Consider the following 243,629-nt stretch of genomic DNA (forward strand, 5'->3'; position numbering starts at 1 on the left):
GGTCGGGATCGAACCCACGACCTCCCGTATACCAGGCGAGGTAGTTAACATCTCCTAGCCACCGCGATGATGATGAGAGAGACACGCAAACTCCAAATATACAGCAGCAGCAGGCATCGTCAGGGTCGGGATCGAACCCACGACCTCCCGTATACCAGGCGAGGTAGTTAACATCTCCTAGCCACCGCGATGATGATGAGAGAGACACGCAAACTCCAAATATACAGCAGCAGCAGGCATCGTCAGGGTCGGGATCGAACCCACGACCTCCCGTATACCAGGCGAGGTAGTTAACATCTCTTAGCCACCGCGATGATGATGAGAGAGACACGCAAACTCCAAATATATAGCAGCAGCAGGCATCGTCAGGGTCGGGATCGAACCCACGACCTCCCGTATACCAGGCGAGGTAGTTAACATCTCCTAGCCACCGCGATGATGATGAGAGAGACACGCAAACTCCAAATTTACAGCAGCAGGCATCGTCAGGGTCGGGATCGAACCCACGACCTCCTGTATACCAGGCGAGGTAGTTAACATCTCCTAGCCACCGACAAGGGACGACCACATTGAAGCTGGAGCGACGATCAAACGATGGCAAAGGCCATCATCGCGGTGATGGAGGCCAGTCATGTCAGTGATCATGGTGACGATGTTGATGTTGAAGCGACCTGACCACAAATCATAGCTCAACGAAGCGGCTTATCTGCGCGGAAATGTATAGCAGCGTCGCAGAGGTTCGCGGTTCGAATCGAGCTGGCCTCCCTGGTGAATGCTGCGGTGTCTGCTCCTGCTGCGCGCCGTCTGCGTCGCTCGGGGTGGGCCCCGATGGCCCCATTCCCGTGACGCTCATTCGCAAGAGGTCAGAGGCCTTTGTGTGTGGCCAAATATTTGCAAATTTGAAAAATGACACCGCAAATTACTCAATTGGGATTTTGCGTAAGTATGCATAAAACAAATCTTTGCGCCCCCCCCACCCTCCCACGACTGCGAAAACTTGGCAGGACCCTCCTGAACAGAATCGAAATATGTATTTATACCGGAGAACTCCGATGATATATAAATCTTTTTTTCACAAATGTCAAGTAGGGGTGGGTACAGGAGTCACGTGACTCAGTGAGGCTTCCATGGATGAACACGCTTGTTGATGATAATAATAATTCATACTTTGTGTGATGTGATGTGTTCGTGACCACTGATGATGATGATGGGTATATGTTTTTTTCACACAGATGCTGAGCAAGACCCAAAACGTCAAGCGGTCAGCAACAAACAGCATCGTCACCAACACATTCCGGCATTTGAGCAAGGTTATAATTGTAAGAGCTGGGGAAAAGAGATGATGATGGGAAGGTATTCTTGATGGTGATGCTGACGCTGAGGATGTCAGAGATCATGACTGTGATGATGATCACGATGATAAGGGTGAGGGTGATGCTGCTGCTGCTGCTGCTGCTGATGATGATTTTAAGCACGATGATGTTGCTGCTGATCATTGTCATGCATCTGATGACGATGATCATCAGTTTTATGACTGTGTTGATTCTGCTGCTGATGGTGATGATTATGATTATGCTGCTGGCACTGTTGACCATGATATAAACAGATTATGCTGTTGCTGATTATGATGATGCCGACAGCGATGATTTCCACCAAGTTCATTCAAGATGACCTTTAATCCCAACTCTCTTTGGCCATCATTCCGCTATACCCCAACCCACCCAACTACACCCAGCCACCCACTCACCCCCCACTCACCCCACTTACTCACCCTCCTCCCACTCATTCCCCCACTAGGCCTGTGCTCAGCACGGTTGGCTATGTACGGCGCGAAAGAAGTTCAACTTACATACCTGCATTCATCACGCACCACACACACCCGAATCAATGAACTCACACATTCAGCCACCCACGCCTCCCCACTCACCCCACTCCACCACTCACACTCACCCTTTCTCACCACCCACACTCACCCCCACACCGTCATCTATTCACCCCTTCCGCACCACGCGGACTCAGCAGAGAACCCGCCCATTCTGACAACCCCCGTCTCACCCCACATTCACCCCACACCACCACCACCACCACTCACCCCCCTCGTCTCTCATTGCACCATCGTTCATCTATCTCCGCGTGTCGCAAGAGACACGGGCCGGGTAGAGCGCGTGGCGTGAAGGGGGCGACTCGCGCAGCACACACAGAGACACACACACTCACACACAGAGACACACACACTCACACACAGAGACACACACACTCACACACAGAGACACACACACTCACACACAAAGACACACTCACACACAGAGACACACACAGACACACACTCACACACAGAGACACACAGACACACTCATACACAGAGAGACACACACACTCACACACAGAGACACACACACATATACACACACCCTCACACACAGAGACAAACACATTCACACACAGAGACACACACACTCACACACAGAGACACACACTCTCTCACACAGAGACACACACACTCACACACATAGACACACAGACACACACTCACACACAGAGACACTCACACACAGAGACACACACCCTCACACACAGAGATACACACACTCACACACAGAGACACACACACTAACACACAGAGACACACACTCACACACAGAGACACATACACTCACACACAGAGACACACACTCTCACACACAGAGACACACACTCACACAGACACACACAGAGACACACACACTCACACACAGAGACACACACTCTCACACACACTCACACACCGAGACACACACAGACACACACTCTAACACACCGAGAAACACACAGACACACACTCTAACACACCGAGACACACACGGACACACACTCACATACAGAGACACACACTCACAGAGAGACGCACTCACAGAGACACACTCACGCACAGAGACACACTCATACACACAGACAAAAAAAGATCCCCATATAACAGACTGTTGGTGCAAGTGGGCTGAACGAGCACCTATGAAGACTAGAACGGCACACGAGGGGGTGGGTGGCCAGCCCCACTCCCGACCGCCTTTGTCTCTCCAGTGGCGATGTTTACGCACCGCACCAGGTACTCATGAGGTCGAATCGACCTGGGCGAGGAGGCCCAGGTCCGATTCAGATAATCGTCGCTGGCATTGGCCGTGAGCACAACTCGAACTCGCTTCGCCGGGTTCGTAGTGCGGAGCGCTAACCGCTACACGATCTCGTCTCACGCACACTGGCACGCAAACACACACACACACACAACAGACATACGCAGAGACAGAGGGACACGTTACACCTGGAGCGGACAATGCGTCACCGCCACCTGAGGTCAGAGTGACCTGGGAACGCGCTGTGGATGAGAGACACCTCGGGTCAGAGTGAAATGAGAGCATCCGTCAGAGCGACCTGGGGTCATGGGCCAGCGAGACGCGAGGTTACCACGACTCCGTGTGGCTGAGGAAAAGGGGTCAGGGGTCAGGGAGACCCCTTGTTTCGGGGTGACGGGCACGCAGGGCCACGTGTGTCAGAGCGACGCCGGGTCGCGGGTGACTGTAACACGGGACAGAGAGTCGATGGGAGTCATCAGTAACCGAGGTCACAAGTCAACAGTGTCCTGGGGTCACGGGGATTCCTCGTGTGCTCCCTCATACCACGGCTCGGACTCTCCGAGTCTTCCGCGAGCCTCACCGCCGCCGCTGCTGGGCGGCACGCGCCAGCCGCTAGCCACGTGCTCGCACGACGCAGCAGCACGGAGCGGGAATTCAACGAAACCGGTTTGATTTCGATTTAAAACTTTCGTGACCGCAGGGATTCATCTTCTTGGTTCTTTCGGTAAAGTCACGTAGAAGGGAAATAATGAAAATAAAACATAATAAAATAATATTATTAAAATAATAAAAATAATAAAACAAAATTAAATTATTATTTTACTATGTTTTATTTTTATTATTTTATTATTTTCCTCCTACGTAACTTTACCGAAAGAACCAAGAAGATGAAACGGGTTTGCTCCTAGATTTGAAGCTTTCGTGACTGCAAGGATTCATACTCTTTGGTTTTTTCGGTAAAGTCACGTAGGTAAAAAATGAAATGAAATAAATGAAAACGACTAAATTAAATCACGACGTTTCGGGCGCAACACCTGCGTCCTTCGTCAGGTGGGGACAACGTAGCGACACGGGTTTGCTCGGTGAGAAGGGTGACGCATGTTCCCCGTGCCTGTGTCTGTCTGTGAGTCTCGACGCTTGCTCCGACCAATCCAGTCCATCGCCAATGCGCACAGACTGAAGAGGCTATTTGGGGATATCGGCAGCACGGGTGTGAGTCTGTTGGAGAGCCGGCTCGCACTCCACGACGGATCTCAAACATCTCTGGGGTCCTCTTGAGCTTGAGATCACCAAACTGTGCGTGGGGCTACAAGCGAAACGTCTGTCAGAGCTCGCAAGCTCAGCAACGTTTTTTGAGCCTGGATAGTAGCGCTTGTATGGGCGACTGGCGCGCATCGCGGTTGTACTTGTATATGTGTCTATCTATGTGTCTCTCTGTCTATCTGTCGGTCTGTCTATGTGTCTATGTGTCTCTGTGTCTCTCTGTCTCTCTGTCTATGTGTCTCTCTGTGTATCTGTCTCTCTGTCTATGTGTCTATGTGTCTCTATGTCTAGGTGTCTATGTGTCTCTGTGTCTTTGTGTCTCTGTCTCTCTGTCTCTCTGTCTATGTGTATATCTGTCTATCTGTCTGTCTGTCTCTGTGTCTATGTGTCTCTGTCTATCTATTTGTCTATGTGTCTCTGTGTCTCTGTGTCTGTCTCTGTGTCTCTGTGTCTATGTGTCTCTGTGTCTATCTATGTGTCTCTCTGTCTATCTATCTGTCTATGTGTCTCTGTGTCTGTCTGTGTGTCTATGTGTCTCTGTATCGATGTGACTGGGTGTCTATGTCTGTGTATGTCTCTCTCTGTCTGTCTATCTGTCTCTGTGTCTGTGTCTCTGTGTCTACGTGTCTGTCTACGTGCACTCTACAGCTGTCTGTCATACCCATTGCTGAATGAAAGCCCCCACCACCCGCCCCTCCCCGCGCCTTCACGGGCGTGGGAGGGGGGGGTTATTTGACCATTCTTCACCACGCTGGTCAGAGCGGTTTAGCGAAGGTGGTCATCGCACGCGTGGTGGGGTGGTTGGGGGTGGACATAGAAGTGCGCTACAACAATGGACCGTGCCGCACTGCCCCCTGCTGTATGCATGCACGTTGAACTTCTTTCTCGCCGTACGTGGCCAACCGCACGAATCAGAGGTGCGGGGGAAGAACAACAACCTTAAAGCCAAACGGCATATTCATTGGTTCTTTCGGTAAAGTCACGTCGAAGGGAAATAATAAAATAAAAAATTCTCACGACGTTTCGGCCACAACGCAAGCAGCCGTCCTCAGGTGAAGAACAGAGCTGTCGGAAAGACAGCGTCCTAATGAACACTGCTAAGCTTGGCAGCGTATTTTAACGTCGTGAGAATTTTATTTTATTATGTTTTATTTTTATTCTTTCGGTAAAGTCACGTAGATAGAAAAAAAAGTCATCAAAAATAATCAAGTGAATAAAAATGAAATAATCAAAAATTTAAACAAAAAACCACGACGTTTCGACCGCAACACAAGCGGTCGTCATCAGGAAAAGGGGGGAGTTCGCCTCTGAAGGCAAATTGTTTATAAAGGTTTAGAGATGGGCATAGCCCAATTGTGTCAGCAGCATGGGCCCCACCCACCCACCTCATCATGAGCCATGGTTAATCCACTGCTGGATGAACGTCGTGCCCAAGCTTCCACCGCCTCTCATCACGATCCCGTAATTGTATATTAATAATAACAGCAGTTACCTGCATGCTCCAAGCACTTGAGCTAATTTCATCGCTCCATCTCCTCGATGGTCCCATTTCGGACGTGTTCCCCCCCTCTGTCCCCCCGCCCCCTCCCCCCATCTCTCCCCCATCTTCACCACAGGCGCGTTATCTTCTCTTCTTCGCGGCGGCAGTGATGGGCGAGCGACGATTCTGCCCCGGAGCCAAACATACATACTTCTTTACATTCCATAGCAGCGAGCTCTCATATGGGCATATAAAGAAGTACGTGAACTTGACTGGGCCAAGAGTTGCGCGCCATCTGGTGACCTCCGTCGATCCCCTTGCAAGGTGACTGCGGTGGAGTCTGCGAGACGCTGCACACCAGGGCCTTGGGGAGACACTGGGTTGCGGATTGACGGAGGGGCGAATTGGACGTTCAATAAACGTCTTGCGCACACTTTCTGGGAGGCTCAACCGGGACACGTGGTGCGCTGGCGGTGCATAGTTCCCCCCTCCCCTCCATCCCCCCCTTCCTCCATCCCCCCCCTCCCTCCATCCCCCCCTCCCTCCATCCCCCCCCTCCCTCCATCCCCCCCCTCCCTCCATCCCCCCCCTCCCTCCATCCCCCCCCTCCCTCCATCCCCCCCCTCCCTCCATCCCCCCCTCCCTCCATCCCCCCCCTCCCTCCATCCCCCCCCTCCCTCCATCCCCCCCCTCCCTCCATCCCCCCCCTTCCTCCATCCCCCCCCTCCCTCCATCCCCCCCTCCCTCCATCCCCCCCCTCCCTCCATCCCCCCCCTCCCTCCATCCCCCCCCTCCCTCCATCCCCCCCTCCCTCCATCCCCCACCTCCCTCCATCCCCCCCACTCCATCCCCCCCCTCCCTCCATCCACCCCCTCCCTCCATCCGCCCCCTCCCTCCCTCCATCCCCCCCTCCCTCCTTCCATCCCCCCACCCCCGTCCCCTGTGTTTGCAGCACCTGTCACCGGAATAAATAGCGAGAGAGAAAACCGGTTAGTACCGGTTAGTACCGGTTCGCCGCACATGTCGACGCTGCAGCGCGTTACGAGTCTGTCCGCAGCGGCGCGTTGGTGACCATCGCCGCGTTGAATTCATCACACGCGCGGCACTTGAGCCCCGCGTGTGAGTTTCGCCCAGTTGCGATCGACTCCGAAACTATTTTAGAGGAGGAATTACCGGTTTGGCGGTTCCTGACTTTGGCCGAACCGATAAACCGTTCGTGAAAACGGTTACCGGTTTAGCCGTTTAGTGGCGAACACACTCGTAGGCTTTGGCCCAACGCGAGGCGTGTTCTGTGTTGAGTCAAGGGCGTGGGACGTCACGCGGGGAACATCGCTAACCGAATTGGCAAGTAACGATTTGTCTTCAGACAGACCTGGTTCAAACGAAGTCCTGGCCAGCTTCAAACCCTGCTTAGCCTCTTAGGTGAGACGAGATCGGGCCCCAGTCTGGTCGAATTGTACCAAGGGCACGTCACGCCTGCCATCCGGCCAGCCCTGTGGAGGCAGCAGCGAGGGGGTTGGTGTATCACCGCACACGCACAGATGGCGTGAAACTCCCTTCCCGTGAGCGTGGAAGAGGAGCCGTATACCCTGGCTCGTTGGCAGGTTACCGTCCAGCTAGAAGCGTGGTCTCCATCGGTTACACCCGTGTGGGTTTTCTCCAGGTGCTCCTCCAACTCGTTAATTGGCCGATTTCAACCTTAATCGTAGAGGACCGCAGAGCTCGGGGCAATTGTTGGCCGCGTGGCTGCTGCTGCTGCCTCCCTGTTCCTCGTCTGTGGTTCCTCCTCCTCCTCCTGACGCTTTTGAGTCGCCCCCCCTCTCTCTCCATCTCCCTCTACGACTGCGAGCGAATTCCACGCGGCATTGGCGCGTTACGAATCTAAATGTATTGTTTTATATATATTGTTGTTGTTAATGCCAAAGTATGACCCTTAAATCGCGTGAATTACGTGATAGGGTTGGGGTTGGGGGGCTGTCGGGGGAAACGCGTCGGTGTGTGTCAGCACGTGGTTCGCATAACCACGGCTTCTGCCTTCGTCTGGCCCGCGAGCCCTCAGAGCAACGCGAACTCACGAAGCAGGAGAGATCGGAGTGAGTGTGGTGGTGGTGGTGGGTGGGTGGATTTGAGTGAGTGTATTGGTGGCGGTGGTGATGGAAATAATCATGTGTAGCCCGTTGTCAATCCACTGCTGGATGAAGGCCTCTCCGCACGATCGCTCGTGGGGGTTGTTTGACCATACTTCACCACGTTGGTCAACGTGGGTTGCTGATATGGGGGCGGGGGGGGGGTAGGTGAGTGAACGAGTGAGCGTATAGATGGGTGGGTGAGTGGAGTGGGTGAGTTATGGATGGGTGGGGTGGGTTTGAGTGAGTGAGTGAGAGGGTGAATCAATGGGTGGGTGCGTGAGCGACTAGGTGGGTGGGTTTTGAGTATGTGTGTGTATTTGTGAGTATGTGAGTATGTGTGTATGTGTGTGTGTATTTGTGAGTGTGTATGTGTGTGTGTATTTGTGAGTGTCTATGTGTGTGTGTATGTGAGTGTATGTATGTGTGTATGTGAGTGTGTATCTGTGTGTGTGTATTTGTGAGTATGTGAGAGTTTGTGTGTATTTGTGAGTGTCTATGTGTGTGTGTATGTGAGCGTGTATGTATGTGTGTATGTGAGTGTGTATCTGTGTGTGTGTGTATTTGTGAGTGGGGAGGGGTTGTTTGCGCACTGCGCTCCGATGGAGTTCAATTCCTGACCATCTACAGCAGCGCTGGCACGCGCTATCTGAACCTGTACTGGGTCGCCTCTAGGTCTACTCAACCTTAAATTGGCGTAGCTGCTGACTACCCTACCCCATCGGGTGCCGTGTTAGCCTTAATAGGTGATCGCTAACAGCACTTGGCCCACTAGTCTGCCCAGCCTTTCGGGAGGGTCTCAGTCTTTGTATAAGTGTGCATCTGTTTGTATGTCTATAATAATTAATAATTTACAGCCCTGTCAGTCCAAAATTGGATGAATGAAGGCCTCCCCGCACGTCATGTTAGTCATGGGGGGGAGGGGTGGTGGGTTTGACCATACTTCACCACGTTGGTAAGTTGCGAGTTGGTGAACGGGAGAGGCCTTGCCGTTGATATGTGAGCTGTGGTCAGGAATAGAACTCAGAACGGCGGGGTTCATGGCGCAGTGTGCTAACCAACGTACCACCGCTCCCCGTGTGCACATATCTGAGTGTGTGTGTGTGCGCATCTGAGTGTATGTGTGTGTATGTATATCATCTGCTTGTCCGACACGTTACATCACGCAGGATAAGCAATCCTGTCTCAAAAACGCATCGGGTATACATAACTTATGTAACACGATTTTTCGTCTTCTTTGTGTCTTTCGGTAAAGTCACGGAGATAGGTTCAAATTAATAAAAATAAAATAAGCAAAAAACTACGACGTTTCGATCACAACACAAGCAATCGTCACCTGATAATTTGAACCTATCTACGTGACTTTACCGAAAGACCCAAAGAATATGAATTCCTGCAGTCACGAAAGCTTTAAGTCAAGATTTAACGGTGTTTGTCCCGGGGTAGTAAGTGTTATTTTCTAATAGATTTTCCCTAAAAAGTATAGAAAATGGCTATTATTCCCCACAAACTTTGCTTTAATGACCAGGACTTTATGTAAAGGAATGCCACAAATGCACACCGCGTTTTCTCATTGAAAATAGGTACATTTCAAAATATCACTGTCCTGGTCACAAAAGCAAAGTTTGTGGAGAATAATAGCCACTTTCTGTACTTTTGAGGCATAAGCAATTAGAAAATAACACTTACTACCCACGGACAAAAATTGTTGTCGTTACACATTGTAATCATTCAAATATTATATTTAAAAACAACATTCAAACTCGTATTCAAATATCTAAGTATATTGCACGTATAGAATGCTCACCGAGGACTTTGTGTGTATCTTCAAGGCTAAACGACAAATATCTTGGGGAGGTGAGAGTTGTGTGGGGGGGTAGAGATACGCAACCATCGTGGAGATGGAACGGTGGAACGGGCTTGCGGTGCCAGGTGCTCCAGATTCATCGAGATGGATAACTGTCACATCGGGATACCGTGAGAGATTGGAAGCGTTCATCTCGCAGTGGATAGATCATGCTTGATGATGATGATGATGAAGCGTCGAGATACATTTGCGAAGAGTTAAGTGTGGTGCCCACTGTGCACGTGATTTCGGAAGTCAACTTATTTTGCAGAATCCTGCATTGCAGACATGTTTTGGCGACAAATTTAGCCCATCAGCCAAGAGGCTTGGGTGGGCAGTATCACCCATGGCCAGTGTCACCCATGGGCAGTCACCCATGGCAGTGTCACCCATGGCAGTGTCACCCATGGCCAGTGTCACCCATGGGCAGTGTCACCCATGGCAGTGTCACCCATGGCCAGTGTCACCCATGGGCAGTGTCACCCATGGCAGTGTCACCCATGGCCAGTGTCACCCATGGGCAGTGTCACCCATGGGCAGTATCACCCATGGGCAGTATCACCCATGGGCAGTATCACCCATGGCCAGTGTCACCCATGGCCAGTGTCACCCATGGGCAGTATCACCCATGGGCAGTGTCACCCATGGGCAGTGTCACCCATGGCAGTGTCACCCATGGCCAGTGTCACCCATGGGCAGTGTCACCCATGGCAGTGTCACCCATGGCCAGTGTCACCCATGGGCAGTGTCACCCATGGGCAGTGTCACCCATGGGCAGTATCACCCATGGCAGTGTCACCCATGGCAGTGTCACCCATGGGCAGTGTCACCCATGGCCAGTGTCACCCATGGCCAGTGTCACCCATGGCCAGTGTCTCCCATGGGCAGTGTCTCCCATGGGCAGTGTCACCCATGGGCAGTATCACCCATGAGCAGTGTCACCCATGGCCAGTGTCACCCATGGCAGTGTCACCCATGGGCAGTGTCACCCAGGGGCAGGGAACCTCGTGTACGTTCCGTTTGCTGTATAGATACTCTTGCTGATTAATTGTCATCTTCCTGTCAGTTAAATTTGTTTTCCCAAAATGATAGGTACCGCCAATGACCTCTATCTCGTACACAGCAATCACCGTGACCTTGGCATCATATATAGGTATAATTTTCTGATATAATTATTGCAGAACATCATTTGTCGCATTTGCCCCCCTCGGTGATACATATGCGCATGTGTTACCGTATTATTAGAACTAGAAGACGTTCTGGAAAGTACGACGCATCCCCAAACGTGTGCCTGGTGTCAATAAAGTTCTTCAAATCCGGTCACATACAAAGACAAAGATCCCCCGTATAGCCTTAGCAGACTGTTGGGGCAAGTGCTTTTAGCGAGCACCTATGAAAGCCGACACGGCACACGAGGGGGTGGGTGGCCAGCACTACGCCCGGCCGCCTTTGTCTCCCAAGTGGCGATGTTTACACACCGCACCAGGTACTCATTTGAGGCTGAGCGGACCTAGAGGAGGCCCACGACCGGTTTAGATAATCGTCATTGGTGTTGGCGCGTGATCGGGAATCGAACTCGGGTCGCCGGCTTCGTAGCAAAGTGCCATAACCGCTACACGACCGCTCCCCTACACACACACGGCTACCGGATTATAGGACGCACCCTTCAAATATGTTTGCATAATATCACGAGGGAAGGAGAGTGGGGGACAGCGATTAGCGTTTCATAATCGGGAGAATACGGTAATCGTATTCCGGGCGGGGACGTGCGCGTTTTTGAGTGCGAGTGGTTAGCGGAGTGTGTAGGGGTGGAGTGTTGGGAAGAACACGCAGATTCAATTAATTCACGTACGTTTCGATATTAATTAACTTTTAAGATTTATAGCCAGAGGCAACACAAACAAATTATTTTAACATCCAAATTGGATCGTCATGGTTAGTTGTAACTTGCACTTTCAATCAGAGGAAGTTGAATAATTCGCAAATTATTATCACGAACGGACAGAGTTTTTCCCCCCAATAACTTTTGCAGGTACAGTTATTAGATCTATCTAAACATATGAAATCCCATTAGGGAATGAGATAATTGTTTTTTTTTTATCTCACAACGTTGGTGAACCGCTCCAATGTTCATCGTGACATCGTTTACGGCCCTCTGTCAATCACAGCGGGCGAACGCTGCTGCGGCTGAATGCGCTACACGACAACAGCAGGTCGCGTTGTTACCCATTCTCTTTCGCTTTTTGTTTCGCGATTATTTCAACGCCGACTCGATCATATTCATCCCCGGCCACCCTCTTGATTCCAGGGCAAGGTCACGACACTTGGTTGGCACCTCGGTACCACACGCTGTGACTTGTGTGCACCGCTTTGAATAAAATGTGAAAATTGGCCACGTGGGTGTATTCTTTTTTCCTTCCCGTCTCTCTTTGTTGGTGGACGATGCGATGTGGAGTTTGACAGCTGGGGATTTGAGAGAGAGAGATGAAGGAATAACTCGTGGCGAGTGCTGGCTAAACATCGAGAGAGTTTATGCACAGACTCATACAGAGACTGAAGACAATTTCAGCCGCGGTGGTATAACGATCGGTAGTAGGTCATGCGATGTGTACGATATTAATTATTGACAGCCCTCTTTGTCAAAATCCACTGCCGGATTGACCTTCCCCCACGCCGTGTCGATAATTGGCAGGTTTGCTTGACCATACTTCACCACGCTGGTCAATGCGGTTTGGTGAAGAGGAGGGCAGGTCGTCCCAGGATCGGTTGAGATATCGCTCACCAATGATGTTAGCCGTGGCCGGGTATTGAACTAAGGATTTCGGGTTGTTAGCGCGATGCACTAACCACTGCGCCACCGCTCTACAACATAATACGCGTTTATACATTCACTAAGGTGTGCATTTATTAACAATGAGACGGGTGTAAATTAAGCCTCGGGTGACACGTGTAGGATACAATCGTCCAAAGTTACGCAAACATCAGACGGGAGTTCGGCGTTATAAACATTTCCATCACACGAGAGCGAAGCAGCGGAGCCTGGTGTAGAATCGCGATGCGCTGAGCGAGCCTCAGGAGAGTGGCATCTCTCAGCGGGGGCCACACCCTGCTGATGAGAGCCACATAACCAAAAACAAAACCTTCCCATTTAGTGTGTCTGCAACCAAAAAAAAAGATGTTTTACGCAACATTCTGCTGGACGACACGTTTGGTTCAGTCGCTTCCAGAGTTGATGTTGTCGAGATTTCCATTTCTTCGTCAAATTGCCGCTGATGGCGTGCGGGGGGGGGGTTGTAGGGAGGAGGAGGGTGGGGGGAGGGAAGGCTCTCACACAGCAGTGGATTGACAAAGGTCCTTGCGTACACGCGCATCATACTCTGTGCCTGCTAGAACGATGACACACCGACCTTTTTGGCTGCTCACTGCAACGACGATGTTAAGTCTGGGGCATGGGGAACACAGTTTTGGCTGCGCGTCGGATCGGCAAGTCCGGACGAGCTTAGTGGGGGTTGGGGGGGTGTTGGTGCTTGTACCTCGGGGTTGGCAGCGCGACTCTGCGTGAAGGGTTGCCCGCCGGGTGGCCGCTTCTTCAAGGCCACTGCGGAGTCGAGCCGCAGGCGAGCTGCTGACCGCCCGGCTCGCGTTCCGGGTTTGGTATCCGCATCGTCGCAGCCGTCGCGGCCGCCACTTGCGTGGGGGTCTCGGTTGTAGGGGTCTTCATCAGCAGCAGCAGCAGCGGAGGCAGCGGCATCTTCGAACGGGGAACTTCTTCTTCTTCGTGGAGGGGCGATGCGGCTGTGCCGTGGAGGCTCAGCCGAACAGCGGCCAAGTGTTCGGCTCCGTCACTTTGTTTTCGCACGTGTGAGTGTGTGTGAGAGAGCGCGCGTGTGAGTGTGCTTCGGACGCTCTCTGGGTTTCACTGTGAAAGCCGCAGTCCGTTTAAACACGTTAAATTGCCTCTTGCACGCACCCTCCCCTCCCACCCAGCCCCTCCACCCCCATCCAAATCTCACCAATCCCACCAGCGACTCCTCCCCGTACACACGCGCACACACACGCGCCTCGCACCCGTGGCTCACTCGCCCCCACCTCCCTACCACCACGCCACTCACCATGCTGCCCCCCCCACCTCTCCTCACTCCACCCACCTCGTACTCACCCGTGATGCTGACCGACAGTATTGCAGGCTACACTCGACAGCAGGCCCACTCACAAAGACAAAGATCCCCAGTATAGCCTTAACAGATTATTGGGGCAAGTGCTGTAAGCGAGTATAAAGGACTGCAAAGGCACACGAGGGGGTGGGTGGCCAGTTTTACGCCCGGCCTCCTTTGTCTCATCCGTCGCGACGTTTACACACCGCGCCGTGTACTTATTTGAGGCTGAGTTGACCTAGGGGATACCCGCAACCGGTTCAGATAATCGTCACCGGTGTTGGCCGTGAGTTCGAAACGAACTCGGGTCGCCGGGTTCATAGGGCAGCGCGCTAATCGCTACACTCCTTCTCCCCACTACAAATACAAAGATCCCCCATATAGGCTTTGACATTGTTGGGGCAAGTGCCGTTAGCGACCACCAATGAAGGCCAGCACTACACACAAAGATAAAGGCAAAGATCCCCCGTATAGCCTTAACAGACTGTGGGGGCAAGTTCTGTTAGCGAGCACCTATGAAGGCCGGAACGGTACACGAGGGGGTGGGTGGCCAGCACCACGCCCGACCGCCTTTATCTCCCCAGTGGCGATGTTTACTCACCGCACCAGGTACTCATTTCAGGCTGAGTCGACCTAGGGGAGGCCCAGGACCGGTTCAGATAATCGTCACTGGTGTTGGCCGTGAGCGGGAATCGAACCCGGAACGCCGGGTTCATAGCGCAGCGCGCTAACCGCTACCCCACCGCTCCCCACCACACACACACAATCACACGCACGCGCGCAGTCGCACGCACGCGCACACTCAGCCAATTGCAGGGGTGTTGGAGTGCCTGTAGAGTATCTGTCGCTCAAAATATCGGGCCAGTGAATGCCCCACCTGCTCTCGCCACTCTGTGAGCGGCACCACAGCAGATCCGCGGCGTCCACCCCATCGCCTCTCCATAAATTGCATTTTATTAATTATTATTTTTAATAAAAAAATGTGCACGCGTAGTGTCTTTTCATGTCACCCTCTTAATTTATTTATTTTCTGTAACTGTGTGTGTGTGTTTTTTTCTTTCAATTATTATTTATAGATCATTCCTCCCCTCCCCTCCTGTCTGCCAACTTTATTCTCACTCTTCACGGTCGTGTTCACGGCAAGGGTTCGTGGTTCGCGGGCCCATCAATGTCCTGCGTGATCGCGGTTTCAATCTCTCGCAAAAAAAAGAGAGATTCGCTCGCGTCTCTCTCGGTACCGCGGCATCTCCCTCGTCAACCGCGCTCTGTTGTTGTTGTTGTTGTCGTTGTTGTTGTTGTTGTCGTAATGCGGCGTGACACGCAGGCCGCTACCCACTTCACACGCGTTCAACGTTCGCGGTGCTTCTTACTTTCTGGAGCGTCTTAGAATCAGGCCAATAGGTCGTCGTCATTAAAACGTCTCTTTGAGATACCGCCGCTGCTGTTCTGCCTCTCTCTCTCTCTCTCCAGTTTTGTAACGGGTTCTCTCTCGCTCCGTCTCCTCCCGCGGCTCCCCTCTGTGCAGAGAGGCGTCCTCACTTCTAAACTTATCCCACCCCCCCGGCCCCCGTGCGCATCGCAAACAGCTGCCCCTGGCTGTCCGTCTGTCCCACTCACCCCCTGCTGACGAAGCACATCTCTTCGGCTTCGGTTTCACGGCATCTGAAACCACACGCATGCCCTTTGAGCACTGCTCCGAATAGTGGTCGCAGTGGTGATGGTGGTTGGTGGTCGGTGGTGCTGGTCGTGGTGGTCGTGGAGGTGATGGATGATTTTCCCATGATCTCACAGTCACATGGCTCTCGTCTCTAAGCCACCGACCGTGGTGGCGGTGATGGTGGTTGATGGTGGTGGCAGTGGTGGTGGAAGTAATGCAGCAAATCTGGCTGTGACGGTCCCACCTGATGACGGAGACTTGTGTTGCCTCCGAAACGTCGTGATTTTTATTGTTTTATTTTTTTATTAATTTTAATTTCATTTTTTTACCTACGTGACTTTACCGAAAGAACTAAGAGTATGAATCCTTGCAGTCACGAAAGCTTCAAATCTAGAATTAAAGGAAGTAATACTACTGGTGCTGGTGGTGATGATGGTGGTGGTGGTTTTCTGCGTGGGGGAGCTGTTGCCGAGGGCTCTGGGCACGAGGCTGCTGAGTGGAGCTGCGTGGATGCGCCGAAGGGATGGGGCACAGGGCGACTGAGCTTAGAACGCGTGGGACATGGGTTCGGAATCCAAGCGCAGATTACGTGGAACCGTTGAAACCACCGCTCGGCTAGAGTGTCTTTGTTTTAGCTTGACTCATTTTGATCACGTTACACATTCAACGAACCGTAGCTTGTACGTTCACAGAACCACATAATATGCGAGCATACTTGTGCTGCGCATGTGTACTGTCATATTCCATAGGAGTTGTTTTCATTTGTTGGTCTGGTTGGTTATGGTTAGGTGCACAGCGAATACTATCGTGGCTGGCTATAGTTGGTTAGGGTTAGGGATGGAGTTAGTACTAGTGACTGGCTATAGTTGGTTAGGATTAGGGATGGAGTTAGTACTTGTGACTGGCTATAGCTGGTGAGAGTTAGCGATAGTGTCTGGCTGGCTCATTGGTTGGGGCCAGGGGTGGTGAGAGCAGCATTTGATTACCGATTGTAGCTGCACCCCCCCCCCCCAACAACCCAGTCGCCCCCCCACTCGCCCCTCCGTCCCTTCTCGCCATCGCTTCTCGTCGCCTTCCTCATGCGCCTCAGGCGTCAGCGCAAATTTCGGTCAAAAACACGGAAAAGAGGAGGAAGAGGAGGAGCAGTTATTGTCCTCTAAGTGTGAGCGCCCAGATGACGCGCACACGTTACTAGTGACCCAGGGACACGTGTGTGAGTGTTAGCTTGTGTCTATGTGTGTGTGCATGTCTGTGTGTGTCTATGTGTGTGTGTGCATGTCAGTGTGTGTCTATGTGTGTGTGAGTTTGAGTCTATGTGTGTGTGCATGTCAGTGTGTGTCTATGTGTGTGTGAGTTTGAGTCTATGTGTGTGTGCATGTCAGTGTGTGTCTATGTGTGTGTGCATGTCAGTGTGTGTCTATGTGTGTGTGCATGTCAGTGTGTGTCTATGTGTGTGCATGTCGGTGTGTGTCTATGTTGGTGTGAGTTTAGAGTCTATGTGTGTGTGCATGTCTTTCTTATGTGTGTGTGTGGCAGTGCGTGAGTGGTTGTATGTGAATGGGGGAGTGTAGCGGGTAGCGCGCTGCGCTACGAACCCGGCGACCCGAGTTCCATTCCCGTTCACGGCCCAACACCGGTGACGATTATCTGCACCGGTCCTGGGCCTCCCCTAGGTCGATTCAGCCTCAAATGAGTATCTGGTGGTGTGATGTGTAAACATCGCCACTAGGAAGACAAAGGCGGCCGGGAGTGGTGCTGTCTGCTCTCCCCGTCCTTCACAGGTGCTGGCTAGCAGCACTTGGCCCAACAGCCTGTGAAGGCTACCCGGGGCATCTTCGTCTTCGTGAGATGCGTTACGCTGAACACCAAGCGCCGCTAGTTGGGCTGTAATCGCGTCCGCAGATGTCGCTATAAATCCACTCGTGTTGGCCGTGCCCAGATATAGATACTTGACGACCTTTCCGTCTAGGTTTTCACGTTGACGCCCGGCTTTAAACAAGTACAACTAAGATCACGGGGAGTCGTGGCGCAGCGGTTGGCGCACTGGGTTCAATTCTCGGGCATGGTCAACGTCGGTGGAGACGGATTACTGATCCGGATCTGGACCTCCGCGTGGATTAGATCGGCCTTCAACGAGTACCTGCTACCCCCTATGTGTAAACACCACCACAGGGAAGACAAAGGCGGTCTGGCGTGGTACTGCATTGCAACACTCACTGACGACCTCTATTAATGCTACGCGGGGGATCTTTGTATTTGTTTGTCTATACAGTATATGTGTGTGTGTGTCTGTATATATACTGGGGAGCGGTAGTGTAGCGGTTAGCGCGCTGCGCTGCGCTATGAACCTGGCGAACCGGGTTCGATTCCCGCTAACACCAGTGACGATTATCTGAACCGGTCCCCGGTCCCTGGGCCTCCCCTAGGTCGACTCAGCCTTAAACGAGTACCTGCTGTGGTGTGTAAACATCGCCACTGGGGAGACAAAGGCGGTCGGGCATGGTGCTGACCACTCATCCACTCACCGACTCGTGTGCCGTTCCTCGCTATAAACAGCACTTGCCCCCAACATTCTGTCAAAAGCTATATGGGGGATCTTTGTCTTTGTGTGTGTATGTGTGTGTGTAACTCATCCATTCCCGCAGTCAGCAGCTTCTAGGCTGTGCCTTGTGGGTCCCAGGGCCCTGTGTATACTCGGTGCAGAATATCCATTTCTGGAGCGATACTATAACCCTAGGGTTGTCGAAGTGTTACCACCTACCCTATAACCCTATAACCCTAGCCGTGGCTTTAAGGGTGGTTGAGGGAGGGTAAAAAAAGCGTCGTGGCCAATTTTCTCCAGATTCCCCAACTTTATTTTCTTGCAGATGAGATCAACTCCTGCCTTCAGCCCGCTCAAGTCTGGCGGGGAACACAAAGACGCCGTTTGAGCTCATGAGAAATCACAGGGCGATTAGGCTACGTGGAAGGTTGCATTAGCGGATGCGTGACTTTTTCCAAATGATGTATTTCATGTGAGCGAAAGAACAGCTTGCTCTTAAATTTATGCAAGTATTTAAAATGTGCGGTGTCTCTTGGAGCGTGAGCCTATTTATGTAATTGTGTCTGTGTTTGTGACTTGAATATGTGTTGGTATTAGGTTGTACTGCATGAGCAGTGGTATTTCTTTTTAATGTTCGGAATTCTGTCCACGTACCTGAGATTTGTCACGTTGGGTGGGGCCGTCACCGTCATCATCATCGTCATCATCGACCTCATTAACATGATCATGAATCGTCACCAATATTTGATATCATCATAATTGTCATCAAAATCGCCATTATCATCAACATAAATACTGTAAATCACTTGTGCCATCCACACCATCTACTGGACATCTGTGTAAAAAAACTTTATAGCTCATCGGATTCCTCCAGTATAAATACATTTTCTGATTCTGATCGTCATCATCATGATCGTCATCAACGAGATCAATGATTATAATCAACACTGTCATAATCATCAACAGCAATAACAATGCTACCAGAACCACGATCCTCATCAACGACACATGATGATGGAGATCATCATCATAGATCATCATCATCATCGACTCAATTTAACCATTTATCATCACAACCACCGACAATAACAACAACATCATTACAATTAGTCGTACGTTATTAAGAACACAGTTGCGAGCGGGCAGCATTAACCGCACGTGGTCTTCACGTTGGGCGCCTGGCAGCCACGCGGCGATTGCATCGCCCCGACACGAGGATTGCCGGAAATTAGGGGGGGGGGGGAGAGGGGGGGGGGGCGATGGGGCGTGGAACGCCCCAATAACCTCTGAGCCCCCCCTCTCCCCCACCCTAACCCTAACCACGGCAACCTATAACCACCAGACATGCACATGGTGGCTACCCAACCAAGGTGGGTGCCACGGTGGCGAGATGTTAACTCCCTCGCCTGGTATACAGGAGGTCGTTCGTTTGATCCCGACCCCGACGATGCCTGTATATTTGAAGTGTGCATGTTCTATCTCTCTCTCCCCCCCCCCCCCCCCGTGGTCGTGTGGGTTGCACTCAGGTTTTTTCCCCTCCACAATTAGTTTCAACATCATCCCGCGTTTAGAGAATGTGGCTGCGATACATTTCCGCACGATAAGCCACTTCGTCGAGTTATCATTTTGCGATGACCAGGTTGCTTCTGAACAAGAAACATATCGGTTAGAGGGCCCTACCTGGTTAGTTAACATAGTTACCAAGCGCTATCCATCATGAGTTTCGCTTGTCGTAGAGTTTGGCGGTTTAGAATCGAGCGGCCGCCCTGGTTAATACTGCGGGGTTGTTCTCCGCTTCGACACGGCACGTTGAAGATCCGGTGAGGTCATCTGTGTGCCGGTGTCACGGTCCAAATTTGAGAGAAAAAAATTACCCGAAACTTACCGCACCGAGTTGGAATTCACTTGCCAGCAATTATCACTCTACCCCCTACTGCAAAAAAACTTGGCAGGACCATCCTGAAAAATGAGTCATTAGACTCGCTGAGGCCCTCCCGGGTAAGCACGCAGAATAATAAAAGTATTAAACTGTCGGGTGGTATCATCACCTGCTCGTTATAAGTATTATGATAATTTTTATTTAAAAAAAATAATGGATTTCGTGACACTTCCCGTCCCCTTCTCGATGATTAACCTCGCACGACGGTCCAAGCCACGCGGCGAGATGACGTCACAACACCGCGTCACGTGCCACGTCGCGAGATAAAGCCATGCGCCATTGAAAAACTCAGCACATTCGTCAACAGCCACCGTCTGGCCTTTAAAGGAGAAATGTATATAATAGGCGACGTTTCGGGCAATGGTCCTTCTTCATAACGCAGGGAGCTGGGTGTGCCGGAGGCGAGCGCGAGCCTTGACCGTAATGGGGCAAACGCGTTGCGGCGAAAAAACTTTTTGTTGCTGGTTTTTGTCCCCAGATTTTGAGCAATAATTGGCAGGCGTCGGCGGTGGCGTCTCTGTTGCGCGTGGTTTGCAATCCGTCGCTGTGGAGGCAGCCAAGCAGCGAGGGTTGGTGGATCACACAGAGATGTTGCGAAACTCTCAACTTCCCGTGGGCGTCAAGGAGGCACCATATGTGTGAATGTTTTTTAAACCTCTTTAGCCAACTTAGCCAACTGCGCTAATCGGAAGTGCGGGGGAAGGACAACAAACTAAACACAAAAAAGCAGTTCCCTGTCTTGCCAGGAGGAGGCAGCACAGAAACAAAAGCGGACTCCACCTGTTCCGTCCGTATGGGATAGAGTGTTTCCCCCTCGCACGCGTGGGATTTTCTCCGGCTGCTCCGGTTTCCTCCCACATTTTAAACGCTCACTAATTGACGGATAACACCTTAGTATATAGAGGACTGCAGAGCTTATTGGCGCTGGCTATCGCGTGGCTACCTTCCCACTTATCTGTGGTTACGGCTCGTGCCCCTGACGCCCCCCCCCCACCCCGTCATTACACAAAATAAATTGAAAACACCCCCCCCATCATCATCGTCGTCGTGCTGCTGTCAAACCCCCAATGGGTTCACACGTGTGTCGGCCCTCACGCTGATGATGTCTCATCGGCAAAAAGTGGCTCCCCCCATCTGACAATGTGAGGAGAGCACTGGCGCAGAGGCAAGGCCGCACAGAGGGTGGCTGCCATAAAGGGACCCAACGCTGCTTTGGCGCGTGGGGCAGAGCCGGTGGTGGGGATTGGGACCAGCGGCCCGCAGAGTTCAACAAGTTCAATACATTGTCTGGTCATTCTGCTGCTGCTGCGTTGGCAGTGGTGGTGAACACTCAGAAGCATGCGTCAAAAGCAACGTCGTGTTACAGATGTGGGCCTTCTACGTGTGATGTGCTATGAAAAAAGGGCCATTGCCTGAAACGTCACCCAATATATGCGTTTGCCTTTAAAGGCCTCAGTGTTATTGGCCAACGCGTTACGTTGTTTTGTATTCGTCCCCTGAAAGTGCTGGTGCTTTTGGGGAAAATTGCAAATGCAATGTGTGGGGGTGTGCACGTGTTTCTGTGTCGGTGTGTTGGCACAGTCGGGGGGCACAGGTGGTGCATCGGCCAGTCGTCTCAGTCAAGCGACCCGTGGCCCCGTGACCTCCTGCCAGCGGGCGTTCGACACTTCACGTGGCCTCAACGTGCACGTAGCCTGGCACAAGCGTCGCGGTGACGTCACCGCCACTTAGTGGCGAATGGAGGTTGCGTGTGTGTGTGTGCGTCTGCACGGAGCGGTGGCGATGTGGTTACTGCGCTGCGCTACGAACCTTGCGACTTACGGCCAACGTCGATGGCGAATATCTGAACCGGGCATGGGTCTCCCCTAGGTCGACTCAGCCTTGAGGGGGTACCTGGTGTTGTGTAAATAGTAGCACTGGGAAGACAAAGGCGGCCTTCGTAAGGTGCTCGTCAACTACATTTGGCCCAACCGCCGATGCAAGCTGCCGATGGGAAGATACCGGAGAGCGTGGAGACGCGCGAAACTCCGCACAGATCGATTTAACAATCCTTTGCCGTGCCGCCACCTTCTGACCACATCGCCGCTTTGACCCCCATTCAATCCGTTAGGCAGTGCAGTCCATCATCATCATCATCATGAAGCGTTTGGCTGCGATTCGTGTCCGCATGATAAGCCACTTGGTTGAGCTCTCGCTTGTGATTGCCAGGTCGCTTTTGAAGAAGAGCTACATAGCCCAGTGGGCCTTACCGAGTAAAATAGAATGAATAGTTTAGCTGGTAAAATAAAAATGTAAAGTATCGATTTAAAGCTTTCGTGACTGCAAGGATTCATATTCTTGGTTCTTTCGGTAAAGTCACGTAGAAGGGAAATAATTGTTTTATTTGTATTATTTTCTTATTTCCCCTATACGTGACTTTACCGAAAGAACCAAGAATATAAAAAAGTAGTTTAATCAATCAGCATCACGAGCCTTGCTCTATCTCCTGCTGGATGAACCCCCCCCCCATCACGCCGTCGTTATTCCTCTCGGACCTGCCAACCGAGGGTGCTGTTAGCGAGCACCTATTAAGGTGTTAACGTTATCGCTGTGCCCTCCAGCCTCCGACAGTTGTTCTCTCCAAGCAGGTGTCAACCCTACCCCTGAATAGACCCCGACATAGCGAACCCCTTTATTTTTAACGGGTGTGGGGGAGGGAGAGAGGGGAGTGGACACGAGGTTTGGTGATTGTGTTAGTTGCCAGTGGAGGCAGCGATTTTAAAAATATCTCTGTCGGTTGTTGTTGAATCCAAGTCAAACGTAAATCTGCGTGTGTGTGTGTGCGTGCAGGCACGTGGTGTAGAGGCGCACCCAAAGACAAAGATCCCCCGTATAGCCTTAACAGGCGGTTGGGGCAAGTTCTGTTAGCGACTAGCACCTACGAAGGCACTTCGACACGTGGAACTCACACAGAGACACATACACACACGCATAGAACACACACACAGAACACACAATCACCACACACTCACCACACACACAGAACACACACTCACCACACACACTCACCACACATTCATCACACACACAGAACACGCACTCACCACACACACAGAACACACAATCACCACACACTCACCACACACACAGAACACACACTCACCACACACACTGAACACACACTCACCACACACACTGAACACACACTCACCACACACACTCACCACACACTCAGAACACACACTCACCACACACACTGAACACACACTCACCACACATTCATCACACACACAGAACACGCACTCACCACACACACTCACCACACACTCACCACACACACTCACCACACACACTCACCACACACACAGAACACACACTCACACCACACACACTCACCACACACACACACCACACACACTCACCACACACACACACCACACACACTCACCACACACACACACCACACACACTCACCACACACACCACACACACTCACCACACACACTCACCACACACACTTACCACACACACTTACCACACACACAGAACACACACTCACCACACACACGCACCCACCACACACTCACCACACACACAGAACACACACTCACCACACACACATAACACACACCCTCACCACACACTCACCACACACACACTCACCACACACACACTCACCACACACACACTCACCACACACTCACCACACACACAGAACACACACACAGAACACACACTCACCACACATTCATCACACACACAGAACACGCACTCACCACACACACAGAACACACAATCACCACACACTCACCACACACACAGAACACACACTCACCACACACACTGAACACACACTCACCACACACACTCACCACACACTCACCACACACACAGAACACACACTCACCACACACACTGAACACACACTCACCACACATTCATCACACACACAGAACACGCACTCACCACACACACTCACCACACACTCACCACACACACTCACCACACACTCACCACACACACAGAACACACACTCACCACACACACACACCACACACACTCACCACACACACACACCACACACACTCACCACACACACTTACCACACACACAGAACACACACTCACCACACACACACCCTCACCACACACTCACCACACACACACTCACCACACACACACTCACCACACATACACTCACCACACATTCATCACACACACAGAACACGCACTCACCACACACACTCACCACACACACTTACCACACACACAGAACACACACTCACCACACACACGCACCCACCACACACTCACCACACACACACTCACCACACACTCACCACACACACAGAACACACACACAGAACACACACACAGAACACACACTCACCACACATTCATCACACACACAGAACACGCACTCACCACACACACAGAACACACAATCACCACACACTCACCACACACACAGAACACACACTCACCACACACACTGAACACACACTCACCACACACACTCACCACACACACTCACCACACACTCACCACACACACACACCACACACACTCACCACACACACACACCACACACACTCACCACACACACACACCACACACACTCACCACACACACAGAACACACACTCACCACACACACATAACACACACACACTCACCACACACACACTCACCACACACACACTCACCACACACACACTCACCACACACACACTCACCACACACACACTCACCACACACACACTCACCACACACACACTCACCACACACACACTCACCACACACACACTCACCACACACTCACCACACACACAGAACACACACTCACCAAACACATTCACCACACACATTTACCACACACACACTTACCACACACACACTCACCACACACTCAGAACACACACACTCACCACACACACACCACCCACACACACACACCACCCACACACACACCACCCACACACACACCACCACCACACACGTAGAACACACACGTAGTACACACACCTGTTCTGTGCCCCCCCCCCCTCTCTCTGCCCGAGCCATATTTAGTGTTTAGTAAATGCGCCCGCACATCGCCGCTTGAGGCGGCGCTCGGGACGCGAACCGCGGCCCCTGCTGCCCAAGAGTTTCACGGTGGCGAGGAGGTGCCAGGCACGGTTCATGGCCCGCAGTGAAAAACGCTGAGTGTGATGTTTTACACGCGCGCCGCACGCTCCTATATACAAAGACAGAGATCCCCCGTGTAGCCTTAGCAGACTGTTGGGGCAAGTGCTGTCAGCGAGCACCTATGAAGGCCGGCACGGCACACGAGGGGGTGGGTGGCCAACACCACGCCCGGCCGCCTTTGTATCCCCAGTTGTGATGTTTACACGTCGCACCAGGTACTCATTTGAGGCTGAGTCGACCTAGGGGAAGCCCAGGACCGGTTCAGATAATCGTCGCTACTGGTGTTGGGCCGTGAACGGGAATCGAACTCGGGTCGCTGTGTTCGTAGCGCGGCGCGCTAACCGCTGCACCACCGCTCCCCCCTCCCTCACACACACGCGTACGCACGTGTAACGCACACACACACACGCGTACACGAGGCGTCTATAATTAGCCGCTGGACCTGCCACACGCAGCTCCTGTGCCCCTGCCATAATTGGGTGTCTGCTGATGTCACGGGAGTCTAACTTGGGCGCGACTCTGACGAGGGCAGGGGGCTGTTGGGAGGTGGGGGGCGAGCGCTGTGGCCCATCGCTTCCTTCCTTCTGCCAGATCTCGCAGCTGTTGCAATGTCCGTGTCCGTGACCTCCAAGGGACCGCTCTGGCTGTCCCATCACCACAGCCAATCTGGCCGGAGAGGTCATCATCCCCTTGCTCAGCACTGTCGCTCCACTGCTGGACAAGGGGCCGACCCACGTCGTACGCGTAATGGGACGGAGGAGGATAAGGGGGGTGGGTATTTGACCATACTTCACCACGTTGGTCCGTGCGGATTGATGGAGCCGTGGCGCATAGAACTACAGTACAACAATGCACTCTGTTGCATTGCCCCTCTGCCGCCCCAGAATACGTCTATATATTCACCATCCGATTGGCCAGCAGTGGAAAGAGAATGACCCCAGCGCGTCACCTTTAGGCTGGCACTGATCTGTATCTGGCAGCCCAGGGGAACGGATGGAACGGAGAGCGCCCAGCGGAGATGGAGCGATGAAATCGTGTGCAGGCGGGCCAAGTGGATCGCTGCATCGCAGGACCTTAGATGATGTCATCGGCTTGGTGGAGACCTTCATCCAGCAGTGGATCGATCGCGGCTGATGATAATTACCGACCACGACTACCGACCACGTGACCAAAGTCGCATTCCCGGCCACGGCTGAAACATAATCGGCGCTACTTGGCATCTCCCCCCCCACCCAACCAACCCCTACACCTCTAGGTCGACTCAGCCTTAAATGAGTATCTGCTGCGATCTGTAAACACATCACCGCTGGGGAAGACAAAGGCGGCCGGAGGATTGGTAATCGGCATTACTACCCATAACCCCCTCCTCCCCCCACCCCCCGCTACGCATTGCCGACCTCAATCTCAAAAGCAGATCATATAAAACAACGAAATAAAAACCCGCCGCCTCGAATATTTCGTCCACACGCGCGACCTCTTGACCCCCGCCCGTCGGCTCACTGTCAAACGCCGCCGCAAGAAGTTAAATATCGCGGGCCAATTAAACAGCGCGGATTCAATTAGCGACGACCCCCACCCCACCCTCTTGCAACGCGTCTCAGTGTCGTGTGAGTGGGAGAGTGGCGGGGAGAAAGGGGCGGAGGGGGGGGGGCAGTTGAGAGGACACCGAGAGAGGTCACGCGAGGGAGACGTGGAAGGTCACGCTAATGAAAGTTAAATTAAATAAATCGACAAAGACAAAGCCGAGCGATGACTGCACCAACACACGGGACGGCTCTACAGCCGGGGTCGTTGTGCTGCTGCTGCTGCTGGTGATTGATGGTGGTGGTGGTTGGTGGTGGCGGTGGTGGCGGTGTTGGTGGCGGTATTGGCAGTGGAGTGGAGCTGTTTGTGTCGCTGGTTATGTGCTGGTGGTGGCGGTGTTGTTTATAGTGTTGGTTGTGGTGGTGGTTGTGGTGGTGGTGGTTGGTGGTGGTTGGTTGTGGTGGTGGTTGTGGCGGTGGTGTTGCAGTTAGCAGAGCACGGATTTTAAGTTTCCCAAGCTCGCCAGTTCCTGCTGTCGGCTGCACGGTTCATTCCGCTCTGGATTTCATGGCGCCGGGGCACACACACAAGAGGCTCACACACCGAGGGCCCTGTTTGTTGGCTGGAGGAATCTCTGGGCAGCCCTGCGGTGGAAGTATTGGTGGTGGGGGCGGTGGTGGTGGGGGTGGGGTGGGGGTGGTGGTGATGGTGGGGGTGGTGGTGGTGGGGGTGGTGGGGGTGGTGGTGGTGGTGGGGGTGGTGGTGGTGGGGGTGGTGGTGGTGGTGGGGGTGGTGGTGGTGGTGGGGTGGTGGTGGGAGTGGTGGGGGTGGTGGTGGTGGTGGGGTTGGGGGTGGGGGTGGTGGTGGTGGTGGGGGTGGGGGTGGTGGTGGTGGTGGTGTTAGTAGTGCTGCAGGTGGTGGTGGTGTTGGTGGTAAATGTGCTCAGTTAAAAAGCCGCGCCATCGACAGATGCGGTTGCTGAAAGCCACTGGAGCTCTCTCTTGAGAACTGCTTCTCGTGTCGAGTTTGTTGCCCTTTCCCTGCACCTCCCGATGAGCACGGTTGGCTACGTACGGTGCGAAAGAAATTCAACAAACATACTACACTATACACTACACGATACACTACGTACGGCGCGAATTAAGTTCCACATTTTACATACACATTACCCTATACACTACGTACGGTGCGAAAGAAGTTCAACATACATATAAACAAAACCCAGCCATGTACTTGAACGCCGGCCTAAACTCGTCAAGACACGGGGCAAGCGAGGGGAAGGAGAGGATGGTCCGAGGCGAGGTGCTCTCTGTATGGGTGTATGTCGAACTTATGTCGCACACACACACGTACCGACACACACACACACACGTACCGACACACACACACGTACCGACACACACACACACACACACGTACCGACACACACAGACACGTACACACACACACACACACGTACAGACACACACACACGTACCGACACACACACACGTACAGACACACACACGTACAGACACACACACACGTACAGACACACACACACGTACCGACACACACGTACCGACACACACACACGTACTGACACACACACGTACAGACACACACACGTACAGACATACACACACGTACAGACACACACACACGTACCGACACACACACACGTACCGACACACACACGTACCGACACACACACACACGTACCCGACACACACACACACGTACCGACACACACACTTACCGACACACACACGTACCGACACACACACGTACCGACACACACACGCGGAGAACAAAGACAAAGATCCCCTCTACAGCCTCGCAGGCTGTTAGGGAAGGTGCTGTAAGCGAGCTTCCATGAAGAAGGCCGGCACGGCGCATGGGTTTGGGTGGTGTCGCTCGCGTCACGCGGGCCACCTTTGTCTTCCCCAGTGGCGATGTCTTGACGCACCGCACCAGGTCCTCATTTGAGGTTGAGTCGACCTGGGGGAGGCCCCAACCCGGTTGAAGTATCTATCGGTGGCGTTGACCGTGAGCGGGAAGTCGAGACGCCGGGTTCGTAGCTCATTGCGCTGACCACTACGCCACCACTCCCCACACAAGACAAATTTCCCCCGTGTAGCCTTAACAAATTCTTCTGGAAAGTACCGTGAACGAACACCTATGGGGGCACACGAGGAGATGGGTGGCCTGCACCACGCGCAGCCGCCTCCGTCTTCCTAGTTGACACACCGTACAGGTGCCCATTCGAGGCTGAGTCGGCCTAGGGGGAGGCCCCGAAACCGGTTCAGACATTCATCGCTCGTGTTGATCGTGGGCGAGGGAATCGAACTCGGGACGGCGGGTTCGTAGCGCGTCGCGCTAACCACTGCGCCACCGCTCCCCCAACACGCGCGCGCATCAAACCCCAGACAGGCGGAGCGCCGCAATCTCCAGCGCGAGCAGGGCCCCCGTGTGTCACTCACCGATCCTCCCCCTCCTCCTCCTGCACTCCACTCACCTGGCCGCTCGCCATCAACGCAGATCGTGCGTGTCATCACGGCTCGCACGATCGGCCACGGCATGATCACCACGATCAGCTGGGTGCGATGGTCCCCGCGAGGCCAGCCCGGACCGAGGCGACGGGGGCTGTGGGGACTCTTTAAAGGGACTCTCGGAGCAGATGGTGGGATACCGTGTTGGGAACACAGACGGGTGGTCAACCGCGCAGCAGATTTCGATTTAAAGCTTTCGTGACTGCAGGGATTCATCTTCTTGGTTCTTTCGGTAAAGTCACGTAGAATGGAAATAATAAAATAATAATAAATAATACATAATAAAATAATTCTCACGACGTTTCGGCCACAACGCAAGCAACTTTCCTCAGGTGTAGAACAGGTCTGTCGAGAAGACAGACTCTGTCTTCCATTCTACGTGACTTTACCGAAAGAACCAAGAAGACGCGCAGCAGATGTCAAGATCTGGCGGAGGGGAGAAGGAGATTGGGGAGTTGCGTGCGGTGGTGACGGTGGTGGTGGCGGTGGTGGTGGGGGTGGTGGTGGCGGTAGTGACGGTGGTGGTGGTGTCGTCGACGCCTCTGGCCATGATCCTGACGCGTGATGAAGGCAGCGCGCGGTGGCGCCTTGGGGTGGTCCCCAGTGGCACGCCGAATCGACACCGCTGAGAACCTCGGTTCAGATCCGGGTTTTTCAACCGCCCGTCACCAATCACTGCACTCAGTCCCACAGTGCACCGTGCCGAACCCTCAACAGGCCGCTCGCCAACAGCGCTCGCCTCTCATGAGTCCATTCGGCTACGCGGGACACTTTATGTAGCCGGGCGGTGGTGGCTGTGCTGCTGCTGCTGGTGCACGTGGCTAGCGCCTGTGGTCCAGCACTGTCGAGGGGGCAGCGAGGGGCTGGTGGATCACCGCACACACACAGATGGTGCGAAACTCCCTTCCCGTTAGCGTAGAGGTGCCGTACCCTGGCTCGCCAGAAGGCGGTACAGCGAGTGGACTCATCGTCATCTATATTCTTGTTTCTTTCGGTAAAGTCACGTAGAAGGGAAACAATAAAATACTAAAAAATATAAAATAAAAATATAAAGTGAGAATTTAATTGTTTTCTATATTTTTATTTTATTGTATTGTTTCCCTTCTACGTGACTTTACCGAAAGAACCAAGAATATGAATCCCTGCAGTCACGAAAGCTTTAAATCAAAATTTAATCGCCATCTGTTGACATCTGCACGGGGATAGAGCGTTGCTCCCTCGCGCAAGGCGTGGGGTTTCTCCAGGTATTCCCGTTTCCTCCCCATAATAACAAACTCCGCATGAATTGGCTGAGAACATTTTAACTGAATAAACAAAACACTCAATGTAGCAGAAGACTCGTACGAACTAAGTGTGGCTTTCCCGGATAAATAATTCATTACGTAATATTTAGTTTGAAATATACGACGGTTAACAGCCGCTACCGTGTCATGAATCCACCCCCAGCTCACTTTGGTAAAAGTCGCAGCCTGGCGCCACCTCATGGCCGCTTGCTCTCCTTGCGCGTTGCGGCAGCGACGTTGCCCGCCTGAACCGAGTGGCAACGCGACCAGTGGTCCCGCTGCTCGCCACGAGCTGAAGACTTGGGCAGAGTTCGTTCGCCTCGCTTTGCCCTCCCTCATCCCTCCTCGTCCGTCGAAGGGGCTCGGACCTCAGCGGGTTTGCTGTGCGGTCCACAGTTTGGGTGGCTCGTGTCTTAAAGTTTGTAGTTGATGGTTGCACCACCACCGGTGTCTTCGAGGAGGAACGTCCAAGCCAGGAGGTTGCAATGTTTGGGTCTCGAACGAGGTCGTAAAATATGTATAAATGCGCAGCCCTGCAATTGCTTGCAGAAGGGCCTGCGCTAGATTGCCCACCTCTGCTGAAGTTACTCATGGCCGGGTATTCAACTCGGGTCCGCTGGGTTTGTAGGTGCCGTTCGTTCGCCACGACACCACCACTCCCACAGAAGCAACTACCCCATGCAGCCAAGACCAACCCCCTCCCCCCTCATAGTCTTTACCAGACTGCAGGGGTAAGTGCTGTTTGCGAGCACCTATCAAGGCCGGCACCGAGAGGGTGGGTGGCCAACACCCCGCCCGGCCGCCTTTGTCTCCCCAGTGGTGATGCTTGCACACTGTGCTTGGTGCTCATGAGTCCGAGTCGGGCGATGACCGCTTCAGAACCACGTCACTGACGTTGGCCGCGAGCGGGATTCGTATCCTCGTGTGCGAACCGCTGCGCCTCGGCTGCCTACCAACGCTCCCCCCCACGAACACACGAAACAAACGACAAGGATCCTCCACGTAGCCTTGACAGAACGTTGGGGAAAGCGATGTAGGTGAGCACCGATCGCCAACACACACGCACGCACACACGTGAAAAGTGTAAATGTTTTATTGGCTTCAGAATCGCACGTGCTTCCGTCTTCATGCGGAACGCTCGAAAATCATCACGAACCCGACAGACTTCTCCCGAGATTCTAACCGGGTAGTGCGGGGCCCGTAGCAGATGTTATAAAGGGGCCCTAAATAAAAAAAACACAAATATTGAAACATAAATGTTTAACTTGCATAGTAAAGTTATTATATTTTTTCATTTGCTGTACAGCCAGATAATACGACAAATACCCAACCTTAAACAGCGAGTCGTTCACAAAAGTTGAAGACGGTATAGTACTATAGTAATAGAGCAAGTGCAAAATCACTGAACCGGAATTGATAGCTTGAAAGCATTTAGCACGGGGCCCTTGAAAGTGCGGGTCCCACATGTAGCCACACGTGTAGCTACACGTGTAGTCACACATGTAGCTGTGATAATCCGGCTCTGGCATCGGCACCGCCCAAGGGCAGCAGCCGATTGGGAGGAACATTGGGGAGCAGAGACGACTGTGACGACGACGGCGGCCACAGATGGTGACAGACGCACCCCCCCACCCCTCCCCCCCACCCGTCAAGTGTCACAAATCAGGTGTGCGGCGTTGAACTAATTCTCACGCGGAATCTCGCCGATTCCGCCGGTGTGAAGATCTATTCGACGTTCAGCAGGCGCAGCACCCAGGCCAGGGCCGAGGGCCCCGCGGACGGAGCGACGGGGGGCAGCCAAACCTCGAGGGCGCCCTTTGAGCTCCACTTCAGGTCATCCGGGTACCCCAGCAGCGACACCTTGTGACCGCACGCACAAAGACAAAGATCCCCCACCGTATAGCCTTCACGGACTGTTGGGGCAAGTGCTGTCAGTAGCGAGCAGCACCTACGAAGGCACGGCACACGAAGGGGGAGGGATGGCCGGCACCATGCCCGGCCGCCTTTGTCTCCCCCCCAATGCCGATGTTTGAAGCGACCAGACCCAGGACTGGTTCAGATAATCGTCACCTGTGTGTTGGTGGCCATAAGCGGGAATCGAACTCGAGCAGTCGGAGGGTTTGTAGCGTGGACACACGGACGAGCAGACACACGGACACGCAGACACGCAATTCATAATGGATATTTTGTTGGTTAGGCCCGACTAATACTTCAGCCAGATTTGTCTCGTTATGCCCTCCCACCACCTGACACATCCAAACAAAGTAAACTGTCCCTCTGGGCGTGGCTTGTCAGGGGTTTCCTGCCTTCAGGTGGCAGGAGGTCAGGGAAGGTCCACATTTTTAAAGCAGAGCGAATCATGCACCACAAAGTCCGTTACAATATTTGATTTGATTAAATGCTCTGAATGTCACCCAAGCCTGATACGTGGCGACCTGACCCTGACCTTGACCCCGACCTGACCATGACCCTGACCGCGACCTGCGGAGGTCGTTACCTGTGTGTCGGGCGTGGCCTTCACGGACGCGAGGACCAGCACGTTGTCCTTGGGCCAGGTGAGCACGCCGGCGTACACGGCGCCGCCCTTCTGCGTGTACCTGCAACCAGGTACCCAGTGCACAAAGACAAAAGATCCCCCCATATAGTAGCCTTTGACGGGCCGTTGGGGCAAGAGCTGTTAGCGAGTAGCGCCTATTAAGAACGCCGGCATGACACATGGCGAGCGAGCATCGAACTCGGGTCGCCGGGTCCGTAGCCCACCGACCAGTGAGGGGAGAGGAGACCGGCTCTGAATGCTCCCCAAGGGGTGAGCGAGTGGTGAGGAAGGGATGATGAGCGAGCGTGAGCGGCGAGCGACAGGAGCAGAGGCCACAGCGTCTTGCCGGAGGCGAGGGGGGCTGAGCGGCGAGAGTCGAGGTGGCGAGTGGCGGCGGCGAGGCGACGGCGCTCACCAAACCCCCGGCGTGGAGCTGTCGTTCTGCGCCCGCCAGGGCCGCGAGCCGTAGACCGCTTCCCCGTTGACGCGCAGCCACTCGCCCAGCGCCAGCAGCGAGCGCTGGAACACGGGCGCCACCCAGCCCTCGCGCGACGGGCCCACGTTCAGCAGGTAGTTGCCGCCGCAGCTCACCGTCTCCAGCAGGCCCTGTGGCGAGCGACGGGGGGGGGGGGGGGGGAGAGCCGCCCTCCTTTACGCCGGGGAGACTCAGATGGATGATGGCTGACGATAATGACGATAACAATGATGATTATGATGATGACAATGAAACCGATGGCGATGATGATGTTGATAAAGATGATGACGATGACGATAACGAAGACGCCACAACGACAACAATGATGATAACGATGATAAAGATGACGAGGATAACAGCGACGACTACGATGATGGAAAACAACAGCAACGATGATGACAGTGATGACAACGACGTTAACGATGGCGGTGGCGACGACGACGGCTCACCGCGACGATGTCGCGGCCGGAGAGGAGGTCGGTGGCGCGCATGTTCCGGCGGTAGCCCCAGGAGCGCGTGTCCACCGAGGTGCACATCTCCCACTTGTGCCGCTGCAGCGTGCCCGGCGCAAACTTGTCGGCGCAGTTGTAGAAGCCGCCGTGGCGGCACGACGTGCCGGCACCCCAGCGGTCGTTCACCACCACCGTGTCCTGAATGGCGCCGTGCACACGCACGCACCCACCCACGCGTCAGTCCTCATCTTACTTCATATTTATGCAGCGCGGATCTTAGCTCAAGGCGCCGTCTCTAACAGAGTTTAATAGCGGGAACACAAAATTATTGTACATTAAGGGCCGAGGAATGAGTGACCCTGACAGAAGGAACGTGGTCGGTCACGAAAGGGCTACAGGGGAGGGACGGAGTGGAGGGGCGAGGGAAGAGGAAGGGAATGGGTGACGGGGAGAACGCGTGGTGAGGCTTTGAGAGAGGAATGAAGGGAGGTCAACAAGGGGGACTGCTTAATGTACAGGGGCAGTGTTGAGTCTATGGGCAGCGTTGAGTTTATGGTGCAGTGTTGAGTCTATGGGCAGTGTTGAGTTTATGGTGCAGTGTTGAGTCTGGGCAGTGTTGAGGAGTCTATGGGCAGTGCTGAGTCTATGGTGCAGTGTTGAGGAGTCTATGGGCAGTGTTGAGTCTATGGTGCAGTGTTGAGTCTATGGGCAGTGTTGAGTCTATGGTGCAGTGTTGAGTCTGGGCAGTGTTGAGTCTATGGTGTAGTGTTAGAGTCTATGGTGCAGTGTTGAGTCTATGGTGCAGTGTTGAGCCTATGGTGCAGTTTTGAGTCTATGGGCAGTGTTGAGTCTATGGTGCAGTGTTGAGTCTATGGTGCAGTGTTGAGGAGTCTATGGGCAGTGTTGAGTCTATGGTGCAGTGTTGAGTCTGGGCAGTGTTGAGTCTATGGTGCAGTGTTGAGTCTATGGTGCAGTGTTGAGGAGTCTATGGGCAGTGCTGAGTCTATGGTGCAGTGTTGAGTCTATGGGCAGCGTTGAGTCTATGGTGCAGTGTTGAGGAGTCTATGGGCAGTGTTGAGTCTATGGTGCAGTGTTGAGTCTATGGTGCAGTGCTGAGTCTATGGTGCAGTGTTGAGGAGTCTATGGGCAGTGTTGAGTCTATGGTGCAGTGTTGAGTCTGGGCAGTGTTGAGTCTATGGTGCAGTGTTGAGTCTATGGTGCAGTGTTGAGTCTATGGTGCAGTGTTGAGTCTGGGCAGTGTTGAGTCTATGGTGCAGTGCTGAGTCTATGGTGCAGTGTTGAGGAGTCTATGGGCAGTGCTGAGTCTATGGTGCAGTGTTGAGTCTATGGTGCAGTGCTGAGTCTATGGTGCAGTGTTGAGGAGTCTATGGGCAGTGTTGAGTCTATGGTGCAGTGCTGAGTCTATGGTGCAGTGTTGAGTCTGGGCAGTGTTGAGTCTATGGTGCAGTGCTGAGTCTATGGTGCAGTGTTGAGGAGTCTATGGGCAGTGTTGAGTCTATGGTGCAGTGCTGAGTCTATGGGCAGTGTTGAGTCTATGGTGCAGTGTTGAGTCTGGGCAGTGTTGAGTCTATGGTGCAGTGTTGAGTCTATGGTGCAGTGTTGAGTCTATGGTGCAGTGTTGAGTCTATGGTGCAGTGTTGAGTCTATGGTGCAGTGTTAGAGTCTATGGTGCAGTGTTGAGTCTATGGGCAGTTTTGAGTCTATGGGCAGTGTTGAGTCTATGGACAGTGTTGAGTCTATGGGCAGTGCTGAGTCTATGGTGCAGTGTTGAGTCTATGGGCAGCGTTGAGTTTATGGTGCAGTGTTGAGGAGTCTATGGGCAGTGTTGAGTCTATGGTGCAGTGTTGAGTCTATGGGCAGTGTTGAGTCTATGGTGCAGTGTTGAGTCTGGGCAGTGTTGAGTCTATGGTGCAGTGTTAGAGTCTATGGTGCAGTGTTGAGTCTATGGTGCAGTGTTGAGTCTATGGTGCAGTGTTGAGCCTATGGTGCAGTGTTGAGTCTATGGGCAGTGTTGAGTCTATGGGCAGCGTTGAGTTTATGGTGCAGTGTTGAGGAGTCTATGGGCAGTGCTGAGTCTATGGTGCAGTGTTGAGTCTATGGGCAGCGTTGAGTTTATGGTGCAGTGTTGAGGAGTCTATGGGCAGTGTTGAGTCTATGGTGCAGTGTTGAGTCTATGGGCAGTGTTGAGTCTATGGTGCAGTGTTGAGTCTGGGCAGTGTTGAGTCTATGGTGCAGTGTTAGAGTCTATGGTGCAGTGTTGAGTCTATGGTGCAGTGTTGAGTCTATGGTGCAGTGTTGAGCCTATGGTGCAGTGTTGAGTCTATGGGCAGTGTTGAGTCTGGGCAGTGTTGAGTCTATGGTGCAGTGTTGAGTCTATGGTGCAGTGTTGAGTCTATGGTGCAGTGTTGAGTATATGGTGCAGTGGTGAGTCTATGGTGCAGTGTTGAGTCTATGGTGCAGTGTTGAGTCTATGGTGCAGTGTTGAGTCTATGGTGCAGTGTTGAGTATATGGTGCAGTGGTGAGTCTATGGGCAGTGTTGAGTCTATGGTGCAGTGTTGAGTCTATGGGCAGTGTTGAGTCTATGGTGCAGTGTTGAGTCTATGGTGCAGTGTTGAGCCTATGGTGCAGTGTTGAGTCTATGGGCAGTGTTGAGTCTATGGGCAGTGTTGAGTCTATGGTGCAGTGTTGAGCCTAATGGTGCAGTGTTGAGTCTATGGTGCAGTGTTGAGTCTATGGGCAGTGTTGAGTCTATGGTGCAGTGTTGAGTCTATGGTGCAGTGTTGAGTCTATGGTGCAGTGTTGAGTCTATGGTGCAGTGTTGAGTCTATGGTGCAGTGTTGAGTCTATGGTGCAGTGTTGAGCCTATGGTGCAGTGTTGAGTCTATGGTGCAGTGTTGAGTCTATGGGCAGTGTTGAGTCTATGGTGCAGTGTTGAGTCTATGGTGCAGTGTTGAGCCTATGGTGCAGTGTTGAGTCTATGGTGCAGTGTTGAGTCTGGGCAGTGTTGAGGGGTCTATGGGCAGTGTTGAGTCTATGTGCAGTGTTGAGTCTATGGTGCAGTGTTGAGGAGTCTATGGGCAGTGTTGCTAAATGCACAGGGGAAGTTTATTCCAGTGGTAGGGGCCCAATCAGGGAGTGGAATCGAAAACTTGGATTGGGCACAGGGAGGAGGGACAGCGAGACAGAAAATATTGTGAACGAAGATCATCACCCATCATCATCATCACCCATCATCATCAACCATTAGCAGCAGCCATCATCTATCCACAGCGGTGGTGGTATTGGTGGTGGTGATGGTGGTGGTGATGGTGGTGGCAGTGGTGGCAGTGGTGGTAGTGGTGGTAGTGGTGGCGGTAGTGGTGGTGGCGGTAGTGGTGGTGGCGGTGGTGGTGGCGGTGGCGGTGGGCACCTTGACGGGGCTGTCGTTGTAGAGCCACGCGAGGAACCCGGTTGAGTTCCAGTACGTGTCGGGGGCCTCCCAGTCCCCGTCCGACCAGATCACCTCCGGCTCGTACCTGCAACAGCAGCAGCAACAGCAGCAGCAGCAGCAGCAACAGCAGCAGCAACAGCAGCAGCAACAGCAGCAGCAGCAGCAGCGAGGGGAAACACGAGCTCTCTCTCTCTTCTCTCTCAAGGTCTCCTGAGGTCTCTCAAGGTCCCAAAACTCTCAGGATTATTTAGCTTTAGCAGGACCCGACATCAACATAAAAATAGTCCACGCATTTTCTCTGGTAAATACCGATAAATAAATAAATTTTGAGGTCCAAAGGCAGGGGGGTCGTGGGGGATCACGAACCATAACCGTGTAGGACGTCACACAGCAAGAGAGGGGGAGGCTACTGACTGCGCTGGGCCTTTGCAACCTCGGCCTGATTAGTGGGATCGTGTTGTCGTGGCCCCACAATTGTGCGCGCGCTACCAGCGTCACACCATCCCCAGTCGCTTATCACGCACGGCAGTGCCAGTCACCGTGTTAGAGAACGGCCCACAGAAGCGGACACTACGAAGCTACCTCCGAGACCCTTGCAAATGACATCTCCTCCACGAGGTTGTGGGGAGGAACTTTCCCACCCTCTCTGTGTGAGCAAGCGAAGGAGGGAGCAAGGGAGCGAGCGAGCGAGCCGTACTTGTTCACGATCTCGTACAGCTCCGGCATCGTCTTCTGCATCACGAAAGACTGCGTCTTGAAGCCGCTCTCCTTGTCCTTGAGATAGAGCGGGTGGAACCACTCGTAGAGCGAGTGGTACAGCCCAAAGTGGATGCCTCTGCACAGCAGGAGAGACACAGCGAGGTCAGCAACACTCATTAGCACCACCCTCACCACGCCAATCCCACGAATATCCACCGCATACAGTTCATCGGCGTTGTTCTGGTCGTGCCGTGCGTCGTTCGGCACGATGCCCGACGCCTCCGCCCGTGATCTGCAGATACTTTGGCGAACGGCCGCGACTGTGCCGCATTCGCGTCGTTTTACCCGCCGCGGTTTGCATCTCGCTTCCGTTGCACGCAACAAAGGGTTTGGCATCACGTCGCAATTGGCACGTGTACGGAGCGACGAATGCGACAAACACGGACCCAGCAAAAGACACGAAGCCAGCCACAGACACAGACCCAGCCACAGACACGGAGCCAGCCACAGACACGGACGTGTGAGTCAGGAGAGGCACCCTCAGGGCGGCCTCTCCACGAGGGCCGCAGGGGCCGCCGCGCCCCACGCACCGTTTCCGCACGGCGGCGGCCAGCTCTCCGACCAGGTCACGGCGGGGCCCCACGTCCATCGAGTTCCAGTTCCACGAGAAGTTGGACGGCCAGTTGGTGAAGCCCTCGTGGTGCTTGGCCGTGAGCACCACGTACCTGGTGGGTGGGGGGGGGAGGGGGAAGTGGGGGGGGAGGTGCATGGGATGGAGGGGGGCAGGAGTTCATCCCAGAAGTGAACTTTTGACCGTGATATTATTATTATTACGGCTCATAATTGATGTTTTGGGTTAGGCTAAGTTTGTTACACCATTGGAACCCCATTTGGCAGTAAAAAATATGATAATTGGTTTTTTACCCTTCTATCTGGCAACAAAACTGACACCTGGTCCAACTCATGTGAGACTAGGCTCTAAGGAAAGCTGTCTCGGGTGTGGACCAATCAACTTCAAAGACAGTGCATGTTTTTGTTTGCATTATGACTGCAGGTATTGTGGTCTATGCAAACATGACTCCTTGTAAAAAAGGTGTCAGTTTTGTTGCCAGATAGAAAGGTAAAAAAACAATTATCAAATTGCATGTTCTTTGAGTCTTTCGGTAAAGTCACGTAGATAGGTTAAATTTTAGATAGGTTCATTTTAGATAGGTGAGTTTTTTCATTAATTTTAACCTACCTACCTGACTTTACCGAAAGACCCAAATAATATTAACTCCTACAGTCACGAAAGCTTAAAGTCAAGGTTGAACAAATTGCATTGTCGCGCGCGCAGGCATTCCAACATATACCTTATAAATGCGATGGGTAAGCGAGACTTGGAAGGAAGGTGGGTCACGTAAGAACGAAAGATCACGTGCGCGCACAGACTTCACGGCAAGCCGTGTCGGGAGAACGGTCCACGTGTGACGACCGCCTGTGAGTAATCATTTACACGTGGAGAGTTCGTACAGACTGCAGGTCACGGACGGGCCACGTGTCAACTCCGTGCTCACGGCGAGACGGGAACACGGAGGTGGGGCCCGGGTCGCTCGGTGGGCCTGAGTTCGACTCCAGGTAGCTGCATATTCATGAAACTGCATTCTCAATTGTAGTGAGATGACGGTTTAAACCCGGCCGCTAATGACTGCACGTTTTAAAAAAACGTCGTCGCGTTAAATTCGATTCCGCACTTAATTTGGCTAAATTCCAGCTCTGAAAATTAAATGTAAGGGCTTGACTGCCACGCGACGAACATCACTCCCACGGGTAGAGCCGGTGGGAAAGTGCTGCCGCATACTGACTGTGGACCAGGGGTTACTTGCAGGGCTCTCGAGGGGTAGTTCTGCGGTATCCGCTTCTGTGGGGCCGCTCTCTAACCTCAAAGGGTCGCACTGCTCTCGTGACATTTTCGAATGGATGATGTATCTCTCACATGACGCCAGTCGCACAATCGGCTAAAACAGACGTAAAGTTACATTGAATCACTTATTTTGTGTAAGAGTCCATTGTGTTTCAAACATTTAACAATGCAATATGGATTTATATGGCATCTAAATGCAATTGCATACGTTAGATATGCTGTACAGACTCAGAAGGCATATTCAGAGTACTTAGAAAGGCAGTCAGTCACAGGCAGAGGAAAGAAAACAGGTCTGGAGCCTGGATCTGAACAGGAGCAGGAAGTCTACAGCACAGATGGCTGGGGAAGGGAGATCCAAACTACGAGGACAGCAGGGACGAATGGGTGACCTCCAGAGTGAAGGTCGAATGAGGGCTTCGACTGAAACCCTTGGGTGCTGGAGTAGAATTGAGAGAGAGGTGAGGTAGGAGAGTCCATGGAGGGGAGTGAGATGAGATGGGAGAGGTAGGAGAGTGCGTGGAGTGGAGTGAGATCAGGGGGAAGAGGTAGGAGAGTACGTGGAGGGGAGTAAAGTGAGATGAGAGGTGAGAGGTAGGAGAGTGTGTGGAATGGAGTAGAGTGAGATGAGAGGTGAGAGGTAGGAGGGTAGGAGAGTACGTGGCGTGGAGTGGAGTGAGATGAGATGGGAGAGGTAGGAGAGTACGTGGCGTGGAGTGAGGTCAGAGGGGAGAAGTAGGAGAGTGCGTGGAGCAGAGTAGAGTGAGATGAGAGGGTAGAGGTGGGAGAGTGCGTGGAGGGGAGTGAGATGAGAGGGGAGAGGCAGGAGAGTGTCTGGAGGGGAGTGGAGTGAGATGAGAGAGGTATGAGAGTGCGTGGAGGTGAGTAGAGTGAGATGAGAGGGGAGAGGTAGGAGAGTGCGTGGAGGGGAGTGGAGTGAGATGAGAGGGGAGAGGTAGGAGAGTGCGTGGAGGGGAGTGGAGTGAGATGAGAGGGGAGAGGTAGGAGAGTGCGTGGAGGGGAGTGGAGTGAGATGAGAGGGGAGAGGTAGGAGAGTGCGTGGAGGGGAGTAGAGTGAGATGAGAGGGGAGAGGTAGGAGAGTGCGTGGAGGGGAGTGGAGTGAGATGAGAGGGGAGAGGTAGGAGAGTGTCTGGAGGGGAGTGAGATGAGAGGGGTATGAAAGTGTGTGGAGGGGCGTGTGCGCCCATACTTGACCCCGGCGGCCAGGAAGAGGTCAGCCCACTCGCCAGCGTCAAAGAACTCGGCGCGGAACTGCGGAGCGAAGTCTGCGTACTGGAAGTCGGGGGGGTAGTTCCTCTTCATGAAGTCCACGTACTCGGGAGTTCGATCCCCCTGGCGACACGCGGATGCGCACGGGGAGTATAGGGTTTTTTAAACGTTTCACCTTTCGGAGATTTTTTTTTTTTAAAGGATAATTTTCCGATATTTTTTGGTTCGAACGCTCGGATCTCGTTTGCATCGCGTGGTAACTTTAGCCAGCAAGTGATTGATGAATTAAATGAATAACATGTAGTCGATTATCATTTATAATACAGTTTTGGGTTAGTTCACGTTAATATATAAATGTGTTGTTAAACCCGCCACCACCCGACACAGCCAACTAGTAAGGGTTGTCACGTAAACAGAACGTGGCCAATTCGTCACCAGTACAGCACTAGTGTGTAGTGTAGTGTATAGTGTAGTGTATAGTGTAGTCTATAGTGTAGTGTATAGTGTAGTATACAGTGTAGTGTATACAGTGTAGTGTATAGTGTAGTATACTAGTAGAGCACTAGTGTATAGTGTAGTGTATAGTGTAGTATACTAGTACAGTACACCGGTGTGTTGGAGAACCAAACCACATTTACCATCTGAATACGACGTTTCGGCAGTAACTGCAACAAGCTTCACCAGGCGACAGATTTGTACGAGTAACAAATTGGCCACGTTCTGTTTACGTGACAACCCTTACTAGTTGGCCGTGTCGGGTGGTGGCGGGTTTAACGACACATTTATATATTTACGCGATCTAACCCGAAAAAAACCCCTCTATTATGGATAATATTGGCCGCGAAAGAGTTCGTGTTAAATAGATTATTGTGGAGTTTATTCATCAGATTGATTGCTTCCATCTGGATGCAGCTCTTACCCTGGCTCACACACACACACACATACAGACAAAGACTACCCGTATAGCCTCAACAGACTGTTGGGGCAAGTGCTGATAGGGAGCGCCTATGAAAGAAAGGGGGGGGGGAGGGGGGGTGGTGGTGGTGATGATGACCAGCACCACGCCCGTCCGCCTTTGTCTTCCCGTGCACGCCCGCTCACCTGCCAGTGCCACCAGAACCATTCGCTGCCGAAGCTGGGGACGGAGAAGATCCCCCAGTGTAGGAAGACCCCCACCTTGGCCTCGTCAAACCAGGCAGGCAGCGGCCTGGCGTCCAGAGACTCCCAGTTCGGGCTGTAGGGGGCCGTGCCCCCCACAACCACAGAGGACGTGCCCCCCACAACCACAGAGGCCAGACACAGGGTGAGCGTGAGCGCCCAGCCCTGCAGCTCCGGGAAGAGTCGCTGGCCCATTCCTGCGGGCCACGTGCGTCCCGGATGACAACACGGAGAGAGAGAGAGAGGGAGCGAGAGAGCGCTATCCGAACCGGTTTTCTGGGGTCTGCCCCCCCCCCACCTCTTTACACCAACCCTGCAATGACCAGCGCGGGGAAGTATGGCCAAACCATCCCCGACGGCCCACGTAGACGAGAGACACACGCGACGAGACGCTTCGATGTCGGCTGTGGATTGATGAAGGGCTTTGGTCGACTGCTGTTGACTGCAATTTGTTGCTTGCGACTGTCGGGGCCGGCTTGCTGCTGCTGCCGCTGCTGCTGTTGCTGGCGACTAAAGTTGCTTCCTCCTCTCCCCATGGCGATTCGATTCCTCCACATCGCTCGCTTCCTCGAAAGGTTTCGATTCCCGAATCGATTCTTGTTAACAAGCAGAGGCTGAATTTTTCGATTTAAAGCTTGCGTGACTGCAGGGATTCGTCTTCTTGGTTCTTTCGGTAAAGTCACGTAGGAGGGAAATAATAAAATAATAAAAATAAAACATTATAAAATAATAAAAATAAAACATAATAAAATAATAAAAATAAAACATAATAAAATAATAAAAAATAAAACATAATAAAATAATTCTCACGACGTTTCGGCCACAACGCAAGCAGCCGTCCTCAGGTGAAGAACATTCAGACCGCTGTCTTGCCGACAGACCTGTTCTTCACCTGAGGACGTCTGCTTGCGTTGTGGCCGAAACGTCGTGTGAATTATTTTATGTTTTATTTTTATTATTTTATTAGTTCCCTTCTACGTGACTTTACCGAAAGAACCAAGAAGAAGCAGAGTCTGGGCGCAGGCAATCCACAAGGTAGCGGGCGAGCGGCCAGCAACGAGCAGCACCAACGTGGTCGCAATGATGACGGGGGATGCCGACGTTATTGTCGTGGTTAGAGGTTGGGCCGGGGGGGGGGAGAGACGACGATGGTGGTGATGGGAGCAGTGCAAGGGAATAAGCAGAGAGAGAGAGGAGTGAGTGAAGTGATATGCGGTGTGGTGAGTAGGTGGGTGAGTTGGTGATTGGGTGAGTGAGTGAGTGTGTTATAACTTGCAGTGTGGTGAGTAGGTGGGTGAGTAGGTGAGTGAGTGAGTGAGTGTGTTGTCACTTGCAGTGTGGTGAGTAGGTGGGTGAGTTGGTGATTGGGTGAGTGAGTGAGTGTGTTGTCACTTGCAGTGTGGTGAGTGGGTGAGTATGAGTGAGACAATCCGTGGGTGGGAGTTTGAGTCGGTTGGTGAGTAGGTGTGTGAGCGAGAGGGTGAGTGAGTCTGGATGAGTGGGTGTGAGTGACAGTGAGTGGTTGAGTAGGTGAGTGGGTGAGTCATTGGATGATGATTTGGTACAAGTGTGGGTGAGTGAATGAGTGAGTGGGCTACTGAGTATATGGGTGAGTGACGAGGTGAGTGGGTGAGTGAGTGGGCTACTGAGTAAATGGGTGAGTGACGAGGTGAGTGGGTGAGTGAGTGGGCTACTGAGTATATGGGTGAGTGACGAGGTGAGTGGGTGAGTGAATGAGTGAGTTGGTGTTGGCATGACCTGCTTCGTGCCAGTTGAAGTGTGAATGAGACGTCACAGTAAGTGACTCGTAGATGAATGGGGGGGTCACGTTGTGGGCAGTGCAGCCAAATCCGTCGTTGTCACTGTAGTACTGCACTTCTATGCTCCCACATCCAAGGTTCACCAACCAGCGTGGTTGAAGTGTGGTCAAATCAAATCGCTCCCCGCGTCCCGCGTCTCCGGGCGTGAGAGGCATTCGCCTCGCAGTGGAGAGACGTGACTTGCCGCAGCGGCCTCTAGCGGGCGGTCTCGTGAATTCGCGGCTTTGCGGCGTTCCATGCGAATCGAGACGCGTCGATTAAAACTGCGGAAAATGCGACGGATCGTGAGCGCGAGACGTGCTTTTAACCCCGATAGATCGATTGTATACGCTCTCTTGTTTGTACGCACGGAGAATGACGTGAATTGAGTTTGCCGGTCTCCCCCGTGCATCAGCACCGATAGCAATTCCGCTCAGAATCGTGTTTGCTTTGCACAGGTTTCGGTCAGCCTTCGTCTGGATGATCCCCCCCCTCCCCACCAGATCTGACGTGGGATGCGGTGGGCACGTGCCCGTCACGCGCCTCGTGGTCGACGCTCACGTGATCATCTCGCGCGTGGAATTCAACCCCAACCCGGCCGCCCTTACAATAATAATAAACCATCGTCACCATCAGTTACCATACCTGTCAACCCCTTCTCAGTGCCCTACCTTATTACAGACCAGTTCAGACCTGATTGGTCTCAGCGTTCATCCTACAAAGTCCCATGACAAGGGAGAAACACGAACAGACTAAATAATGTTGCCCATATTGAAACTGCTGTACGCCGTATGGACCTGAAAAGTAAATTTCCCTGTACTAGAATACGGGGTAAACCGTATGGGTTGACACGGTATGAGCAGAGCCGGCCCAGCCACTAAGCGACCCTTGCAATTGCAAAGGGCCCCGTTGCCAGCAGAGGGCCCCCTAGAGTCACTGCTAGCTAGTGGGTGAAAAAAATCATACATCAAAGGGGCCTCCAACCAAATTTTGCTTAGGGCCCCCAAAGGTCTAGGGCCGGCTCTGGGTATGAGTTACCATCACTGCCCACAACCAAACCGCCAAGGTGGCGAGATGTTAACTACCTCGCCTGGTATGCATGAGGTCGTGGGTTCGATCCAGACCCTGAAACCTGCTATATATTTGGAGTTTGCGTGTCTCTCTCATCATCATCACAGTGGCTAGGAGATGTTAAGTACCCTGCTCGGTATGCAGGCGGTCGTGGGTTCTATTCCGACCATGACGCCTGCTGCTGTGTATTTGGCGTTTGCGTGTCTTTCTCCACGTGGTCGCGTGGATTTTTCTCCAGGTTTCCTCCGGGGTTTCCCTCCACGTTTCAATTCCACATCACGAGTTTCGAGTATTTGGCTGCAATAGATTTCCCCGTGATGACGAAGAGCCACTTCGCTGGGCTACCATTGATGGGCAGGTCGCTTCTTAAAAAGAGCTACATCGCTCAGTGGGCCTTACCTGGTCAAATAAAAGGTTTTAGTTTAAGTTAGCACTATACCGTCACGAAACGTCGTGAGAATTATTGTATTATGTTTTATTTTTATTATTTTATTACTTCCCTTCTACGTGACTTTACCGAGAAAACCAGGAAGATGAATGCATACCTGCCAACCCATACGGTTCACCCGGTCCGTACGGGCGTACTGCCGATTCAATGCGGGCACCAATTTGTTTCGCCCATTTGTTTGTGTTTCTGCCTTGTGATGGGCCTTTGTAGGATGAACGTTGAGATGTATAAGGGGCACGGGGTGGCCAATAAGGTCTGAATTGGTCTGGAAGAAGGTAGGGCGCTGATAAGGGGTTGACAGATTTCCGGAATACCTCCGGCACAAAGGCGTCTCGAGAAGCATCACAGAAGGCCGTACATGATTTTTATTCTTGATCGTTGCGCGTTCAGATCGGGGTTTGATTATTTTTTTTAAATCGGTCCACATCCATTGCTTTTACATTTTGTTGCCTTTTTATTTTCCGGTCACAAACTAATGAAGACACGGGCAAAATAAACGAGTCAACTCTCGATTATCTGGGGTCAGGTGAGAAAGAGGGTGGGGGGGGTGGAGGCTTGTGGGTTGGGCAGTTTAAAACAAGACACACGTGCAATAATAACACCACGTGTGTAAAATAATCCTACAAAAACATATTTGCGTAATAAGATCCGCCACCTATAGTTCCAGTTGAATGTTGTTGGACCCGGTGGGGTCTCGAGAGACAAAGACGTGAGTCCCACCGTCGTGTTTCTTAAACGTAAATCGGGAGATTGTTTTAGTTTTTCAAATCCTTTATATTAAGTTCACTTGCTTGCTTGCTTGCGCGCTTACGACCGTACAAATCTTTCGGTCGTTTTTAACCCACTTCCCGTGATCCAATCGAGCTGACATTTTGCACACAGACTCGTTGTGCGTGACAATTTATTTTCGTGAATTTTTTTCTCCAAAATTTTACACTTTTTAGGAAAAAATAAATTATATTTAATTACCAATTGCTTAATGGTGGCAGGCAATCATCTGACCCATAGGTGGCAGCCATCTCAAGCCAGAGGACGAGAGGACTCTAGCCGCCACGCATATAAAGGATTTATAGTGAAAAACTTTGTTTTTACGGGTTAATTTTTTACCTGCCCACGTGTTTCCAGTCCACGTGGGCAAATACTCCATGGCCGTCGATGGGTCGTTGGGTGGGTGGGGAGGGTTGGGGGAGCAGCGTGAGGATATTCCGCTCGTTCATTTGTTTTCTGCCCGCGAGGTACGCTTAGATCCGCAAACCTGGGTAAATAATCGAGAGTTAACCGTGTACGCTTTCTGTTAAAGGGGCACGTCGCATATCCGACCGGACCACTTAACCGCCCGCAGGTGCAGCGCCGCACGCTGTCAACAGCAGTCGCTTGCCATGGATGTTCGTTCACACGCGGACTTGCGCCCTTAAACCTCGCGTGCATTCGCGCACTCGTGAAGCAACGGCGAAGCATCGCCCCCCGTGTGTTCGAAGGAGTTGTTATGTCCGTCACCATTTTTTTTGTGCGAACATCACATTTCCTACAGGTGCTCGCGTGTTCAATCGTTTTCGCGTATTTCACCTAACGTGCGGTGCGCGAAAGAAGTTCAACATACGTACACGTACAACAGCAGCAGCAAATCCGTGCCCAGCCAGTCGGGTACCAGTCTGGTATGCCACAATGTGCTGCGTATTGTATCGTCCGTTTTTGTTGCTATCGTTACAAAGTAAATCAGCGAGGCGCGAGCAAATAAAAGAGCGACTGGCAGGCATCATGAGCTCAGGGTTATATCGCAAGGGCCCACACAGTCAAGACCAGATGCCACTGAACACAGACAAAATGCCACGGCACGACACAGCTTGAGAACACCTATAGCCAGCCCCCATACCGTCAAACGAGGCAGCTGGCTCTGAGCCCGTGGTGGCAATTCCACGTTCCCATGGACGGGGGTCAGTATATCCACAGTACGACCGCAAAGTTGGTCAACTTTCCGCAAAGCGGTGGGGTCTACTTGTTTTATTGACCCACAAAGATGATGGTGGTGCTGGTGATGATGACATTTCGTGATGTGTTCATCAGAATGAAGTGGGTGATTCTATGCCAATGATAGTTGGTGATGCCAATGTTGATGATTATGCTGACATTTGGTAATGTGATTATGCCACTGATGATGCTTATACCGTATTTGGTAATGATGCTGATATTTAATGATTTGTGGCGATTGGTATTTAATTAGCAGTGATTGTTAGTTGTGATCGGTATTTATGATTGGTGGACAGGTGAAGCTTGAAATGTGATGATAGTTGGTAATGATGCGATGATGCTGATATTTTCCAATTGTGTGAGATGGTGGTGGATGATATGATTATGGTTGATGGCTAATGACGGTCTCGGGAGACCCAGCTCCATTCCACTTCACTTGACCCCACGGGGTCACAAATTAAGACCCAGACGACAAATTCTGGTCACAACTCAGATAAATTAAATAAATATTCAAAAATACACCAAATATATATTTTTTTAAAGGCTGTGCCTTTTTGTAAACACATTCCGTGACACGAATGTAACTTGAACGCATTCATGATAATTAACAAAGATTCCCAACACCAAGGTGCGTTCCGTTTGTAATCCAGGTAAGGGCGGCGATGTGAACGAGGATGTCACAGCCTGGGTGACCCTCCGTGCCTGAGGTCGTCCACGGGTCACGATCAGAGGTGGCCCAGTGGCTCGGGGCGGGTTCAGAATGGCCCTGTCAGAGACATTGGGCCGGCCCTGCTGAGAAGCTGGCTTCAAATTCAGATTTCAACCGCCCGTGACTCAAAGACTCACAGAGAGTCCTGTAGACTCGCATATCGAGTTTGTGGTTTTTAGCTGGTTTCCTTTGTTAATGGTCTCAACCTGCTCACCATTGACCAAGCACACACACGCACATACACACAAAAACAAATTAAATTAGATTTGTCACTTACATTTGGCAAAATTCCAGCTTGGATGAATGAATATAAAATATTAGTCTTGACTACCAGCAAGGAACGCCTCGACAGCACGGCGTGCGAGAGGGTGAAGAACCACCTCGTGTGGATAACGGGAAATTCCTCCTTTGGAGAAGCACAGACGACAGTGGTTTACTATGGACCATAGTAAAGCATTGTTGTACTCTCGCCCATAATAGTACTATGGGGCACCACAGCAAACGACTGTTGCACTATGGACCACAGTAAGCCACTCCAATGTGTGCTTCTTTAACGGAGGAGGAACAGCAAAACGACACGAACTCTCCCCCTGAAGCCCTCTCGCCGTGGCTATCAGACCGACCTCGACATTGGCATCTAGCTCGAGAACGTATTGCCATCACACGCAAGAACAGAACAGGCAATTTGAAGGGACCTCAGAAGTAGATCTGCGATGTCCTCTTCCAAGGCCGTTCTCCAACACCGGTTGACGCAATGCTTCATGATACAGCAATCATGATACAGCGGACACATCTGTCTACAATCGGAATATAATTGTATAATTGGGAGAAAGACAAAACCGGGCATGAGCAGGGGGGCCCATGTGGTTATTAAGGTCCCCAAACCTCCCCCCTACCCAAATGATTACGTAGAGCGCCCCCCTCCCAACCATTAACCATGCAGTAAATGTATCAAATACCTTAGTGCATCGTCTTACATCGCAGTTGCAGTCCTGGCGAGTTCAGGCATGCAGTTTAAATCAAGACCGAGAAGTCGTAGCAAGCAATACCGTCTTGTGCCACCACCCCTCCCGCCATCGCTTCCTTCATTGTGCCAGTCCCCACGGCTATTGCACGGCAGACACCCGGACCTTCAAGGTCCACTCTTAGAGTCTACTCTCGTCGAGGTCATCTTCTGCAGTTTCGGTGTCCTCCTCGTTGCAGTCTCCTCTCCTCGAGTCGACACGTCCTTAGAAGGGCCACTCGAACCGTCGTTGCCTCCGTCTGGGCTTCAGGTCTTCCCCCTTTGTTGCGCAGTTGACGCATCATTCAAGGGCCACTCTTAACAGTCTCATCATCATCACCACGACCACCACCACTGGGCCATGTCCTCTTCCCTTAGGCACAGACCTCCAGGTGCCAATCGAACGTCCGTTTCTATAACCGGCCATTACCCATCCTGCACACACGTGTCCAACCAATCCACAACCTTTCTCTTCAATGAATACATCCATTCTGAACGACCACGTTGCTGATACCCCCTCCTTCCGCACAGTTTTGATCACCCTCCACATGCACGGAGACTCGGGTTTCATAATGGTCTCGCGCCAGCCACACGACACATTCGGCTCATCAAATTTTGTTAGCAAGCAACCGTAAATATTCACACCGACACAGACGAGGTCTCACACTTACAGGTTACAATTTACACAGCGTCTTGACACGACCGCATCTCAAGACAGCCGTACGAATAAAGGGGGTGGGGTAGGCATGCACACCGATGAGGCTTGGACCAGAGGATGGATTTTTGTTCTTTTACGAATTATTTTGGATGGTGGTACGGGAGTTTGCAAGGCAGAGGGGGAGAGGAGAGGATGGGCTGGCCAAGGTATAGATCATGGGTGGGGAACGCATGGCCCCGTAGGCCAGATACGACCCACGACTTCATCTTATACGGCAAAACGAGGCCCCGCCAATTATAGTTGCCTCCTCCTCCGAGGAGGTGCAAACCTAACCGCGACACATCACGGGAAGAGGAACAGCTCTCGATACCAGAAGAGGGGAGGACTCGCACCTGAACTCATTTGTCTCCCGTCCTGTGCGATTAACATAATTGCGCAATTGGCAAACACCTGGACTTTTTACGTCTTGGCAAGAGTTACAGATTTCCCACGACATCAACTGCCGGCGAGAAAAATCCAGGGCAGCTGACCAACGTAAACGATACGCATCGGTTATCGCAGGCGTCTTGGTCGCACTCATCGGGTACTGGAGGGGGGTAATTTTGACCCGGCAAACAGCCGTGTTTCTTAATGTTTTCGCGCACTCGGATCACCTCCTGTCGCCTTCCAAGTAGCTGAGAACACGGCCAAAGTTGTGTCATCTCACGTGTGTGGGCCGTCATTCGGGACACCGTGCTCCAGCCCTGGTATAGATGAACACTCGATAGGAGACATGAGGAGGCTGAGATGGTGAAGAGGAGGGAGAGGATGTGTGCTTGGGGATATCGGTAATGTGGACCTCAAGCCAACAGCGCAAACGAGCAGACTTCACTACCAAGCCCCGTGACCGACACGGTAAGGCCGTTATATCCAGCAGTGGATTAACAGGGGGGGGGGGGGGGGCTTACAATTTTAATAGACACGGATTATTTCATACACCCTCGAACACTTTTTTTGTTCGTCAAGCCCACAAGACAAACGCACTATGCCTGCTACTTATTACAAGGGCGGTCGTACATTTTCAGGCCGCAAACTTCAGGCTGCAACCCACAACAAAGACAAAGACGGTCGCACACCGGGGGACACGCAGGGATCTCGCAGGCCACCTCACTCGGGGACGCCACCAAGATACACCTCGTTGGGAGCGGAGCTAGAAAACTGGCTTCAAGGGAGGGGGGGGTGGGCGACTGTAATCACGCCACGTTCCCAAGTTCGCCTAAATCTGGGACATCTTAAATAGAAGCGTTGTAGCTGAGGGGGCCCTTGACCGCCATGTGACAGACACGATTTACGTTATTTAGTTTGACAAGTTTAGTCATGGCCAGGTGTCAAAGTGGGGAAGGAGGCCAGGTTCACAGTGCAGTGCACTCACCGCTGTGCCACCACCACCACCACAGCTCCACTTCGTCACCATTCTGCGATTCTGGAGATGCCCTGGAACACCACGAGAGAAACGTCCCCTCTGTCTCTACGGATAGTTAGTTGTGGCGATGGGGACGGTGCGGTGCAGGGGGATAGGAGGAGGGTGGGGGGAGGAGTTAAAGTATCTTCTTTTGGGTTCGACCACGGAAAGCTGTCGGTGTCCGACGTTTCGCTCCCAGTTCCAAAGAAGCTCCCCGGACGTGGGGCAAATCGTCAGACATTAACCTCGGGGACCCCCCCTGCCGAGAGCTGTCCCTGTGCGGCACGAGCTGGAGGCAGCTCCGGCCTGCACGTGGGCCCTGTCTGCCAGTAGGGGGCTAAGTTTGTTACATTGGCGATTCCAATCAAGTAATTTGTTCGTTTTTGTCTTTTTTTAAGTTGGCAAATATGGACCGTGACGTCACGGGATCTTTAACTTCCGCTGCAAAGCGGACGGCGCGTCGTGGTATTTCGTGGTTAATACCGCAATATTAAATACCGCAATATTAAATACCGCAATATTAAATACCGCAGTAGTAACACCGCAGTAGTAACACCGCAGTAGTAACACCGCAGTAGTAACACCGCAGTAGTAACACCGCAGTAGTTACACCGCAGTAGTAACACCGCAGTAGTAACACCGCAGTAGTAACACCGCAGTAGTAACACCGCAGTATAAACACCGCAGTAGTAACACCGCAGTAGTAACACCGCAGTATTAACACCGCAGTATTAACACCGCAGTAGTAACACCGCAGTAGTAACACCGCAGTATTAACACCGCGGTATTAACCGGGGCGACCGGCGTGGGCAAGTGGGGGCCGGCGGGGGGGGGGGAAGACGGGGGTGGTCTCGCACCATGGAACCTCCTCCACAAGCGGCCACACCGCCGACTCCGCCAGCCTAGAGCTGCTGCGGTGCCACCCTCAGCCGGGAGAGCGCCAGCAGGCAGCAGCCGCGCAGCACCGTCGCGATGTTGTAGAGCGGCTCCTGGCGGGCCAGCTCGCCGGCGCGGTGCCGGCTCACGAGCCAGGCCACCGTGGGCACGAGCGGCACCGCCACGGCCGCCCAGTCCAGCACGGCGTAGCGGCTCCAGAAATGAACGCCGACGACGTCGTTGTTCGGCGTGACGACGACGCCGACGCCGCCGGCGGCGGCCGCGTCGGTGCCGAGCAGGAGACGTCTCCGGGGCGGCACACAGCGGCAGCGGCGCCGGCCCGCGCCCGACGACGGCGACACCAGGAGGATGGTGGTCGGGTCTGACTGCGAGAGGTCGACCAGTTTGCCGTCGCTCGTAGAGGAGACGCCGGCGGTGGTGGCGGCGGAAGACGAGGAGGAGGAGGAGCTGGGAGGCCCCGTGTCGCAGATGACGATGTCGGCCTGGACGCCGAGCTCGGCCGACGTGGGCGACTTCCTGTACGGGCGGCAACGGCTCCGGATGGAGAGGACGCCCAACCCCACGTTCTCCTCCTCCTCCTCCTGCTGCTGCTGATCGCTCCGGCCGATCTTCTCCTCCAGCAGCGACACCTCCAGCCCGCGAGAGCCGCGCGCCAATCCCCGCCGCAAGACACCGGCAGCTGCGGCCACGGCGGTCCGCGGAGCCGCGATATCCACCGCCGCCGCCGCCCCCCGTATTCCTCCTCCGTCTCCGCCGTCTCCTCCCACCCCCGCCGCTCCCGCCCGGCCGAGCGACTCGGTCGTCTCGGCGGTGAGCGATTCGTCGGCGAAGCCCAGGTCGTCGCCGCGTGAGACCGGGCTGTGCGCCGCGTCGCCATCGCCGCCGTCGGCCCCGTCCTGGCGGGCGCCGCCCTGCGCCACCTCCATGCTGTGCAGCAGCGCCTCCAGCTTGCGGTTCTGGAGGCCGATGTCGGCGAAGTACTTCTGGAGGCCCTGGTCCTTCTCGTGCAGGCTCACCTCCATGACGTCCACCGCCTCCCGCAGCTGCCGGATCTCGCGGCGCGCCTCCTTGAGTGCCAGCTGCGCCTCCACGCGGTGGCACTCCTCCTCCACCCAGTCCTCGCGCATGCGCTCCAGCTGGGACTTCAGCTCCTGCACCTCCCGCTCCCTGTGGCAGGTGGGCGTGTGGTGATAGGAGGAGATGATGGCTCAAGCAGCGGCAGAAGCACCCGCAGCAGAATAAACAGCAGGCACAGTAGCGGCAGCAAAACAGTGCAAGCAGCAGCAGCAACGGCAGTAGCAGCAGCAGCACAACCAACAATAGAAGCGGGAACATCAGAAGCAGCACCACCCGAAGCGCAGGGTGTTACCATCCCCCTGTGTAATGTGTGCAGAGATTTATCTGGGAATTCCGTTTCCTCCCACGTGAAGCAAAGCATCGATCCGCAATGATGCACGCCCCCATGTCCCGCAACTCACGACTCTCTCATCATACTACAGAGCATTTTTTAATCAGTTGAATATCCCGTGCCCCAGATGTACCCCACCTGTGCCCCAGGAGGCCCTCGCTGTCGCGGAGCCGGGCCCGCAGGTGGCGGATGGTGACGTCACGCTGCTGCTGCAGCGGGGCGAGGTGCTGCTCCGGGATGGTGGAGCGGGCCCCGTGGCCCTCGGAGGACGAGGGGTACCGCCACCTCCTGCACGCACACAGCAGGGGGTCACGCACGGGGGGTACGCCACCCACAAAACGGTACCTATTTTACCGACTCCATCATGATGATTGGTCGAGTTCCCCACCCCTAACCCACGCACCTGGCCGGCGGGCTGGACGTGTCGCCCACGCGGTTCAGGCTGGAGCTGCTGCTGCTGCTGCTGCTCGCCGGAGACAGCGCCAAGAGACCAGAGCCCCTTGTAGGGGGCCCAGGGGGTGAAACCAGGCCCCCCGTTTCGGGGTCCGCAGACCCCCCCGTTGTGTCCGTCAGCAGGCTCAGCAGGGGTATGGGACCGTCCCGGGGGGAGCCCGTGGTGGGGCTGGGCAGGGGCTTGGCTGGAGAACTGCGGGGGTGACCGGGGGATGGGGGGCACGGTGAGTGTGGGGGGCACGGTGAGTGTGGGGGGCGCGGTGAGGGTGGGTGGCACGGTGTGGGTGGCGTTTGCTGTCTGCATGCATTCGTCATCGTGTCGCTTTCAGTATCTACATCTCTTGCCATCTCCCTGTCTCGCTCTTTCTGCCTCTTGTGTTAATTTGTTTCCATTCAATTCAATCCATCACGAACGCGCCGCACTTATCACGCCCAACGAGCTCTGCGTGTGACCATAACAACACTGCTTTCAGTCCGTTGCAAAACGGACTCGGAGTCGAGGGTGGATCCCGAACATTTGCCGGTTACTGGGTCCTGATCTTCGGGCCAGAGACCTCGAAACAGAGTCTGCGTCTGCCCATCCGTCTGACTCTCTCTCTCTCTCTGGCCGTCTCAGTGCACAAACTACAAGGAGACATCACAGCGGCACACGCCGCTGCTCCTGACTCGGTTATCTGGCTTGGCCACCTGAATGTGAAGTTGTAGTCGTTGCTCTGCATCTACATCGGTCATACGAAAGAAGAAGACTCCATAAATGTAGATGATCAAGTGCTTAATTTATCATGGAGCACATGTCAGGCGCCCAAACTCAACCTGGACCACGACACCATCCTCCACCCCCCACACATCGGTTCCCTCTCCCCCCGGGGTCCCTCTCCCCCCGGGGTCCCTCTCCCTCCCAGAGTCCCTCTCCCCGTCCTCACCGTGGGCCGAGCGCGAGGCTGCGAGGCACCGCGCAGTGCACGGGGAGGAGCAGAGGCAGCGCGCTGGGCCGGGCGCTCGCGGAGCCAGCGACTGGACTCGCGATGAGGCCAGGAGGAGAAGGAAGAGGAGGGGGAACACGGCCAGGGCTGGGCCGGGTTAGCGCAGGGGTCTCCGCGAGACCCTGACAAGGGGACGGGGTTCTCAGTGACTGGGCCCCTGCGATGCGACCCCCTCGAGCCCCGTGCTCCGACAGGGACATGCACGACGCGCTGTTGGTGCTGCCCGACGAGCTGATGTCCGCCTCGCAGCCTGAGACGCAGAGACATGGACACAGTCGTGGGAAGAAGGAAAGCGAGGGCACAAATGGATGGAACAAACGAAATATGGAGACACAGGAACACACGGGGGTAGGGGGGACACAGGAGAATAGGATTGGGTAGAGTGACACGGAGACACATGGACACGTGGACATTGAGATACATAGAGACGCAAGGACACGTGGATATTGAGACATAGGGGGACACAAGGACACGTGGACATTGAGACACATGGAGACACAAGGACACGTGGACGTTGAGACACACAAGGACACGTGGACATTGAGACACACGGAGACACAAGGACACGTGGACATTGAGACACACAAGGACACGTGGACATTGAGACACATGGAGACACAAGGACACGTGGACATTGAGACACACGGAGACGCAAGGATACGTGGACATTGAGACACATGGAGACACAAGGATACGTGGACATTGAGACACATGGAGACACAAGGACACGTGGACATTGAGACACACGGAGACACAAGGACACGTGGACATGTGTCTCCGTGTGTCTCAAAGGACACGTGGACACTGAGACACAAGGACACGTGGACATTGAGACCCAAGGACAACACACAGGGGCATGGTAAGACAGTGACACGGGCGTGGGCCCACGCCCAGCTCCTGCTGCCCCTGCTCACCGTCCTCCTCCTCCTCCTCCTCTATTTGGCGTCCACTGCACCCACGGGACGGGGACTGCGCCACTTAATTGGGCATCAATTCGACAGCTCGAGCAGGAGACGGCAGCGGGGGGGGGGGATGGAGGGGAAATGTGCGGCTCATCGTGTCTCACAGGGGGGGTTCTCCAGTACCTCGGGGGGGGGGGGGGGGTCTCACAATGGCCCTTTCGGAGTGCCCAGCCGGCTGGGAAAAGCCGATATCCTGGGGTTCAAATCCGGGTCACAGCCACCCGTACAAGAACCTGGTACCAGTCCCATCTCTAATGTCAACGACACACAAGGCATCGTGATGCATTTCGTTTTCCGTTTAATTTTGCTCCATTCTTACTCGGAGGATAATACAATTCGGTTTGACTTAGCAGTGCGTGTGAGAATGGCGAACCATCACCTGTGCTGGGGTGTTAGACGCAAGCGACCTCAGACACGGTTCCGTGATATGGTCTAGCAGAGCCGTTCTCCGGCACACGGTGACACACTGCTTACCGCGAGAACTGTGAATGTGAACTGCTTCATCTCATGACACCATTAGGCCAATAGCAACACAAGTGGGACATAAATAACATTTTAGCATCACTCCAAGATTCAAAAAAATAAATATATTGCACCATAGGAGTTCACTTAAATCTAACCCCCCATTTCCCCCCCACACCCCTCCCCTTCACCGCCCCCCCCCCCCCCCACCTCTCCCTCACCATCCTCCTCCACCCCAATCCAACAGAATTCGGTAAAATCCATCCACCAGTCACCCGTAATAATACAACACACGGTGATCGACTTATAGATGTCCCTTCAATTTCTCATGACCCACTTCTCAACAGCTGGATTGAATATTGTGAAATCGATGGCTCCCATATCTTACACGGGGAGAGCGTTACATTCTTTATAAAGTCCATTGTAGGCCAGTAGGTCAATGAGAGTTATTTCTCAAATGAGCCATTCGTCTACAGTCCTGCACAGCCAGTTGTGGAAATTCCACATTCGCATGGCGGGAGGCGAGTCCATCCATAGGCCAACCATTGTTGACTTCCCCGCAAGGTAGTGCTCGCTTTAGCGGCCGCGTAGAGGATGATGGGGCGGCGAGTCAATCAATGTGAGAGGAATAGGATATAAAGTCGAATGCTGAAACCTGTTCATATACCGAATGAGTGAACCACGCTGCATGATTCACCGACCTGTGGGCTGTGGTCGTGACACGGGGTCTCTCGCAGAGCCGAATCTCCGTACTCCTCCACTCGCGATCTGCCCGGACATGTCTCGGGGTCGCTTCTGCTGGGCTGACGATTCCACTGCTGCTGCTGCTGCACCACCACCACTCCGGTCTCCATGCAGCGTCAGGAGGCTGCTGGAATTGGACTGCGCGGGTGACCAAATGTGGCTACTGCTGCAGTCGGTGTCATCGCCCTCGTCATCCTCATCACCATCGCCGCCGCCGCCGCCACCACCTGCGCGCATCGGTCGGGCACGCACGCTGCTCATGCTGCTGCTGCTGCTGCCGATGACGACGATGTCGCGTCGTGTCGCGAACGAGCCGCGGCGATCACTGTGGCCGTCGCGACGTCTCATCGCGGTCGCTGTGTCGGCGGCCGATTCTAGCCGGGGCGATCGGGAGTTTTCCAGTAACACTCCGGGAAAACAAAAGGCGACACCACGCACGGGCGGGCGGGCATGTGATGAACACAAACAGGATGAGCTACGCTGCTCGGCCAAAAGGAAACCACACACACACACGCGCGCGCGCGCTGGCGCACAACTGGGGTGGCTGGAAAATCCGGTCTGGATTGCTGGCTTCATTGGCGCACGTGTTTCGTAAACAAAGGGCGAAGGCGCGCGGCGACGTTCATTCGCTCGTGTTACCGACAACAACCATCGCAATCGGAACCGTTTTCTATTTACGCAGGTGATTTAGCAGCAGGTACATTGATCCAGCGCGCTAGCACAGAGGGAACTTTGGCCTATTCATGCACACGGTCCAAGACGTCTTAGAAGCGAAGAGGTGTACTTACACGTGACCTTAACACACTTGTTTTGTAATAATTACCATCCACTGTCTACACACGCCGTCACCGTCTCTCACGATTTTAATAACAATCAATACACAATAAATCACAGGTCTGGGTTATAAGTTGAGACGTAGTTTTAATTTGATTTTAAATTAATTAGTTGAGTAAAATCGTTGCTGTAAACTGTCTTGTGTGGCTTCGCGTTTAAGGCGACTGTTCTGTGCTCTCCCGGGGGCTCTTATTTGTCAGTTGGTGTTGGGTTTACCTCTGCACACTGCGTTGATTTGCAGCCCTATTGGATTACAGCCCTATGAGTTGTGTAGTCATATTAGATGTGCAGCCCTATTGGATGTATAGTCCTATTAGATGTGCAGCCCTATTATATGTACAGTCCTATTAGATGTGCAGCCCTATTGTATGTGCAGCCCTATTGTATGTACAGCCCCGTTGCCAGTCCACTGCTGGAGGAGGGACTCTCCACGCCGTACGGGTTGTGCCGGGATATTTGACCATACTTCACCAAGCTGAAAAGTGCGGGTAAGCGAAGGCCAGGAACATAGAAGTGCAATGCAACAATAAATGTGTTTCTCCACTGCCCGCTGCTGCCCACCACGTAGCCACACAACCGAAAGCAATCTGATGTGCACGGTAATCGCTCACCCAGGCTCAACCTCAGCGTCGCTTCGGTGGCATGACGACATCGGCCGCTTACCGAGTGAATTGCCAATCCACTGCTGGATGAAAGCCTACTCCTCACGCACGTGTCTACGGCAGTAGGAGTCCTTTGAACATACTTCACCAACGCTGGACAGTATGGATCACGAAGGGGGTGAATGACGCTACAGGGCAGTTGGAGGCAGTCGCCCTCCAACAACAGCGGAGGGCAGAGGAGCGACGCTCACAACAACGTGCAGGGTGCCGGGCGATTAAAACGTAGCAAGTTGGCAGAGTAGGGAGCACAGACGGTGCATCTGTTAGTCATTTCAGTCAGTCAAACCTTGGCACCTGGGTCTGTCCCGTGACCTCCCTCCTACACATAGCCTGGCACCGCAGTCAACCCATGGCACCTGGTTCTTTCCAATGACATCCTGCCAGCGAGCCACTGCATGTGACCTCAAAGTGCACCTAGCCTGGCACAAGCACCGTGGTGACGTCACTTAGTGGCCAATGGCGGTTGTTGTTGTTGTTGGGGTGCGCCAGGGGCGGTTCAGATATCACTCACCACTGATGTTAGCCGTGGCCGGGAATCGAACTCAGATGTCCAGCCGGGTTTATAGCGCCTGCATTTGTTAGGCGTGTGACCCCGTGTGGACCGCGTGGAGCGATGGCACTGTCCATGGTGCTGAAGTTAAGACCGCGTTGAAGCGATTGTCTGTGACGATCGATTGATTCGCATGTCGCATGCAATTGTTTCGCCCGCTTCCTCGAGCCAGAAGAGGCGTCATACATTCGAATGTTTTTTGCTGTTGTTGGTGTAAGTGATCGATTCATGTTTTGAAATAGTGACCCATAATCGTGAAAATCCAACGGATCGCGAAGGATTACTTTGAGTTTACAATATATAAATTAGTTTTGTTTGTTTAAAGGTCAACTCATTTTAATGACCCCATGTTGGGATGTTTAACCGAGTGTGACCCAGACCGGGATTTGAAGCCGGACATGTCCCAACTGCGAGTCCAAGGCTCTGTCTGGTGAGAGCGGGCCACCCGGGCTGACAATGAGCACAATTAAACATCGTCAAGATGCACGCGCCGTCAAGGCTAAAGCCGTTGATGCAACCACCCCAGACTTCATTGTCAGCGCTTCTACTCTCGACACATTGTCGCAGCTGCTGCCAGTGCCGGATGAACCTCGTGCGGGGCCTGTAGCATATGGTATAAAGGGGCCCTAAATAAAATAAAAACCCCGTAAATATTAAAACACGTGTTTTACTTGGATAGTAAAGTTATTGTATTGTTTCATTTTCTATACAGTCAGATAATACGACAAATCGCTAACCTTAATCACCCAGTCGTTCATAAAAGTTGAAGGCGGTATAGTACTATAGTAATAAAGCAAGTGCAAAATCACTGAACCGGAATGCATAGCTTGAAAGTATTTAGCGCGGGGCCCTTGAGAGTGCGGGGCCCGTAGCTACTACATATGTGGCTACTTGTGCTACTGAGATAATCCGGCACTGGCTGCTGCACAAGAGGCACGCGGCAACCTCCAAGACCTGCCCTGACCGTCTCCCACCATCTGCCCCGAGGTCTTCTACTCCCCATGGTCGCCGCAATCGTGGAAACCGCTCCAATCATCATGGGACCTCATTTGCCAGTTTCAAAATATAAGAATCGATTTTCCCCTTTTTTCTGGCAACAAAACATGGAATCATGTCTGTATTAACCACAGATACCTATGGTGAACATGCAAACAAAAAACAAGCTCTGACAATTTATGCATTGTCTTTGAAACTGATTGGTCCACACCAGAGACAGCTTTCTTTAGAGCCTAGTCTCAAACAGTGTTAGACCAGAGGACGCCAAAAGGCGAACAGGACAAAGACAATGTCACTATCAGGATAACGAGAGCTTGGGGTGAGCAGCTACACCATGGGACCTCCTTTGCCAGTGTCAAAATATAAGACGAGGCTTCCCCATTTTTTCTGGCAACAAAAGAGTTGTGTTCAGATGTTAAAACACCGCTCCAATGTCGGGTCTCGGTCACCAGCCCTCAACCCCAAATCTGCACCCACGTGCCCCTCACAGCGCATCCGTTTCTACCCAATCAGATCTACAACACCCGCATGCGACGTTCTCTTCTCAACCTCAAAGTTGCTTACCATATAATCGAGGGTTGTTTTTTTTATTTTGGGGGGGGGGGGGGGGGGTGGGGGTTAGATCGCGTAAATATAAATGTGTCATCAAACTCGCCACCACCGGACACAGCCAGCCAATTGGCAAGGTTTGTCACGTTAACAAAACGTCACAATTAGTTAAGTTACGAGTTCAGCACACCGGTTGTGTGTTGGAGAGTAAACCCACAACATGCATAACTGCTTACTCTGTTCCCCTCCACCATGTGCACGTGTCCAATCCAGCGCAATAATTTTTTTTAGAATACTCACATCTACAGCACGCGTCTGCCACGTGCCCTGCCGGACCTCTGCATGCCTTGACTTATTATGTCTTGCCTTCCCACACACTTGAGATCAAACGGCAGCAACCCCACTTTCGCACTGCTTGGTTAAATATGAATCATAATTCAAAATAATCAGGAATTGGTTGCCGTGGTTAATAATGGATTACAGCAGGCGTGGATATTAACTTTCAAACAGCACTGATTTCGAGAGCCTTTAATATTTAACGACGATGAAATATTAATTATATGGATTCAGCGTCTCCCCAAACACTGCCTGGCAGCTGCCTCGCAGGGACGGGTTAATATTAGCATTTCTATTCATTCAGTTCCTTTCTGACCCATGAGCAGATCATCACATCTCGGAAGCTAAGCGGGGTTCAGCCTGGACAACAGCGCTTGGAATGGACGACCACCGCACACGTGCTGTCAAGGGCTACGTTGTGGGCAGCAGAGGGTAGCGGAGTAAAATATGTTTGTACTTCTATGCTTCCGCGTCTACGCTCCACGCCAACACGCACTGACCAGCGTGGTGAAGTATGGTCAAGTAACCCCTACGGCACTTCAATCCTCATGCGGGTTGCTTGCTGAAGGCTGGGACCCTGTTCACATGGCATCCGCTACTGATATTAGAGGTGGCCTGGGATGGAACTCGGGTCGCCTGTCCAGTGTCGCTTGCTTGCTCCCCGCCCCATGACACCACGATCAGCAGGAAGACTGCTACCGTGTGAGAAATCATCCTGCAATTTTAACAAATATACATTCAGTGCTTGCAATAAGTTCACCCATGGAATAGACCAGACGTCCCAATAAATAAATAAAAACATGCTGCTGCGTTTGCAGTGGTGCACAAATAACGAACTCAACACGTCCATCAATAATATATATTATAGGCGACGTTTCGGGCAATAGCCTTCATAGCACACGAGCGGAGAGACTGGAGAGATAGTGGATAGGAGTGGGAGACTGCACCTTACTCCGCGGGGCTTGAAAATAATTTAAATGTAAAAATGCCATTCTAATGTAGCGGGACCTTCCTTAAAAATAGTCTCGGGACTCAGGGAGGCTTTTCTACAGATATAAAAATGTCACGTAAAAAATGTCAGTTATCCAGGTATAATGGTGAGCAAACTCGAATTGCCATCCAGAGGTAGTCGGCTCGATCAGATCTCTCAGGGCGGCAGCTGAAACAATGAGACAAGTTTATTGAATCACCCCGCACCACCGCCTCTGTCCACTCAGCAGTATAAATCGATCCACCACAATTAGTCGATCGGCATGGTCGCGTTTGCCGCTGCTGGTGGACTAGAACGAGGCGAATTGTGCGTCATCCCACCACTTCCAAGACGTCTAACCTGTGTGGAAGAGCAGGCCAAAAACACCCTCTAGATGGGGCTCTCCAGAGCTCCCTTCCGTTGGAAGCCCTTCCGCCAGCAGTGACGCGAGCGAGCAATTGCAGGTGCCGCGCCTTTAACCTGAACGTAAATTGTCACGGGAGCTTCAGGCCGAGTGGAAAGTTAACGAACTCGGATGCCCTGAGCGCCACTCCCTGGAGAGCTCGCGCTGAGCACAACACAGGATCCTCCTCCTCCTCGCGTATCCTGCTGCCTCCGCCTCGCGTGGAACCAATTCCCCCTCTGACTCGGTGAGTCACTGCGGCTTCTCACAACAAACGGCTCCACCCAGCTCAGCGAGGGGCTCTCTCTCACACCCCTTCTCGAAGGGCGACACATTGGCGCAGTTGGGAACATTCGGCAAGAAGCGCCCGGGTTCGATTCTCGACTCGCCTGCATCACTTCTCCCCCCTCTGTTCTCCCCCCCCCTCTTTGTTCTCCCCCCCCTCTTTGTTCTCCCCCCCCCTCTTTGTTCTCCCCCCCCTCTTTGTTCTCCCCCCCCCCCTCTTTGTTCTCCCCCCCCCCCCTCTTTGTTCTCCCCCCCCCCCTCTTTGTTCTCCCCCCCCCCTCTTTGTTCTCCCCCCCACTCTTTGTTCTCCCCCCCCCTCTTTGTTCTCCCCCCCCCCCTCTTTGTTCTCCCCCCCCCTCTTTGTTCTCGCCCCCCCTCTTTGTTCTCCCCCCCACCCCTCTTTGTTCTCCCCCCCTCTTTGTTCTCCCCCCCCCTCTCTGTTCTCTCCGCCCCCCCCCTCTGTTCTCCCCCCCTCTCTGTTCTCCCCCCCCTCTTTGTTCTCCCCCCCCCTCTTTGTTCTCCCCCCCCTCTTTGTTCTCCCCCCCCCTCTTTGTTCTCCCCCCGTCTTTGTTCTCCCCCCCCCCTCTCTGTTCTCTCCGCCCCCCCCTCTGTTCTCCCCCCCTCTCTGTTCTCCCCCCCCCTCTTTGTTCTCCCCCCCCCCCACCTCTGTTCTCTCCGCCCCCCCTCTCTGTTCTCCCCCCCCCTCTTTGTTCTCCGCCCCCCCTCTGTTCTCCCCACCCCCGTTCTCTTCCCCGTTCTCCCCCCCTGTTCTCCCCCTAGAGGTGGCGGTACCAACGTTGAACCGGGACCAGCATTCGTTCCCGTCAGCTTCAGACAAAACAACAATCATCACAGTCGCGGAACCATTTCGCAGGCGGCGCCCTGCGTCGAAGCGCCACCCACGTGGAGGGCAGGCGACGGTCACGTGAGCGTGTGCGGGAGCGAGGCTGCTCGCGGAGCATTGCGCAGCACAGTCCCAGCTGAAGCGCCTGGCAGCCTCTGCTGTCGTCATGCTCGTGCCGTGGTCTGGCACCGTCTCGGTGGAGGCGACGGGCTTGCCGCTGCTCTCCGGCGCCTCTTAATCGATGCTCCCGATCGGCACCCGGTCCGTCTGCACGGGCGATCCGTGCAAATGTGTTTACACGCCTCCTGCGTAGGGGTGTGGTTGGCATGAGCCCTCGGTGCTCGGAATGAAAGGTGGTCCCCTATCCAATTCGTCATCGGAGCCCACGGAAGGGAGGGAGGAGAGGGGGGGGGGATTCATCCTCTTTGTAGCCCAGCACCCCCCCACCCCACCCCCTCCAGTCCGTGGAACTCGGCGCAGTTGCACAGCCTGCACACTCGATATCCACGCCACCGCTGAAGCCACCGGCGCTCACCGGACTGGGAGGAGCCGCTGCGTTGCTCTCGGCGCCGCGAGCGCTCCGGTGGCCCGGGGAGACCCGGGACCTGGGCCGGTGTGGCCGGTGTGGACGGTGTGGCCGGGGTGGTCGGTGTGGCCGGGGTGGAGGAGGCTGTGGTCGTGCCCCCTCCCTCATCAGGACCATCGGGGCTGTGCCGGGAAACCAGGCGAGGAATGCGGCTCCGCGATGACCCAGCACAAGATCGCGACTGGGACTTCTGGCCCTGGGCGTAGTTGGTGGGGGGCGGGGGAGGGGGGCAAAGGAGAGTAGAGGGGGGGGCTAGTGGTGTAGGCGTCACGGATCAAAGGCTTCCAGAGGGATCGTGTCTGTGCGTCTCTGTCGTTCTCTCTGGCTGATATCGGTCGCAAGAATAGACCGCCTCCAACCTGAAGCGAGTGGCTGGGGCGGTGGCAACGCGTGAGCACTGGGTCCCCTCTCCCTCCCATGTGAACACGACCCAGCGCAGCGCCCCCCGTCTCCCCCTCAACCCCCACTGCCACCCAGCCCTGACACCATCACTCATCCCTCCCACTCCGCGCAATCTCCCATCCCTATCAGAGGCTCATCGCCTCACTAACGAGGCCCGTGGTGAGTTACCGACATGCATTCCATAAGTGATGATAATGTACTCAGCCGATTACGATAATTTAGTCTCTGCCGTCGATGAGCACGATATGATATGATGATCTTGCTGCCGATCATGACGCCTTAGTTGCTGTATTCGTGATGCCCCCATTCAATTAAAGCCACGGACTGTTCACTCTGCTACCGTCTGGTAGATGGTACAGGAACATCGGATCTCGGACCAAGAGATTCCGAAATAGCTTCTACCATCAGGCCATAAGACTGCTGAACAGCCATCACTCGCTCTCTATCTGCCCTGTCCTCTAACCTGCACCTTAGAGACTTTTTCGCACACATACACCCATACACTCACACAAAAATACACACACGGACAAAGACAAAGATCCCCCGTATAGCCTTAACAGACTGTATGGGCAAGTGCTGTTAGCGAGCACCTATGAAGGCCGGAACGGTACACGAACGAGGGGGTGGGTGGCCAGCACCACGCACGACCGCCTTTGTCTCCCCAGTGGCGATGTTTACACACCGCACCAGATACGCATTTAAGGCTGAGTCGACCTAGGGGAGGCCCAGGACCGGTTCAGATAATCGTCACTGGTGTTAGCCGTGAGCGGGAATCGAACCGGGTCGCCAGGTTCATAGCGCAGCGCGCTAACCGCTACACTACCGCTCCCCATCCACACGGACACACACAGACACACACGCGCTCACACAGACACACACGGACACACACGAGCTCACACACACTCACACACAGACAGACACGCGCTCACACACAGACACACACGCGCTCACACAGACACACACGGACACACACGAGCTCACACAGGTGGAGCCAATTGACTCGAGCATCAGATCCGAGGAATCCTCACTCGGGTTTTCATCCTGGTATTTTGCAACGAGCCTCCAGGAATATTTCAGTGGCCCTCACACGACTGCTGCTGATGATGATGGGTTGACGATTATTAAATATGATTATATAAATTATGATAATTCCCTGAGTTTATCTTTATTGGCATGCTGATGGATGTCCTCCTGTTCCTGCTAGCTATGATGACCCTGACAATTCTTTACGAGTGTTTATATTGAGGTAATGTATCTCAATAATGTGTCTCATGAACAAGGCACATTGCCCGAAGCGTCGCCTCATATATTTAGGAAGGGCCATTGACGGATGTGTAAGTTTGTGTTGTTGTGGGTTGTGCTCTGCGCCACTGCCAACGCAGTATCACCAAATTATTTAAATGTGAATGTAGGTCATTGTTAATATGCACGCAGTACAGACCCACCGGGTCCCGCTACAACCAGCAAGCCCATATCACCTGGTAAGCAGGCGGCGTTGGTTTCAAGCCACCAACCCTACTGATGAGTCAGATAAGTCGAAAACGGTCCAAGAATTGTCAGCAAATAACATCACCAACACGTGCCGATGCACTAAAATGTTAATGATGTATTCTTGATAATTAACGTCGTAGATTTTGATTTAAAGCTTTCGTGACTGCAGGGATTCATATTCTTGGTTCTTTCGGTAAACTCACGTAGAAGGGAAATAATAAAATAATATAAATATTGTTTATATTTATATTATTTTATTATTTCCGAAAGAAGCAAGCATAATTAACGTCATGTTTGTCTGTTTCTTTAATAATAATGTGAAGTCCTGTTCTCATCAATTGCTGGATAAATGCCCTTTGACGCCATGGGAGATGTGTGACCATACTTCCGCACGGTGGTCAGTGCGAGTCGATGAAGCGTGGGGATCAAGGACCGGTTCAGAAATCGTGCGCCGCTGATGTTAGCCGTGGCCGGGAATCGATCTCAGTTCACAGGGTTTATAGTGCAGTGTGCTAACCACTGCGCCACCGCTCTACCACCTACGTTAATTTTAATCTCTACACGTTCGTTTTTCACAGCCCTCTGTGGATCGGCAGAGGGCTGTACATTAGCCTCATCATTTTTTTCAAACATTTGTGTACAGTATGTATGGACGTGCCTTCGCATAGGAGATGGAGCTATGACGTCATCTCGTGACCAGGTGCCGGGTGGATTTTGTTACATCGCAAGGTCGTGAGCGACGGCCACGGCTCGGTGGTGGTGGAGGTTAACTCAGCAGTGGATTGAACCTGTTCGATTGTGGTTATGATTACAAGCAACACGACGCGAAGCACTGGCAGCCAAAGGGGAGAACGTGCCCAAGAGAACGTCCTCCGCGGAGATGGAGCGATGGGATCGGCTCGCGTGCAGATGCCGGTTGAATCGTCGGATCGCAGGATCGTGATGGATGGCGACGGCTTGGGGAGGCGGCCTTCATCCAGCAGCGGTTCGATCATGGCTAACGATGATGACGATAGGCAATCGTGAAATCACCGCGATATTGAGTGTCACACCGACATAAACTCACACGCGCGCGCGCGCGCGCATGACATCATTACAGCACCGCACGAATCGTCGTCCCAGCTTTGCACCATCATTCCCCGCCGCAGGCCTCCGTGATGCGCACGGATAGATCGCGTGGCGGTGGACAGAGAAACAGACAAGGACACAGAGACACGGTCAGAGATGGACGGAGGCGGTGACAGTCACGAGCAGCCAACGAGACAGGAGACACATACACACACACGCACACAGACAGACAACACAGAATGACTTGAGAGAAAAAGGACACGGGCAGACGTAGAGGTAGAGAGACCCGGAGAGAGCAGGCACAGAGACAGATACCTAGACAGTAAAGACACGGAGACGTAGAATTGCAGAGAGACAAAGCTGCTGATAGACAAAGCTGCTGATAGACAAAGCTGCTGATAGACAAAGCTGCAGATAGACACAGCCTGCCTGCATCAAAGAGCGTACGGGATTATTTGTGGCAGGCAAATCTTACCTTGATGTCCGTGAAGGGGCCCATTTCGGTACAAATGAAAGCTGTCTGCTGCTGCTGCTGCTCTTGTTGCCTCTCGTTGTCTGCAGCAGCTGCGTGCATGGAGACGCGCTCTACAGAGGGCTGCCCGCTGCTAATGCTGCTCCTGCTGCTGCTGCTCCTGCTACTGCTGTATCATGCGTCAACAGCCAACCAGCGGCCGCCCCAACCCTCACTGACACCGCCGCTCCCCCACCCACCCAGCTACCCTCCACCGCAAAGCCAGACACTCATCCAGCCATTCAACCACCCAGCTAACCACCCAGCCACTCACTCATCAACCCAGCGAAACCACCCTTCCACCCAACACGCCAAGTAACCATCCACCCAGCCACAATTATACATTATGACCTGTAAAATCTGTTACTACCAGCTCACCCATCCAATCAATCACTCAAGCCAACCACTCACCCAACCACTCACCCAATAACCTACTCACTAAACCACACTTCTCCCCACCCACCTATCCAACCACCAATTCACCTATCCAACCATCGCCCCATCCACGAATATAATCAAACACATTCAAATCTGTCATGTTTCCCAAATCCCACCCCCGCTCACCACACCCACATCCAACTCACCCCCCCCACCCACGATAACACATTCAGGCTTGTGATCTCGCTTACAGGCAGCACTCACGATACACGATATGGACACAAAGGATGATTGTGAGCTGGCGGGGCGATTGTCGGAAAGGATGACCGTCGTGCGTCGTCTTAACGCGTGCGGGAGTAAATGTAAGCGGAGGCTCCCTGGCACACTGACACACATTGTACGAGTGCCACATGTGTAAGTGAACTTGGCGTTGCCACTGCCGCGTGCTGTGTCAGGGCCGTGCTCGTGGGTTGCGCGCAAAGAATGAGTGGGATGGTTCTCGCAAGCAACAAAGGCCGGCACGACGACCGTGGAGAGGAGGAGGGGCCGTCCTTACTACGACGCTTGACTCACGAATTGGAAGCATATTTCAGTGCATATATAGCAGCGTGATGATGATGATAATAGCAATAGGAACATCACGTTTCAATTCATCAATATGATGATGCTTTGAACAATATTGTAATTCAGCCATCGGTTAACTCGCGAATGTTATATGGGCCTCCCATGTCGTGAGCCCAGCGAATTTTAATTGGGAACTCACGGAGCCAACTGTGCACCACCACCCTGTGTGAGAGAACGAGTCAATAAAACAATGGCAATTAAACACTTACGCTTCAAATATTAAATTCACAAATAAACAATTATGCAATCCCCCCCCCTAGCCACCCCACTCACCCCACCCCCACAACTGAACAGTGACCCAGACGACCACACTTTAAAGAGACACGCAATCTCGGCAGGGCCACACCTGATCCCATAAATTAAGATATTGATTAATTGATCGGGCACACCTTGAACGTGCCCTGCGCGGAGCGGTCGGCGGTGGATCTCAGGGGGTGGTGACTCAATTAAAACCTCCCTGCCGCTCTTGGCCATCTTCTCTGGGAGGGCGGCGGCTGATTGGGGCTGTGGGTGGGGATGGCTTCATCGCTACAATCACACGGCAAGTCGTAAGCCTCTTCCCTGGCTGGGTGGTGCCGACTCAAAATCGTTTGCTGAAGGGTCAAGGCGCTCATACCATCGATTAATTCCATACATTCATACCATACATTCACACCACCTATTCACCCCATCTATTAATTAAATTGATTCCCTCGTCCGTTTACGAATGTAATCGATGTAATCAATTACACACATAAATGTAATAGTCAATTAACTTATTGAGTCACTCATGAAATGATTAATCCATGAATGGCTCATTAAATTATTAAATGTACTTATGCGTTCACAATCAATCAATGTATTAATTTACAAACCTGTTCACCAATTAATCCACTCATCCACCCACATTCCCGTTCAATTTACGAATGAGGAAATCACTAATTATTTCATGAACTGCCTTATTTATTTACACACCAATTAAGAATCTACTCATTCATTCAACCATCAATTCATGAATTCCCTCACCTATCAATCACTTAAATATATAAACTAATGCACCTATTTATACATTGCATGCACTGATCTTTGAAGCCGGTATGTCACGAGTAATCGATTTTTGTTCTCACGATTGATCTATCGAATCTTACATGCATTGATCGATTATTATCGATTCATATTTGCTACTTCTGACTTGTTTTTGATGAATGGTTGACTTTCGATTCGTACATACTTTACTGTTTTTGATAAGAGTGTCCATTCTTCACGGCAGTGCCGCTTCTGTATTCCTTCACACACGATGCGCAGCGTACGTCTCATCTCAACACAATCGTATAGGGCACCCCCAGTGGCAGACGTCCCTGCGCCCCGCACAAGGTGACTCAGCACCCGACCTGCACACACGTGAATCTGTCAGTTAGGGGGCCATGATTTCTTTGCGGTCTCGCCTGGGGTGGGAAGGGTGGAGAGGGGAGGGGCTGGGTGGGGAGGGTGGGGATGGGCTGGGTGGGGAGGAAGGGGAGGGTGGGGAGGGGCTGGGTGGGAGGGTGGGGAGGGGCTGGGTGGGGAGGGGCTGGGTGGGGTGGTGGGGAGGGGAGGGTGGGGAGGGGCTGTGTGGGGAGGGTGGGGAGGGGCTGGGTGGAGAGGGGAGGGTGGGGAGGGGAGGGTGGGGAGGGGAGAGGGGAGGGTGGGGAGGGGGTGGGGAGGGGCTGGGTGGGGAGGGTGGGGAGGGGCTGGGTGGGGAGAGGGGAGGGTGGGGAGGGGAGAGGGGAGGGTGGAGAGGGGAGGGTGGGGAGGGGCTGGGTGGGGAGGGGCTGGGTGGGGAGGGAGGGGCTGGGTGGGGGGTGGGAGGGATGGGGCTGGGTGGGGAGGGACTGGTCACCCCGTGGTGCCCTTATAAAGCTCAACGTTTAACCTACTCACGCCGGCTTGTGCCCGCCCTCACAGTCGAGCATATTTGCGGAATACACCACGCCGCCGTTGACCCTGGCCATTGACCGAGCAACCCAACGTTCCTACCAGCTCCCTCCGCAGGACAACGTGTTCATTGAGAGTTTCAGAAGGAGCCAATAACATAATTCGATTTTACAACACGGATAAGGGTCTATTGGCCAATGTTCTTGCCGTCATTGGTCAATGCGGTGGTAGGGGGGGGGGGCTCTGACCAATCACACTGCTTTATTTGCCCGTCACGTGTCTAGCCGTAGCCACACCCCCCTCCACCAGCGCGATTCGGCATCGAGGGTGGCCGGTGCGCAGTGGGAATTTCAGTTCGCGTGTCGCGGCCGCCAAGTTTGTGAATGACGAGACGTCATTTAGTTGCGAGCTGAGAATAAAGATTTGTCGTCCGAAAAGCGTGAATATTATTTAGTATCTCCGTGGGAGTTCAACATTGGGATCGTGTGTCGAGGGTAACGGGGGCGAGGAGCGCCGCGATGGTGTTTTATTTCGTGAGTAACGGTACGTGCGGCCTGCTCGATTAGGCTGTGTCACGCTTATTGGTGTCCAAATCAATACGAAGCTAAATGACTAATAACATAACTTGTAACAGCAGTGTCAATGATGCTAATGACACGGCGATCACGCTGGGGTAGTTTTGTAAAAGATAATTCGGTACAACAGGGCTGTAAATACTAATGGATGACTCGTACTGTAGTACAGTATGTACTGTATTCTAAATGGTACAGTAATTTCAGCATTACAGTGTTGTGTAAGATTGAAGGCAGACGATGCAGAAATAGTCCTAATCGAGGACGGTAGCCCCCATTCGGACGATTTTATTTACATAGATTCGGGGGGCTGAGCGACTCGCTCTTACAATCACCAACATTCGCATCTCATCCACAGTGCTGAGCTTACCAAACACTGCAATTCACACACTCACTCGCACTCACCCTTGGAACATTCCCTGTATGGTTTAACAGAGGCACGGGGTCTGCGGCAGCGAGCATTGGTGACTCTACCGTGCTGATGAGTCTTAATACGGACGAAACTGGTCCACAATTGTGTCTGCATCGCGGCTGCTGACAGTCGATGACATTTGCTCACATTTATTGTGATGGTGACCTAAGTCAATAGGACCACAATGCACTTCTTAAGCCCATGCCAATTGTTGTGTTAGCATATGCACAGAGGCTGTGTGATTTTTTTACACGGCTTTGTGTGTTTGAAGTATTACCCTCCGTAGCAGGGCAGGTAGAGAAGTTCTGCCCGCTAATGTGTGGACTGGAGATAATTTGAAGACATCTCAAAAGTAGTTCTGTGGTAACTGCTTTTGCATGCCATTTTCTAGTAGTAGGATGGGATGCACTGCTTTGCGAGTTCCAAATTGTTGCTTCTTCTCATCACATTGCATCCACAGCACAATCACAATAAGACTGGTCGAAAAATAACTAAGCAAGAAAAGTAATGCGTACATTAATTACCCCATAACTTACCTTTGTTCACAGTTGGCTCGACAACATACACGATCTACGTGGGCAAGGACAAGTACGAGAGTGAGTATCTGTCTGCGGCCATCCCTGTCCGTCCTGAGAGCTGGGTGTCCAAGGAGTGTGATGTCCTCCCGGGGATGTTAAGCTCGTTTCTTTTTTGTGTGCCACCCACCATCATATTCAGATGGTATCGCGAGTTGTGTTCCGGCAAGAGCATTGGAACGCCCGAAAAATTTCAGAGGTGTAATAACTACCAAAGGCAGATGCGTCTACTCGAGACAATGACTCAACAATCCAGAGATGTGGGACCCCTTTTTATGAACCCAGCAACCTTAGTTCAATTCCTACCCACGGCCAACATTGGTCGTGAGTGGAGTCTGAAACGTTCCTGGGCTCCCCCTTACACGAACCCGCACTGACCAGCATGGTAAAGTTTAGTCAACCCCCATAACCAACGCGGGGAAGCCTTCAGCCATCATGTAAACACTCGTTAATTGATCGATAACACCGTATATAGAGGACTGTAGAGCTTGGGCAATCGTTGGATCTGGCTCGCCGCATTGCTGCCGGCCGACTTGTATGGTTCCTCGCACCGCTTGAGTAGTTCTCCCTCTTCGAGACTGAGTGAATAGTGTGCGTGTTACACGTTTACATTATTATAATTGTACTGACAAGGGACTGAAATTGTATTATTTCACGTATTGTATTTTCACATCTTATACAGGTTAATTTACAGTTTCAAATCCTTTTATGCCACAGATGAGGAGCTTATTAAATACGGCTGGCCTGAAGATGTTTGGTAAGAACACATGAAGGTGTTTAACACTCCCATTTTCATCGTAACTTTCTTTTTGTAAAGTCATAAAAATATTTTACCAAACATATCACAGTGCCGTACTTGAAAGTGGCTTTCGGATTCAACAACAAAATGCACACACGCGATTATGGTAACACTACATTTGATGAAGGGTTCCGCTTTTTCACTTGATTTGCCACACCGCAGGTTCCACGTGGACAAGCTGTCTTCAGCACACGTGTATCTACGCCTGCAGAAGGTGAGCTATTTTAAAAAAACTAATTTGAAATGGTTTCCCTCTTAAAAGTAAATTGAATCTATAGCAGAAGGGCATTTGAGGTGCTGCGGGTCCACGTTGCCTGTAGAGGTTAGAGATGAGCCGCAGTGACCGAGCACACAACGGTAAAACATAACGAAAACTAGGGTTAAAATATGATAAGATATTAAAACCAAGAGGCACCATCGTGTTGACCGGCCGGATGTACAAAATCCTATCTTACAAAGTGGGAACCTATTTGCCATATTTTTTAAAGTACATTTTCTAACCACAGGCCCAAAAGCTTAAAAAGGCTCAAAACATCAAGTGGCCAGCAAGTTCAATTCACGTTGCTTGAATTTAACTTGGTTATTATTATAAGAGCTTGGGGAAAAGAGACGCCAATGGGAATTCCAAAGTGGAGCAGTGTTAGAGAAGAAGCAGAGAGAGAAGTGTTGTGACCTGCAGTGTGGTGAGTGGGTGAGTGTGTTAGTGAGAGTGTGACCTGCAGTGTGGTTTGTGGTGGTTGAGCACCCATTGTGGGTGAGACGAAACAGTCTTATAGACCGAGTCCGTAACTGAGGTGGGATATAAATCCACGCTCGTGCATCAAGGCGCCACTGCACTTTGTGAACATTGCTTTGTCCCTTGCTCCCTCGCAGGGTCAGACCATGGATGACATCCCCACGGAAGTGCTCATCGATTGTGCTCAGCTCGTGAAGGCCAACAGCATCCAGGGTGAGTGGCCAATCAAGAGAGCGAGATAATTTAAGGCACCCTAACACTACACGGGGGATGGAGCAGCAGTGGATAGATGTACGTATGTATGTTGAACTTCTTTCGCACCGTACATAGCCAACCGTGCTAATTGGAAGTGTGGGGAAGGACAACTGATCACGGCTCTGGGGATGATGAAAAATGAAATGAATGAACCCGGGTGCTCCGTGGTTGCAGGGAATAAAATGAACAACATCGCCGTGGTCTATACGCCCTGGGGCAACCTGAAGAAGACGGCAGACATGGACGTGGGGCAAGTTGGCTTCCATAAGCAGAAGGAGGTGAGTGCGTGTGTGAGTACGTGGCGCTGTCTATAGTCTGTTAAGGCTATACGGGGGATCTTTGTCTTTGTGGTGCTATCTAAAGGTAGCAGTAGTGTAGCGGTTGGCGCGCTGCACTACGAACCCGGCAACTCCAGTTCGATTCCCGCTCACAGCCAACACCAGTGGCGATTATCTGAATGAGTCCTGGGCCTCCCCTAGTTCGACTCGGCCTCAAATGAGTACCATGTGCGGTGTGTAGTAAAGATCGCCACTGGGGAAACGAAGGTGGTCGGGCGTGATGCTGGCCACCGATGCCCGAGTTTGCCATGGTGGTCTTCATAGGTGCTCGCTAACAGCACTCGCCCCAAAAGTATGTTAAGGCTATATGGGTGAATTTTGTATTAGGTGCTATCTGCAAGCTGTATCATGGGTGATCGCTTGAACGGCAGTTGAGAAACACCAATCAAGACTCATCATTGTGATCCTCATTAACCCTTCTCGGGTTTTCGGTGTCATAATCAGCATTATTGTCATAAGTCATCAATATTATCGTTATTGGCAACAGCCACCAACCCCGTGCCAATGCCGCATTGTTACCCACAATGCACAATGGTCTAGATGATAGTGATGATGACAGTGATGATCTTCTTGCTATTGATGTAAAAGGTCACTATCCAAGTCACTCAACTACTTGATCATCCCTAACTTCGTCTAGTTCACCCAGCCTTCCCACCGCACCTTCAGGCCGTCGTAAGGGACACTCCTCATCAATGTGCACGGCTGTCACATGCGGTAGGGGTGGCGCACGTGCCAACACGGCGCCACGTCAACGTGCCTTCACGCCCATAGCTACGCACAGATTCTGTTGTGCCCGATCCAAGACAATATGGATATCAGGTGCCCATGTACAGGACAATGACGACGACGCTAGCGACGTTGATGATGATGTGTGGCAGGTGAGGACGGTGACCGTGGAGAAGCGCGTGAACGAGATCATGAACCGGCTGAACCGCACGCGGGATGAACGGCTCCCGGACCTGGCGAGCGAGCGCGAGGATAGGGACCGTGAGGAGCGCGGCGAGAAGAAGGCCCAACTCCAGGAGCAGAAGCGCAACGAGAAGGAGGAGACGAGGAGGAAGAGGGAGCAGGAGGAGCTGCGGTACCACAGCTGACACCCTCCCGATAGATTTGCAAGGAATACAAATCGCGCACGTCCATGGATTCCGTAAACCCTTTCAGATTGTCCGATTGACCTCGCTGGAAGTTTTCAGTTGGTAATGATGGTGACGGATGACGGTATTTTCTGAGCCACACAGCAAGGTGGCATCACACGACATGGCGTAGGGCGATGGTGTCGCACACAATTACATCATAGCCTTTTGCTCACGTGGATTATTCCTTTAACCCTAATATTTATAACTAAATTTCCGGCAACTGTTTTTATCAATTTGGTCAAAATTGTGAGTCCCTAATATCGACACAGCTTTTGACAAAAATTGAGTTCATATTGGATTCTCTTTATGACAGTTATCATGCCTCATCTACAGGCAGACGGACATAGCTAACGCAAAATGACTTTCAACCTTCGTTGTAAAACGTTGATAACATACAGCTGTCAATCCACTGCTGGATGCAGACTCCTCCAACCGTGACGGTCATCGGGGTTGTTTGATCATACTTCACCATGCCAGTCAGTGCAGGTTGATGAAGGGGGGCGACCCAGGACCAGTTAGGATATCACGAGCTACTTAAGTTTATCCGTGGCAGGGAATGAAAGGTCGCCAAATAACTCGCAGTGCAGTGTGTGAACCACTGTGCCGCCACTCCACCCAACATTTGTACCACAATGTGGACTTAGGAAGCTTCTATATGCCCCCGCATCTCGAGGCGCTGTACAGGAACTGGGCATGTTGTGTAGAGAGAGGGGCAGTCATAGGCAGGGGAGAAAATACTTGAGCCCAGACTTGAACGTGACAGGAAGTCAACAGCATGGATTGATGGGGTAAGTAATATTTGTGGTTATTGCTGTACAGCACCTGTTGTTGACACGCCGCTGATTGTTTTTTTTAGGAGCTATTCGGCACTCATGAAAGAAGAGAACATGACCTCAAACCAGGTAACGAACCGTTCTGTGATGAGAGCAAGTGCAGGCATCAACTGCGACGCCAGTCGTGCTATTGTATTGCAAGTTGAGCCATACCCCTATTACCTAAATCACCTGGAATGCGGGTCTTGAAGACGCAAACATGGTGTGCGAGATCATCTTCTTGGCCGAAATGCTCACTTCGATTTCACTGGTTTATTATCGCTTAGTTTTAGGTATCGCTTTCAGCAGTTTTCTTGATTATTCTATCGAGTATTTCGGTCATAGTAACACGAATTTTTACTTTAAATAACATTTTTATTTATTTTTGGGCATCTTTACAAGAGTTATTGTGACCGCTCTCTGAAACAGATAAACGTAAGGACAGCCGCCAATGTGTCGTGCTTTCAACACGATTTGGAACTCTTTGAAAAAGAGTGCATTTGTGAATGGTATTGCAGGGGAGATGAATATATTGTACCATTATTTACCCTAAAAAAGCTGAATATTTTGCAAAGCAGCATGGAGAGGTGGAACGCAAATGATTTGGGGAACATGATGCAAGTTTAGACGCATCATATCGGCCGTCGAAAGAGCGGCCTTGGCTAGGCCACATCGCGAGAAGGGATGATAGGCCAGTGGTCGAGACTAACCAGAGGAGCAAACATGCGAGACGGGACGTCCACCACAGAGATGGAGCGATGAAATCGGCTTGTTCGCTGGTGCCAGGTGGATCGTGGCTGGTTAGTGGGCATGACAAGGTGGACAGCATTGAAGCATGGGGCCTGGAGTTTGAGCCCTGGTGCTGAGTGAGTGAGGCAGGGTTGATGTTTTTGTTTCTCTTTCTGTCCAGGATGGAAACGACTCTGACGAGTTCATGTGACTTCCAGGAGTGCTGCAACCGGGAGCGTGTGGGACATTATCGGGAAGGAGGGTTAGCGCACGCGCTTGCCTGCCTCACGGTGACACTGCGGTTTACTCGTGTGGTGGAAAGGGCTCAGCATCTGGGGCACCCGTGGGGGGTGAATTGTTCACTACCTCGCCATGTATGCAGGAGGTTTTGGGTTCAGTCTTGACCCTGACACCTGTATATTTGGAGTTTGCATGTACTCCCCGTGATCGCGTGGTTTTTCTCCTGGTCCTCCGGTTTTTCCCTCCACTTTTAGAAACATGCGTTTTAGAGGATTTGACTTTCACAAATTTCCGCACGAGAAGCCAGTTGGGCAAACATTTGCCGCTAGGTCAGGTTTGAAATGAGCTATATAACTCGGTGGGCCTTACCTGGTAATTTTTTTTGTTAATAGTTTCATCTGAACTCAAAAAATATTTCCTGACCCAGCACGCCACATCCAGGGTACCTCGCACTCCGGCTGTGGCTGCTACTAGTCACGTGCCTACTCCAGTTTACCAGCGAGCTGGACAATATCACGTGATAATTTAAACCCTTGCTGTCGGTGACGTTTCGCACGCGTTGATCTAACAGCATATGCCAGTGATATCGCTGGATTACCATAATCATGTGCTTGACGATAACTGTGAAGCATTTTTGCTTGTTATTAAAGCCTCAACGTTGAGTCGTAACTCCGTTGGACACCCTGCCTAGGAATATATCCATACGAGCCATTTGTTTTTGGGATTGCATTTTCATTCACGACCTTCCTAGCATTGAACCATTTTACCCCCTCTTTACCATTGAACTAATTCACCCCCTTGTTTTGTACGTGTATCAGCATGACAGAAACACATTCTGACACTTCCATTGATGTGCCAAACAAGGTTAGTGCTGTCGTACTTAGGGCTTATATTTCATTCCGGGTTTGTCCAGGTCGGCGAGCTGGAAAATATATTCTGCACTTGGCACAGCATGCCCAGTATACGTGTGGCTGGGGCTAGTCAACGTTGCCAGCTGGTCTACCAATGACCCGGAAACGTTCGTTGTGAGAGGCACGCTCGTAGAACTTCGCCAAGCGTGCCCATCGAATTCCCGAAGCTGCTCGCATGAAGTCTGCACTGCTTTGGCAAGCCTATGGGGTGTTTTTTTTACATTTTATATTTTGTTATGTTGCCCACCCTGTTGCAGCATCATGTAATGAGATAAATAATCCACGTGGAACTCTCGTAGAGCGGTACAAACCGGAGTGTTTGGTCGACAGCCTGCGGAAGGGGATACCGCAGAGCTACCTCGGAGAATCCTTCAAGTGGCCTGTGGTGCACACACTAGGAGACTGCATCGTCCAGCCTGCCCAGCTGCAGACAAATGTTCTTTGCATGGCACTCAAACTGATATTTTGAATCTCGCGCCTGGTATTTAGCCAAAATAAGGGCATAATCAAGTGGGTCCCATTTTATACTCAGACCACAGGAAACTGGCCGTCAGATGCCAAATGTGCTTTTTGGAAACATTTCCGTGTTTAAATGAGATGTATTTAAAGCGACATTCATGCGGTAATGTACAATCGTTACATCGTTTTGGGTATTTTTTTTTTACACGTTGAGATAGATTTTCAAGTTGGTGATTTACTGGGCTGCTTTCTGTTTGGCCTTCTCTTCTCGCGTGCATGTTTATGTTCGACGCGATCAGAGATAATTTTTACCCGTCGGCTTGGGATTTGGACGAACACTTGTCAAAGAGAGGAAAATGCCTTAATTGCCGGATCGTTGGTCAGTGTGCACAAACTTGAAGTTAATCAATAAAATCAAACGTGAATTGCAGGTCTTCGTAATTTGGATTTCCTGAATAAAAGCCATCGTGCATGTTCGTGAGCCTTGTGCCCATTATCTGCGTCAGCGGTGGGGCACATTTGCCTTCCCAGGGACCAAATAGGGCTTCTCAATACCTGTGGTAACGGGCCACCTTTTCACAAAGACACACACAGTTACTTCTGCCGCTTCAATAGGCCCCTAGCAGTGATACACACTCAGACTTTAATCTTTTCAGCTCGGCTAGGCCGCCTTGTACGGTTGGCAATGTACGGTGCAAAAGAAGTTCACCACCCCGTATAGCTGTTAGCAGACTTTTGGGGCAAGTGCTGTTAGAGCGAGAATCTATGAAGGCTGACGCGCCACGAGAGGGGGGGCGGTGGCCAACACAACGCCGTGTTTGTCTCCCGAGTGGCGATGTTTACACACCGTACCAGGTACTCATTTTCGCCCTAGGGGAGGCCCAGGACCGTTTCAGATAATCATTACTGCTGTTGGTGGCCGTGAGCGGGAATCGAAACTCGGGTGGCCAGGTTCGTCGGCGCGCTGTGCTAAGTGCTGCACCACCGCTCCCCCACGACACACACACGTGTAACACGTGTTACACGTATTACACGTGTGACACGTGTAAGACGTATCACACGTGTCGCCCATCCCCAACTTACACCAACCAACCACTCCAGTGCAGTCCGCGAGCAGTAAAACGGGGGTTCGGGGAGACGCGGTGAGAAGCTGTGCCCAAGCGGCTTAACCCACGTGGCTCGAGGGGGCTACGCGAGCGACGAGCCGGAGCCGGACCCCGGCGAGGCTGACCCCGGCGAGGCTGACCCCGGCGAGGCTGACCCCGGCGAGGCTGACCCCGGCGAGGCTGACCCCGGCGAGGCTGACCCCGGCGAGGCTGACCCCGGCGAGGCTGACCCCGGCGAGGCTGACCCCAACGAGCCTGACCCCGGCGAGGCTGACCCCGGCGAGGCTGACCCCGGCGAGGCTGACCCCGACGAGCCTGACCCCGGCGGGCCGTACAGCAGCAAGCACGCCGCGTCGCCACCACCTCCTCCTCGTCCGGCGCGCAGCGACAGGACCTCTTCGGAGGTCACCCTCGTCACAATCTCGTCGTCGCATTTCCACCAGTGGCCTGGTGGCAGACGGGGAAACACGTTGGGGTATACAGGAGGTCGTGGGTTTGATCCCAACCCTGACGCCTGCTGTATATCTGGAGTTTGCATGTTCTCCCCGGGGTTTCCCTCCACATTTATAATCAACATGCATTTAGGGTATTTGGCCGCTATAAATTGCATTTTTGATAGCCAGGTCGCTTCTGAAAAAAAGCCATATAGCTCAGTGGGCCTTACCTGGTAAAACTAAAATAGTTTAGCTTAGACTCGCCAACCTTGATAAACCAGTTTAGCAGTGGGAGGAAGTTGCTGAAACTCGGATTCAAACCCAGACTTCCTCACCTGCACAGAATAGAGTCCCCCCCACCCCCCACTTCCCCCCCCACTTCCCCCCCCCACTTCCCCCACCCCACTTCCCCCACCGCCTTTCCCCCACCCCACTTCCCCCATCCCCCTTCCCCCGTTTACCTGCATCCCAGTGCAGCCAGGACACATAATGTCCACCCCCATCCTCCTCCCAACGGGGCCTCGTCCACGATACGACCGCGCGGAGGTCGTAGCAGCCGCTGTTGTTGGAGCCCACGTCTGAAAATTGGAACGGAAAACATTCGCTATAATAATAATAACACGAAGTAGGTCGTTTCCGCATACAAATATTACGATGATTGTTTTTTTTTCGTGCCAGGCCATGCACACTAATGATTTGGCCAAATTTGTGTGGCAAGACCGTCAACCACCCGACACAGCCAGGTGTTATTGTTTCAGCTCGCTCACTTGGTGAGTTGAAGAACAATTCTCACAACAACAACATGTGGCGATTAGATATACAGCGTGTCACTCACCGTCATCAAAGGAGCACTCGGATCCATCGTAATCCTCATCGTCGTCGTTCGAGGCCGTGCTGCCCCAGGAGCTGTCCTGAAGGAATCCACGGAGCGAAACGAGAATTTAGTAAAGAGCAAGGACACGCGCTTTATATTCAAATACTTTCCGTGTCGCCCCACTTTGTACATCTAATGTCTGTATCCAGATTCATACAACTCTTCTGGTCGCCTTGATGTCATATGCTCTCCTTTCCGAATCATAATCGGTTCACTTTTGGGTGAGGCCACATCACGATCCGGCCAAAGTTCTGTCGTCAGACCCCTCCACCACCCGACCTAGGCCAACAAATGACATTGTCACGTGGTGATAGTTACAGCACCTGCTCGCCGGGCTTGCGGCGTCTGCATTCCATCTCCTGGAGGCGCCTCCTGCCAGGCCCCAGCCGCTCGCGTAACGCCGGGCCGCAGAGCTGCAGTGCGTCCAACCTCAGTGGGAAGGCTGCCTCCTGCAAAACAGAAAACACCCCCACCGCAACCCGCACCCCGGGAGATCGAGACAAGCAAATTATTTCAGGGCGGCGATGTTGGTCCACCCTCGCAGAGGTTCACACTTCCATTCTGGCAGGCCGCCCTGGTAAATTATAAACAACAACAAAACCCCTACCGCTCACAGACGACATTAAAGATCCCGTGACGTCAATCGAATTGACCCGGTCATCGTGTGCCGGAGTCACGGTCCAACCGATGCCAATTTCGAAAAACGACACCGCTAAATCACTCGATTTGAGAACGCACGAATTAGCGATCATCCCCCCCCCTCGCCCCCCCCCCCGCCCCCGACTGCGAAACGTCAGTTAGACCCGAACGGATTCTTCGTGGCGACGGGGAGACACCGAGAGCACGGTCGGGATCATAACGTTGGGGGTGGGGTGGACAGGGCAACAAGAAAACTCTCAACACTCGCTGCACATCCCGGGGGCGGGGGTCGGCACGGCCAAGAGATGTCTGGGACTCACACCTGGAGGTCAGCGTCGTCGCCTGGGGGCCGAGACACGTGGACGCCCAGGTACGCGGGCAGGCGGACCACCCCGGCCTGTGGGTCAGAGGGCACGGTGGTCAGACGGAGGCGGATCTAGAAACCTCCCAGGGGGGTGGTGGTACCAAAATGTCAAGCTTTTAATAGAGGGCTCCTACATTTACATCACTAAAACTTGCAATGTGTTTCTCTGATAAATATCAATAAACTACACATTTTAGGGATATTGCGGCAGAATAAAGTGGTAGTGCCTTACGCCGACAGTTACTACTCCAAGCCGGCATAGCAGCATTTTGGAGAATATCGAATGAGAAATTCAGCGATTACTACACGCTGACAAAACCAGGACCTCCAGTTTCAGGGAAGACTTTTATAGACGTTCCAGGACGGCTTCCTGCCACAACAAGAGGATCGATCCCGGGGAAACCAGGACAGGTGGAAACCCTGCCCCTCACCCACCACGTGGCAACCCTGCCGCTCACCCACCACGTGGCAACCCTGCCGCTCACCCACCACGTGGCAACCCTGCCCCTCACCCACCACGTGGCAACCCTGCCGCTCACCCACCACGTGGCAACCCTGCCGCTCACACACCACGTGGCAACCCTGCCGCTCACACACCACGTGGCAACCCTGCCGCTCACACACCACGTGGCAACCCTGCCGCTCACCCACCACGTGGCAACCCTGCCCCTCACCCACCATGTGGCAACCCTGCCGCTCACCTACCACGTGGCAACCCTGCCGCTCACACACCACGTGGCAACCCTGACACTCACACACCAGGTGGCAACCCTGCCGCTCACCTACCAGCGCCAGGCGAGCCGAGAAGTCCAGCGCGGAGCCCGAGTCGCTCGTCGCACAGCGGAGCTCGATGAGAGACACGCGGGTCTCCCCCGTCTCCTGGGTCTCTCCATTGTGATGGCTCACTCCCTTTCTCGTGGTCTCTTTGACTTCGTGTGTCGTTCCATTCTCTGGGACTTCCTTATTTCCCTGCGTCTCTCTCTTTCTCTGGGTCTCCGCGGTCTCTCCATTGCCCCGGGTCTCTCCACTCTCTCTGCTCTTTCCATTCTCCAGCGAATGCTGCGTCCTACCGAGGTCACGGTCAAGGGTTGTGAACGGCACCGACTGTCCCATCAGTGAGTGCGATGGCACGCGACTGCAGCCCACGGCAAATGGTGGTGATCGCGATGCGGGTGACGAAAGGATACTTCTTCTTGTCCACCTTCACCCCGAAGAACTGCTCGACGAAGTTCAACTTTCCATCTCCGTCCACCCAGACTTCCTGCGCGCAGTGAAAGATCGCGTGCCTCCAGTCAGCACTCGACGCGTGCACGTTTATTGAGATAGCGAGATACAGAGAGAGATACAGATAGAGAGATAGGCAGAGAGTGACACAGAGAGATACATGGAAAGATAGAGAAAGAGAGACAACACAGACCAGAGGTGGGACAAAGTCATTGTTATGCAAGTCCAAGTCGAGTCGCAAGTCATCAAATTCATGACTCGAGTCTGACTCGAGTCCAAGTCACATGACTCGAGTCCACACCTCTGACACAGACAGACATACATACAGAGAGACACACACAGATGGAGACAGACACTGAAAAACAGATGCGTGAAAGAGGCAGAGAGACAAATAGAGAGACACAAGGAGACACACAAAGACGTGGAGAGTATACAGAGAGACAGACAGAGAGACAGGCGAATATGGAGAATCGATGGTTGCGCATTCAAGAAGGAGCAGCAGCACAACATCGCTACTGGGCGTGTCATCACGTCTCGAGAGTCCGAATTTGAGAAGTGGGCCTCAACAATCTCTCCCCTCCCTGCCGCCTTCAGCTTCTCCGACTTCCTCTGGCAGCGATCGCCGCGAAGGTGACAGGGGCCAGGTTGGATTCCTCACCGGGTCGGCCCAGGCCGGATCTTCGACCTGCAGCGTCTCCCGCAGCAGCCGCAGCACTCGTGTCCAGCACTCGGCAACGTCCTGAGAGAGGGCGTGGTGGCAGGGGTGGGAGGGGTGGGAATGATCGAAGGGATGAAAATTATTGGAGGGATGCGAGGTAGTGCAGGGATGGGAATGGCTGGAAGGATTAGAAGATGGGAGGGATGGGAATGATTGAAGGGATGAAAATTATTGGAGGGATGCGAGGTAGTGGATGGACGAGAGAGGTGGGAGGGATTGGAATGGTTGGAGTGATGGAAGAGTTGGAGAAATGTTAGAGTTGGGAGGGCTTGGGAGAGATGTATTTATCATCATTAATGCAGCCATGCAAAAAGACAAAGATCCCCCGTCTAGCTTCACCAGACTGTTGGGGAAAGTGATGTAAGCGTGTCCCTATGAAGCCCGGCATGGGGTGAGTGGCTAGCAACGCACGCCCGGCCGGCCGCCTCTGCCTCCCTAGTGGCGACATCTACCCACCGCACCAGGTACTACTCCCTTGAGGCTCACCCAACAACAACAACAACCGCCATTCGCCACTAAGTGGCGGTGACGTCACCACGACGCTTGTGCCAGGCCATGTGCACCTTGAGGCCACGTGAAGTGTCGAACGCCCGCTGGCAGGAGGAGGTCACGGGGCAGACCCAGCAGGTGCCACGGGTCGACTGACCGAGATGACTGGCTGATGCACCACCTGTGCCCCCTACTGCTCACCCACCCACACTGCCACCCGCACCGATGCGCACAATCCCACGGGCACCTGCTGCAGGTGAAGGCCGTCGTGCCCCGTGCGCGCGAAGTCGGGCGCGGCGCGGTGCAGGGCCTTCCAGAGCGCGACGGGCGGCAGGGTCGGCGTGGGTCGCCCCTCGGCGGGGGAGCGGGGATGGACCGCATCGGCCGGGTCGTCGGAGTCGGCGAGGGCGGCGTAGGGCCCCCGGGCATCTCCCCGCGTCATCATGCGGTGCAGCTCCTGGGCCAGGCGAGACGAGGACGACGAGGAGGAGGAGGAGGTGTCCATCGAGACGGTGGCGCGGGCCATCGAGTCGAAGAGGTCGCGTAGCGCTGCTCGAGTGCGTCATGGAGAGAGAGAGAGGGGGGCACTTAGGAGACACACAAAGACAAAGGTCCCCCGTCTAGCTTTAGCTATACGCACTTGACGTTGACCAATTTCTCTTGTAGGCCCACCCACCACCCCCACGTTCCATTCCCTGGTTACCACACTCAGATAAGCCCCTCACCCCTTAACTTGTATTTAAGGGCTGGTCTTTTGGAATCTTTCCTCACTTGATGCAGTAATTTTAGCTGTGACGGTCCCACCTGATGACGGAGACTTGTGTTGCCTCCGAAACGTCGTGATTTATTATTTTAGTTTATTTCTATTATTACTTTTAGTAATAATAAAAAATTACCTACGTGACTTTACCGAAAAAACTAAGAGTATGAATTCTTGCAGTGACGAAAGCTTCAAATCTAGAACTTTAGCATACTGTTTGGGGCAAGTGCTGTTCGCGAGCACCTATGAAGGCTGCCACGGAACACGAGGAGGTGGGTGGCCAGCACCACGCCCGGCCACCTTTGTTTACACTCTGCACCAGGTACTCATTTGAGGCTGAGTCGACCTGTCGACTCTCGTGAATGCCCAGGACCGGCTCAGATATTCGCCACCGATGCTGTCGGTTTTGGCGCGCAGTGCGCTAACCACTGCGCCACCGCTCCCCGCTGACCGAGTGGAGTTCACCACCCTCTGACCTGCAGTGAAGGCCCCGGCAGCCTCTGTCCCCCCTCGCTCTGTCCGACGTTCCGTGAACCTGCAAAAGCCACGGGAATATATTCACATCTCACGGCCCATCTTGTTGCTGCAGAGGGTTCACGGTTCGAAGCCAGCAGGCCGCCCTGGTTAATACCGCGGTGTGCGTTAACCGTAGGCCATTGTGTGCCGGGATCGTAGTTCCAAATTTGGTTCCAAAAAGTTAGAAATTTTACACCGCAAAGTATTCAAAGGGGATTATACATGAAAGCAAACATTGCCCCTCTGCTGCAAACTAAATCTGGCAGGGCCCTCCTGCAAAATAATCACGAGACTCAGTGAGGCTTTCGTGGCTACACAAGCGAAATGATAATAATAATGATGATCTAGGACGATGCAGGGGAGGTATTTACCGTAACGATGTTTCACACCGCAGTGTCCCACCGGCTCCTAGTGAGCGCATCGCCACTGCGTGAGTGCACGTGGAGAGTCCCCCACGTCGCCTCGGAGTGCACCTAGCCTGGTACGAGCGCTGCGGTAACGTCACCACCGCCACTTAGTGGCTGTTTGTTCTTGTGCGCGCATCTCACGGCTGCCGAGGTGAGTGCCGCCGCTCACCAGATGAGAACCACCGCTCACGCGGTGAATACTGCGCTCACCAGGTGAGGACCCGTGGCTCACCAGGTGAGGACCCGTGGCTCACCAGGTGAGGACCCATGTCTCACCAGGTGAGGACCCGTGTCTCACCAGGTGAGGACCCGTGGCTCACCAGGTGAGGACCCGTGTCTCACCAGGTGAGGACCCGTTGCTCACCAGGTGAGGACCCATCGCTCACCAGGTGAGTGCCCGTGTCTCACCAGGTGAGGGCCCGTGTCTCACCAGGTGAGTGCCCGTGTCTCACCAGGTGAGGACCCGTGTCTCACCAGGTGAGGACCCGTGGCTCACCAGGTGAGGACCCGTGTCTCACCAGGTGAGGACCCGTGGCTCACCAGGTGAGTGCCCGTGGCTCACCAGGTGAGGACCCGTGTCTCACCAGGTGAGTGCCCGTGTCTCACCAGGTGAGGACCCGTGGCTCACCAGGTGAGGACCCGTGGCTCACCAGGTGAGGACCCGTGTCTCACCAAGTGAGGACCCGTGGCTCACCAGGTGAGGACCCGTGGCTCACCAGGTGAGTGCCCGTGTCTCACCAGGTGAGGACCCGTGTCTCACCAGGTGAGGACCCGTGGCTCACCAGGTGAGTGCCCGTGTCTCACCAGGTGAGGACCCGTGGTTCACCAGGTGAGGACCCGTGGCTCACCAGGTGAGGACCCGTGTCTCACCAGGTGAGTGCCCGTGGCTCACCAGGTGAGGACCCGTGGCTCACCAGGTGAGTGCCCGTGGCTCACCAGGTGAGTGCCCGTGTCTCACCAGGTGAGTGCCCGTGTCTCACCAGGTGAGGACCCGTGTCTCACCAGGTGAGGACCCGTGTCTCACCAGGTGAGGACCCGTCGCTCACGAGGTGAGGACCCGTGGCTCACCCGGCGAGTGCCGCTCGGAGCTCGGGGATGCTGCCCAGGCACTGCACGACGGCGCTAAGGTGGCAGCTCCTCCCCAGGTTCAGCAGCCCCACGGGTGGCGCCAGCTGACGGAAGCGCACATTCACCACCATCACCATCACCACCATCATCACCACCATCACCACCATCACCACCAACATCACCACCACCATCACCACCATCACCACCATCACCACCACCATCACCACCATCACCACCACCATCACCACCATCACCATCACCACCACCATCACCACCATCACCACCATCACCACCAGTATCACCACCATCACCACCATCACCATCACCACCATCACCACCATCCACCACCACCATCACCCCCAGCAGCATCAGAGCCGTGGGCAATCCACTGCTGGATGAGCCTCGCCAATGCGCCGCTGCCGCAGCCGCCGTCTTTCGCGAATCCTGCGACGCAAAATCCCACCCAGCGCCTTGCGCGCGAGACGAGTTCATTGCTCCATCTCCGCGGTGGAGGTCCTCTTTCGGACTGCGTTCCGTTCCACTTTGGGATCGGGGTGGAGGGGAGCGGTGGGGGAATCTCGCAGGGAAGGTGACGTAATCACACACGGCTCGTGAATCTCAACGAGTTTCCCCACCGTCAAGGGAGCAGATGTGCGCAGGAGTTGTGTTCTCTCACTTGTGCACGTACGTTGAACTTCGTTCGCACCGTACGTAGCCAACCGTGCCAATCGGAGGTGCGCTCACTCCGTGAGTGGCGCAGTCAAGTTTCAAGTTTCAAGTTCATTTATTAGGTATAGCCCTGTGAGCCATTCGGCTCTTGAATCGGGTGCAACCGCAACAAACAAAAAACAAAAACATGAACAAGAAACATCTTAAAGTGAATATGTGACTGAGTGCAAACAGAAAATCCAAGAAAAGACAGTAAAATATTGCAGAAAAAGCACCGTACACAAAAATGTGCAAAAATCCCAGTGGGATGCAAGTCAAACAACAACAACAACAACCACAAGACAACTTAGATTAAGGCCATCAGTCTAACCCTGTACTACAACAAACAAACATGGCCAAACCAAAAAACTTTTCGAAAATCACCAAAATAAAGCCATAAAAGCAATGAAACAGTGATCATAGGAACTGTGACCGAGTGAGCGGCGGTGTGCTCACCTGGTGAGCGGCGATGCGTTCACCTGGTGAGCGGCGATGCGCTCACCTGGTGAGCGGCCGTGTGCTCACCTGGCGCATTGTCTGCCAGTCTATGGGGCGACAGAGGTGCGTTGGTGTTGGGGTCACTGCCGGGTCTCACCGCAGACGGGAGGTGCCCTCCTCGAGACACGTCCTCCGCAAACAGGGGCCGATCCGGTGGCACCAGGGGCAGCTCGTCCGTCGTGCCAACGAGCAGCACCGTCACACCCTGGGCACAGCGACAAAGATCGCCCGTAAAGCCTTCACGGACTGTTGGGGCAAGTGTTGTTAGCGAGTGGCGTCTATGGAGGCCGCCACGGCACACGAGGGGGTGGGTGGCCAGCACCACGCCCGGTCGGCTTCGTCGTCTCCAATGCTGATGTTTACACACCGCACCTCGGGGGAGGTCCAGGACCGGTTCAGATAATCCGTCACTGGTGTTGGCTGTGAGCGGGAATCGAACTCGGAACGCCGGGTTCGTAGCGCGGTGCGCTAATCGTTCCACCACCACTCCCCACACACCCTGAGAACACGCACACGGGTTTCAGATCTGCGTGTGTGTGTTTGGAACAGCGAATGGCTCGCAATCAGAAGCGAGCGAGATCAACTCCTGGTTTGGGTGGTGGGAGGGGGTGACTCAGCCTATCAAATATATTAGGTCGATAAAATAGTACCACTTAGTAGGGAAGTCAACAGTGGTTATAGTATGTATATCATTGTCCTCGTCATGGGAACATGGAATCACCACCACTATAAACGGGAGATAAGTACCAATGCCTCAATGATCATTTCAACAGGAAATGGCTTTGACACTGGATGGTGGTGGCAAGATATGGTGAATAACGGAGGACAATGGAGGGGAGGCCTTTGGCCCAGCAGTGGGAGGTCATTGGCTAAGAAAGAGCGAGTTGATCCTGAGAACCGAGTCTTACCGAGATGTTAACTACCTCGCCTGGTATGCAGGCGAGGTAGTTCGATCCCAACCCATACGCCTGCTGCTGTATATTTGGAGTTTGCGTGTCTCTCTCCCCGTGGTCGCGTGGATTTTTCTCTGTTCCCTCTACGTCTACAAAACAACGCGTTTAGAGGGTTTGGCTGCTATACATTTCCACACGATCAGCCACTTCATTGGGTTATCGTTTGTGGACAAGTCACGTGTGAAGAGGAGCTGTGTAAATCAGCGGGTCTTACCTGGTAAAATAAAAACAATTGGTTTTGTTTTAATCGTTTAGACTCGACCGAGACTCCAAGTGAGAGAGCGTGCGTGATGGTGACGTGCTAGGGTTGTGATGGGGCCACGTGGACTCACGTCTCTGAGCTTCAATATGCCCCAGCTGTGGTCCTAAAGGAAGACAGCATCAGCTTCAGTCAGGAGGGGGTACAAACACGAATGCCATCATCACCAGCAGTCATCATTAATCCACTGCTGGATGAAGGCCTCCCCATCTCTCATGGCCCTGCAAAACAATAATCTATCGAATAATCTATGAATGTTCTTCGATATTATCTTTTCAAACTTATGCTCAGGTTGCACTTACAAACAAGGGCTACTTCTTGCTAAAACATGGTTTTTCATCTCAGCTGGTGGTATAATTGGAAGATCATTTTCATACTCAGAGTAATGTATCGAACGATCCTTCTCCGTAATTCCGTTTCGAGAACCAAGACTGGTGCAGGGATCAGCTTTGTAGGCGAACATCGGCAAAGATCTTCCCCATCCACACTCGGTTCCACCACAGCTTCGTCTGTAGGTCTACGAGTCGACATGGAAGTCACAGGCGACCAAAGGTAAGGCGTGGAGACGATCGACTCGACACACAGTTTGAGGACCCGGTCTCATCACAGCTGGGCGGCTAAAAACCCCGGATTCAATCTGAGCTACCCAGCCATATTTCTACCCGAGTAAAAAAACAATATGCTGTCTATATAATACTAAGAAAATAAAACACAAGAAACATAACGCTGAAAAATCATTCTTCTTCTTTCGTATGGCTGATTTCACATTCACGTGGTCAAACCCGGATAACCGCGTAAGGAGCAGCGGAATGAATCGCTGCGATGTCTCCATCGTGTTTGTGGATCGGGGCATTGCGTCGTTCTAAGTCTGTTCTGGATGGCCGCAATCGCACCACTACTACCGGAGAGTTGTATTTATTTATTTTCCATTTGTGCATTAGGTATCATCCGCATCTACTGCCATGGTTTGTGCGGATGCCCCTAACGTTGTTGCCTCCCCTGAGATCCCACGTGCCTCCCCCCCCACACACACAAGGTCACTCCCCACCCCTCACCACACCTTGAGCTGTGTGCCCAGCAGCACCACTCTCTGTCGCTCGGGGCGCACGCCGGTGAGGGAGAAGAGGCGAGACTTGAACGCAAGCGGCGGGCGGCTCGAGTCGAGCTCCGTGACGCAGTGGAGTTGGCGGCCCCACTTGACCCGCACTGAGTGGACGCCACGGGGCCCAGGGGCCAAACAGCATCATCATCATCATCAGCAGCATCATCATCCTCATCAGCAGCATCATCCTCCTCATCAGCAGCATCATCCTCATCAGCAGCATCATCATCATCAGCAGCATCATCATCCTCATCAGCAGCATCATCATCCTCATCAGCAGCATCATCATCATAAGCAGCATCGTTATCATCATCGGAAGCAGATGTATAATCATCAGCGGTGTCGACATCGGAATTATCATCACGACCGCCATCAGCGTGATTACCATGACCTACACGATAATCTTTGTGATTACTCTGATCCGCGTTTATGTTTGGGTTAGGCTACGTGATGGTAGTTTTGTGCCACAATTCGTGTCATTACCCCTCCACCACCCGACGAGATTGTCACGTTGACAAATACAGTCCGTTATCAGTGACACGTGGCTGATGTATTGACCACATTGTGACCGACAAATCTTCTCCGGCGCACCGGTGACTGAAAGGCTTTTCACGACCGAATTCCATCGACGTCGACGTTCCACGGACGTTGACCTCAAACTGCTCTGAGCTCCATGAGGTCGTGACCTCGGGAATCGAGTGAGGATGCTACATCTCACCCACTTGCTAAGGCCTCCGCCGTTACATCAGCCCACCGCAAATGCGCGCTTTGTAATTTGTGCCCGGCTAAGTCTGAATTACGTTAATTAGTTCACGCATCTTCTACCGAAGCGGGCATTAGCTATGTCAGATTTTTTTTTTGTCTGCAGACATTCAGTTTTTCCTGAAAAAGCTCGCCCAGCAGCCCGCGGAGCGAAACGTCGGACATCGAGCCGAACAACACACGCCGCGACACACTCCCGAAATCACACAGTGGCCAAATCCAAACAGCAGTACAACCGTGCCACCTGCACAGTATGATCGTCATCATCATCATCATGTATTATCCGTGTGTGATTTAACACTCGGGCCCTTTGGCATATATCATGGAAATAAAATCAAATAAATCCCGTCCACCAAAAGCGTCCTCCCAATCCCCATTTTTATCCCACAATCCCTGCGCCTCTTCCATTAGGGGAGGAATGCGCGGAGTGGCTCTCAGAGCGACTGACAACCACAGATGCAGCAGCCACGGCCTGCTGCTGCCGCCGGCCTCTGAACTGTCAGAAGGAGACGTCAGGCCGATACACAGAGGAGGGGACACGCAGAGGCAACCCGTGCCAACCCCCCCACCCAACTCCTCCCCCCCCCCCTATTGTGGAGCGGCGCAGGCTGCGGCACGAATACCGTGCAGGGGACATTTCGGGGTGGAAAAAAAACGTCAGCGCCACGTTGCGGCGACAAAAAGACAAAGATCCCCCGCGTAGCCTGTGACAGACTGTCGGGGCAAGTGCTGTTCGCGAGTAGCCCCTATGAAGGCTGGCACGGCACACGAGGGGGTGGGCGGCCAACACCACGGCCGGCCGCCTTTGTCTCCCTAGGGACGATGTTTACGCATCGCACCAGGTATTCATTTGAGGCTGAGTCGACCTAGGGGAGACCCGGGACCGGTTCAGATACTCATCACTGGTGTTGGCCGTGAGCGTGAATCGAACTAGAGTCGGCAGGATCATAGCGTAGCGCGCTAACCGCTACACCACCGCTCCCTACACATCCACACACACTCACACACAATCCCACTCACACACACTCACACACACAACATGAAGCAAATCGCCTTACGAGCACAACACACACCAATACACGGCGCTAATCAAACGCCTTACTCAAAACACACGCGCCAAGCCAAAGTTTCATTCGTGGATTTGGCCAAACATCCGAATGTAGCAGCACCCCCCTCACTATGGTCTTGAGACTCCGCGAGGCTGTTCCTGGGTGCATCGTTGGCATTCCTTTTATTATCACGGGGGTCGGGGGGAGGGGTGGGAGGGTGAGCGGTGGCGCAGTGGTTAGCGCACTGCGCTGCGATCCCGGCCGCCTCGGTTCGATTCCCGGCCACGGCTACCATCAGTTGCGCGCGCTACCCGAACCGGTCCTGGCCTCCCACCCCCTTCACCAACTCGTGCCCACCAGCGCGGTGAAGTATGGTCAAACAACTCCCATCTGTCTGACATCGCGTGCAGAGAGATCTTCATACAGCAGTGGATTAACAAAGGGGTGGCCATTATGATTACTATTATTAAATAACCGTTATAAGCATGAATGCCATTATTAGGCGACATCTACTGACAGCCTAAGGCAGGGGTCGGCAACCTACGGCTCCGGAGCCGCATGCGGCTCTTTACGGGCTGCTTCTTGACAATATGTACGTATGTACAGTATGTACTCAGATGCATTGCGGCTCTTGAAATACTGAATTTTGTACCGAATTGTAAAGAAATGGCTCTTCTTGTTATTTTGGTTGCCGACCCCTGGCCTAAGGCAAGGCACTGCAGAGTAAACACGATATAAGTCCATCTGTGTGTAAACCTGCAGCACTCGTTTCTATATCGCCTCGTACCAGGATGCACCAGCGGTGCCATAACAGGCGTTATGGGCTCTGTGGGCAGCAAGAGGGCAATTGGTGACACCGTGCATCCATCTCCGCTCCGACCAAGCCGCACTCACCGGCGTGGTGAAGTATGGTCAACTAACTCGGCACGACCCACGCACGGCCTTGGCAGGAGGCCGCTATCCAGCGGTGGATTGGTAATTCGGCTGTTCGTACCTTACAGTGAATTCACAAATTTAAACAACAACAACAACAAACAGCACGTGTCGCGTGCTTGGGAGGCGAGGGTTGGTGGATCACGTGCAGATTTGTGAATCCCCCGAGGCTTCCTGGGCTGCGAGGTGTCTCTTGTCCAGCAGTGGATGGACAACGAGTGGCGGTGCAAGTGCAACACGTGGGTAGGCAATGAAGGATACGTACCCGAGTACAGAGGCATGGCAAGCTCCAACAGCACCTTCACATCAACGCAGTAGAGTTGGCAGGCGATGCTGGCTGGCTGAGTGTGTGAGTGAGTGGCCACTGAAGGGACTCGTCCACTGGGGGTTGCGTATGGACGAGCTGCTAAAGTTGTACCAGGATGAAACGGCTTTGCTGCTACTGCTGTTGTGTCTGCTGACACGATGGTTTGGCAGCTGCCGCGAGAGAATTGGTTACACGCGGCGAGAGCCCTACCGAGGGTGGCAGACACACGGCGCACACCCGGGAGACGAGATGGAAAGATCTGGAGAGGGATGGGGAGAGACGGGGGCAGAACGCGCGAGGAGAGATGGGGTGAGACGGGGGCAGACTTATATGGAAACACGGGGAGATACGCGAAACTCTGACGGCGCTGGGAGAGACCGGGAGATCCACGGAGACTAAACGAGTGGAGACAGCGGGGTGGGTCTTACCCGATACCGGGAATTGAACTTAGGCACCGCGTTGAGAGCGCAGCGCGGCACGCTTGTTTAAGTTCACTAACCCAAGCAATTGTGTCCCTCACAACTAAGCAGAAGGTTGCGAGTTCAAATCCTTGTCGTGGTGGTCAACTCACAAATAAGGTCCCCATCCCTCCAGGACCGATAAAATTAGTACCACTTTGTTGGAAATACGTCATGGAAATGCGGAATTACCACCACTGCCTCTTTGAGTCAGGGCATAGACCCCACGCCTCGCCTTCACGGATGGCACGTGCAGCTACTGCTCGTTCTATGGTCGGTGCTGCTATTGCTTGCTCCCGATACTGTAACGATACTCTTTACAACTTGTGAGAATAGGGTTTCCCCCCTTTTTCTGGCAACAAAAAGGTGTTGAGATGTTAAAACACCAAACTGAAACCTTTTACAAGGAATCATGTCTGCATTAACTACAATGCTTGTGGTCAGAATGCATACAAAAAAACATACTCTTATAATAAATGCATTGTCCTTGAAACTGATTTGTCCACACCAGAGACAGCTTTCTTTTGAGCCTAGTCTCAAAAGGGTGTTGGACCAGAGGACACCAAAAGACGTGTTGTTTGCATTCTGACCACAAGTATTGTGGTTAATGCAGACGTGATTCCTTGTAAAAGGTTTCAGTTTGGTGTTATAACATCTCAACACCTATTTTGTTGCGAGAAAAAAGGGGAAAACCTATTCTCATATTTTGGTCCTGGCAAAGGAGGTCCCATGACGTAGTCCTTTACGACTTGTACGGTACACGGTTGCCTCTCACTCTCAAAGAGAGCGAACGGCTCCAAGCGCGAGGATTGCCCAAGCTCTGTGATCCTCTGTATATATATATATATATTTTAACGTGTCTTCAGCCAATTACACATATGGGAGAAAACCGGAGCATCCAGAGCAACCCTACGTGTGCGAGGGAGCAACGCTGTATCCCCATACAGATGGAAAGAGATGGAGATTAGTCCACGCTTCGCCGTTCTCGCCACGCTCTTGGCCAGCCAGGGTTATGGTAACTGGAGGCGCACAGGCAAGGGAGCGTCACGGCATTCGCACGGTGATCCACCAACCCTCGCCTCCACAGTGCTGGAGCACAGGCCACGCGTACTGGCGATCCATATTTGCTTCATCGCTATACGCGATTTTTTTTCCCCTTTTGCCATTTTGTTGATGCCTCCGATCGCTCTTGCCAACTCGCCCTGGTCTTTTGACTTCCCCGCGGGGTAAACAAATACACGTGAAACTGCTACAGCTGATGCAGCTGCTGCTGCTGTTACTGCACATGATGCTCAACCTGCTGCTCTCATGCCAATGTTACCGCTGCCTCTGCTGCCGCTGCCGCCGCTTACTAAATCCGACCATTCGTACCTCCGATACCTCTCGTAATGCTGACCCTGCTTGATGCGACTTAACCTGCTGGTGCTGCTGTCGTCACGAAGTGCTCGCGTTGGCGAAAAGATGACACCGTTCCAATTTTTGGTACAGGACGATCCGGGGGGGGTGGGGGGACCAACCCTGTGTCACGTGAGCCACACACCCCCTGCGTGTCAACCCTCCCAGAAAGTTATTTTTAAATTCTCGTGTTTTTTCCCCGCTATTGATTTGTGTATTTATTGAGCATCATTTGGTGACGCTGCTGCTGCTGCTGCTGTCGTTGCTGCTGCTGCTGCTGCGTGGGGCCGCCACGGTGGCTAGGAGATGTTAACTACTTCGCCTGGTATACAGGAGGTCGTGGGTTTGATCCAGACCCTGACGCCTGCTGCTGTATATTTGGAGTTTGCGTGTCTCTCTCTCTCCCCCTGGTCGCGTGGATTTTTCTCCGGGTCCTCCGGATTTTCTCTCCACATTTAGAATCAACATCAACATGCGTTTTGAGTATTTGACTGCTGCAATCAATGTCCACACTATAAGCCACTTTGTTGAGCTATCATATGTGGCCAGGTCGCTTCTGAAAAAAGCTGTACAACTCAGTGAGCCTTACCTGGTGAAATATTTTTTAAAAAACATTTAGTCGTGAGTTGACAAGCGGCGGTGGTGGTGCAGAAGCACTGATAACAAAATAGAACTCAACAATTTTGACAACACTGTTCATTAAAAGGAAAACAATATAGGCGACGTTCCGGGCAATGACCCTTCTTCATGACACGTGACGTTTCGAGAAATGGGTCTTATTTTCATAGCACACGACGTTGGGCTATAAGGACCGTTGCCAGCATCGTGCCCTGTTCTATACATTATTTGTTAAGGCCACACACTGTTATTGACGAATGTGTTAGTGTGTTCTGCTGTTAATCAGAGGAGGCCGGCTTGATCAGACGTCAAACCGCCTAGCTGGCAACTTGCTGCCAGCCTGGGTTAGAGTCCAGGATTCAGCCGCATGTGGTTAAACGTGGTTCTCAGGCGGAGCGAGTGAATGAACGTCTCAGCCCGGTCCACCAACCAATCACACGACTGCACGAAAAACACGACCCGTCGCGTTCGTTTTGGATTTTCAACTTTATTTGGCTACATCGCAACCGTGAGAATGTTTTGACGTCTTTATTTGTAAACCCCCATATCAGTTCGACTGACATGTCACGATCTCACAGCGCAGTGGTGTGCGTCCGATTGTGACCGGTGCGTGGGGTTGGCCACCACCCCGTCATGTGCCGTCCTGGCCTTTACAGGCGCTCGCTAACAGCACTTGCACCCACAGCCTGTTGTAGGCTATGCGGGGGATCTTTGTCTTTGTCCTGTTGTGTAAAGAATAACAAAGCCACTTGAAGGATGTTTTATTGTGTTTGTTTTGGTTTGAGCACCGTGCGCAGAGCGTGTGGGTGGGTGAGTGCTGCGCTCCACTGTGTGGGTAAGAGGTCACCTGAAGGGTTCTCAGACGTAACTCTGCGATATCCACTTCTGCGGGCCGTTCTCAGACCCATGAGGTACACTGCTGAGACATTTAAGCGTGGCTCGTTTGTCTCACGGCAGCAAAAATGTTAATGCATTGAGAAAACAAATTAAGAAATGTAAAAACAACGCACATAAAACAAAAACATTAACTAAATCGTTGACGCATTCCTCCATTCACACATTGACTGCATGAACATCATCGCTCACATCTCTGCCCTGCAGCTCCAGTCTACTATTCTCTCTCTCCGTCTCGGGGAGACCTTCATCCAGCAGTGGATTGATCACGTTTGACGACGACGATGAGGATGAGGATTCATCCTGGACAGCTTCACTCGTAACCGATGCTCGCCAAGTTTCAGGCTCTATCTCCCCCTGTTGCTGACGGGAGCTCGGGTGGGAGCTGGGGCCGGGAGGGAACCGAGGAGGGGCTGGATAGGGAATTCCTGGGGCCGGGACGGTGGCTGAGAACACACGCACACACACACACAGAGAGACTAAGATCCCCCGTATCGGATTAATAATCGACTTTTGGGGCAAGTGCTGTTAGCGAGCCCCTACGAAGGCCAGACACGCACAGAAACACTCGCAAATACAAGCACAAAGGCAAATATCCCCCGTATAGCCTTAACAGACCGTTGGGGCAAGTGCTGTTTGCGAGCGCCTACGAAGGCTGGCACGGCACACGAGGGGGTGGGTGGCCAGCACTACGCCCGGCCGCCTTTGTCTCCCCAGTGGGGATGTTTACACACCGCACCAGGTACTCATTTGATGTTGAATCGACCTAGGGGAGGCCCAGTACAGGTTCAGATAATCGTCACTGGTGGCGGGAATCGAACTCTGTCCACCGGGTTTGTAGTGCAGCGCGCTAAGCGTTATACTCCCGGTTCCCCACAACCACACGCATGGACACATGCACGTGTTGATGCACAGATGTACATCAACACGAGGTGACGGTTGTCGTAACTACCATGGCAGTGGCAGCAACAGAGAGACACGGAGGCGACGAGGCAATAATGAAATAATTCCTCTTGTTAGATATTATCAGAGAGACGAGGAGGTGACAGAGTGACCGTGACGGAGTGGCTGTCGGGCTCTGTGTGAGAGACAATCACCCCGGAGTGTCTCTCGCCGGCCAGATGGACACGAGGCTGCAGTAGCGCAAGTCGGACAGCACCTCTCGTCCCAGGAGCGGCTCCTGCAGGACAAAGCACTGCGTGAGACGGAGCCGCCTGCGTCACGCCGACGATTCTCACCCGGCTGGGGGGGGTGGAGGGTGAATCCAGTCCACGGTTTCCAAGTTTAAAGGAGCGGTCACCTCGCTCGTGCCGAGTCTGAACTGAGTTTCGCCTTCCGATGGTCGCTCGGCTGGGATAGCTGTGCAGGAATCATCGCCACCCCCCCCCCCGACCACTGCAAACACCTGCCGACCCATCGATACCCATCTGCTAATAATTAATGACTCGGTTTGACAATGAAACTCTTTCCCAATTAGAACCTCGCTTCAATTAGAACCTCGCGTCAATCCTCGCTCCTTGCGTGGAACTGCCGCCCGATTGTGAGTGTATGCACGGCGAACTTCCTTCGCACCGTACGCAGCCACCTGCGATGAGTGAAGCGTGCTCATCGCAGGTGGACGTGGCGATCTGTTTGGTCGATCGCGCGGCCCTCCTCCCGCTCCCACATGGGGGGGGGGGGGCCTCCCCAACCGCCCCCCCTCCCTGCCCCCCCCCCCCCCCGCCACCTCCCACCCCCCCACCCCCGGTGCTGTCAGCGGCGCAACTCTCAGCGTGACGTCGATCGCTTCTCTAATGCCGCGCGCAAGGAGAGGGAGAGATAGCGCGAGTGGGCTTTGAAGTGGCCGGGTGCGGGTCAGAGGTCAGAGCACCGAGCAGCGCCGCCGTTCTAAAAACACATCTGCAGGGGAACAAGAACAAACCACGCGCCCCTAGCACGCACTCACAGAGACAAAGGTCCTCCCGCCCCCCGTGTAGCCTTCACAGACTGTCGGGGCAAGTGCTGTTAGCGAGCACCTATGAAGGCCGGCACGGCACACGAGGGGGTGGGTGGCCAGTACTACGCCCGGCCGCGTTTGTCTCCTCAGTGCTGATGTTTACACGCACAGGTGCTCATTTGAGGCTGAGTAGATCTAGGGGAGGCCCATGACCAGTTCATATAATCGTCAGTGGAGTTCGCAGTGAACGGGAATGGAACTCGGGTCGTCGGGTTCGTAGCGCAGTGCGCTACCCGCTACACCACCGCTCCCCATACACGCACAGACTCACACAGACTCACACAGACCCACACAAAGACACACACAGACTCACAGAGACACACACAGACACACGCAGACAGACACACACAGACACACGCAGACACACACAGACTCACACAGACTCACATAGACTCACACAGACACACGCAGACACACACAGACTCACACAGACCCACACAAAGACACACGCAGACACACACAGACTCACACAGACACACACAGACTCACACAGACACACGGAGCAGACACACACAGACACACGCAGACACACACAAACTCACACAGACTCACATAGACTCACGCAGACACACGCAGACAAACACAGACTCACAGACACACACAGACTCACACAGACACACACAGACTCACACAGACTCACATAGACACACACAGACTCACACAAACATACGCAGACACACACAGACACACGCAGACAAACACAGACACACACAGACACACACAGACTCACATAGACTCACACAGACCCACACAGACCCACACAGACTCACACAGACACACGCAGACAAACACAGACTCACATAGACACACATAGACTCACACGGACGCTCGCTCGCTCCGGATTGGACTGAGCGAAGGACGCGGCACTCACGGTCGGCTCACAGCGCTCCTCCTTCCTCTCGAAGTTTCTCCGCTCCTCCTTTCTCTGCTCACCACACGAGCAGCGACGGAGCGGACGTCGCACGTGAGCTGCGTGCGCTGCGTGAATGCCCCGTCCCGATTCATTTTATCCTCAGTTCACGCGATTATAGAAATATTGGGTACACAATAATAGCAGATTGCTGTGGATAGGCGTACCCTGTAGTCTAGTGGTAGTGCCTTATGCCGATAATCCCATACATAGACAACGTTGCTTAAGTTGATGTTTTACTCCCCCCTCAGAGTAATTCCATCGCATTGCCAATGCTGCTCCGTGACCCGTTAGTGACCCTCTGGTGACCCGTGACCCGCTAGTGACCCGTGACCCACTGGTGACCCGCTGCCGACCCGTGACCCGCTGGTTACCCGCTAGTGACCCCGTGACCCACTGGTGACCCGCTGGTGACCCGTGACCCGCTAGTGACCCGTGACCCACTGGTGACCCGTGACCCACTAGTGACCCCGTGACCCACTGGTGACCCGCTAGTGACCCGTGACCCACTGGTGACCCGCTGTTGACCCGTGACCCGTGACCCACTAGTGACCCACTGGTGACCCGCTGGTGACCCGTGACCCGCTGGTGACCCGTGATCCGCTAGTGACCCCGTGACCCACTGGTGACCCGCTGCCGACCCGTGAGCTCACCCGCGCCGCCCTCTCGGCCACGCGCTCCTGCGCGTACATGGGGATGCCGCGGTTGGTGCGGTGCAGGTAGCGGTTCACGAACGCCGGGTACGACCGTGGCGCCAAACCCGACGGCAGCCGGCAGATCGCACCGCTGCCACCGGCGTCACCGCCACCGACGATCACCGGGCGAGCCGATCCTGGGAGCTGCTCCTGCAGCCAAACGGGTTTGGTGGATCACCGCACAAAATGTTGTGAAATTTGGGACTTTCAGTGACAGGGTGATGGTGGTGAGGGGGGGGTCAACGGAGGGTGGGGGGCACCATCGCACCTCTCCTCTGCCAGGGGGCGCGTCTCTCGTCTCGCGAGGGCCTTTGGGGACCCGGCCCCCCAGTGGGGGCAGCCGCCCTGGAGCGCGAGGACCCCGGTGCCCTTTGCGATTCCGTCTTCTCCGTGGCGGTTCCGGCTTGACCTCCGGCTCGGGGTCGCTGTTGCTGTCCTCGCTGCTCCTACACGCGCACGCCAGCGGTGAGACTTCCACAGGGTGGCGGTGCAGAAAGTGGGTTGTTAAAGAGTCTACACCAAGGGTTTGTGTTTTATCTCTGGGTAGGTGTGGGATCTTTCGGCTGTCTGCGGTTTTCTCCAACACGCAGCCACTTCATAACAAACTGACCAGACATTCCAAGCAAGTGGTAAAAGTTCCACATTTCTATGGCCGGGGGCACGTTCATCCATAGAACACCCAATGTTTGTTTTCCACAAAGCGGTAATTAACTTTATGATTCAACTCTGCAGTGATCATGAAGTTGAGCCAACCCCCCAATAATGTACCGACTCATTCCGTGCGTGCGTTGGGAGCAGTTCGCAGATGCCTCTCGTCGCTCCATCTCCATGAAGCAGCGCAGCTTCATGTCTCCTATGCCGGCCAGTGGATAGTCCACGACTGATGACGACGATGGTGATGACGACCGCCCGAGCCCACACCCCCCCCCCCCCCCCCCGGCGACTCACTCGGACTCTGACGCGAGCCGCGCGAGCTCTAGCCGGCCGAGGCGCCGGTAGCACTCCTCCAGCGTCCGCAGTTCGTCGGGGCCTCCGGCCCACGATGGGTCGGAGGCGTCGGGGCCCGAGCCTCGTCCCGTGAAGCCCCACGTCCCCGTCCGCTCGGCGTCGTCCCGCTCGCCCGGGCGTCCCGGCGACTCCGCCGGGGGCTCCGGCGCGCTGGCCGGCTTCGTGTCTGCCTGCAAGGGCGTCCACGCAGCGGGGATGTCCCCAAGTGGAGTCATTCGAAGGTCATTTTTCAGTACTGGGATGTTTTTGGGCCAACACCAATCACACCATGTGATTTAGTGTGTGTTAGTTATGGGAGGAAACTCGAGTACCCGGAGGAAATCGAAACAGAACAGAGAGGGAAAGACAGAATGTACAAAATGCACAGCGAGTGTTACCACTGCGTTGCCACCCTAGAGTTTACTCCGCGTGACAACAATAATTAGATGTTTAGGGCGCCCTTAAAAAATGAATATCAGAGGCCCGTGCGTGTAGAGGTGGAAGGGATGAGTGATGAGAAGGAACAGGCGGGAGAGAGAGAGACTCCAGAAACAAGTGATCAGAGAGCGAGAGAGAGAGCGAGAGAGAGTTAGGAGGTCGTGTTAACCCGGTGCTGGGGTCTTCAGCCGGGACTCAGAATGCACTGTATGTTGAACTTCTTTCGCACCGCACGTAGCTAACCGTGCTAATCGGAGGTGCGGTGTAGGGACAACAAACTAGACACAGGGGGCAGGCAACCTCCAAGGGGGCAGGCAACTCCACTGGGCGCCGTGGGGACAAAATCCAAGTGGGCACCCCTACGGATCGGTGGATGCGATGCTGACCGGAGGGCACCGGCGTCATCTGTGCGAGGGGGGGGGTGGGGGCACCTGCACGCGTCGGGGGTCGTGCGGTCGTGCGGGAGTCCGGTCGTCGCCGCCGGCGTCGTCGATGCCGTCGGCTCCTCTCCGCGCGCTCTCCGTGTCCGACGTCTCGCTCCGCTCCGAGTCGCTCGCTGGTGATATTTGAGCGGAGCGCAGAAGACAAGCGGCTCAATGGTCGAAGACCCCCCCATCCCCCACCCCCCCCCCCTCGGGGGGGCAGCACTGAGATCCGAGAGTTAAACACCCGGGGGCTCAGCTGACCGACACGTGGTTACACCAGGTTGAGGATCGGTCAAGCGCAGCGATCCACAGAGTCACTTTGAGACCCACAGGCTCACTTAGATATTCTTCGAGTCACATAGAGACCCATCGTCACGTAAATACCCATCGAGTCACATAAAGACCCATAGAGTTACATAGAGACCCATAGTCACATAAAGAACCATAGGCTCACACAAAGGCCAATAGAGTCACATAGACTCACATAGAATCACACAGATATCCATAGTCACACAAGAGACCCACAGACTCGTGCACACCGAGCCCAAAGCACTTTTCTCCACTCTCAACGCGGCCTCTAACAGCGCGCTTGCCCTCCCTCGCGCTCCGATTCCAGTCCAGGGCCTGCCACTCCTCCACGGCGCTTCCATCGCTCGAGCAGCAGCCATCGCCGATCCGTGCGATCGGACAGCCGAAGGAGAACCGAATCGACTTGGGTCGTTGGGCCCCCCCCCCCCTTTAGGGGGAGAAACGAACCTTGGGCGGGCGGTGGTGCCCGCGCCTCCTCCGCCGCCCGGGGCGTCATCTCTCGCTGCCGCGGGGCGGCCGGGCCCTCGGGGCCGCAGCAGCCCCTCTCCGTGGCCCGACTCACGAGGGCGTCCGTCAGGGTCACCGTGGCCTCCGCGAGCTTCCTGGTGGAGGAGGAGGCGGTGGAGGGGATCGTGCGGGAAGGATGCGAGGTGGAGGAGCACGAGCGAGGACGTGAAGGAGGACGTGCGGCGCCGCGCGGGTGCTCGCCGGCTAAAGAAGATGAAATTAAATCCTCCGGACTGAAATTCCACAGCTGACCGTGGACTACACAAAGCCCCGTGAGCGACATTCACGTGCTGACAAAGTGACTCGGAACGCTGCAAGAAGCTGCTCATCTCTTTCTCGGTGCAGGGGGATGGTGGGGAGGGGTGGGCACGATCAGTTCAGTCGCAACCCAGGCCGGGCAGCCGCGTGGGGCAGTGCCAGCGTCGTCACAAACGATGGTAGTGGTGGGAGGGGGGGGGTCCGCAAGCATGGCAGGCTCTGCCCACACCTCCCCCACCACCACCCACACCCCCCCCCCCGTGCTCACCGCGGGTCCTCGCGCGTGCCCACGTAGTCCAGCACGCACTCGCAGAGGCTGCGGCCCATCGAGAGGAAGTCGCTCACGTCGTAGCTGCTGCTGCTGCCCCTGGCGCTGCTTCTGCTGGGGGGGGGACACGGGGAGGAGAGCGGCGCCTTGGGGCCACGCGAGACCCCCCCCCCCCACCGACACGGCTCACCCGCAGCATCGCAACGTCTGCCACAGCGGCGTCCCCGAGGGGTACGGCCGGATCGGGCCCCGCGCTTTGGGGGGCACCAGCGCTTCCACGTCACGCTGTCAGACGTAGCACTCCCCCCGTTTGGTTCGAAGGCGTCGGGGGGGGGGGGGGGGTCCCGCGCGGTGTGGTTGGGCCCGGGCCCCGCACCCCGCTTCCTGGCACCACCTCCGTTCGTTCCAACTCAAAGGATATATATATAAATATATATATTTTTTCGAAAGACAAAGATTCCGTGTATAGCCTCAACAAACTGTTGGGGCAAGTGCTGTTAGCGAGCACCTATGAAGGTCGGAACGGCACATGATGGAGTGGTGTGGCTAGAAACGACCCCCGGCTGCCTTTGTCTCCCCAATGCTGCAGTTTGCACACTGCACCAGGTACTTGTGTGATGCTGAGTCGACCTAGGGGAGGCCCACGACTGCTTTAGAGAATCATCACGGGTGTTGGTGGACGGAATGGAACTCAGTTCGCTGGGCTTGTAGCAAAGCACGCTAACCGCTGCGCCACTGCTCCCCACTTCCGACCACACGCACGCACACAGGCGCAGTTCTGTGGAGGTGGTGGTCTCCACAAGGCTGACTGACAGCTTCCGCCACGTGCAATGTTGCTCACCTCCACGTGTGGATAGAATGAGTGTTGAGTGAAAGCTGAGCCTGGGTCTGCCCCCCCCCTGCCCCCCACTCCACCCCCTATCCACCCACCTCACCCCACCTCACCCCCCACTCCCCTCTTGCCCCCCACTCCACCCCCCACCCCAACCACCTCACCCACCCCACCTCCCTCTTGCCCCCCACTCCACCCCACCTCCCTCTTGCCCCCCACTCCACCCACCCACCCACCCACCCCACCCCCCACCTCACCCACCCACCCCACCCCTCTTGCCCCCCAATCCACCCCCGACCTCACCCCCCACCTCACCGACCCACCCCACCCTCCACCCCACCCCTCTTGCCCCCCACTCCACACACCCCAACTCAACCCCCACCCCACCCCCCACCTCACCCCCCACCCCACCCCCCCACCCCCCCACCTCACCCCCCACCCCACCCCCCCCCCACCCCCCGGCCGTACGCGCTCAGTCCCCGCGAGCCGGCGAACGACGCCTCGAGGGTGAAGGCGTTGGCGATGCCCATGGCGCGGAACATCACGGCGCGTCCCGTCGACTCCTTCCCCTGCCGGATGCGAAACTTGCAGCTGCGCCAGTCGAAGCGACCCGGAGCCTGCGTCCGGCAGGGACAGGCAAAGGTGGCCCGGCGCGGCCTCTCAACCGGGCCCGTTGGGGCAAGTGCCGTGGGCGGTGCGACAGAAGGCCGCCGTGCGCACGCCGTGCACACGCCGTGCACACACCGTGCGCACGGTGGCTCACGCCCGCTACGGAGATGGAGCGATAACATCGGCTCGTGTTGCTGTGGTGTTAGTTCCAAGATTCGATTTGATGTGTCCCAGTCGAGTGGCCTCACTTTGGACGGACGGATTGACTCGCACGGATGGACGGACTCACTCACACGGACTCATAAGGATGGACTCACACGGACGGACGGACTCACTCACACGGATGGACTCACACGGACGGCCGGGTTCATTCAGACGGACGAACTCACTCACACGGACAGACTCACACGGACAGACGGACTCACTCACACGGATGGACTCACACGGACGGACGGGTTCATTCAGACGGACGAACTCACTCACACTGACAGACTCACACGGAAGGACGAACTCACACACACGGACGAACTCACACGGACGGACTCACACGGACGGACGGGTTCATTCAGACGGACGAACTCACTCACACTGACAGACTCACACGGAAGGACGGACTCACTCACACGGACGAACTCACACGGACGGACTCACTCAAACCGACTCATTCACACGGACTCACTCACACGGACAGACGGACGGACTCACTCACCCTGCGCGCCATGAGCCAGGGGAAGAGTCGCTCGCGGAGGAAGAGCGCCGCGCTGGCGTCGCCGGCGCCGCGTGGCGGCCGCGAGCTGCAGCCGTACACGAACACGTTGTGCTTGCGGCTGTGGCCGTGCAGGTCGCAGTAGAGGATCACCTGCGCCACGAGGTACCACACCGGTGGCGGCGTGACGGCCAGCGGTGACCGTCAACGCGACTGCTGCGGCCGTCTGGAACGCTCTTCCTTCCGATATTAGGAAGCTACCGGGAGCGATGCACTTGTAAATCATCGAGAGTGACAAAATCAGTTTTTGTTTAGTTTGTTGTCCTTACCCCCGCATCTCCGATTAGCACGGTTAGCTACGTACGGTGCGAAAGAAGTTCAACGTGCATAAATACGACTGCTGCGTCCGCCTCTTGAGATGTTTGTTTGTTCAACAGCTAAGTTTTTTATTGCACAAACAATTTGAACAATCGGATGCAACTGGGAGCAGTGTCCGATGGACAGGTCTCGAGTTAAATATCGTGGATAGAGCTACACGGATCCTGGCTACACGGCCATGACCTCCGGCGTCTCTGAAAGGGGACTGGGCACGCATGAGTTTCCTCAACGTGCTCCGGTAAAAGCTCATTAATAACTGGCCGATAACATCTTAATATATCGAGGACCGCAGAGCGTGGGCGTGGCACTTGGCAGCGGCTCACTGCGTGGCTTCTGCTGCCACCTTCCCACTCGTCTGTGGTTGCACCTCGCGCCTCTGAGTCGTCCTCTCGCTACGAGAGCGAGCGAACGCTGTGCGGTGGCGCAGTGATGAAAGTTGATGCAATCATTAGTATCGTCTCTTTGCGTGCGTGCGTGTCTGCTGCTGCTGCTGCGCGCTGACCGGCCGGTCCTTCTGGAACTGCTCCACCATCTGCTTGGTGTGCCACACCGTGGGGAACTCGTCCTTGTCCGGGTGCCGGTAGTTGCGGTTGAGGTCGCGGGCCGACAGCGAACACCTGCAACAACGACGACACCGCCGCCGCCGGCAACATAGCGAGGTGAAGGCCAGGGAGAGAAACTGGGGGATTTTTTGTTTGGCCCATTCCCCAGGCCAGGTCACGCCCGCCCTCTGCAAGAATAGCCGTGTTTTGGAAAAGGTGTAAAAAAAAATTGTGTAGCCGATTTTCGGCGTGTATGGCTCGTTTTTCAATAACAAATGAATGAACAATCGATGAGGCGAGTTGATAGGAGGAGAGTGGCGAGAGTTTAGGCGAGAGCTGTCGGGTGAGTGGTGAGTGCGTGACGCGGGGGTCGCGCGCATCACACTAAACTATGAACTAAAACTATTGAACAATGTTTTATTTTACCAGGTAAGCCCCACTCAGCTACGTAGCTCTTCTGCAGAAGTGACCTGGCCACAAACGATAGCCCAACGAAGTGGCTCATCACGTGGAAATGTACAGCAGCCAAATACCCTAAACGCGTGATGTTGATTCTAAATGTGGAGGGGAAAAACCGGAGGACCCGGAGAGAAATCCACGCGACCACCGAGAGAGAGAGACACGCAAACTCCAAACATACAGCAGGCGTCAGGATCGGGATCAAACCCACGCCCTCCTACACACCTGTAGTTCCCCACGATGACGCCGTCGGGGTTCAGCATGGGCACGATCTTGAACACCACCTTGCGCCGAAGCTCCTGCGGGGATTTAAATAAAAATGAACTGATCGGCGGGACGCAAAGAGCACAGCGAAGGACTTCACACGGAGAAGCCACCTGCTGCACTGGCTTATCGTGGCCAACCTCGCAGCAGCCGTGTGGGTTTAGAGTCTCGTGGAGCAAAAACAAATACAGATTATTATTTTTGGTGATGCTGCTGCTGCGTTGTCAGTGGTGGTGCACGGTTAACAATTAGAGCGCAACTCCAGAGCAATAGGATCACGTGACATATTACGTCATGTTTTTTATTATGGTCACGGGGTTATCGGTCGTTATTGTTTTGTTCGTTGTAAAAATTATCATGTTTTATGTTCAGCTCATTTCCTTCCTTCTCACGTTCACCGCTTCTCATTTACTCACCAATGCAACGCTGCTCGGCGTCACGAAAAATAAAAATGCGGCGCAGGTCCGAAACACCTTGCGGACAGCAACAAACGGCACCATCGAAGGTTTTAACTCGGTAAGAGTACACCTGATGATGATGACTCGGTAAGAGTGGCTAACGCATTGCTTGAATCCCATCGCCCGGCGCGGAAGACGAAAAAACGGCCGCGAGTTTATTAAATCCTCTCAGCAGCAGCGGCGGTGCCAAATGGGCTGGACCACAGGTGAGTCCATCGGCAGGTCACGTGTTGGTGGAGTCAAGGTACTCACACTTCTCCCCACTAACCGGTAATCGATTCTCAAAAACGGTTACCGGGTCACCGGTTAACAACCCGAGCGCGGAGCCGACCTGGGCGCTGGGCTCGTCGGAGGTGAGGAAGTCGAGGACTCCCTTCATGATCCAACTCGCCTGGCTCTCCCCGGGGTGCACCCTCGCCGTGAGCACCACCCCCAGCTTCCCGGCGTGCTCCTCCGTGCGGTCATCCTGAGACGAGTCTGCGGAAGGGGGAGGGGGGGGGGTGATGATGGACGGCGGCTGGTGGCAGAAAACTTGGAAACTGCGACGACAGCTCAAAGAAGTGTGGGGAGACGCGTGCCTGGGATTGCACTGTTGAATCGATATGTTGATGAATGAATAGGCGATCAATCGATCATTCAAACTATGATCAATTAATCAATAAATCGGCCGACCAATCAACAAATCAATCGACCGATCAATCAATAGACCAAACAGTCGACTGATCTATCAATAAACCAATCAGTTTATTGATATATCAACAGACTAATCAGTTGATGGATCAGTCAATAAATCAATGATTTGGGTGATATTTAAATCGAGCAGTCAATCGAGCAATCACTCGAGCGACGCGTGTACGTACCGTTCAACCCATCGATAAACCCCGCAAATATTCACAACGATGAACGTATCGAGCAAAGTCGGCGAGGTGCTGCCGGCCTGGCTGTGCCTGGCTGTGCCTGGCTGTGCTTGGCTGTGCCTGGCTGTGCCGGGCGCCGTACCGGGCGGGAAGTCGGTGACGGTGAGCAGGAAGCAGCTGTTGCCGGCGCGCGTGGTGCACAGCGAGTCGCGGCGGAGTCGCGCGGCGCGTCGGGGGTGCGCCAGCAGCGCCCGCACGTGCGCCTGCAGCTCGGAGAAGGAGTAGGGGTAGCAGTGCGCCAGGTAGCACGTGTCGCCCGCGTGCGCAAACTCCTGCCGCTCGCGCGCCACCGGCCACGGGAGACACACACACACGCGCACGTGCACACAGAGACAACCAATAGGCCAATCGATCAGTTGACCGGTCGATCGACTGACCAATCGATAAGTCGACCTGTCGATCGATAAATCAGATTATCAGTTGACCGGTCGATCGGTAGGACAATCGATCGGTCGAGCTGACGATCGACAGACCAATCAATCAGTTGATCGTTTGATCGGCAGGCCAATCGATCAGTCGACCGGTCGATCGATAGCCGCTGAGCGCACATTCGGCCCAAAGGCCCACAAACGTCAAGCGGCCAACAACATGAAGCGCTGTTCAAGTTGTGATCGATGCCGCGTGTAACGCGCCTCTTGAATGGAGCGGAGGAAGCAGTGAGAGAGGCTCGCAGGAGAAGTAGCCGTGGCAGTCGTGGAAAGAGAGTCACGAGAAGGTGAGTGAGCTCCGGAGAACGAGCGAGTGGCCAGAGTTAATCACCGAGTGCTGGGTCACCATTCACCCTGACGACTGCTGCTGCTGCTTTGGGGCCGTCCATAAATGACGTCACACGATTTTGGACGATTTTTTACCCCCCCCCCCGCCACTCGTCACACGGCGTCACAAAAAGTCAGACCCCCCCTCAAATATGACCTGTGTGTGTGTGTGTCCAAAACCATATTTCCATTTTGAAAATAAAACATGCTTCAAATCGCTTTAAACTATTGTCATTGTAGTGCGTATTTAATGTGGCGCTGCACTCTGATGTTGTAGGAGTGTCGTTATAACAATAAGTGTTGTTATAACAATTCTACATTTATTTAAAGTTGCGCATTTTCTTGTGACATCACATTTCTCACATCCCCCCCTCCCTCGTCACACATCGTCACAAATGTCTGACTTGCCCCCTCCACCCCCCCCAGGTGCGTGACGTCATTTATGTATGGCCCCTTTACTCTCAATTCCAGTGTAGGGTGCGGTGAGGCAGCAGATGGGCGCTCCACTCACCATGAGGAAATCGAGGCAGTAGAACTGCACCCCGGCGGGGAGCAGGGGGTTGCGGCTGGGGTTGCTCCAGGGTCCGTACCGGATGTGGTGTCCCGTCCGGCACCAGCCCGGAGTCCCTGACCTCGCCGCCACCTCCGAGTACAGCAGCGGGCGCATGCCTGCCGAGGTTCGCGGTTCGAATCCGGCGAACCGCCCCGGTTAATAGCGCGGTGTGCATTGACCACGCGATCATCTGACGTCATTAACCTGTCTCAGCCACCCGTGCGATTAACTTACAAGCACTCACAACCACCGACTCACGACCACCGAATTATCTCAACCGCCCCCCACGGCTGCAGCTCTTCCGCATCGTGTAGCCGTGTGGAGGAGCTGTAGCCGAGCGGACGGAGGCAGCTCAGTAAACCCAGCCATCCACAACCACCCAACTCACAAGCTTCCTAACCAGAGCACGGGGCGACTGCCCCGGGCCCCGCGCTTGGGGGGGAGGGGGGGAGCGCTGCGTATCGACGTCACAGTGTCAGATGCAACACTTCCGGTTTAGTTTGAAGGCGTCGTGGGATTTGACCCGAGCCCCACACCCCCCCCCCACTATGGCCCACCCTGACCCCACCTCGCACAGAGACCCCCACCCCCGCCGGCACCGCACCGTGGCCGTAGAGGCTGTCCCGCTTGAGGAGGTTGGTGATGACGAACCGGTACGAGGGGCCGGGGACCGCTCTCTGCACGCGGAAGTAGAACCACTGCGTGTGTCGCTCCGTGTGTAGGTCGCTGCGCAGCACCAACTCGTACTCGAACTCGCCCCTGGCAAAGACAAAGGTCACCACACTGCCACGTGGCCTCCGCAGACCGTTGGGGCAAGTGCCGTTAGCGGGTAGCACCTGTGAATGTAGAGACGGCACGAGGGTGGGGGGGGGGGGCAGCACCACGCCCGGCCGTCTTTGTCTCCCGGGTGGCGATATGTACACATTGCACCAGGTACTTATTTGAGGCTGAGTCGACCTAGGGGAGGCCCAGGACCGGTTCAGATAATCGTCACTGGTGTTGGCCGTGAGCGGGAATCGAGATCTTAGTGCAGCGCGCTAACCGCTACACTACCGTTCCCCACACACACAGGTACACACACACAGGAACACACACACAGGGACACACACACACAGGTACACACACACAGGTACACACACATACACAGGTACACACACATACACAGGTACACACACAGGTACACACACATACACAGGTACACACACATACACAGGTACACACACACACGTACACACACACAGGTACACACACACACACACAGGTACACACACACACACAGGTACACACACACAGGTACACACACATACACAGGTACACACACACACAGGTACACACACACAGGAACACACACACAGGGACACACACACACAGGTACACACACACAGGTACACACACATACACAGGTACACACACAGGTACACACACATACACAGGTACACACACATACACAGGTACACACACACACGTACACACACACAGGTACACACACACACAGGTACACACACACACAGGTACACACACACACAGGTACACACACACAGGTACACACACATACACAGGTACACACACACACGTACACACACATACACAGGTACACACACACAGGTACACACACACACACAGGTACACACACACACACAGGTGCTCGCTTACACTCGCCGTGCTTGTCTCAGGTTCCCGGACTCGAACCGCGACTCGAAGACCAGCGCGGGCGCGCAGAGCCCCGCGCGCGACGCGGCGAGCGAAGCGGCGGGCGACGTGGACGAGGCGAGCGGGACCAGAGGCCGCGTCCCCCATCGGTCGGGGTCGAACACAACCTGGCGGCCTCGCCACGCCGCTGCTGAGGACGCTCGGCCGCCACCCCCCGTGGCCCCGTGCCGCCCACATCCCGGCCACGTGGCCTCAGGTAGGTGCTCACCTGGGCACAAAGATGAAAAACTACTCAGCTGTCAACTATTTTAAACGATTTGTTTTTATTTTACCAGGTAAGGCCCACCGAGCTGTATAGATTATTTTTGAGAAGCGAGCTGACGGATCACAAATGATAGCTCAACGGAGTGGGTTTATAATTGTCATCGTGTGGCAATGTATACCATCGAGATACTCTAAACGCGTGATGTTGATGCTAAATGTGGAGGGAAACGCCGGAGGAACCGCAGACAAATCGACGCGACCACGGGGAGAGAGACACGCAGACTCCAAACATATACAGCAGCAGCAGGCATCGTCAGGGTCGGGATAGAACCCACGACCTCCCGTATACCAGGCGAGGTAGTTAACATCTCCTAGCCACCGTGATGATGATGAGAGAGACACGCAGACTCCAAATCTACAGCAGCAGGCATCGTCAGGGTCGGGATAGAACCCACGACCTCCCGTATAACAGGCGAGGTAATTAACATCTCCTAGCCACCGCGATGATGATGAGAGAGACACGCAAACTCCAAATCTACAGCAGCAGGCATCGTCAGGGTCGGGATAGAACCCACGACCTCCTGTATACCAGGCGAGGTAGTTAACATCTCCTAGCCACCGCGATGATGATGAGAGAGACACGCAAACTCCAAATCTACAGCAGCAGGCATCGTCAGGGTCGGGATAGAACCCACGACCTCCTGTACACCAGGCGAGGTAGTTAACATCTCCTAGCCACCGTGGCTAAAATGCCGCCACGACCACCGCGACCATGAACCTCATCGCTACGAAGGGTACCCAATGAATGAAGATACAGAACCACGCACGCCCAAGATGGCATTTTACAAAGGGTACCCAATGATTGAGGAGACAAGACGCATGCCTTTTACAAAGTGTACCCCAACGGCGAACCTCTGCATCATGCGGCAAAATTAATTAACAAACGAATGAACGAACAAACGAACGATTCAACGAGTGAGTGAACGACGTAACGAACGAATGAAACGTGCCGCACCGGAGGCGGGCCACGCGTCGCGCTCCTGGGCCGTGGCCGCGTCGTGGCACGGGGTGCCGCTGCTCGGGCCCACGCAGTCCCGGGGCCAGAAGGGTCCGTGCGAGGATGGGGGGCTCGGGGGCTCCTCGTTCACGGGCCCCACGTCTCCCTCCCCCCTCCTCCTCCTGGGCCATCGCCGCATGCCGCACGCATCCCTAGGCGGCTGCTCGCCTCCTCGCTAATGTCACTTGGCGTCGGTCGTCGTCGTCGTCGTCATCGCCGTCATCGTCGTCGTCATAATCATCGTCGCCCCCACGTGGTCAAACTGTCATCGGTCAACGTCGCCGCGTCACTCTGTGTCACCGATGGGTTGATACGAAGCGGATGTGATGGGTGGACGTGGTAGTCGTGGTGTTGGTTGTAGTCGTACGATGGAAGTGGCGGTGGTTGTGTTGTTGTGGTGGAGGTTGTAGCTGTGTCGTGGTGGTGGTGGTGATCGGTCACGGTAGTGGTCGCGATGTTGGACTCGGTAGTGGCCTTGACGCTCACGCGGTACGACGGTGGTGACGGTGGTGACTGTGGTGATGGTGGTGACGGTGGCGATGTTGGTGGTGATGGTGGTGACGGTGGTGACGGTGGTGACTGTGGTGATGGTGGTGACTGTGGTGTTGGTGGTGATGGTGGTGACTGTGGTGACTGTGGTGATGGTGGTGATGGTGGTGACTGTGTTGATGGTGGTGACGGTGGTGACGGTGGTGATGGTGAGTCAAGGTGATCACGTTGATGGTGGTGGTGGTAGCTACGTGGCGTCTTATATCCGAGCAGCTCAATCCCCGTTTAAATGAAACCACATGGCCACAAACATGTTTTATATACAACAAAGAGGTTGGTGGTGGTGGTGGGAGGAGGAGGAGGCGATGTGAGAGGGTGGTGTGAGGGCCTTTCACATTTCGCACCACACCCACCAGCTGCTCTCTCGGGGATCATTGAGATGGCTTCGTGATTTATCGACCTCTGAATAGCGTGGGCCACACCTCGTAGAAGTGCGCCCTCTGAATGGGGGGAGCGGAGGGCGGTGGGAAAAGAGGGGGGGGGGGGAAGAGCGATCAATGAAGCGAAATTGCCCACGTGGCTGTGACGTACGGAGGCTGTGGGCCACTGCAGCGCCGCACGTGGCCTGGCAGCAAGACGACTGCTGCTGCTGCTGGGTTCGATTCACGACTCGGGCTCCTCCCTCTGTGTAGGTGTTTGTGTGTTTGTGTGTTCTCCCCCCCCGTTCCGCATGGGGGTTTCTCCAGGTTCTCTAGTTTCCCTCCATACCGACACATATGTCTACGTAAATACAAATCGTGCAATGGAACTGGTGTTGCAAATGGCAAAGGAATGCTGAAATATTCCCAGCAAATGACTCAGCTGGGATTACACGCGGCCACCATCGCCCCCCGACAGCGAAAACCTGACAGGGCCCTCCTGCAAACAAGGTTTTGAGACTCCGGGATGATGTTCTGGGTAAGCAAGCGGTGTAGAATAATTAGCATTGCTAATTGATGCGAATGATATGAACGACACATGAATAACTCCAGTCTGTGACCGAACATGTTAAATACTGTATTAGTCCATCGATCTATCGGCTTTACAGGCCAATAGTTTACATCAGCATTTGTTTAAACCAGCAAACATCTGTGTGCTGAAGTAGTCCTGAAAATAATTGGCGCATTTTGTTCACGTGGCAAACGTCAGTAGTATGCTGTGTTGGGTGGAGGTGGGTTTACGACAAATTTACGCGATCAAAAAAAAACGTAATGATGAATTACTTGTATGATTACTAAGATGGTAATTACGATGACGTTAATGTTGATGGCGACGATGACGACGATGTTGGAAAAGTGACACTAAAAATTACGTAATGATGATCGCGACAATGGTGGCGATGTTGATAACGAAGATAACGATGACGACACGAATGCATTACGATAACGATCACAAAGTTGATGATGATTGCCTCCAAACCATCAGCTGCACGACTCCACTGTGCCCCCCCCCACCAGCCCCCCACGTTCCATCCCGAACCACACAGCACAACACCGAATCGGTAAAACACCGCAACGATCCACACGGTTCCTTATTTTTTCAGTGGAACAAGCTACACGGATTATTAATTATTATTATTTCTGAGAGGCTTAATGATCGTGCACTCGTGCTGCGTTCACGACTGAACGCTTCGTTAGGCGCCGCTTGCTCAGGGGGCCTTGAGGAGTGACCCCCCCTCCTCCTCCCCCCTCTCCACCCTCTCCACCCCCTCCACTCCGCGGGGCTCTCCAGAGCCCTTCACCAGGACCTTTGAGGTCCGCTCTCGACGTGAGCATCAACAAGCCAGGCTCCTGCTCCTCCTCCTCTCTCTCCCCCAGCACGCAGAGGGAACTTCAGTCGTGCGTCTGCTGCTGCGGTGGCGAGATGTTAACTACCTCGCCTGGTATACAGGAGGTCTTGGGTTCGATCCCGACCGTGACGATGCCTGCTGCTGTGTATTTGATGTTTGCATGTTCTCTTCGTGGTCGCGTGGATTTTTCTCCAGGTCCTCCGGATTTTCCCTCCACGTTTAGAAACGTGCGTTTAGAGCATCTGTTGTCACGTTCTGACCCCGTGCCCCGACTGGATATCTGTGCAAAAGAGCTTTACAGCTCATCGGATTCGTCCTCCAGTCACAAATACACATTCTGATTCCGATTATGAATTGGAGGCGCGAGGGAAAGGACAACACGTTGACACGGAGCGACAGTAGCGGCAGAGACAACGTGGCGCTGGGAGACACGGGACAAGTCTTCGGACTAACTCAAGCGGCGCGATGGCCGGTGGTCGAGACTTGACGACGGAGTGTGGCAGCTGAAGAAGGAGCGGAAACGCACGCCCGAGAGCGTACGTCCACAAACGGAGACGGAGCCACGAAATCCGCTGCTTGCGCACACAGGATCCCGACGGATCGTTGCAAAAACAAATCAAGAGTCAGCTGCACTGCCCCAACACAGTCGCCCGACAGCAGCCAAAGCATAGCATCAGCTGCCGCTCGCAGCTGTGCGCCGTTCCCCCCTTTCAACCCAGCTTAAATATACGCTCCAAGCGTGGTGGTGTTTCATTCAGACGCTGTCTCCCCGACAGACCTGGTCTTCACCTGAGGACGGCTGCTTGCGTTGTGGCCGAAACGTCGTGAGAATAATTTATTATGTTTTATTTTTATTATTTTATTACTTCCCTTCTACGTGACTTTACCGAAAGAACCAAGAAGACTGCCCAGAGACTCAAGCCCGACTGAGCTCCCGAGATCCGACGTCTGCCGAGTGCACTCTGCGCAACGTGGCCACGGCGGCCTGGGCCGCTCTCCATTGTAGTCGCCATCGCATTGCGCGCCGCACCTTCCGTTACATCACTCGACCCCCCCCCCTCCGATATGTGAAGACCGCGTGGGAGTTTGCGCTACGTGCAGACGACGCGTCCCGCGCCTAAGATGCATTGCGTATAGGCCAAAGCGGGCAAGTGCCCCCATTGCAAAACAAGCGGCGGCCAATAGCAGCAGGGAGGCGAGCTGGTGTCAAGTTCCTACCGCTCTGCTTTTGTCCACTCGCCCGCTGTGGCAAAGGCAATGAATGGCGCCCGGGGTGAGCAGCTCGCTCTGCGTTCAGTGTGGGGGGGGGGGGGGGTGCCGTGCTCGCCTTCACAGGTGCTGCTCGCTAACAGCACTTGTCCCAACAGTCTGTCAAGGCTGCACGGAGGGATCTTTGCCTTTGAGTGTGTGTGGAGGCTTGGGCAGGGGTAACGTAGTTGGTTAACGCAGTGTGCTACGAACCTGGCGTCCCGAGATCGATTCCAACTCACGGTCATTGTCGGTGATACATATTTGAAGGAGTCCTGGACCCTCCCCTTGGTCGGCTCAGCCTTAAATGAGTACCTGGTGAAAGAAAGGGGGCCTGGCGTGGTGACGGCCACCTACCCCCTCGTGTGCCGTGTTGGCCTTCATAGGTGACAATTTCTACGATGATAGTTTTTTTACGTGGTGCCGGGTTGTGGACGCGTGTCGTTGGGCATGCTTTCCAACGTTTCACCCCACGTGCTGGGAGCCTCTTCAAGCCACCGAATGTATCTTCCTCAATGAGCGAATTCAGTTTCCGGAGAAGCTCCCCTACACGTCGAGCGAAACACGTGGCACCGCAGCCTATAACACCTGCCAAGCACTGCACCCAGACTTACACAGCGATACGTGAGCAGTACGATAAAGGAACGAGGTAATCCCAGACGGTGGTGGTGGTGGTGACGATGAGATCGTAAGCGCCGTCCTTGAAGGAGGCGTCAGTCAGTAACAAGATGAAGACTTAAGAGCCAATCGGCAGCGACAATGATTGCGAGTATCGGGGCGCCGAACATCGCGGTTGGCTGTCGACTTTGTAACCGTCGCAGAGGCGAGCAGGAGGAAGGAAGCGGTGGCGAGGTGTGATGACCTTTTGACCTTGACCTTGAAGCATCAGTTCTTGTATCCCCCCCCCCCAGTTTAGCACAGTGAGCTCATTCCTCCGGCTCACTCGCGCGTGCTGTGAGACTTTGCGCAGCAGGAATTTCGCATTTGCATCCTTCTCTCGCGCCCCTCTACTCACAGAGACTGAGACGGGGGGGGGGGGGGGGGGTCTCCACTCCATGCGCCCCTCCCCCCCAGAAAAGGGGGTCTGTTTCTCCCGAATCCACAAGCCGAGAGACTTTTTTATGTCGCGGATCTCGCGATACAAGTTAAAGGCGCAGCCCTGCAATTGCTTGTTCACGCCTCTGCTGGCGGAAGGCTCTCCGCTAGAGGGAGTTCCAAAGAAGCCCTCTGGAGCGTGTTTTGGCCTCTTACATGCTGGCCCGACAACGTAGCAATAACAAAAATGATCATTTACGTTTGCAAAGTGGCGCATTTCATCCGTGTATCCTAATGCGTCCATGTATGTGAAAGCAAGACAAAAACAGAACCTGCAGGGTAAACGGCCAGAACTAGGTGGGAATAAAGAACCATTTACAGGAGTGAGATATCAAGAAAGACTGAAATAGCTCCATGGACTCAGATTGGTTTCATTACCAAAGGAACAAAGTCTTGTTCCATAGTCTGAGAGCTGCACAGTGCCAAGCAAAATCTCGATCACCCCAGGAACGGGGAGCCTTGACCTCGGAGTCCTGAAAAGAAGGCGATCCGAATATTTCAGGGACATCGTTGGAGTATAAACACGGATCAGTTCCTGTAAATATTTTGGGGCCAACCCATTGAGAGCCTTGTAGGTAAGCAGCAGATCGTATAATTCACTCGGTACCTGTTGCCCTTAGCTTCGCTTGACACGTGGCGACAACACGAGATTCGTTACCATTGCAAGCCGTTGCAGCAAGCATGACATTGCATCTCGAGCACTTCAAAGCTCTCCGGATTCTTCCAGTCTGAATAAAGATTCTGATAAGGCAGATTTGATTATTCATATATGGTTTGTTGGGTCAGCTCGCGTGAGTTAAGTGCGTGTCGTAAACCCTCCTCCACCCGACGCAGCCAATTAATAAAGTTGTCACGTGATGAACGCTGGGAATGTATGACTGCTTCAGCAGCAGCAGCAGCACCGCTGGTGATCCGAAACCCATTTATCACTCGGGTAAGTGACGTTTTGTTGATAGTTGCAACCAGCAGCATCAGGGAATTGTGGGAATTTTTGCAACGACGCCCATTTTACTTGCGCGACCGGACCCCATAGCATTCACGTGGTAAACTCTGACGCCGCTACTGCTGCTGATGATGAGCAGGGCTTGCTGTCGGTTCGAAATATATTGTGGGGGGGGGAGGTGATTGTTCTGATGCAGGTGCTGATGATGATGCCGATTCTGTTACTTCCGATGATGATTGCATTGCTGAAGATTATATCATTTCTGCTCCTGCTACTATTAATGCTGCTACTGCTACTATTAATAATTCTGTTTCTGCTACTATTAATGCTGCTGCTACTATTAAACCTGCTGCTGCTACTATTAATCCTGCTGCTGCTACTATTAATGCTGCTGCTGCTGTGAACGCTGCTGGTACGAATAATCATCACGACGATTCTGTGACTATTACCGCCCCTGCTGCTCACAGCAACCACGACCTCAACAGCCCAGCCACAACTCCCGCGCGGCGCGCTCACCGCCAACGCACCTGGAGACCTCCCGCCGCGCGCCGCGTCTCTCCAAGGGGCCCGGCTCGACTCCCCCGGCACCGCGGCCGCCTCGCACCACGGCAGCCTCTGCAAGAGCTCGCCGCGTCGCGCCGGCCAGAAGGGTCCGTCCTCTGCCAGGAGGGCCCCCCTCTTGTCCACGTAGGAGCCGTCCCGGCGACGGCGCAGCCTCGAGCCGTCCCCGAAGCGGCCCGTGCGCATGGCCGACAGGGCCTCGGCGCGACTGTAGCCGCCGAAAGTCCTTGGGAAGACGGGGCGAGGTGGGGCCGTGGTGGTGGTGGTGGTGGTATTGGTGGTGGTGGTGGCCGCGTCTTCGACGGTCTACACGGGGCGGCGGGTGGGGAGGTCACGGGGTCATCACACTTTTGACTGCGCTGTGCAGCTCCCAATCTTTCGAACAACGCTTTGCGCCTTTGGCTAATAAGATGATAAGAGTCGTTACAGCTGTTATTTGAGTCGTTCTTGAAAACTCACCTCTTTCAATTTAACTTTTTTTTTTACCAGGAAAGGTCCCACTGAGCTATACAGCTCTTTTTCAGAAGCGACTTGGCCACAAATGATAGCTCAACGAAGTGGCTTATTACGTGGAAATGTATGGCAGCCAAATCCTCTTCACGTGTGTTTCTAAATGTGGAGGGATAACCCGGAGGACTGGAAAAAAAATCCACGCGACCACGGGGAGAGAGACATGCAAACTCCGAATACACAGGCATGATCGAACCCACAAGCTCCTGCACACCAGGCGAGATAATTAACATCTCGCCACCGTGGTGAGATGCTATCTACATTTACCCCCTATAGTTCTGAACGTTTACCCTGCATGCTCTATTTATTTCCTTCTTTCCATACACACAGTGGCGCATTGCTGGCATCTACGGATGAAATGCACCACTTTATCAATGCAAATTATTATTATTTTTACTAACCCGATCGCCTGTTGGCGTCTTCTGGTCTAACGCTGGTGGTGAGACGAGGCCCTAAAGAAGGTCTTTGGTCTAGATATTATCAGAGCCACGTGTTTGTGTTTGCATGTTCACCACAAGTACTCTGTGTGGTTAATGCAGACTTGATGCCTTGAAAAAGGTTTATATTCGGCGTTTGAACATCTTAACACAACTCCTGTTTTATTGCCAGAAAGGGTAAAACCTATTCTTATTTTTTCATACTTTGATTCTGGCAAAAAGGTCCCAATTATTATTATTCGGATTATCCAGGAAAGCCTCACTCGTGACTCAGGGTCCTGCCAAGTAATGGGCGATGTTGTTATGTGTAATTCTAATCGAGTCATTTATTTTCACTTTTTTTATTTTGTAAAAAATTTGAGCCGTGGAGTCGACGCACAACGGCCGACTTAAGCAAGGCGGCCGCTGGATTCCAATCGTGAACAAAGCAGCGAGCACCGCCCTTCGAAAAACCAAATCTGCAACAGCAACAAGAAAAACACGCAAGGCACAAAGACAAAGATCCCCCGCGTAGCCTCAACAGACTGTTGGGGCAAGTGCTGTCAGGGGAGCACCTATCAAGGCCGGCACGGCGCACGAGGCGGTGGGTGTCCAACACCACGCCCGGTCGCCTTTGTCTCCCTAGTGCTGATGCTTACATACCGTATGAGGCACTCATTTAAGGCTGAGTCGACCTATGGGATACACGTCCACACACACACGCGCACGCTCACCTTCCACTCGCCTCTGCTCCTCTGCCCGTAGCTCATGATCGCCTCTCTCTCCTCCCTCTGCGACTTCACCTTGCGACTCAGGAACTCGGTCCAGTACTCAGCGTATCTCCTCGACACCGTGAGCGGCCACAGACCGGGCCGCAGTGCCTCGGGCAACGCGACCCGAGTTCGACTCCTGACCCCGGCTCTCACAGTATCCTCCTCGATCGCGTCCAGAGCTCTGCCGTCAGCCGCCTCGCCGCTTAGGGGTGGCTGAGCGGCAGCAAGCATGCTGCATCGACACATCAGAACTAGTATCATCATCAGCATCGTCACCATCAGCAGCAGCAGCACCAGTATCATCAGCAGCAACATCATCATCAGCACCAGCATCATCGGCGGCGTCGTCAGCATCAGCAGCAGAAGTATCATAATTAGCACCAGCAGCAGCAGCATGAACAGAAAATAATCAATATGGTCATCATCGGTGAAAACGGTAGCATCATCGTCAACAGAAGCAGCAGCATCGGCACCACCAGACAAATATCATCATCACCAGCAGCAACAGGAAAAACAGTGTTATCGACAGCAGCGATACATCGTCAGCAGTAGCAACAATATCAACACAAACAACAAAAGACAAGAATCAATATGGTCACGATCAACGGCATCATCATCAGCAACAGCAGAAATAAATTAATAATACTCAGCATGGACATCATTATTAACAGCAGCATCATCTTCAGCTGCAGAACGAACAATATTAGTAGGAGTCAAATAATAATCATAATGATCGTCAGCAGCAAAGCAGTACTAAAGCAATAATGATTCAGCATCAGCAGCACCAACATCATCAGCCACAAATAATAACGATAATCATCAGTACCAACAACAACAATCGCAGACTCAACACCATCACCACCACCATCATCATCATCCGCCGTACATGAACAGCGTGGACAATGTAGCACCGTTTGGCGACACAGCACGGGACCTGGCCACGTGGTGCACAGGACACCTGGATTCGATCCCAGGTAACGGTGCCACACACCTAGGAAGAGCCTCTTCATCCGTCGCTGATGCCGCACTGATCCGATCCTCCCCGATCCTCCTCCGATTCTATCCCATCCCCGAGATCGTGCGACTGTGTGTGCGCGCGTGTGCACGTGCGTCTATTTGCGTGTTTCAGTCTGCCCCTCCGTGTCTTATCTACTGCGCTACAAACCCCAGCCACCCGAATTCAATTACCGATCCACCGCCTAGACATCCGTTGCGAGCGCGACATCTGAACTGGTCCCGATTCCTCGCCCTAGGTCGACTCAGCCTCAAACGAGCACCTGGTCTGGTTTACATCTACGGCACGTGAGAAAGTGGCCACGCTGGGCCGGCCCTGAAATCGGTGCTCGCTGACTGTGCCGGGCGCTCACACGACTGTTGAAGGCTCCACGCGCCGAGGCGTCTCCGCGTGAGGCTCTCGGTATGGCTCACTGCTCCCACGGGTGCTGAGCAAACATGGGGACACGCACACAAAGGTCCCCCGTATAGCCTGCACACGCTGTTGGGGCAAGTGCTGTTAGCAAGTGCCTATGAGGACCGGCACGGCGCAACCACGAGGGGGGTGTGTGTTGATGTAAGCACGACGCCCGGCCGCCTTTGTCTCACCGGCGCTGATGTTTTAGACACCGCAAACCAGGTGCTCGTATCGGGCTTAGTCGACCTAGGGGAGGCTCAGGACCAGTGCACGTACTCGTCACCGAGGTTGGTCGGTGAGCGGGATTCGAACTCAGAAACGCCGGTTTCGTAGCGTAGTGCGACAACCATTGTGCCACCGCTCCCAACACACGTGGGTGGTGTAGCGACCCGAGTTCGATTCCCGCTCACGGCCAACACCGGTGACGATTTTCTGAACCAGTCCAAGGCCCCCCACCCTCTAGGTCGACTCAACCTCAAATGAGTACTTGGTGCTGTGTGTAAATCTCGCCACTAGGGAGACAAAGGCGACCGGGCGTGGTGTGCCGTGCTTGTCTTCATAGGTGCTCGCTAACAGCACTTGAAGCAACAGTCTTGCTAAGGCTATACGGGGGATCTTTGTCTTTGGAGGGGGGGAGGGAGGGTTGCGGTGGGAGGAGGGGCCACCCACGTGCGTCACGTTCACCTGCGCGGAACGGAACACACGCACACACGCACACAGACACGCACACACGCACACACACGCACACACACACGCACGCACACACACACGCACACACACACGCGCACACACACACGCACACACACACGCGCACACACACGCGCGCACACACGCACACGCGCACACGCGCGCCGCACACACACACACGCGCACACACACGCACACACACACACGCACACACACGCACACACACACTCACACGCGCGCCACACACTAACGCCAAGGGCAGAGTTGTAGGTGGCCACTCATGAACCTGACCCCTGGGCTCACGACCCCAGCCTGCGTTGCCTCCTCCCTGTGTGAGCGCTGTACTGCTCGCTCTCATCACCTCCGCGTGAAGCGCTCGGCCCATTTCTAAAAGGCGGATACGATCCAACAAACACGGTTTGGCATCTCTTGTAATTCCATCGCAAATTGCTTCTCACAGTCATCCGTGCTGTCGACTTCTCCTGCTCCCACCTCCACCAGGCTCCCTCCTTTCGCGTCCAGATTCAAGACCTTCCGACTCTGCCTCTGATTGCAAAACTCACCACTGCTTCTGTGCAAGCGCCGTGAGACGCAGAGCCACATCGCAGCCTGTGGGCGTCGATGAGGTGCCATACCCTGTCTCGCCAGGGATAGAAGGCAGTGCAGCAAGTTGGACTAATCGCCATCTCTTTCCATCTGTACGGGGATAGAGTGTTGCCCCCTCGCACACGCGGGTATTCTCCGGGTGCTCGGGTTTCCTCCCCACTTGTGTAACAGACACTCATCCTTAATCGGCTGAAAACATCTTTAAACTAAAAAAAAGCCAATGTAGCATAACCCTCCTGAAATATAGTCCTTTCACTCGGTGTGGTTGCTTCTCGGTGTGTACACCGAGTCCTCGTTTAACGCGGTAGATACGTGCGTGAAAAGTGTCGCGTTAAGCGAAAAACACGTTCAGCGAAAACAAGTTCGCCGTAAACGGCGTAACGATAAACTGTGGCGAGATACGATGTGCGCACGCACAGTGAGATGGCGGGACAAATAGCTGACTGTATCATTCCGCTCAGCCGCACAGCTCAAGAAAGTAGTTCGTCGTCGACCACTCAGGAATCGCGTCATAATGGGCGAGTTCGGCGTCATAATGGGTGCGCTCAGGGTTCTTACGGTGCGCATTCAGCATTACAATGGTGCACGTTCCACGTTGTGCGAAAAGTTTCCCAGAATGGGAGAAAAAAAATGTAATAGCAAAAACGCGTTGTATAAAAACACGCGTTAAGCGAGGACTTGCCATAAGTTTAAAAAAGTGTCGTAAAACTATTTTGTGTTCACGACAATGCCCCAGGTGGCGCTGTGAGCAACAAACCTCTAAACAAGTGAAAAATGCCCCGTGGACCACTAGAGGGCGCAGCAAGCGTGAGCCAATCAACAATACTCATTGTTATTGATTATTATTATTGAACAAGGCGGCCGTCCAGAATAGAACACCTCCTCATTGGAGACCCAGACATCATGGCACATTTCCTGGCTTTGGCATTCCTCCTTTTTATCGAATACACTGCTGCTGGTGGTGGTGTCACCATCAACCACATCGCACCATCAGCAGGATATGTAAGACAAGCCGCAAAGTAGTCCCATTGTGGAAATGCAACAAAAACAATGGACCGAATAGTAAACCCACAGTACACATTTAGATACATAGAGACCCACAAAACCCCATAGAGATACATTGAAGACGGATTAAAAACTAATTTATTGAAAACTGCTGTTTGTGTTTAGTCTGCACCACGCCCGGTCGCCTTTGTCTCCTTAGCGGCGATGTTTACACACCGCACCTGGTGTACTCATTTGAGGCTGAGTTGACCTTGGGGAGAACCACGACCGGTTCAGATAAGCTTCACCGGTGTTGGCCATGAGCGGGAATCGAACTCGCGTGGCCGGCTTCGTAGCGCAACGCGCTAACCGCCGCTCTACGGTTCCCCACTTATCAAAGCCGTAATTAAATATGTTCAAATGTCCCCCCAATATATTGCTATAAAAAATTGCTATGTAAATAAATACAACAATTTGCTAAACCTTGGCCACAATATCTGGACTTGTCTTCATATAAATCAATGCATAGATTTCTGTTTATATGATTGTGATTATGGTTGTACTTTATTAATCCCTAATCTCTGCCATTACATACAATGAAACAAGAAATGGTAAAAAAGTAAAAACAGAGCAATGTAATACAATACACTATTAGACATTATTGTAAAAATAAATAAAAAGTCCATCCCATGTGTTAGTGAATTTTAAAGTATTTTAGGCAGGAAATTCGTTTAAAAATTTAGATATTTTTCTGGGTTGGGACCCCCAGACACCCTGGAAGATTTGGTCCCCCCCAATGTTGGCTCCATGGCTACGGCCTTGCTACTTATACACTCACCCACCCACCCATCCAGGTCACCCTGGCAAATGAGACTCATATCCTCGTGTCTCTGAGCTTCCGAACCTGGTTCAACGAAACCGAACTGGACACAACATTCAGGTTGCACGGCACTCCTTGCGCCAACCGATCCACAGCAACTCCTACAGCGAGCCACACGACCGCGACCTTCGACCCCCCCCCCACCTCCTTCTCCCGCATCCCGCGGGTACCGAAGGGGCTCGCGGAAGATTCGGGGTGAGAATTCGCATCATCGGTTCCTTCTTCCGAGAGATCAAAGCCCGTCGGCAGAGCTCTGCCCCCCCACCTCCACCGCGCCTGCCCCCCACCTCGTGTCCCCTGATGGCCTGTGCCCACGACAAACACAAACACGAGATGAAGATTCGACCCCCACCCCCCAGCTCGGCTCTGCCACGTGGCGCGCGGCCAACCACGTGGTCCTGAAGGGGGCATGGTACGAGATGTATTCTGACCACTTTGCTTGCAAAGCGGGGATTTATTTCTAGAATTTGTTTTGTTTTAAAAGCACGCCAGTCCTCGCGGCCCACCACGCACGATACGATGCCTCTCCCTCGACACGCAGTTCCGCTGCAGCGTCGCCTTCTGCTTTCGCCCGCCGCGTGAACAATGTCAACGCGTCTTGATCCCGGGCCGCCTTCAATCGCTGTCGTTGGTACACGGGCCTCTCTGAAAGTGTTAAAAGTGAAAAGCAGCATCCTAATGTGCCCAGAAGAGACATGTTTTCACTAGCATCGTCACCATCGTCGCCATCATCACCCGTGGTCATTCCACTGCTGGATGAAGGCTTTCACCAATGTGTTAGCCAGGGCCGTCCATAGGGTGGGGGGGGGTGCGGGGCCCGGGGCAAATCACGCCGTGTGGGCTACCCCCTCAACGCCTTTAAACGAAACGGCAATTATTACATCTGACATCGTGACCGCGAAGCGTGGGCTCCCCCAAAGTGCGGGGTCCGGGGCGGTCGCCCGATTCGCCGTACCCCAGGGGACGGACCCCCATCTCTCGCGACCGTGCGATGTGACGCATCCACCTCGCGCCGTGTTCACGAGCTGCACCATCCCCGTGGCTACATCTCGTTGTTGTCGATTGACTGAGGATTTTTTTGCGGATGTCGTCTCGGGCGCGTTCCGTTCCTTGGCGGCTGCCACTCGCTAATGATCCTTGGCCGATTGACGTGAACGCGGCCTCTCGTTCGGGACGTGAACCGAAAATTCAGCTGAATTGGAAGTGAATTCAAATCAGCTTCCGAAGAGACGCGCTCACGTAACTTGCGCAGACGCGCGGGAACGGAGCTTGTGAGCTGAACACGCGCGTGGATCAATGTCCAATGGCTAGAATAATAGGTGCAAGCGCAGCCCTGCAATTGCTCGCTCAAGCCTGTGTCATGGACCACGGCACAGCGTAAGGGTTCGCGGTCGATTGCGCCGTCGAGCCGAAACGTCGGACATAACGCCGAAACAGCACGCGGCGCTTAAGGGAAAGTCGTTGGAGCGAATCAAACAAAGCGGTGAGCGCGCTGCGCTACGAACCCGGCGACCTGAGTTCGATTCCCGATCGCGGCCAATAACAGTGACGATTATCTGAACAGGTCGTGGGCCTCCCCGAGGTCGACTCAACCTCAAATGAGTACCTGGTGCGGTGTGTAAACATCGCCACTGGGGAGACAAAGGCGGTCGGGCCTGGTGCTGGCCACCCACCCCCTTGTGTGCCGTTTCGGCCTTCATAGGTGCTCGCTAACAGCACTTGCCCCTACAGTCTGTTACAGGCTATACGGGGGGTCTTTGTTGTGCGTGTGTGTGTACGTGTGTGTGTACGTGTGTGTGCGCGTGTGTGTGCGTGTGTGTGTACGTGTGTGTGTACGTGTGTGTGTACGTGTGTGTGTACGTGTGTATGTGTGTACGTGTGTGTGTGTACGTGTGTGTGTGTGCGTGCTTTTGCAAGGTAGGAGACGCTTGTCCCCGCATCCTCTCGATGTGTGGGGGCGCTCAAACGCAGCGCGCCGAGCGGAGTGGCCGCCGCAGGTCCCCCACGTGTTCTGGCCAGCGCCTTGGCACTCGCACTCAGTTTCTCACTCCCCCCACCCCCCGGCCCTCCTCCTCCTCTCTCCCCAGCCCGCTCTGTACCCCCCCCCACACAACTCGGTCCACCCCCGCCCCCACCTCTGTGTTTCCCCGTTTCCAGAAAGCTGTTCCTGCGCTTACCATAAAACACGTGATACTCTCTCCAGAGAGGGGCATAAACACACAAACACCGCCCCCCGCCGGTGTGGAGGGGGGCGAAGGGTGGAGAGTTCTCTTGCGAAATCAGCTGCGTGAATCCCGTTCGCGGAGCGAATGCTCAACCGTTGTATACGGCCAGCCACAAGCAGCACGTATCAAAGTTGTAGAATCTCGATTTGGCAGAGGTTGTTATTATTGTGGGTGTTGTTGTTGTCAAGAACATGGGAAGAAGGGGAGGGAATTCCATCAGAGCAGAGCGAGAGAAAGAAGCAGAGAGAGGAGAGATCTGACCTGCAGTGTGGTGGGTGAGTGAATGAGTGTTTGTGTGGGTGAGTGAGTGTGTGGGTGGGTGAGTTTGTGTGGTGGGGGAGGGGTGGCGCAGTAATTCGCGCGTTGCGCTACGGACCCAGCACTCTGAGTTTGAATCCCAGCCATGATTAATTGCCGGCTTCCTGTCGGTCGACTCAGCCTTAAATAAGTACACGGTACAGTGCGGTGTCAACCCTCGACTCTGGAGAGAGAATGTGGTCTTGGCGTGGTCCTGGCCACCAACCCCCTCGTGTGCCGTTCCGGCCTTCGGAGTTGCTCGCTAACAGCACTTGCCCCAAACGCCGGTAAAGACTACCCGGTGAATTTGTGTCTTTGTTCTACACACACACATACACGGTATAGCATCCCCACAAAGTGCCCAAGGGCTTCGCTATTCTTAAACTATGGTCGTTCCAGGACTGTGTGTCTCCCCCCCCCCGTGTCCCGAACTTATTTCTCGCGGCGCGCATTGAAAAGCCACGGAATCTCAAACATCCACCGCGCGCCGTGATCGTGAATGCCGCCAAAGTGCCCGTTCATAACACGGGACACGAAACACGCGTTCGTGAGCAGCAGCAGCACGCCGCGTGCCACTTAGTTTCCTGCCCGCCGAGCTAACACACAAAGGCAAAGATTCCCCACACCCCCGTGTAGCCTTCGACACGCTGTCGGGGCAAGTGCTGTTCGCGAACAACCTTTTGAGAACGGTACGGCACGCGAAAGGGGGGGGGGGTGGGTGGCCAGCATCGCGCCCGGCCGCCTTTGTCTCCCCGATGCTGATGCTTTACATCTCGTAGGAGGTGCTCGTTTAAGGCCGAGCCGACCCAGGGAATGTTCGGCATCGGTTTGGATGTCACCCGCCACTGATGTTGGCTGTGGCCAGGCTTTGCTTGTTGATGTGATGTCGTGTTGTTGTGATGTTGTGATGAAACATTGGTCAGACGGCAGAGGTTTCGCTTCAGCACATCGAACCGAGTCAAACGCACTCGCACGTGGTCTGTGTTATTGTCGTGCGATGCCAACGGCCTCGGTTCTGAGCTGTGGGTCATGCCTCTTACCCCTCACCGCCATCACCACCACTTCCTCACAACAATCACGCTTCCACCACAACCGCACTATCACCACCCCCACCATCACAGCCATCATCAACACGACTCCGCCATCACACACATCGCACCACCGCCACCACTACCAACCGCACTATCACCACCACCATCGCACACATCACACCAACATCGATACCAACACCACCACCACGATACAACCACCACACACATCGCACCACCGCCATCATCACCGCCACCCCACCATCGTCACTCCATAATTACCACCACCCCACCACTACCACCGCACCGGCCCACCACCACCATCACCACCACCATCACCCCCCCCCCCCCCCGTACAAACGCAGCGCTCGTGACTAACCAGGAACACGTGGTTACTTGGCAGTGTGATGTAGACATGAGCCATTTAACCCAAGCGGCTGTTTCCATCAAAATCCACAACACGCGGGTGAGCGCGGCTGTGGGTGTGGGTAGAGATGTCGGGCATAAGGAGAGGGGGGGCGGAGTGGGGGTTGCAACGATGCATCGATTCGTCCGAACAAATAGGAACACACCTCCGTACGCCTGCGTCTCCACACACGCAACTGTGGAGACAATGTCCTCTCGTGTGTCTCCACACACACAACTGTGGAGACAATGTCCTCTCGTGTGTCTCCACACACACAACTGTGGAGACAATGTCCCCTCGTGTGTCTCCACACACACAACTGTGGAGACAATGTCCTCTCGTGTGTCTCCACACACACAACTGTGGAGACAATGTCCTCTCGTGTGTCTCCACACACACAACTGTGTGGACAGTCCCCTCCTGTGTCTCCACACGCACACAACTGTGTGGACAGTCTCCCCCCGTGTGTGTCTCCACACACACACAACTGTGTAGACATTTCGTCTGTTGGCACAGACTCACGGTATCAAGCAGCGTGTGTTCAAGCGAGCAAATCGATGGACCGGATTCCACATTCTGGGTCTCATCATCAGGGTCGTGCTCGTTCAACCGATGTTCCTGGATCGGCCCACCCAGACGTGATTCATAATCGATCAGGCCTCATTATTAATGATTACGTCAGCTCGCGTCAATGTGAACCGAGTCGTGGGCGCTCTGTAGTGCGGTGTTGTCACGTGACGCGTTTCAAGTTTCAAGTTTAATGTATTAGGTATAGCCCTGTGAGCCATTCGGCTCTTGAATCGGGTGCAACTGCAACAACAAAAAACAAAAACATGAACAAGAACACATCTTATCTCTTGCCACTGCGTGCGGCCTTAAAAAGCAACATATTTCATAGGCGACGTTTCGGGTAATGGCCCTTCTTCATGGCACAGAGCGGAAGATGAGGGTTGGAGACTGAACTTGTTTACACCGTGAGGCCTGACGAGAATCACAACTCGAGATTGTTTGCTGATGAACAGTTTGTAAATAGGAATAGTTACTCCATAGTAGCTACTGAATAACAGACAGCCCATTTAATATTCAAACATGTATTACGGCCACCTAAACTCATTTTTATTTAACAAAAAGTCAAATAATAAAATGCTGCTGGCACTGCATTATGGGTTGCACCGCTGCAATGACGTCAAGGGAATAAAAATTGGCACATTCCACTGAGCGACCCATCATTCAGAGCACTGTCTTTTAAAATATATAGATACACCATTGAATTGGCAAAAGGCTGTAAGTTGTGAATTATTACAAACACCCCGCGTGCATAGAACACAAGAGTGCAACAGTAATCCAAGATTTGTCACGTGGCAGTGAAGAAGAGAGTTGAATTGAAGCCACGCTCGCCACCCTCTGTGACGTGGGCGAGGAACGCGCCCACGTGGTGAACCGGGAACGTAGCAAAGTGAAAAATGTGCAAACAGTCACGGCGAACAAGCGTGCTTGGCATTGCAGCGAGAGACGGGAAGGTGGAACGCGCGGAGCAAAGTCCACGCGCAGGGTCGATTCCTGTCTTTGATTCCACGCCTCGAGGCTTTGGCGAGACGCGTCACGGTCAGAAGGGGCGATGCCGGACGGTCAAGATCAATAATGGAGCGGCAGCCAAGGAGTGGAACGAGAGGCCGTGGCACCCGGGAGATGTGACGATGAAATCATCGAATTGCGCGCATCCCGGGATCGCGAGAAGTGAGCGGATACGGAATGGTGGGAGGCTCTCGTCCGAGCGGTGGATCGATAATGGCTGATGATGATGATCACGACGATTACGAACATATCCAACGACGAGCGTTTTTACCCGTCGCTCGGTATGCGATCAATTCTCCAAATCCCCGACGACGTCTGCGTCGTTGGCTACTCGGCACCACTCAACAGAGTCCCGGCCACACAGATAACGAACGCAAGATTGGGTTGGGGGGGGGGAGAGGAATACTAAACGAAAGCCAATAAACACGCGTTGCGTCCAGAGGCGAGCACGTGTAAATAAATGCACGTGTCCTCGGCTTAGCTGGATAGAGAATGTATCCATCCAAATACTCCAAAAACGTTGGCCACAAAAACCACGTGCGGTGCAAAATTCCCCTCCTAAGCCCCCCCCCACCTCACCCTTCACCCCCCCCCCATCTCCACCCCACCCCCAACGTGAATGCCAACACATGTTCTTAGGACAAGATGCCAGCCTTAAGATCATAATAGCGGCGTCATCATTTAGCAAGCGTCAGGGATGGTCGATCAACTGCTGGATGAAAGCCTCCCCCGTTACCACCCCACCCACGTCCCTCCAATGAGCCGTCGCCGCCACTCGTCCGTAGAGAGTCCATCACGCAGCACGTGATCAGGGCTGCAACACGAAAGATCCGCGCCGGACGGGTTACACGAACCCACTTGCTGTACTGCCATCCCGTCGCCACCTCGCCACTCACCGATTGGTAAACGGGTGGGTCAGTGTTTGGGTGGGTGGGTGTGTGGGTGGGTGGGTGGGTCAGTGTTTGGGTGGGTGAGTGTGTGAGTGAGTGTGTGGGTGGGTGGGTCAGTGTTTTGGTGGGTGGGTGTGTGGGTGGGTGGGTCAGTGTTTGGGTGGGTGGGTGTGTGGGTGGGTGGGTCAGTGTTTGGGTGGGTGGGTGTGTGGGTGGGTGGGTCAGTGTTTGGGTGGGTGAGTGTGTGAGTGAGTGTGTGGGTGGGTGGGTCAGTGTTTGGGTGGGTGGGTGAGTGGGTGGGTGGGTCAGTGTTTGGGTGGGTGAGTGTGTGAGTGAGTGTGTGGGTGGGTGGGTCAGTGTTTTGGTGGGTGGGTGAGTGGGTGAGTGAGTGTGTGGGTGAGTGAGTGAGTGTGTGGGTGGGTCAGTGTTCGGGTGGGTGAGTGTGTGGGTGGGTGAGTGTGTGGGTGAGTGAGTGACTGACTCTGTGTGGGTGGGTAAGTGTTTGGGTGGGTGAGTGTGTGGGTGAGTGAATGTTTTTTTATCCCCGTGTCCCGAACTTATTTCTCTCGGCGCGCATTGAAAAGCCACAGAATCTCAAACATCCACCGCGCGCTTGGATCGTGAATGCCGCCAAAGTGCCCGCTCATAACACGCACACGAAACACGTGTTCGTGAGCAGCACGCGTGCCCTACCGCTGCCAGTGCCTGGTGCGGTGTGTACACGTCAGCACTGGGAAGACAAAGGCGGTCGGGCGCGGTGCTAACCACGCGACTGCCTCGTGTGCTGTGACTGCCTTCTTCGTCGATGCTCATGAACAGCCCTTCGCCCCCTCCTTGTCCGTCGAGGATATGATGGGGGGAATCTGTGTTGTATGCGACTGTGATGTGTGTGTACATGCGCCTACACACGTGCGGGGCCTGTAGCATGATGGTATAAAGGTGCCCTAAATAAAAACACCTACATATTAAAGCACACATTTTTAACTTGCGTAGTAAAGTTATTGTAATTTTTAAGTTTCTATTCAGCCAGATAATACGACAGATCGGTAACCTGAAACACCCGGTCGTTCGTAAAAGTTGAAGGCGGTATAGTACTATAGTAATAGAGCAAGTACAGATTCACTGAACCGGAATTGATAGCTTCAAAGCATTTAGCGCGGGGCTGATGAAAGTGCGGGGACCGTAGCTACTACACGTGCAGCTACTACACGTGCAGCTACTACACGTGTAGCTACTACACGTGTAGCTACTACACGTGTAGCTACTACACGTGTAGTAGCTACTACACATGTAGCTACTACACATGTAGTAGCTACATATGTAACTACTTGTGCTCCTGTGATAATCCAGCACTGCGCCTGCACGGTCCTCTGGCTGCAGAGGTGAGTAGCGCAGTCGTCCATGCGCCGCAGCGTGAACCCGGCGACCTGAGTTCCACACCCGGTCACGGATAATGCCAGGGAGTGGCGAGTGGCACAAGAAGCGCCCATTACGCCCCCGTGCCCCCCTCCCTCGCCAAATCACCCCCTGCTCCCTTCACCAACCCGCAATGCCCAGCGCGGTGAAGTATGGTCAAATAGCCTACACGGCTCACATGGCTATGGACGAGCCACCTCCTCGAGCAGTGGGAGGAGGTGGACTTACGACAACAACAATAACATTTTGGTAACAACTAGAAATCCAACATGTGTGTTTGCGCGCGTGTCGAGCACCAAAGCCGAATGTCCCCCAACGCCGACTGTCAATCAATGGGCAACCACTCGGGAAGGAAAGCGCCTCATCCATCACGGTGCTGCGGAACAACAACAAACCACGGTGGCGTCCCAGCGATCAGATGAAGTCGTTGACAGCTCCCTGCCTCCCTGCCTCTGGTGCCGTGGGCTCGAGGTCGCACCGCAGTCGCCTTGACGCATCCTTCCTCCGCTATAAGCCCCGTGGCTCATAACAAAGACGCTTCTGACTTTCGCCCAAATATTATATCGCCAAAGCCGTCCCTATAGGGTACGCGGCGAATCGGGGCGACCGCCCCGGGACCCGCGCTTTGGGGGGTTCCCCGCATGTCGACGTCGCGGTGGTGGAATACGCAACGCTCCCAGTTTTGTTTGGAGGCGTCGGGGGCTCTGTACCCCCCCCCCCCCCCCCCGAGTCAGAGAACGGCCCCAATCAAGTGGATGTCACAGAGCCACGTCTTAGATCCCTCCAAGTGTCCTCTGCAAGTCTGCGGCTCTCCACGGCAAAGCCCGTGGTGGGGGTGGGGGTAGGTCCATGCCTGTGTACGCCTAGGGGCCTCGACCTAAGTCGTTGGTGGCCGGACATCGCGGATGCCGACTCAGCGCTTCCGACACGGCCACTGTGAGCTCCCCACGTGCCCCGAGTTGACCGAGTGTTGCATCCCTCGGTTCGCTGGCTCGGTTCGTTTTCCCGGCGCGGCAGTGAACAAATGAAGCGGCTTAATTTACACCCCCCCCACCCTCTCCGACTCCGTCTACCCAGCACCACTCGATGGGCAGGTCACGTGTGGCAGCATGTGGGTGCTCCCACCTCTTCGAAGACGTCTGGAGGCCCCGTCCGCCGGCGGTGGCGTGAGAGCGAGCAATTGCAGGGCTGCGCCTGCACCTCTCACTGAGACCCCCCCCCCACCCCCCTAAAGATCGGAGCTGAGATGTTGGTCCGGCTACGGGTCCCATGGACCGGAGGGACGAGGTCACAACGTTCGTTTGGCTGCTCGGCGGTGGCCACGAGTTGCGCCTTGGAGGAAGTCGTTTATCACATTCTGTTTTCGCTATTCTCCATTTCCTCGCTTGTCCTCCTTCTCTTCCTCTTCCTCCTCCTGCTGCTGCTGTTGCCTCAATCGGGCAACCAAAGATCTGCCGGAAACCGCAATTGAGCAGCACAGCAATGCGCACGCACATGGCGAGCCAAGCTCCATTCAGTCCACGCGAGCCACACTCCACAGCCCTCCACGCGAGCCACACTCCGTAGGGGAAGGCTGCGTGAGTGATGCAGGACCGGTTCAGGCATCACTCGCCACTGACGTGGTAGCGAATCCAACTCGGGTGGCCGCGGGTTCATAGCCAGCTCGCTAAGGCACCCTGGATGCTACCACAGTGGTGCAATGGTAATAGGTTTTTACCCTTTCAACTGGTACAAAAACTGACACCTTTATACAAGGCATCATGTTTGCAATAACCACAACACAAGCAGTCAAAATAAAAAAAAATAAACAACTCTGATAATGATATGCACTGTCCTTGAAGTTGATTGGTCTACACCCGAGACAGTTTTTCTTAGCGCCTAGTCTCCATTGACTGCTTGTGTTGTGGTTATTGCAAACATGATGCCTTGTATAAAGGTGTCGGTTTTTGTACCAGTTGAAAGGGTACAAACCTATTACTATATTTTGCCACTGGTAAAGGAGATTTCTCATAGTGTAAATGCTTACCCCGAGCTCTCAATACTCTGATAGTGCACTGTTTTTGAGTTGTACGCCTTTTGGCGTCATCTGGAGACTAGGCTCTAAGAAAAGCTGTCTCGGGTGTGGACCAATCAACTTCAAGGACAGTGCATATCATTATCAGAGTTGTTTCTTTTTGTTTGCATTTTGACTGCTTGTGTTGTGGTGATTGCAAACATGATGCCTTGTATAAAGGTGTCAGTTTTTGTACCAGTTGAAAGGGTAAAAACCTATTACTATATTTTGCCACTGGTAAAGGAGATGTCTCATAGTGGTGCAATGGTCAACAATACGGGACTTGCAATCCAGAGGTCGCCGGTTCGATTCGATCTCCTGGCGCGGCAGTTGAAGCAATGGAGCGAGAGTCTTAAAACCGCCCTCGCCGTCCCACCCATGCAGTGGATGTACGTTGAACTTCTTTCGCTCCTTACGTAGCCAACCGTGCTAATCGGAGGTGCAGGAGGCCATTATACTAAACATAAAATTCAGATCTAGATACAAGAGTTTGTCAACCTAGATGATGCAACAGTGCATAGCTCCAGTTACCTCCTAATATCGGAAGCGAGAGCGTTCCAGACGGTCGCAGAAGCGCATCTGAAAGCGCTGCTCGATGCGGTGTGCCGCCGTCTTTGGCTCGATGGCCATCGAAAAGCCGCTGCGTACATGGGGAACACCACAGTCAGCCGATCAGCGAGGTCGCGCGTGGTGGGGTAAAGTGTGGGGACTCCCTCCTCCGGCCATCGTGAAAGCGAAGGGCCAAGTGGCCGCATGAGGACGCTCTCCAGAGCTCCCTCGAGTGGAGGCCCCTCCCGCCAGCAGTGGCGTGAGCGAGCGAGTGCAGGGCTGCACCTTTACCTTCACCAGGGCACCCTGTTGTCTGAGCACGTGCGCGCGTGTTTACTTTAGCCTGGTGAGTGGAAGCGCGTGGTGGGGGAAGTGGGGGGGGGCTGCACGAGCCCGACCCCCCTAACCCTCACTCAGCCCATCATGGTTCTCATTAGGAGAACCTCAAAAAAGCCACGCACACTAACACAGACAAATGTCCCCCGCATAGACTTGCCAGACTATCGAGGCAAGAGCTGTGAGCGAGCACATCTGAAAGCAGGCACGGCACGTGAAGGGGTGGGTGGCCAGCATCACGCGCGGCCGCCTTTGTCTCCCCAGTGCCTATGTTTACGCACCGCACCACTCCTTTAATGCTGAGTCGACCGTGGAGAGGCGATTAGGAGGAATCGAACTCGTGTCGCCGGGTTCGTTTCCGAGTGCGCTAACCACTGCGCCACCGCTCCCCACGCACGCCAACACACACACATGAACACACAGCGGACACGTGCACTGATTACTGCATACCGTGCATGCCTTCACTGACCAGCTCACTCGCCGACACACGCAGACTCATGAACACTGCCACACGCCGGAAGACACCGACACATTAGCAACAACAGCGACCACTCGTCACTAAGTGGCGCTGACGTCACCGCAGCGCTTGTACCAGGCTAGGTGCACTTGGAGGCCAACACGTGAAGTGTGGAAGGCTCGCTGCTGGCAAGAGGTCACGGGAAAGAATCAAGTGTCATGGGTTGACCGAGATGGCTGGCCGATGCACCACGTGTGGCCCCACTGTGCTAACTCGTTGCGTTTTATACGCCTAGCGCTCCGCTAGTGGTTGTGAGCGTCGCTCCTCTGCTCTCCGTTGTTGTTCTTGGAGGGCGCCTGCCTCCAACTGCCCAGTAGCAGGGTCCTTCACGGGCCTTCTCCAAAGAGACCGATCTTGACACCGCTGGTACCGGTCATCGGCAAGTCCACTCGGTTCAACATCCTCCTGTACCTCATCAGTCCATCTCTTCTCTCGCCCGTTTAGCCTCCTATTTTCGGCCAAACAGAAGCTGCTTGTGCATGCGGTGACTGGCCATGTGGGCTACGTGGCCCAGCCAACGAAGCCTCGCCTGCCACAATAGCTCACCGATTATGGGGACAGAGTTCAGATCTTTCAAGGACGTGTTGAGCTCCTCGCACAATCCAGCCTGGTTAAACCCAGGATGGATCGCAGTTCAAGGCCAGCCTGAATGTGTCAACCCGGTGCAGATGTTCCTTTAAAGGGCTCCACGTTTCGCAAGTGTACAGAAGGGAGGTCATAACTGTGACCGAGAAGATCCAGAGCTTCCTGTCGAACGACAGGCCTAGACAGCTTCCACACAGCAGCGTTACACAGCAGCGTTGAAAAGATAACGCTGCTCGACTCATTCGGTGTGAGACCTCCGTTATAAAAACAAAAAGCCGGAGCTTAATATTTTCACAGTGCCCAGATTTGGGAACTCCTCCATACCCTTTGTACAACCACGCCATTACTCATTGATATTCGAGGGAGTGCATCGTTTGATGGCACAGAGAACCTGGCAGTTGTTTTGTTTAACAGGGGCTCACTCTCCGGATTGCGAGGGAGTGGTGGCGCAGTGGTTAGAAGTGCCGGATGAAGCTAGTGCGGGGCCTGTAGCATATGTTATGAAGGGGCCCTATAATAAATACAAATTCAAACACTAATTTTTCAAATTTTCTTGCTGTGGATTTCACACCTGATGACGATTGCTTGTGTTGCAGTCGAAACGTCGTGAGAATGTTTATTGTTTTATATTTATATTATTTTATTATTTCCCTTCTGCGTGACTTTACCGAAAGAACCAATAATAGTCACGAAAGCTTTAAATCAAAAAAATGTTTAACTGCCATAGTAAAATAATTTTATTTTTTCATTTGCTATAAAGCCAGATAATACGACATATCACTAACCTTAAACACCGAGTCGTTCATACAAGTTGAAGGCAGTATAGTACTATAGTAATAGAGCAAGTACACAAACACTGAACCGGAATTGATAGCTTGAAAGCATTTAGCGCGGGGCCCTTGAAAGTGCGGGGCCCGTAGCTACAACAGTAGTAGCTACTTGTGCTACTGGGATAATCCGCCACTCGTGATTAGCGCGCTGCGCTACAAACCACAAACAGTGGCAGATTATCTGAACCTGTCCTGAGCCTCCCCTAGGTCGGCTCAGCGTCAAATCAGTACCTCGGGCAATGTGTAAACATAGCCACTCGGGAAGACAAAGGCGGCCGGGCTTGCTACTGGCCACCCACCCGCTCGTGTGCCGTGCTGGCCTTCAAAGATGCTCGCTAACAGCACTCGCCCCATGTCTGCTAAGGCTATACGGGGAATTTCTGTTCGTCAGCAGTCTCCAATTCTTTCTTGGAGTAAGCAGCAATGTCCAAGTCATCAGCACACATACGGTAACGATGACCTGATCACACCCAGACATGTGTCAGCTTCCCCACTGTATGTGTACCATGTGTAAAATCCACTGGCGCAGCCTCTGAAGGATGTGCCAAAAAATGTTAAATAATGCGAGAGCCGACACATGCACACACATTCACAGTTTCGCAATCACACAACCCATATGCGGCAATATTTATATACATTCATTAAAAAGCACAAACCCACGCACGCATGTGTGCAATCACCCACACATATCATACATACACACATACACACTCACCAACACACACACGCACACTATCACACTCACACATAGCAAACTTTTTGGGGCAAGTGCTATTCGCGAGAAACTATGAAGGCCGGTACGGTACACTAGGAGGTGTGTGACCACGCGCAACCGCCTTTGTCTCCGTAGTGGCAATGTTTAAACACCGCACCAGGTACTCTCTTGAGGTGAGTCAATCTAAAGGAGGCCCACGACCAGCTCAGACATTCGTCATGGGTGGCCAGGTTCCTAGCGCAGTTTCAAACCACAGTGCCGCCGCTCGTAGAATAAGAAATACAAATCTTGATTTGAAGCTTTCGTGACTGCAGGAACCCATACTCTTTGGTTCCTTCGGTAAAGTCACGTAGGTAGAAAGATATATATATATCACGACGCTTCGATCTCAACACAAGCGGTCTTCCTCAGGCGGAAACAATTATCCAGCAGTGGAACTGCTGAACCAGCGAGAGAGCTGTCACAACAAGAGGCTATTTGTGTGGCGATGAGCAAGCAGGCGGGGTCTGAGATGGAAAGGAATTCCATCCCTGGACGCAAGCATGTCAGTTGTGTTAATGGGGGTAATTAGGACAGAGAGATTAGGGAGAAAGATTGGCAAGAAATGAGCTCCCGTCGCCGCATACGAGTATCGTCCCCGCATATGCGCACAACAGCAGTGTTAATGGGAGATTAGCACTATGTTGATGGGAGAGATTAGGCAGGGAGATTAGGGAGATTAGCAAGTTAACGTCACGTCTATGTGTGACACAAGCTGCGGCACTGCCAACTGCGCTGCGAGGCAAGCGCGTCCACACAAGAGAACCACTGCAACGGTGGTTGCGACAGTGAGACACGCACAGCCCATCACACAGCCAGAACCATCGGTACATCGAGGCTAAGGGAGCAGAGGTGGCCATGTTAGTGAGAGCCTAGTCCGTTAATGCAGAGGCACCTAACAGGGCAATGCAACTCAGAGAGTCGGAGACAACAGCCAAACAGCAGGGAAGAATGTCAGAACCACAGCAAGTGACGACTTTGCCTGGTTAATAACGTCCTTCCAATGATTGCTCAGCTTATACCCATCTTCTCGGTTGAAATTGTCTCTGTGTTTATATATCTGGATGGCTTCATGGACAAATCTCTGATAGTAGCCCGAATGTTTGCAGAGTACCTTGGTCTCGGAAAAAAACAATATCGTGCGAGCCCACTGCGTTATAACAATGATCAGCCACTGCAGAGGTATTGGTTCTGCCGTGTTTCAAATCTGTTGGTGAACACGGTCCGAGACATGTCGCTTGGTTTCCCCAATGTAACTGCTGCCACAGACATAACTTAGTTTGTAGACACCAGGGTGTTGCATGTCAGGAATGACATCCTTCACAGATGGGATCAAATCACGGATTTTGTGTACTGTACTGAATCGGATCTGGATCTTGTGTTTGTTTAAGATTTTGGAAATATTTTTGGTAACACCTGCTATGTATGGCAGGGTGATGGTTTTGATTGGGTCTTCAGATGGTTGTCTCCCCATGGTTGGAGCTACAGCTTTACGGAATGTGCGGTCAGAGTATCCATTCATCTTGAGGGTGTACGTGCTCCAGTTCACTGGCTAGGTGGTGCTGGTCGGAGATGCAGCGGGCCCTATGGTGTAGTGTTTTGATGAGGGAGTTCTTCTTGGCCGGATGGTGGTGGGAGTGAGGCTTTAGATTGGAATCCGTGTGGGTGGCTTTCCTGTAGACGGAATGTCCCAACGAGCCATCAGGCCTCTTCTCGATCAAAACATCAAGGAATGGTAGCTTGCCATCATTTTCCACTTCCATGGTGAATTTGATGAATGGGTGTATGGAATTGATGTGGTTGAAAAACTGATTCAGTGCTGGCGAGCCATGTGGCCAGATGACGAAAGTGTCATCTACATATCACTTCCACAAGGAAGGACGTAGGGTGTATGTCAGGATGGCATCTGTTTCAAATTTCTCCATGAAAACCTTCGGTAACACTGGTGATAAGGGAGAACCCATAGGGGTACCTTCATTTTGTTTGTAGAATATACCATTCCAGATGAAGTAAGTGTTGGTAAGGCAGTGCCTCACCAAAGTCGGTACATCAGGATTCAGTCCCTGTTGGACAAAGTCTTCAATGATTGCTATGGTGTCAGGTACAGGTACCTTGGTGAACAGAAAAACTACATCGACGCTGACAAGCAAATCATCTGGAGACAGTAAAATGTCCTTGATTAGAGAAACCGATCACATTTACACTCACATCTGCTGCTGTCACGTATCCTAACGCTAAACGGATCTTGTTCAAAGCTCTAATCAAGGACTCCACCAAGTGATGGTCACATACCCACAGCCCTCGTGGCAGGCTAGGTGCACTCACCAACACACACTAAAAACTTCAATGCAATCCAACACCACACTGGTTTACGCACATCTTAACGTTTATATGCCATTGATGTATGTATATATACAGTACAGTAATTATTGTTTGTGTCAAATATAAAATATCTTTGGTGCTAAAATTGTACGATAATCACAAACGTGACACCATATCATCATATACGGCAAGATTCCGCTTCGGAAGAAAGTGAAACGTGTATTCAATTAGTGATACAGAAATCGTCTCTGCGTAATAATGCAACAACAACAAAACACCGTGTAAATGTTGGACTGTAATGCATCATCTTTCAACCAACAATCAGTCAGGGCAATTAACACCGCACAGCCCGGAATAATTCAAACTCCGATACTCGACGCACATTCAAGGAACAGCAACGGTGCGAAAAAGCAGAAAAAGCGCCCTCCAATTCGTTCATCTCTCGCCTAGTCATGACACTCCCAGCACCCCCTCCACCACCCGTCGCGCTCCACGTCACGGGCGGCTTGCACGTGGACTCGACGCCATTTTAAATCGTTAAAGCGCACACACGAACAAATCGACACACTCGTCAACAACATTGTGTGGCCTCAAAAATATAGTTATAAAAGGGGCGACGTTTGAGGCAATGGCCCTTTACAGCACACAAGAAGGGCGATTGCTCAAGACATTTCTGATTATATATTTTCTTCAATTTCAGGCCACAGTGTGGCTGTTGATGCGTGTGTTGAGTGTTTGTTGTTGTTAATTGTGTTTGTTCCCCATTGCCAACACAGCAGCATCCCCAATGAATGCGTCATCTGTGGATGGATTGTTTTTATTTCTCCACCATCCTCACAATCCCTTAGGGGGGCGGCTTAGGGAGACGTGAGGCGTTTCTGCCATCAACAATCCTCTAATGCACTAATGCATGCGTTCCCAGTCTAACGCTCTGAACGTCCTTCAGTTTTCCACGCACCCCGGAGAACAAAGCAGGTGACGCTCCGCTTGCCAAAACTCCGTGGCTCAGATCGTCGGTGTATTGCTCATTTGTTGGTCTGAGCTTTATTGACGAAAGAAGGGGGGAAGCGAGGAACACCACGCTTCCAAGGCTATGCTCTACTCTTGCGCACGATGGCAGCAGCGATATGGTTCAGGAGCTGGATGTCAATGCGGATGTCTGCTGCTGCTGCTGGCCATGACGAGAGGGCTTTAGCACAGAGAGAGAGAGTTCGTGTCGTGTCGCTGTTCCTCCTCCTCCGGTGAAGGCGCGCAGACTAGTGGTTTACCGTACGGTCCATTAGACTGACATTGCCCATAGACATTCAATGCCCGTAGACTAATCTATTATTGCGTATGGCAGCAATGTGCTCATGAGCTAGATGCCAATCTCGAGGTCTGCTGTTGGCCACGACGTGAGGGCTTCAGCAGAGATAGAGTTCGTGTCGTGTCGCTGTTCCTCCTTCTCCTCCTCTTCCATTCGTGGAGCGCACACTCCAGTTGATTCCTCTACGGCCCATAGTTGTGTTGCGTGGCCACAATCACACCAGCATGGCTCGTGCCTTTAATCCTCCATTCGTGAAGGAAATGTGTGCATCGCCCCTGCCCACGATGTTCTGCTGCCACCACGCTCATCGGCCCAGAGTTTGCTGCGTCTGACTTTGCCCCTTGTGCCGCGTTATCCCGATACGGGCCCACGAGGAGCTGCCGCTAATCGAGTGCAGGCGAACGGGAACTCGCGTTTGTTTTTTTTTACATTCGGACTCGGGTTACCACCGTTCAAATCACGCGGTCAACTTTTGCAGCTCGGCATGAGCGAAAAATGAGCAGCAGCAGCAGTACTCACACACATTACTGGCCTCCACACCCCCCACCAAAGAAACATCACAGATTCTGTTTCCCGTGTGGCTCTCTGTGGCTCTGGGGGAGCGATGGCGCAGCGGATAGCGTGCGCTGCACGACGAACCCGGTGACCCGAGTTCCGAGTCCCGCTCACAGCCACCAACACCGGTGAAGATTATCTGAACTGGTCTTGTGAATCCCCTAAGTCGTCTCAGCTTCAAAGGGGCACCTCTGAGTGCGGTGTGTAAACATCGCCACGTGGGGAAACCAAGGCAGCCGGGCGTGGTGCTGGCCACTCACGGCTCTCGTGCGCCGTGCCGGCCTTCATTAGGTGCTCGCTAATAGCACCTGCACCGACAGTCTGTTAAAGGCTATACGGGGAATCTTTATCTGTATCTGCTGCATAGGCAAACGCACGCGGCCATTTCAAGGTCTGGCCCGCCTGCATGCAATGCCTCCGCAAAAATAACATCGGCGTATCACTCCGAGTTTGAATTTGTTCAAATATTTGAGTGATGTAACCGCTTCGCGATAGGGAAACCGTGGGTCTCCGCCGAGGGCCACTCCCAGTGCCCCACACTGAGACTCCACGCTCCGGGTTTTACTCGGAACATTGAAACGTAAATCCACGTGTGCTGACTCACCAGCATTGGACCGCCACGAGACCGTGTCGTCATTACATAGGCCAGGCTCAACGCCTGCGTAGCTTCCGAGATCACGGTATAATTGGGTATTTAGAGGCACGGACTGTGCGCTTTGAGCCTGTTAGATCGTGTTAGAAGCAACGCGCCTGTCACAGTGGTGGATCTGTAATGCCTCGTATCCTACATCGTCGCAGTGCCATCACCTCTGACCTATGCCGGCCTGGCACGTCACAATAGCCCCCCCACCCCCTCCACCCCACTTCTCAACACCCCCCCTGGCCTCCCCACCCCCCAACAATGAACCTCTCCCTCCCACTCCCTCCCAAACCCCCTTGGACCGTCCCCCCCTTACCGAGCGTTGCCAGATCCGGAGACCGAGAAGCAGTCGCCGGATTCGGACTCGCGAACAATAACCTTTGGCGGGGCGCCACACGTGCGAACACGCGGCGGCTACAGGGTTATCCAATAATAACGGCGGAGGGTGAACGCCGCTCGACTTGGCAACGCCGCAATGCTGAGTTTTCCAGCTCAAAACGTTCGCCCCCAAGCACACATGCGCACTCCGGACACCCGATTAGTGCGGCTAAAGATGCTGGCAGCGACGGCATCGTTTGCTGGGCCGGCGGTTTTTGCGAAGTGGTAGGAGGCCTCGTGTGGCCGCGTGAGGTGAGGCCGAGGGCCGCGAGAAGTGAGGCCCACGTGGCTGCACGCTAAGTGAGGCCCGTCGGCCGCAAAATCTGAAACCGTCAGGCTCATCACAAAGTTTGCAAACGATGCGCCAAATGTTAAGTGCTTTCAAAAGCAGTACTTTAACAAAGGCATCCACACAGTATCGTCGTGCTAAGATAGCTTTCAATCCATTATTCGATTAGATTGACAAAATAAGATTTTTTTTTTAAACGTAACATTCGAGAATAAATGCTTCGAATCCTCGGTGCGAGAATCGTCGTGAGATTTTACACAAATTTGCATTCCATCGTTATGGCTATGTGTGGGGCCCGATGGGGGAGTGTACGCCTCTGCTGCTGATGCTTGACAGCAACACGTGATAAAGCTACGAGCCGGACTCGGCCTTTACTATCTCAGCTCTTAGGGCCCCCGATTGAGATAAGGACGGCCACGGCACAAAAAAGAGGGAGGTTACGAACGAGACGGCCGATTGCGATTCGAAGCATCCCAAGATACAAAAACAAAACTCCCTGGAATCCCGAGGGAGTTTTGTGCATCGGTCGAGGGGAGAAGTGGGGGTGGTGGATTGAAAAGAAGACACTGATTTAGGGAAATTTGAAAGGGTGCCCCACATGGTCCGGAAAGGGGCCCCCCTCCTCGCCTGTAAGATCGCCAGTTCACCGGGCATCGATTCAAGGCGAGCTGACGAGACACTGCGATGTCGGAACCGGTCCAGAGATTGCTTGTCTTGAAAAACTGCCGCGGAAATTATATGCTCACAGAAGGCCGTGGGCCTCAGGGTTTGTGTCAGGGAATCCCTGCAGGTGGATGCATAAGCGAGATATTATTTCGTGCTTAGTTGTGTCATTGATGACGATTGAATGCCCAAGTCGGCCAGCTCAGCAAAGCACCCAAAAACACTTTGAAAATTGATGTCCACGGGTGCACAAGGTCCGAGTTGCTCTCTCAAGCTCGCCCCGTCTCTATGACTTCTCAACTCTGTTGCTCTCCAAAGTGCAGCCTTTTTTTAAAAGCCTCGATCGAGATATCAAACCTCTGATCTGGGAACCCTGTGCTTCCGGCCTGTCGACTCCTGTTACAGTCCCAATGTCGATGTGGCTCAGTTTAGCTCCAGGTAGCCCCCGCCCCTTAACCACATCACCACCCCCCAACCAGCACAACCTTAGTGGCTTGTGTATCGAGCTTGGCACGAGTGGCTTGGTCCAATTTTCTGCCCTCTCCGTAGCATCTCGGTGCCTTGGGGGGCTCTTTGGCCCGTGGGCCCCGCTGCAGTTGCAACTGCCCGCACACTCGATTAGCCACATGGAGCCGGGTCGCAGCATTTCCGGGACCATCGTTTTCTTTTTTGTTTTAAACCAGCCCCCATGAGAGTTAATGGGCCTGCACAAACAGGTTAGGTGATGGCAACCTTTCGGCGTTCAATCGGCCCAATCGACGCGCCGGTGAGAGTGTGGGAGAGCACGGCGAGCGCCAGGCGTTGAGTGAGTGTGCAAACTGCTGCTGAAGACCTGGCCTGGGGAAGGGAGCGACGATGACGAAGATGCTGACGATCTCTTGAACGGAAACTCAAGACCGCGTCCTCGTCCCCTGCCAAGGAGCTATCTCTGAACTCTTGGGCGGTGTGGGGGTGGGGGGGGGGGAAGGCACGGGAGGGGGGGGGGTGCATTGCTGTTCAATATTAGGGGTAAAAGCCCTCCACACCCCCCACCTACACAACCATTGCCAAGTCCACGTCCCTCTCGCACACGAAGTGAATCTCCATGGAGCAGGGGAAGTCGTTCCACTTCCCGCCGAAGGTGAAGCCGGCGCAGTCTTCGCGCCCGTTCAATGACAGCGCCCAGTTGTCGGGCTGGCCATCCGCCCAGAAGCTGCACGCACACACGCACACAAAGACAAAAGGTCACCCGTGTCGCCTTAGCAGGCTTTTGGGGGCTATTAGCGAGTCGCACCTATGAAGGCCGAAATGGGACCCGAGGGGTTTGGTTGGAGAGCACCACGTCCGCACACAACACACACACACGTACGCATGCACACAGGCACACACATATACGCATGCACACAGGCACACACACGTACGCATGCACACAGGCACACACACATACGCATGCACACAGGCACACACACGTACGCATGCACACAGGCACAAACACACGTCCGCACACAACACACACACACATACGCATGCAGACAGGCACACACACACGTCCGCACACAACACACACACACGTCCGCAGACAACACAACGCACACATACGCATGCACACAGGCACACACGCAAGTACGCCCACTCGTGACACATGCAGGGGAAGTATCTTGTGCACTGATATGGTTCTGAATTGCACACAATCATAGCTGGGCAGGGTTGACGGCCGACGTTTCAAAGAATAACTTCGGAGCGCCAGTCAAGAAACGGGCGTGTGGAGATGGAGCAATCAAATCATCTTGCATACAGACGCCGGGTGGATCGTCACATCGCGGGATCATGTGCAGTGGCGGCGTCGTCGTCGACAGATTGCAGAGGAGGCCTTCATCCAGCAGTGGATAGACCACTGCTGCTGATGACGACGACGACGACATCAACGAGGATGAACAATCAAACGCAGGGCCCCGTCACTTCGCGCGTCCCCTCGTCTCTAGAATCCGTCGTTACGCAACGCCCGCACCCCGCGTGCTGGGCGCCCACCCAGGAATGCGACGGAGACCGTCGACGGGAGCCACACGTGGCACGCGCGTGTGGCTCCCGGCAAGCTAGGCTCACAGCGAGTGTGGCTCACAGCGAGTGTGGCTCTCAGCGAGCGAGGCTCACAGCGAGTGTGGCTCCCGGCAAGCTAGGCTCACAGCGAGTGTGGCTCACAGCGAGTGTGGCTCTCAGCGAGCGAGGCTCACAGCGAGTGTGGCTCCCGGCAAGCTAGGCTCACAGCGAGTGTAGCTCACAGCGAGTGTGGCTCTCAGCGAGCGAGGCTCACAGCGAGTGTGGCTCCCGGCAAGCTAGGCTCACAGCGAGTGTGGCTCACAGCGAGTGTGGCTCTCAGCGAGCGAGGCTCACAGCGAGTGTGGCTCCCGGCAAGCTAGGCTCACAGCGAGTGTGGCTCACAGCGAGTGTGGCTCTCAGCGAGCGAGGCTCACAGCGAGTGTGGCTCCCGGCAAGCTAGGCTCACAGCGAGTGTGGCTCACAGCGAGTGTGGCTCCCGGCAAGCTAGGCTCACAGCGAGTGTGGCTCACAGCGAGTGTGGCTCTCAGCGAGCGAGGCTCACAGCGAGTGTGGCTCACAGCGAGAGTGGCTCTCAGCACTCTCAGCGAGCGAAGCTCCTGGAGAGTGAGGCTCCTGGAGAGTGAGGCTCACAGAGAGTGAGGCTCACAGAGAGCGAGGCTCACAGAGAGCGAGGCTCACAGTGAGAGAGGCTCACAGAGAGTGAGGCTCACAGCGAGAGTCTGAAACAATGAGACGAATTTCCGCTATAGGATCCCCCCCACCCAGCCCTCGCCTCCCGTCTGCGTCGAGCCGGCGGTGTGAATAGGTGGTCGATGGGCAGGTCGCGTGCTGCGGGGTAAAGTGTGGGTACGTCCGTGATTTCGAGGACGAGCCACGCAACTCGCAAGGGAATTTAACATCAGGGGTCTGCTCTGCGTCTCTCACCCGCACGTCGACGCATGTTTTGGCCCGTCAGCCGATCGGCTCCCCAGGCTGATATGGTTATCCAACAGCTTCTTGTGTACGCCTCTGCTGCTGATGCGTGACAGCCACGCGTGATAGAGCTCCGAGCCAGACTCGGCCTTTACTATCTCAGCTCTTTGGGCCTCCGATTGAGATAAGCAGCCCTCTCACAAGGACGGCCACGGCACAAGAAAGAGAGAGTTGCTTTGTAGTCTTCGCCGATGGGAGCAGCAGGCAGTGGCATATGCGAGGAGAGGTGGGGGGCAGGGGTGGTGGGGGGCTCATGTAGAAGGGAAATAATAAAATAAAAATAAACAATACAATCCTCACGACGTTTTATTTTATTATTTCCCTTCTATGCGACTTTACCGAAAGAACCAATAATATGAATCCCTGCAGTCACGAAAGCTTTAAATCTAAATCCTGTATATTGTTGATCATTAGCAGAGGTAGTGCACTGAATGTTTATAGTTGTTGTTGTGATTAACGTCGGGTGACACATTTAATAAATCTTCAGATTTCGGGGACCACTCGCCCCCTTGGGAAGTTTCTAGAATCCGCCTCTGGCAGCAGGGATCACGTGGGAGGGGGGGAGTGAAGTGGAGGGGAGGGGGGCAGTATAGTGGCGGTGGTGGGGGGGGTCCCAAGAGTCCCGTGCCCCCCCCCCCCCCCCGATGCTCGCGATGTCTCACGTGGGGCCGCCGAGCTTGGTGCCGTCCACCCACTCCCAGTTGCCCTCCACCATGGTGTCGTGCAGGCCGATGTACACAAAGTGCCCCATCGTCTTGGACACCAGCCACGTCTGGGGACGACATCATCATCATCATCGTCGACGTCATCGATGACAGCCGGTAATCGTCGTCCATAGCGACACTGCAAAGCCCTAGATTTGCCCACCTCTGAAGACACAAATAAAAGGACACATCGTGGAGGAGAGGAAGTATAAGGCGCTGCGGTGATTATGAGATGTTAACTACCTTGGCTGGTGTACAGGGGGTCGTGGGATTGATCCCGACCTGACGCCTGCGTTTTTGGAGTTTGCATGCCTCTCTCCGGGCCCTCCGGTTCTTCCCCTCCACATATTGAATCAACATGTGGGTTTAGAGTATTTGGCTGCTATAAATTTCCACTTGATAAGCCACTTCATTGGGCTATAATTTGTGACATCCAGGTCGCTTGTGCAAAAGAGCTGCATAGCTCAGTGGCGATTACCTGGCAAAATATCTTTAGATACAGGAGGAACTCGATTTTCGCAAATTCCGTAGAACGGCGATTCGTTAGGGCGCTCGCTATCCTAGAGAATATTTTTACGAAAAGAAAATTAAATTTGCAAAATATTTATATAACGCGCTAACGGGTGAGAGAACGCAGCAGCAGCATCACCGGTGGAGGAAGTGGTAGCCCCCCCCTCGCCCCATAATTCGCTCAGCCAATGAGAGCGAACCCAGATCTCCACCCCTGGCGATTCGATTATGACAAGCCGTGGGTCACGGTAACATTTCAACAACAACAAACACCCGATATGGTTAAAGCCAGGGTGAGAACTCACGGGACCTGGGATAGAGTCTCGGGCTCTGCCTAGAAGAAGCCTCACCACAGGAATTTAGACTGAGGGCATCGCTGAGACCACGGAAGGTCGTGCTGTTCTCCGAGAACGACCCGGATGACCCGGACTGGGAACCGAAGCTGCCCCTCCAACTTCGTCTGCAACCGCTGCCTCGCAGAAGTACAATATAATGTATGTGCCCTACGTACGTCAGTTCAGATTTTGTACTTTTTTATCACTATTAATATCTATTTTTCATCTTTCCCTTTCAGATGACCTTTGAAAATTGAATAAAACAAAAGGCAAAAGACGCACGAGCTCAATTAGTTTTTGTATGCATGCCCAATAAGGGAGTTGTAATCTATTATGAAAGCCCGGAGTTTCGTTTGTCCATTTGTCCGTCAACCTAAAAAGTTGATCCAACAGGTTCACATCAATTGTCGACCCCCAGCACCCCCCCAAAATTTGTTTACGTATTTCTTAGGCATAAATGGCTACACATCCTACATACAATAGAGTCAGTAATATCTGTACACATGGGGGGTGGGGAGGGGGGGCATCAGTGGGGGCGACGGGCAAGGCGCCAGGAAGCCCTCCACAGGAGCTACAATGAGGCAGAGGTCGCCAACGGGTTTTGATTCCTTACCCGTACCCGTACCCGGCCGCACCAGGGTCGCAAACGGGTACCCGTACCCGTACCTGGCCGGGTACGGGTAGCCGGGTGTCGGGTAGGGTACGGGTATCGGGTACCCGGTTGCGACCTCTGCAATGAGGTGGCTGTGGGCCAGCGAAATTCTCGTCTTTAAAAAAAAGTTCCAAATTCATATCAAAATTAAATTCATTCATCTCGCATTAAGGGTAAAGGAGGTCATTATTGGACATTTGTTAAAATAAATTAAATTGCCCTTTGTGATTTGTGAAAATAAATCCAGTAACCCTATGTGTCCTGGCTTTTGAGCCACCCTTCATATTTAAAGTGTCTGAAATGTGTGTTCAGCATTATGGAACTGCCAAATTACTAGTCGCCTGCTTTATACACAGCCAATTTAATTTTCTCACTCCACTGCTGGATGAGAGCCTACCCCTCCCCACCCCATCCCATGCCTTGTGGGCTGTGAGGAATATTTGACCATACTTCACCACGCTGGTCAGCGCGGGGGTGTTGGTGAAGGTGGCGGGAGTTCAGAACAACATAAATCTGCTTGGCTCAACAACAATCTTCATCTGACCTGTCACTGAACATCTGTTTCATTCATCTGCCTACAGAGGCATCACAGAAGCATTCGTAGTCTGTTCCGTGCCAAAGCCTTTTTCTCTACGATGCAAAGTGCCGCGTTATCGGCCGAAGTTGGAATCCTGCGGTTATAGCTGGGGTGGAGCCCCCAGTTCCTACCACACTACACTCGATTAATCACACAGCAGTGAGGGTAAACAATGATGCTCCAACACTCAATGATTCATTCCGGTACCTCGCTCACTAACGTCAGTCTTGTCGCTACTACCACTACTTCCGTTCCCGTGAGCTTCACTCATCGATTCCTCTGCCCATGTTGGGGACTCGGTCACCCATGCTGTGTTTACACTGCAGGTCACAACAGCACCTTCATACACTCGCCCACTCACCACGCTGCAGGTCACAACAACAACGCACTCACCCACTCGAACGCTCATCCACTTACTGGAGGGGGGTGGAGGGGGGTGGAGGGGGGGGTGGAGGGGGGGGTGGAGGGGGGGGTGGAGGGGGGGGTGGAGGGGGGGGTGGAGGGGGGGGTGGAGGGGGTGCACGAGCAAGGGCGCTGGCATGGCCGCGGGCACCTGCTCATCCTTGGAGCTGATGATGACGAGGTGCGACTGCATCGCCACGCACGACTCGTTGGCCAGGGTCCAGTTCATCCTCATGTTGGACATGGAGTAGCAGCTGCCGTTGAAGTACGGCCCGAAGCCCTTGCAGGCTGCACGCGCGCACACACGAGGGGGGGGGGCGACAACAGCAGCAGCAGCAGGGTCGACGCTGATGACCAAATAACACCGAAACGTCGCTCCACGTTTCAGCTCCGAGAATGCGGTAGCGGGCGATGGACGTGAGGCCTGAAGCGCCCAACGCATGGAAACACAAATTGCCAAAGTTGATCCGAAAATAACTCAAAGTGGGACGACACGTAGCGGCAACCGTGGCACCCCTACTTGCCGACCGGTGCCCGCTTGCGGCCAGGTGCTGAGCCACCTTGTGCCGCACAGGGAAAGCTGCCACTTGGGGGGTGCCGTTTCAATTCGCCTTAGACAAGATATGGTCGACGCTGCTCATCACGGGCAAAAAGCCCGGACGTTAAGGAGGGAGGCACTACCAAAACACAAATCATCATCACTTATGATCAACGCACTGCACATAGGGCCCCCAACCCTGCCACTGAAATCTGGAATCTCCACCACTGGAAATTTCCTCCGGCTGTAAACAGGAGATGAGCATTCTCTCAATGTACGCGTGAGCAGGAAATCACTCTGACTTAAGAGAACTAAGAAGCTCTCTTAAGTCTATAAAAAAAAATCACCGAACATCCCCCGCCAAGTCGGCACGAGACTCGGCGAGGGCCTTGGGGGACGTGCTCAAGGCCACGTCCTCAAGGCGACCGAGCACGGCGCGACTCCGCGCCGCCTGGAAATGAGTCGGGTCCATCGTCGCGGCGCAGTCTGACGGTGGGGACAGACGAGGGGCATTTTCCGGGCAGCGCTGCGCTATCCTTGCACTTTAACAACAATGGTTACGAGTGCTAAAGCAAGTAAGGGCTCCTCCCCCACACCAACTTGCCTTCGCTCTTGGGGTCGTAGGGATCACCGGGGGGGCCCTGCATGCCGGGCGCTCCGCCAGGCCCCTGTTCCCCGGGGAATCCCCTCGGCCCCTTCAGGCCCTGGCTGCCCTTGGGCCCGAGGAGGCCCTGCGGTCCGACAGGCCCCGTGGAGCCCCTCGACCCCTTCGATCCCTTCATGCCCTTCTGCCCGGGTAGGCCGATGGGGCCCGGCTGGCCTTTGTCGCCCATCTCTCCCTTGGGGCCCGTGGCCCCCGTCTCGCCGAGTAGGCCCGGGTCACCCTTCGGTCCCACGGGGCCAGGGATGCCCGCCGGGCCCTGCTCTCCCTGGTCGCCCTTGAGGCCCGGGGAGCCGGGCAGACCTGAGGAGACGGGAAGGAGGGTACGGTGGTGGCGCTCACTCGCTGCTGACGACGCCGATGCAAGCCGAGTCTGTAGCGTGAGCTTGTTTAACGCGAAGTGGGGGGGGGGGGGGGCACGACACGGTGAATGTTAAACCTGAAACAAACGTTCATCGCGAAACACAATGAGCAGTGGCGTGATCTGCTTCTGTCTAATCGTGCATTGAACCCGATGTAGACGGTGAATACATCAGGCGAGAGAGCGACAGGGGAGAGGTAGGAGAGTGCGTGGAGGGGAGTAGAGTGAGATGAGAGGTAGGAGAGTGCGTGGAGGGGAGTAGAGTGAGATGAGAGATGAGAGGTAGGAGAGTGCGTGGAGGGGAGTAGAGTGAGATGAGAGGTAGGAGAGTGCGTGGAGGGGAGTAGAGTGAGATGAGAGGGGAGAGGTAGGAGAGTGCGTGGAGGGGAGTAGAGTGAGATGAGAGATGAGAGGTAGGAGAGTGCGTGGAGGGGAGTAGAGTGAGATGAGAGGTAGGAGAGTGCGTGGAGGGGAGTAGAGTGAGATGAGAGGGGAGAGGTAGGAGAGTGCGTGGAGGGGAGTAGAGTGAGATGAGAGGTAGGAGAGTGCGTGGTGGGGAGTAGAGTGAGATGAGAGGTAGGAGAGTGCGTGGAGGGGAGTAGAGTGAGATGAGAGATGAGAGGTAGGAGAGTGCGTGGAGGGGAGTAGAGTGAGATGAGAGATGAGAGGTAGGAGAGTGCGTGGAGGGGAGTAGAGTGAGATGAGAGGTAGGAAAGTGCGTGGAGGGGAGTAGAGTGAGATGAGAGATGAGAGGTAGGAGAGTGCGTGGAGGGGAGTAGAGTGAGATGAGAGATGAGAGGTAGGAGAGTGCGTGGAGGGGAGTAGAGTGAGATGAGAGGCAGGAGAGTGCGTGGAGGGGAGTAGATTGAGATGAGAGGGGAGAGGTTGGTGGGCGAATATCCACGGAGGATGTCAAAGGTCATGAGGGTAGTGACTTAGCAGGTGATTCAGAACTGGATTTGGATCTGCGGGTTGGAGTGACGAGGCTTGGCTTTGCAGGTCTGCGTGAGGAGTCTTGTAACTGGGGGTAATAGGAAAGTGAGCTGCAGTGGACGCCACAATAAGCCAAGCGTCAGGTCGCTTGACCCGTGGCGCTGCCAGATGTTGGGCTTCCGTTAGTTCTGCCTGTCAGCCACCCCCAGAGTCCACAGGTCCACGGTTCGATCTCACCTGCCTTTGTCGCAGTTCATTGGCGGGCCGAGTGTGGTGGAGGACAACGTGGGTACTCTCACTTCTTCCAAGACAGTCTGACCAGCGTGGAAGGGTAGGCCAAACTACGCTCTATATAGCGGGGCTCTCTGGAGATCCCTCTAGTGGAGGCCCTTCTGCCAACAGTGGCGTGAGCCCAGATATTGCAGGGCTGTGCCTGCACCTCCTGAGAAGATACTTTTTTTTCAATTACATAATCTGCCTCACATTTTCAAATGAAACAACCAAAAGCAGCTTATACAGAAGTAACCGTCTCCCTGGAAATTGCCAAATTGCAGCAAACAGACCGTGGGATTTGAACCGTTTATGCAGAACCGCGTAAAAAATGTCTTTTTATTTATTTTCAAACGTCTTTCTCACTTCTTGCCTCGGTCGACTTTAAACCATTTCGGCCTTTTCGTGCACACAGCCCTGAGAACAATTGTTTAAAGGCGCTTTAGACATTATCCTCGTTGTTATTATTATCATTAAACTCGAAGCCACAGAACCGTCTCACCCTGGTGTCGGGGACGTCGGTGGGCTTTGCAAAGCGGGGCCACGAGAGAGCCACCGTACTGAGCAGTGGTGCCGATGCATTGGGGGACCCCCCTAAGCTTGGAATAATTATTAAAAAGTATGTATTTTGGGGGGGGGGGTGGTGCGGGTCAGTGTGTACGGTCTCCTCGCGAGGTGACGGAACTGGCACGGACGGACAAGACACCAGCAAGGGGCTTGGGGATGGGAGACCAACGCGGGTGAAACGAAGACGAGAGCCAGAGGGAGATGAAGTGGGCACGAGAGGATAGAGACATGTAAGATGAGAGATCAATTTGATTTTGTTCTTGTCAACGGTGAAAACCACGCACATTTCGGCAACCTCCCCCCCCCCGATTCGCACGGTTGGCTACATACGGCGCAAAAGAAGTTTACCGCTTACGTACGACACGATAATAACACGATAGTCGACATTTCGGGTGACGACCCTTCATCATAGCACGTTATGTTCGTTCGGATTTGAATCCAATCTGATATTTGGTGCAGCTCAATTTTTCCCCCACGGCGCCTTTGAGCCGCTTGGGACGCGAAGCGCTTGCTGAGTTTGCACGATGCCCAGCGGCGCTGGGCTGACGCTGATGGAACACAGAGGCGCTTAGACCCCCCCCCCGCCCTTCGCGTAACCGCACTCCGTAACTGCACACCAGTTTGGCGTCCGAGGTGAACGTTGTGGCTCGTTAAACGAGCTCAGGCCCAACGAGCAATTAAAATTGCAAACCCCGGGCATCAGTTCAAGCGGAACGAACTTGCGGGGGTGGGGGTGGGGGGGCATTCAAATGCAAATCGACGATATGTACGTTCGTGTACGTTGAAACTAAGAATAATGTGCACGTCGGGACGATTAATTTACCCATTAATTTTTAGGTTTTAAAGACAAGCTCTTTCACGTCCCCCTGCCGTAATTGGGCTGCGTTCCCCGGGTTTGCGTGTGTCACGTCCGACGTTTCGCGCCCACGTCTTGTGGGGGAGCCTTATTTCGGGAATTGAATTCAGTTGCTGAAAAAGGGTACGGCACAGCGGAGCGGGTGAATGGTGCCATCGTCACCCTTTCATTCAACGAAATCAACATCAACATCATCATCAGGAGCATCAGCAGCAGTGATCATTCCACTGCTGGATTATGGCCTTCTCAAGCCATCTCTCTCAGACCTGCGACGTAACAATGCCGAGAGTTTGGCTACGGGCTGATCGCATCACTCCATCTCCCAAGTTGGATCTGTTTAACCACGAGTGCGGGTGGTTAATAGAGACACGATACCTTGTGATAATGCGTGTGTCTATTTGGTGTTTGAACATCTTAACACCTCCTGTGTTATTGTTCAAAAGGGTTAAGTCTTTTCTTATCATCTGGATACTGGCAAAAATTGTCTCACAGATACGTTCCTCTTTTTGATATACGTATATATATTACTCGTGTTTAGCCAGGAATACTATGTATATTAGTCCTGTTTATCAAAAAAAAGATGGATTCAAGGCCCCTTTTCAGGAGGGTCCTGCCAAGTTTGCTCCGAAGAGGGAAATGTTTCCACTGCGTGTAATCCCAAATGAGTCATTTTCATGTCGTTTTTCAGAATGGGGTTGTTTTGGCCAAGACCGGTTACACTGTAAGTTTCGCTTGTTTTTAGCCTTGGGAGGAAACTGGAGCTCCCAGAGGGAACCCGCGCAAGACAGGGGAAGAACCCACAAACTCTACACAGAAACACGGCCCACTTGGCAATCGAACCCACGCCCTTCTTGCTGCGAGGTGACGAGCGTTGCCACTGCACCACCCATCTTCCCTCCTTCGGCTGCCACTCCGTTGTTAGCCTCGACCACCGGCCATCACCCCCTCTGGACAGCGTGTTCTCCCCGAGCCCGAAGCAGTCAGCGTGATGCTTCGTCTAACTCGACGATGTCCTCTGATGCACGCGCTCCTCTTCCCACAACGTCAATGTAAAATCCCGAGGAGGCCACCCCTCCACGTTGCTTTCCCCGCACGCATCACGGGCACCGGCTGCCCCGGATTTAAACGCAGCGTCCTCGGCAGAAGACGCAAGGATCTTCGTTGAACAGGGAGGGGGGGTGGGGGGGCACCGCGCATTCTCGTCCGGCGCCACTCACCGTTCAACACCGTGATGTTGCGCACCTTGTCGCCGTGCTCCTGCAGCAGCAGCCGCACCTCGTCCACGAACAGCGACACGTTGCGGTACCCGGCGTCCACCCGCTCCGTCAGCGCCTGCCGGGCGCCGCTCCAGTCCTTGCGCAGGACGCGGAAGGCGCCGTCGAGCCGGGCCACCTCCTGCTGCGCGCCCGCGAGGCCCTGCGCGAGCTTGGCCCGCTCCCTCTGCCACGACTCCTGGGCGCGCGACGCCGTCCGGTTCAGCGCCGCCACCGCGGGCCGCCACAAACGCGCCGCCTCCTCCGCGGCCGCACGGGCCTCCCGCGCGAGCGCCTCCAGCTCCCGCCCGCGCTCCTCGGCCGCCAGGTCGGCGAGCCGGAGGGCCTCCGCCGCGGACGACGCGTTGCTCCGGAGGTCGTCCAGCCGGCCCGCCAGCTCGTCCCGCCCGTCGGCGCCGTCCGCCGCCGCGGCCGAGACGTTCGCGGCCAGCTCGTCGACGCGCGAGGGCAGGCCGCGCAGCGACAGCAGCGTCGCGTTGGCCTCCCAGCTCCAGCGCTGCAGGGCCTCCAGGCCCGCGCGGCTCGAGGCGGCCGCCGTGGGGTCCCCGGCGAGCCCCGTGGCCTCCTCCAGGGCCTGCACGCGCTGGCCGATGTGGCCCAGCCGCTGCGTGCCCAGCGCCGCCAAGTCGAGGCGGTCCTGCAGCTGCTGCGTCGACTCCTTGAGCGTGTCGACGTCCTGCCGCCAATGCAACAACGCGTCGCCGATGGATTTCTCTTTGTTCTGCACGAGCTTGTCTGGTGCAGGGCGGAGGGGGGGCGAGGGGGAAAGTGGGGGGCCGGGAGGAGGTGGCTTAGCGCGAGCGACTTCCAGAGGCGAGCGACGATGCGTCGACTCGCCGACTGACACATCGATTACGGCACGAGGCAGAGCCATCCCTCTTCGCGTAGCAGTCGACGTCCACGTATTTTCAACTAAAGATCCTTCATTTTACGTAATCTCGCCGAGGTGCTAGGGTGGCACAGAGGATACATGGACAAGAGGGACACATGCATCAGAGGGAGGACACGGCACGCTGTGAATGAAACGCTTAGGTGTATATACAGGGTGGGCCATAAGTAACTCCCAAATTTGAAATCGCGGTATTTTGTGTTAAGTGATTTTGTATTATTATTTTTTTGCAGAAATAAAGTAGAAGCCTTGGGAGTTTATGATGAACTGGCTATAAACCTCGGTAGCCTGCGAGAATAGTTGAAATTTAATTCGGAAACAATTGTTCAATTATTTCAAACACAGGGAGACTGTGGCAGATATTTTAAGATCCGAACGGCTCCAACTCCGCACTGCATTCGGGCGTTCATTTCCCAATTTCGGGAATCGGGAACGACGGTGGACGCACAGCGTCGTGTTGGCAGCCCTCGAACCGGTCGATCTCCAACTTCTATTGAGCAAGGGAGGGAACCCCGAAACTCCGACGGGGGAGGAGACGCCCCGCCGCTCAATTGGGGATGGCACAGAGGTCGCTGCGGCCAATCTCGGGTACAGGACTTGCAGCTTTTTCCACGTAAGATTCAGCCGGCAAGAATTTACGAGCCGAGAGACCATCGCTTGCTTTCGCTGACACGGAGAGTGATGGAAGAGGCCGTTAAAAGAGCACGGATTCGCCAACGCAACGCAGGCCGTCATTTGCAAGATATTTAGTTTTTCACGCGTAAATATATCGAATATCCATGAATTAAGAAATTTTCAATCATTTCTAGCGTGTTTTTGTTTAACTTTTGAAAAGTTATAGGCAAAACAAACCGGGTAGTAACTAATGGCCCACACTTTGTATATACCATCGCATCGCGAGACCGAGGCAGATGACAACAGCAGCTTGGGGGAAGAGCCCACATCCAAACAGTGGATTGATCACGGCTGGCGAGAGCACATCCTAAAACCTGATCATCATCATCGTCGTCATCGTAGCCGTCGTCGTCATGATCCGCTGCTGGATGAAGGTCTGCCCCTGCTGTGGCCATCTGCTCACGTGGGCCCGCCGACGCCGCTATGCGACTCGCGGCGTGCAACGGGCAGTGGGAGAGGGGAGAGGAGTTGGGGGAGTAAAGTTCAACGTTCATGTGTCGACTCGTGTCCAGGGCGTTGAGCCTCCACTTACCCAGCGTCTCCAGCTTCGTCCCGAAGGCGTCCAGCCGCTCCCTGAACGTCAGGTCCTCGGTGGTCATGACCGTCGCCACGCCGTCGATCCGCTGGAACACTGCGCACGACGGCGCCACGGCGGGGTCACCGGGCCGCACCCACCCACGAAGTCGCGTGTCATTTCATTTCTTGTTGTTGTTTGTGTTTAGTTTGTTGTCCTTCCCCCGCACCACCGATTAGCACGGTTGGCTACGTACGGTGCGGAGGAAGTTCAACACACATACGGTACATGCATGTCCCCCGTGTAGCCCACACAAATGCCGTTCGCAAGTTAAAGATGCAAAGGTAAAGGCGCAGCCCTGTAGTTGCTCGCTCTCACGCCACCGCTGGCAGGAGCGGCCTCCGCTCAGAGGGAGCTCTAGAAGAGAACTCCCCTACAGGGGGGTATGTTGGCCTACTCTTCCACGCGGGCCAGACGTCCTGGAAGAGGTGGGATTACCCACACTTCACCCCACCATGCACGACCTGGCGATCATCGACTAATTGTGGTGTTGCCGTTTCTGCTGTTGGGTGGGCAGAGGCGGAGGGGAAGTGGGGAGGGGGGAGGGAGGGGGGGAGCTTCCAGAAACCTGCGCCGTTATTTCAGCTGCCACGCCGGGAGATCGAAACGAACCTGCGACCTCAATCGTTGCTGACCGTGACAGATGGCGATGGCTGGGGAAGGCCTTCGTCCAGCAGTGGATAGACCATGGCTGCTCGCAATGATTGGTGGTGGTGGTAACGATGAAGAAGATGGCATGAGCGAGATTCCTCCCCCCACGTGTCACCCGAGGCCTCTCACCCGTGTAGCTGATGACGGCGAGGATGATCGACAGCAGGGCGCACAGGCCGCACAGCAGGGCGATCGCCGTCTTCAGCGCGCACTTCCTCCGGCACCGCGAGCAGCCGGCGCCGTCCGAGATTCCTGTGCCAGTGACGGGAGGTCAGGGACGGGGTCAGGGGGTCAGGGGGTCGCGTGATTCAACCTCCAAGCAGAACCAGCGCCACCGCCACCCGGACCAGGATCTCGTCCGGACCGTCACTCGCATCCTGCACCACGCGCTGGTGGAGGATCGGTCTCATGATCGGACGGTCAAAGTGTCTCTTAGCCACATCTAGACACTCTGTGGGTGTCTCTCTTAGTCACATCTAGACACGCTGTGGGTGTCTCTTAGTCACATCTAGACACGCTGTGAGTGTCTCTTAGTCACATCTAGACACGCTGTGGGTGTCTCCCTTAGTCACATCTAGACACACTGTGAGTGTCTCTTAGCCACATCTAGACACTCTGTGGGTGTCTCTTAGTCACATCTAGACACTCTGTGGGTGTCTCTTAGACACATCTAGACACTCTGTGGGTGTCTCTTAGCCACATCTAGACACGCTGTGGGTGTCTCTTAGCCACATCTAGACACTCTGTGGGTGTCTCTTAGTCACATCTAGACACGCTGTGGGTGTCTCTTAGTCACATGTAGACACGCTGTGGGTGTCTCTTAGCCACATCTAGACACGCCGTGGGTGTCTCTTAGCCACATCTATCCATACCCCATCAACATCACCATCCAATCACCCGATCATCATCACAACGGGGTCGCGTAAACTAGTGCCACTTTGTGATGAAGCCAACAGCGGTTGTCTCATGGATAGATTCGCTCCTCTCCAGAGAGGAACGGAGCCTCCACCACCGACTCTGCAGCTATAAATTGCTCTGAGATCGTCCTCCAAACCGCAAGCAGCAGCAGCAGCGGCAGCAGCGACAGCAGCAGCAGCGGCAGCAGCGGCAGCAGCAGCGGCAGCAGCAGCAGCAGCCTCCTCAACAGAGGCACTTACCGAATCTGTTGTACTCGAAAGAGTCGATGTCTCCGTCTCCTTCGCACGCTCCTCCTGGAGGTGGTTGGGAGGGAGGGTCACACAGGGTCGCTCCGTGAGCCGGGGGACGTGGTGGGGGTGGTGGGGGGGGGGTGCATGCCTGGGGCTGCGCCCGGCGACCCCCCAAAGCAGCAGCTGCCCTAGCAGCGCAAGGAGGCCCCGATCATGCAACACAAGCGGCGCGTCGTGGAGCGAGCTCGCTGTTGATAACGAGACATAATCGTTGTTACTCTCACTCGCCTCGAGCTCGCCTGTAGCTCTCCGCCTTGTCTGTAGCTCTCAATCAACGAAATCAGGTCATGCCACGTTCTGATTACGTGACAAACCGTATCGTTGGCTGTGTCGGGTGGTGGCGGGTTTTAACGACACATTTATATATTTACGCGATCTAGCCCCAAACAAACTTCAATTATGGATGATATTGGTCGCGAAAGCCTCCTACGTGTTAAACTTTGTTGTTGTTATGTGTGCTTGTGCAGCACTGCCCAGCATCACCAGATAGATCCTCTGTAAGCCCCCCCCCCCTCCTATTGGCGCAACCATCAGGCTCGGCAACCTCCAACAACGCTGATAGCGGCTGCTCGACGTGGACATCGGCCGGACGAGGAACAAGGATGAGGGCTGATGAGGTTGAGTACCTAGCGGTGACGACGATGATGCTGATGATGAGGTGGGATGGGGAGAGGGGGGGACGAGAGCGGGGAGACTAAAGTGGGGTGCATGGGCAGCGAGTGGAGCTCGCTGTCAACTCGGCTTCACCAAACACATCACCCGCGCGTGCGTGCGAGTGATGTGTGTATGCACTGTAGGTTTAACTTCTTTCGCACCGTACGTAGCCGACCGTACTAAACGGAGGTGCGTGGGAAGGGCAACAAACTAAACACAAAAAGCGGTTCTTAAACAATTGGGTTGCCAATCTCGATGATTTACAACTGAATTAATTCCAGCGGCTTCCTATTAACGGAAGGAAGAGCGTTCCAGACGGCCACAGAAGCGCATCTGAAAGCGCGGCGACAGTCTTTGGTTCGATGGTGTGCGTGGTGGGTGGCGTGGTGTACATGGTGTGTGTTTGCCTGGTCGGTGTGCGTGTGGTGTGCGTGGTGTGTGTGCGTGGTGTGTGTGGTGTGTGTGGTGTGAGTGCGTGGTGTGTGTGGTGTGTGTGCGTGGTGTGTGTGCGTGGTGTGTGTGTGAGTGGTGTATATGGTGGATGTGCGTGGTGTGTATGGTGTGTGGATGTGCGTGGTGTGTGTGCGTGGTGGGTGTGGTGTACGTGGTGTGTGTGTGCGTGGTGGGTATGCGTGGTGTGTGCGTGGTGTGTGTGCGTGGTGGGTGTGGTGTGTGTGGTGTGTGTACGTGCGTGGTTTGTGTGCATGTTGTGTGTGTGTGAGTGATGTGTGTGTGTGCGTGGTGTGTGTGCGTGGTGTGTGTGGGATGCGTGGTGTGTGTGCGTGGTGTGTGTGCGAGGTGTGTTTTTGTCTTTGTGTGTGTGGGAGCGGTGGCGCAGCAGTTAGCGCGCTGCGCTTAGAACCCGACACGAATACCAGTGACGATTTCAGTATCTTAACCGACGCTGGGTCTCCCCTAGGTTGACTAAGCCACAAATTAATACCTGGTGTGGCGTGTAAGCATCAGGACTGGGGAGACAAAGGCGGTCGGGCGTGGTCCTGGCCACCCACCCCCTCTTGTACTATACTGTGTGTTCGTCTGTGTTTGTGGGGAGCGGTGGCGCAGTGGTTAACGCGCCGCGCTACGAATCCAGCGACCCGAGTTCGATTCCGGCTCTTAGACAAACATTCCGCTCACGGCCAAACCGATTCCGGGACTCCCCTAGGTCAACTCAGCCTTCAATGAGTACCTGATGACGTGCAAGCATTGGCCACTGCGGAGACGTATTTATGACCCCCCCCCCCCCGCTAACAATACTTGCCCCAAGTATGTTCGAGGAGGCTATACGGGGGATCTTTACCTTGTACGATGTCACTCACCGTTCACCATCGCGTCTCCTTCTCCCTGGCTGCTAGATCCCAAGCGATTCATGGGTCCGTCCGTCCGTCCGTGTGTGTCAGTAGTTGTGTAAGTTGACCTTCTTCTTTCACACCGTGCGTAGCCAGCCGTTGTGTGTCCGCGTGTCCGTGTGTATGTATGCGTTTCTTTGTATACGATTGCGGCTATGTCTGCGTGTGTGCGTATGCGTCTGTCTATCTGTGTTTACGCGCGCGCGTGTGTGTGACAAATGTGCGCGTGTAAGTTTGTGTAATATTTACACACACACGCACGTGCCTCTTTGTGTGTCTGTATTTATGTACTTATTATTACATGTGCACGTTTAATGTATATGTGTACGTACGTGTGTGTATCTACATGCGTGTGGCTCTACGCGTGCACGACCCGCGTGTAAGACGACACGTGTGTGAGTGTGTCTTTCTCCACGCGCATCTATGTATCGGTGTGCCAATGTGTGTGTGTACACGTATACGGTACGTGTGTCTCTACGCGTGTGTATGTGTGTATCCAATACGTTGTCTGCCTCTCTCTCTGGTTTGAACGCACACTGCGCAGCGCTGCTGCTGCTGTTTGCTCCCTCGGATCATCTCACCCGCACTCTGCCCCACGCTTCTCAAGATAAACTAATTCAGTCCGGGGCTCCGGATGCGAATTCTATTGGCGGAAGACCAAAGTGGTTCGCGCGTGTGTGAATGTGTATGTACGTAGTGTGGTGGAGGGGGGAGGAAGGGGAGCGGTGGCGCTGCGGTTAGCGCACCGCGTTACTGAACCCAGCCACCCGAGTTCGGATTCCCGCTCACCGACACCCGTGACGATTATCTAAATCGGTGCTGGGGCTCCCCTAGGTCGACTCAGCCTCAAATGAGTACCCGCTAACAGCACTTGCCCCGACAGTCTGTTAAGGCTATACGGGGGATCTTTGTTTTTTTTTGTATGTACTGCGGTGGGGGAGGGGAGTAGTGGCGCAGTGGTGAACGCACTGCCTTACTGACCCCAGCCACCCGAGTTTGATCCCGGCCCACGGCGAATATTTGAAACGGTCCATGTGGCCTGCAACGGCGTTGATCCCCAACACTGCGATGAGACTGTTGGGGGGTCTTGAACAGAGGACGAGTACCAGACACCGCAAGACGCATTTGCAACTGTGGTGTGTAACTCTGAAGCTTACCTCTATGAGAGTCTCTACATTTATAAAGTGCAATGTAATCGAGAGACTGTGTGTCGTCTTGGTTTTCGGTTTTGGACTCTTGCAAGTGTTGTTTTGCTGCTTTGCCCCAAGGTTGCGTTTGTTCTTTAAAAAAAAAGAAAACATCTGCAGGAATGTGCTTGTGCAATTTGTACTTGAATTTTTATTTATTTACTTACTAGCGGCTTGAGTAGCTGTTCTCTGTCCCGTTCTTTTATCCTTCATTGTGATGCTGTGTTGTTGCAACTTGCTGACTCGCACTCATCGCACACAACGCGCTCGCCACAAATTAACCACGATACCACCTCGCTCATCTCGTCAGGGAGCAGAAACCATCATTATGCGAACTCCGATCATCCTCAAAGCAGCAGCAGCAGCAGCGGCGGCTTGAGGCTCGCCGTCGAACAAAGGCGTCAATCACCGCATGGCGCGGCGCTTTCAGATGCGCTTCTGCGGCCGTCTGGAACGCTCTTGCTTGCGATATTAGGAAGCCACTAAAGCTATGCACTTTTACATCATCTAGATTGAAAATCAATTTCTTCAAAACTGCTGTTTGTGTTAATGTATTGTCCTTACCCCCGCACGTCCGATTGGCGCGATTGGCTACGTACGGTGCGAGAGAAGTTTCACATGCATACAGGCTGGAGATCTGTGAAAAAGACGAGCTGCAGAGCCCATGGGATTCCTCCTCCAGATAAATAAACATTTAGATTATGATGTCACATATGAGCGGATCTGAATAGGTTTTCTTTAACAGCGCTTGTCCCAAGTCTGTTTTCGGAAATACCAGAGATCGTTGTCTGCTTGTATATTAACTGTATGAGTGTCTCCTTAGCGCTGATGTTTTGACACTGCATCAGGTACTCATTTAAGGCTGAGTGAACCTAGAGGAGGCCCACGACTGGTTCGGAGCTTTGTATAGAGCAACAGTCCAGGCAGTTTGAACGCAGTGTTACAACGTCGAATTAAAGAACGCAGCTCGGCTGATTTGAACTGGGACTGTGGCTGCCAAATCCGAGCTGGTTGTGAGCACATTGACAAGGTATGGGAGCTCCTCCATCCACTGCCTGGAACACACCCTGATTACTCGTGGTGAGTTGGGCAGGTGGAGCGTTGGATGACATGAAATACACAGCGAGGTGCTTTCTTTTTTTGTTGAACATTTGCAAGGCCCAACTCGTAACTGAATAATCCAGGCACACAACAAGAGTCCCTAACTCCGTCGAATTGAGTAGCCATTACGATATCATCAGCATGCATAACACGTGTGTGTGTGTGCACGTCACTGCGCCACCGCTCCCACGCAAAGCGCATACATTGCAGTTGCATTATGTATGGGGGGGGGGGCAACTGGGGAAATTGATAATTATATTATTAATTCTGCATAGCTGCGTGGGTGAGATTTTACACGTACACATGTTTTACAAGGCTCAGTCAAGCCCAACATTTCCCGTTGCGCAATCACCGCCGTCCCCACAAGGCTCCTGTCAAACATTAACACCGCATCATTCTGAGCGGGGGAGGGGGCTGATCACGTGCATACCAGTAGCTGGTGCCGATTCAAATCGAAATTGAGTTCTCGTTGCACGTGTGCGCATGTTCCGCGTCGCGCGGACGGCGTTCATTTCTTAGCACGTCACGTGTAACGTGTTTAACAAGCATCGGGCGCGTGCAGCGTGGCACGAGTCAACGTTGTGTTTAAATGGATGGAGCGTAAATTGGTAGCGTGGTGGGTGGCGAGGACTGGAGTTTTGGTACATCATGTCGTGTGGGCTCCATTGCGAGTCTCTGGGTAAGTCTGTGAGTCCAGATGTGTATGTGGGTCTGTAGGTGTCTACGTACTCGGGAACCCGGTTTTACTCCATGGTTACTGAATCCCAGATTCGAACCCAGGATCCCAGCCATTCTGGCTCATCGCAGGCATTCCAAGGTGTTTTGATGTAACGGCCACGTTGGCTACCAGAGGATATAACGCGTGCGCGTTGGAACGGGCGCTTAAACGGTCAGATCCCAAACAATCACCGTGGGCGTTAAACATCTCCGTGACATCATTCGCAAGAGTAGGCCATTGTGTGCCGGCGTCTGCACGGTACAATTTTTGAAAGAAAAAAATAACACCGCATTTTACTCAGACAAAGATCCCCCGTGTAGCCTTAACAGACTATTGGTGTCAAGTGCTGTTAGCGAGCACCTATGAAGGCCGATACGGTACACGACGGCGTGTAGCCAGCACCACGCCCGACCGCCTTTGTCTCCCTAGTAGCACAATGTTTACACACCGCACCAGGTACTCATTTGAGGCTGAGCCGACCTAGGGGAGGCCCAGGACCGATTCGGATAATCGTCACCGATGTTGAGGGTGAGTGGGAATTCGTAGCGCAGTGTATCCCGAACCGCGACTGAAGTGCGATCACGCACTCCCAGCAGCAACGATCATCGCCCCCTGCTGTGAGAACCTGGCAGGATCATTCTGACCCAGAGCCTTGAGACTCGATGGGGCTTTTCTGGGCAGAATTTCGACAAAAATAAACCGTGCCTCGAGTTTCCTGGCCGGCTGCTGGCTGGGCTCATCTCCACCACCACCACCACAACAAGAGGCATCGTATTGATAGCGGCTGATGCGGGCCGTTGCCACTGAAACTCGCTGGTTATCTGGCTACACGGGATTTTGACGTGCAACAAATGAACGCTGAGCGGGATTGAAACGGCAGAAGACGTGAGAACACTTACCACGGTTATTATAACATTGCTCTAACTCTTCAACGCGTGCTCCCATTACTGTGAGTATTTATTTTACCACAAATATTCGGTAAATCCTATAGGAAATAAACCTGACGATAAAATATATCTTGGCCATTTTATTATTAAATACCAACAAAACGAGTTACTTTTAGAACTCCGAGTACAGGGGGATTGTGGGAAGAGAATGAGAATGACGGTCGCCTCTTACTTTCCGTTGCAGGGCAACAAAGAGCTCTCGACTGGCGATTATTAAAAGCATAACGAGTGGACGAGACTCACTGAACGAGCCGGCTTGCCGGCTTGTAATCACCGTGCGTGTGTCGCCCCCACTGTGCGCCTGCAATCATTCGCATATCCCGCACACAAACAAAGATCCCCCGTATAACCTGAACCGACTGTTGGGGCAAGTGCTGTTAGCGAGCACCTTTGAAGGGCCGGCACGGCACGCGAGGGTGTGGGTGGTCAGCACCTCGCCCGGCTGCCTTTGTCTCCCCAGTGGCGATGTTTTAATGCACCGAACCAGGTGCTCATTTTAGGCTGAGTCGACCTAGGGGAGGCCCAGAACCGGTTCAGATAATCGTCACTGATGTCGGCCGTGAGCGGGAATCGAACCCGGGTGGAAAGTTTCGTAGCGCAGCGTAGCGCTAACCGCTACACCACCGCTCCTCCGCGCACACACAGACACACACACAGACACACACACACAGACACACACACAGACACACACACAGACACACACACAGACACACACACAGACACACACACACACAGACACACACACAGACACACACACAGACACACACACAGACACACACAAACCCCCCGCAGCAGCACACACGGACCGGACGCACTCTGTACAAACACAGATATCGCTACTTACTAACAAAATAAACACAAACTCGAACGTCAACATCGTCTCCGCATGGAGCGGTCCACGGGGCGTCCTCGCGAACGACGCGGCCACGCGCGGCGCAGTGACACGGAAACACGGACACGTCTCGCCAAGCCGTGGCACCCACACACGCCGCGTGTTTGCGAGCACCTATTGAGGTCGGGGCGATTGAGTGGTGGTGGTTGGCCCAACGACAACACGACGCACGGACGCATCTCGTCTCGTTTATTCGTACGGGCGGGGCGGTGGTAAAGTTGGCTGGCGCGCTGCGCTATGAACCCCCGTCTCTCCGGGCCACCCGAGTTCGACTCCCACTCACGGCGGGTTCGATCTCCCGGGCGCGGCAGTATGAACAACGGCGCCAACATTATTCTTAAAACGCACGCCGCCTCTGTGCAACCCGGAGCCCCGATGCTGAACGAGTAGAGCAAAGTCGATCCGATCCGAACGTGAATCCGCGTGTGGTGGGGTAAAGCGGTGGGCTCTTCTGCCACCTCTGCCAAGACGTGTGGCCAGCATGCAAGAGGCGAATGAGCCCACAAAGTGCCGCGAGAGGGTCGAGAAGAGTGGAGGGGGGCAGCGGCGCTCAACCTCGGGTCCGTGCACCGCCGTCTCGCGTCCGCCGTGCGGCGCTGTCGGCCCCAAGCTGACGAGGGGGTGAGGTCCTGCGGAGGGAGCTGTTAGGAACGTTTGGTTGCTCGGTCAATGGCCAGGGTCAACGGCGGCGTGGTGTATTCCGCAATGATGCCCGACTGTGAGGGCGGGCACAAGCCGGCGTGAGTAGGTTAAACGTTGAGTTTTATAAGGGCACCACGGGGTGACCAGCCCCTCCCCACCCAGCCCCACCCCTCCCATTTTTGGTTGCACGACGGACGGACGGACAGAATAATCCCCTGTGGGCTGGTGTAACCAGGAGGTTACTACCAGTATTATCCTCATTGCAAAAGTATCTATATCTGTAGCTACATCTGTAGTAGCTACGGGCCCCGAACTTTCAAGGGCTCCCGCGCTAAATGCTTTAAAACTATCAATTCCGGCTCAGTGATTCTGCACTTGCTCCGAGTCTCATACGGTGCGCCTTTTGGCGTCATCTGGTCGAACACCGTATGAGACTAAGCTCTAAGGAAAGCTGTCTCTGGTGTGGACCAATCAGTTTCAAGGACAATGCATACATTATCAGTGTTGTTTTTTTTGCATTCTGACTGCAAGTATTGTGGTTAATGTCAACATGATTCCTTGCAAAAGGTTTAAGTTTTGTCGCCAGATAAACGGGGAAAACCCCTATTATTATATTTTAGTACTGGCAAAGGCCTCGTGATGTAGATACTTGACTATTTGTGTGTGTTTCTCCCTTGTGATGGGACTTTGTAGGATGAACGTTGAGATTTACAAGGGCACGGGGTGAACAATGAGGTCTGAATTGGTCTGTAATAAGGCACTGATAAGGGGTTGACAGGTATGGTATCGTGTAGTGTATAGTGTAGTGCATAGTGTAGTGTAGAGGATGAACGTTGAGATTTATAAGGAGCACGGGGTGACCAATAAGGTCTGAATTGGTCACTGATAAGGTAGGGCTCTGATAAGGGGGTTGACAAGGATGTTTGCTCGTACCATTGCCCGGTTGGCTCGTTGGTTAGGGTTAGCGGGTTAGAGCTAACGGCAGGGGTAATACTAATAGCTAGTTCATTATGGCTAGGGGTCGTGTTTGATTGGCTAGGGTTAAGGTAGACCTATCACTAGCAGCTAATAGGAAGGGCTATATGGATAATAGGACGGGCTATATGGCAAGGGCTATATGGCAAGGGCTAATAGGAAGGGCTATATGGCTCGGGCTAATAGGAAGGGCTTTCTGGCTAGGGATAATAAGACGGGCTATATGGCTAGGGCTAATAGGAAGGGCTATATGGCAAGGGATATATAGCAAGGGCTAATAGGAAGGGCTATATGGCAAGGGCTATATGGCAAGGGCTATATGGCAAGGGCTATATGGCAAGGGCTATATGGCAAGGGCTATATGGCAAGGGCTATATGGCAAGGGCTATATGGCAAGGGCTATATGGTGAGTGAGAGCGCATTCCATTGGCCCCGAGACTCCTCCCAGGCACCGCTCGGCCCTCCTCCCCGCTACGAGGCGCGCGTTGTCCTGCCGAGTGCGGTGCACGGAGCGTGGTTCACGCGGGCTGTGGTGCACGAGCTGTGGTTCACGTAGTGTGGTTCACACGGAGCGTGGTTCACGGGCTGTGGTTCACGAGTGTGGTTCACGCGGGCTGTGGTTCACGCGTGGAGGTTCATTCTGGAAATCTCTGAGCGGCGTGCGGCTGACGCAGCTCCACGCGGGGGGTGAACTGCGTGAGTGAGTGTGTGTCTGTGTGTGTGTCTGTGTGTGTGTGAGTCTCAGTGTGTGTGTGTCTGTGTGTGTGTCTCAGTGTGTCTGTGTGTGAGTGTGTCTCAGTGTGTGTCTGTGTGTGAGTGTGTGTGCGGTGGTGTAGCGATTAGCGTGCTGCACTATGAACCTAGCGAACCGGGTTCGATTCCCGCTCACGGCCAACACCAGTGACGATTATCTGAACCGGTACTGGGCCTCCCCTAGGTCGACTCAGCCTGAAATGAGTACCTGGTGTGGTGTGTAAACATCGCCACTGGGGATATAAAAGCGGTCGGGCGTGGTGCTGGCCACCCACCCCCTCGTGTACCGTGCCGACCTTCATAGGTGCTCGCTAACAGCACTTGCCCGAACAGTCTGTGAAGGCTACACGGGTGATCTTTGTATTAGGGAACGCTCGCCTTGTGCTGAGCACTTCGAGTCCGAAGAAGCGAGTTTCATTCCCTCTCGCGACCAACATCGGTTGCAAAACACCTGAATTGAGTTGCTCGCTATCAGCACTTGCCAAACAGTCCACACGGTATTGAGCCCTCTGTGTAGCGGTGCGTGCGTGCAACGTTACGGGATTTACAAATGCAAATGTGTGTGCGCGTGTGTATGGCTATGGTATGGGCGTGTGTGTTTACGTGGTGGGGGAGGGGGTGTTTTCGTCTTCTGGCATGTGGGATTCATTGGCAAGCAAAGGGAGCACAAACGCTTCTAATCTCATCGCATTACTGAGTGCGTGGGTGTGCGCATGTCTATATATACACAAACACACACGTCTGGCCTCGCCATACACAGGGCGCTTGAGGTTAGACGACCGACAGAGCAGTCCAGGTACAGCCCGGCCACAGCCAAGGTTAGTACCGATACTTCATCACCACCAACATCATCATCATCATCATCCATGATCAATCCACTGCTGGATGGAGGGATCTCTCCACCCAGTAGCCAGCTGACGCCTGAGCTTATTGATGTCATCGCTCCACCCAACAAAATCATTCCAACACAATCATCATCATCAGCCATGATCTGTCCACTGCTTCATACATTATTAGAGTTGTTTAGGGAGATGGCGATCTTCGTTTGCATTTTGTGCAAAGTATTTCTTCTTAATCTGGCGTGTGAAGAAATAAAGACTAAATATCTGCTTGCCATAACAACAACAATTATACATAATAACGTAATAACCCTCTGTCATTCCGAGGCTGGGTGAAGGTCGCGTGAGTTCTTTGACCATACTTCACCACGTTGGTCAGTGCGTGTTGGGTGGAGGGGAGGGGGTGGAGAGGGGGGAGCCGGGTCAGGTTTGCCGGGTTCATATAGCGGTGCGCTAACCACTGCGCCACCGCTCCATCCCTGCACCTGCAAGGTCTTAATAAGTGGTCGTTAGTTGCAGAGCTGTGGTTCTAGGAACCTGCCACAGCCTGGTTCGAGTCTCGGGTCAACATCAGCGGCACGGGTGTGGTGTTTCCCTGCGCCCTCCTTGACAATCCCGCACTGACCAGCGTGGTGAAGTATGGTCAAACAACCCCCCTGGACGACACGGCGTGGGGAGTCCATCCATCAGGGATAGCAAGCTGAGCAATGTAACTTCTAACGGTTGTTCTATGGCAGGGCTAGAAAGATGAGCGGTCGGTGTTAAGTCGAGCAAACGCGCATTCGTCAATAGGACTAACTTAAAATAAAAATATATAATGGGCGACGTTTCGGGCAATGTCCCTTCTTCATGTTAATTGTGCATCACTGCCAACGCAGCAGCATCACCAACATCACGCATTGAATGTACATCCTAAGTCTATTCTAGAAGGTGCACACATCTGAGCGACCAATGTAAAATCATCGAGATATTCCAGGCGGGCCAAATAACGTGTTTACGCAAAACAACGGTGCGACAAATGTACGGAACTCGGTTCCCAGTGCCATGCAAGGGCAATTTACTCAAATAATAAACGTCGCCACGAACCATCAACATCGCTTCACAAGAGCGACACTGCATATATGATCCTACCATGCAGTCCACATGCCCACGTTGGCTCAACGTGTTTACTGGGCAGCGAGCGTCGTTCAGTCTGAGAACTTCTGAAATGTCGAATTTACGGGAAACCCGATCACACAAAAAAAATCGTTCAAATCTGCTTGCTTATCCGCTCTACTGTTTACAAGAGTCCGGCGCGAGACGTCAGGGCCCCGTCTCAAAATCGTACAACGGATAGAGCCGCGCGCCACTGAATCTTTGGACGGGGATTTGGCGCGGGTGAATACGAGGCTAACGTTTCGGGCAATGGGCCTCTTACTCTTCAAGGTTCGCGGCCCGAAACGTTAGCGTCACGGACGATTGTAGGGCAGTGTTAATAATGAGGGTGATGATGTTTGTTTATTTACTTGTGCTATCATGCGCATCTTTAAACGGACTCATGTCGTCTTCGTCGTAGTCATCAAACTTATTCCTATTCGTGACGGCTTCCTCCATGGTCCAGCCTACAGAGGTTCAGAGTTTGTTGCGGTCCAGTCGCCGGGGGCTACGCACCGAGCGACTCGTCACATTCAGTTCATACCGCCGAAGTTCCAGCTCTGAACATCTCGAATACGTTGGTGTGATTCTATATTGGTGTGAATACATTGATGTGAATATGTAATCAATATCATAATATAATGAATATATGATACATATCTAATATATATCCTCATCATCGCAATATATTGATGTCATATATTGATGTGAATATATAGATAATCAATATTATATAATGAATATATATAATCAATATATAATATATCATCATTATTGTCGTAATATATTCATGTGAAATGGGGTAAGACGAACATTGCTCTTGGCGGTAGCATGGGTTAGAAAACGGCGCCCCCTACCGTGTGGATCAGAGGTCACTTGAAGAAGCGACCTCAGAGGCAGCTCTGTGGCATCCGCTTCCGCGGGCCACTCTCTAACACGCAGCGGTCGAGACACTGGCGCGAGGCTTCTGAGCGGATTCCGCGCCTCGGGACGCCGAGAGCGCAGTTGGGGGGTGTGTGTGGGTGGGTGTGTGTGTGTGTGGGTGTGTGTGTGTGTGTGTGGGTACGTGGTTACGTGGGTGTGTGGGTGTGTGTGGGTGTGTGTGGGTGGGTGTGTGGGTGGATGTGAGTGTGTGGGTGTGGGTGTGTGGGTGGGTGTGTGTGAGTGTGTGGGTGTGTGTGGGTGGGTGTGTGTGTGGGTGCGTGGGTGTGTGTGTGGGTGCGTGGGTGTGTGTGTGGGTGTGTGGGTGTGTGTGGGTGTGTGGGTGTGTGGGTGTGTGTGGGGGTGTGTGGGAGACAGAGAGAGAAAAAAAACATAACCCATGAGAAAGTTGCAATAAAATACATCAATATTTATTTATGGTATGCGTCTCAGACTGGAGCCGGGGGGTGGTTCAGGGTTAGGTTCAGGGTCAGTCAACATTGGCACAGGCGAGGGTTGCAGAACAAACTCCCTGCCAGGACAATTCTGCTGATCTGCCCTGTTTTTTAAGTCCACTCACGCACGCAGTGACCACGCGTGGGATGTGAGTCTCACACACACACACTGCCCTGTCTCATCCATTATTTATTCTGAAATCCGCCACCCACCCCTCCCCCCTCCCACCCCGCGGGTCCCCCGCGCAAGTTTCTGTGTTTACAAAAAATCTCAGTTCACTGCGGTTACAATTGCCGCTGGGATGTTCTCATAATCCATCCTCATCATCATCGTCGTCGTCATCATTATTATCGTCATTATCAGACAATTTTTTATTGGAGGGGTTTTTCTTCTTCAATAATAAACTTTTGTGTTTATTGTTGACCGCCCTCTTTTGTAACGTCGTGACCCCGAGTTTCCAGTCTGTGCGGCCGCACAATCGCGCCTTTGTGCACGCACGGCGAGCGAGCGCGTGACGGGGATCAGACTCGACAATGGGGTCCTGTTTCCCCACTTGCCCCCCCCCTCCTTCCCTACACCCCCCCCCACCGCATCCCACCTCCACCACCACCAACCCCACACACTCGCCCATTACAATTCCACAATCTTGAAAATCGCCACCGCGTGTTTTTTTTAGACGCGTTCATCAGAAACCTGCGATTCATGTTTTGTTTAACATAATAATAGTATTTTCCCCCCTTTTTTCTGGCAACAAAACTGAAACCTTTTTACGAGGAATCATGTTTACATTAACCACAATACTTGCGGTCAGAATGCAAACAAAAAAACACACTGATCATTTGTTTAACATCTCACTCAAATATTTTCCCTGGAGGCCGCGGAGTCTCGCCTTGCAGCTGTGATTGTCGACCTCGGGCGCTGACGACTTGAGTGCCAGGCATGCTGCCACTATCCCGAGCAAGCCGCTAATTACACGTGCTAATTAGATAATCTATTATATAATTACAATAACCCCACCCACTCCTCCCTCTCTGATCTCTGCACCGGATGGGTTCACAGCCATGGCGTCGACCTGCTCGAGTTAAGACTGAAAGCAGGTGGATTCGTTCACTATTCTGGTAAATTCGCCCGATGATGCTGGTTGATGTAGTTACCAGCGAAACGTCGAACTACTCAAATTGTAATTTTTTTTGGATTTACTCTCCAACACACCGGTGGGCTGAAGTAGCAACTAATTGGTGTGTTTTGTTTACTTAACAAACCTTGCTGGTTGTGTCGGGTGGTGGAGGGTTACGACACATTTATACTTACGCTATCTAACCCAAACCCCTTTATTATGAAGCCTCTATATATACTCAGCCTATACTTTCTCGTACTCCTATAAATCGGGTCTATAACAGGTTAGATGCACGACCTTAGCCATTGGGTTTCGTTATCATCAAGGCGAGATGCATCCGCGTGTCCAAACATAATTCCCAGATCGTTCTGGCTAAAAGTAAAAAACCTTTAAGAATCCATCATCATCATCGGTCATGGTCAGTCCACTGCTGGATGAAGGCCTCCCCCAAACCACCGTCGTTTCTCGTGACGCATCAATCCATCTTGCTCCTGCATCGAGAGCCGATGCGAGCCCACCATCTCAATCAGATCTCTCTCGCGCCGAGCAGTGGAGAACCTAGGTACTACAGATCCTATGTACTACAGATCCTAGGTACTACAGACCGGCCCACAAAAGTGAGATCCTCAACTTATTTAATTGACCTCTGGTCCACACAATAGGCCCTGCAGTGATTTCACTGGGTGCACTTTGTAGGTTGTGGGTGCGCTTTGTAAGTTGTGGGTGCACTTTGTATCAAACGCGAGGCACTGGAAGATTCTCGCTGCTTGCTTTGGCAGCCGCGTGTGGAATTTATTCTCTGGCCGCGATTGACTCCATGTGATGAGGCGAGTGCAATGGTTATGAGAATGATGATGATAATGAAGACGGTGAACACAAGGATGAATACGATGATGATGACCTTGATGATAACGACGTTGACGATTAATACTAAGGCCATGATGAGGATGATTGATGATAATGGTGGTGACCATGTATGTTGAACTTGTTTCGCACCATGCGTAACCATGGCCATAAAGAACACGGCAATGACGACGACTCCGCAGACGATGACAAAGATGATGGTGCGGCTGATGATGATAATGACCTCGTTTCTCCACCCTGAGCCAGTGTTGCCAGATTAGGGATAAGTCCTTAATCTGGCAACAGTCACCTGCCCACGCGTAACCACGCAGGTGAGAGGCAGCGCACTTGAGAACACGGCTCAGTGTCCTGCTGCATCACTCACTTGGGGTGACACGCAGCAATCATCGGCCCCTGCTGGCAGATTAATGCCCACTGGCAGGCGCCTGGTGCCGAGTCACTTTGTGCCGCACAGGGACAGCTGCCGCTGGGAGGGGAGGGATGCCCATTGAACGTTTGAGATGTCCGCGATGTTTTAGTTTTAGATAACATCGTTCGTACAAATCGCATCTGACAACTGCTGTGGGAGAGACGAGCTGGAAGGCAGTAGACCAGGCGGTTGGCCTCAGCTACCAACAGTTGCCTAAGCTCTGCAGTCCTCTGTATATTCAGCTATTTTCAGTCAATCAATGAGTGTTATATACACACACACGTGGGAGGAAACTGGAGCACCAGGAGAATACCCATGTGCGCGACAGGGCAACTCTGTCCCATACACAAGGGGACACACGATATTCGTCCCTATTTGCTGTACTGCCATAATAGAGGTTTGATTTGGGTTAGATCGCGTAAATATACAAATGTGTCGTGAAACCCGCCACCACCCGACACAGCCAACTAGTAAGGGTTGTCACGTAAACATTTACAATGTGAGTACGACGTTTCGCTAGTAATTACAACCAGCTTCATCAGGCGACAGCCAGATTTGTGAAGTCCACCTACTGCATCGTCTTCGATGTGGTCACGGCCATGACCATCCAGATGATGTACGGTTCTCCGACGTGTCGAGATTATTCAAACGCCACAAATGCAGCAGCAGCAGCAGCAGCAACACAACGATAATCGGCACACCACTAACTCGCCGTGTGGATCTCGCTGTGGATGAGTGAGCCGGGAGAAATCGAGGATGTGGAGCGGGGAGAGCGACGGGATGCGGATGATTGATGTCTCACGTCCCTGTGCAGGGCAGGGACAACCATGGGAGCGACGGCATCTCGGTGGCTGCTGCTGCTGTTCATGCACGTGGCACTGCTGATGATGATGATGGGGGCAAAGCCAGGCGCAGCTCTAACCGTGGAACAGCTTCAGAGTAAGATGGTGGCGGAGGTGATTGAAATGGTGGTGGTGATGATGAATGTTGGTGACGAGGATGATCGTAGTGGATGATGATGATGGTGGTAGTGGTGTTGAGGGTGATTGTAGTGGATGATGATGGTGGTGGTAGTGGTGTTGAGGGTGATTGTAGTGGATGATGATGGTGGTGAGGATGGCTGTAGTGATGATGATGGTGGTAGTGGTAGTGGTGAGGGTGATTGTAGTGGATGATGATGGTGGTGAGGATGGCTGTAGTGATGATGACGATGGTGGTGATGTTGAGGATGGCTGTAGTGGATGATGGTGGTGGTGGTGGTGCTGAGAATGGCTGTAGTGATGATGATAATGGTGTGACTACGAGGCCATCCCTCCAGCACCGCTGGCTTGAGTGCCGCTGCCACTGCCGCCACTGCTATTGAGTGTCCCGTCCCCCCCCCCCAGAGCTGTCGACGGACGGGGAGGCGCTGCTGGACCGCGAGCTCAAGCGCGGACTCCGCGGACTGCGCGTCCTCAAGACGTTCACCGACAGGAACGAGGAGAAGCACGCGCGCCTGCAGGCCGAGCTCAAGCGGGCACTCGAGCAGAAGCAGGTGCCGCGGTGGTGGTGATGACGACGGTGGTGGTGGTGGTGATGACGATGGTGGTGACGATGGTGATGGTGGTGAAGGTGGTGGCGATGGTGGTGGTGATGGTGATGGTGGTGGCGATGGTGGTGACGATGGTGATGGTGGTGGTGAAGGTGGTGGCGATGGTGGTGGTGATGGTGGTGATGATGGTGATGGTGGTGGCGACGGTGGTGACGATGGTGATGGTGGTGGTGAAGGTGGTGGCGATGGTGGTGGTGATGGTGGTGATGATGGTGATGGTGGTGGTGATGGTGGTGGTGATGGTGATGGCGACGGTGGTGGTGATGGTGGTGATGGTGGTGGTGATGGTGGTGATGGTGGTGGTGGTGATAGTGGTGGTGGTGATGGTGGTGACGATGGTGGTGGTGAAGGTGGTGGCGATGGTGGTGGTGATGGTGGTGATGATGGTGATGGTGGTGGTGATGGTGGTGATGGCGATGACGACGGTGGTGGTGATGGTGGTGATGGCGACGGTGGTGGTGATGGTGGTGATGGTGGTGGTGATGGTGGTGATGGCGGTGGTGATGGCGATGACGATGGTGGTGGTGGTGGCGATGGTGACGTATGTACGCATGTTGAATTTCTTTCGCACCTTACGTATTCAACCGTGCTAATCGGAGGCACGAATCGGAGGTGACGATAGTGGCGACGATGGCTGACGATGATGACTCCGAATGAGGATGGCTGGCCCTGCTTCTATCGATTACAATGACGCTGCTGCCGATAGCTCGAGCAGGGGTTGGCGATGCTCTACGACGACGACAATGACAGCCGGCAATACTTCTAATGGCAAAATCACAGCCGCTGCAACGATTTAAAAACGACCGCTCGCTCGCTCCTCTAAAACATCGACATCAACGTTCGGCGATTCTCGTCGACGGCTCTCCCTGTCCCCCCCCCGCCCCCCCCCCCCCCCCCCATGGGTGGACAAAACCCGATTTTTCCAGCGGCAGGGCATCGGGTTCTTTCTTTAATACAATTGAACCCGATTTCGGGGAATTAAAACCTGGTTTAATGAATACGAAGCTCTGCTCCAAGGCTTAGGCTGCTTCCTCGTCGGTGCTGCTATCGTACTCGGGGGGGCCGTCGGGCACGGGGTAGTCGTAGAATGCGGCGGGCAGGTTGGTCTTGATGAACACGAGCTTCTCCTCCACTATCGTGGGCGCCAGTGAGTTCCTCAGCTTGGAATGGATGAAGCCCATCGTTGAGAAGTGCGGTTCTGCAATTAGAACCAATTAAACCGGATTTCTCCCAATCTCAGATGATCGAGTTTAATATAAAAAGACAATGAAATATTCTTAGGTTTTTTCGGTAAAGTCACGTAGGTAAAAAATAAAAATTCATAAAAATAAAATAAAAAATAAAATAAAAAATCACGACGTTTCGGAGGCAACACAAGCTTCCGTGCTGTGACGGTTCCACCTGAAGACGGAAGCTTGTGTTGCCTCCAAAACGTCGTGATTTTTTATTTTATTTTTATTTTACTTTTATTAATTTAGATTTTTTTTACCTAAGTGACTTTACCGAAAAAAACCTAAAAATATGAATACTTGCAGTCACAAAAGCTTCAAATCAAGACAATGAAACCCGATTGTAAAAAAAACCCGACTGTGCCCCCCACCTCCGCTCTGCACCCCACAGGAGGCCATCGGATTGGCGAGAGAAACTCGCGCGCGCCTAGAGACGCGTGGCAAGACGTGCAACGCCTCGCTGTGGCCCGCCTGGGAGAGCGAGTGCCGCCCGTGCCTCGAGCGCTCCTGCAAGCGCTTCGTGTCGCTCACGTGCGGAGGCGGTGGCGGCGGTGGCGGAGGATTCAGCAGCTTTGGCCGCGACGTCGACCGCTTCTTCCAGAGTTTCAACCCCTTCTCGTTCATGCTGGGCGACGAGGCGGACGAGTGGCTCAACTTCACGGGCAAGTGGGGGCACGGGGGGCGGGGAGATAGGGGGAGATGTGAGGGGGGGGGTGGGCTGCGGAGTTGACGTCCGTCATGTGGACGACGGAAACTGAATTGCCACGTGAGCATTGACTTCGGGCTGGACGCGCAGACTTAACGGCAGAACAGCGGTGTGCAGCTTTGCCTGTGAAGCCCTCGGCTTCATCTAGATCGGTGTGTGGGGGGTAGGGGTGGGGCATGGATGCGCGAATCCCCAGAGATTCCAGGGCACCGCGGTGGGGAAATGTTAACTCCCTCGCCTGGTATACAGGAGGTCGTGGGTTCGATTCTAACCCTGACGTCTGCTGTATGTTTGGAGTTTGCACGTTCTCTCCGTGGCCCCGTCGATTTTTCTCCGCGTCCTCCGGTTTTTCCCGCCACATTAAGAATCAACGTGCGTTTTAGAGGATGTGCCTGCTGCTATAAATGTCCACGCGATAGGCCGCTTTGTTGGGCTACCGAGCGTGGCCACGTCGCTTCTGACAAAGAGCTGTACAGCTCGAGTGGACCTTACCTGGTAAATTAAACAAAAATAATGGAAAAAAACTGTTAGTTCACCTCAACCCCATTTCCCCAGCGGTGACAGGGGGGGGTACGCGCCGTGGCACTGTCACATGGCTCCGTTCACCGGCGTTCCTCCCTCCCTCCTCCTCCTCAGACGTCGCCAACGGTGACGGCGGCAAATCATTCGACACGATGGAGGAGCACTTCCACAACCTGAGCAAGGAGGTCACAAACCTCTTCCAGCGCAGCTCGTCGGCCCTCGCCTCCGTCACTCCCACGCTCGCCGACACCCTCGGCCAGGACCTCGTCCGCTGGTTCCGGACGCCGCTGCCTTCCCGCGCCGGCTTCCGCGCTTCCCGCTCGCTGGACTGGATGGACCACAGCCCCTTCCTGCGCTGGCCCGAACGGACGCCCCTGCTCGGCCTGTCCGAGGATCCGCTCTTCTGGTCGTCGCCGGCCAGCATCCGCCACGGCCTGGGCCCGTTGGTGACGATGAAGAACCTGCTGGGACGCTTGTTCGGCGTCCAGAGGGAGGTGGCGACTGCCGGGGACAAGGAGGAGGAGGGGGAGCACACGGGTACCGCTGCTGGGGCTCGCTGCCTGTCGATGCGGAGTGGTGTATAGCCGTACGATCATCTGTGTTGACATCCACGCGTTCGTCTGCGTGTCCCTCTTGCGATCTCTCTCTCTCTGCATACGCGTGTAGAGTACACACATCCAGCCAGCATTCTGGGCCTTGTCCGTTGTTTTTCCCAGCCGTCAAATGAATGTTCTCGCCGATCCCTCAGCCAATTCGTACGTCTCTTCATCTGTCTGCCAATCCATTTCAACCGTATACTTGGCCTTTTACCCTATCCATCTTCATATCTATCCATGTAACCATCTTTTCATCAAATATCAACCCATTTGTCCGTCCATCCATTCGTCAGTCCATCCCAACCCATCTGCCCATAATTCTCAACCTGCCGGGTCCTCTATTTCCCCCCCCCCTCGCCCTCCCCGCGTGACCGTCAGTGACCAGCAGCGGGGGACTCGGACAAGAGGGAGGAGACGCGTTCCGATGCAAGCAGATCCAGCGCAGCTCCAAGGGCTGCCTCGCCATGAAGGACGAGTGTGAGCGCTGCCAGGCGCTCATCAGGGGTGAGGAGGCTGCTCGCGGGAGCTTTGGGGGCGTGGGGCGGAGGGGAGGGCCACCCGAGACGCTGGGCTTGGGCCCAATAATCCATCAGCACCAGGGAGGGTGGCTGGGAGATGTTAACTACCTCGCCTGGTATACAGGAGGTCGCGGGCTTAATCCCGACCCTGACGCCTGCTGCTGCTGTATATGTGGAGTGTGCGTGTCTCTCACCCTGTGTTCATACTCTTAGTTCTTTCGGTAAAGTCACGTAGGTAAAAAAATTACATTAAAATTAATACAAAATAAAATAATAAAAATCATGATTAAAATTAATAAAAGATAAAATAATAAAAATCATGATTTTTATTATTTTATTTTTTTATTAATTTTAATTTCATTTTTTTACCTACGTGACTTTACCGTGACTAAGTCACGAAAGCTTCAAATCTAGAATTCTCACCCTGTGGTCGGTGGATTCTTATCTGGGTCCTCCGGTTTTCCCCTCCACGTTGAGAATCAACATCACGCGCTTACAGTATTTGGCTGCTGCTGATATAAATGTCAACGTGATGAGTCACTTTGTTGAACTGTCACATGTGGCCAGGTCGCTTCTGAAAAAAAAGAGCTATACAGCTCAGTGAGCCTTACCTGGTGAACTAACGAAAAATTATTGTTTAGTCGTGAGTTGACGAGTGGCGGTGGTGGTGCAGAAGCACTGATAACAAAATAGAACTCAACATTTGTGACAACACTGTTCATTTATAGTAAAGAAATATAGGCGACGTTCCGGGCAATGGCGTGTCTCTCTCCGGTTTTGGATTTTTTTTCTCTGGTTTTGGGGACAAGCAGCGAGGGTGGATTTCCGCGCTGATGTTGTGAAACTCCCTCCCCGTGGGCTTCGGGGTGATGCCCCGTACCCCGGCTCGCCGGGAGAGTCGGACTGCGGACATAGCATTGCCCCCTAGTGCAAGGCGTGGGTTGTCACTTTTAAATCATCTCGATCGACACACGCATTTCTTCAGAACTGCTTTTCGTGTTTAGCTTGTCGTCCTTCCCCCGCACCTCAAATTAGTGCGGTTGGCCACGCACGTCGCGAAAGAAGCTCAACACACGTACGTACGCGCATTCCGTCGTTATCGCTGCGATTGTTACGGCGACGCAGAGTGTCCCGAGCTGGGCAAGCTGCAGCGAGAGCAGACGCACGCGCTGGACGCGCTCGAGTCCAGCTGGGAGCGCTACAACCGCACCCTGGATGTCACGGGCCGCCACCTTCGCGAGAGCGCGCGCCTCCTCGACAGCATGATGCACCGCTTCGGCTGGGTGTCGCGCCTCGTCGAGAGCCTGGGAAACAGCTCGGTGGACTTCCACGTGGAGACGGTGAGGCAGAGGTCGCAAACGGGTTTTGATTCCTTACCCGTACCCGGCCGCACCAGGGTCGCAAACGGGTACCCGTACCCTACCCGATACCCGGCTACCCGTACCCGGCCGGGTAGGGTACGGGTACCCGTTTGCGACCTCTGGGATGAAGCCATGTTGCAGGCGCGGGTGGGTTGATTCTAGGAACTTGAATTGTGAGAAGAGACAAGACGTTGGAAAATGAGTGACAAACGGTGACTCACCGGTGACTCACGGCCTACCCGTACCCGACCGCACCAGGATCGCAAACGGGTACCCGTACCCGGCCGGGTACGGGTAGCCGGGTATCGGGTAGGGTACGGGTATCGGGTACCCGGTTGCGACCTCTGCGGTGAGGTCGCCTCTCCCTCCCCCCACCACTCCCTGACCCCTGGCGACCCACACCCCCCGCCCCAGTTCCGCTCCCTCTCCCAACTCACACCGCACGGTGGCGAGATGTTATCTCCCTCGCCTGGTGTGCAGGAAGTCGTGGGTTCCATCCCGAACCTGACGCCTGCTGTACATTTGGAGATTGCGTGTTCTCACCGCGGCCGCGAGGATTTTTCTGCGGGTCCCCCGGTTTTCCCCCCCACGCGTTTGGAATCAACGTCACGCGTGGTGGAGCATTTGGTTGCAATGGATGCCCACTGAGCTGTCATTTGTGGCCAGGTCGCTTCTGAAAAATGAAAGTGGTTCAGTTCACCGCTCCTTGCGGCTCCTATCGGTGTGTATAAATGAGGGCCTCGCATTAATGAAACAACGAATCTCCCCCCTGGTAAATCTCAACGAGATACCCACTGTCGTCATCTCAATGGTGGAAAGCGGGTGGGGACATCGCTCCCATCCCCATGGGTCTGCTACCGACACAGTTCAACCCAAAACCGGAGGGGCACCGCAGTTTCTCAGCGTAAGCACCGCTTCGGTCGCGCCGCGTCGGTTCAGGGGACGGGCCTGCTGCAGGTCGGGGCACCGCACGAAGACGAGAGTCGTCGGCCTTCGTCTGTGTCTGCTATCCGGCGACTGCCCCAACCGTTGCCCGTCGCCCATCGTCGTGAGCCCCCACCCCTCCTCGCCCCCCCTCACCCCCCCTCACCCCCCCTCACCCCCCGGGCCTCCTGCAGGTGCTGAGCCGCGAGGATGGCGGCGGCGAGGGCGCAGCGGGGCCACCGGACACGGCGGTGAGCGTGCGCCTGTACGACTCCCAGGAGCCCGTCACCTTCTCCGTGCCGGGCTCGCTGCGCTGGGACGACCCCAACTTCATCCGCACCGTGGTGGAGCGGGCACTCCGCCAGTACCAGGAACGCGCCAGCGGGTACGCGCCCGTCAGGGAAGTCCCTCTTGACCGTACTTTACCATCCTGGTCAGAGAGGGGTGTGAGAGGGTGGGGGAGGGGGGGGCAGGGCCGAGGTGATGCCGTGACAGAATATTTTGCTTGGAGGAGCCGTCATGGAAGGGATAGAATGAGATGGTCTAGTTGACCAGGCTTATAGGATAAGGGATATAGGTTATGATTTATAGGATATGAGATATGGCATATAGGATATGGGTTATGGGTTATAGGATATGGGTTATGGGATATAGGATGTGGGTTATAGCATATGGGTAATGAGTTATAGAGTACAGGTTATGGCATATAGGTTATGGGTTATGAGATGTAGGATATGGATTATAGAATATGGGATATGGATTATAGGATCCCCACCCTCGGAGTTGTTTTGTTCGTCACCCCCTTGGCGGCTGCAGCGTCCCTGCGAGTGAAACTGCTTTTGCACTTTAGAGACCCGCTGTCAGTGATATTTGCATGCAAGCTGTTATTTCACACATTATCGTTACATTTAATTCAATGAGCTCCTCTCCTCCCTCGAGGCCCACAAGGGTTGTTTGTGGGGCTATCGTCTCTTGATTAACCCCCCCCCCCCCACAGTCTACTAAGTTGGGGGGGAAATGCCCCCCTCCCCCACTGCCACCACCTATGGTTGCTACTCAGGGATCAATGTCACCTGTCAACCAGAGTTCGACTCCTGGCCGAGGTCCACGTCAATGCTGAGTCGTCCAAAACTGCTCCTATGCCTCACGTCCCATTCATCAAACCCGTCCCGACCAGCACGGTGAAGTATGGTCAAACGACCCCACCTGACTAATCAAGAGCATGGGGAAGCCTTCGTTAAAGCCGCGTATGGGACAGAGGCTGAACATCGGCCTTTGTTTCGTGACTTTAAATGTGCGCTCTGCAAATAGGATTCAGATTTCCATTGTGTGTGTGCGTATGTGCGCTTTTTGTTGTTTCAGAGAAAATGCTACCGTCAAGTAAGGGGGAGGAACTGGGATTGAACCGGAGGCTCAGTGAGCGGAGGCCGCACTGGGGTTACACACACAGCGGTCACCAGCTAGCGATGTGTTAGCAATACTTCAACGCGTTGAACGTTCCTTTGATTTCAATTCCCGCTCCCGTTAAACCTTAGCGGTGCATATACAGTAGTAGTCCGTGACTGGAGACGCGGTGTTGAATTGTGTTGTTGAGCCTGTGGCATCGCTCTCAAGTGTGCAGGCGGTGCAACTGCATCGGGATCCATGGCTCAACAACTACACCACTGGATTTGAGACGCGAATCACCAAGGCTCGCAGAGCCAGACGAAGGCCACCAAGTCAGACTGGGGCTGCCCACGCTCTGACGGTGAAGCCAGTGGTGTAGCTATCGAGTGTGCAGGCGGTGCAACTGCAATGCCATCGCCCCCCCCCCCCCCCCCCTTTCATCTTTTGCACCAGGGCCCATGCCAATAAGGCCACGCCACCGTTAGCACGCAATGATTGTTTACGCATTATTCAGAGATTCGGCTGCAGCTTTATTAACCGCACACTTTAACGCGCTATTTGCACAGCTCTTAACCGCAATGCCGGGGGGTTGCCCCACGTCCGACTAACCACGGGGCACACTGCACCGACACGATCCACACATATATACGTAACCAAGAGCATTGCGTCCAGAGAAATCCTGATAACCGTGCGTCCGTGATATCTGCTCGTCATATTAACCGCAAAATAAATAAATATAAAGCAGACTCGAGAGCGTCTCGCCGAGTGTTTGTCTCGCCGCGCGGAGGTGAGGACGCCGAGATGCACGCGGGGTCGCTGCCACATCTCCGTTGCGAGCGATGATGGGGAGAGAGAGAGAGAGGACGAGTCGATGATGGGAAGGAAGAGAAAGGCCTTCAAGGAGCAGTGGGCGATGGAGGAGGCCGTGTGCTCGGTGGCAGATGACGGAGAGCTCTGCATGGAGATATGAGCTACCTGTCGGAGGCTGTCGGCCTGCGAGAAGGGCTGCGTGCAGAACGAGAGAGAGAGCGAGCGAGAGGTGGGGCTTTACATAAAACAGAGTTTAAAAATGTAAAAAAAAATTTTTATTACGAAATGATGAACGAAGCAAAGTGCCGAATACACCGAGCATCTTCTTGTTTCCACTGATCGTAAAGAAAAATAATAATAAAAAAAAAGAGAGAGAGAGGACGAGTCGATGATGGGGAGAGAGAGAGAGGACGAGTTGAGACGGCACCGACGGAAGGGACTTCGAGCAAGAACAGAGAGCAGGACGACACGGGCAGTCGGGGGGTGGGAGACCCGAGGAGGAGAAGTTGTCAGCGAGGACGCAGCGGGAGCACGCGGGGAGGACGGCGACGGATAGAAGAATGTCGAGAGGCTCAGAAAGGGGACCTCCCCACCGACCCCGGGTGGGACAACAGGGTCGGAAGAAGATGTCTCGAGTTCGAGGACCGTGGAGAATACACGCGGTGTGGTTGTGTGTGGTTTGACACACACACAGTGCGTGTTCTTTCCGAGTGTATTCAACCACAGTGTGTTCAACCACACACAACCACAGTGTGGATTTACAGCAGCGTTCTTCACTAATTTTCAGAGCCGGGGGGTGGCCATTGTCGCCGACAAGCAGAACCGGCCCTAGACCTTTGGGGGCCCTAAGCAAAATTTGGTTGGAGGCCCCTTTGATGTATGATTTTTTCACCCACTAAGCTAGCAGTGACTCTAGGGGGCCCTCTGTTGGCCACGGGGCCCTTTGCAATTGCAAGGGTCGCTTAGTGGCTGGGCCGGCTCTGCCGACAAGACATCAGTGTGAGGGCCGACACAACCGTAGTCTTCACTTGAGTCACGGCAACTTTAAATTGCGTGCACGCTCACCATCAGGCCACTAGGGGTCGCTATGTACTTACCGCCGTAACCACAACATTCGACGGTGATGACCTGAAATCTTTCCCAGTCTTTCCGCTCCCTCTGTTGGCAAGAAGGGACAGGGCAAAGATCGGGTGCCGATTGGTGGACACTCGAATTTACACAACCGGAAAATGTCACGCGCACACACACGTTCATTAGACATCGGTTTACAGCCGCCAATCACCACAGTTTGGCTGCATAAATGTAATAAATGTCATGTACATCGTAAATGTCATGAATATCATGAATATTCATGACATTTAGCCGCCAAGGGGGTGGGAAACAAAACAACTCCGAGCGTGAGGATTCGAACCCATTTCCTATAATCCATATCCTACATCTCATAACCCATATCCTAAATCCCATAACCCGTATTCTATAACTCATAACCCATATCCTAAATCCCATTAATCGTATTCTATAACTCATCCCATATCCTATAATCCATATCCTACATCTCATAACCCATATCCTAAATCCCATCAACCGTATTCTATAACTCATAACCCATATCTCATAACCCATATCCTACATATCATAACCCATATCCTATATCCCATAACCCATATCCTATATCCAATAACCCATATCCTATAACCCATAACCCACGCCACTCGCCACGTCTGGACGAGTTCGTCCTCATCGTTTGAGTTCGTGTCGAGATGTTTATTAATTGGTGTGCGCGTGTACTTGTGTATGGTGTCTCCCCTGGTCGACTCAGCCTCAAACGAGTACCTGGTGCGATGTGGAAACATCGCCACTGGGGGCAGACAAAGGCGGCCAGGCGTGGTGTTGGTCACCCCCCCCCCCCTCGTGTGCCGTGCCGGCCTTCATAGGTGCTCGCTAACAGCACTTGCCCTTGCAGTCTGTTAAGGCTATAATAGGGGGGTTATTTGTCTTTGTATGGTGAACTTCTTTTGCGCCGTACGTAGCCAACAGCGCTATTCGGAGGCGCGTGTGTTTCGATGAAGTGGTGGAATGTATCTCTCCTCCACTCACGATCGCCCACTAATTCCACTCCCCGCTTGCTTCAAGCACGCATTTTGTTAAATTGTATTTGCTGCCAACGGCGTGGTCCCAGTTTTTATTTCCGCCCATTTCACTCGAGGATCAATCACTTTTGTATTCCCCAACACCCACAGGGGCCGTCCATAAATGACGTCACGCACCTAGGGGGGTGGGGTCAGACATTTGTGACGAGGGGGGGTTGAGAAATGTGACTTCAAATCAAAATGCGCAATTAAATAAATATAGAAAACACGTTCTGCTTCATTTAATAGACTTTTTAATAAATGTTTTCTCCTACAACATCAGAGTGCAGCGGCACATTAAATACGCACTAAAATGATAATTGTTTAAAGCGATTTGAAGCATGTTTAATATTTTTGGGGGGGGGGGGGGCAGAGTTTTGTGACGTCATATTTGAGGGGGGATCTGACTTTTTGTGACGCCGTGTGACGATGGGGTGGGGGGTTAAAAATCGTTCAAAATCGCGTGACGTCATTTATGGACGGCCCCTTCCCCAACACCCACAGGGCTATCAAAGCCGCACAGTGCTCAAGGCCCTCAAACCTTGAACCCGCAACCTTCGACCGCCTACTCAAAATCCACCACCACCGCCCACAAACAGCCCTGCAAACCTTCCAGACAAACGTTTCTCCTCGCCGTGAACTCTTCAACACAATTCTAGATGTGAAGCTTTCGTGACTGCAAGGATTCATACTCTTAGGTTTTTTCGGTAAAGTCGCGTAGGTTAAAAGAAATAAAATAAATAATAAAAATATAAATATTAATAGAAATAAAGTAATAAATCACGACGTTTCGGAGGCAACACAAGTCTCCGTCATCAGGTGGGACCGTCACAGCTAGATTTACTGTCTCAAGTGAGGCCTGATTACGGAGACTTGTGTTGCCTCCGAAACGTCGTGATTTATTATTTTATTTCTATGATTACTTCTATTCATTTTATTTTATTTTCTACCTACGTGACTTTACCGAAAAATGCTCTTCAACGCAATCAGCGCGGCCGCCGAGTTTGCGTCGTCAACAAAGAGGACGATTCAACCAGAGGTGGGACAAAGTCATTGTTATGCAAGTCCAAGTCGAGTCGCAAGTCATCAAATTCATGACTCGAGTCTGACTCGAGTCCAAGTCACATGACTCGAGTCCACACCTCTGGATTCAACCCCCCCTCACATCTCGCAGCCACTGCACGACAACGCGGAAAACCATCATTTCCACCACCAACTTCACCAACATCTCAGATCCCACAACAGGAACAGCAACCCGCCACTAATAATTATCATTGTAATTAGCCGCGGAGTTTGTCACTACGGCGTTCCGTGCTGCTCTGCGTCGCCAAAAGGTGGCAGCATGGGGTCAGAACTCAGATTCTAGATTTGAAGCTTTCGTGACTGCAAGGATTCATATGCTTAGGTTTTTTTCGGTAAAGTCACGTAGATAAAAAATAAAATGAAAATTAATAAAAGTGAAATAAAAATATAATTTTTTTATAAAAATCACGACGTTTCGGAGGCAACACAAGCTTACGTGGAACCGTCACAGCACAACTGCTGTGACGGTTCCACCTGAAGACGGAAGCTTGTGTTGCCTCCGAAACGTCGTGATTTTTATTTTATTTTTATTTTACTTTTATTTATTTATATTTTTTATCTACGTGACTTTACCGAAAAAACCTAAGAATATAGAACTCAGATTGTAAATGTTGCCGATTTTTTCTCCAACACTTCAGTGTGTTGGAGAGCAAAGCCATGTCAATGTTGTGGTTCATAATTAAGGTTTTGGGTTCGATTTGCCTGAGTATTCTGGCAAATGGCCCGATGTAATTACCAGCGAAACGTCGTACTACTCAGATTGTAAACGTTGTGAATTTACTCTCCAACACACCGGTGGGTTGAAGTAGTCACTAATTTGGTTATGTTTACGTGACAAATCCCTTACTAATTGGCTATATCGGGTGGTGGAGGGCTACGACACGTTTATACTTACGCGATCTAACCCAAAAACCTTTATTATGAATACTATTGCTCGCGAAAGCCTACGTGTTAAACTAAATGCTGTGGGTTTGCTCTCCAACACACCGGTGTTGCTGTACCAGTAACGAATTGGCATGTTCTGTTTACGTGACAAACCTTACTAATTGACTGTGACGGGTGGTGGCGGGTTTAACGACACATTTATATATTTACGCGATCTAGCCCCAAACAAACTTCAATTATGGATGATATTGGTCGCGAAAGCCTCCTACGTGTTAAACGTTTTTGTTGTTGTTATGTGTGCGTGTGCAGCACTGTGCAGCAAAAACCTGCATTATGGGGTAAGAAAGTCCACTCGTCTCTCTGGCCATCGCCCAACAAATTTGCCTCCTGCAGCCCACCCTCTCCCCTCCCATCACGAACATGTCACCCGCTGATCTTGCTCGTCCTCGTCTCTTCCTCCTGTCGTGCGGGTCGGGAAAAACGCCGAGGCGCTGGCTCCTCCGGCAGGCCGCGGATGTTGGGGCCTGTCTGAGCCCAGTGCTTTTCAACATTTTGCTTCGGTTTTCTTGGTATTCCGCTGCACCCACTCACGTTTTCGAGATGGCCCGAACTTCGCGGCTACACCGAACCAGCGACTGAATGGGTGCGTGGGGATGCGTGGTGGCTGATAGATAATTTAATTGACGAACCCCGTTGCTCGTTCTGATCTCACCGAAAACAAGGAAATCAAAGTGGCGCTGCCAAAATCCGTGACAAGAATTTTCCCAACTGCGCGAGTGTTTTTGTGTGTGTGAGTGTGTGTCTGTGTGTGTGAGTGTGTCTGTGTGTGTGTCTGTGTAAGTGTGTGTGAGTGTGTCTGTGGCTGGGTGTGTGAGTGTCTGTGGCTGGGTGTGTGAGTGTCTGTGGCTGGGTGTGTGAGTGTCTGTGTAAGTGTGTGTGAGTGTGTCTGTGTAAGTGTGCCCGTGTCTGTATGTCTGTGTCTCTGTGTGTCTCAGTGGCTGTGTGTGAGTGTCTCCGTGTCTCTGTGGCTGTGTGAGTGTGTCCGCGTCTCTGTCTCAATGACTGTGTGTGAGTGTCTCCGTGTCTCTGTGTGTGTGTCTGTGGCTGTGTGTGAGTGTCCCCGTGTCTCTTTGTGTGTCTCTGCGTGTGTCTCCTCCTCCATGTGTGTTTGCCCACCTGTGCATGCGAGTTGGGAGGGCCGGGGGGTGAGGGCTGACGGCTGCTTTGGAGAGCGATGGGGGTTTGGACCTTGAGGTTCTTTTCTACGATTCCGAAAACACCGCGGCACACCCGGGACTCAACGAAGCCATACCCCTCCGCACAACAACATGCAATCGTTTTTTACACATCGCATCAGTCACACGGTCTTCTGGGACCGCATACCTTTCAGCAGTCTTGCTTCAAATCAGCGCACGACTCCGGACCCGGTTTCGACACGCGGCGTCTCATCGGCAGTGTCAGGCTTGCAATGCTGGTGGTGAATTACCGGACGTTTATATATGCCAGGGTCCTAGTTGAATGCAACACCATATAATAGCATTATTACGTAATAAGCATTCGCGTAGGCTGCAGTGCACCGTGCAGTGTTGGCTGTCTGTTGCTTGCCGCTTGGCATTTTGGAGCCGTGCTCACCGACCGTGATTTATTTTGACTTAAAGCTTTCGTGACTGCAGGAATTCATATTCTTACGCGATTTATTTATTATAAGAAAAACAACAAATCTAGGCTGACAAAATTACACGGAATGTGCCGGCATTGCTTTCGCAAGCCTGACTCCTGATGATACCCACAAGGGCCGAAGCCGCCCCAGCGTTTGCTGGCTTTTGAACAAATGCTGCGTCGATAGTATTGGTCTCGAACGCCAACAGGCTGATGGGCCAAAACATATTTCACCTTCATGTCGGGACACAGAAGGGAATTTGTGATATATTCTGTTACCCATAGTGCTCAGTAAGAAGGCACACTGAGAGTGAGTGAGTGTAATGTCTCGTAAAAATTGGAGGAGATAATTGGTGGGAGAGCGATTCACCAGCTGAGAAACCCCCCCCCCTCCCCAACCTAAAACCAACCCCTAAATACATTCCCATCTAAACATACACGTCTTCAGTTTCACTGCTGATACCAGGAGCACCACGTGGTGCGGTGGTGGTGTTAGCGGTGCGGCGGGGGATCGCATTTGTTGACCCCAACACGGAGTGGTTTGGGGGTCAAGAGGCTGTGGGCGTAGTGGTCAGCAGCGCGGAGCTCGCCGCTCCGACTCGATCTCCCGGCGCGGCACTTGGGAACAATGGGGGTGGGGGACGTTTCTTAAATCCCAACTCCCTCCCTCCCCGTGGGCCCAGCAGTTGAAATGGCTTACGCCACAGTGAGTCTATGATCGGTGAGTCGCGTGTGGTGGGGTAGAGCGTGGGTACTCCCACTTGGAATCATATGAATACTTCTTCAAAGACGTCTAATCAGCCTGCAGGAAGCAGACCAAAACAACGCTCGAGAGAGAGAGAAGCTGGCTGTCTCTAGCCCACAGCCCCTCTTCCTCCAGAAGTGCGGTGAGGGATAGCAATTGCAGGGCTGCGCCTCTACCCGTGGGGGTGTGGAAGGGAGAGAGGGGGGGTGGGGGCTCTGGCTGCAGGGGGTGAAGTCGGGCACGGCCCACGTGGTGTGCGCATCACGCCACGTGGCCGGGAGGCTGGGGGTGGTCCCGTGATGGCCTGGCTCGTGGCACGCGCGCTCGCTCCGCACCTGCCCTTTAAAGCAGTGGTTCTCAGCCCAAGGTGGTGCGCTGTTACCCTCCTGGGGGGCACACGTGGCAATGTCCCGGTGGGTGGTGGTGGTAGTGGGGGGGGTAACGCGAGGGTGATTTATAAACGTGTGAAATTATATCGTGCGCGAGAGTCATTGGTGAATAAGCGCGTGTGAATTTGCCCATATAAGATAACTACGAGAACATTTACATCCATATGGTGACCTATAACGATATAGAACACCTTTCTAAACGCATTGATAGTAAACTATTTTGTTTTCCAAGAGCAACCAGCTCGGACGAGCAAATTACGTGACGCGTGCAGTTACTTCGCTGGTAAGGAGACCTCACGAAATGGACAATTGGTTAAAATACTGATGTTCATTAGTCGTACATTTAGATTTTAAGTTTTCGTGACTGCAGGGATCCATACTCTTTGGTTCTTTCGGTAAAGTCACGTAGGTAGAAAATAAAGTTAATTAAATCACAACACGAGCGTCCGTCGTCAGGTGGGAAAACCACAGCAATTGTTTCTTGCTGTGGTTGTCCCACCTGACGTCGTGATTTAATTTATTTTATAACCTACGTGATCTTCTTAGGTTTTTTTCGGTAAAGTCACGTAGAAAGTAAAATAAAATAAAATAAAAACAAAAATCACGACGTTTCGGAGGCAACACAAGTCTCCGTCATCAGGTGGGACCGTCACAGCCAGATTAGCTGTATCAAGTGAGGCAATGATTCAAGATGTAATCCCTTAAAAGCGAGTTGAGGGGGGAGGGAGAGGGAGGGGGGAGCTCATCAGACTATGGTAGCCAATGAAAGGAACGTGACTTTACCGACAGAACCAAAGAGTATAGTCATACATTAGTCAAACATTTACCACTCAGAACCATGTTGGGTCAGGCAAGAGGGTGTCTCGTTTGAAACGGGATTCGACACGGGGGGTAGAAGACCACTTGATTTACAGCAATCGTTGTGTGTGCGTCTAATAATAATAATTATTATGAATCCGTACGCCGATGTCCATGATCGTTCTTCACAGCCATTGTCCGTCCGGCACGCCGCCTCTTCCCCCAGTGAGGGTCACAGCGGTGAGCGAGTGGTGGTGGTTGTTGTTGTTGTTTGTTTGTGCACCACTGCCACAGCAGCAACACAAACACGCGTGACACAATGTGTTGCGTAATGTACCAAGAAGGCGCATTGCCCGAAACGTCGCCTGTTATGCATCTTTGTTTCCTGTAGGGCGATGTTGTTCACGAATGCATTGAGCTATAATCCGATGGGTGTGTGAGTGTGACAGAGAGCGGTAGTGCGCTGCGCTACGAACCTGGCCACCCGAGTTCGATTCCCGCTCACGGCCAACACCACCAGTGACGATTATCTGAACCGATTCTGAGCCTCCCCTAGGTCGACTCAGCCTCAAATGAGTACCTGGTGCGGTGTGCAAACATCGCCGCTAGGGAGACAAAGGCGGCCGGGCGTGGTGCTGGCCACCCACCCCCTCGTGTGCCGTGCCGGCCTTCACAGGTGCTCGCTCACAGCACTTGCCCCAACAGTCTGTTCAGGCTATACAGAGGATCTTTGTCTCTGTGAGAGACAAAGATCAGATTTGATGAACCGTATTGAAACCGCGAACCAATGCGTGATGCGTCTTACTTTCGGGAGCGTCTTATAATCGGGAGAACCACGACAGCCTCTGGACTCTGCTCGGTCTGTGGAATGCAATGGTGACCGCCGGCTGCGTCGAGGCGTTAAACCTCATGACTGTATGCCACTCACTCACCGGGTGGTCGTGATGTGTGTGTGTGTCTCTCTGTGTGTGTCAAGTGGGGAGCGGTAGTGTAGCGGTTAGCGCTACGCTGCGCTATGAACCTGGCAACCCGATTCCCGCTCACGGCCCAAATCGGTGACGATTGTCTGAACCGGTCCTGGGCCTCCCCTAGGTCGACTCACTCCAGGAGGGTTGGTGGATCACACACAGATTTCACGCAACTCCCTCCCCCTGGGCGTCGATTAGGTTGCCCTGCTCTGGCTCGCCAGTGTGGACTCCGCCTGTTTCCGTCGGTGTGGGATAGAGTGTTCCTCCCTCGCACGCGTGGGGTTTTCTCTGGGTATCAGTTGTGAGTGCGAAGGGACTGGTGGCTACGGGAGGTAATGACAGGGGAGTCAGTTGTGAGTGCGAAGGGACTGGTGGCTACGGGAGGAAATAACAGGGGAGTCAGTTGTGAGTGCGAAGGGACTGGTGGCTACGGGAATGTTCGAGAAGGGAGCGTGGTCAGGTGACGGAGGACAGTGGAGTCTGCCGGTGGAGCGAGCGTCCTGAGTCAGCGAGAATGATCGAGAAGGGGGGCGTGGCCTCGTGCCGGTATAAAAGGGGGAGATGCGCTGGAGACTCGGGGCTGTTGCAGTGGAGGTCTCCGCCTGATGTCAAGTGGACGTGTCTTCAATAAAGTGCCATCTCAAGAGAAGTGTGTCAAGTCGTTGTAACACGAGTTTCAACCGGCAGTATTATCACTATTATTGTTGTCGTTCGAGGCCGGTGGTGTGAATGCAATTTAAATGATTGCCCGGTCACCCCCCCCCCTCCCTCTTCCGCGTTAAACGTTAACCGAGCCGCGCCGCGTGAGCACGCGCCTTTGTCGAGCCTCCTGCTCGCCACGAATATTATTGCTCCTGACAATGTTTAACCAGAACCAGGATGCACGCTACCTGCCCGCTTGTTTGTATCACGAGACAAAGAGACCCCCCGCCCCACTCACCCTACCCCGTGTAGCCTTAGCAGACTTTTTTCGGGCAAGTGCTGTTCGCGAGCACCAATGAAAGCGCCGGGCCGTGGGTGTGAGAGCACCACGCCCGGCCGCCTTTGTCTCCCCAGTGGTGACAACATGGCAGCAGGCACTCATTTGAGGCTGACCTATATGTTATCTGTAATATCCGTAATAAAGATTTTTTGTTGGGTTAGATCGCGTAAATATAAATGTGTCGTTAAACCCGCCGCCACCCGACAACCCTTACTAGTTGGCTGTGTCGGGTGGTGGCGGGTTTTAACGACACAGTAAAGGTTGTCACGTAAACAAAAAGTGCCAATTAGTTACGAGCACAGCACACCGGTGTGTTGGAGAGTAAACCCGCAACATTTACAATGAGCGGGAATCGTAATTTGTGTGATCAGGTTAGCAGCGCATTGCCGCTAACCGCTGCACTACCGCTCCCCACAAAAAAACTAAAACACAAAAGACAAAGATCTTCCGTATAGCCTCAACAGACTGTTGGGGCAAGTGCGATTAGCGAGCAGCTATGAAGGCCGGCACGGCACACGAGGGGGTGGGGTGGCCAACACCCACAAAGAGAAACACGCACACACACCATCCCCATCTCGACGTGTGTACCCCTCACCCATCCATGCGCTCTCCCCCCACCATCATCACTGCCTGCCCCCTCCACTCAGCACAAGCCCAACCCCTCACCCGCTGCTCTCTCCGTCACCCCCTTTAATCCCCCCCCCCGCTACCCTCTCCTCCTCACCCATCGCCACCCCTGGCCGCCTCTCCCACCCCCCAGGAAGGGTGCAGTGAAGCAGCAACCTTGGGAGCGGACCTCCCCCAAGACCGAGCCACTGAGCCGAGGACAACCATGGAAATTGAATTTTACTACGACAACAACAACGACGACAACAACAACAACAACAACAACTACAACAACAACTAGAACAACAATGCAGAGTCTCGATGCTTTTTTTTTAAATCAGAATCTTTATTTACACTGCAGGAGGAATCTGATGAGCTGTAAAGCGCCTTTTCACAGATGTCCAGTCTGGAACACGGGGGCAGAATGTTAGAACAAACAAACACAAACACGATAGGAGCGCAAAGTGTCGGGTCCTGCCAAGTTTTTACAGTCGGGCGCGATGTTTCCATCGCGCATAATCCCAACCGTGTCATTTGCAGGTGACGTTCTCGGCGTTGTTTGGTTAATGCCGCTTACATTGTATGGGGGGGTGGGGGGGGAGGTTCGTTTAGCTACGGCAGGAGGAGGCAACCGAAGAACCCGGAGTAAATGAACGCAAAACAGGGCGAGAACGGACACAAGTCCGCGGAAAAATGAGCCCGGGTTGGGAATCTAACCCTGCTCCTCCTCCTCCTTGCCGTGTTGCATAGTCTAGCCCCGTGGTCGCAAACAAAGTCCCCTACGGCGCGGTGTCCCTTAGCCTCAGGGAACCGTACGACAAAGTGAACGCAGCTCCGACCGAGCACTGGAACATGTCGTCTGCCAGTCGGAGGGGTGGAGGGGTGGACGATGCAGCTCTTGGTTATCCCAATCAATGAACGCGACTCAACAAAACCCCGTTTCATCTTCTTGGTTCTTTCGGTAAAGTCACGTAGAATGGAAATAATAAAATAATAAAATAAAACATTACAAAATAATTCTCACGACGTTTCGGCCACAACGCAAGCAGCCGTCCTCAGGTGAAGACTAGGTATGTCAGGGAGACAGCAATTTTAAACCCCGTTTGCCCAACAGCTCCCAGCAAACGCTTGCCACGCGTCAATCAGACGCTCGGCCACGGCTCACCATCGGGTGGGCGAGCGATACCTGATGCGGCCCTGGGTCCCAACCACCCTCTCTCCACCGGCGGGTTTGCTACTCGGTCATACTTCACCGCGCCGGTCAGGGCGCGCGAGTGAAGGGGCTGAGCCAGGAGCGTTCCAGACGGCGCTCGCCACTGATATTGAAGCCGCGGCCGAGAATTGAACTCGGGTCGCCCTGGTTAGTGGCGCATGTGCCCTAAGCCACGACCAATTTAACACGCAGGAGGCTTTCGCGACCAATATCATCGATACGTTTTTTTTGGGTTAGATCGCGTAAATATATAAATGTGTCGTTAAACCCGCCACCACCCGACAACCCTTACTAGTTGGCTGTGTCGGGTGGTGGCGGGTTTTAACGACACATTTATATATTTACGCGATCTAACCCAAAAACACTTCTAATATGGAGCCACTACCACCACCGCTCCACCCTTTCATTCGCTAATTGACTCTTCATTCATTCATTCAATAAGCCACTTATTTATTCATCCAAACAAGGGCACGCGAACCTCCGACTGACCGCCTTGCAATAGAATGCGGGAGCCTTGAAAATATTGTGTCATTCTTGACCCTCATGGGGATTTCCCTGATAACCAATTAGCTAATTAATCACTTAATCGATTAACGTACCAATTGATGTATTGATCATGACCGTACATGTTCCTACGTGACGGGTTTATTGTACGCATGCGTTCGACATTGGAGGAGGTTCGTGCAGAGGCCACGAATAACTCGCAATCGATCTTCAGACGGGGGCAGGCACAGAGGGCGGCATCGTGCTCGCATGCATGCGTTTGTGAGTAGCCTTCAAGTGTTTGCCAAACACGGCAAAGTGTGCGTGGGTGTCTGTGAGTACGTGTGTGTGGTGGTGGTGTGTGTGTGATGGTGTATGGGGAGGCAAAGGCGGCCGGGCGTGGTTCTGGCCACCCACCCCCTCGTGTGCCGTGCCGGCGTTCATAGGTGCTCGCTAACAGCACTTGCCCCGAAAGTCTGTTACAGGCTATACGGGGGATCTTTGTCTTTGTGGTGGTGTCGGGGGCGGTAGTGTAGTGGTTAGCGCGCTGCGCTACAAACCTGACCACCCCGGTTCGATTCCCGCTTCACGGTGACCAACACCAGTGACAATTATCCAAACCGGTCCTGGGACCTCCCCTTGGTCGACTCAGCCTCACATGCGTACCTGACGCGGAGTGTAGTAAACATCGGCACCGGGGAAACAAAGGCGGTCGGGCGTGGTGCTGCGCTCCCCCCCCCCCCCCTCTCGTGTGCTCGCTAAGAGCACTTGCCCGAAAAAGTATGTAAAGGCTATACGGGGAATCTTTGTTGTTCGTCAGTGTGCGTGGAAACACGTGTGAGTGTGTGCCACACTCACTGACTCACAATCTTAGAGTCACCAAAACACAGTCGCATTGACAGACTCACACCTTCACCCTCGCACGCTCTCACACACACTCACACACTGACACACTCACACCTTCGCTCTCACACGCACTCTGACACACTCGGTGTGCGCAGCTGGGTAAATATTGATGTCGCCTATCCTCCCCCTCCCCCGTACGGGGTGCCCCCCCACCTCCCTCCCCCCCTCCCCCTGTGCGCCAGGTGGCTCCCACGAGAGAGCCGGGAGACCCACGTGGCCGGCTCCCACGTGGGGTCCGCGGACACAAAATCCCGCAACCCACGTGGCAAGCCTGCGGTGTGAGTGGGCTCACCCATCCAAAGCAGACCCACCAACCCCCCCACTTGGCTTCGGTGAGATTGGGCTAGGGGAGCGCAGATAAAGAATCTCAACGGCGCTCCGCCTGGTCAAATAGGGGACGTCAATAAAATAAGCGAGTGTGGCCTTGTAGAGAGGGGGGGGGGTCTGGGTTCAGCTTGCAAGGAAGGCGTGATGCACATATAGGGTCGTGGGTGGCCACGTGTGTTGTGTGTGATGTTTATTCCCTCGTTTGATGTTCAGTGTGCCACTGACTTCAAATAAAAAAAAAACACGCATGGTGAAGTATGGTCAAATCATATATTTTTTATGCTGGAGAAATCCGATGAGCTATAAAGCTCTTTTTCATAGATGTTTCAAAGATGTCCATTAGATGTCCAAATACCCCCCCCCACCTCCCACCACGACCCGCACGGTGTGTGTGGGGAGGCCCTCATCCAGCAGTGGATTGACGAGAGTGCTGTGCGCGAACTTGGGGTGCGCTGCCCTGCTGCTGCTGCTGCCCGCTCCGCGTCGCTTCAGACGGCACCCGACTCGGTCCACGCGGGGAGTGGCCGGGGACCTTTGTCCTGGCGAGTCACGCAGCTTGCAGAGTTCACACAGCTCACACACACACACACAGATACACACACAGATACACACATAGATACACACACAGAGATACACACACAGATACACACACACAGCTACACACACACAGATACATACACAGATACACACACACAGATACACACACACAGCTCACACATACACACACACAGATACACACACACACAGATACACACACACATATACAAACACACAGATACATACACAGATACACACACAGAGATATACACACAGATACGCACACAGATACGCACACACAGATACACACACACAGATACACACAAATACATGGACACACACACGCAGATACACGCAGATACACACACAGATACATGCACACACAGATACACACACACAGATACACACAGCTCACGCACACAGCTCACACACACACAGATACACACACTGATACACACATATACACACACAGATACACACATACACACACAGCTCACACACACACAGATACACACACAGATACATGGACACACACACACACAGATACATGCATACAGCACACACACAACAAACCACTGCTGGTGGCCTCGTGGCGGTTGGTAGCCAGCGCACCACATCCTGCCGTCTTAGTCTCTCTCGTGGCGATGTTTACACATCGCTCCAGGTACTCATCTGAGACCGAGTCGACCGAAGGAAAGCCCAGGAGTGGTTCAGATACAGCATTCGTGAGCTGGAATCGAACTCGGGTCGTCGGGTTCGTAGCGCAGCGCCACCGCACCCCCCGAATACTGTGACACGCGCACTCACGCACAAGACACACGCGTGGAGTTGAAGGGGTCTCTCCCCTCCTTCCCTCGCGTCTCCCCAACTCAACCCCCACTCATCCCCACGTCGTCCCGTCTCCTCTTCGTCTCTGTGGAGCAGGAGCAGGAGGAGGAGGCGTGCTCGATCGTTCGAGAGCAGTGCTGCTGCTGCTGCTTCTTCCTAACCCGGGCAGCACGCTGCAGCCCCTGGGGTCGCGAGATGCCCTTTCTGGGGGTGCGAGGCATGGCCAGATTTGGTTTTAGAAGGTAAATAATCGCAAACATAAATTGAGAACGGGCACGTAAGTACAACTTACTTTCACCATTGGAACCTCATTTGCCAGTAGCAAAATATGATAGTTGGTTTTTTACCCTTTTATCTGGCAACAAAACTGACACCTTTTTTACAAGGAGTCATGTTTGCATTGACCACAATACCTGCAGTCGGAATGCAAACAAAAAACATAACTCTGATCATGTATGCACTGTCCTTGAAATGGATTGGTCCACACCCGAGACAGCTTTCTTTAGAGCCTAGTCTCACATGGTTTCATCAAACGCTGTGTAGTTATTAACATTCTAATTAATTTTACAGTTAAGAACCACTGCTCTGGAGACATCGTAACAGCCTCGCGCCTTGCTACGGCACACGGCGAGAGCCAACGGTAACATGTCACATTGGCGGAAATTAAAGTCCTGCTTATTTTTGAACGCGTAAACATACTTGCTTCCCGCCTCCCCCTCCCTCCCCCAAACCCGCATGGACCGGCGTGGTGAAGTATGGTCAAAGAATCACGAGCCCGGCGGCCTCGCGTCATTGCTGCCTGCGGGCAACATGAGTGGCCGGTTATCCCAACCTCTGCTGGACCTCCCTTCGGGCGATTCAGTCTCAGCGCCTGGTGTGGTGTGTGAATATCAACACTGGGGAGACAAAGGCGGCCGGGCGTGAGGCTGGTCACACCATCCTCTCGTGCCCCGTTGCCGTCCTTCATAGGTGCTACTCACTAACGGCACTTGTCCCAAAGTCTGTTAAAGGCTATACGGGGGATCTTTGTATTTGTCTTTGATTAGACCAAGTATATTCCTTTTTTGCTTGTGGTACAATATTTGGGCCACGACATCTGACATCTCTGTCTGAGCAGAGCTGAGCCAGCGACGTTTCTAATTCCCAACAACTTCCCTGTTTGTTAAGAAAAAACCCCACCACCACTACCAACATCAACAACCCCCAGTTTCCTCCTTCTATAAACAGGGGGTCGCAATCCGTGTGGATACACATAGTTCTTTTTTTACTGAGGCCTCAACAAAACACGCACACACACACGCACGCACACGCGTGTCGGTCAGCTACGATTTCGCAACACCAACAAAAAAAACCACATTACTATTGTTGACGTGGTCGTAGTTTTGTCCCACATTTGGAACTCATGGAGGGCGTTTGACACCGTGTCCGCTCAAAATAAAAACCCACTTTAGTTGTTTTCGCAAAAACTCAATCAGCCGAGAAATATGAAACGTCGACTTGATCCGGGCTGTAGTGGTGGTGGTGGCTGCTGTGATCCAGCGATGTGGAGGCAATAGCGAGGGTTGATGGAACACCAACACACACAATGGTGTGAAACTCCCCTTCTTCCCGTGCGCGTCGAGGAGGTGTCCCTACACATGGCTCGCCAGGGAAAGGCGGTACAGCAAAAAATGTGGAACTCCACCTGCATCATCTGTATGGGATCGAGTATTGCACCCTCGCACGCGTGGGTTTGCTGCGCGTGCTCTGGTTGCCTCCAACATGTATAAACACTCAATAATTGGCAGCGAATATATTTGTACATATATAGAGGACTGCAGAGCTTGGAGAGAGGGATTTGGCACCGACTCACCGCCTTGCTGCTGGCTTCCTGCTCGCTGTGGTTCCTCCTCGCGCCTCTGATTCGTCCTCCCACCCCCTCCTCTCTCTCCACGAGCGAACCCCGTGGAGTGGCGGTGCAGTGTGACGAGTTTAATAACGTATCCTCGTTGGGAAGCTAAACACTGCACACGCCATAGGGCCCTACCGACTACACTGGGACGTTTGGCCAATTCCCTTCACGTCGCAGAGGGTCTCGTAAAATCTACACAGGTGTCTCAAGTATATTGCTGTGATGGTCTCAGCCTGGTCGCCAATAAGCTACACACACACAAAAACCACGAGGTTTGGGTTTAGCACTTGGAATTGGATACACTTCAGATTTATGAATTTCACTCTCAGGTTCCCGCGTGATGAACATTACTCACCTTTGCCGGGGTGTGGGGGATGCAGATACTCACCCCTACCTCGTGGACCAGATGTCACGTACACGGATTTCAGCAGTAGCTCTCTAACATCCGCACATCGGGGTGTACTCCTCTGCGAGTGATCCGGTGGATTATTAATGACAAGACACCCGTCACGCAGGTAGAGGCGGGACCCCTGCAATTGCCAGCTCGTGCCACTGCTGGCGGAAGGGCCTCCAGTCAATGGGGCTCTAGAGGCGATTGGCCTACTCTTCCACGCTGACCATACAGTCTTGGAAGAGGTGGGCATACCCACACGCGACCCTGCCCATCATAGGTGGGCTACCTATGGTGTAACCCATTCGTAACGGCTGGGTTGGACAGAGGCGGGTCAGGGAAACACGTGTGATTTCAGAAACGTGCCCGAATTTGTCCCACATGCCTTGCCGGGAGATCGAGTCGAACCGGCGACCTCTGGATCGCAAGTCCAGTGCGGCGCGGCTGACCCATCGCATCGGCATTGTGGCAGCAGCAGCAGCGGCAGCGGCGGCATCTTTGGAAGCACGCACGCGTCACAGGGAGCGTAGCCCCCCGACGCACACGACCACCGCTCCCACCGCTGCGTCTCCTTCCATCCAGATCTCCGCTCTACCACCGCTGATCGTTATCGGGCGGCGTGCGGCCACGCCGGGCAGAGCCACAGCATCTGCCGAACGCTTATCAGGCCCGAGCAGAGCTGCTGCTGCCCCCCCCCACCACCCTTTCGCGACCACCACCACCCCCCACCGATCACCGCCGCAGAGCGCACAAACATCCCTCGGCGATCATGCAAAAGCCTCACCACCTCGACACCCCCACCCCACCCCCACCTCTTTCCCTCGGTGGCAAAAAAAAGATGTTGAGATTCGTTGCTTAGTCGAGGGTCATTCTACTGCACGGGTCGAGCTGGTGACGTCATTAACCTGCTTGTGTTGCTCTTTCTGTATCTCAGCGTAAATATTCTTCAAGAGTAATCATCACGGCTCAATGTATCAGCTGGTAGTCGGCAAGTGGCGAGTCGTAGCCGCAGCCATCGCCAGCGGTGTCCTGGATGTCGTGGGCTGGGTTGGTATTTACATTTTCCAGATCGCCTACCGGGACAGCATTGTGCGTGACGATCCGAGTGGGTGGTGGGAATCGAACTTAAGGCTCGTAACTGCCAGGATTGTGATCTGCTGTCGGTCCATGTAAATGCTTGGTCCACATGAGCCGTGGGTTTCCATGAACGGGGGTTCAGTGTCAAACACGAGTTTTATCTGTAACAGAGATGTTTTCTGATCTCGGTCTATGCGAGTATATGGGTCTCTCTGACAATCCGTTAAAGTACATGGGTCTCTCTGTAAGTCTATGATTGTATAAGTCTATAGGCCTCGTATGTAAATCTAAGTTGGTCTATGGGTCTCCATGTAAATCTACGCAAATCCATGGATCTCTCGAACCCTTTATGGACCAACCTGTCTGAAATAAACAGGAGCCAGCCCCCTTGTAAATGTCAGTGGCCACACGTGAAATCCCCGCGTGGAGGTAAACACTCCCCGCCCAGAGTTACTGCTACCTGGAGGGTCGTCGGCCTGTCGCCAACCGTTTTGACACTCGCTGGAGAAAGCGCGAGAGCAGAGTGAGCACCACGAGCGAGGGTTGCTGGAGGGAGAGGTGGGATGGAGGGGACGCTGTCACAGCACCAGAGGCGAGGTCAGAGTTGAGCTCAGCGAGGCGGCTCCATACCAGCAGTCGGTGGGTCATGCTTCACGGTTCGGGCTGGACGTGGTAGTATTGGTGGCCGACGCGAGAGTCGGGCCGTGTTAGGGGCGGCTGTCGAGTGTGCCGGCGGTGCAACTGCACCGGAGTCCATGGGTTGGGCTGGAGGGGCACGGGTGCCGGGACACGGACAAGGCTGGGGGGCGGGGGACTGGGCAGGTGGCCCTTTTTCAATTCTCCCACCAGGAGCCGTGCCAACCAGGCAACGCCACTGGCTGGTCGTGGCAGGTCGGCCTCGCGTTCGTCCTGGTGGCTGGTTGGCTCGTGTCGGCCGACTCCGACTCGCGTGTTGCATCCCGCCGCTCCTCCTCGTCGCCACCCCGGGACTTGAAGGCGACTCTCCCCCTCCCGCTCGCCGCTCTCGTTTCTCGTGTTTACAGCGGAAATGTTTTTTTTGTCGATCAAGGAGAGAGATTAACGAAGGGCGAGTGGCACTGGGCAGAGTCCTCCAGCGAGCGTGCGCGCGTGTGCATCGCTCCGATAATCTCAGCTACCGGATTCTCTCGATTACAAAAACGCTCTGGAAAGTAAGACGCACCCTGCAATTGTTGCACTCGACGCAGACAAGATCCCCCTCCACCCGTGTAGCCTGTAACAGACTGTTAGGGCAAGTGCTGTTAGCGAGCACCTATTAAGGTCGGCAAGGCACACCAGAGGGTGGGTAGCCAGCATCACGTGCAGCAGGACAAGCCTCCACCGTCACCCGGCTCACCTCTGAACCCAAATTCGCCCGGCAACAGCAGCTCCCCCAGCTTAATGGGGGTGGCTTGCCGGGTGAAAGTATAAAGTCTGAGCCCGTGTCCCTATAAACACATCATCACCGCCGCCACCGCAGTATCACGAGGACAAAACAAGGCAAGATGGATGTTGGCTGGGTGGAAAAAACTGATCCCGGAACAGCGGCGGGTGTTCCGGACGCTCCCGTCCGATACGAATCACGGTCAAGAACGATGCAGGGAGCGCGCAGGGTGAACGGACGATGCATTTATTGGCATATCCACCATAAGTGAAATGTTGTGCTCAGTGTAACGCCAACGAAACACACAGACGTTCCGCTCTGTGTGCGAGTGTGTGTCCGGCGTTGCAACTAAATTACTTGTATTATCATGAATTAAATGTTTAACATTTTCATCTTTGTTTAAGTCTATGCACGTGACTTGTACAAAAAACCCCGACAAGTATCCGTTCTGCTATTTGCACATGATGCATCTTAACATTTTATTTCTTACAATAATGTTACTAATAGTACTCTCAATAATAATAAAGACGATAACGATGACGACGATCGTAAAAACGAATTGTAAAAAAAATTTGACCAGAGATGTACAGCGCAACGTCGCGTATCTGATCCGCCGAAGGACTGACAAGACAAATATTAGGCGTACGTGTCAAATGGTCACATGAGTGGATAACCCCACAGACATCAACAGTGGCGCTACACACAAGCAGATTACGGAACAATGAATGTACGTGAGATCAGCATCGCACGCGAGAGGCTCGGTTCTACGGACACCTCGGGGAAGATGACCGTCACGCAGCACTTGGCGCTGCGAGCGGTTAATCGATCGCGGCAGATGCGTGACGGGTCGGATACGCGACGTTCTACTGTGCCACGGAAGCCCCCTTCGGGGATGATCTTCTTGAAACCCCTCCGGGGCTGCGGGGTGGCGGAGGATTTTGTAAACAGTTTAAACAGTAGCTTGTAGTCATCACATTCGTACCGTGGAAACGCACGGCGGCGCGCACACTCCCACCAGGCACAGGTGCAGCCTTGCAGTTGCTCGTTCAAGCGGGGCACTGCTGGCAGAAGAGGCCTCTCCGCTAAAAGGGAGCTTCTCGGGGCTTATTTTGGCCTACTCTTCCACGCGGGCCAGCTTGCTTGGAAGAGGTGGAAGCAGCCACACTTGACCCCACCACAAACGACCTGCAGATCGCCTGCGGCGTAACCCATCGACACCGCTGGGTGGGCAGAGATGGGTTGGGGGGGGGGTTAAGAAACTCGCCACTCCCCCCATTTTGTTTCAACTGCCACGCAGGGAGGTGGAATCGAACCGGCGACCTCTGGATGGGGAGTCCAGCGCGCCGCTGACCGTTGTGGCAGCATCCCGTGCGCCGTCATGATACGTCACCTAACGTCGTTACCCAGAATTCATTCGCGTAAATGAGTCCCCCCCCCCCATTGAGCGACTGTTTGTTTCCGCACGCGAGCTCATGGTGTTGGCGAGTTGTTAAGACGCGAGCCTTCTGGAGACAAACACTCGATGATGCGCCCGTCAAAAAACACGTTTCCTCGCTTGTGAGAATTACATCTTCACAACCGATTTTACTTGCCCTACAACGCGGGTTCCCTAACGTCTGCCAAATGACGACACTGCCCATCAGAAAAATACCCACAATCCAGTTGCTCACAGTCGTGTTTCAACTCCACATTACCCTTCACCCCCCGCCTCCCCAATAAACCCCCACCACAATTATCCAGCATTTGACGTCACCGATTTACGCTATGAAAATAAATAAAAAAGCAACAACAAAATAAACACGAGGAAAATACCCAGGGGCTCCTTTACGGAGCCGTTTTAGATATACAACTCGACGTCCGCAGACTAGGACCAGTCGATGTCCGATGCTGGCTCGACGCACAAATCTGCTGGCGTGCGGTCGAATGTCGGAGCATCTCTCTGCTTGGCGAGCGACCGAGAGGGAGACGTGGAAGCCGCCGACATCTTTGCGAGGCTCAATCGTCAGGATTCTCAGGTCTGTTTTTTTTGCTAGTTCGATTATTCATCTCATCATCATCGCGCTGTCGATCCCTGGAACAAAGTCAGACAGACCGACGGTGGCCTCTTCGACCGTGCTCTGCCTCGTTCGTGTGATCATAAAAAAAAATAACTGCTCTAATGCGTCGTCTCATCCTTGCCTGCGAACGCAAGATTGATTTCACGTTGCATAGATTGTCTTCATGGAGTGGGGGGGGGGGTGCTGTTGAGTGAGTGAGCGAGTAGTTGAACGAGTTAGTAGGCAAGCGAGTGGGCAAGAGGTTGAGTGACTGAACGGGCAAGTGAATGAGTGAGCGGGCAAGCGAGCGGGCAAGGGGTTGAGTGACCGAACGGGCAAGTGAGCGGTGAGTGAAGAAGCTGTTTAGTGCCCGAGTGGCAATACTAGCGAGTGAGTGAGCAGGCGACCAGGTGAGATCTTTGCTCTGGATCCGAGGTCCCGGGAGGGTTTGTCCACGGTGACACTAAGAATCTGGGTTGGTCCTAAGCACTTGCCAAAATCCACAGAATGCCGAGGACTGCAACCGGACTATGGTTGGTAAGCAGGAAGCAACAGCTGTTATGAGACACAGCCGGACTGAAGCCAACAAAGCCACACAGCCGGTCTTACAGCTAACTAGCCAAACAGGCGGACCTGCAACAAGCAAGTCACCCAGCCAGACTACAGAACAACAAGTCACACAGCTGGACACATCACCTAGCCACAAGCCATCAGGAGACACAGGCAGACTTACAGCCACAGTCTGTAGGCAGCAGAAGACACAGGCCCACTGCAGGCGACACGATACATTTGCAGACTGCAGTCAGACGACAGGCAGCAGGAGACACGCGCGCAGGATGCAGCAATACTTTTGGGCGGCACGAGACACAATCAGACTACACGCAGCAGGAGCCAGGCAGACTGCAAAACCGGACTACGGAGACCCACTCGCCTCTCCTCCACCTCGCCCAACGTGTCGAGCTGCAGGAGGAGGACCGTTGTCTGTGGCAGCGCAGGAGTGAGGGGGGGGGTGAGAGTGGTGTGGGCTTCCTTTTTACACCGAACGGACCCAGGAAGAAGCCGGCGTACCGGGCACGCGGCCGGTTGCTGTCGAGACCCCCGTGGCCGGTCGGCTTCGCCGTAATTTCGTGTGTGTGTCCCCCCCCCCCGGGGTTCCGTTTCGCCGTTCACATCGGAGGCATAGTTTGCCGCAGCGATGGTGGTTGCGGTGGAAGAGTGCGCCGTGCGCCGCCGAGACGGAGCAGTGTCGTCAAAAGTAAAGACAAACGGAACGTAAAAAATAGAACAATAACGATATAGCGTGTGAATTCATTAATATAGTGCTCAACATTGTTACGCTGCTGCTGCTGCTGCGGCTGCTGTGCGTCGACATTCAATCTTCTCGCTTCGGGAAGGTTAAAAATAGAGACCGGGCGACAGAACGTGTCCGACCCATCGCAGCAAAGTAGTCGGTACAAGCTCAGGGCGTGTCATCGTTCGTGTTCATTATTCTTCCCACTTGCGATTTTTTTTCATAATTTTCCACCGTTAACTTTTTTCTTTGTTTACCAATTATTACCTTCCCTCATTTCTGTTGTCGTTTTTTTTTTCGTTTTTCCATCCCGCGCATCGCCGTCGAACGATCACCATCGCCGCCGGCCGGCCCACCCCCGCCCCCCCCCGCCCGTCGTCTCACTGCACGACGCGATCCTGCATCGCGGTCGGCACGACGTACTGCTGGTGGTAGGCCGAGGCGCCGGCGGGCATGACGCCGCCAGAGCCCAGAGCCGGCGCGTATCCCGCGTACCCGGCGGGGAGGAACGCCGACGCGGCCGCGGCCGCCGCGTAGGAGTAGTCGTACGCTCCGCCGTACTGCGCCGCAAAGCCGCCGCCCGGGTACTCGAGGTAGCAGGGCGTGCTGGCGCCGGTGGTGGCGGCGGCGGCGCTGGCGCCCGGAGAAGTGTGGGCTCCCAGCAGGAGGCCCGGCTGCAGCATGGCGTGCGGGTAGACGTATTGTGTCGCTAGCCTGATCGCAGAGGGACGGACAAGGGCGTTACCACGACGGCCTCGCGACCGGTGGCGGTGACGATGGCCAGTGAGGCCTAGCGGCCCCCCCCTCCTCAACACCCGCTATTTGCCACGAAGTGACGGTGACGTCACCACGGCGCTTGTGCCAGGCTAGATGCACGTTAAGGCCACGTGAAGTGTCTAATGCCCGCTGGCAGGAGGTCACGGGACAGACGCAGGTGCCATGGGTTAAATGACCGAGATGAGTGGCCGATTGCACCACCTGTGCCCCCTACTGTGCCAACTTGCTGTGTTTTAGCCACCCGGCGCTCCGCTCGTTGTTGCGAGCATCGCTCCTCCGCCCTCCGTTGTTGTTGGAGGGCGACTGCCTCCAACTGTCCAGTAGCATCCTTCACGAGCTCCTCCACAGAGGCCGATCTTGACACCGCTGGTACCAGTCATCGGCAAGTCCACTCCGCTCCATATCCTCTCGTACCATATCACTCCATCTCTGCTCTCACCCGCACTGCGCCTATTTAACCCCTCTATTCGACCGAACAAAAGCCGATTTGGCATGCGGTGGCTGGGCATGCGGGCTACATGACCCAGCCAACGCAGCCCCCTCTCAACCCGGCGTTCCCACACATCCTGCACGGTACACATCGCGCAACTGGACCTAGCGAGAGAGCGTGGGAGGCCACTGGTGGCATAGCACGCGGCCGATTGACGCAACCGGAGAACACATGCCCTAGGCCGTACCAGGTTACCTCGCACTGCTTAGCGTTGTTTCGCAAGAAAAATCTATCATTGGACTGGACCGTACACTTTCCATACTCCCACGCCAAAAGCCACGGCCATCTCTCATGGGCTCGAGATGACGACTGCTGTTTGTCTTGCAAGGTCTCGCAGAAGAATGCCTACATAATAAATATACGGACAGATATAATATACTGCACTGAATGGATGGTGCTTGGATTGGCGACCGCCATGCACAAACAGGGCGACATAGTCGGTGCTGCTCAATGAGACTGAGAAGCAGCAGCATGTCGATCACATTTGTTCCACGGCTACAATGTGGCGGGGGGAAGGTCATAGATCAGGGGTCAGGGGTCACGGTGGAGGGGGGCGGCACCGAGACCCCGCTGGACCGTGGGGATCGCCGTTTGATTCCCACGTGGATCGCTTTGTGCTTGAGAAACATTTCCCGCTTAGTTTGGCCTGCATAGCAGAGCTTTACAATACCATACTAACGATGATGATGATAATGATGATAATTTGACGGCGATGATAATGATGATAATTCGACGGCGATGATTATGATGATGGTTACCACGACAACGAGGAAGATGGGAAGAGGGGCGCAGACTCACCCGTACTGCTGCCGGAGTAGAGCCGGGTGGATCTGCTGCATCCCGAGGCCAAACCCTGCGGACAGCAACAAATGCACGCACGAAAACACGCGAAAGAAAACGAGTCAACAAAACGAACGCACGCACGCTCACGCGCAGACAAATACACCCATGAATGCACAAAATGCATTGCAGATATACACACACGAACATACGCACACAAATCTACACACGCATACATGCACAAAACACACACACATGGACAAACATGAACAAAAGACATAGATTCCCCATATTATCGCCGAAACATACGTTTTGGGCAAGTGCTGTTAGCAAGCATCTATTAGTTGGCACACGAGTGAGGGTGGGTGGCTAGCACCACGCCCAGCCGCCTTTGTCTCCCTAGGTGGCGATATTTACACATCGCAGCAGGTAGTCATTTGAGGCCGAGTTGATCGAGGGGAGGCCCAGCAACATCCACCTCGCCCCATAACATAGAATTAATATGGACAGGCGTAACTTGTACTCTCGTGGTAGTGCCTTATGCCCGCAATATCGGGTGAGAGATTCAGCCCTGTGGGTGTGTGCCCCATTGATATTATTTTTCATGAATCCGGGGAGCCTCTTGAGCTACTTGAGGCCCTAAACTTTTGCTTTGTTGCCCTCACCTGGCTGCAGCACCCGTGGCTTGGCCCCCAGGTACGCCAGGTTTACGTTGGCCTTGCGTCCGTCGATTATCGGGTTCGGGTCCTTGCAGGCTCGTTCCGCTGCTCCCCTGTCTCCCATCGTCACCTGCAAACATCGTCATCGTCCCCATTATCATCACTACCACCGCCATCACCATTAGCAGCAGCAATCAGCATCACCACGACAACCACCATAGTTAGCGGCAACAGATTCATCAGCACCACCATCATCAATAATATTTGTATGCAACAGATACAAAATGATAAATGTTCAAGTAGTGCGAGTGTGGTAAACATCTGTCAGATGGCAGAAGCCCTTCTCTCATCCTCCTCGAACACAACAACGCGAGACCACACGCAAACCCGAGTGCATCGGAGGCCATCGCTCAATTGGGCGAACAGCGTTGCCCATCCACTCGTGGAACCTCCATCCTCGTTGAGGACTCGCTCTCATCCGCTGTACTGTGTTCAACCACCACCACCTTGCAGGTCATACCCACCCACTCAGCCAGCAACCCAGCCACCCACCCACTCACCCAGCCACACACCCACCCACCCACCTAATCATCCAGCCACCCAGCCACCCACAACACTTCACTTTTGGTTTCTTCCCTCACACTGCCGCACTTGAGAATTCTCTTTGCATCATCGACTCTTTCCCCAATCTCTTATAAGAACCTTGTTCAACTTAAGAAACGTGTTACACTCTTGTCTATAACATTGGCAATAGTGCCGCTTGTCACTGGCCACTAGGCGTTTTGGGCCTTCGGGCCCTGTGCTCAGCGGCCGCTTTTGGGCCATGCCGTGCGTCGTTCGGCACAATGGCTGGCATTCCGCTCCGCGTGCCGGGACCTTCTTCAGGAATGGATTTAGGAGCTGCACACAGTTCACGCATTGCACTCACTCGCTAGCCCACTCGTCAATTCATTCACTCAACAATTTACTCGCCCGCCCGCTTGTTCATTTACTGCCAGAGAGAACTCTGGACAGAAGCAGCTCTCAGCACGTGGGAGCGAAACGTCGGGCACCGGCGGCAGGCTTCAAACGGCAACAAAACCCCGGAGCGCATCGCGGAGCCGGACATCGCGATCGTGAGCCGCCGACGCCGCGGCCAGGCCGATGCGCCCACCCCCCCCCCCCCACAACGAGCAGCGGAGTCTGTGGAAGCGGCAGCGCTCGCAAGGGAACAAAGGGGGCTCCGCTACTGCCCTTTCCCGTCTTCTGAAACATTCTCTTTGTTCTGCCACCAAAGTGACGACAATCGACCTATCTTCATCGAGCCCCGTGGCGTCGGGGTGCAGGAGGGGGCTGAGCCCCCCACCCCGCGGCCATTGAAGGCTCAGTGCCCCCCCCCCCCCTCAATATTATTATTATTATAAATTCCTGTATTCTAGTCAAAGAATGTAGCTCGAAGGACATTGATGGCGGTGGTTGTTGTTGTTGTTATAATGATGGCGACGATGGTGGTGCCAACAACGATGGGAGGTGGAGCGATGAATGCAGCCCTTGCTGGGTGGATCGTTACGTCACAGGATTCGCGAGAGACGGCGGCAGCTTGGGGAGGCATTCATCCAGCAGTGGATCGACCATGGATGTTACGGTGACTAAACTTGCGGTTATAACCAGGGCAACCTCTACCACAGCATCCACTCACAATGTAACCGGCGTTAGCCAAACGTCGCAATACTGAAACATTACTTGCAAATTACTCGATTGGGATCACACCGAGCAAAAAATTTCGCGGAAAAACTGAAAAATAACGGCGAGCGGCAAAACGCGCTCCGGTGAGGCCACGTTCACCGCCCCTCCATCCTCGCTCCATCGTGGCCCAAATCTCTGGTCGCGGGGTCACACGGGGGTCACACGGGGGTCACCAGGTCAGGCCGTCACGGGCATCGCACTCATGCCGTGTAAGGAGGGTCCCGTCGCCACGCGCCTTCAGGGCCCGGCGCACAAATTCACAAATTGAACGCCCCGAGGCGGAGGGGGGACCTGACGGCCCCGAGGAGGCCCAATCCCAAATCCCCGCCCCCCTCCCGTCTCCACCTCATCGATCGCGTCTCTTATTGAACCCCCACCGGGCGCGGCGACTCAATTCCATTAACGGCGGTTTTAACGCGAGCGAGCGAGCGTCGCAGAGAGCCGCCATCGACGTCCGCGGGCGTTTTGAAGTCGGCGGAGCGCGGCGGGCCCGGGGCGGCCCAGCGGCACCAGCGGGCCGGCTCGCAATCGCGAGGGTGCGAGTTCGAATCCTGGTTGGGGGGTGGTTGACCCAGCCCATCATCACTTTCCTTCGGGCGTCGATAAAACAGGTACCACACTTCATGGGGAAGCCAAGAGCAAATTTCCTTTGGGTAGACTCGTCCCCGCCACGTGAATGTGGAATTTCAACCACTGACGATATTCACTGTACAGCCCTTTTTTCAATCCACTGGCTGGATGATGGACTGCCCACCAGCGGTGTATCGGGTGTACAGGCGGTGCAACTGCACCGGGGCCCACGGGTGTCAAAGGGGCCCAGGATTTGGGATACGAAGAGAAAGGGGGGGGGGAAACTGGGGGGGGGGGGGTGAACTGGAGAGGGGGCCCCGTTTCATTCCTTGCACCAGGGCACCCAGGCCAACCACGCTACGCTACTGCTCCCCATTCCGTTTCAGTCACTCGGGTTGTTTGGCCATACTTCACCACCGTGGTCAGTGCGGATTTAGTGAATGGTTGGTATATCACAAGTCGCTGATGTTAGCTGCGGTTAGGAATCAAGCTCGGGTTGCTGCTGGGTTCACAGCGCAGTGTGCCGACTGCTGCGCCATCCCTCCCTCCCACCCACCACATAATGTCAAATTCCCATGCTATTGTGGGTCTCCAGCTGTCCGTTAAAAACATTTATAAATTATAGTCATATTATTTACACATCTGAGTGGACTCTTCTTGCCTGGTTAAACAAAGAACATTAATTGACCAGCAATCATCCAAACATATAAAGTACCAGCAATATCCAATAATGGTGCACGTATGTGTGACACAGACACACTCAACAAAGACCCCCCCCCCCCCCCCTTACAGCCTTAAAGAGAGATGGTTGGGCCACGTGCTGTGAGCGAGCACCGATGAATGCCGGTGCGGTACTTGAAGGAGTGGGTGGGCCAGCACAACGCCCGGGCCGCCTTTGTCTCCCCAATGACAATGTTTACGCAAGGCAACAGGTACTCCATATTAAGGCTGAGTCGACCTAGGGAAGACCCAAGCACCGGTTAACATAATCGTCACCGATGCTGGACCTGAGCGGGATCGAACTCGGGTCGCCCAGCTTGTAGTGCAGTGCTCCAACCAGTCACACCACTACCCCAAGACACACACCGACACATGGATACCTATATGGTATGTAAAGGGTTCTAAATATGGGGTATGTAAAGAACGCGTTTCAAGAGTTATCAGAGAACGCCTATTAAGTCCGGCAGAGCATACGAGGGGGTGGTGGGGGCCATCACAACGATTGGTTGTCCTGCCTCCTCCGTGCTGACATTTGCACACCACGCCAGGTGCTCATTTAAGGTTGAGTCAACCTACGGGAGGCACAGCGTGACATGGCCGATGATGACGATGTCCCGAAGAACCGACCCAGCACCTCCCGTCCAGCAGCACGCGTGCAAACGGATGCAAAACTTTATTTTCCAACCGTTTCCCACATTACCGCTTGCGCGAACAAACCGATCATTGGCCGAGTCACCGATTGCTTAACCAATCAGAGCCCAGCTCTGTCACGAATCAATCTGTCCGTCCGCCAACCTATGCCCTGTAAACAACTGGCCACTCCTTGGCCAAATTCTGGTGCTGCCAAGCGGAAAGTGGGAAGGGAGGGAGAGTGGCGGTGGTGGTGTGGTGGGGGAGGGCGCGCGGGGCTGCGTGGCCCCAGATAACAAGTGGTCGGCGGGGGTTGGCGGGTCGCGGTGGCGAGCGGTGGGGAGGCACGGCGCGGGAACACCTGGGCCACCACCGGCTGCTCGCTCCGCAAAGAGGGGGCACCGGCGACGGCCATCACTCAGTGGTACGGCAGGCCAGCCATCGAGTGTGCAGGCGGTGCAACTGCACCGGGGCTCCATGGAGCCACCAGGCTATGGAAGAGGGGAGACTGGACATGCGTGGGGGGGGTGGTGGACTGCATCTAACTTGGTGAACCAGGAGGCGATGTCAACCATGCTCCCGGCACCCATAGACTCACTTCCGATAAATCGACTCGCATACAGACACATAAGACTCACATATTGATTAATATACCATGGCTTACAGAGAGACCCATACAAAGACCTAAATTGATTTCTTGACTTGCATAGAAACCCATCGACTCGCATATTGATGAGGACGAGAGACTTGCATAGAAACCCATAGACTGAAAACTGAGATCCATGGATTAATATATAGACACACACAGACAAAACCTCCATCGGCTCAAATACAGACCCCATGGATTTACACAGTGACCCACAAGCTAACACAGGGCCCGGTGAGACTCCACCGGAGCCCGCAGGCTGGATGGGGCCCCAGGCTGCGGGGCTTCGAAGAGGCAGAGGGGAAAAATTGGGCAGCCCCCCCCCCCGGCCCACCACCCCTCTCCCCCCATTTAATTCCCAGCACCAGGCCCCGTGCGAACAACACCGAGCCGCTGGGCAGAGCAGCGAGTGGAGCCATTCACATTCAACACGAGTAGTGAAAGATGTGTGGCAACGCTTGGAATATTGTGACACGCATATATACCAACGCGCACACACGCACTCATACATGTGGACATACGTGGGGATATATGCAAATGAACACGGAGGTCGATGCACATAAACGAACACGTACAAGTAAATATATACGCCTGCCCATGAACATATTTCTACAAAAGACAAACATCCCGTATAGCCTTTAACAGAACGTTGGGGTAAGTGATGTAAACGAGTAGCACCCGTGAAGACACGAGGTGGTAGGTGGCCAACACCACATCCGGCCACCTTTGTCTCCCCAGTGGTGATGTTTACACATCGCAGCAGGTATTCATTTGTGGCCGAGTCGACTTAGGCGATGCCCAGGACCAGTTAAGATAATCATCACTGGTGTTGGCCGTGACTTAACTACTACACGAGCACTCCCAACACTCCGATGTGTTTTATGGTTGTACCGCACACGCCGTTTGGCACAATGGCCGACGTTTCACAGCCCGTGTCGGAGTGCTTCCTGAAGAAGGTACCAGAAAGTGCAGCGGAACGTCGGAACATCGTGCCGGCCAACCCGCGGGCACGACACGAAAACATCTCGCAGAAACGACCAAGAAAATGTACACCGTGGAATGACTGTACACTGCTATTCCACTTCCTGATACAAAACAAAAATCCCTTGATTTAAAAAAAACCACAACACGTTTCGGATTCGCTAACAGCAGCGGTAATAACCATAGCGGTAGTAATAATAATTGGAATTTGCAGCTTAAAACACGACGAGCATCTGGTAAAATCCATTTGAAATTTACGCAAGAATTTGCCGAATTCAAAGCGTGTGTTTTTAAATTATGGGGGGGGGGGGGGGGTGGGTTTCAAGGTCCGTAAACATCTACGGATCTGCCACCTCGTTTAGGCGCACAGGCGGCGGGGGGGGGGGTTAAACAAAACAACCCCCGCAATGGCAATCGCTCTCGCTCCCTGCAGGCGCGTTTCTCCGTCACGAGAACGAGAGACACACAGAGGGAGAGACGGCCACAATTAGGACGTCCGGCGGTGCGGCATAGGCCGCGGTGATTGATGGAGGTGCCTCGCCAGGAGCATCCCACGGGGATTAATTTCTAGCGGCCCACGTGGCCTTCATCCAGCAGTAGATTGATCGTGGCTGCGGATTGTCATGATGGTCGTGAGTGACGATGGCGGTGGTGATGATGACGGCGGTGGTGATGATGATGGCGGTGGCGGTGATGATGACGATGGCGGTGGTGATGATGACGATGATGGTAGTGGTGATGATGATGACGATGGCGATAACGGTGGTGATATGACACGAGACCACCGAGATGGGAGTGGAAGCGTCGGGAGCAGCACTTGAATTTTCACTCAATCTTCTCCGTGTCACTGGTAGACTGGAGTAGGTGGCACGTGACGAGTAGTGACGGCCATAGCGAGAGAGCTGTACTCGATGTGCTGTGCCGGGGTGAGGAAATATTTTCCGGCTCGTAGACCCGGACAAACCCCGTTGCTATTCAGCCCTCACTGGGATTAATTTCCGGCAGGCCCACGTGGGGACGTGAGCCGCCGAGATGGAGTGAAAACTCTGCCAGGTCAAATTTGTGCCGCTAATTGGAGAAGGGATGCCATATTCACATGGTGGCGTGAGTGATGGTGGCGGCAGTTGTGGTGGCGGTGGCAAATTGCCTGGTGGTTTGGGTCCAATTTTTGGCTAAAGCATGCCGATGTCTCCATCAACATCATCATCATCATCCTCTTTTGTATTCAAGATGGAGCATTGCCATCGCCACGCCTAGCAGCCTGAGTGGCGTGTGGTAAAGACGCTGCTGCTAGCAATTACCCCCAGTGTGTCCTGGCGGACTGTGGCCTTCAGCAGAGCCGAGGTAGTTGTTAGAGAGCTGCACCTTCATCGTTTTTATAATTCATAAGCCGACGTGTTAAACTGATCATTTTATAATTTTCACTGCACAGTGATCAGATACAGAGCAGTTACTAGAAAACCTGGAATGGCTCCTAAATCTGCAACAAGTCATCGTCGCAGAAAGTCGCCGGCTTTGTCATCGGTCATTTTGACAACAAAATACCCGCTTTGCTCAAAGAAACGCATCAAGTTTTCCGCTACACATCGCGATACAAATCAATGAGTTTGCAACACTGGGACCGACCGGGGGCCCAGGCGATGCAATTGCACTGCCTGCACATTCGACAGCCAGGCCCACCCGCGAGTGGGAGCTGTTGCCCGGGTGTGAAGACAAAGCTCATCGGGGATTTCATGGCCATTGAGATGCCATCCCTTGCCAGCACGAGCGGGGTGTAAAATAGCCACGTGCTGCCGAGAAAGGGTTCCCGTAATTCAGTGTTGGGAAATGAGAAATGACGCGAGCGATACACATCACGGCGTCCATTCAGTCAGACACACGGGCAGGGCAGCGCAAAGCCCATCCCACCACGCTGCGGATCGTGCCGGCAGCGAGCACCTTTTAGGGATGGGGAAAATGCACGCGTGGCGATACACACGCACATACGTCCAAAACACTCGCAGGCACGCAAGCACGGAACACGCATGCCTACATACGAGAACAAAAGCCTCGACTAGAAACTTTCGTGACTACAGGAAATAATATTCTTTGGTTCTTTCGGTAAAGTCACGTAGATTTTATAAAATATATATAAAGTTAAAAAAACACTAATGTAGATTGTAGCCTGGTTCTTAATCCAAGTGAGTGTACTGGCAGTCTATAATGTAGACTGTAGCAGTACTGTTAGCGAGTGCCTATTAAGCGTGGCACGGCACAATAGGGGAGTGCCACGCCAATGCTGAAATGTACACACCGCACAACACACACAACACACACTCACCACGCTCACACAACACACACTCACACACCCATCCACAACAAACACACCACGCTTACACAACACACACACACCCCACTCACACAACACACACACCACGCGCACACACCCATCCATAACACACACACCACGCTTACACACACACTCACTCACCCATCCATCCACAACACAAACACCACGCTTACACAACACTCACACACAACTCACCCATCCACAACACTCACACCACTCACACACTCACCCATCCACAACACACACACCATGCTTACACACTCACCCCGCTCACACACTCACCCATCCACAACATACACACCCCACTCACTCACCCATCTACAACACACACACCACGCTCACACACAACTCGCCCATCCACACGCACATAAACGCCGCTCACAACACTAATCCATCCACAACAAACTCACCCATCCACAACACACCTCACCCATCCACACGCACAAACGCCGCTCACACAACACCCACCCATCCACAACACACACCCCACTCACACTCACCAATCCACACACACACCACGCTCACACAACACTCACCCATCCACAACACACACACCACGCTCACACAACACTCACCCATCCACAACACACACACCCATCCACAACACACACACCACGCTCACATAACTCACCCATCCACACGCACATAAACGCCACTCGCATAACACAAAGACAAAGACCCCCCGTGTAGCCTTAACAGACTGTAGGGGGCAAGTGCTGTTTGCGAGCACCTATGAAGGTCGGAACGGTACACGAGGGGGTGGGTGGCCAGCACCACGCCCGACCGCCTTTGTCTCCCTAGTAGCGATGTTTACTACACACCGTACCAGATACTCATTTGAGGCTGAGTCGACCTAGGGGAGACCCAGGACCAGTTCAAATAATCGTCACTGGTGCTGGCCGTGAGCGGGAATCGAAACCGGATGGCCGGGTTCATAGGGCAGCGCGCTCACCGCTCCACTACCGTACACACACACACACGGAAAAACACACACACACACACAGACTCACACAACAACAACCGCCATTCGCCACTAAGTGGCGGTGACGTCACCACGACGCTTGTGCCAGGCCATGTGCACCTTGAGGCCACGTGAAGTGTCGAACGCCCGCTGGCAGGAGGTCACGGGGCAGACCCAGGTGCCACGGGTCGACTGACTGAGATGACCGCACAACACACACGGCACACACGCACACAGCTCAAACAACACACACACACGGCACACACGCACACAGCTCAAACAACACACACACAACGCACACCCTCACGTGTATACGAGGAGCAGCTTGCAACGCGTGCGAGTAACAACGGGACGAGATAAACGCAGAGACTCACGCTATGGCGCAATACAATCGCAGACTTATTTTGCAATTTTCATTCATTCATTCATTTCGCTTCGGCTACCCAGCGCTTCTTTGCCGTGTTGTTTTCCTGCATCCAGGGAGCGATTCTAAAACCACGTCCGGACAGCATTTGACCCCCTCCAACACGCGTAGCCCGCCAAGTTATTTCACGAGTGCCACGCCTGGCCGCCTTTGTCTTCCACCCCCACCCCCCCCCCCCCAGTGCTGATGTTTGCACATTCATAGACCTAGGGACGGGCTCAGGATGGGTTCTAACCCCGTTCGCCACCGATGCCATCTGCGCCGGGAAGCGGACAACTGCTCCGGACAACAACAGAGCCATATATAAAATCAAACAAAATATCAACGCAATATCCTAGCTCTACACGTAAAGACTTTCTTTTAAACTGGGATGTTTGCACACAGCGTTGGTGTACGGTGCTTTTTCTGCAATATTTTGCTGTCTTTTCTTGGATTTTCTGTTTGCACTTAGTCACACAGTCACTTTAAGATGTTTTCTTGTTCATGTTTTAGTTTTTTGTTTGTTGCGGTTGCACCCGATTCAAGAGCCGAATGGCTCACAGGGCTATACCAAATAAATGTAACTGAAAACTGCTTACAGAATCCATCAGTCGCACGCACCTCTGGGATTGTATAACCTCAGCAGGATCGTCTCAAGACGAGCAAAACACTCGACTGGTTTCGACACAAAGTGGTCTCATCAGTCCGCCCTGCTTTAATCATTGCCGGTAAACTGGTGATCTTACAGACACGGAGCCCTTTTTCCCCACTTACGCTATGGAGTTCCAAAATTAGACGGTCGAAAGCATCAAATTAGACGGTCGAAAATATAAATTCACGAAAGAACCAAAGAGTATGGATTCCTGCAGTCACGAAAACTTCAAATCTAGAGGCAATGAGATGTTAAGTCTGCTACACATTGGTTTCTAGTCATTAAAAAAACTCCGTAGAGTACTTCTTAGATCTAAAACAAAAATATCGAGGCTTTTGGAGCCAGTTGCTGGGGTCGGCGAGCACCTATTAAGGGCCACCACCCAATGGCCACTGCACAATTCTCCCCCTGAGCAAGTGGGGGGCGATGGTGGCGTCAGCCTTGTTGTTGTTGTTGTTGTGCCCGTCCTCCTCCGGTGTTGATATGTACACAGAGCCCGCGTGTGTGTGGTGGTGGTGGTGAGTGTGGTGGCGAGTGTGGTGAGTGTGGTGGTGAGTGATGTCATCTGTTGAAGGAGCCATGGGGGGAGGGGGGGGCACGCACACAACTCAACATCGCCGCAGAAATTCGACCTGGGCAGAGTTAAACGAGAGCCTGGTGGTGGTGGTTGTTGTGGTGGTTGTTGTTGTTGTGGTGGTGATGGTTGTGGTGGTGGTTGTGGTCGCGACAACGTCGTCGTGCTCGCAAGTCGAGAACAACCCCGGAGTTTGAAGAGAACTTTAAATAATTTACGCGCTCACGCGGAAAGTATTCTGAATGTAAGCGAGAGTTTAGACGGACGGTGTTTGTCGTGCAAGCAACACGGTTGCCACAGCGATGGCCACTGGATATAGATGCACAAAGCTAATTAACTCGCAGAGCCTTTGAAAATGCTCATCGCAAAAGCGCGAGATAAGAAAAAAAACATTATCATGAATACGCATGCATTTTAGATAACTTTCTCGCTACATGCGATTATCCTCATAATGCTTACGACGACGATGATGATGATGATAATATTATCATCGTCACAATAATAACAACTAGTATCTTTAGCAACACAACGAGATGACATCACGCGCCGCTGGCCTGCAGTGTAAATCCTTTTAGCGCTGGTTTACATCGACAATGTCTGGACAAACCTTCAGATACATGGGGCCGATTTTCAATAGGAGTCCCTATCAGCAGAGACCCGCGGGCTCTCACACGGGGTCAGTGGGCCCTCACACAGGGTCAGTGGGCCCTCACACAGGGTCAGTGGGCCCTCACACGGGGTCAGTGGGCCCTCACACGGGAACCTGCGGTGGACACGACTTGACGATGCGCTCTGCCGTTTGTTGCGGTGCGCCGCAGTCACATTTGCGCCGCGGTCACATTTGGGCCACACTTTCATTGACCACGCGTCCAGAGGGCGAGCGCCCGCCGTGGCCGGTGTGGATTCGACGGCAGGCGGCACCGCTCGCTGCCCACCCTGGTGACCATCCCACACGCGTTGCGGTTTCAGCCTTGGTTGGAGAGCGCTCGACTCTTCCTTCTCCCAGGGTGAAAACGAATGGCACACGCCCCCCAGCCCCCCCCCCCGCCCCCCCCCACCTTGCTCAACTCCATCTCTCTTCCCCTCTCTCCGGAGACGCACGCACGCAAAAATAAATCCCGAGTGTGTGTGTGTGTGGCCCTCCGCTCCAAACGCTGTACAAATTTGCGGCTCCTTCGAAGAGCCTTGGGGAAAGGTTGTTGTGGGGTCTCTGAGAGGGCCGACTCTCGGCTTGTTTTTTTGATGGCTTGCTTGCTGCTGCACAAGCACCCATCGCCACACACGAGTGCCTCCCAGGTTCATCAGTCTCAATTTGTTCCGCGCGGCCTGCCCTCCCGAGTGTTTTGTTAGAGGCGAAACGCTCGACTGGCACCACGAGGGCTCCCAAAGTTCCACCGCCGCCGTGACCGGCTTCTCCACCGCGGCGCGCCTCCAAGTCGTTACGGCCACGTGCCGTTCGGCCCCATGTGTCCGACATTTCGCTCCACGTGCCTGGGAGAGCTTCTTTCGGGGAAAAGAAGGTCACCAAAACCCACGCGCGGTCGGCGCACGTTGGCAGCGGCCGGGAATCGAACTCGGATCGCCAGGATTTGTGACGCGGTGGTGCTAATCGCTGCGCCACCGCTCCACCCCTGCACACTGCGAGGCAAGGGTTGGCGGATCACGCAAAGACCGTCGTGTGCTGTCAGCCTTTCAAGCTGCTGGGGCGGCAGTGCAGATAGCGGGTTGTCGACCTGTCTGTTCAGATGGCGTTGTGGGTTTTCTCTCGGCATATTTTGGCTTCTTCTCAGAATCCTCGACAGGGAAGTCACCAAAAATGGCAAACAATGTGGCAGAACCCTCGGGAAATGGAGTCTTGAGACTCGGCAAGGCTCCCCCATATAAACCGAGAACAATAATATTCCATCTGTCCCATTGAACGGCAACAATCGCCAACGCACAGACAATCTGCGATTGGCGACTCCCCTGACGCCAGTCCCTGGCGATACAAACCCAACGGGCGCTTTCATAAAAGCAAAGTTGATCATTTACAAGTGATGCAGTGTTACGTGGTGTTGGGGGGTGGGGGGGTCGTTGTGTGTGGTGGTGGTGGTGTTGGTGGAAACCTGTTTCGTATCGTTAGGTCGCCCACCACTCGCGCGCGGCAGTGAGCGATTCGAAAGTATTCGGCCTGCAAGTCGCAGCGTGCGCGCCGGGCCCCAAGTGGCGCGTGGGGTGGCCAAAATCGCATTTGCCGAACGCCGCCGGAGAATATATTATATCCACACGCGTTACCGGAGTCAAAACGCAGTCAGCGTTTTCGCTTTTACTTTTTGTTGTTGTTCTCAAACCGCGGTATTTTTAATTACCAGCAGAAGCGTTGGGACGACGCGCACAGCACCGGACCTGGCTTCGACATTCAGTGATTCATCAGGCTTGACTCTGCTGATGACACCCCGAATGTCATCGAGTTTGCTCGAATCAGCCTTGCAAGCCGATGAAGCAGTGAAAGTTCCAACCGGCCCAAGAATTTGCTTGCGTTGAACCAATGCTGCTGAATGTATGCACTGCCAGAATGCCGTGTGGCTGATGGTATAAAAACTAAATGTTGATCTGCCAAGGGGCAGATATGTGAAGGAGGCGTACTGTCTGCCAATTTATGTGGTGGCATATTCGCCACAACGACTGCATGATTATTTTAGGCGTTTAATTTTAGTCAAGTCTCATTTCACCGTGACTCACTCTGGTCGACTGATTCCACGCAATAACATCAGAGCATCCAATTGGTGAACGAATAAAAATCGTTATCAACAGTATTACCCGATATACACCATCCCACGTTACACGTACTTTCACTACAACCTGCTCAACCTATTGATACCCAATCCCGTGTAACGGAGCGTGTACCTCGCCGTAACGTTCTTCAGATTTAAGAACTTTCCCACTCGGCCCCAAACGATTAAAGTTCCACGGCAAACATTCACGCGCCACATCGCGCCCAAACGTGAGTGTCCCTGACTGGCTCTAGTCTCTCTCATTTCTACTCTATTCGGATTCGTAACCGCCACACACCGTATTTACGGCGACTATAATTATACAAGTGTGAACTCTTTTTTTATATGACAAACAATAATGTTTATAGGTTAGATAGACAAAAGTAATATATATTAATATATCAATGCTATACACTTACTTTTCACACCGATAATGTGCAATGGGTTACTGAGCATCCTCTCTATAGGCACTGCACCACGTTACAAGTCACCAAAAATAAGCACCGATCTACGTACTTTCAATTTACCTTCTTGTTTTCAGGAACGCATCCCGGGCGCAAACAGGGGTATGCCCGAAACATTTACAGCCACTCGCCGTGTGTGGTCTTGCTGGGCACACTGCAGTCTCTAGCAACCTTATTAAATCACCTCGGTCTGCGGGAGTTGGTACAGACTGCGCGCGAAATCTCTTCGTCACGGCCACGCACGCCATGCTGCTTCGCGAGCGTTCACGAGCATGTCTTCTTCTTTGTTGGAAGAGGTGGGCGCAATATTCCCCCTCTCGATTACGGTCCTAACCGAATTTGCTTGACACACGATGCCCAGCCCGGGCAGAGAGGAAAATAATCCAAGTAGTAATTATTGCCAACTGATCACCCGACATCTCTAAAGCGTCTGGAATGTGGACGTCTACAATTATGCAGCTGCCCTCGGGAGTAAAACACTCAAAACACAAACACCTCTTATCTTGTAGCGGGGGGGGGGTGCTGGCCCATTGGGGACCCTTCACTTTAAATATATTGGGAAGCCCCCCCCCACCAACAACCTTTCTATTTATAAACAAAATCGATATAGACATGAGATAGAAAATGCAGTGAGATGAGAGAAGCGAGATACCGATGGGACGCAGATGGGACACAGAGGTGCCAGTGAGATGAAAGAAGACAGAAAGAGAGGAGACAGATGGAGACGAGAGACAGATGCCCTCTGTGTCCCGGGCTGTGCCGGGCTGTGCCGGGCTGTGCCGGGCTGTGCCGGGCTGTGCCGGGCTGTGCCGGGCTGTGCCGGGCTGTGCCGGGCTGTGCCGGGCAAGATTGAAGCTTCGTTTGAGGTAACAAAACAAGAAAAAAAAGACTGTAAATTGACTTTAGCCACTGCAGTGACGTTACGTTAAAGCCCACGGCAGTGTCGTCAAAGTGACACAAGCCAAACATTCTGGAGGGACGCTTCAAAATCGTACGCGTCACTTTCCCTCGAGCTTCTGGATTGTGTGTCGGACGGCCAAGGACCAGGGCCAAATTACGTTTGAGGGGGGCCAGGGCTGTTCTCGTTAGGGGGGGCCTTAGTAGTAAAGTCAGTTCCTGTTCTCGAACTCTGTTACCAACACCACCACCCTTAGTCGACAAAGTCAAACACTCCATTGTTAGTCACCACGGATACGTATTTTCAGTTCCGTTTTTTAAATCTATGAATTGTAAGGATAACTGAAGGTTAAAAAGTAACAAAGTTGCGTTAATCATGCCACAAAACTGGTAATATCACACACTGCCGGAACAGTCCGGAATGCTGTTGCAGCAATTATCTTGGCACCCAGTCACATCTATCTCACCTTGTGTATGGCCTTACATTTTTTTTTTACAAACTTGTTCGTAAGATTATATAAACATAGGTGTACAATAATACACGATTACAATGGAGAGGCATACCTTTTATTCTAGTGGTAGTGCCTTACTCCAATAATCACTACTCTCCAAGCCCAGCCTCGCAGCGTTCCGGAAAACATCGAGTGAGAGATTAAGCCCTGGCCTGGCGAATGGCCTAATTACCTGTACGATTAATTACAGTTCTACAGTATTGCACTTCAAGCATTCATTCACCATCATTATTACTGTCAAGCATGGCCAATTCACTGCTGGACTAAGGCTTCCACCACATCCCATGACGCTCGCGACGTATAACGATCCACCCACAACCCGTTGGGTACATCAGCCACGATACATCGGTTTATTTAGTTATTTATATTTAAAATATTTCCGGGAGGCCCTAAAAATCCGAGGCACCGGGCTACAAACCCATAAAGCCCCCTGCGTTAATCCGGCCCTGCCAAGGGCACACAAGTGCATATGGGCAAGATAAGAGCGCGGTGCGTTTGTTATTGTTGTGCGTGTGTGTTATTTTAAAACTAGTCCAAACCAACACTGTTAATAGATTGCCTTTTATTATTGTTATCATCATTGTTGTTTGTGCGCTTACACCCAACACAAAAAGGCGGAGAGAAAACAAGGGGCTCGCAATATGGAGAGCAATGTCACGAGAGCCAATCCCACGTGGGCCCTATGCTTTTGTGACGTACGCAGTGCAAAGTGAACATTGGTATATTTTTGTATGGGCTAATGGCAATTGAAGTTAAAATATTTAACCAAACCTAAGACGGCTCAATGCCAAACCAAAACACCCTACATCATTGTCAGACATGGCCCACTCCACTGCTGGATGAAGGCCAAACTTCACACCGCCAAACACGAAACCCTACCCCACCAAACCCTATATGATCGGGATAAATCCACTGCTGGATGAAGCCAAATCCTACAATACCAAACCACCTGCCACCAACACGTACATCATTGGCCACGGTCGCTCCACTGCTAGATTAATGCGAGTCCTATTACACCAAATACATTCGGCACCAATCCAATCTCGAATTTAGTTGCGAGTTGCACCTGTCCCTCCTGCTCTCACCGGTGCTTAATGCCGCGAGGTGAGTCTGAAACCAAGCGAGCCAGACAATGAACACCCACAACACAAAGGGACCAGCTGCTAGGATGTGTGTGGTCCTGGCCATCCGCCCCCTCGTGTGCCGTGCAGGCTTTCATAGGTGCTCGCTAACCGCAGTTGCCCCAACAGTCCGTTAAGGCTATATGGGGGATCTTTGTCTTGTGTATCTGTATGGATTTGTGTAGGTCTTTGTGTGCCTACCGCATGTGTGTGTGTGTGGACAGTGGAGCAGTGGTTAGCACACTGCACTACCAAACCGGCCACCTACTAAGTTCGATGTATACTCGCTCACGGCTCACATCAGCGATGAATATCTGAACCGGTCCTGGTGGGCTCCCCTGGGTCGACGCAGCTAGAAACGAGGACCATGTTGCTGGCCGTACCACCCCGTCACGTGCCGCGTTGTCCCAACAATCTATGTTGGCCACACGGTGGAATATGTGTCTTCACGCGCTTATTTGTGTTCGCACTGGAGGTGTGATGATGTGAAGACGAAGATTCTTCGTATAGCCTACGCAGACTGTTGAGACAAGCATTGCTAGTGAGTGCCAGTTAAGGCCGAGATGGTGCAACGATGGGCCAGTGTGGTGAGCTCCGCAACCGGCCACCTTTGTCTCCCCAGTGCCAACGTTTAATACACACCGCAACAGGTACTCATTTAAGGCCGAGGCAACCTTGGGGAGTCCCAGGGTGGTTTCAGATAGCCCCTATTGATATTGGCCGATAAATGAACTTGGGCCTCCACGTTCGGTGCGCTGACGCAAGCACACTCTCATGTACATTTGAGATAAAGTACTCAAATGAGTCACCATCTCATACAGAAACTGTACACCATTTCCCACCCATTCCCATTAATACCAACTCGATATTAATACAGATTACTGCTTAATGTCGACGTAGTGAGGTGGTTTTTCTTGCAGCAATAATCAAGAGTGTTTCCAATCTACAGTCTTACACCAGGCAGCTTTATCCAGTCAATTAGTTAAGTAATATTCCAGTTTAGATAGGTCAATCAACACAGTGTTCCACTCACACCTCATGCGACTTGTTTGTCTGTAGAAACAACGAGTCGTTGGAACGCATTCCGTAAATAATTTGTGCACGACTCATCATCATCATCATCAGCCATGACAAACCCACTGCTGGTCAAGTGGTCGCCATCTCTCGCGGTCCTGCGATGTAATAACTCACGGAGCAGCCGCACACGAGCCGATCCCATCGCTCCACCACCTTGGACAGGTCCTCTCGGGACCATTTGGCACCTCTGGCCACCACCCTCCAAATTCGAGGTGTCTGGCCGAGAGCCCACTCGACTTCTCCGACCAGTTATACGATGACCATCCCCTTCGATTCAACTCCCAAGAACACTCCGCAACCTCTCTCCGTGTTTCTTCGTGAATTTGTGAAGGTTTTTTTGTGTTCCACGTGCTTCATTTCTAAGCCTCGTCACAGCAGGCAGCACGCATTCATTAAAAAAAACGAAATTCATTCAATACTTCTGAGAACAAATGCAAATGTTGTAAACGGCTTCAGGATCTCTTGCAGTGACAGAGGGTATTGTGGTGTGCGTGCGTGTTGATGTGTGGCTCCTTCAAAAAGGTATCTGAAGGTGCTATTCGGCCTTTGGTAGGGATGGAGTTCTCCACGCCGTGTTCAAATAAACAGACTTGATTCCGACCGGCTGGGACCCCATTGAAACCGAACATCTCCTTTGCAAAATAGCAAATACGGGCTCATCCAAAACTTTGCACACAAAAATTACTGTGGAATGTTTCTGACAGACACACACTCACAAAGACAAAGACCCCCCCCCCCCCCGTATAGCCTCATCAGAATTTGAGCCAAGTGCTGTTCATGAGCGCCTACGAATGCCGCACGGCACACGAGGGGGTGTGGGTGGCCAGCACTACACCCGGCCGCCTTTGTCTCCAAAGAGGTGATGTTTACACATCGCACCAGGTGCATTACTTATTTGAGGTGGAATTGACTTAGGAGAGGCCCAGGACTGGTTCGGATAACCGCCACTGGTGTTGTGGCCGTGAGCGGGAATCGAACTTTGGTGGCCAGGTTCGCAGCGAAGCGGGCCAGCAGCTACGGTGCCACTCCCCACACAATCCGACACGAGCAATGCCTACATCATCTACACGATATCTACACAACATTATAGTGGTAGGAACCTGCTGGTTACAGCAGCCCACAGGGGGTTAGTGTCCGTCCGTCGTGCATCCAAAAATGGGAGGGGTGGGGCTGGGTGGGGAGGTGATGGGTGGGGAGGGTGGGGAGGGGCTGGATGGGGAGGGGAAGGAGGGTGGGGCTGGGTGGGGAGGGGCTGGTCACCCCGTGATGCCCTTATAAAACTCAACGTTTAACCTACTCACGCCGGCTTGTGCCCGCCCTAACAGTCGGCCATATTTGCGGAATACACCACGCCGCCGTTGACCCTGGCCATTGACCGAGCAACCCAACGCTCCTACCAGCTCCCTCCGCAGGACAACGTGTCACTGGCCTGCAAGGAGAGTCACCCACAGGGCGCCACGTGACTGTGGGGGGGCAGCTCTCCTCCCGTGGCACGTGGGGGGCAGTGCAGCACAATCCGTTGTACTGCACTTCTATGCTCGCGTGCGGATATGCTCGGCGCATTCACCAAACCGCACTGACCGGCGTGGTGAGGTATGGTGAACTAGACCGACCACGACCTGCATCGCCCCAGCAGCAGCCTATAACGCCTGTTATGCACGGCTGCTCCGGGCACCCCATACAAAGCCTATCCAGGCTCAAGCCGGCTTAGCTTTCGAGCTCTTACGAGATGGGGCACATTCCGGGTGACTTGGTCATAGGTGTAAATATAACATTTACACACACACGCACACACACACACCACACACACACACAACGAGTGCTTGACATTAAAGAATGAAACCACCAGAACAATTTTACTTTTCAAAATCCCTTGAGGACAAAAATACACGCGCACACATACACACACACATACACACACGCACGCACACGAGTTGAACGCGAAGAGGCGATTGTGTTCGTGAAGAATGCATCAGACGCGAGCAACGTTTATTCCATTCGACTCTGGGAAAGCAACACAATCACCCTGCCTGACACCAACCACACTACCACCACCACCTAGCAACCACCAACCACTCTGCTTGACACCAACCACACTACCACCACCGCCTACCACCCTGCAACCACCTACCACCCTGCCTGACACCTACCACACCACCACCTACCACACCACCACCCACCACATTGTCTACCACCCACCACCAAACCACCTACCAACAACACCGCCCACCACGCCGTCACCTATCAGCACCCCCAACACACCCCACCCCATCGCATGTAACACCACCGATCAAGTAAACCATACGGACCCGCCATACACCGCACAATCACCACCCCCTACAACCACAAAAGGCAAAGATAAAGATCCCTCGTGTAGCCTTCACATAGTGTTGGGGCAAGTGCTGTTAGCGAGCACCTATGAACGCCGGCACTGTATACGAGGGGGTGGGTGGCCAGCACCACGCCGGGCCGCCTTTGTCTCCCCACTGGCGATGACTACACATAGCACGAGGTACTCATTTTAGGCCGAGTCGACCTAGGGGAGGCCCAGGAGCGGTTCAGATAATGATAATGGTCACTGCTGTTCGTGGCCGTGAGTGGGATACGAAACACACCACCCCACCACCACCACCCCAAACCCTCCCACCACCACCCCCCATAACCACCCCAACACACACACCAGCACACCACCCCAATACACACACCACCACCACACCACACACACCACACCACCCAACCCCAACACACACACACCACGACACCACCCCACCCCAACACACACACACCACGACACCACCCCACCCCAACACACACACCACGACACCACCCCACCCCAACACACACACCACGTCACCACCCCACCCCAACACACACACCACGACACCACCCCACACCACGACACCACCCCACCCCACACCACGACACCACCCCAACACACACCACCCCACCCCACACCACGACACCACCCCAACACACACCACCACACCACCACCACCACACCACCACACCCCAACACACACCACCACACCACCACACCACCCCAACACACACCACGACACCACCCCAACACACACCACCACACCACACACCACCACACCACGACACCACCCCAACACACACCACGACACCACCCCAACACACACCACCACACCACACACCACCACACCACCCCAACACACACCACCACACCACCCCAACACACACCACCACACCACCCCAACACACCCCACCACACCACCCCAACACACCCCACCACACCACCCCAACACACCCCAACACACACCACCACCACCCCACCAACACACACCACCACCACCCCAACACACACCACCACCACCCCAACACACACCATCACCACACCACACCACACCACCCCACCACACACCACCCTACCCCAACACACACCACACCACCACACACCACCCCACCCCATCCCACACCAATCCACCGCACCACCCATCAGCGCCACACAAGGCACGACTCTCCACACCACAAAGAGCCCCCCACGTGTAGCGTTGTGTGAGAGACCCCCGGACAAAGCGCTGTTAGCGAGCGCCTATTAGAACCGAGGCCGAGTCGGACCCGGCTAGCGGCATCGAACCCAGAGTCCTGGGCTTGTCGGCCGAACCATGCAGCCACCTCCCATATCACGAGAAGCGAGATATTTAAATATATATACACAAGGATTCTGTTGCAGCAATCGCTGTTAGCGAGCACCTATTGAGGCTCGAGGGGCACACAAGGGGGTGGTGGGTTTGGCCACCTTTGTCCCTCGGGGGCCCTTTGTGAACGCACTCGTTCTGAGATAAGAGTTTGAGGCCGAGTCTACCTACGGGAGGCCCACAGTCGGGCTGTTTGACACTACTGTTGATATTCTGTTGATCCACGCGGTTAGGCTCGAACCCAGATTTTGTGCGAGTTCGTAAGTATTCGTAAGTATTCACACACACACCCACACCACTACACACACCACCACCATACACACACACACCACACACATCATCACACCACACACACACACCACCACACACACACCACCACACACACACAGGCGAGACATCACACCCGCTCGAGGTTTGTGGATCATCAATGGGAGAGGAGGAGGAGGAGACGCCAGCTCGCCAAATGTACTCACAAAGCCATATCCTCTGGACTTGCCCGTCTGCCGGTCCGTGATCACGACGGCCTCGTCGATCTCTCCAAACGATTCGAAGAAATTCCTCAGGGACGCGTCCGTGGTGTGGTAGGGCAGCCCTCCGACAAAGATCTTGGTGAACGTGGTGTCCTTCTGCATGATGTACATGGCGTGGGTGCTGCGCGTTCGGAGGCTCCTCGTGTGCTTCCCGTGCCCGGGCGACACGGACGAGACGATGAGAAGACGATGGAGGAGGAGGAGGGTGCGCGGCGGTAGGCGGACACGGCGGTGGCTTGGTGGAGAGTGAACTTATAGACTCTACAAACTGCCTGTGGCTCACGCACCCTCCTCCCCCCTCCTCCTCCTCTCCCTCCTCCTCCTCTCTCCCCTCCCCACGCACACACGAGGCTTGGCAGGAGCCCCACCTCCACACGAGGGGCAGTGGCAGCTGAGAGAGCGATCCTGGGTCCACCACCCAACCCGCTCTGCTGCTCCACCTCCCCCCCTCCACCTCCCCCCCTCCACCTCCCCCCCTCCACCTCCCCCCCTCCACCTCCCCCCCTCCACCTCCCCCCCTCCACCTCCCCCCTTCAACCTCCCCCCCCCTTCAACCTCCCCCCCACCTCCACCCCCCCCCTCCACCTCCCCCCCCTCCACCTCCCCCCCCTCCACCTCCCCCCCCTCCACCTCCCCCCCCTCCACCCCCCCCCTCCACCTCCCCCCCTCCACCTCCCCCCCCTCCACCCCCCCCCTCCACCCCCCCCCCCTCCACCTTCCCCCTTCAACCTCCCCCCCCCCTTCAACCTCCCCCCCACCTCCACCCCCTTCCACCCCCCCCCTCCACCTCCCCCCCTCCACCTCCCCCCCTCCACCTCCCCCCCCCTCCACCTCCCCCCCTCCACCTCCCCCCCCCTCCACCTCCCCCCCCTCCACCCCCCCACCTCTACCCCCCTCCCCCCCCTCCACCCCCCTCCACCTCCCCCCCTCTTCCCCCTCCTCCACCTCCACTCGCAAACGACAACACAAAGCTCCCGGGCCTCCGTGTGTGTCTGCTTGCCCCTCCCCCCCACACACCCATCCACACACAACGACAAAGATCCCCCGTATAGCCCCCACAGTCGCTTGGGGCAAAGTGCTGTTAGCGACGAGAACCGATGAAGGCCGGCAGCATGTACGGAGCGCCTTTGTCTCTCACACTCAATGATGCTCAACACGTGGGTCACCTGAGCGTTGGATTTTCCTGCAACGTTTTCATATCGGAGGCGAAGTGATATCTGAACCTGTCCTGGGGCTTCCCTAGGTCGACTCGGCCTTAAATGAGTATCTGGTGCGGCGAAAAAGTCGGCCGGGCGTGGTGGTGGCCACACGTCCCACCACTCCTCTTCGAGTGGCGTTCCGGACTTAATAGGTGCTCGCGAACAACATTTTCCCCAACAGTCTGGTTAAACGCTCCATGCGGAAATCTTTGTCTGCGTCTGTTAATTTAAACAAATTTGCATACCACCAAAGTTTTTTCTGCAATGTTTTAATATTTCAGATATGTAAATAATGACTTCATATTTAAAAACAAAATATAATTGCGCCCGAACAGGGACTTGAACCCTGGACCCTCAGATTAAAAGTCTGATGCTCTACCGACTGAGCTATCCGGGCCTTCAGCGAGCCACTGGAGCGGTGGCGCAGTGGTTTGCGCACCGCGCTAAAACAAAAAACCACCACATTGCAGGCTCATGGCTCTTAAATGAGCATTGATGGAGACAAAGGCGGCCACACCGATGGCTGCATAATCATAGCCTAACAATATGACATTCTGATTTAAAGCATTCGTGACTGCAGGGATTCATATTCTTGGTTCTTTCGGTAAAGTCACGTAAAAGGGAAATAATAAAATAATAAAAATATATAAAACAATAAAAAAAACTTCTCACGACGTTTCGAAACATCGTGATAATTTTTATTGCTTTATATATTTTATTTTATTATTTCCCTTCTACGTGACTTTACCGAAAGAACCAATAATACAATATGACATTCGTTTTTCAGCTAATCCGGTAAAACTCCAGCCCTGATAATAACAAGAAACTCAATAGATTAGTCAATACGACGGTTGCTTTAAAAGGAAATACATGTATAATAGGCAACGTTTCAAGCACTTGCCCTTCTTCATAGCACGTGACCATGGGATTGTTTCGTAATCGTAATCAAGTGCTATGAACACGGGTTTTTGCCTGAAATTTCGCCTTTTGTATATTTTATTTTAAGGCCACACACACACAGTGGTACTGAAGAATTCGCGTGAGGTTGTTTTTGTTCACTGTGCACGTGCAGGGCATGTCCATCAATAGGGCCACTTAAATGATCCTCTCCGAGGTAGTTCTGTGATTTCACCTTCCGCGGACCGGCTCTGTCGTGCATTGGCGCTCATTGTGAGAGTTGAGAATTGACACTGTCTCGTGACGTGCCACCAAGATTAACATTGAAACAACATTTGTGGAGGAGGAAATTAATACTGTACGTCCAATAAAAAAAATATTTAATTAGGAACTTTGTTGAAACTGAAAACGCGAAGTGAACTTGGCCGATAACATTTTCAACTTTTTGGAATTCATTCCAGCTGTTCCCTCCCAAAACCTGTGTTTCCTGTTTTGCTAATCTTGTGATGAGACAAACATTCCTCCATACACAAACCCCGACGAGGCATCGTCACAGCGTCCCATTGTTTTTGCACGGTTGTCTCGGCTTGGCTTTTCACAAATGCAGTTGTGTAATTACACTCTACATATTTCCTTTTCACGATGAGCGTATTCATTTATGCATTTCAAAGTGTCCCTGGCCCAGATACTTAACTATTCTATTATTGCGTATGATGTCAATTTGCCAAATGTCCACGAACTCTGCGACCAACTCCCCTCTCATCCCACGATACTACTCTCCACGACGAGAGGGCTTCAGGAGAGAGAGAGAGAGTTCACGGAGCTTTGCGGTTCCTCCTCCTCCTCCGTCGAAGAATACAGACAGACTCCAGTAGTTTTACTGTAAATCAATCGTTTGGATGTCATGGCCACAGTCGCATTGTGGCTTGTCTTTAACGTATCGCTGTGTCTCTATGCGTCTCTATGTATATCTACGTGTCTGTATGGGCCTACGATATGGTCCATAGTTTGGGTTTCATGGCCACAAATACGCTAGTGGCTCTCGTCTTTAATTTTCCATTTATGAAAGAGACGTGCCCATTGCCCTGCTGATGATGTTCTGATCCGGACAATTATTTCGCCAGCGTCTTCGATATACTTCTCTGAACGGGCTCTCATGTGCCTCTTGTTTGACCGAATAACACATTCCTGCGGAGGGAGCTGGTAGGAACGTTGGGTGGCTGGGTCAATGGCCAGGGTCAACAGCGGCGTGGTGTATTCCGCAAATATGGCCGACTGTGAGGGTGGGCACAAGCCGGCGTGAGTAGGTTAAACGTTGAGTTTTATTAGGGCACCACGGGGTGACCAGCCCCTCCCCACCCAGCCCCTCCCCACCCTCCCCACCCAGCCCATCCCCACCCTCCCCTCTCCACCCAGCCCCACCCCTCCCATTTTTGGATGCACGACGGACGGACACAATAATACCCTGTGGGCTGGTGTAACCAGGAGGTTCCTACCAGTACATGTGTATGTGTACACCTCATGTGCCATATCGGCCCTAATAATCGCTCGCTAACCAGTGGCGTAACTAGATTATATTATCAGCTGAGTGCGTCCGGCAATCGGTCAAGTGGAGCATCAATAATATAATCGATTCGTCTCGCACGGTCGCACCCAGACTCTGATTTGCCGCGGCTCCGCTTGGCCCAATCCCATCGTGACGCTCACGGTCTCGAACATTTAATGCTGTAGGGGCGCTTCGTCTTCGCAAAAACTCGGCCACTACAGCCCCGTGGTAGTAGTAGTAGTACCTCTTTGCAATATTACGTTATTGCCCTAATTATATACAAATGCCAAACGTTAATGAAGACATTCTCATTACAAAAAATAAAATCAAACCGCGTTTTAAATAAGTCTTGTTGATCTATACTCTTTGGGTCTTTCGGTAAAGTCGCGTAGATAGAAAAATATTTTTAAAAAATCACGACGTTTCGATCGCAACACTTCCGCTCCCCACACACCTACATACGCATTCTCACACACACTCACAGCTAAATGCACGCACAATCACAATTACAGTTACTTTGTAAAAACATTCATAACAAAAAGTACAACTTATTTCAGCCACAGTCCGGAGGCGTGACGTCACGGCGGCCACGTTGCACAGGGCCTCGAGGCAGCGACGGCGGCCATGTTGCATGAGGATCGTTTTCGTGGCCGCTGATTGGTCGGCGCGGCGGGCGTTATGACGTCACTCCCTGTCATCACGCGAATGTCAACAGCCTCGGAAATCCCACAACGCGTCAACCCACACGGGTTACCACAAATTCCTGTACAGGGAAAGTGAGTTTTCAGGTCCATACGACGTACAACCGTTTTAAATGTTTTTGTCTATTCGTTTGTGTTTCTCCATTGTGATGGGACTTTGTAAGATGAACGTTGAGGTGTTTAAGGGCACGGGGTGACCAATAAGGTTTGAATTGGTCTGTAATAAGTAGGCACTGATAAGGGTTTGACAGGTAATGAAGTGTATAGTGTAGTGTATAGTAGTGTATAGTGTAGTAGTCATACTTGTCAACCCATAAGGTGTATCCGTATTCTTGTACAGGGAAATTGAGTTTTCAGGTCCACATGGCGTACAGCCGTTTCAATGCGGGCAACAAGTAAAAACGTGTCCAAGTATTTGTGTTTCTCTCTTGTGATGGGACTTTGTAGGATTAGCTTTGAGATTTATAAGGGCACGGGGTGACCAATAAGATCTTAATTGGTCTGTAATAAAGTAGGCACTGATAAGGGTTCGACAGGTATGGGAATCCCTTCTATTGAAATCGTGGTAACGATTTGTTTAGCTGGTGCTTGGGCCCACGGATGCATTGTTGTTTGTATTGTTTTGTTGATGTAACTCGCTGGCCCGCACCGACTGGACAGTTGTGACAAAGAGCTTTACAGCTCACCGGATTCCTCCAGGATAAATAAAGAAACATTCTGATGCGCTGGCTTGTTTGTCCTCACGTGAACTGACGTTCCCACAAAAGCGGTGTGGCAGCTTTATTTTATAATTGTACTTGTCATATAAGTTAGTTAATTCAGTGCTGCTTTAAATGGTTTTTGATTATTGGATATTTTGTCCGCTGCTCAACTATTCACCTGCCTATTTGCAGAACAGGTCTTCAGAAAACATTTAAAAAAAAACATTAACATCTGGCCCCACGGCTGTCAGTGCAGTCTCCAACCCTTATTGACACTGCAGCCTCTCTGTTTATGTGCCACGATGAAGGGGTATTGCCCAAAACGTCGCCGATTATACTATACAGTGTTTCCTTTAAATACCACAGTGTTGTTGCCGAGAGCGTTGACGTTTTCTTTTTGTAGAAAATACATTTAATTGTGCTGATACACTACGTACTACTGCCAAAGCAGGATCGCCAAATGATGTTCGCAAACTCATGGCTGGGACGAGGAATCATTATCCGGGTTTTGCATTCTGCAATTCCGGAGCCTCCGAGAAGTGCTACTGTTTGTACATTCTGTATAGTGTATATATGCTGTACTGTAGTCGTATACAAACATATGAAGGCAGACAAAGAAATCGGTTTGACCACACGCATACAATGACACCTGCACACACACACACGACGCCAACGCTCCCCCACACACCTACGCTGCATGTGTGTCTGTGTGTGTTTATTTAACCATTGCAAATATCAATCCCGTTCACTGTCTTGTTCAGACTAAATGAGTGCAGGCAGCAAGAGTGAGAACTCTCCTCCACAGCCGTGACAAATTCCCACCCCGAGATCAATTTGCACGCCGCCACTGGTCAACACACTTTTTCTGGCATAAGGTATTCCAGCTGGTTTAAGGTAATTTTGGGGTACTGATTCCAAATCTGGCATCAGTTTTTGTCTATCACATCAGGTTTTTGAGATATCAAATATTGCATTTTCAATAAAAACTGCAGAAGAAAAATATTAAATAAATGTGGATATCTACATAAAATGATATTATAAACACACTATCCTAAAAATAAAGCACAATATTTTAACACTAAAGCAGTCACTGACTTGCAACAACTTGCAATCATAAGTGACAGAGTTAATTTCGGGTACAATCAATGAAAATGTGGTATGCCGATAACATAAAAATGATATGTGATAGAGCAAATCTGAGATCAGATTTGGAATCAGCACCCTGAAATTAGTCTAAAACAGCTGCAAAAGTCCAGGCCAGAAAAAAAAGTTTGTTTTTGTTGACCAGTGAATTATCAGCGGCCCGAGAGCACACAATGGGAATGGAAGGCCCAACCGAGGCTCTCAACACAAAACACACGGGCCGCTTAACTCGCTTGCCTGCTACACGAAACAACACCGGACTTTTGCTTTCTATTAAGCTCAGTGCGAAAGGTAAATGCACGAAGGCGCGGCCCTGCTAGCGGAAGGGTCTCCCGCGAGAGGAACGCTTTGGACAAAGCTCAGAGTGTTTTGGTCTACTCTTGCACACCGGCCAGACGTCTTGCAAGCGGTGTGTGGGGGGGGCGGTGCCCATACTTGACCCCACCAAACGCGACCAAACCGATCGACTGGGGAGTTATAAATTTAGGGGCCGTCCATAAATGACGTCACGCGATTTTGGACGATTTTTTGACCCCCCCCCCCTTCGTCACACGGCGTCACAAAAAGTCAGACCCCTCCTCAAATATGACGTCACAAAGCTCTGCCCCCCCCCCCCCCAAACAATAAAACATGCTTCAAATCACTTTAAACTATTGTCAATGTAGTGCCTATTTAATGTGGCACTGCACTGTAGGAGAAAACATGTATTAAAAAGTATATTTAATTAAGCAGAACGTGTTGTCTATATTTATTTAAAGTTGCGCATCTTGATGTGACGTCACATTTCTCAACACCCCCCCCCCCATCGTCACAAATGTCTGACCCCCCCGCCCCCCGAGGTGCGTGACGTCATTTATGGACGGCCCCTTCCACCCTGCCGCGTGGGGCTATCGAATCGGCGTGTGCGTTGCAAGTCCGGGGTGCTGCCCATCACCCCGCTGGGGGCAACGTGGTGCCCCCCCCCCCCCCCCGACTTTAATAATAACGGCCACAGAGGTATGCGCTTTTCGGGATGCACCCGTCAAATCTCACACATCCCGCTCAAGCCCGAGCCCAGAGCCATCCCTTAGGGAGGCACGGGGAGGAGAAATGAAACGTGGGTGGAGGGGGTAGTGTGGCGAGCAAGGGATTGAATCCCCCCCCACTCCACCACTACAACCTCGCTTGGATTGTCCGGCGCCTGGGCACAACTGCCGGTGCAGTTGGACCGCCTGCACACTCGATAGCGACCTCCAATAGGTTATAGTCCCTGGGTCCGATGTGCGTCGACTGATCTCTGGGTGAGTTTGTGTGTCTCTATTATGGGTCAATGGGTCTCTGGGTGAGTTTGTGTGTCTCTATTACGAGCCTATGGGTCTCTGGGTGAGTTTGTGTGTCTCTATTATGGGTAAATGGGTCTCTGGGTGAGTCTGTGTGTCTCTATTACGAGTCTATGGGTCTCTGGGTGAGTCTGTGTGTCTCTATTACGAGCCTATGGGTCTCTGGGTGAGTCTGTTTGTCTCTATTATGGGTCAATGGGTCTCTGGGTGAGTCTGTGTGTCTCTATTACGAGCCTATGGGTCTCTGGGTGAGTCTGTGTGTCTCTATTACGGGTCGATGGGTCTCTGGGTGAGTGTGAGTGTCTCTATTACGGGTCTATGGGTCTCTGGGTGAGTGTGGGTCTCTGGGTGAGTCTGTGTGTCTCTATTACGGGTCTATGGGTCTCTGTGTGAGTGTGGGTGTAAGTGGCCTCCCTACCCCCCCACTTACTTGGCGATCCAATGGCGTGTTCATAATCTATATTAATAAAATATATAATTGACATTTTAATTGAATCCCCACACACGAAACATTTTAGTCCACTCTTCGATTGGCCGTCCGGTCCGATACTAATTCAACATTCGTCTGCCATGCTCACTCCGCTGCTGGATGTATAAGGCCTCCCTGCCCACGTGCATGCCCATTGTCTCCGGCAGCATCCGTGTCAGCTTCCGTGTCAATGGCATCGGCTCCGCCTGTGGTTGTCATCGGCACCTGGAGAACAATGGAAGGGAGGCGTTTCATGTCGACTCACCAGGTGAGTCTAATTCGCCTTTCTCCCCCCCCCCACCGCATCAATTAAGTAATTACAGTCGGCACGCGCTCTTCTCATCCACACATCCACACGGCACGCGAGGGAGTGGGTGGTCAGAACCACGCCCGGCTGCCTTTGTCTCCCCAGTCGCGATGTTGACACATCATCGCACATCACTCATCTGAAGCTGAGTCGACCTAGGGGAAGCCCGCGACCAATTAAAATACTCGTCACTGGTGTTAGCCGTGAGAGGGAATTGAACTAGGGTCACCGGGTTCATAGCGCGGAATCGGAATGTGTATTCATACTGGAGGAATCCGATAAGCTATGAAGCTCTTTTTCAGAGATATCCATTAGCGCAGTGTGCTAACCACTGCGCCACCGCTCACTCACGCCCACTGCGGAGTGAAAGCCGATGACCAAATCACCCGGAATGCGCCGGTCTCGTCTGATCCTCAAAGCTAAGCAGGGTTAAGCCTGGATGGGTGTTTGGACTATCTTATTATTATTATTACTCCGCTTGCTTACCCGAGAAAGCCTCACCGAGTCTCGCGCCTCGTTTTCAGGAGGGTCCTGCCAAGTTTTCGAGAAAGGGGGCCATGATCGCGATTTTTCTATCAACTAATTTGCGGTGTAATGTTTTTTAAAGTTTGCATCGTGACGTCGGGCACACGATGGCCTATTAATTTTCGAACGACGTCACGTGATCGTTTACTTCCACTGTGCAGCAGATGGCGGCGCGTCGTAGCATCGCGTGGTTATTACACCCACGGTATTAACCAGGGCGGGCAATGGGTTCGAACCGCGAACCTCTGTAATAACGCGCTGGTTACTCTCTTCCCCACCCTTTCACCCCCCGTCCCCCACACTTACACCCTGAGAAAATATGGACAGGAGCCAATGGTGTTTTCATCGTGCGTTAATTTTTGTATATTTGGAGCTTGCGTGTCTCTCTCTCCCCCCCCCCGTGGTCGCGTGGATTGTTCTCCGGATCCTCCGGTTTTTCCCTCCACGTTTCGAATCAACATCACGCGTTTAGAGTATTTGGCTGCTATACATTTCCACACGACGTTAAGCCACTTCGTTGAGCTATCATTTGTGGCCAGGTCGCTTTTTAAAAAAAAAGCTGTATAGCTCAATCAAGTTAAAGTATAAAAAAACTCAAAAAATGCAATTCTTGCTCCTCCCGTTCGTCCACCCTAAATGGTAACGCGATTACCTCGCTGACGTCAATCGTTACCCAAATAATGATGGGGGGGGGGGCGGGGGGCGGCCTTGTGTACACACGCACGTGTACCAGTGTCTGTGTCTAGCACAGACCTGTCAGCCCCCCGACACAGACAGAGACAGGAGACATCGAGATCTACAGTATGGAGACACAGACACACAGAGATGTAGAGATTCACAGAGAGACGGGTAGAGGCAGACACAGAGAGTCCAAGAAATACACAGAGACAGTAGAGTGAGATGAGAGGGAAGGGGTAGGAGAGTGCGTGGAGGGGAGTGGAGTGAGATGAGGTAGGAGAGTGCGTGGAGGGGAGTAGAGTGAGATGAGAGGGGAGAGGTAGGAGAGTGCGTGGCGGGGAGTGGAGTGAGATGAGAGGGGAGAGGTAGGAGAGTGCGTGGCGGGGAGTAGAGTGAGATGAGAGGGGAGAGGTGGGCAGGAGTGAATCCATGGAGGATATTGAGGGTGGTGTCACGGTGTGGTCGATGATCGGGGATCGTGCTACTGGGCGCCCGTGGAGGATCTGCAGATGCGGTGTTGTGGTCTGGTTTGCGGTCTGGGTGCTGAATCTGGATTTTATATTTTTTTATTCATAGCGCAGCCAGGGCCGCAAGCGTGCACACGCTGAGCTCTGCATACAATCCCTGGGGCCAAACAGCTGCAGATAAATATTTGGCATACGGATCATATTTACACATGCAGCGTATACAATACCCACGCACACTTGTGCGTTCGTACATTTCATTTACCAACTTCGCACACGGCCGCGTGTCTCAATGAACGTTTGCACTTCAATGAACACTCCACGTCCAGTCAACCTCTGTGGATGTGACCGGTCCTGTGCCACCTTCCGGTCTACTTGCGACAACAGAAAACGATGTCTGCACCCAGCACACCACATCCAGTATTGTTCTGGCTATGGCTCTGGCTCCGAATAGTCACGTGCCGCCACCTATTCCAGTCCACTCGGAGCGATTTGTAAAATATTCGGTGACAAATGAAGCCTGGCGATGAGGTTACAAGGAATGGCACGCAGCCAAAATGGGACGTTCTACGGGCAGATGGAGCGATGGAGTCAGCTGTTGAGTGCACAGCGGTGGCTCGGAGATGTTAACTACCTCGCCTGGTATGCAGGAGGTCGTGGCTTCGATCCCGACCCTGACGCCTGTGTAGAGTTTGCGTGTCTCTCTCCCCGTGGTGAGATGTTAACTACCTCGCCTGGTATGCAGGAGGTCGTGGCTTCGATCCCGACCCTGACGCCTGTGTAGAGTTTGCGTGTCTCTCTCCCCGTGGTGACGTGAATTTTTCTCCCGAGTCCTCTGGTTTTTCTCTCCACGTTTTTGGCTGTTTTAAATTTCCACGTCACAAGCAGCTTCGTTCGGCTAGCTATCATTCGTGGCCAGGTCGCTTCTGAAAACGAGATATATAGCTCTGTGGGCCTTACCTGGTTAAGTAATTATATTCGTTGAAGAAAAGTAAGCGGGCTTTGGGCAGGACACGGCCCTGGATGAGATGATTGCAGCTGGTTCAGACGATCGATGGAACGGCAGACGGAGGAGGGAAAAGACGCACCTAACAGCACGTCCAGCGACGAGCAGCTGAGAGCGACAATGACATCGGCTCGTGCACGAGCAGAGAGCGGCTCTGGGTGCATCTTTACATCGCGGCGCCGTGAGAGGC

General features: G+C 53.4%; 7 protein-coding genes, 2 long non-coding RNA genes and 1 other non-coding gene across 19 annotated transcripts; 2 read left to right on the forward strand and 8 right to left on the reverse strand.

The window, feature by feature from the left end:
• Nucleotides 1-1,201: 1,201 nt before the first annotated feature.
• Nucleotides 1,202-185,886, forward strand: CLU (clusterin). 4 transcript variants are annotated; one of them, XM_078866488.1, is made up of 10 exons: nt 1,202-1,211; nt 171,323-171,380; nt 177,117-177,241; nt 177,688-177,836; nt 179,514-179,784; nt 180,465-180,887; nt 181,325-181,450; nt 182,590-182,804; nt 183,944-184,134; nt 185,112-185,886. In XM_078866488.1, exons 1-10 carry the CDS (start codon nt 1,202-1,204, stop codon nt 185,131-185,133), a joined length of 1,590 nt encoding a protein of 529 aa, XP_078722614.1. In that variant the 3' UTR covers nt 185,134-185,886. The 4 variants fall into 4 exon arrangements, with proteins under 4 accessions (XP_078722614.1, XP_078722617.1, XP_078722618.1 ...); XM_078866491.1 differs by lacking the exon at nt 1,202-1,211 and adding an exon at nt 170,483-170,505; XM_078866492.1 differs by lacking the exons at nt 1,202-1,211; nt 171,323-171,380 and adding an exon at nt 170,485-170,505.
• FUCA1 (alpha-L-fucosidase 1) lies at nt 31,712-43,086 on the reverse strand. 2 transcript variants are annotated; one of them, XM_078866477.1, is made up of 10 exons: nt 42,463-43,086; nt 41,342-41,484; nt 38,821-38,955; nt 38,229-38,366; nt 37,511-37,616; nt 34,077-34,277; nt 33,568-33,758; nt 33,114-33,213; nt 32,309-32,476; nt 31,712-31,839 (listed from the first exon to the last, which is right to left on the reverse strand). In XM_078866477.1, exons 1-9 carry the CDS (start codon nt 42,712-42,714, stop codon nt 32,342-32,344), a joined length of 1,401 nt encoding a protein of 466 aa, XP_078722603.1. In that variant the 5' UTR covers nt 42,715-43,086; the 3' UTR covers nt 31,712-31,839; nt 32,309-32,341. The 2 variants fall into 2 exon arrangements, with proteins under 2 accessions (XP_078722603.1, XP_078722601.1); XM_078866475.1 differs by having other exon boundaries at nt 31,712-32,476.
• On the reverse strand, nt 49,403-68,502 carry LOC144938554 (syntaphilin-like). 3 transcript variants are annotated; one of them, XM_078866485.1, is made up of 8 exons: nt 67,977-68,502; nt 67,291-67,430; nt 64,490-64,736; nt 57,483-57,752; nt 55,298-55,607; nt 54,325-54,567; nt 54,060-54,209; nt 49,403-53,680 (listed from the first exon to the last, which is right to left on the reverse strand). In XM_078866485.1, exons 2-8 carry the CDS (start codon nt 67,426-67,428, stop codon nt 52,519-52,521), a joined length of 2,520 nt encoding a protein of 839 aa, XP_078722611.1. In that variant the 5' UTR covers nt 67,429-67,430; nt 67,977-68,502; the 3' UTR covers nt 49,403-52,518. The 3 variants fall into 3 exon arrangements, with proteins under 3 accessions (XP_078722611.1, XP_078722612.1, XP_078722613.1); XM_078866486.1 differs by lacking the exon at nt 67,291-67,430 and having other exon boundaries at nt 67,977-68,205; XM_078866487.1 differs by lacking the exons at nt 64,490-64,736; nt 67,291-67,430 and having other exon boundaries at nt 67,977-68,094.
• Nucleotides 71,225-79,357, forward strand: CCDC25 (coiled-coil domain containing 25). Of its 4 annotated transcripts, none has more exons than XM_078866478.1 (9): nt 71,225-71,450; nt 72,440-72,487; nt 73,184-73,223; nt 73,428-73,479; nt 74,139-74,214; nt 74,431-74,534; nt 75,473-75,675; nt 76,587-76,632; nt 77,453-79,357. In XM_078866478.1, the coding sequence occupies exons 1-9, from the start codon at nt 71,426-71,428 to the stop codon at nt 77,480-77,482; spliced, it is 624 nt and encodes a 207-aa protein (XP_078722604.1). In that variant the 5' UTR covers nt 71,225-71,425; the 3' UTR covers nt 77,483-79,357. The 4 variants fall into 4 exon arrangements, with proteins under 4 accessions (XP_078722604.1, XP_078722606.1, XP_078722605.1 ...); XM_078866480.1 differs by having other exon boundaries at nt 71,225-71,440; nt 73,184-73,239; XM_078866479.1 differs by having other exon boundaries at nt 71,225-71,440.
• LOC144938632 (uncharacterized) lies at nt 85,984-88,876 on the reverse strand. Its single transcript, XR_013637864.1, has 3 exons — nt 88,784-88,876; nt 87,481-87,584; nt 85,984-86,024 (listed from the first exon to the last, which is right to left on the reverse strand). It is a non-coding gene; the product is annotated as an uncharacterized LOC144938632 (long non-coding RNA).
• On the reverse strand, nt 97,190-104,268 carry LOC144938417 (uncharacterized). Its single transcript, XM_078866199.1, has 9 exons — nt 104,210-104,268; nt 103,624-103,778; nt 102,874-102,998; nt 101,966-102,195; nt 101,286-101,463; nt 100,976-101,167; nt 100,284-100,337; nt 98,514-98,596; nt 97,190-97,862 (listed from the first exon to the last, which is right to left on the reverse strand). The coding sequence occupies exons 1-9, from the start codon at nt 104,266-104,268 to the stop codon at nt 97,757-97,759; spliced, it is 1,182 nt and encodes a 393-aa protein (XP_078722325.1). The 3' UTR covers nt 97,190-97,756.
• Nucleotides 107,311-108,895, reverse strand: LOC144938633 (uncharacterized). Its single transcript, XR_013637865.1, has 3 exons — nt 108,789-108,895; nt 107,961-108,034; nt 107,311-107,351 (listed from the first exon to the last, which is right to left on the reverse strand). It is a non-coding gene; the product is annotated as an uncharacterized LOC144938633 (long non-coding RNA).
• On the reverse strand, nt 144,666-163,939 carry LOC144938552 (uncharacterized). Its single transcript, XM_078866483.1, has 9 exons — nt 163,318-163,939; nt 161,294-161,347; nt 160,266-160,388; nt 159,444-159,542; nt 157,291-158,082; nt 153,030-153,389; nt 152,039-152,175; nt 149,370-149,479; nt 144,666-146,890 (listed from the first exon to the last, which is right to left on the reverse strand). Exons 1-9 carry the CDS (start codon nt 163,367-163,369, stop codon nt 146,731-146,733), a joined length of 1,887 nt encoding a protein of 628 aa, XP_078722609.1. The 5' UTR covers nt 163,370-163,939; the 3' UTR covers nt 144,666-146,730.
• Nucleotides 185,887-205,474: 19,588 nt separating the features above from the next.
• LOC144938557 (RNA-binding protein 24-like) lies at nt 205,475-232,795 on the reverse strand. The gene is made up of 4 exons (XM_078866493.1): nt 232,428-232,795; nt 211,284-211,407; nt 210,637-210,691; nt 205,475-209,285 (listed from the first exon to the last, which is right to left on the reverse strand). Exons 1-4 carry the CDS (start codon nt 232,593-232,595, stop codon nt 208,952-208,954), a joined length of 681 nt encoding a protein of 226 aa, XP_078722619.1. The 5' UTR covers nt 232,596-232,795; the 3' UTR covers nt 205,475-208,951.
• Nucleotides 232,796-234,007: 1,212 nt separating this feature from the next.
• On the reverse strand, nt 234,008-234,080 carry TRNAK-UUU (transfer RNA lysine (anticodon UUU)). Its single transcript has one exon. It is a non-coding gene; the product is annotated as a tRNA-Lys (tRNA).
• Nucleotides 234,081-243,629: the final 9,549 nt, after the last annotated feature.

This window comes from Lampetra fluviatilis, chromosome 22 (genome assembly GCF_964198595.1).
Source record: "Lampetra fluviatilis chromosome 22, kcLamFluv1.1, whole genome shotgun sequence".
Classification (NCBI taxonomy): Eukaryota; Metazoa; Chordata; class Hyperoartia; order Petromyzontiformes; family Petromyzontidae; genus Lampetra; species Lampetra fluviatilis.

Coding starts and splice junctions, on each gene's coding strand:
- CLU (XM_078866488.1), top strand. Junction 177,242..177,687: donor AACCGTGGAACAGCTTCAGA/GTAAGATGGTGG, acceptor CCCCCCCCCCAG/AGCTGTCGACGGACGGGGAG. Junction 182,805..183,943: donor TGGACTTCCACGTGGAGACG/GTGAGGCAGAGG, acceptor GGCCTCCTGCAG/GTGCTGAGCCGCGAGGATGG.
- FUCA1 (XM_078866477.1), bottom strand. CDS start 42,714: ATGGGCCAGCGACTCTTCCCGGAGCTGCAGGGCTGGGCGCTCACGCTC. Junction 38,367..38,820: donor GCCGCCGCCGTGCGGAAACG/GTGCGTGGGGCG, acceptor CCTGCTGTGCAG/AGGCATCCACTTTGGGCTGT. Junction 33,759..34,076: donor CCGGCCGCGACATCGTCGCG/GTGAGCCGTCGT, acceptor CGCTCGCCACAG/GGCCTGCTGGAGACGGTGAG.
- LOC144938554 (XM_078866485.1), bottom strand. CDS start 67,428: ATGATCGAACCGCTGCTGGATGAAGGCCGCCTCCCCAAGCCGTCGCCA. Junction 54,568..55,297: donor AGCCTCGCGCTCGGCCCACG/GTGAGGACGGGG, acceptor TCACCCCCGCAG/TTCTCCAGCCAAGCCCCTGC. Junction 53,681..54,059: donor GAGGGCCTCCTGGGGCACAG/GTGGGGTACATC, acceptor CACCTGCCACAG/GGAGCGGGAGGTGCAGGAGC.
- CCDC25 (XM_078866478.1), top strand. CDS start 71,426: ATGGTGTTTTATTTCGTGAGTAACG. Junction 72,488..73,183: donor GGGCAAGGACAAGTACGAGA/GTGAGTATCTGT, acceptor TTTATGCCACAG/ATGAGGAGCTTATTAAATAC. Junction 73,224..73,427: donor GGCTGGCCTGAAGATGTTTG/GTAAGAACACAT, acceptor GCCACACCGCAG/GTTCCACGTGGACAAGCTGT.
- LOC144938417 (XM_078866199.1), bottom strand. CDS start 104,268: ATGGGCCGCAGCCTCTGCGAGTGCGTGCTGGACTACGTGGGCACGCGC. Junction 102,999..103,623: donor GGCACCACCGCCCGCCCAAG/GTTCGTTTCTCC, acceptor AAATATCACCAG/CGAGCGACTCGGAGCGGAGC. Junction 101,464..101,965: donor CGGCTCGCGTCAGAGTCCGA/GTGAGTCGCCGG, acceptor GTGCGCGTGTAG/GAGCAGCGAGGACAGCAACA.
- LOC144938552 (XM_078866483.1), bottom strand. CDS start 163,369: ATGAATCGCTTGGGATCTAGCAGCCAGGGAGAAGGAGACGCGATGGTG. Junction 159,543..160,265: donor CGCCGTCATCAGCTACACGG/GTGAGAGGCCTC, acceptor CGTCGTGCGCAG/TGTTCCAGCGGATCGACGGC. Junction 146,891..149,369: donor ACCAAGCTCGGCGGCCCCAC/GTGAGACATCGC, acceptor GTGTGCGTGCAG/CTTCTGGGCGGATGGCCAGC.
- LOC144938557 (XM_078866493.1), bottom strand. CDS start 232,595: ATGTACATCATGCAGAAGGACACCACGTTCACCAAGATCTTTGTCGGA. Junction 211,408..232,427: donor AGTCCAGAGGATATGGCTTT/GTGAGTACATTT, acceptor CGATGTTTGCAG/GTGACGATGGGAGACAGGGG. Junction 210,692..211,283: donor GCCACGGGTGCTGCAGCCAG/GTGAGGGCAACA, acceptor TGCTGTCCGCAG/GGTTTGGCCTCGGGATGCAG.